The sequence below is a fragment of the Oncorhynchus gorbuscha genome, linkage group LG08 (assembly GCF_021184085.1).
Source record: "Oncorhynchus gorbuscha isolate QuinsamMale2020 ecotype Even-year linkage group LG08, OgorEven_v1.0, whole genome shotgun sequence".
In the NCBI taxonomy this organism is placed as follows: domain Eukaryota; kingdom Metazoa; phylum Chordata; class Actinopteri; order Salmoniformes; family Salmonidae; genus Oncorhynchus; species Oncorhynchus gorbuscha.
In genome coordinates, this window is record NC_060180.1 from 48,757,908 (window position 1) to 49,046,265 (window position 288,358).

Here is a 288,358-nt window from a genome sequence, read left to right on the forward strand (position 1 = left end):
GACGAAGTGGTGTTAGTCAGCTGGAAGAGAGATTAAAAGCCTGGTCCCACCTCAGGGGCCCCTCAGGCAAAACAAGAGACAAATTACTCTTCTGCAAGGCAATAAGTGATATCATTCTTGGCTGGAAAATGTTATGAAGAGAACTTGCAATAGACTAGAGTCCTCAAAGTCAACTCAGGACCTCAAAGCCAGTTTCACTGCTTTTTATTCACCTGGTGGTTACAGTTGAGTATTAGGTAAAACCGAAAACCAGCAGGCTCTGGGCCCCTGGACTAGAGCATGCCTCACATAGGTAGACCACATACATGAGTATATAGACTAGGGATTTGTGTGCGTACGTGTGCACAGTGCACCTTGACCCTGAACATCAAAGAGCATAGGCCTGCATTTGTTAATTTCTCCCTGTGGTATTATGGCGGTATAGTGCCTTGCAAAAGTATTCATCCTCCTTGCCGTTTTTCCAATTATCTTGCGTTAAAACCTGTAATTTCAATTGATTTTAATTTGGATTTCAAGTAATGGACATACAAATAAGTTTCAAAAAAATTAACAACGGAAAAGTGGTGCGTGTATACAGTGGGGAGAACAAGTATTTGACAGGTGTGTTTTATACAGGTAACGAGTTCAAACACGTGTAGTTAATACAGGTAATGAGTGGAGAACAGGAGGGATTCTTAAAGAAAAACGAACAGGTCTGTGAGAGACGGAATTCTTACTGGTTGGTAGGTGATCAAAAACTTATGTAATGCAATAAAATGCAAATTAATTACTTAAAAATCATACAATGTGATCTTCTGGATTTTTGTTTTAGATTCCGTCTCTCACAGTTGAAGTGTACCTATGATAAAAAATTACAGACCTCTATATGCTTTGTAAGTAGGAAAACCTGCAAAATCGGCAGTGTATCAAATACTTGTTCTCCCCACTGTATGTATTCACCACCTTTGCTATGAAGCCCCTAAATAAGATCGGGTGCAACCAATTACTTTCATAAGACACATAATTAGTAAACTAAAGTCCACCTGTGTGCAATCGAAGTGTCACATGATCTCAGTATATATACACCTGTTCGGAAAGATCCCAGAGTCTGCAACACCACTAAGCAAGGGGCACCACCAAGAAAGAGGCACCATAAAGACCAAGCAGATCTTCAAACAGGTCAGGGACAAAGTTGTGGAGAAGTACAGATCAGAAACTTTGAACATCCCACGGATGTAACCCCTTCAACTCATCCAGAACGCCGCAGCCCGTCTGGTGTTCAACCTTCCCAAGTTCTCTCACGTCACCCCGCTCCTCCGTTCTCTCCACTGGCTTCCAGTTGAAGCTCGCATCCGCTACAAGACCATGGTGCTTGCCTACGGAGCTGTGAGGGGAACGGCACCTCAGTACCTCCAGGCTCTGATCAGGCCCTACACCCAAACAAGGGCACTGCGTTCATCCACCTCTGGCCTGCTCGCCTCCCTACCACTGAGGAAGTACAGCTCCCGCTCAGCCCAGTCAAAACTGTTCGCTGCCCTGGCCCCCCAATGGTGGAACAAACTCCCTCACGACGCCAGGACAGCGGAGTCAATCACCACCTTCCGGAGACACCTGAAACCCCACCTCTTTAAGGAATACCTAGGATAGGATAAGTAATCCCTCTCACCCCCTAAGTTTTAGATGCACTATTGTTAAGTGACTGTCCCACTGGATGTCATAAGGTGAATGCACCAATTTGTAAGTCGCTCTGGATAAGAGCGTCTGCTAAATGACTTAAATGTAATGTAAAATGTAAATGTAAATCCATTATTAAAACATGGAAAGAATATGGCACCACAACAAACCTGCCAAGAGAGGGCCGCCCACCAAAACTCATGAACCAGGCAAGGAATGCATTATTCAGAGAGGTAACAAAGAGACCAAAGATAACCCTGAAGGAGCTTACAAAGCTCCACAGGGCAGATTGGAGCATCTGTCCATAGGATCACTTTAAGCCATACACTCCACAGAGCTGGGCTTTACAGAAGAAGGGCCAGAAAAAAGCCATTGCTTAAAGAAAAAAATAAACAAACACCGCTGGTGTTCGCCAAAAGGCATGTGGGAGACTCCCCAAACTTTTGGAAGAAGGTACTCTGGTCAGATGAGACTAAAATGTTGCTTTTTGGCCATCAAGGAAAACGCTAAGTCTGGTGCGAACCCAACACCTCTCATCACTCCGAGAACACCCTCCCATGTTTTTCATCGGCAGGGACTGGAAAACTTGTCATAATTGAAGGAATGATGGATGGCACTAAATACAGGGAAATTATTGAGGGAAACCTGTTTCAGTCTTCCAGAGATTTGAGACGAGGATGGAGGCTCACCTTCCAGCAGGACAATGACCCTAAGCGTACTGCTAAAGCACCACTCAAGTGGTTTAAGGGGAAACATTTAAATGTCTTGGAATGGCCCTGTCAAAGCCCAGACCTCAATCCAATTGAGAATCTGTGGTATGACTTAAAGATTGCTGTACACCAGCGGAACCCATCCAACTTGAATGAGCTGGAGCAGTTTTGCCTTGAAGAATGGGCAAAAATTCCAGTGGCTAGATGTGCTAAGCTTATAGAGACATACCACAAGAGACTTGCAGCTGTAAGTTCTGTAAAAGGTGGCTCTACAAAGAATTTACTTTGGTGGTGGTGAATAGTTATTCACGCTCAAGTTTTCATTTTTTTGTCTTATTTCTTGTTTGTTTCACAATAAAAAATATTTTGTATCTTCAAAGTGGTAGGCATGTTGTGTAAATCAAATGATACAAACCCCCCAAAAAATCAATTTTAATTCCAGGTTGTAAGGCAACAAAATAGGAAAAATGCCAAGGGGGTGAATACTTTTGCAAGCCACCGCATTTAATCATGGAAAGAGGGCTGGGAATATGGCCGAATATAAAGAGTGTAGTTATTCCCCCCCGCAAGGCAATCAAACAAGTGAAATGTCGGTTTAGGGACAAAGTGGAGTTCAATTCAATGGCTCAGACACAAAACATATATAGCAGGGTCTACAGGCAACAAAAATAAAACCAGCCACGTCACGGACACCAACGTCTTGCTTCCAGACAAACACCTTCTTTGCCTGCTTTGAGGAAAATACAGTGCCACCGTCGCAAGGACAAGGAATCCAGCACCCCCCTCTCCTTCTCCGTGGCCAACGTGAGTAAGACAATTAAATGTGTTAACTCTCGCAAGGCTGCTGACCCAGACAGCATCCCTAGCCGCGTCCTCAGAGCATGCACAGACCAGCTGGCTGGTGTGTTTGCGGAAATATTCAATAGCTCAGGATTCCAGTCTACTGTCCCCACATGCTTCAAAATAGCCCCCGTTGTTTCTGTACCCAAGAAGGCAAAGATAACTGAACTAAATAATTACCGCCCCGTAGCACTCACTTCTGTCATCATGAAGTGCTTTGAGAGACTATTCAAAGGATCATATCACCCTCACCTTACCTGCCACCATAGACCCACTTCAGATTGCATACTGCCCCAACAAGTCCACAGACGATGCAATCGCCATCACACTGCACACTGCCCTATCCCATCTAGACAAGAGGAATACCTATGTAAGAATGCTGTTCATTGACTACAGCTCAGCATTCAATACTATAGTACCCTCCAAGCTCATCATTAAGCCGGAGGCCCTGGGTCTCAACCCCGCCATGTGCAATTGGGTCCTGGACTTTCTAACGGGCCGCTCCCAAGTAGTGAAGGTAGGAAACAACATCTCTCCACTTCGCTGATCCAATTTCTTGGGCTCTATACCTATTTTGCCAATTGGACTTGGGCCCCTCTGCTACTGGGAACCCTACTAATCCATCACGACTGGTCTACCGACGTCACCGCACATGGAGGCCAAAACAGACTTTCCTCCATCGAGACATCCCTCTAAGGCCCTTCTGCTAGCTTGCTAGCCCCAGTCTGCTAGCCTGCTAGCCCCGGTCTTCTAGCTGTCTGAATCGCCGTGTCTCCAGTCAGCCCAACCACTTACTGAACCCCTATTGATCATCCGGCTACGCATGCCTAATATCACTACGCCTTGTCCATTACTGTTATGCTGGTGAATGAGGACCCAAAAGCGACTTAACAGAAACAGAGTCTTTATTCCAGTCTTTAACAAAAACGATACTCCTGGATATTATCTCAGGTAAAGTCAAAACAGGAAAACTGAAATCCTCTTGTCAGTAGAGAGGAACGACTGGAGACGCGACCACAGACTGCAGGTCGCTTCGGGAAGGCTCAGGCCGTAGCTGATATAGATACCTGCTCACACGCAGCATCTGAAGAAGGCAAAAACACGACAGGGCGGAACAAGGACACAGAACAGCAAACATCAAACAAGGATCCGACAAGGACAGAAGCGGAAACAGAGGGAGAAATAGGGACTCTAATCAGAGGGCAAAATAGGGGACAGGTGTGAAAGAGTAAATGAGGTAGTTAAGAGAATGAGGAACAGCTGGGAGCAGGAACGGAACGATAGAGAGAGAGAGAGAGAGGGAGAGAGGGAGGGGGAGAGAGAGGGATAGAAAGAGGGAAAGAACCTAATAAGACCAGCAGGGGGAAACGAATAGAAGGGGAAGCACAGGGACAAGACATGACAATCAATGACAAAACATGACAGTACCCCCCACTCACCGAGCGCCTCCTGGCGCACTCGAGGAGGAACCCTGGCGGCAACGGAGGAAATCATTGATCAACAAACGGTCCAGCACGTCCCGAGAAAGAACCCAACTCCTCTCCTCAGGACCGTAACGGGAGACGATGAAGAGGGAATCTAGGGCTATTACGCTTATAAAAATGAGACACGTGTAGAGAACTGTAAGCGTTAGAGCAATCAGGACCAAACAGGCCAGGAGAGTAACAACTAGGGACAGACTGAGACACAGCAAGGCTAAGACCAGGAACAGGAGAGAGGCGGTGGCTGTGGACAGACTGAGACACAGCAAGTGCAGGAGCAGGACCAGGAGAGATGCGGTGGCAGGGGACAGACTGAGACACAGCAAGGCCAGGAGCAGAAGCAGAAAAAAAAGTTACCGGACTTATTCTGCGCGCAGTCCGAACAAGCAGCCACGAAACGGCGCGTGTCACGCTCCTGAGTAGGCCACCAAAACCGCTGGCGAATAGAAGCAAGCGTACCCCGAACGTCGGGGTGGCCAGCTAACTTGGCAGAGTGAGCCCACTGAAGAACAGCCAGACGAGTAGAGACAGGAACGAAAAGAAGGTTACTAGGACAAGCGCGCGGCGACGGAGTGTGAGTGAGTGCTTGCTTGACCTGTCTCTCAATTCCCCAGACATTCAACCCGACAACACGCCCCTCAGGGAGAATCCCTCGGGGTCGGTAGACGCTACAGAAGAACTGAAGAGACGGGATAAAGCATCAGGCTTGGTGTTCTTAGTACCCGGGCGATAAGAAATCACGAACTCGAAACGAGCGAAAAACAACGCCCAACGAGCTTGACGCGCATTGAGTCGTTTGGCAGAACGGATGTACTCAAGGTTCTTTTGGTCAGTCCAAACGACAAAAGGAACGGTCGCCCCCTCCAACCACTGTCGCCATTCGCCTAGGGCTAAACGGATGGCGAGCAGTTCGCGGTTAGCCACATCATAGTTACGTTCCGACGGCGACAGGTGATGAGAAAAATATGCGCAAGGGTGGACCCCATCGTCAGTATGGGAGCGCTGGGACAGAATGGCTCCCACGCCCACCCCCGACACGTCTACCTCGACAATGAACTGTTTAGTGACGTCAGGTGCAACAAGGATAGGAGCGGATGCAAAACGCTTCTTGAGGAGATCAGTACAACAATCATATGACCGGTGAGGAGGAAGGGAGGTGGCTCTAGACCGACTGAAGACCGTGCGCAGATCATGATATTCCTCCGGCCCTCCTGTCAAATCACCAGGTTCCTCCTGTGAAGAGGGAGCAGAAGAAACAGGAGGAATAGCAGACATTAAACATTTCACATGACAAGAAACGTTCCAGGAAAGGATAGAATTACTAGACCAATCAAAAGAAGGATTATGACACACTAGCCAGGGATGACCCAAAACAACAGGTGTAAAAGGTGAACAAAAAATCAAAAAAGAAATGGTCTCACTATGGTTACCAGATACTGTGAGGGTTAAAGGTAGTGTTTCACATAATATACTGGGGAGAGGACTACCATCCAAGGCGAACATGACCGTGGGCTCCCTAACTGTCTGAGAGGAATGTCATGTTCCCGAGCCCAGGCTTCGTCCATAAAACAGCCCTCCGCCCCAGAGTCTATTAATGCACTGCAGGAAGCTGCCGATCCGGTCCAGCGTAGATGGACCGGCAAGGTAGTACAGGTACTTGACGGAGAGGACAGAGTAGTAGCGCTTATCAGTCGCCCTCCGCTTACTGATGAGCTCTGGCCTTTTACTGGACATGAAATGACAAAATGACCAGCGGAACCGCAATAGAGACAGAGGCGGTTGGTGATTCTCCGTTCCCTCTCCTTAGTCGAGATGCGAATACCCCCCAGCTGCATGGGCTCAACACCTGAGTCAGTGGGGAAAGATGGTAGTGTCGGGGAGAGGGGGACACAGTTAACGCGAGCTCTCTTCCATGAGCTCGGTGACGAAGATCTACCCGTCGTTCAATGCGAATAGCGAGTTCAATCAAAGAATCCACGCTGGATGGAACCTCCCGGGAGAGAATCTCATCCTTAACCTTAGCGTGGAGTCCCTCCAGAAAACGAGCGAGCAACGCCTGCTCGTTCCAGTTACTGGAGGCAGCAAGAGTGCGAAACTCTATAGAGTAATCCGTTATGGATCGATTACCTTGACATAGGGAAGACAGGGACCAGGAAGCTTCTTTCCCAAAAACAGAACGATCAAAAACCCGTATCATCTCCTCTTTAAAGTTCTGATACTCGTTAGTACACTCAGCCCTTGCCTCCCAGATAGCTGTGCCCCACTCCCGAGCCCGTCCAGTAAGGAGTGATATGACGTAGGCGATCCGAGCAATACCCCTGGAGTACGTGTGGGGCTGGAGAGAGAACACTATATCACACTGGGTAAGGAATGAGCGACATTCAGTAGGCTCCCCAGAGTAGCACGGTGGGTTATTATTTCTGGGCTCCGGAGACCCGGAAGCCCAGGAGGTAACCGGTGGATGGAGGCGGAGATTGTGAATCTCCTCCGAGAGGCCGGAGACTTGGGCGGCCAGGGTCTCAACGGCATGTCGAGCAGCAGACAATTCCTGTTCGTGTCTTCCTAGCATCGCTCCCTGGAACTCGACAGCAGAGTAGAGAGAATCCGTAGTCGCTGGGTCCATTCTTGGTCGGATCCTTCTGTTATGCTGGTGAATGAGGACCCAAAGGCGACTTAACAGAAACAGAGTCTTTATTCCAGTCTTTAACAAAAACGATACTCCTGGATATTATCTCAGGTAAAGTCAAAACAGGAAAACTGAAATCCTCTCGTCAGTAGAGAGGAACGACTGGAGACGCGACCACAGACTGCAGGTCGCTTCGGGAAGGCGCAGGCCGTAGCTGATATAGATACCTGCTCACACGCAGCATCTGAAGAAGGCAAAAACACGACAGGGCGGAACAAGGACACAGAACAGCAAACATCAAACAAGGATCCGACAAGGACAGAAGCGGAAACAGAGGGAGAAATAGGGACTCTAATCAGAGGGCAAAATAGGGGACAGGTGTGAAAGAGTAAATGAGGTAGTTAAGAGAATGAGGAACAGCTGGGAGCAGGAACGGAACGATAGAGAGAGAGAGAGAGAGGGAGAGAGGGAGGGGGAGAGAGAGGGATAGAAAGAGGGAAAGAACCTAATAAGACCAGCAGGGGGAAACGAATAGAAGGGGAAGCACAGGGACAAGACATGACAATCAATGACAAAACATGACAATTACTGTCCTGGTTAGTGATTATTGTCTTATTTCAATGTAGAGCCTCTCGCCCTGCTCAATATGCCTTAACCTACCATTTAGTTCCACCTCCCACATATGCGGTGACATCCCCTGGATTAAATGTCTCTAGAGACAATATCTCTCTCATCATTACTCAATGCCTAGGTTTACCTCCAATGTACTCATATCCTACCATACCTCTGTCTGTACATTATGCCTTGAATCTATTCTCTTACGCCCAGAAACCTGCTCTTTTACCTCTCTGCTCTGAACGCACTAAACTACCAGTCCTGATAGCCTTTAGCCGTACCCTCATCCTACTCCTCCTCTGTTCCTCTGGTGATGTAGAGGTTAATCCAGGCCCTAAAAAGTTCCCGTTTTAAACAACATATTTTGTCACGAAAAGATGCTCGTCTATGCATGTAATTGACAGCTTTGGAAAGAAAAAACTCTGACGTTTCCAAAACTGCAAAGATATTATCTGTGAGTGCCCCAGAACTAATGCTACAGGCGAAACCAAGATGAAATTTTAGGATTACAGTGGTGAACAACAAAGCAAAGGAGAAGTAAAGTGGTGGTGAAATCTAGTAAATCCTAGCATAGTTCTGACAGTTTTTGACATCTCTGTGAAAATCACAGATGCATTGGATGAGGTGGTGTCAGTGGTAATAAGAAGTGGTCTTATTTTGGATTTATGTGTGTCCGTAGAGCAGAAGGAGCGTGCTTTGCGCCTCAAAACGTTATTGGATTGTAATGTGTGTGGATCTTCGAAGCAGGGCACCTATGAAGGGGGTTAAATAGATGGAGTGGTTGGTGCACCCCGACTGACCTGTATCCATTCTATTGTTCTTTGAAGAAGGGGTCGCTCCCTTCTCACGTATTCTGGGGTTATGTGAGATACCCTGTAAGAGCCTTCGTGCCCAAACCCATGCATTGTGTGTATATTTGTACATCGTATGCCAGCTGAGGTTAAATGCTGCAACTGTGGTGGTGAACATGCGCCCAAATTCCTTAAGTGCCCTGTTGGGGTGAAGGAGACCGTGGCAAGAATAAGCGGTGTCCAGTGCGCCTCCTAGGCGGTGAGAAGAGTGTAAGAAGGAAGTAATGTTGAAGAAACAATGGTAGTAGGATTAGAAGCACCAGTGGAAGATGCAACAGAGTGATCCTGACATGTTGCATGTTGAAGGGGCAATCAGTAGTTGCTACATCCATTTTTGGAAAATGAATGATATGTACCCATTGAGCCTTGAAGAATACAACTTAGAAACCAAAATATAAACATGTTTTACTCCAATGTTTGTAAACAAAGTAAATGAAAAACAAATACTCTATAGCCTAAAAACTTAGTTAAAACTATCATGGTCAGTCCTTGCATCCATAGCACTGCTTTTGAATTTAAGAGTTGTTACTTTTCTCCATGATGGCAGCCATAGAAGGCAGGTATTCATCAAGTCAAGGTAACAGCAACAGACAGGCCTTCTCCACTTTTTATGGTGGCCAGGAGATGATTTCAGTCAGAGCCTTACTGAGTACAGGATGTCTGTGCATTCCAATCCCCCATCCAGTTATGCTAGTTATGCCCTAAAGAAGACTGCAGAGGACAACAAGAGCAGCTTCTTAGCTGAGGAAATTGACACCATTAATGACAACTTCTATGTAGATGACTGTTGAAGTCTGTACCAAATGAAAGGCAAGCCATAGCGCTGTGTGAAGAACTCAGGACTGTCTATGCAAAGGGTTGTTTTCTCTTGACAAAATGGATCAGCAAAAGACTAGCTGGGTTGGCCTTGATTCCAGGCAGAAAGAGAAAAGGAGGTGAAGGACCTCGACTTGGACAAAGAACACCTATCTTTAGAAGGAGCCATGGGGGTTTAGTGGTGTGTGTGGAAGAGAATACGCCAAGTTTCAAGTGTCCATGAAGAGTCAATCCTTTATCAGGAGAGGTATTCTGTCTACTGTTAGTTGTGTGTAAGATCCTCTCGGATTTCTTGCTTCATTCAAATTCACTGAAAAAGCACATCCTGCAGGAGTTAACCCAGCTTAACCATGGCAAATGTGGCTGGTAGGACTACAGCAGATGGAGGGCTTCAGCATCGACAGGTGCATCAAGTCAAAGAACATTGGAAAGATCAAGTCAGCCCTACTGCAACATTTCTGTGATGCAAGTGAATCAGGGTACGGCATCGTACGCTACTTAAGACTGACAACGTCTGAAGATCAGGTGCACTTAGCTTTCATAATGGGAAAGGCAAGAGTAGCACTGTTGAAATGGATGACAATGCAAAGCATGGAACTTGCTGCAGCAGTGCTGAGTGTTGAAAGGATGCCGGCTAAAGAGCTACAGCTTCCACTGGAGAAATCTACAATTTGGACAGATGGTGAATCTGTCTTGAAGTACATCAAGAATGAGACCAAAAGATGTCAGACGGTTGTGGCAAACAGGGTAAGCACCATCAGAGAAGCGTCAGATATCACACATGTTAACACAAAGGTCAACCCTGCAGACCATGTCTGACAGCTCAAGACTTTGGGACTATAAGGTTCTATCTGACATTTTTGTCAAAAATGAGTTGGTCACATAATTGACAGATGATTCTACATATGATTGAAGTTCCCTAAAAACATTTTTAAAGTATACTTTAAATGAGAATCAACTAGAAAGTTCTATCTGCATAAACCCATTTCAATTTAGCGCTATAAGAATCTATCTGCAATACAATCACAAGCCTGAAAAGATACAGGTGGACTGAGCAGAATAAGCCTTTGCCATCTAGGTATGGTCTAGTCTAGTCAGCAGTAATGGCAAGCAGGCAAAAAATGTAACGGTTGTCTTCCTCCTCTGACAAGGAGGAGGAGTAGTAGGGAGGATCAGAGGACCAATGCGCAGCGTGGTAAGTGTTCATGATATTTATTATAACTCAGAACACTAAAGAATTAAACAACAACGAGAATGAAATGAAACCGAAACAGTTCTGTCTGGTGCAGATACAAAACAGAAAACAGAAAATAATCACCCACGACTCAAGGGTGAAAACAGACGGCCTAAGTATGGTTCTCAATCAGGGACAACGATTGACAGCTGCCTCTGATTGAGAGCCATACCAGGCCAAACACAGAAATACCAAATCATAGAAAAACGAACATAGACAACCCACCCGACTCACACCCTGACCATACTAAAACAAAGACAAAACAAAGGAACTAAGGTCAGAACGTGACAAAAAAACAACACTGTCAGAAATCTTAGTAAGATCACTAGTGATGACAGTAATTCATCTGATGATCCTAATACATTTCTTAACGTAATTGATGATGTGTTCTGACTCCATCTTCGTAAAAATGTGCTATTCAATTTTTCTTAAATGGAACAATGATAAATAAGAAACTTACACCATCTTTGGTAAAGGCACAAACCAAGAAGGCAGAATTCCTTTCCTTAAATGTACCCACAATGGAAAGAAAATAGGTTTTTATTAATGTGTATGGTCCAAATTGATATGATCCTACATTTTGTTGATTCTCTGAACAGCATATTGTTAGAATGAACAGAGGTGTCATGCAGGTGAAAGAGGACCCAAAAGCGACTTAACAGAAACGGAGTTTATTCAAGTCCAAACAGGAATAACAGAAATCCTCTAGTCTGTAGAGGGGAATAACAGGAGAAGCGGCCACAGACTGCAGGTCGCTTCGGGTAGGCGCAGGCCGTAGTTGACAGAGACACCTGCTCACACGCAGCATCTGATGAAGGCAAAAAACACGACAGGACAGGGCGATACACAATCACAGCACGGTGAATTCTAAACAAGGAACCGACGGGACAGGAACGGAACACAAAGGAAGAAATAGGGACTCTAATCAGGGGAAAGGATCGGGAACAGGTGTGGGAAGACTAAATGATGATTAGGGGAATAGGAACAGCTGGGAGCAGGAACGGAACGATAGAGAGAAGAGAGAGCGAGAGAGTGAGAGAGGGAGAGAGGGATAGAAAGAGGGAAAGAACCTACTAAGACCAGCAGAGGGATAGAATGGGGAGCACAGGGACAAGACATGATAATAAAACCATGACTAAGACCAGCAGAGAGGAATCCTGGCGGCAACGGAGGAAATCATCGATGAGTGAACGGTCCAGCACGTCCCGAGACGGAACCCAACTCCTCTCCTCAGGACCGTAACCCTCCCAATCCACTAAATGACCCCGTCCCCAACGCATGTCCATGATCTTATGTACCTTGTAAATAGGTGCGCTCTCGACAAGGACCGAACGGGGTGCGAAGAAAGGGCTTAACACAGGAGACATGGAAGACAGGATGGACGCGACGAAGATGTCGCCTGTCGCACAGCACAGGATTGACGACCTGGGAGACACGGAACGGACCAATGAACCGCGGAGTCAACTTACGAGAAGCTGTCGTAAGAGGAAAGTGGAAAGCCACACTCTCTGGCCGCAACAATACCTTGGACTCTTAATCCTGCGTTTATTGGCGGCTCTCACAGTCTTCCCCGCAGACAAAGGCAGACCGGTAATGAAGTCTAAGGCGATGTGAGACCATGGTTGAGAAGGAATGGGGAGCGGTCTGAGACGACCGGCAGGAGGAGAGTTACTCGACTTAGTCTGCGCGCAGTCCGAACAAGCAGCCACGACGGCGCGTGTCACGCTCCTGAGTCGGCCACCAAAAGCGCTGGCCGCAAGAGTGCCTCGAACACCGGGATGACCAGCTAACTTGGCAGAGTGAGCCCACTGAAGAACAGCCAGACGAGTGGAAACAGGAACGAAAAGGAGGTTACTAGGAGCGCGCGGCGACGCAGTGTGCGTGAGTGCTTGCTTAACCTGTCTTTCAATTCCCCAGACTGTTAACCCGACAACACGCCCATAAGGAAGAATCCCTCGGGATCAGTAGAAGCCACAGAAGAACTAAACAGACGGGATAAGGCATCAGGCTTGGTGTTCTTGCTACCCGACGGTAAGAAATCACAAACTCGAAACGAGGAAAAACAACGGGGGACGGGCATTAAGTCGTTTGGCAGAACGGATGTACTCAAGGTTCTTATGGTCTGTCCAAACGACAAAAGGAACGGTCGACCAGCCAAGGGCTAAGCGGATGGCGAGGCTTAACATCAGCTCAGATGGCGACACTGGCTGGGATAGAAAGACAGATCAAAAGCTCCTGGGCGGAAGACCACTTAAAACACGCCTTGACAGAAGACTTTTAGAACTGACAGCTTGGAGCAAATTAGGATGGCGCAGTTCACGGTTACCCACATCATAGTTGCGCTCAGATGGCGACAGGCGATGAAAAATAAGCGCAAGGATGAACCTTATCGTCAGACTGGAAGCGCTGGGATAGAATGACCACGACCTCTGAAGACACGGCCAACTCGACAATGAATTGTCTAGTGACGTCAGGAGTCAACGAGGATAGGAGCGGAAGAAACGTTTGCGAGTGGAAGATCAAAAGCTCTCTGGGCGGAACCGGACCACTTAAAACACGTCTTGACAGAAGTAAGAGCTGTGAGAGGGGCAGCAACTTGACCGAAATTACGAATGAAACCCGATAGAAATTAGCGAAACCTAAAAAGCGCTGCAACTCGACACGTGACCTTGGGAACGGGCCAATCACTGACAGCTTGGACCTTAGCGGAATCCATCTGAATGCCTTCAGCGGAAATAACGGAACCGAGAAAAGTAACGGAGGAGACATGAAAAGAGCACTTCTCAGCCTTTACGTAGAGACAATTCTCTAAAAGGCGCTGTAGAACACGTCGAACGTGCTGAACATGAATCTCGAGTGACGGAGAAAAATCAGGATATCGTCAAGATAGACAAAAACAAAGATGTTCAGCATGTCTCTCAGAACATCATTAACTAATGCCTGAAAAACAGCTGGCGCATTGGCGAGACCGAACGGCAGAACCCGGTACTCAAAATGCCCTAACGGAGTGTTAAACGCTGTTTTCACTCGTCCCCCCCTCTGATGCGCACAAGATGGTAAGCGTTACGAAGGTCCAACTTAGTAAAGCACCTGGCTCCCTGCAGAATCTCGAAGGCTGATGACATAAACAAGCGGATAACGATTCTTAACCGTTATGTCATTCAGCCCTCGATAATCCACGCAGGGGCGCAGAGTACCGTCCTTCTTCTTAACAAAAAAGAACCCCGCCCCGGCCGGAGAAGAAGAAGGCACTATGGTACCGGCGTCAAGAGACACAGACAAATAATCCTCGAGAGCCTTACGTTCGGGAGCCGACAGAGAGTATAGTCTACCTCGAGGAGGAGTGGTCCCCGGAAGGAGATCAATACTACAATCATACGACCGGTGAGGAGGAAGGGAGTTGGCTCGGGACCGACTGAAGACCGTGCGCAGATCATGATATTCCTCCGGCACTCCTGTCAAATCGCCAGGTTCCTCCTGAGAAGTAGGGACAGAAGAACCGGGAGGGATGGCAGACATTAAACACTTCACATGACAAGAAACGTTCCAGGATAGGATAGAATTACTAGACCAATTAATAGAAGGATTATGACAAACTAGCCAGGGATGACCCAAAACAACAGGTGTAAACGGTGAACGGAAAATCAAAAAGAAATAGTCTCACTGTGGTTACCAGATACTGTGAGAGTTAAAGGTAGTGTCTCAAATTTGATACTGGGAAGATGACTACCATCTAAGGCAAACATGGGCGTAGGCTTGTCTAACGGTCTGAAAGGAATGTTATGTTTCCGAACCCATGCTTCGTCCATGAAACAACCCTCAGCCCCAGAGTCAATCAAGGCACTGCATGTAGCACTTCCGAACCGGTCCAGCGTAGATGGACCGACATAGTAGTACAAGATCTAGATGAAGAGACCTGAGTAGTAGCGCTCACCAGTAGCCCTCCGCTTACTGATGGGCTCTGGCCTCTTACTGGACATGAATTAACAAAATGTCCAGCAACTCGATAATAGAGGCACAGGCGGTTGGTGATCCTCCGTTCCCTCTCCTTAGTCGAGATGCGAATCCCTCCCAGCTGCATGGGCTCAGTCTCAAAGCCAGAGGAGGGAGATGGTTGCTCAAAGCCAGGAGGAGGGAGATGGTTGCGATGCGGAGCAGGGAAACACCGTTGATGCGAGCTCTCTTCCACGAGCCCGGTGACGAAGATCTACCCGTCGTTCTATGCGGATGGCGAGAGCAATCAAAGAGTCCACATCTGAAGGAACCTCCCGGGAGAGAATCTCATCATTAACCACTGCGTGGAGTCCCTCCAGAAAACGAGCGAGCAGCGCCGGCTCGTTCCACTCACTAGAGGCAGCAAGAGTGCGAAACTCAATAGAATAATCCGTTATGGACCGTTCACCTTGGCATAAGGAAGCCAGGACCCTAGAAGCCTCCCTACCAAAAACTGAACGGTCAAAAACCCGAATCATCTCCTCTTTAAAGTTCTGGAACTTGTTAGAGCAATCAGCCCTTGCCTCCCAGATAGCTGTGCCCCATTCTCGAGCCCGGCCAGTAAGGAGTGAAATGACGTAAGCAACCCGAGCTCTCTCTCTAGAGTATGTGTTGGGTTGGAGAGAGAACACAATCTCACACTGCGTGAGAAAGGAGCGGCACTCAGTGGGCTGCCCGGAGTAGCAAGGTGGGTTATTAACCCTAGGTTCTGGAGGCTCGGCAGGCCAGGAAGTAACAGGTGGCACGAGACGTAGACTCTGGAACTGTCCAGAGAGGTCGGAAACCTGAGCGGCCAGGTTCTCCACGGCATGGCGAGCAGCAGACAATTCCTGCTCGTGTCTGCCGAGCATGGCTCCTTGGATCTTGACGGCAGTGTAACGAGCGTCTGAAGTCGCTGGGTCCATTCCTTGGTCGGTTCCTTCTGTCATGCAGGTGAAAGAGGACCCAAAAGCGACTTAACAGAAACGGAGTTTATTCAAGTCCAAACAGGAATAACAGAAATCCTCTAGTCTGTAGAGGGGAATAACAGGAGAAGCGGCCACAGACTGCAGGTCGCTTCGGGTAGGCGCAGGCCGTAGTTGACAGAGACACCTGCTCACACGCAGCATCTGATGAAGGCAAAAAACACGACAGGACAGGGCGATACACAATCACAGCACGGTGAATTCTAAACAAGGAACCGACGGGACAGGAACGGAACACAAAGGAAGAAATAGGGACTCTAATCAGGGGAAAGGATCGGGAACAGGTGTGGGAAGACTAAATGATGATTAGGGGAATAGGAACAGCTGGGAGCAGGAACGGAACGATAGAGAGAAGAGAGAGCGAGAGAGTGAGAGAGGGAGGGGGAGAGAGAGGGATAGAAAGAGGGAAAGAACCTACTAAGACCAGCAGAGGGAAACGAATAGAATGGGGAGCACAGGGACAAGACATGATAATAAATGACAAACATGACAAGAGGTCCAACTGGTATTGGGACAGACATGGATGCCATTCTGGACGTGTGGGACAAGTCTAATAAGACCAACTACAATCCACAGGCAGCCGAGGCTGTTCAACATATATTCTCTGATGACAACCTAATTGATGCCTAGTGAGCTCATAACCCTAAAGTTAAAGAATACACCATCTATTCAAACAGGCACAAAACATTCTCCCGAATGGAGTTTGTGCTATTATCTACTCCTCTATTTTCTTTTAATCAATAAAATAGAAATTCAACATATTGCCAGATACAAATGTCAGAATCTCCTAAAAGAGCCACAAGATGGTGCTTTAAGAAGGTCGACGACATCCGATCCTCGTTTGCTAAGTCAAACGACACCGCTGGTTCTGCTCACACTGCCCTACCCTGTGCTCTAACCTCTTTCTCCCCTCTCTCTCCAGATGAAATCTCGCGTCTTGTGACGGCCGGCCGCCCAACAACCTGCCCGCTTGACCCTATCCCCTCCCCTCTTCTCCAGACCATTTCCGGAGACCTTCTCCCTTACCTCACCTCGCTCATCAACTCATCACTGACCGCTGGCTACGTCCCTTCCGTCTTCAAGAGAGCGAGAGTTGCACCCCTTCTGAAAAAACCTACACTCGATCCCTCCGATGTCAACAATTACAGACCAGTATCCCTTCTTTCTTTTCTCTCCAAAACTCTTGAACGTGCCGTCCTTGGCCAGCTCTCCCGCTATCTCTCTCTGAATGACCTTCTTGATCCAAATCAGTCAGGTTTCAAGACTAGTCATTCAACTGAGACTGCTCTCCTCTGTATCACGGAGGAGCTCCGCACTGCTAAAGCTAACTCTCTCTCCTCTGCTCTCATCCTTCTAGATCTATCGGCTGCCTTCGATACTGTGAACCATCAGATCCTCCTCTCCACCCTCTCCGAGTTGGGCATCTCCCGGCGCGGCCCACGCTTGGATTGCGTCCTACCTGACAGGTCGCTCCTACCAGGTGGCGTGGCGAGAATCTGTCTCCTCACCACGCGCTCTCACCACTGGTGTCCCCCAGGGCTCTGTGCTAGGCCCTCTCCTATTCTCGCTATACACCAAGTCACTTGGCTCTGTCATAACCTCACATGGTCTCTCCTATCATTGCTATGCAGACGACACACAACTAATCTTCTCCTTTCCCCCTTCTGATGACCAGGTGGCGTATCGTATCTCTGCATGTCTGGCAGACATATCAGTGTGGATGACGGATCACCACCTCAAGCTGAACCTCGGCAAGACGGAGCTGCTCTTCCTCCCGGGGAAGGACTGCCCGTTCCATGATCTCGCCATCACGGTTGACAACTCCATTGTGTCCTCCTCCCAGAGCGCTAAGAACCTTGGTGTGATCCTGGACAACACCCTGTCGTTCTCAACCAACATCAAGGCGGTGGCCCGTTCCTGTAGGTTCATGCTCTACAACATCCGCAGAGTACGACCCTGCCTCACACAGGAAGCGGCGCAGGTCCTAATCCAGGCACTTGTCATCTCCCGTCTGGATTACTGCAACTCGCTGTTGGCTGGGCTCCCTGCCTGTGCCATTAAACCCCTTCAACTCATCCAGAACGCCGCAGCCCGTCTGGTGTTCAACCTTCCCAAGTTCTCTCACGTCACCCCGCTCCTCCGTTCTCTCCACTGGCTTCCAGTTGAAGCTCGCATCCGCTACAAGACCATGGTGCTTGCCTACGGAGCTGTGAGGGGAACGGCACCTCAGTACCTCCAGGCTCTGATCACGCCCTACACCCAAACAAGGGCACTGCATTCATCCACCTCTGGCCTGCTCGCCTCCCTACCACTGAGGAAGTACAGCTCCCGCTCAGCCCAGTCAAAGCTGTTCGCTGCTCTGGCCCCCCAATGGTGGAACAAACTCTCTCACGACGCCAGGACAGCGGAGTCAATCACCACCTTCCGGAGACACCTGAAACCCCACCTCTTTAAGGAATACCTAGGATAGGATAAGTATTCCCTCCCCCCCCCCGCCCCTTTAAGATTTAGATGCACTATTGTAAAGTGACTGTTCCACTGGATGTCATAAGATGAATGCACCAATTTGTAAGTCGCTCTGGATAAGAGCGTCTGCTAAATGACTTAAATGTAATGTAATGTAATGTAATGTAAATGTTAATGTTTCCTTACTAAAACATTCTACTTTCTGTGAACAATTTGAAACTGAGTTGAATGAATTCATAATCATTAACAAAAATTCAGTCAACGGTCTTCTGATTATATGGGACGCCATTAAAGGTTTTATTAAAAATAATGCAACTGCATTTGCATCCGGGCTGAATAATTCACACCAAAAAAAGTTGTTTACGACATTAGAGCAACTACTCTACTACCAGGTAGCGACTACTCTCTTCAAAGTCAAGACTGAACCAAATACATTAAGGCAGAGCATAATTTGCCATCCATCGAGTTAGACCATTACTTCCATGGTAATCGACCCAGTCGTCTACTGACTAACAAGCCTTGCAGTAATGATATTTCAACTATTAAATCTGAATCGGATGAATTACAATCAGAGCCCAAATTAATCAACCAAAGATTATATTGTTTCTATATAGAATTGTAAATCCACATCAAGTGAGAACGACTCCTTTAAAAACAATATGAACTCCTCTTCTTTCAACTCAGGAAGCCAGCTTGTTGGGAACCCAAATCTCTCTCCATGAACTCAAAAGGGCATTGGATAACATGAATAAAGGCAAATCACCTGGTTGTGACGGTATTCCTTCTGAGATCTATTTAACATTTTGGAACCAATTATGTTCATTTTCAGTTGAAATGAGCCGTTCACAAAGGTTACATGGAAAGGATTTAACATACAGCACTAATTTAGCTTTTATTTATTTTTTAAGAGGTAAGGATGCCAGCCAGTGCTCTCACTATTACCCTCTATCTTTGATAAACACAGATATTAAACTATTTTCAAAAATGTTGTCATTCTGTCTCGAAATTCCCCCAAATTGGTACATCTGGACCAAAGCGGGTTTGTTAAAAAAAATATTCTCCTCAGATAAGCTCTGTCTATTAAGTATCTAACATGCTTCATCAGAAACCAAAGCTCTTTTGGCAGATCTATCTCTGGACACAGAACAAGCTTTTGATAGACAAGAATGGTCATATCGTTGATCGGTTTTGGAACGTATGGGATTCCAATTTCATTATATGATTACAATACTATACTCCAATTCCTCAGCCATAGTAATAACAGGTAATACCTGCTTTTTTTGTTCTGAAAAAAACTAAAAGTAGCAGGCAAGGTGATCCCATCTCACCTCTGTAATTTTTGTCACTGGAGGCCCTGGCCCTTGCAATTAGACAATCGAAAGAAATTACACTCATATCTCTCATTTCTACATATCACGTCATCTCATTATACACTGATAATATCTTACTTTATTTAGACAATGTATCCCAATTCCTCCCAAAATCTTTGGAAGATCAGACAAATTCACCTCCATCTCAATTTATAAAATGCATCTAACCAAATCTGCCCTACTGCCTCTCAAGACCCCGATGGAGGTCTCCATCTATACTTATGGAATCCCACTCGTTTCCCATTTTAAATATCTGGTAATAGAAAAAAACAGTGCCTGAAACTTTAACAGAACAGACTAATATCCCAGTTGTTTTAAGGAGCAGAATATCTATTGTCAAAATTAATATATTGCCACGACTGAATTTCTGTAGTTCAATGCTTTCCATGTTTCCCCCTTCAGGCTATTGGGATAAAATCCATAGTGTGCATAAGAAATGTATACGGCAAGGTAAGTGACCCCAGATAAAATTAACAAACTTGCAAAGTGGGAAAGACTTAGGAGGATTATCCGTACCAAACTTTAAATTGTATTTCCAGGCACTAGAATTTCATCCCATCCTGAATTTGTTTAGACATGATTCTTCCACTCCCTGGCTAAGTATAGAGAGAAATATGGCGTCTCCTATTGCCCTGGAAGATGTGGTCTTCACTGATATATCCCTTAAACCAGTGGTCACCAAACTACGGCCCGCGGGCCGGATACGGCCCGTCAGCACATTTGGCCCGGCCCTCTGAACAATACCAGAGACGCTATCGAATTTTTTTCCTATTTGGCCTCCAGAAAAAAAATCCTAGGCCCGGCCCTGTCAAAGAGAGAACGGAATAATGGCGAAAAGGTTAGGTAAGAGAAAAATTGATTCAGAATGCAGGGTATTTAACCTGCAGTGGACAAACGATAATTTTTTTGTTCAATGCAAAGAAAAGGCTGTTTGTCTCATCTGTCAAGAGACGGTGGCGGTATTCAAAGAATACAATCTTCGCCGACACTATGAATCCCGTCACAAAGACAAGTACGATAGCTTGCAAGGCCAAATACGAGCAGACAAACTCTCAAAGCTAAAAAGTGGACTACTATCTCAGCAGAATACATTTGTACGCCAAGCTCAGCTGAACCAGGCATCCGTTTCACTGACGGTGAGTTTGTTAAGAAATGTATGGATGCTGTCGCGGAGGAGGTGTGTCCCGAGAAGAAAGATGCATTTAATGCCGTAAGTCTGTCGGCGAGTACAATCACCAGACGCGTTGAATTCTGTAATGAAGGTTGTGGTGTCGTGCATAAACTTCATCAGAGCAAAGGGACTTAAACACAGGCAGTTCCAAGAATTCCTGTCTGAACTGGAGTCTACGCACTGAGATGTGCTGTACTACACAGAGGTCCGATGGCTGAGCCGGGGCAGAGTTTTGAGGCGTTTTTACGAGCTGCTACCCGAAATTAACGCATTTCTTCATTTAAAAGACAAAACGGTCCCAGAGCTGATCGACCCAGAATGGAAATGGCACCTCGCATTTTTAACAGACGTGACAGAAATACTTAACAGCCTTAACTTGCAGCTACAAGGTGAGGGGAAACTCATTTGCGACATGTATTCACACATAAAAGCATTTGAGGTGAAATTAGCGCTGCTTTTGGAACAAGTGAAAAAGCGCAACTTCGTCCATCTTCCTGCTACCCAAAACCTGTCGACAGAGAACCCAGCGGTCCCGTTCCCAGCTGAAAAGTGCGTGGAAGCACTGGAAATGCTGAAGGCGGAGTTCGGTGTGCGATTCAGTGAACTACATGTTCATGCAAAAGAAATCCGTCTTTGATGAAGCCCAGCCTTCATATCAGTTTGAGTTGGCTGAGTTACAGAACTGTGATGTTCTGAAAGACGCATTCAAGCCCAACAGTCTCATTGACTTCTATGCCGCCCTCCCAAACGACACATATCCAAACATCAAAAAACACGCAATGAAAATGTCCAAAGTTTTTGGCAGCACGTATATCTGCGAGAAAACCTTTTCTCGCATGAAACTGCTGAAAACCCCGATGAGATCAAGATTGACAGATGAACATTTGCATCAGTGCTTGAGACTGGCTGTAACTAGAATGGAACCTGATATTCAACTTCTCACCAGCCAGATGCAGGCCCACAGTTCACACTGATGAACATACATAGGTAAGCTCACTTTTCTGACTTGAATGAGTCATTCTGAGCATAAACAAATATAATCATAATAAAATCTACTGGGATAAAATCCATCTTTACAACCATACTGGTAGTGAAATGTATTGTGCTGTGTAGGTGCTGTATCACTTAGTTCAGTTTCTCAACCTGCTTCTTTTGTGGTTTTCACAGGGAAGTTGATGAGAGAGAGCTGCAAACAGCGGTGTCTACAAGCCTACTGGAACCTACAAAAGGATTATAAGGAAGGAACACAAGAACTTTAAGAGACTGCTCATATGTGTCAGAGAGATTCTGCTCTGACAACTGAGCTGAACTTTTATCTGTTAAGATTGTGCATGGCACGACAGAAAGTTAATGTTCCATGGCTTTTTTTTCGATGAAGAACCCAGAGAGAGTTATTTAGTTATTATTTATTTCCTGTTTTTTCTGTGAAGAACTCAGAGAGGGTTATTTAGTTATTATTTATTTCATTAATAGTGTTATTATTTGTTTCCTGACTTTTTTTCTGTAAAGAACCTGGAAAGGGTTATTTGGTTATGTGTGGCTTTCTGGAAAACAATAAATTTTTTAAGCTCCCCTACGATCGTCACACTTTTTCTGTTACAAACTGACACCGGCCCCCCTTCAGAGAAGGGAAAAGTTATGTGGCCCTCACAGGAAAAAGTTTGGGGACCCCTGCCTTAAACAATATAACTACGCTTTGGTCCTGTTATTGCTCACACAATTTCTATTTGGTGCAAAATTGAAAAAGATTGTAACTGGGAATCAAAATGGCATGCCCATACTCAGTCTCTATGCCCTAGCTCAACACCAACAATTTAAAATAAGCTTTTAAAATCATTCCAATCCCTATTAAAAGGTAAATACGGTTTAGCAGTATTAAGGGAATGACTTTAGGATGATGCAGATGCTTGGGAGCGGGAGGGAAGGCTGTTTGAATGGCTGACTGGCTTTATGGAGAGTAGAGATCTGTATAGAATGATGACAAGATGGGAGTGCAAAATAAGACCATTGAAAAGCATAGGTCTTATTTTTGACAGATTTTGGCGAGAGTGTAACCTCTCACGTAGCCTTTTCCTCTCTGTGGAGAACACATTGACGCAGCTGCAGGAAACAGCAGGACTTTTTCCAACTCATTGCAGAGGTAAAGATGGCTGTAGTAGATGGTTTTGGCTTAGTAACTGCTGTTTGATTGGACATGAAACTTGAATTTTAATCCCGGTGCTGAGCTAGTGCATATCAAGCAGCACATTTTGGTATGTCACTTTGATTTGGCCTACTATGTCAGCTTTGTTGCTATTGCACTGTGTGAGAAGCCTCTAAATAATACAACAAAAATGTCCGCCTACGGGTACATGTTTTATAAACTTATAATTTGAAATGGATAATATACCTGTAACTGCTCCCCCCCCCCCTCCAAAACAAATCATAATTTTGAAGTGTGGCTAACCCAAATTGACATTTCAGTCATAAGTTTATATCTGCGATTGAACCGCCCTAAAAAGGATTTACAAATGTCTCAGGATTTTGATACTCTGTACTTTAGGCACCTTTAAGGTGATGACCTTATGAAAGAAGAATTCTCGACAAAAAAGTTCTGAGATCTGGGATGTGACAACTTTGATGCTCCATATCTCAGAACTGTGATTTGTGGAGATAGAACCTTATAGTCCCAAGGTCATGAGCTGATGTCTTCCTGAAGTGTGAGATTGTCATGGTTCCACCTGTCACCAGAGGGTGGCAGATACCATCCTAGAGACAATTATGACACTCAGGTGTGTTCTATTACTCATTAGAACTTCCCTGTTAAAAGAAGTATGTTTTCTGTTATGCTTTGCAGAAGTTTGAATTGTTTACTGTTTGGTTACTGAGTCAGTGTTTGAGATGTAGTGTTTGTTGGTTTGCCTCAAGTTTACTCTGATCCTGCGGTTACTGTTCTTAGTAAAGTATTATGTTTACCCTTAACCACTGATTCCTCGTCTGGTCTCTTCTCTGCACCTGGGTCCAACCTCACCATGTCACAGAAATTTGGAGCAGTGGCACGATCCACTCTCCAAACAGCGAATAGGAATGGCACGATCCACTCTCCAAACAGCGAATAGGAATGGCACGATCCACTCTCCAAACAGCGAATAGGAATGGCACGATCCACTCTCCCCAATATGCCCAGATGATTTTGAGGTCAAGATGAGCAAAGTGACTGTGAACACAATCTTTCCCTTGACGTCACTCCCCTCTGACCTCCAATGGATTTTGAGGAAGCGGCAAGGAGAAAGGATGTGAGGAGTATGCAATTTAGATTCTCCCAGGAAGTGTTACGATTGCAGACAGTCTGTGTTTACCTATCTAGAGGTGAGAGCGTGCCATGCGGGTGCACAGCCGGGTAATCCATATTTGAATTAGATTGGAGTGGGTGAGCCATGGAGGGAGCATGAAACAATAGGATGTACTGTATTACTTACTTGGGTACTGCTAGGTGATGCAAACAACCATGTTTCAATCAGAACAGTCAAACAATTACAGTTACCGTCCAATGCGAGACATGTGTTTCCAAAACAGTTACAGTCATTGGCCAAGTTCTAATCTCAGCAATGGCTGAAGATGGAACGTTACTGTTAAAATAACTGTAATTGCTGTTATAACTTTATATGTGACTGAGAGCTTTTTAAGGCTAACACCTGCAAGACTTTGGTTAGTATGCATGCATTATGTGTATGTACTTCTGTCTTGTGCCTTTGGTGATGAGCAAACCAATCTTCATTGCCAAACACAGCCCAGTGGGCACACCACGTCATTTCAATGTGAAGAATTGGGTGATATTTGGTTGATACGTCGATCAATGATATTCCAACATATTTTCACCCACTAAAAAAGACAACGTGCTATCAGTATGCTTTCAACCATCTAAAAGCACATCCAAATTCCGATAAATCTGTCAGATGTTTTGTTTAGTTGTCACATTAATGTACTATTACTGCACATTCAATCAATTAAAAGCACCAAGTTCAAATGAGACTACAATGTCAGATATTACATTTATTTATTTATACAACAACTTAATGTGTTAGCACTGGCTTCATCTAATGGCGCAACCAAAGTATCTTGATTGCAGTTGAGGTTACATCAAAGTTATTGTACATGGTGCAAGTGATCAATTCGGTTTGAGATTCTGTGCAGATTATCATAGCAATTGTGAAGAATTCCACAGAACTGAAACCCTGAACATAGATTCTTTCTTTGATTGCATAAGAATACATTTGTTAAAGTATCCTCTAAATGTGGCCATGGATGTTATTCATTTTGAGGTTGATTATAAGTTAAATAATAAGACTAAATAAAATCAAACTTTAAATGCACATTAAATAAAGTCTGATTTGATTTAATCCTATTCTTTAATTTCGCTTTTTGGTTGAGATGAATTCAACATATGTAATGTTAACTTTTATTCCATTTGAAATTAACCAAGGCCTAAATAGCATAATTGATGATATTTAATTGATAAAGTATGGTTATATTTAATTTGGAATGACTACGATAGCAACAGTAAATCTATTAAATGGAGGTCCTCACCAGTCATTCTCACAATATCACGTTGGTTATAGTCAAGTACAAAATACCAAAGCTAAGCAGTGAAGGGTTTGGTTAAACACTCCAGTAGGAGGTGCTTTCCAGTCTATGGATTTTTCTTATAGTGGATATTATGTTGAATCTCTGATATTGTTTCAAAAAGTTACAAATTCAAAATATTTCATAAGTTTGTCTACGTCGAAAACTGTGGTGGAAATTTCAACCTCAAAACAACAATTTAGGTTGACTTTTTTCAAATTCAATATTTTCCAGATTCCAGATATTGAAAAATTTGGTTTAAAACAACACTGATTTAACCAGTTTGTGATCAATTGGAGAGATGCGTTTTGAAGTCAGTTTAATAATTATTTCCTGTGGATAATTTGTCGTCTCAAATTTCAACTATCTGAAGGACCAACCCCACAGACAATAATCTCAAATGTATAGGCTCAGTCTGAAACACAAATAAAACACAAACAAATATCTGTTTTGGTACAATGTGTTTGTCCTCCAATAAAAGTAAATGTTGAGTTCAGTCTCAAAATCCAGTAAGAAATCCAGAAGTAAGCAAAAATCCAATAATTCAGCTCTGAGAAAAGAAAAAAGGCTTTAATTTTACAGTTCATAGTATCATATTCCAAAAGAAAATAGTCCACTGTGGAAAATTTCCAAAATATATAAGTAGGCCTTTCACAAATTTGTCAAGGATCAGACCCTTTTTTTCAATTTTCACCTAAAATGACATACCCAAATCTATCTGCCTGTAGCCCAGGACCTGAAGCACAGATATACATATTATTGATACCGTTTGAAAGGAAACACTTTGAAGTTTGTGGAAATGTGAAATTAATGTAGGAGAATGCTACACATTAGATCTGGATAAAGATAATACAAAGAAAAAAACATTTTTAAATATTTTTTTGTACCATCATCTTTGAAATGCAAGAGAAAGGCCATAATGTATTATTCCAGCTCGTTAATCTAACTGCATTGTACAATTTACAGTAGCTATTACAGTGAAAGAATATCATGCTATTGATTGAAGAGATAGCACAGTTATGAACTTGAAAATGTATCAATATACCAAGTTGGAACATTTGAGCAAATATATAAATATAATATATGCCATTTAGCAGACGCTTTTATCCAAAGCGACTTACAGTCATGTGTGCATACATTCTACGTATGGGTGGTCCCGGGGATCGAACCCACTACCCTGGCGTTACAAGCGCCATGCTCTACCAACTGAGCTACACAGGACCACAGGAGCAGACTTGATACAACATTTTGAACAGTAATGCATTGGTTCATTGGATCAGTCTAAAGCTTTGTACATACACTGCGCCTAAACTGGAATAATACATTGTGGCCTTTCTCTTGCATTTCAAAAATTTAAAAAATAATAAATAAAATGCATGCTTTTTCTTTGTATTATCTTTTACCAGATTAATGTGTAATATTCTCCTATATTAATTTCACATTTCCACAAACTTGAAAATTGAAAAAAATGGTCCGATCCTTTTACTTTAACTTTAACTTTTGATACTTAAGTATATTTTAGTAATTACATGTAATTTTGATACTATACTATAGTATATTTTAAACCAAATACTTTTAGACTTTTACTCAAGTTGAATTTTACTGAATTTTCTAATATTAAGGTATCTTTACTTTTACTCAAGTATGGCAATTGGGTACTTTTTCCACCACCGCTAACTGCAAGTGTTGCAAAGCAATCACTATTTTGCATGTGGTCCAAGTCTGGATTTAAGCACAATTGTGAGTCCAAAAATGTCTTGTACTGTATGCTGCTGCATAAATTATGTAATACGCCAGGTTCTGACTTGATGTACAGGGAGAATACTGTAAGAACAGCCCATGTTCTGAATTCTGTTGCTGTACATTTCAAAATTGCTGAACAAATAGTTATATTGACTACGTCCGTCTTAGTTCAGTCATTGTCTTAATCAAAATGGCCGTAAGAGGCCATTACGGATGGCCTCCTTGAGCTTCCGGGTTGGAGCGAGCGGTCGCATCGGCACCTCGCTCCGCAGGTAGTATAACATTTCATTACATTTCATTATAGCACAACGGTTTGATTTGTCTAAATCTTAGCAATTTCTTCTTAGCTAGCTACAGAGCCGTCTTTGTATAAAAGATAATTGCGTAATTATCGTATTTCGCCGTCCTAACGTAGTCTTCACTAGCCAGCTAGCTAACGTCCACTGATTAGCTGCACTGGAGAAACTATTACACTCAACTGAACGACTTGATTAGTGTAGTGTTAGCTAGCTACATAGCTGTCTTTGCTGTCTTCATATCCAAGATAATTGTGTAGTTTAGAGTGTGTAGTCTTAGAGTGATTATCTTAATTTACCGAGGTTAGCTAGCCAGCTATTTGTCGTCCTTAATGTAGGAGACTCTGCTAGCTAGCCGACAGCTAGCCAACAGCTAGCCAACATCTTCTGAATAGACTCAACAACCCGGTCGCATTCACAGGTAGTATCACATTTTCATTTTATTTCATTACAGTATAACGGTATAACGGTTTGATTTGTTTGATCGTAGCTAGCTACATAGCCGTCATTGTATCAAAGATAATTGTGTAGTCTAGAGCGATTTTCTAGGTTAGCTAGCCAGCTATTGTCGTTCTTTTAACGCAACGTAACGTAAACAACACTGCTAGCTAGCCAGCTAGCCCCCGAATAGCAGCACTGTCGAAACTATTACACTCAACGGAACGACTTGATTAGTGTAGTGTCAACAACGCACCCACTGCCAGCTAGCCTACTTCAGCAGTACTGTATCATTTTAATCATTTTAGTCAATAAGATTCTTGCTACGTAAGCTTAACTTTCTGAACATTCGAGACGTGTAGTCCACTTGTCATTCCAATCTCCTTTGCATTAGTGTAAACTCTTCTGTAGCCTGTCAACTATGTGTCTGTCTATCCCTGTTCTCTCCTCTCTGCACAGACCCAGACCATACAAACGCTCCACACCGCGTGGCCGCGGCCACCCTAATCTGGTGGTCCCAGCGCGCACGACCCACGTGGAGTTCCAGGTCTCCGGTAGCCTCTGGAACTGCCGATCTGCGGCCAAAAAGGCAGAGTTCATCTCAGCCTATGCCTCCCTCCAGTCCCTCGACTTCTTGGCACTGACGGAAACATGGATCACCACAGACAACACTGCTACTCCTACTGCTCTCTCTTCGTCCGCCCACGTGTTCTCGCACACCCCGAGAGCTTCTGGTCAGCGGGGTGGTGGCACCGGGATCCTCATCTCTCCCAAGTGGTCATTCTCTCTTTCTCCCCTTACCCATCTGTCTATCGCCTCCTTTGAATTCCATGCTGTCACAGTTACCAGCCCTTTCAAGCTTAACATCCTTATCATTTATCGCCCTCCAGGTTCCCTCGAAGAGTTCATCAATGAGCTTGATGCCTTGATAAGCTCCTTTCCTGAGGACGGCTCACCTCTCACAGTTCTGGGCGACTTTAACCTCCCCACGTCTACCTTTGACTCATTCCTCTCTGCCTCCTTCTTTCCACTCCTCTCCTCTTTTGACCTCACCCTCTCACCTTCCCCCCTACTCACAAGGCAGGCAATACGCTCGACCTCATCTTTACTAGATGCTGTTCTTCCACTAACCTCATTGCAACTCCCCTCCAAGTCTCCGACCACTACCTTGTATCCTTTTCCCTCTCGCTCTCATCCAACACCTCCCACACTGCCCCTTCTCGGATGGTATCGCGCCGTCCCAACCTTCGCTCTCTCTCCCCCGCTACTCTCTCCTCTTCCATCCTATCATCTCTTCCCTCTGCTCAAACCTTCTCCAACCTATCTCCTGATTCTGCCTCCTCAACCCTCCTCTCCTCCCTCTCTGCATCCTTTGACTCTCTATGTCCCCTATCCTCCAGGCCGGCTCGGTCCTCCCCTCCCGCTCCGTGGCTCGATGACTCATTGCGAGCTCACAGAACAGGGCTCCGGGCAGCCGAGCGGAAATGGAGGAAAACTCGCCTCCCTGCGGACCTGGCATCCTTTCACTCCCTCCTCTCTACATTTTCCTCCTCTGTCTCTGCTGCTAAAGCCACTTTCTACCACTCTAAATTCCAAGCATCTGCCTCTAACCCTAGGAAGCTCTTTGCCACCTTCTCCTCCCACCTGAATCCCCCCTCCTCCCTCTCTGCAGATGACTTCGTCAACCATTTTGAAAAGAAGGTCGATGACATCCGATCCTCGTTTGCTAAGTCAAACGACACCGCTGGTTCTGCTCACACTGCCCTACCCTGTGCTAATCTCGCGTCTTGTGACGGCCGGCCGCCCAACAACCTGCCCGCTTGACCCTATCCCCTCCTCTCTTCTCCAGACCATTTCCGGAGACCTTCTCCCTTACCTCACCTCGCTCATCAACTCATCCCTGACCGCTGGCTACGTCCCTTCCGTCTTCAAGAGAGCGAGAGTTGCACCCCTTCTGAAAAAACCTACACTCGATCCCTCCGATGTCAACAATTACAGACCAGTATCCCTTCTTTCTTTTCTCTCCAAAACTCTTGAACGTGCCGTCCTTGGCCAGCTCTCCTGCTATCTCTCTCTGAATGACCTTCTTGATCCAAATCAGTCAGGTTTCAAGACTAGTCATTCAACTGAGACTGCTCTCCTCTGTATCACGGAGGCGCTCTGCACTGCTAAAGCTAACTCTCTCTCCTCTGCTCTCATCCTTCTAGATCTATCGGCTGCCTTCGATACTGTGAACCATCAGATCCTCCTCTCCACCCTCTCCGAGTTGGGCATCTCCGGCGCGGCCCACGCTTGGATTGCGTCCTACCTGACAGGTCGCTCCTACCAGGTGGCGTGGCGAGAATCTGTCTCCTCACCACGCGCTCTCACCACTGGTGTCCCCCAGGGCTCTGTTCTAGGCCCCCTCCTATTCTCGCTATACACCAAGTCACTTGGCTCTGTCATAACCTCACATGGTCTCTCCTATCATTGCTATGCAGACGACACACAATTAATCTTCTCCTTTCCCCCTTCTGATGACCAGGTGGCGAATCGCATCTCTGCATGTCTGGCAGACATATCAGTGTGGATGACGGATCACCACCTCAAGCTGAACCTCGGCAAGACGGAGCTGCTCTTCCTCCCGGGGAAGGACTGCCCGTTCCATGATCTCGCCATCACGGTTGACAACTCCATTGTGTCCTCCTCCCAGAGCGCTAAGAACCTTAGCGTGATCCTGGACAACACCCTGTCGTTCTCAACCAACATCAAGGAGGTGGCCAATTCCTGTAGGTTCATGCTCTACAACATCCGCAGAGTACGACCCTGCCTCACACAGGAAGCGGCGCAGGTCCTAATCCAGGCACTTGTCATCTCCCGTCTGGATTACTGCAACTCGCTGTTGGCTGGGCTCCCTGCCTGTGCCATTAAACCCCTTCAACTCATCCAGAATGCCGCAGCCCGTCTGGTGTTCAACCTTCCCAAGTTCTCTCACGTCACCCCGCTCCTCCGTTCTCTCCACTGGCTTCCAGTTGAAGCTCGCATCCGCTACAAGACCATGGTGCTTGCCTACGGAGCTGTGAGGGGAACGGCACCTCAGTACCTCCAGGCTCTGATCAGGCCCTACACCCAAACAAGGGCACTGCGTTCATCCACCTCTGGCCTGCTCGCCTCCCTACCACTGAGGAAGTACAGCTCCCGCTCAGCCCAGTCAAAACTGTTCGCTGCTCTGGCCCCCCCAATGGTGGAACAAACTCCCTCACGACGCCAGGACAGCGGAGTCAATCACCACCTTCCGGAGACACCTGAAACCCCACCTCTTTAAGGAATACCTAGGATAGGATAAGTAATCCCTCTCACCCCCCCCCCCCTTTAAGATTTAGATGCACTATTGTAAAGTGACTGTTCCACTCGATGTCATAAGGTGAATGCACCAATTTGTAAGTCGCTCTGGATAAGAGCGTCTGCTAAATGACTTAAATGTAAATGTAAATGTTATGCCATAGTTTGTACATTAGTAGAAACCACATTTGTTTAAGCAAGTCAGCCATGTTTTTCAAAAAGGCAGTAAATTAGGCTGAATGAACTGTTTTGTAGCCAGACAAGACTACGCTGATAGCCAGGTGTAGCAGTGGTGAGGATTCACTCCATGGTGCTGAAAAGCTCTGCCGTTGGGACAGCTTTATGTAGGCCGTAACAGTTTGTGGGCACAATTTTCATGTCATAGCTTGCATTAATTATTATTTTGAGGAAATCAGAATTTAGCTTCTAACATCGTTAAAAGTTACTAGGATATTCCTTCTTAATTGGCTCGATAAAAATTGGGCTAGTTTTCAGGCCTTTTGGGCGGGTTTTGTGTGGTCATTGGGTTAGACATTTTTGCTTGACCTGGCAACATGGGTGTAGGCAGTGGGGAGGAGGGAGATAGAGCAGCAACCAAGCCAACTCACAATAGTTACTAACTTCTAGCTGCTAAACCTAGGTTATTTATCATCCAATCCGATCACGTAATACTTCTTTTAACTGCATCAAACCGTGAAGAGAAGCTAGTTATGCTATCTAGCTACACAATTACAACAACTCCATATTAAGTAGCCTACCTGTTTGTGATTGGTCATTGTAACCAGAGTGCGAATTATACCGTGACAACCGGGGGTCTCTACTTTTTTTGTCCCCTCCACACACCACACACACACACACACACACACGGTAATAATTGTTGTGCTATTATGTAATTAATTGTGCGACTACATTTATTTTTTGGTCATTTAGAAGGCACTCACAGGTTAAGTCCCTTGCTCACGGCACATTAACATATTTTTTTTCTGCTTCACCTAGTTGGCCAAGGGATTCAAACCTTTCGGTTACTGGATCAACACTCTTAACCACTAGCCTAACTTCTAACCAGATGACAAATTATACTGTTTTGAGATATGTATTCTAAGTGGCACATGTTCTGGCCTGGATTACCAATCATAAAAGACATGTTAGGCCTACAACGTGTTCACGACCAAGATAAACCAATATCATGTGTATTTAAGGATACTCAATATATGGACTTCGATACAGATCCTGGTAGAGAACACATTGTAGGCGTAACGTTGTTAGTCATGTTTGAAAAATGTTGCCCTGTTTTGGTGGGAAGAAGTATTGGCCTTCCATGGCGACATTACCATCCGGTAAATTAATTAATAGTCCAAAAAGAAAGAGACTTCCAAACCTCTCTGCCAATAATAGCTCATTTAATTTTCCCCCTTCCCACTCAAACACTCCATGACTGTCCTATCAAAACTCTTGAGAATTTGTTAAGAAGCTATTTTTGTTTCTATTTGACCATTTTAATTGAAAACAATCCCAGTAAGATACTAAACTGTTACCCAGAAATGACTTGATATTGACATTAAAATGGCTGCATTGGACCTTTAACTTTTAATTCCTTAATTTTCATTCCATCATCCAATGATCTCCTTACTTGCTTGCCAGGGTACACACAGAGCCAGAGCCTAGTGCCGCTTTGATAACTTGTCATTGGCCCAAGACAACAAGCTACAGGCGCCACACTCCTTAGTATTTGGTATTTCTTAGGATCCCCATTAGCCACTATAAAAGCATCATCAACAGTTGAAGTCGGAAGTTTAAATACACCTTAGCCAAATACAGTTAAACTCAGCATTTCACAATTCCTGACAGTCAATCCGAATAAAGATTCCCTGTCTTAGGTCAGTTAGGATCACCACTTTATTTTAAGAATGTGAAATGTCTAAATAATAGTAGTGAGTATGATTTATTTCAGCTTTTATTTCTTTCATCAAATTCCCAGTGGGTCAGAAGTTTACATACACTGTAACGGCGTTCGTCTGTTGAAGGCAGAGAGTCGGACCGAAATGCAACGTGTTGGTTACTCATGACTTTAATGAATGAAAAATACGGTACATGAAATAACTGAAAGACGAAAACAACAACGGAACGTGAACCTATTACAGCCTATCTGGTGAAACAACACAGAGACAGGAACAATCACCCACGAAATACAAAGCGAAACTCAGGCTGCCTAAATACGGTTCCCAATCAGAGACAACGAGAATCACCTGACTGATTGAGAATCGCCTCAGGCAGCCAAGCCTATACAACACCCCTAATCAGCCGCGATCCCAAATACTACAAACCCCAATACGAAAAACAACATATAAACCCATGTCACACCCTGGCCTACCCAAACATATAACAAAAACACAAAATACAATGACCAAGGTGTGACATACACTCAATTAGTATTTGGTAGCATTGCCTTTCAATTGTTTATCTTCGGTCAAACTTTTCGGGTAGCCTGCCACAAGCTTCCCACAATATGTTGGGTGAATTTTGGCCCATTCCTCCTGACAGAGCTGGTGTAACTGAGTCAGGTTTGTAGGCCTCCTTGCTCCCACACGCTTTTTCAGTTCTGCCCACACATTTTCTATAGGATTGAGGTCAGGGCTTTGTGATTGCCACTCTAAAACCTTGACTTTGTTGTCCTTAAGCTATTTTGCCACAACTTTGGAAGTATGCTTGGGGTCATTGTCCATTTTGAAGACCCATTTGCGACCAAGCTTCAACTTCCTGATTAATGTCTTGAGATGTTGCTTCAATATATCCACATACTTTTACTTCCTCATGATGCCATCTATTTTGGGAAGGCCACCAGTCACTCCTGCAGCAAAGCACCCCCACAACATGATGCTGCCATCCCCATGCTTCACGGTTGGGATGGTGTTCTTCAGCTTGCAAGCGTCCCCATTTTTCCTCCAAACATAATGATGGTCATTATGGCCAAACAGTTCTATTTTTGTTTAATCAGACCAGAGGACATTTCTCCAAAAAGTATGATCTTTATCCCCATGTGCAGCTGCAAACTGTAGTCTGTCTTTTTTATGGCGGTTTTGGAGCGGTAGTTTCTTCCTTGCTGAGCGGCCTTTCAGGTTATGACGACATAGGACTCATTTTTACTGTGGATACAGATACTTGTGTGCCTCTTTCCTCCAGCATCTTCACAAGGTCCTTTGCTGTTGTTCTGGGATTGATTCACACTTCTCGCACCAAAGTACGTTCATGTCATGCAGGTGAAAGAGGACCCAAAAGCGACTTGGCGAAAACAGAGTCTTTAATCCAGTAAAGTAAACACAATCAAAAAAACACAACTTTCACTCGAAATGACGAGGACAAACTGGAGACTCGATCTTGAACAGCAGGTGAACAGCAGGTTGCCTCGGGAAGGCACTTGAACCAGACAGACTCAGACACCTGCTCACCACGCAGCATCTGAGGAAAACACGACACGACAGGGCGATACACAAACACAGCACGGTGAATACTAAACAAGGAACCGACAGGGCAGGTACGGGAAACAAGGAGTGAAATAGGGACTCTAATCAGGGAAAAGGATCGGGAACAGGTGTGGGAAGGCTAAATGATGATTAGGGGAATAGGAACAGCTGGGAGCAGGAACGGAACGATAGAGAGAAGAGAGAGCGAGAGAGTGAGAGAGGGAGGGGAGAGAGAGGGATAGAAAGAGGGAAAGAACCTAATAAGACCAGCAGAGGGAAACGAATAGAATGGGGAGCACAGGGACAAGACATGATAATAAATGACAAAACATGACAGTACCCCCCCACTCACCGAGCGCCTCCTGGCGCACTCGAGGAGGAATCCTGGCGGCAACGGAGGAAATCATCAATGAGTGAACGGTCCAGCACGTCCCGAGACGGAACCCAACTCCTCTCCTCAGGACCGTAACCCTCCCAATCCACTAAGTATTGGTGACCCCGTCCCGAGAACGCATGTCCATGATCTTATGTACCTTGTAAATAGGTGCGCTCTCGACAAGGACGGGAGGGGGAGGGAAGACGAACGGGGTGCGAAGAAAGGGCTTAACACAGGAGACATGGAAGACAGGATGGACGCGACGAAGATGTCGCGGAAGAAGCAGTCGCACAGCGACAGGATTGACGACCTGGGAGACACGGAACGGACCAATGAACCGCGGAGTCAACTTACGAGAAGCTGTCGTAAGAGGAAGGTTGCGAGTGGAAAGCCACACTCTCTGGCCGCAACAATACCTTGGACTCTTAATCCTGCGTTTATTGGCGGCTCTCACAGTCTGTGCCCTGTAACGGCAAAGTGCAGACCTCACCCTCCTCCAGGTGCGCTCACAACGTTGGACAAACGCTTGAGCGGAGGGAACGCTGGACTCGGCAAGCTGGGATGAGAACAGAGGAGGCTGGTAACCCAGACTACTCTGAAACGGAGATAACCCGGTAGCAGACGAAGGAAGCGAATTGTGAGCGTATTCTGCCCAGGGGAGCTGTTCTGCCCAAGACGCAGGGTTTCTGAAAGAAAGGCTGCGTAGTATGCGACCAATCGTCTGATTGGCCCTCTCTGCTTGACCGTTAGACTGGGGATGAAACCCGGAAGAGAGACTGACGGACGCACCAATCAAACGACAGAACTCCCTCCAAAACTGTGACGTGAATTGCGGGCCTCTGTCTGAAACGGCATCTAACGGGAGGCCATGAATTCTGAATACATTCTCGATAATGATTTGTGCCGTCTCCTTAGCGGAAGGAAGTTTAGCGAGGGGAATGAAATGTGCCGCCTTAGAGAACCTATCGACAACCGTAAGAATCACAGTCTTCCCCGCAGACAAAGGCAGACCGGTAATGAAGTCTAAGGCGATGTGAGACCATGGTCGAGAAGGAATGGGGAGCGGTCTGAGACGACCGGCAGGAGGAGAGTTACCCGACTTAGTCTGCGCGCAGTCCGAACAAGCAGCCACGAAACGGCGCGTGTCACGCTCCTGAGTCGGCCACCAAAAGCGCTGGCGAATAGACGCAAGAGTGCCTCGAACACCGGGATGACCAGCTAACTTGGCAGAGTGAGCCCACTGAAGAACAGCCAGACGAGTGGAAACAGGAACGAAAAGGAGGTTACTAGGACAAGCGCGCGGCGACGCAGTGTGCGTGAGTGCTTGCTTAACCTGTCTTTCAATTCCCCAGACTGTTAACCCGACAACACGCCCATAAGGAAGAATCCCCTCGGGATCAGTAGAAGCCACAGAAGAACTAAACAGACGGGATAAGGCATCAGGCTTGGTGTTCTTGCTACCCGGACGGTAAGAAATCACAAACTCGAAACGAGCGAAAAACAACGCCCAACGAGCTTGACGGGCATTAAGTCGTTTGGCAGAACGGATGTACTCAAGGTTCTTATGGTCTGTCCAAACGACAAAAGGAACGGTCGCCCCCTCCAACCACTGTCGCCATTCGCCTAGGGCTAAGCGGATGGCGAGCAGTTCACGGTTACCCACATCATAGTTGCGCTCAGATGGCGACAGGCGATGAGAAAAATAAGCGCAAGGATGAACCTTATCGTCAGACTGGAAGCGCTGGGATAGAATGGCTCCCACGCCTACCTCTGAAGCGTCAACCTCGACAATGAATTGTCTAGTGACGTCAGGAGTAACGAGGATAGGAGCGGACGTAAAACGTTCTTTTAGAAGATCAAAAGCTCCCTGGGCGGAACCGGACCACTTAAAACACGTCTTGACAGAAGTAAGAGCTGTGAGAGGGGCAGCAACTTGACCGAAATTACGAATGAAACGCCGATAGAAATTAGCGAAACCTAAAAGCGCTGCAACTCGACACGTGACCTTGGAACGGGCCAATCACTGACAGCTTGGACCTTAGCGGAATCCATCTGAATGCCTTCAGCGGAAATAACGGAACCGAGAAAAGTAACGGAGGAGACATGAAAAGAACACTTCTCAGCCTTTACGTAGAGACAATTCTCTAAAAGGCGCTGTAGAACACGTCGAACGTGCTGAACATGAATCTCGAGTGACGGAGAAAAAATCAGGATATCGTCAAGATAGACAAAAAACAAAGATGTTCAGCATGTCTCTCAGAACATCATTAACTAATGCCTGAAAAACAGCTGGCGCATTGGCGAGACCGAACGGCAGAACCCGGTACTCAAAATGCCCTAACGGAGTGTTAAACGCCGTTTTCCACTCGTCCCCCTCTCTGATGCGCACGAGATGGTAAGCGTTACGAAGGTCCAACTTAGTAAAGCACCTGGCTCCCTGCAGAATCTCGAAGGCTGATGACATAAGGGGAAGCGGATAACGATTCTTAACCGTTATGTCATTCAGCCCTCGATAATCCACGCAGGGCGCAGAGTACCGTCCTTCTTCTTAACAAAAAGAACCCCGCCCCGGCCGGAGAGGAAGAAGGCACTATGGTACCGGCGTCAAGAGACACAGACAAATAATCCTCGAGAGCCTTACGTTCGGGAGCCGACAGAGAGTATAGTCTACCCCGAGGAGGAGTGGTCCCCGGAAGGAGATCAATACTACAATCATACGACCGGTGAGGAGGAAGGGAGTTGGCTCGGGACCGACTGAAGACCGTGCGCAGATCATGATATTCCTCCGGCACTCCTGTCAAATCGCCAGGTTCCTCCTGAGAAGTAGGGACAGAAGAAACGGGAGGGATGGCAGACATTAAACACTTCACATGACAAGAAACGTTCCAGGATAGGATAGAATTACTAGACCAATTAATAGAAGGATTATGACATACTAGCCAGGGATGACCCAAAACAACAGGTGTAAACGGTGAACGGAAAATCAAAAAAGAAATAGTCTCACTGTGGTTACCAGATACTGTGAGGGTTAAAGGTAGTGTCTCAAATCTGATACTGGGAAGATGACTACCATCTAAGGCGAACATGGGCGTAGGCTTCTCTAACTCTCTGAAAGGAATGTCATGTTTCCGAACCCATGCTTCGTCCATGAAACAACCCTCAGCCCCAGAGTCTATCAAGGCACTACATGTAGCACCCGAACCGGTCCAGCGTAGATGGACCGACAAAGTAGTACAGGATTTTGATGGAGAGACTTGAGTAGTTGCGCTCACCTGTAGCCCTCCGCTTACAGATGAGCTCTGGCTTTTACTGGACATGAATTAACAAAATGTCCAGCAACTCCGCAATAGAGGCACAGGCGGTTGGTGATCCTCCGTTCCCTCTCCTTAGTCGAGATGCGAATCCCTCCCAGCTGCATGGGCTCAGTCTCTGAGCCAGAGGAGGAGATGGTTGCGATGCGGAGCAGGGAAACACCGTTGATGCGAGCTCTCTTCCACGAGCCCGGTGACGAAGATCTACCCGTCGTTCTATGCGGATGGCGAGAGCAATCAAAGAGTCCACATCTGAAGGAACCTCCCGGGAGAGAATCTCATCCTTAACCACTGCGTGGAGTCCCTCCAGAAAACGAGCGAGCAGCGCCGGCTCGTTCCACTCACTAGAGGCAGCAAGAGTGCGAAACTCAATAGAATAATCCGTTATGGACCGTTCACCTTGGCATAAGGAAGCCAGGGCCCTAGAAGCCTCCCTACCAAAAACTGAACGGTCAAAAACCCGAATCATCTCCTCTTTAAAGTTCTGGAACTTGTTAGAGCAATCAGCCCTTGCCTCCCAGATAGCTGTGCCCCATTCTCGAGCCCGGCCAGTAAGGAGTGAAATGACGTAAGCAACCCGAGCTCTCTCTAGAGTATGTGTTGGGTTGGAGAGAGAACACAATCTCACACTGCGTGAGAAAGGAGCGGCACTCAGTGGGCTGCCCGGAGTAGCAAGGTGGGTTATTAACCCTAGGTTCTGGAGGCTCGGCAGGCCAGGAAGTAACAGGTGGCACGAGACATAGACTCTGGAACTGTCCAGAGAGATCGGAAACCTGAGCGGCCAGGTTCTCCACGGCATGGCGAGCAGCAGACAATTCCTGCTCGTGTCTGCCGAGCATGGCTCCTTGGATCTCGACGGCAGTGTAACGAGCGTCTGAAGTCGCTGGGTCCATTCCTTGGTCGGTTCCTTCTGTCATGCAGGTGAAAGAGGACCCAAAAGCGACTTGGCGAAAACAGAGTCTTTAATCCAGTAAAGTAAACACAATCAAAAAAACACAACTTTCACTCGAAATGACGAGGACAAACTGGAGACTCGATCTTGAACAGCAGGTGAACAGCAGGTTGCCTCGGGAAGGCACTTGAACCAGACAGACTCAGACACCTGCTCACCACGCAGCATCTGAGGAAAACACGACACGACAGGGCGATACACAAACACAGCACGGTGAATACTAAACAAGGAACCGACAGGGCAGGTACGGGAAACAAGGAGTGAAATAGGGACTCTAATCAGGGAAAAGGATCGGGAACAGGTGTGGGAAGGCTAAATGATGATTAGGGGAATAGGAACAGCTGGGAGCAGGAACGGAACGATAGAGAGAAGAGAGAGCGAGAGAGTGAGAGAGGGAGGGGGAGAGAGAGGGATAGAAAGAGGGAAAGAACCTAATAAGACCAGCAGAGGGAAACGAATAGAATGGGGAGCACAGGGACAAGACATGATAATAAATGACAAAACATGACAGTTCATCTCTAGGAGACAGAATGCGTCTCCTTCCTGAGCGGTATGAAGGCTGCGTGGTCCCATGGTGTTTATACTTGCGTACTATTGTTTGTACAGATGAACGTGTTACCTGCAGGTGTTTGGAAATTGCTCCCAAGGATGAACCAGACCTGTGGAGGTTTTCTGAGGTCTTGGCTGATTTCTTTTGATTTTCCCATGATGTCAAGCAAAGAGGCACTAACTTTGAAGGTAGGCCTTGAAATACATCCACAGGTACACCTCCAATTGACTCAAATGATGTCAATTATCAGAAGCTTCTAAAGCCGTGACATCATTTTCTGGAATTTTCCAAGCTGTTTAAAGGCACAGTCAACTTAGTGTATGTAAACTTCTGACCCACTGGAATTGTGATACAGTGAATTATAAGTGAAATAATCTGTCTGTAAACAATTGTTGGAAAAATGACTTGTGTCATGCACAAAGTAGATGTTCTAACCGACTTGCCAAAACTATAGTTTGTTAACAAGACATATGTGGAGTGGTTGAAAAACTAGTTTTAATGACTCCAACCTAAGTGTATGTTAACTTCTGACTTCAACTGTATATATTACGATTGGTATATTACTATAAGTATTTATATATTCCTGCTACCAGTCTCTTTTCGTCCCTGATTACATATATTTTCGCCTATCTCGTCTACACTGAAACTCTTGCACACTCACACGCTCCACTGACACCCACACACTTACATTTACATGCGCTGTCACACCTTGGTCATTGTATTTTGTGTTTTCGTTATATTTTTGGTCAGGCCAGGGTGTGACATGGGTTTATATGTTGTTTTTCGTATTGGGGTTTGTAGTATTTGGGATCGCGGCTGATTAGGGGTGTTGTATAGGCTTGGCTGCCTGAGGCGGTTCTCAATCAGAGTCAGGTGATTCTCGTTTTCTCTGATTGGGAACCGTATTTAGGTAGCCTGGTTTCGCTTTGTATTTCGTGGGTGATTGTTCCTGTCTCTGTGTAGTGTTCACCAGATAGGCTGTAATTAGATTTCACGTTCCCTTTGTTGTTTTGTATTTTGTATATTACGTTATTTTCATGTATCGTCATTTCATTCATTAAAGAATATGAGTAACAACCACGCTGCATTTCGGTCCGACTTTCTTTTGACAAACGAAGAACGCTGTTACATGCGCACACTAACCACACACTCACCCACCACTTACAGTATGCTGCTCCAATACTGTTTACTATTATTATTATTATTATTTATCCTGTTGCCAGTCACTTTCTCCTAATCTCTGCCTACAATGAATGACAATGAATGAATGAATTACATTTTATTCGCTAGTTGGCAACCCATCTTTTATGGGATTAATAGACACAAACAAACATTACAATAATTCACAGTGATAATGGTTCCAGTTCTCTGCAGTACGCATCACATTAAGAATAAAAAGTAAATCAATACATAATAGTAAATAAGGATATCCAAACAATAATTATATCCCTAGAGCAGTACAAATATATATACATACATACACTAAATGTGCAAAAGTATGTGGACACCAATTCAAATGACTGGATTTAGCTATTTCAGCCACACCCGTTGCTGACAGGTGTATAAAACATTAGCAGTAGAATGGCCTTACTGAAAAGCTCAGTGACTTTCAACGTGGCACCATCATAGGATGCCACCTTTCCAATAAGTCAGTTTGTCAAATTTCTGCCTTGTAAGAGCTGCCCCGGTCGACTGTAACTGCTGTTATTGTGAAGTGGAAACGTTTAAAAGCAACAACAGCTCAGCCACGAAGTGGTAGGCAACACAAGCTCACAGAACGGGACTGCCGAGTGCCGAAGCCCGCAGCCTGTAAAAATCAAAAACAAAACAGCTGATAAAACTAAACAAAATTAAAAACACTTACCAATAATTAAATATGTAGCTACGTACAGTGTATTCGGAAATTATTTAGACCCCTTCCGTTTTACCACATTTTGTTATGATACAGCCTTATTCTAAAATGTATTAAATAAAAAATGTTCTTCATCAATCTACACACAATACACCATGATGACAAAGCGGAAACAGGTTTTTAGAATTTGTTGCATATGTATTAAAATCAAAAACAGAAAAAAAACTGAAACCTTAAGTATTCAGACCCTTTGCTATGAGACTAGAAATTGAGCACAGGTGCATCCTGTTTCCATTGATTCTCCTTGAGATGTTTCTACAACTTGATTGGAGTCACAACCTGATCTGTTTCACCTGTCTTTGTGCTTGTCTCCTCCCACCTCCAGGTGTTGCCCATCTTCCCCATTATCCCCAGTGTATTTATACCTGTGTTCTTTGTTTGTCTGTTGCCAGTTCGTTTTGTTCATGAAGCCTCCCAGTGGTTTTCCCCTTGCTCCTTTCTTTTTCTAGTTCCTTTTTTTGACAATTTCTGCCTGCCCTGACCCTGAGCCTGCCTGCTGTTCTATACCCTATGGACTCTGATCTGGATTACTGACTGTCTGCCCTTGACCTGTCGTTTTGCCTGCCCCCTGTTAAAGTAATGCACTTTTGTCACTTCGACATTGTCTGTATTGAGATCATCTCCTGAAACGTGATAACCTGTGGTAAATTCAATTGATTGGACATTATTTGGAAAGGCACACACCTGTCTAGATAACGTCCCACAGTTGACAGTGCACATCAGAGCAAAAACAAAGTCATGAGGGTGAACTCCGAGACAGGATTGTGTCGAGGCATCGATCTGGGGAAGGGTACCAAAACATTTCTGCAGCATTGAAGGTCCCCAAGAACACAGTGGCATCCATCATTCTTAAATGGAAGAAGTTTGTAACCACCAAGACTCTTCCTAGAGCTGGCCTCCCGGCCAAACTGAGCAATCGGGGGAGAAGGGCCTTGGTCAGGCAGGTGAATAAGGCTGTAACGTAACAAAATTAAGAAAAAGTCAAGGTGTCTGAAAACTTTCCGAATGCACTGTATCTACAGGAGCTCTCTGCATGGGCTGCTACTTCGAGCACCATGGCAACTATAGAAGTGTGCAATATTTGCATTGAGGCACTCCACATCACTCATGTTTTTAGTGTATAGATTCCATTCATCAAAATCATTTTCACGCAACAAAAAGCATAACTGCAAGATATTTATGTGATGCTTGGATTTATACTACGTCTGTCTTCAATAATAACTATGTTGAGCTATAATGCAATAAGCTGGATAGCTTTCCTCAGAGAAAGCTCAGGAAAATTGAGATAATGTTGTTGGGCTTTGTGATCCTGCCGTATAGCGGGAGCTATAGGCAAGATTAAACACAGCCCCCATGCCATACATTAGAGGATGTCTCTTCATATCAAAATACCAACGGCGACCCTGACAAACATAGCCTGCCACAAGCCATAGAAAATTCACAGCTGTGTGCCTTTAAGGGGCCATTAATCCCAAGCTATGGCTGCTGAAAGATGAAACGGCTGGCCATAAACCATTGTGACAAACTTGTGCAATGTGAAATGAAAAGGAGCCTGTCGACCTTCGTTAGTACCGTCTTTTGTTTGAGAGATTTAATTTCCTCTATCATCTAGCTGTATTACATCTCTTCACCACCACCACTCCTCCTCCTACACCACAATTTATGGCAAAGGGTATGAGGACATTTTATGTTCTCAATGATGATTCACTTGACTGTTCATTGAGATCTCTGAAGGACATTATGGGTTGTTCTGTATGCCAGAGGAGAAGAGACTGCAAAACAAGCCAAAATGTTTGGTGCACTTACTGCTGGTGTTGTCAAAAACCAAACTATCGGGCATGGTTGTAACTAAAAAATGCACACTAAATGCAATATCTGTATCTATACAGTGCACCTGTGTAGTATCACTGGAATAACTATAGTAACAACATTGTATTATGATGTTGTTACATTCTACTTGAGTAACTTGTATTTGAGAATTATGCATAATATATTTTTTTAAACAAGTGGAATAAGGAACAGTCCGTTTTAAATTAATGCATTTACTGTTTTATCAAAAGGAACTCTGTAAATGTCACAACTTCTGCCGGAGTCGGTTCCTCTCCTTGTTCGGGCGGTGTTCGGCGGTCGACGTCACCGGTCTAGCCCTCGCCGATCCATTTTTCATTTTCCATTTGTTTTGTCTTGTTTTTCCACACACACGGTTTTCATTCCCTCATTACGTGTTGTGTATTTAACCCTATGTTCCCCCCCATGTCTTTGTGTGGTATTGTTTGTTGTAAGTGCTTGTACACATGTTGACTGGTGCACGTCGGGTTTTGTACCCATGTTGTTATTTTCTTGATGCCGTTGGTTTTGGTATTAAACTGCTCCGGCTATTACCTAGTTCTGCTCTCCTGCGTCTGACTTCCCTGCCACCAGTTACGCACCCCTTACAGTAAATGTATTTCACTAGAATTGTATGTAGATGATCACTCAAATACATTCAAGAATTATTGAATAAATACTTGAAGTAAACAGAAGAGTGGCCTTGAAGATGTTTTCCCCCACCAGTCTGTGAACCATCCTCTAGGTGGCAGTAAAGGCATCACCACACCCTTTCATCTCCTCTCCTGGCTGCTCCAAGGGAAGGGAAGGAAGGGAAGGGGGCAAGGTCAGAGGGGATTTAAGCTTGGCTTACCACCACATGTTTCTCTGCTAGCCCAGTCTTGCTTTAAGGCACAGATTATCCCCACACACTGGCTACTGTTACAACAAACCTTTGTGTCTGTGTGGCACAACAGCTCCTTGCTAACACACCGAGATCCGATTGGCCGCCTCGTCTATACTATTTCTATCCAACCTAGTCTTGCATGTTTATGTAACCGCTGCCTTTTTTCCTGATCATCAAACAACATCAACGGGGAGAGGATTAAAAAAGAGCAACTTACTCGAAGCTGGATTTAGCGACAAGACGCGGGCTGGCAGGCATATGGCCAGTAACCTCTTCCAAGGGCCTGGAGTGAGAAAAGATTAAGAATAACCAGAATATGTTTTTTTACGTTTTTTTTTTTACATGCACATTCTTCGAATGCCTAGCCGGTTGCCTATACATATGGGCCATACTGTTTAAATTGAACAATCATATCAAAAACATGGCACTGGTCGCCAATGAGGCAGGAGAGTAAGAGCGTGTAGCCTAATTCTGTTAATGATTTGGCTCTGTGGAAACCCAGGCAGGCAGTGCATTCAGAAAGTATTCAGACCCCTTGACTTTTTCCACATTTTGCTACATTACTACCTTTTCTAAAAATGGATGTTATTGTTTCCCCCCTCATCAATCTACACACAATACCCAATTATGATAGAACTAAAACAGGTTTTTAGACATTTTTGCAAATGTATATATATAAAAAATATATATGGCAAAGGGTATGAGGACACTGTAGGGATGGTGCCAGGTTTCCTACAGATGTGACGCTTGGCATTCAAGCCAAAGAGTTCAATCTTGGTTTCATCAAACCAGAGAATCTTGTTTCTCATGGTCTGAGTCCTTTAGGTTCCTTTTGGGAAACTCCAAGCAGGCTGTCATGTGCCTTTTACCGAGGAGTGGCTTTCATCTGGCCACTCTACCATAAAAGCCTGATTGGTGAGTGCTGAAGTTTCTCCCATCCCCACAGAGGAACTGTGCTCTGTCAGAGTGACAATCGGGTTCTAGGTATTTGTATTTGTATTTATTATGGCAGCAGCTACTCTTCCTGGGGTCCAGCAAAATTTAGGCTGTTTATACAATTTAAAAACATTACAATACATTCACAGATTTCACAACACACTGTGTGCCCTCAGGCCGCTACTCCACCACTACCACATATCTACAGTACAAATCCGTGTGTGTGTGTGTGTGTGTTGCTTCACAGTCCCCGCTGTTCCATAAGGTGTTTTTTTATGAATCAATTTTTACTGCTTGCATCAGTTACTTGATGTGGAACAGAGTTCCATGTAGTCATGGCTCTATGTAGTACTGTGCGCCTCCCACAGTCTGTTCTGGACTGTGAAGAGACCTCCTGGTCACCTCCCTGACCAAGCCCTTCCTCCACGATTGCTCAGTTTGGCCAGGCGGCCAGCTCTAGGAAGAGTCTTGGTGGTTCCAAACTTCTTCCATTTAGGAATAATGGGTTCTTGGGGACCTTCAATGCTGCAGAAATGTTTGATATCCTTCACCAGATCTGTACCTCGACACAATCCTGTCTTGGAGCTCTAAGGACAATTCCTTTCACCTCATGGCTTGATTTTTGCTCTGACATACACTGCCAACAGGTGTGTGCCTTTCCAAATCATGTCCAATCAATTGAATTGACCACAGGTGGACTCCAGACACGTTGTAGAATCATCTCAAGGAATGATCAATGGAATCAGGATGCACCTGAGCTCAATTTCGAGTCTCATAGCAAAGGGTCTGAAATACTTATGTAATAAGTTATTTCTGTTTAGCATTTTTTTTAAATGAGCAAAAATGTTTTTTTTTTTTAAACTGTTTTTCCTATGTCATTATGGGGTATTGTGTGTAGATTGATGAGGAAAATGTTTAATTGAATCCGTTTTAGAATAAGGCTGTAATGTAATGAAATGTGGTAGATGCGGCGGGGTCAGAACACTTTCTGAATGCCCTATACATAGGCTAGGCTCAGGCTGAGAGAGAAAGCTTCTATTGCATGAAAATCAAGGCCACTTATGTTACCAGTAGAATGCAGGGGTAGAGAAGGAAGAAAATAAATTACCATGCCTGGCTTGGTTTTTTTTTTTTTTTTTTAAACCTTAGACTGCTATTTCTTTTTCAACTAATTACACTTGACTCGTCTCAGTGTGAATACTACACCACTTATGAATTCATAACTTCTGTTCTTCCTTTGAAAAGCAGCATGGCAGTAAGGAACACTTGCACAAAGAGTACAAACAAACCGATTTATGAAGGAGTCGGTGTAAATCTTTGTATTCATAGACAACACTTCAGGCAGTTACATTAACTTTGTTGTTTTAAAATAATACTAATCAGTGTTGTCTCTGGAACATGTTCAGGTCAGGCACGGATGTTTCTGTCTTCATTTTCCAATTTAGACAGACATAATAAGGATGCTCCAATACAATTGCATATCAACAAATGACAAACATTATCCACATATTAGCCTAGTGGTTAGTGTTGGGCCAGTTGGGCCAAAGGTTGCTAGATCGAATCCCCGAGCTGACAAGGTAAAAATCTGTCGTTCTGCCCCTGATCAAGGCAGTTAACCCACTGTTCCTAGGCCGTCATTGTAAATAAGAGTTTGTTCATGACTGACTTGCTTAGTTAAATAAGAAATATTTTGGGCCGGATGAGTAGACAGAAAAAAACACCCCTTGGCCTTGCAACAACTCTGCTATTGTTCTATACGTTGGGTTGATGGAGATAGACAGGGAGAGGAGTCTAGGGAGGGCCCCAAGAGGCCTGGACTGTTAGTCCCATGCATGCAGTTGAACTGGCTTGGGTGGAAGTCATACAGCATTGGCCTCCATCTGGCATGTTACCCAGAGCACATCCTGTGGGAGCTTTGGAGAGGGCTGCGCGGCCACATCAAACAATGGCTTCTTGTTGTAAACAAAGCCAGGGCAGCTTGCCTGGGGCTCTCTCTTTCTCCCTCTCTCCCGGCCCGGATCCAGTCTGCCCACTATAATTCTGGAGTCCACATTTACTGAAATGTTATTCAAATTTTCCACACCTGACTGGGCATACTGGATATTGGGTAAAGTCTTCAGTGTGTTGGAGAATAGTGAACTACATGTAGTGCAACTAGTAATTTAACTACATTTTGCAGTAGCTTGGTTGTAGTTGAACAAAATTGTAATCTTGGAAGTGTTTCCAATAGTTAATAAATGTTTTGCCATGTAGCGGTGTAACTGTCATGTTTTGTCATTGGTTATCATGTCTTGTCTCTGTGCTTCCCTTCTATTCGTTTCCCTCTGCTGGTCTTATTAGGTTCTTTCCCTCTTTCTATCCCTCTCTTCCCCTCCCTCTCTCCCTCTCTCGCTCTCTCTCCCTATCGTTCCGTTCCTGCTCCCAGCTGTTCCTCATTCTCCTAACTACCTCATTTACTCTTTTCACACCTGTCCCCTATTTTGCCCTCTGATTAGAGCCACTATTTCTCCCTCTGTTTTCCGCTTCTGTCCTTGTCGGATCCTTGTATGATGTTCGCTGTTCTGTGTCCTTGTCTCGCCCTGTCGTGTTTTACCTTCTTCAGATGCTGCGTGTGAGCAGGTGTCTTAGTCTGCTACGGTCGGTGCCTTCCCGAAGCAACCTGCAGTCTATGGTCGAGTCTCCAGTCAGTCCTCGCTACTGACGAGTGGATTTCAGTTTTCCTGTTTTGTTTTCTCCTTGATAATATCCAGGATTATTACTTTTGTCAAATACTGGAATAAAGACTCTGTTTTCGTTAAGTCGCTTTTGGGTCCTCATTCACCAGCATAACAGAAGGATCCGACCAAGAATGGACCCAGCGACTACGGATTCTCGTAACACTGCCGTCGAGATCCAGGGAGCAATGCTCGGCAGACACGAGCAGGAATTGTCTGCTGCTCGTCATGCCGTTGAGACCCTGGCCGCTCAGGTTTCCGACCTCTCAGGACAGTTTCAGAGTCTTAGTCTCGTGCCACCAGCTACTTCCTGGTCTTCCGAGTCTCCGGAACTTAGGGTTAATAACCCACCATGTTACTCTGGGCAGCCCACTGAGTGCCGCTCCTTTCTCACCCAGTGTGATATTGTGTTCTCTCTCCAACCCAACACATACTCAAGAGAGAGAGCTCGGATTGCTTACGTCATTTCACTCCTTACTGGTCGGGCTCGAGAGTGGGGCACAGCTATCTGGGAGGCAAGGGCTGAGTGTTCTAACAATTATCTGAACTTTAAAGAGGAGATGATACGGGTTTTTGATCGTTCAGTTTTTGGTAGGGAGGCTTCTAGGGCCCTGGCTTCCCTATGTCAAGGTGATCGATCCATAACGGATTACTCTATAGAGTTTCGCACTCTTGCTGCCTCTAGTGACTGGAACGAGCCGGCGTTGCTCGCTCGTTTTCTGGAGGGACTCCACGCTGAGGTTAAGGATGAGATTCTCTCCCGGGAGGTTCCTTCCAGCGTGGACTCTTTGATTGCACTCGCCATCCGCATAGAACGACGGGTAGATCTTCGTCACCGAGCTCGTGGAAGAGAGCTCGCGTTAACGGTGTTCCCCTCTCCGCATCGCAACCATCTCCTCCCTCCGGCTCAGAGACTGAGCCCATGCAGCTGGGAGGTATTCGCATCTCGACTAAGGAGAGGGAACGGAGGATCACCAACCGCCTTTGCCTCTATTGCGGTTCTGCTGGACATTTTGTCAATTCATGTCCAGTAAAAGCCAGAGCTCATCAGTAAGCGGAGGGCTACTGGTGAGCGCTACTACTCAGGTCTCTCCATCAAGATCCTGTACTACCTTGTCGGTCCATCTACGCTGGACCGGTTCGGCTGCTTCATGCAGTGCCTTGATAGACTCTGGGGCTGAGGGTTGTTTTATGGATGAAGCATGGGCTCGGAAACATGACATTCCTCTCAGACAGTTAGGGAAGCCCACGCCCATGTTCGCCTTAGATGGTAGTCTTCTCCCCAGTATCAGATATGAGACACTACCTTTAACCCTCACAGTATCTGGTAACCACAGTGAGACCATTTCCTTTTTGATTTTTCGTTCACCTTTTACACCTGTTGTTTTGGGTCATCCCTGGCTAGTATGTCATAATCCTTCTATTAATTGGTCTAGTAATTCTATCCTATCCTGGAACGTTTCTTGTCATGTGAAGTGTTTAATGTCTGCTATCCCTCCTGTTTCTTCTGTCCCCTCTTCTCAGGAGGAACCTGGTGATTTGACAGGAGTGCCGGAGGAATATCATGATCTGCGCACGGTCTTCAGTCGTTCCAGAGCCAACTCCCTTCCTCCTCATCGGTCGTATGATTGTTGTATTGATCTCCTTCCGGGGACCACTCCCCCTCGGGGTAGACTATACTCTCTGTCGGCTCCCGAACGTAAGGCTCTCGAGGATTATTTGTCTGTTTCTCTCGACGCCGGCACCGTGGTGCCTTCTTCCTCTCCCGCCGGAGCGGGGTTTTTTTTTGTTAAGAAGAAGGACGGTACTCTGCGCCCCTGCGTGGATTATCGAGGGCTGAATGACATAACGGTTAAGAATCGTTATCCGCTTCCCCTTATGTCGTCAGCCTTCGAAATTCTGCAGGGAGCCAGGTTCTTTACTAAGTTGGACCTTCGTAACGCTTACCATCTCGTGCGCATCAGAGAGGGGGACGAGTGGAAAACGGCGTTTAACACTCCGGTAGGGCATTTTGAGTACCGGGTTCTGCCGTTCGGTCTCGCTAATGCTCCAGCTGTTTTTCAGGCATTAGTTAATGATGTACTGAGAGACATGCTGAACATCTTTGTTTTTGTCTACCTTGACGATATCCTGATTTTTTCACCGTCACTCGAGATTCATGTTCAGCACGTTCGACGTGTACTCCAACGCCTTTTAGAGAATTGTCTCTACGTGAAGGCTGAGAAGTGCGCCTTTCATGTCTCCTCTGTCACATTTCTCGGTTCTGTTATTTCCGCTGAAGGCATTCAGATGGATCCCGCTAAGGTCCAGGCTGTCAGTGATTGGCCCGTTCCAAGGTCACGTGTCGAGTTGCAGCGCTTTCTAGGTTTCGCTAATTTCTATCGGCGTTTCATTCGTAATTTCGGTCAAGTTGCTGCCCCTCTCACAGCTCTTACTTCTGTCAAGACGTGCTTTAAGTGGTCCGGTTCCGCCCAGGGAGCTTTTGATCTCCTCAAGAAGCGTTTTACATCCGCTCCTATCCTTGTTACTCCTGACGTCACTAGACAATTCATTGTCGAGGTTGACGCTTCAGAGGTGGGCGTGGGAGCCATTCTATCCCAGCGCTTCCAGTCTAACGATAAGGTCCATCCTTGCGCTTATTTTTCTCATCGCCTGTCGCCATCGGAACGCAACTATGATGTGGGTAACCGCGAACTGCTCGCCATCCGCTTAGCCCTAGGCGAATGGCGACAGTGGTTGGAGGGGGCGACCGTTCCTTTTGTCGTTTGGACTGACCATAAGAACCTTGAGTACATCCGTTCTGCCAAACGACTTAATGCACGTCAAGCTCGTTGGGCGTTGTTTTTCGCTCGTTTCGAGTTCGTGATTTCTTATCGCCCGGGTAATAAGAACACCAAGCCTGATGCCTTATCCCGTCTCTTTAGTTCTTCTGTGGCTTCTACCGATCCCGAGGGGATTCTTCCTGATGGGCGTGTTGTCGGGTTGACTGTCTGGGGAATTGAGAGACAGGTTAAGCAAGCACTCACTCACACTGCGTCGCCGCGCGCTTGTCCTAGTAACCTTCTTTTCGTTCCTGTTTCTACTCGTCTGGCTGTTCTTCAGTGGGCTCACTCTGCCAAGTTAGCTGGCCACCCCGGCGTTCGGGGTACACTTGCTTCTATTCGCCAGCGGTTTTGGTGGCCTACTCAGGAGCGTGACACGCGCCGTTTCGTGGCTGCTTGTTCGGACTGCGCGCAGACTAAGTCAGGTAACTCTCCTCCTGCCGGTCGTCTCAGACCGCTTCCCATTCCTTCTCGACCATGGTCTCACATCGCCTTAGACTTCATTACCGGTCTGCCTTCGTCTGCGGGGAAGACTGTGATTCTTACGGTTGTCGATAGGTTCTCTAAGGCGGCACATTTCATTCCCCTCGCTAAGCTTCCTTCCGCTAAGGAGACGGCACAAATCATCATTGAGAATGTGTTCAGAATTCATGGCCTCCCATTAGACGCCGTTTCAGACAGAGGTCCGCAATTCACGTCACAGTTTTGGAGGGAGTTCTGTCGTTTGATTGATGCTTCCGTCAGTCTCTCTTCCGGTTTTCATCCCCAGTCTAACGGTCAAGCAGAAAGGGCCAATCAGACGATTGGTCACATATTACGCAGCCTTTCTTTTAGAAACCCTGCGTCTTGGGCAGAACAGCTCCCCTGGGCAGAATACGCTCACAACTCGCTTCCTTCGTCTGCTACTGGGCTATCTCCGTTTCAGAGTAGTCTGGGGTACCAGCCTCCTCTGTTCTCGTCCCAGCTCGCCGAGTCCAGCGTTCCCTCCGCTCAGGCGTTTGTCCAACGTTGTGAGCGCACCTGGAGGAGGGTGAGGTCTGCACTTTGCCGTTACAGGGCGCAGACTGTGAGGGCCGCCAATAAACGTAGGATTAAGAGTCCTAGGTATTGTCGCGGCCAGAGAGTGTGGCTTTCCACTCGTAACCTTCCCCTTACGACAGCTTCTCGCAAGTTGACTCCGCGGTTCATTGGTCCGTTCCGTGTCTCCCAGGTCGTCAATCCTGTCGCTGTGCGACTGCTTCTTCCGCGACATCTTCGTCGCGTCCACCCTGTCTTCCATGTCTCCTGTGTCAAGCCCTTTCTTCGCGCCCCGTTCGTCTTCCCTCCCCCCGTCCTTGTCGAGGGCGCACCTATTTACAAGGTACGAAAGATCATGGACATGCGTTCTCGGGGACGTGGTCACCAGTACTTAGTGGATTGGGAGGGTTACGGTCCTGAGGAGAGGAGTTGGGTTCCATCTCGGGACGTGCTGGACCGTTCGTTGATTGATGATTTCCTCCGTTGCCGCCAGGGTTCCTCCTCGAGTGCGCCAGGAGGCGCTCGGTGAGTGGGGGGGTACTGTCATGTTTTGTCATTGGTTATCATGTCTTGTCTCTGTGCTTCCCTTCTATTCGTTTCCCTCTGCTGGTCTTATTAGGTTCTTTCCCTCTTTCTATCCCTCTCTTCCCCTCCCTCTCTCCCTCTCTCGCTCTCTCTCCCTATCGTTCCGTTCCTGCTCCCAGCTGTTCCTCATTCTCCTAACTACCTCATTTACTCTTTTCACACCTGTCCCCTATTTTGCCCTCTGATTAGAGCCACTATTTCTCCCTCTGTTTTCCGCTTCTGTCCTTGTCGGATCCTTGTATGATGTTCGCTGTTCTGTGTCCTTGTCTCGCCCTGTCGTGTTTTACCTTCTTCAGATGCTGCGTGTGAGCAGGTGTCTTAGTCTGCTACGGTCGGTGCCTTCCCGAAGCAACCTGCAGTCTATGGTCGAGTCTCCAGTCAGTCCTCGCTACTGACGAGTGGATTTCAGTTTTCCTGTTTTGTTTTCTCCTTGATAATATCCAGGATTATTACTTTTGTCAAATACTGGAATAAAGACTCTGTTTTCGTTAATTCGCTTTTGGGTCCTCATTCACCAGCATAACAGTAACTAACTACTGGAACTACACACTACTTTTTTTGCAAAAATAAAATAATATATGGGTGAAGTAGTCAATCATTTCCTTTCTTTTTCGGCATCAGACCAGCCTAATTCTCACTTGAAGCAAAGGTATTGTGTTTAATAGGCTAAATTACCCATTCTGTTAACATCTGACTCCAGAGTGATCTGAGTGGGCAATTCCACGATAACATACTGACATTTAAAGCATGCCAAACAAAAACCATTGATTGCAAAGTTAAACAATTTTGTAGCAGAATGACACATTTTAATCACTTAAAAAATGAATCGTTATCAGTAAAAACACTAACTAATTGGTAAGGTCTATCTTTACTTGTTACTTCTGTGAACTTTCATTATTGTCCCTCATGAGGGAAAGACATTTTTTTTAAATCTAAAAGATATGTTGTGTTTTGGTAACAGAATGACACTACGCAATATTTAAAATACAGTATATGTTGGCAGGGGTCTTAAGTTCAACATTATTGTTGTTTTGATGTATTTCTTTAAGACTTTTTCTGCTAGATGTTTTTCTAACATCCCCTTTAAATCGATTTGACCAGAAATCAAGGCCTTTGTTTTTTACAAAAATGTATATATGCCTTAATTTCTCAAAAATAGACTTAGCTGTCATTTGACATTACATTTCTATGAAGTTCACATGTACGTAGAGCTTTTTACCTGGAAACTCCTTCTTGCAATTTGTAGACTAGAACATTTCAGATTTAGATATTATAATTTATCACAAAATAGTTGGGATGTAGTGAGCTACTTTTTCAAACTAACTTTAGTTTAGTAAAGTATATTTTTCATAAGGTTAGCTTAAAGTGTATCTTAACTTCTTCCACTGTGACGTAATTGATCGCTTGGTAAACTATATTTTCAGTGTAGCTTCCTCAACACTGAGTCTGCGACTGTGTCCTTGAGTTATTTTTGTGGTACTATTACACTCAGTGGCGACGCGTGTTTCAGGACAGGTGGGGCCGAGCCAAACCTGTTTTGAGCCGCACCTGTTTAGCTTTAAAAAAAATATATATATAAACAGTACTAGTCAGAAGTTCGGACACACCTACTCATTAAAGGGGGTTTCTTTATTTTTACTATTTTCTAAATTGTAGAATAATGGTGAAGACATCAAACTATGGAATCATGTACAGTAGTAACCAAAAAACTGTTAAACAAATCAACATATTTTATATTTGAGATTCTTCAAAGTAGGCTCCCTTCCTTTGCCTTGAAGACAGCTTTGCACACTCTTGGCATTTGATGACATGCATACACATTTTTGTCTGTTTGCCCCACCAAGAATTACATACTAAATTTCCACTGATTACACTGCTCCTTTTTTTTACCAGCGACACACTGAAGCCCCGTTTCCATTGGCACTTTGAAGTCAGCCCAGGTTGGGCTGGCCTTGGTGGGCAAGCTCAAATTGTGTTTCCTCTGCCTCCAGAAATGAGAAATTATGTCATGTTGCTAGGTAGCCAATATGTGACTGCAGCTGGCTTCGCTAATGTTGCTGGCTAGCTAGCTAGCAATATGTTGGAAAATGTCATTCACCCTCACCATGCTGTAACTAACGTTACACCATACTCCTGCTAGTGCCAGCCATACTCAGATGTATATATTTAGCTTGCTGACATTAGCTAGCTAGCTAAATGTTCAGCATCATCACTAGCATAACAGGCTAGCTGGCTGGCTTAATTTATACCTTGCATGCGATATCATTTGCTATTAGCTAGTTAGCTAATCAAGCAAATCAGAAGATAGGTTTAATATGATGTAGCTAGCTTTCAATATGACCTGGCCAGCTAAAATTTCTGCATGTTAGCTAACTAACTCTGATTTGCTAGCTAACATTATGTAGCTAGCATTCGAGGGCTGACTGTTCTCATAAAAGTTTGTGTAGTGCAAAAATGAATGAAGGATCCAGCTATGCTTGACCATGTGCCCAGCTCGAATTTGGCCCTAATTTTAAGCAGTGGTGTAAAGTACTGAAGTAAAAAATACTTTAAAGGACTACTTAGGTACTACTTCTGTACTTTACAATGTATATTTTTGACTACTTTTACTTTTGCTTCACTACATTCCTGAAGAAAATAATGTACATTTTACTCCATACATATTCCCTGACACCCAAAAGTACTTGAAACATTTTGAACATTTCATTTTCATTTCATTTAAGTCATTTAGCAGACGCTCTTATCCAGAGCGACTTACAAATTGGTGCGTTCACCTTATGACATCCAGTGGAGCAGCCACTTTACAATAGTGCATCTAAATCTTTTAAGGGGGGTGAGAAGGATTACTTTATCCTATCCTAGGTATTCCTTAAAGAGGTGGGGTTTCAGGTGTCTCCGGAAGGTGGTGATTGACTCCGCTGTCCTGGCGTCGTGAGGGAGTTTGTTCCACCATTGGGGGGCCAGAGCAGCGAACAGTTTTGACTGGGCTGAGCGGGAACTGTACTTACTCAGTGGTAGGGAGGCGAGCAGGCCAGAGGTGGATGAACGCAGTGCCCTTGTTTGGGTGTAGGGCCTGATCAGAGCCTGGAGGTACTGAGGTGCCATTCCCCTCACAGCTCCGTAGGCAAGCACCATGGTCTTGTAGCGGATGCGAGCTTCAACTGGAAGCCAGTGGAGAGAGCGGAGGAGCGGGGTGACGTGAGAGAACTTGGGAAGGTTGAACACCAGACGGGCTGCGGCGTTCTGGATGAGTTGTAGGGGTTTAATGGCACAGGCAGGGAGCCCAGCCAACAGCGAGTTGCAGTAATCCAGACGGGTGATGACAAGTGCCTGGATTAGGACCTGCGCCACTTCCTGTGTGAGGCAGGGTCGTACTCTGCGGATGTTGTAGAGCATGAACCTACAGGAACGGGCCACCGCCTTGATGTTAGTTGAGAACGACAAGGTGTTGTCCAGGATCACGCCAAGGTTCTTAGTGCTCTGGGAGGAGGACACAATGGAGTTGTCAACCGTGATGGCGAAATCATGGAACGGGCAGTCCTTCCCCGGGAGGAAGAGCAGCTCCGTCTTGCCGAGGTTCAGCTTGAGGTGGTGATCCGTCATCCACACTGATATGTCTGCCAGACATGCAGAGATGAGATTCGCCACCTGGTCATCAGAAGGGGGAAAGGAGAAGATTAATTGTGTGTCGTCTGCATAGCAATGATAGGAGAGACCATGTGAGGTTATGACGGAGCCAAGTGACTTGGTGTATAGCGAGAATAGGAGAGGGCCTAGAACAGAGCCCTGGGGGACACCAGTGGTGAGAGCGCGTGGTGAGGAGACAGATTCTCGCCACGCCACCTGGTAGGAGCGACCTGTCAGGTAGGACGCAATCCAAGCGTGGTCCGCGCCGGAGATGCCCAACTCGGAGAGGGTGGAGAGGAGGATCTGATGGTTCACAGTATCGAAGGCAGCCGATAGGTCTAGAAGGATGAGAGCAGAGGAGAGAGAGTTAGCTTTAGCAGTGCGGAGCGCCTCCGTGATACAGAGAAGAGCAGTCTCAGTTGAATGAATAGTCTTGAAACCTGACTGATTTGGATCAAGAAGGTCATTCTGAGAGAGATAGCGGGAGAGCTGGCCAAGGACGGCACGTTCAAGAGTTTTGGAGAGAAAAGAAAGAAGGGATACTGGTCTGTAGTTGTTGACATCGGAGGGATCGAGTGTAGGATTTTTTCAGAAGGGGTGCAACTCTCGCTCTCTTGAAGACGGAAGGGAACACTTAGCAAGACTGGAAAATTATCCAATGCATGCACTTACCAAGAGAACATCCCTGGTCATCCATACTGCCTCTGATCTGGCAGACTCAATTAGCACAAATGCTTAATTTGGAAATTATGTCTGAGTATCGGAGTGTGCCCTTGACTATCAATACATTTAAAAAACAAGAAAATTGTGCCTTCTGGTTTGTTTCATATAAGGGATTTGAAATGATTCATACTTTTGCTTTTGATATTTAATTATATTTTAGCATTTATATTTGCTTTTAGTACTTAAGTATATTTAAAAAAATACTTTAAAAAACTTTTGCTCAAGTAGTATTTTACTCTGTGACTTTCATTTTTACTCGAATCATTTACTATTAAGTTATCTTTACTTTTACTCAAGTATGACTATTGGGTACTTCTTCCACCACTGATTTTAAGTGCCAGTGGAAACAGGGCTTGAGAGCAGTTAAATAAACTTTTTTTTGCAATAAAGTCTGTCTACTCTGAAATGACAGTCAGGGATTTAGACTTTCACTATGGTGGCTTAGAATGCTCCGTGTCCACTATGACTCGTATGCTCAGAACAGGCTTTTGAAACAAAAGCTAAACGCTACAACAAACTGCATCCCGCTGTTTCAGCTCAGTGCCACCAGCATTTCCTGCTGCTCATGTGGCTGGGTGGTAGGGACTCAAAGGTGACAATGTGATACGTTTTCACAGTATGGCACTCCAGCTTATCCCATGATTAGCGCCACATTGCCGCTAGGAGTGCTGCATGAAGCTCAGCTGGTATACAGTAGGAGGCAGATCAACACTTTAGGAATGATAACGAGAGGCTTAAACTCCCAGCTCATTGGGATGTTGTTTCAAGGCAGCAGCTGGTAGGCCTATGTATGTTTAGCCATTATCACCCCTAATGGTTTTGATGGGAAGGGGAAACAGGAGGGCCCATCGGTCTCTACTTGGGGCCCCGGAATCGCACAAAGTTTATTAAGACTCAGTGTTGTTCCGTTATGGTACCTATCTATATTTCCCTCCTACTTATTCTGTAATTCTGTGGCGCAACAGCAGACTGCATAATGATTTGGGAAGTTAGTTCATGTTTAGGCATTACTGATAATTGTTTAATTATGGCAAGCTGGATTCTATTGTTCTGTCCAGGGCCTGTGGGTCCTCGTGTGCAGAGAGCCAGGGAGTGGTTTTATAGGAGAGGGAAATGGAAAGGTCTGGTTCGCTGCCCCACCAATCCCAGGGGATTCTGCTCGTTTTTCTTTCCATCATAACCAGTGTATCAGGGGCATTCCCCTTTCCAGGTACTCTATCCGAAAAACTAAAAGAGGTCATAATGCTGCTCTCTGTTTGTTGTCTATGCACAGTCACTTTACATCTACCTACATGTACATACCTCAATTACCTCGACTAACCTGTGCCCCCGCGCATCGACAAAGTTATTTTATTGTTGCTCTTAAATTATTTGTTATTTTTCTATTTTCTTCTTTTAAATTTTAAATGTAATTTTTTTAAACTTCAGTTTATTTTAGTAAATACTTTCTTAACACTTATTTTTCTTAAAGTTGCATTGTTGGTTAAGGGCTTGTAAGCATTTCACTGTAACAAATACAATTTGATTTGATTTGGTCATACTCTTCTCTCTCTAGAATACGGCATGCTAGAATACAGGATTCAGTGTTCCAAAATCTGCTGTCAGTTGATTGGTTTTTGTATTCCTTCCAGGGAAAGGGGATTAACCAAGATGTCATTTATATTCAGATATATTTTTGCATGAATGAGCTGTAAATGATAATTGACTGAATCATGGCCAAGTATTTTAATATTAACAATTGCAAGATACACACTGCATCAGCTATTTGAGAAGCCACATGCTGTTCTTCTCTCTGTCAGGGGAAGAGGCTATCGTTGACTGGATTTGAATCCATTTGTGAGCACATGTTAAAAGCTTTACATAGGAAACAGGGGGGGGGGCTGTGGAGTGTGGAGATTGGGAGCCAGGCTCGAGAGCAGAGGCTATGAGCTCTGTGGCTATGTGGGGCACTGCTGTGTGTCTTTGAGTAAGAGTCTAAATCTGATTTGCCTCAGTACACCTCCAGCTGGGGACTTTGTTAAATCAATGAGCCACCTTTATATGTGCAAGCTGAAGTTAGTGCCTCCTGCTACTACTGGTTCTGCTACTGGTAGTGTGCTACTTCTTCTTTCACTTATACCCAGGGCAATCATTATGAGTGATCGTGGGTTTTGATTGGAAAGTCCCCATGTGTTCATGTAGGTAAGCCCATGTGGAGTAAATCCAATGATGTGGTGTATTGGGGTTGTGCCGCAAAGCGTCATGGGGGTTCTATGTGATGAGATGAGCACGTTCCAGATAAATAGTTGAATTAATTCCTGTCTCCCGTCTCATCATTATTGAATTGTTATAAAGACATGGCTATGAAACCCACGAGACATAACGGGAAGTATTCTGTCCGGAGGAAGTCATTTTTTACCATTTTGAAACAATGTATTGCTAGCAGAGGCAAGTGCATAGTTGAGTTAGCTAAGAAAGAGAGTTACCATCCTCATGGATTACATTTACATTTATGGCATAAAAGCATTCAAGACGGACGTTGGAGCAGAAAAACGATGTGATTAAAAAGGAAGGAATATACAATGAGTAAAGGAAAGGACATTTATTCAACTGTGAAGACAAACTTTGGACATTAAAAACTGCTAAATGAAAGAATTTAAGGATGAAATGTCAGTGAATTAAGTGAATGAAGATCACGTGACTGAGGAAAATACTGCAGTTGTTGAGGAAAATATTGAAGTTAGTGACAATCAGGAGCCTATTGAGAAATGAAAAATGGCTTGGAATTGTTGGAAACATTGAAAAGTTTGATGAAAGTGTTGAGTAGTGGAGCTCATATACAGAGCGGTTTGAATATTTTATTCTCGTAAATTACATTCATGAGGACAAAGTTGTGCCTACAACTTTTTGTATTATTGGGCCAAATACATTTGATTTACAACGCAGCCTACTACAGCCAGACAGGCCAGGTAATAAGATGGGGATATTGTGGAAATACTGAAAGGACACTTTTCACCAAAACCACTAGTTACTGCTGAAAGGTTTAGGTTCCACGGAAGAAATCAAGGAGAGAAAGAATCAGTGACAATGTTTGCTGCTGAATTACATAAACTATCAGAGCACTGTGAGTTTAATGATGATCTAAATGACACTGTTGGAGACAGACTAGTATGTGGGCTACAGAGTGAAGCTACACAAAAGAGACCATTGACAAAGTAATCTGACCTGGGCAAAGGCTATTGAAGTCAGTGTGTCCAAGGTTCAACAGGAAAAGTGCACAGAGTTGCAACTGAAAGTCAGAGACAGGGATATCAAGGCACATGCTTCCTCTGTAGCAAAGTGGGATATCAGGCATCTACGTGCTGGAATAAGGACATGTATTTGTCTGGGGGGAAAAGGGCCACATCGAATGAGCCTGCAGAAACAAAAAGAGCTCAGAGTAATCGTTGAAGACTAAAAAACAAGAAAGACATCCCAATGAAAGAAAACGTGACTTTCACACCGTTGAGCAAGAGAACACAGAGGTAAGGGACTCATCAGACGAGGAATTCACACGGAATATAATGACTGTTGCTGGGGGGAGGGAACGCACGGCTACTATGTCTCTCCCTTACTAGAGGGGCAGCCAGTCCATATGGAGGTTGACACAGGGGCAGCTGTATCTCTTATGTCAGACACAGTCTACAAAAAGACATTGAAACACCTATCACTTCAGCCAGCGCACATCATGTTCAAGACTTACACAGGTGAATCTGTCACCGTGAGACATCACTGAGGTCACAGTTCAGTTAAACGGGCAAGCTAAAACGCTGCCACTCTAAGTCGTGAAAGGAGACTATCTATCACTACTGGGACGTGCGTGGCTAGAGAAAATCCCACTGGACTGGTCATCAGTGCATACAATGACACATGGAGACACAAGCCTACCTGCCATCTTAAAAAAACATGATGTTTTTAATGGAGAGCTGGGTAGTATGAAATACACTACAGTAAAGCTTAGCATTAAGCCAGCTTGCAAACCAAAGTTTATGAAAGCACAATCCGAAAGGTATGCTATCAGACCAAAAGTCAAGAATGACTTGGATGCTTTAGTCAAGAACAGTACTGGAGTCAATAAGCGTGAATGGGAAAAACCCATTGTACCAGTCCTCTAGAAGTATGGTGTATCAGGATGCCTGTATGTTGAGACTTTAAAAAGTCACAGTTAACCCTGTATTATCCGCTGAGCAGTATACCCTACCACACATCAACAACATTTTCACAGATTTAGCTGGGGGTCAAAAGTTCAGCAAAAATGACCTCTGCCGGCAGTAACACAACAAAATGTAGAATAAGTCAAGGGATATGAATACTTTCTGAAGGCACTGTAGCATTGTACCCCTGGCAATCCACTCAAAATCTGGTCCATTGTCCTCTGGAACAGCACTGGCGCAGCTCCTTTGACTTATCATTTACGTGCATCTTCAAGTTTTAGGTTATTGTCCTGCTGAAAGGTCAATTTGTCTCCCAGTGACTGTAGGAAAGCAAACTGAACCAGGTTTTCCTGTAGGATTCTGCCTGTACTTAGTTCTATTCCATTTCTTTTTATTTAAAAAAAACTCCCTAGTCCTTGCCGATGACAAGGATACTCATAACAAGATGCAGCCACCAGATTCAACAACCACCATGAAGACCACACATTGTATACAGTGCATAAAGTTAATTTCTTTTCCAAATGTTTTCAGTTTTGCTTTAGTGTCTTATTGCAAACATAATCCATGTTTTGGACAATTTTTAGTCTGTGCAGAATTTCTTCTTTTCACTCTATCATTTAGGTTAGTATTTTGGAGTAACTACATTGTTGTTGATCCATCCTCAGTTTTCATCTATCACATACTTTAAACTCTGTAACTGTTTTAATGTCACCTTCGGCATCATGGGGAAAACCCTGAGCGGTTTCCTTCCTCTCCGGCAGTTAGGAAGGACGCCTGTATCTTTGTAGTGACTGGTGTGCATTGATACACCATCCAAAGTGTGATTAATAACTTCACATTGCTCCAAAGGATATTCAATATCAGCTTCTTATTTTTTTTTACCCATCTACCAATAGGTGCCATTCTTTGCGAGTCATTGGAAAACCTCCCTGGTCTTTGTGGTTGAATCTGTGTTTGAAATTCACTGCTCGACTGAGGGACCTTACAGATAATTGTGTGGGGGGTACAGAGATGAGGTAGGCATTCAAAAATAATGTTAAACACTATTAAGGAGTCCATGCAACTTATTATGTGACTTGGTAAGCACATTTTTACTCCTGCACCTTTTTAGGCTTGCCATATCAAAGGGGTTTAAGTCTTATTGACTCAAGACATTTCAGCTTTGAATTTTGTATGAATTTGTAAACATTTTGAAAAGCTATTGTATGTGTGCTGTAACACAACAAAATGTGGAAAAAGTCAAAGGGTGTGAATACTTTGTTAAGGCGCTGTACTTGGATGACGTCCTCGTTACTGAAAAGGACGAAGAGGACCATCTCCAGAACTTGGATGCAACCTTTCAGAGGATTAAGGACCACAAACTGCGAGTTCACAAGGAAAAATGTGCATTCCTCCAATCTTTGGTTGAATACCTCGGACATACACGAGTCTCCGTCCAAAGTCAAGGCTATTTTGGATGCCCAAGCTCCTCAGAATGGAGCTCTCTGTGTTCTTTCCTAGGGTTATTGAATTACTACAGATGTTTTATTCCGAGTCTAGCAACTAAACTGAAGCCACTGCATCAGTTGCTTTGTCAGGACAAAAAAATGGAAAGGGACAGAACAATGCGAGGACGCATTTGTGAAAACCAAGGAAACACTCCTGAAATCTGAGGCATTGACTTACTTCGATCCACCATCCAAGTAGCTTGTGATGCTAGTCCCTATGGTGTGGGAGCTGTCATGTCCCATATCATGCCTTCTTGTGAAGAGAAGCCGATCTCTTTCGTATTGAGGACATTGAACAAAGTAGAAAATAACAACGTACAGAAATAACTAAAAGCCCTGTTCATCATTGTTAGAGTTTGTAAGTTTCACCAGTGTCTGTAAGGGAGGACGTTCACCCTTCTCACCCTTCGCCCGCTGACAAGAATCTTTGGACCGCATACTGGAATTCTGTCACTTGCGGCAAGCAGAATACAAAGGTGGGCTTTTGTCAGTACACACCTATGACATCAAGGACTGCAAGTCAGAACTGCACTGCAATACAGATGGACTTTACAGGTTGCCAATACCTGTGGTCAAGCCAGTCACACAAAGTGGAGATATTCTACTTCAGACAAGTGTAAAATACACCAATCACTTCAACAAATGTGGAGAAACACCAGGAATGACCCGATGTTATCTGAAGTGATGGACATTATTAACAAAGGTAAAGCCGCAGGAAATGCTCCAGAACCTTACCTTTCCAGGAGACCTGAACTGTCAGTGCAGTCCAGTTGTTTGCTGTGGGGGAGGAGAGTTATCATTCCACCTTCGCTGAGAAAACCACTGTTGCAACAGCTACACTCAGGTCATTGTGGCCTGGATAGGATGGGAGCATTGAGGAGAAAGTGAAAACATGTTCCTCGTCACATGCTTTTCATGCATTGGATTGGTCTGAGGAGGTGTGGCAATGCATACATGTCAACTTCGCAGGTTCATTTAAAGACAGAATGTTTCTCGAGGTCGTGGATGCTCAAACCAAGTGGCCAGAGGTTGCCATCATATGGTGTAGTTCTTCAGAGAAGACCATCGTGAAGCTTGTGAAAGTGTTTATTTGGTTGGTTCAGATTGCTTCTCCATCATCGAGAGTGGACAGCAGCTAGTGTCCTGAGAAATGGCAATATTCCTACATGTGGATGGCGTACAACACGCCAGGTCCGCACCTTACCATCCATCGACCAACGGGCTGGCGGAGAGGTTCATACAGACCATGAAACATGCCTTAAAAGCTTATTAGGGTCGAGGGACACAGGAACAACCACCAAGGCTTTGCCTACATCGCCACTCATGAAGAGCTTCCACCTACTCAAACCTCAAAACGCAAAGGACATGCAACGTCAACAGGAGATTTATGTCAAACGTTGTGAACTGAGAGCAAACAACAGAGCTTTCAATCATGCCATAAACTGCTAAAAAGTTAGTCCTGGTAGCTATGTGGTTATTTAACTATCTGCATTGATATTTTTTTGCACTAACTTCTTTTGTTTTTTGACTCATCACATACGCTGCTGCTACTGTTTATTATCTGTCACTTTATTCCTATTTATATGTACATATCTACCTCAATTACCTCGTACACCTGCACCTCCTCCATCGCGACGTTACCTGAACGCCCATCTGCGGCCCGCTAACCGTTAGCGGTCTTATCGGCTGCTATCTGAATAGACAATCGGACAATTTATTTATTTATTTTTATTATTATTATTATTTATTTTTTCTTCTTGGGCCTCGATAACTATATCTATTGTTTTTTGTTGTTGTTGTGTGATTTGGATTAATCCCCTCTACCACACGGAACCCCACTAATCTACTGATGGAACGCAAGAGGTGGCAAATAACAGACCTCCATCCTATGCTAGCTTGCTACCGATGGCCTGGCTAGCTGTCTAAATCGCCGTGACCCCCAACCAACCTCTCTACTCACTCGACTAAGCATGCCTCTCCTTAATGTCAATATGCCTTGTCCATTGCCTTGTCCAGTGTTTATTGGCTTATTTCACTGTAGAGCCTCTAGTCCTGCTCACTATACCTTATCCAACCTATTAGTTCCACCACCCACACATGCAATGACATCTCCTGATTTCAATGATATTTCTAGAGACAATATCTCTCTCTTCATCACTCAATACCTAGGTTTACCTCAACTGTATTCACATCTTACCATACCTTTGTCTGTACATTATACCGTGATGCTATTTTATCGCCCTCAGAAACCTCCTTTTACTCTCTGTTCCAGACGTTCTTGACAACCAATTATTATTGCTTTTAGCCGTACCCTTGTTCTACTCCTCCTCTGTTCCTCTGGCGATGTAGAGGTGAATCCAGGCCCTGCAGTGCCTAGCTCCACTCCTATTCCCCAGGCGCTCTCTTTTGAAGACTTCTGTAACCGTAATAGCCTTGGTTTCATGCATGTTAACATTAGAAGCCTCCTCCCTAAGTTTGTTCTATTCACTGCTTTAGGACACTCTGCCAACCCGGATGTTCTAGCTGTGTCTGAATCCTGGTTTAGGAAGACCACCAAAAATTCTGAAATTTTAATCCCAAACTACAACATTTTCAGACAAGATAGAACTGCCAAAGGGGGCGGTGTTGCAATCTACTGCAAAGATAGCCTGCAGAGTTCTATTATCCAGGTCTGTACCCAAACAATTTGAACTTCTACTTTTAAAAATCCACCTCTCTAAAAACAAGTCTCTCACCGTTGCCGCCTGCTATAGACCACCGTCTGCCCCCAGCTGTGCTCTGGACACCATATGTGAACTGATTGCCCCCCATCTATCTTCAGAGCTCGTGCTGCTAGGCGACCTAAACTGGAATATGCTTAACACCCCAGCCATCCTACAATCTAAACTTGATGCCCTCAATCTCACACAAATTATCAATGAACGGGCACCCTCATAGATATCATCCTAACCAACTTGCCCTCTAAATACACCTCTGCTGTCTTCAACCAAGATCTCAGGGATCACTGCCTCATTGCCTTCATCCGTAATGGGTCAGCGGTCAAACGACCTCCACTCATCACTGTCAAACGCTCCCTGAAACACTTCAGCGAGCAGGCCTTTCTAATCGACTTGGCCGGGGTATCCTGGAAGGATATTGATCTCATCCCGTCAGTAGAGGATGCCTGGATATTTTTATAAATAAACATGCCCCATTCAAGACATTTAGAACCAGGAACAGATATAGCCCTTGGTTCTCCCCAGACCTGACTGCCCTTAACCAACACAAAAACATCCTATGGCGTTCTGCATTAGCATCGAACAACACCCGTGATATGCAGCTGTTCAGGGAAGCTAGAAACCATTATACACAGGCAGTTAGAAAAGCCAAGGCTAGCTTTTTCAAGCAGAAATTTGCTTCCTGCAATCCGTTCAGCTGATGTTTTGAAAGAGCTGCAAAATCTGGACCCCTACAAATCAGCCGGGCTAGACAATCTGGACCCTTTCTTTCTAAAATTATCTGCCGAAATTGCTGCCACCCCTATTACTAGCCTGTTCAACCTCTCTTTCGTGTCGTCTGAGATTCCCAAAGATTGGAAAGCAGCTGTGGTCATCCCCCTCTTCAAAGGGGGACACACTCTTGACCCAAACTGCTACAGACCTATATCTATCCTACCTTGCCTTTCTAAGGTCTTCGAAAGCCAAGTCAACAAACAGATTACCGACCATTTCGAATCTCACCATACCTTCTCTGCTATGCAATCTGGTTTCAGAGCTGGTCATGGGTGCACCTCAGCCACGCTCAAGGTCCTAAACGATATCTTAACCACCATCAATAAGAAACATTACTGTGCAGCCGTATTCATTGATCTGGCCAAGGCTTTCGACTCTGTCAATCACCACATCCTCATCGGAAGACTCGACAGCCTTGGTTTCTCAAATGATTGCCTCGCCTGGTTCACCAACTACTTTTCTGATAGAGTTCAGTGTGTCAAATCGGAGGGTCTGCTGTCCGGACCTCTGGCAGTCTCTATGGGGGTGCCACCGGGTTCAATTCTTGGACCGACTCTCTTCTCTGTATACATCAATGAGGTCACTCTTGCTGCTGGTGAGTCTCTGATCCACCTCTACGCAGACGACACCATTCTGTATACCTCTGGCCCTTCTTTGGACACTGTGTTAACAACCCTCCAGGCAAGCTTCAATGCCATACAACTCTCCTTCCGTGGCCTCCAATTGCTCTTAAATACAAGTAAAACTAAATGCATGCTCTTCAACCGATCGCTACCTGCACCTGCCTGCCTGTCCAACATCACTACTCTGGACGGCTCTGACTTAGAATACGTGGACAACTACAAATACTTAGGTGTCTGGTTAGACTGTAAACTCTCCTTCCAGACCCATATCAAACATCTCCAATCCAAAGTTAAATCTAGAATTGGCTTCCTATTTCGCAACAAAGCATCCTTCACTCATGCTGCCAAACATACCCTTGTAAAACTGACCATCCTACCAATCCTCAACTTTGGCGATGTCATTTACAAAATAGCCTCCAATACCCTACTCAACAAATTGGATGCAGTCTATCACAGTGCAATCCGCTTTGTCACCAAAGCCCCATATACTACCCACCATTGCGACCTGTACGCTCTCGTTGGCTGGCCCTCGCTTCATACTCGTCGCCAAACCCACTGGCTCCATGTCATCTACAAGACCCTGCTAGGTAAAGTCCTCCCTTATCTCAGCTCGCTGGTCACCATAGCATCTCCCACCTGTAGCACACGCTCCAGCAGGTATATCTCTCTAGTCACCCCCAAAACCAATTCTTTCTTTGGCCGCCTCTCCTTCCAGTTCTCTGCTGCCAATGACTGGAACGAACTACATAAATCTCTGAAACTGGAAACACTTATCTCCCTCACTAGCTTTAAGCACCAACTGTCAGAGCAGCTCACAGATTACTGCACCTGTACATGGCCCACCTATAATTTAGCCCAAACAACTACCTCTTTTCCTACTGTATTTAATTTATTTATTTATTTTGCTCCTTTGCACCCCATTATTTTTATTTCTACTTTGCACATTCTTCCATTGCAAATATACCATTCCAGTGTTTTACTTGCTATATTGTATTTACTTTGCCACCATGGCCTTTTTTTGCCTTTACCTCCCTTATCTCACCTCATTTGCTCACATCGTATATAGACTTGTTTATACTGTATTATTGACTGTATGTTTGTTTTACTCCATGTGTAACTCTGTGTCGTTATATGTGTCGAACTGCTTTGCTTTATCTTGGCCAGGTCGCAATTGTAAATGAGAACGTGTTCTCAACTTGCCTACCTGGTTAAATAAAGGTGAAATAAATAAATAAATAAATAAAAATCAACCCGGTACTGGTAGCCTGTATATATAGCAAGTTATCATCACTCATTGTGTATTTATTATTACTTTTATTATTATGTGTTTTACCTTTCTATTATTTCTCTATTTTTTTCCTCTCTGCGTTGACGGGAAGGGTCCGTCAGCATTTAACCGTTAGTCTACACCTGTTGTTTTTGAAGCATATGACAAATACAATTGTATTTGAGGGAGATACTGTCTTGGCTAGGAACTGCCTCAAAGGACCAAAGTGACTTCTTGCTACGGTCATTGCTCATACTGGTCCTGTGTCCTACACTGTTCAGACTGCAGAGGAGGTCATCTGGAAAAGGCACACAGATCAGTTACTGTTGAGTAAAGAAACACAGACAGAAACACCAGTCATGAGTGGTCCAGAACTGTTTCACCCTGACCCATTAGTCTTCACCTTGGGCCTCACAGTCACCTGCTCAGGACTGTTGTTCATAACGGGGACACTTTATGTACAAGAGGAGGAGATGTGGTATATTGGGGTAGTGCCAGATCATCAGGGGTGATCTAGGTGTTAAGATGAGCACATTCCAGATACATAGTTGAACTAATTCCTGTCTCTCATCATTATTGAATTGCTACAAAGATGTGGTTATTAAACCCATGACACAGAAAACGACACATTCTATTTCTGGTTCTGACTTTTGGTATTGTCTTGAACAGTATTTTCTTGCTGAATGAATTAACTCCAAATGAAATAATTGTTTTCCTCCCAGGTTTCTGTTCCTAAAACAAACAGCATGCGTATTCATTTTTACATTCATCCGCAGTTACTCCAAATAGAGAACAAGCCTATCCCTTCACAGAAAGGCTCAGAATACATTGAGCTTTGAATCCCACTGTGGAATGCTGCCGGCTGCTGCTGGTGGGTTCAAGGAATCCTACATGCTATGCTGCAGTCTTAGACCATTGGTAAGGTAGGGAGTCTGAGAGAGAAGAAACAACAATCCTCACTCATTGCTGGTGGCTGTTGCCTTGAACTGCAAAAACAAGTTAGTGAGTCGAAGCAAGCGCTTCTGAAAAAAAAACAATTTATTCAAATGAAATGAGGTCCGGCAGATGGTGTGAGAGGGGCCATGGGCTTGCGGCAGAAAGCTCCTGCTCTCTACCTCTATGACTCCGCCTACAAAGAAATGTTCAAAGGGAATCGACGATCGTGACGGATCTCATTATCATATTCCAAATGAGGGACTTTTAGAGGCAGAGAGAGAGAGGGAAAGAAATATTCCTCACAGGAACAAATCAATGTAGGTCTATGCTGTGTACACACAATGCAGCTGGCTGTTTCACCAGCACGATGCTTCATTTCCACTACATAGGAAGTAAAGGAAGATAGCTCAGTTAGGAAAATGCTAGTGTCTCATGAATATATTTGTAATTCAAAATATACAGACATACAGAGAGCTATTCCTTCCATTACATTTTTCATTTGGTCTCCAAGAAAGTTGAGCTGCAGAGTACAGCATTGACTTGGATTTAAAGGCCCCAGAGAACAAAAATACATGTCATATTACACAACATACATGGAATGGGTTTCACGTGACAAATGAACTCCATTCATCCATTGTATGGACACAAGTGCATAATGAAGCTGAGAGTTTGAGACACATCTCACATACCACGTGCCAGAGCACTGTAAAATAGAGACATGTGCTGGGTGAATCCAGCAGAAAATCCAGGCTTGCCTTGTAAAAGTGCTGAGAGCTCTAAAGCTTCCCTCCAGACGCATAAGACCTCTGCACCTGTCCAGGGGTCATTCATGTGTTGGGCTGAAGCCATTGGCACCCAGAAACATGTGCTGTATTCAACTGATCTGATGCTGTCTGTCTCTCTACCTCTGTTTGGTTTCCCTTTACTTCTATAATGTTTTAAAAAATATATTCCTACAAGGAGATCTCTTCCTAATCCTCTTGGTCTTCTCCCATGGAGCCTAGCTACAGCACCACCCCTTCTCTGATTTGAAATATTGGACTGAGAAATAGTCTGTTCCCCCAGGCAGGGACTGTATTTCAAAAACTGAAATCTGAGTGAATTTTTCTGAAGTTCCCTGTGGTGCTGTTCTTTTGGGCCACAACAGGCCACAAATCTGGCAATGGTTGCTGCCTCTCTGAGTACAACCATAGAGGAACATTCTACCCATTAAAATACAAGAGCAATCTGGTTAGGGATGGAATGCAATAAAGTATTAAAAAAAGAAGCCAAATTTGACTTTACATAAATGACCTCAAAACATCTAAGAACCTAAAAAGAGATATGTGGGAACAACTGGATCAGAGGAAGCATTTATTTATGGAATATGACAGAATAATGCTTTTCATATCCGTTGGAAGGTTTTACACATAATCATAGACAACATTTCTTTATAATGGAAATGTAAAAAATGACTTGCATTTCTTGTGATTACCATGCACACAATTGAATGGCAACAGGACAAACTTCCTCGTCAGCCATTGGATTATTCCAGGAGAATAGAAAAGATTTGGGAAATAACATATCATTCTAGTTCATTAGTTAATTGTGCATTGAGTACCAACTCTCTTAATTAAATGAATTGCCATTTATTTACAAATTATGACAAATTATTATTCTGCTTATTACTAACTGACAGAATGGGAATGTTTCCCTTGTACCCTCTCCGTACTCACTTGTCCCATTAACAAAAAGCCAAGACTTGAATAGACAATCATGTATTTAAGTCTGTTAAACAGGAACAGTTGAATCTGACTTGGCAACAGATTATATCTTTGTTCTACGCAGTATGAAAAATAGCCCTCTGTACATTGAAGAAAAGACCACTATAGAAGAAAAATACAATGGTTGCAAAAAATAGCATCTCCTACTTTTCTTGGCAGCAATCCCCCTTTTTCCTATTATTCACGTTTTTTCAGGATTAATGACAACTGTGTTCTAAAAGAAAGAGAGAGAAGGAAAGAGAAAGAAAGAGAGACACTATTCTTTTTCCGTTGATCATAAAAGGGGAATGAGGGAGGGGTTATGGACCTGGAGAGACCAGTTTGAAAACCAGGATGTAAAATGTCCAGAAAATTATAATACCGGAAGTATTAACTGTTTTAGTATTTTATCCATTATATTTGCTGGAGAGCAGATAAGCTGCTTAAGAAGTCAAAACTGGTCCTAGTTTGAGTTTTATCCAACTGCATCATGATCATGATCCAGGGGGAATCACTGTCATACTGTGCCACCGGCCGACCGAGCTAGCACAGACCTAGACAACAGTTTCATATTCCTGCCAGTTTGTGACTCGTATAGTAATTCTCAACGGAAGTTTTAAGGATTACATTTAAGAGGTGCGTCCCAGGCTTGCCTTGTAAATTCTACCTTCCCACTTTACAGAAGGTACTCCACAGAGTTTTAGTGGTGTATAAGGGGAAAAGGAAGATGGGACCACTAATATGTGAGAACAATATTAATTGTGAACAAATGTTTCATTTTTTTGTTATAATAAGGTTGGTAGCAGGACTTGTGTACGACTGCTCGGCCACTGAAACCCATTTCATGAATCTCCTGACAAAGAGTTCTTGTGCTGACGTTGCTTCCAGAGGCAGTTTGGAACTCGGTAGTGTGTATTGCAACTGAGGACAGTCAATGTTTACGTGCTACGCACTTCAGCACTCGTCGGTCCCGTTCTGTGAGCTTGTGTGGCCTACCACTTTGTGTCTGAGCCATTGTTGCTCCTCGATGTTTCCACTTCACTATAACAGCACTTATAGTTGACAGGGGCAGCTCTTGCAGGGGTGAAATTTGACGAACTGACTTGTTAGAAAGATGGCATCCTATGACAGTGCCATGTTGAATGTCACTGAGCTCTAAAGTAATGAGTGTGGCTGAAATAGCCAAATCCACTCATTTGAATGGGTGTCCACATACTTTTGTTGTGTAGGTTGCTAAACGTAACTACACACAATAATACCAAAGGCCATATCAGCATGTGAAGTAAATAGTTAGCTGTAAAATCGCATAAACAAACTGGACTAGCAATTTAGGAGTCTACAATCTCACCATGTTCAGCCTGCAGATCGATGTGCCTCGCAGAGTGGAGTCTGACATTTGCAACGGACATACAACGGCACTACCTCAGATACACATGAAAACATGAAATGACCCTGGGAATCGATAGAACAGCGTTCAGAGATGCACACAAACAATACAACATAATTACAGCAGGCTCCCCCCTCCCACCAACTTGCCAAATCCCTTCTTCATTTTGACTTGTGAACTAGAACAGAATAGAAGTGTCAAAGTGATATTGACAATGCCACTGGGCCTGCTATTGGTTGGTAGGGAGAGAGGGTCCCAGGCCCAGTCAGGCCCACCCTAGCTGGGATGGGTGAGGAGGATGACCACCCTGGGTGACTGGCCCAATTTACAGTTACAGCAGCAGCCTCACCCCCACCAGCTGATTGCAGGGCAGCAGGAGGTGTCGGCGAGTGAGGGTGTCAGACACAGGGAGGGTATGATCCAATGTCACACTGCTCACCTGCTCTCTGCAGGTTTCTGGCAATGCAATGTACAAAGCTTTGTGCTGTACGGTGGGGGCATGTTCAACAACACCTCCCCTGCTGTTATCAAGGGGATCACAGCACGAGGGCAAATGATACAATGTTAACAACAACAACAACACAAACTACAACGACAACCTTGACAATACTGATAATTAAGGGCTGGTCGATTTTGACCTGACCAGGAAAAACTCTGGATAAATAACTCAAGATAAATAATAATAATAATAATTAATAATAACAACATTCTCTGGGCAATATTTCTGAATTATATTACATTTTGTTGGGCTTTAAAAAATGGAGACTAACAAGAAGCACCCATCAAGTCTGAATAAAAGCAATGAAAATGAGAACGAATGAAGCCGAAGATGTGGCATGATCCACAGCAGATTCTCCATAAGGCATTGTGGAGCGGCTCTCCAGACTCTCTCCAGTTCCTCTGCCTGTACTGTTAACAAGCTTCTTCTGTGACCAGGGGGAGAAATCTGCTGTGGATTAAGCTCAAACAAGGTAGGGGTAACCTCCCTCCCTTTTGTGCCCTCCCTTATTCCCTTCCTCCCTCCCACTTCGGGGGAGGTACTGGCATGCTGATCTTCACTGGAGGGCCAGGGTAAAAAAAAACACTGAGGAGCAAATGGGCCCCCCACCCTTGGCTCACTTTTTTAACCTCTGCAGCACAACCCAGTGTGCACACAAGGCAAGCCAAAATAGATCATGAGGAATGTTAGCCTAGAAAATGAAAATCACCACTACCAAGACCAAGCTGTTCCGGAGCACTGGTCCAGCATTTACATTCCACAGCAACCTGGAGTGATTTATTGCCACAAAAAAAGTCAAGTCTTCCAGAAAAGACATTTAGCTACCACAGCTGGTTAACGCCAACTGGTTGTGACTGCTGATGAGTAATGACATCCCTTTGAATTAGAGACTTTGTTCTTGCGTGTCTAAATGATGGATCACTCCTTTGAATTATTTTTCAAGATGTGCTAGATAATCCATTTCATAATTTCTTCCTGCAAGATAAAAAAAAATAAAAATAAAACAATGTGATGTATTTCCTTTCTCCAGTGGGGTCGGTCGGGTGGTGTTATCACATTTCCTGGGCGGTCGGCAGAACTGGAGCGAGTCAGAATCCACTCCTCCTCAGCGCAGCACAGTGTGCTGCTCCCCAACAGTAGACCCAGGGTCCATACAAACCCAATTAAGAATCAATTTCAGCCAGTGTCAGACAGTCTGGCGCCCAGAGAGGGGTAAATGCTTTTGATATGAACATTTTATCGTTGTCTCACAGTCTTCCATTGTCTGAAAGTCTGGCATGTGTAAAGTATCTGTCATGAGGTCTAACGCCTGAGCACTACCGCACTACCACCAAGTCAAACAGCTCAGCCTGCTTCCCCATCTCCAGTCCACACATGGTATGCATACGAAAGGGAACACTGAAATCCAACAGTGGAGTATATGCAATATGCTAAGCGATATATCCGATTGAAAGGCACACAATAGTCAAGTACAATTTTTTATTTTACTAGGCAAGTCAGTTAAGTATAAATTGTTATTTTCAATGACGGCCTAGGAACAGTGGGTTAACTGCCTGTTCAGGGGCAGAACGACAGATTTTGTACCTTGTCAGCTCTGGGATTTGAAATTGCAACCTTTCGGTTACTAGTCCAATGCTCTAACCACTAGGCTACCCTGCCGCCACAATGAGGTTTTGACAGATTGTTTATTGGTCAATAACGACCATATTGTTTTAGGTACTCGTCTGGAAAAAGGTTGCGTTGAGAGACCTTTTTCCATAGATGCCACATATCAAGTTTTATGCAGATTGGTCATTCCGTGCCAGCCGAGTAGAGTTTTTTAAATAAATCCACAAAATTCAAAATGGCGGAAAATACATAATGGCGGACCTAAAGGGTACCAGATGTAAATTTACATAGGAGAGGGACATATGTACTGAATTTCATGACTTTAGGTCAAATGGAGTGAGGGGTTTGCATTTTTAATCACTTGTTATAGCGCCACCATCTGGTCAGTCAGTGTAATTTTGTACTCCGCGTAAAGACACATCATTCACCCGTTTCATCATAATCAGGCCAGTGCTGTCTGAGATATTGCGTGTGACAAACGTACGAACATATTAACGGACGGAGACAGATCCACAGCCCCTCCCCGAATTAATTGTGTGGGACAAATGAAGAAAACAGCCAGCACTAAAACACATGGGGAAATAACTGGGCTGACCAATAAAACCCCACGGACACCTTGGTAAATACTATTGCAGCTTTCATAAATGACAATAAAAATGCACATTTGCACATTCACGTTTGCCATCTCGGGCAATTTTGAAGGCCATATGCTATTAGAATAATAACGGATTGGATTCATTCAGGCTTTTCCAAGGAGTTAAAAGTGCTTCATATTGTCAAGGGAGAATCACCTCGTCCGCTACCAGTACACAATATGCAATCACATACATGCAATACATGCCTACAGTGAAGTGTTTATCTCTACTCATGTTATTCATTTGTCTGTCACTATGAGCCTCCATGCACAGGACAAGAAAGGACACTATAATAACATTAGGCCTACACCCAATCACAGTTCTGCAGGTTCCAACAAAGACAACTACAGATAATGACTAAATAACCATGTAGTAACATGCTAATACAATATTGTAACTATAGTAATAACTGTGTTATTACACAGGGAGGCTATAAGGGCAACTTCACATAAAGTGTTACCTAAACATAGGCACTTGCTGAAGAATAGAGCATTATATAACTGGATTTCCACACATATTTCCAATTCGTATCAATGTAGCACTTGTTAAGATAAATTCAAAGACAGAATCTATAGCACACATACCTTGCACTGTACATATAAAAAAAGAAAAACTTAAATCTGGGTCTCTGCACACTTCTGACAGGTAGGGAGGAAATGACATATTGATTCCTAGCAGTTGAGATGAGAGCCTGCACTTACAGTACATGACTCCCTACAGAGTTTGGTCATCTGCACTCCTCTGACATCCCCCATTGTACAGTTCTATTTGTGTTTCTATACTGTAGAGGTTGAGAAATATAACGGCTGTCCTTTACAGGAGCAGAGCTCCCGCACAAAAGGAAACATTTACTCAGGCTTCCATAGGAGCTGTAACAGACAGGGCTCAAGGCTGTGCACACAGGAGAATGAACGGGAGATGAGAGCCATAATCATATAAAATATAAAAGGTGCTAAAGGCAGTGGAGGGCATTGAAGTTGTTGGCGTTGTTATTGATTCAACTATTGGCGTCACTTTTAGAAGGCTTAGACATAGAGTCAGTCAAGTCAAAAGACATTGCAGCAAGGAGGGAAAGAAAATCGAATGCCCATAAATTCTCAAATAATTGTGATAACATCACTAACATAATTATATTTGGGGGATCTGTAGAAAGTCTCTGCAGAATGGTTGAACCAATGTTTTTTTAAGAATACAATTATGTATTCATTCCCTCACAAACATTTGCACATGAGGGGTCTCATGTGCAAATGGAAGTGCAGGATCAATTTATGGGCTGTTTAAGTTATTTCAGTTCGCATGAAATGTTTTCGGTTTCATTACATTCTATAAGGAAAGTAGAAAATGACAGAGATACATACACCTATGTTTTACAAGCATGTATACTTCAGTTGACATTTTTTTTTCTTCTGATTTTGTTTCCGAGTCAATTCTCTCACTCTATTTTCATTAAAAAAGCTGATTACCATTTCAAATGACTGACTCGTTTAAGTCATGAGAACATAGTGTTTGCCTCTATGTCTGGTGTTTGGTTTTAGGATTTATTGTTTCTGTGTGTCATGGCTAAACTATATGGTATGCTTATATGGAACTCCAGGTGCTAAAATTAGAGACAGTCCCTGAGCCTAGAGCTCCGCCTTGAGTAACAACAGATTCCTTTTTTCGGTGACATGCGAAGATGATCCATTTCCTGGTTCCTAAAAAGTGAAACGTTGATCAGGCTACAACGTTCTGATGGCTGGTAACAATGCTCTAAGAATTAGCTATGAAAAGTAAAACACAGGAATGGGTGCCTTCTTTGACTGTGTGTGTGTGTGTGTGTGTGTGTGTGTGTGTGTGTGTGTGTGTGTGTGTGTGTGTGTGTGTGTGTGTGTGTGTGTGTGTGTGTGTGTGTGTGTGTGTGTGTGTGTGTGTGTGTGTGTGTGTGTGTGTGTGTGTGTGTGTGTGTGTGTGTGTGTGTGTGTGTGTGTGTGTGTGTGTGTGTGTGTGTGTGTGTGTGTGTGTGTGTGTGCGTGTGCATGTGCGTGTGAGATAATTACGATTTATCCATATTTTTTGTGGAAGCCCATAGTAGCGCAGGCTAATGCACTGTTGAATGGAACTGTTAGACGCTGTAAATCAATTTTTTATTTTTTTATTCCTTTTTCTCTCTCTTTCTTTCACTGGCGCGAGGGGCATCTGTTTCCATTTAGCTGCATATGCTTGGGGAGAGAGAGAGAGAAAAAAAAGAGATCAGACTCACAACAATCAAACCTTGACACCATCGCACTCTCCTGAACCAAGTCACATAACAAAACCTCGCACAAGTAAATAAAAAACCTAGCAAGGAAAGTAACATTGCAATCTCTGCAAGTCAATAGTTTACACAGAAAAAAAGGTCAACTATTTTCAACTTGTTAAAATGTGGTCTTAAGTGATTTTGTTGTTGTTGATACACACGGCGTAGATTATTATATCAACAAAGATCAGGGACATATTCAATGATCAGAATGTTGATATTTAAAGTACAGCCCAAATGTTTGAAAGATATCAAATGTTTTCCCAGTTTATTTGCATTCTCTATAACATTTCACTTACGTACTGAAACATTTTTGGATGACAGAGAGGGAAGGAAAAGTTCTGTGAGCCAAGGAAGATCTTCAGAGTGGACAAATCTGGGTCCATGTTGCTTGTCAGATGTAATCCGATGTGGAGGCCTGGATTCTTTTTCTATTCTTGATCTAACGTGTGTCATCTGGGCTGCCTGGCTGGCTGCAGTCAGAGGAAGTCCTATGAGACTAGAGGAGGAAGCCTAGACATGGGTCTCAGAAAAGGAGAGTTATCAGTATAGCTATGCGCTTTTGAAATACGAAAACAAATAGAGTGTTGTAGAGTGTTGCAAGTTCCACGATTCACTTGATGATTTAAATTCAGTCAGATCTAAGATTGAACGTTTGATTTTGAATGTGGAACTCGTTGCCCTGTATTGTGAATTAGAATGAACAAGATGATGAACATAATTACCACACAATTTACTGATACAATAAAATTTTCCCTAACATTGCCAATTTAGAAAAACTGACAGGCGGTTTCTCTTCTTGCGGTCCAAAATTAGCTTGCCTTTCAGGTGGTTTTATCCTTGAGCTTTATGGGAACATGTTCGGTACCACATGACAACAATGAGACTTAAAGAGATGCACACAAATATGTTGTGAAATGGAAATGGCGTCGTCTGAACACAGACTGAGAACAGCAGTGAGTGTTTATTGTCTGAATGGAACAAGCATTTATCGAATGCCAGAGCAAATCCCTCAAACCTTATTCTAGAATATTTGTATTCTTTCAATGTATGTTCTTTTCCCTCTCTCACTTCAGATTGCCTTTGAATGTTGGGGCTTTTGATCATAATGAGTAAAACCACTGAATAATGACTCAAGACATATTTACCACAACACTCTCTTGTACCCTCTTATTAACGGCGTTAAGGTTTGTTGAAACGGTCCACAATCCTGCATGAGGTTTTGACAATAATCTGAACAACACATTTGGGGGAAAACACATCCATGGGAAGCTAAAATCAAAGAAAATATGTAGGGGTGGAGGAATGGGAGACGTCACATGGGACTTTTTTGGGGGTCTTTTTCCGACAGCCCCCAGAAAAGGCAACATAAAAGGTAGTTCTCAAAGACTTAAGCATAGTATCTGAAGACAACCAGTACTGGTGCAGAGGCAGCAAAGATTGAACTAATCCTCAGATCATTTTTCAAAAATTTAAAAAACTGTATAGTATATTTACTTCTTACAGGCTACAAAAGTGTTAAAAGGTTCATCTCAATGTGCTTTGTTTGTTATACACTTTAGTAGAAGAAAATGTGTACTGTGAAATTGTGAAATGTGTCGTGCAGATGTTTCACTGAAATGCAGTCAAATTATAAATAACGTTGCCTGAGACAACTCAAAATCAAATCAAATCAAATCCAATGTTATTTGTCACATGCTTCATAAACAACAGGTGTTGACGAACAGCGAAATGCTTATTTACGTGTCTTTCCCAACAATGCAGAAAGAGAGAAAATAGAGAAAAAATAGAAATGTAAAAGAGGTAATAATACAAGTTATAATAAATACACAATGACTAATGATAACTATATATACACTGGGTACCAGTACCAAGTCGATGTGCAGGGGTACGAGGTAACTGAGGTAGATATGTACATATAACTAGGAATAAAGTGACAACAGGATAGATAATAAACAGTAGCAATAGCATACAGTTTGTGATGAGTCAAAAGAGTTAGCGCAAAAAGGGTCAATGCAGATAGGTAAATAGTTAACTTAATAGCCACATGGACTAACTATTTAGCAGTCTCATGGCTGTCATGGAAATTCTAACCAGAAAGGAGAGAGACTGTTGATTATTCAACAACCTTTTTTCAATTAAGATTTTCAAAAATGAGACCGGTCAAACATCAACTCAATGGTGTATGGTTGAGAGCCCAACAAAGAGGAGTTGTGTCTCAGTTTATATACATTGCCAGTGAAAAGTTTTAGAACATCTACTCATTCCAGGGATTTTCTTAATTTTTGACTATTTTCTACATTGTAGAATAATTATGAAGATGTCAAAACAATCAAATAACACATGTGAATTATGTAGTAACCAAAACCCTTTGCCTTGATGACAGCTTTGCCTACTCTTGGCATTCTCTCAACCAGCTTCATGAGGTGGTCACCTGGAATGAATTTCAATTAACAGGTGTGCCTTCTTAAAAGTTCATTTGTGGAATTTCTTTCCTTCTTAATGCGTTTGAGCCAATCCGTTGTATTGTGACAAGGTAGGGGTGATATACAAAAGATAGCCCTATTTGGTACAACACCAAGTCCATATTATGGCAAGAACAGCTCAAATAAGCACATAGAAATTACAGTCTATCATTACTTTAAGACATGAAGGTTAGTCAATATGAAACATTTCAACAACTTTCAAAGTTTCTTCATGTGCAGTCGCAAAAACCATCAAGCGCTATGATGAAACTGGCTCTCATGAGGACCACCACAGGAATGGAAAACCCAGAGATACTTCTGCTGCAGAGGATAAGTTCATTAGAGTTACCATCCTCAGAAATTGCAGCCCAAATAAATGCTTCACGGAGTTCAAGTAACAGACACATCTGTTCAGAGGAGATCGTGTGAATCAGGTCTTCAAGGTCGAATTGCTGCAAAGAAACCACTACTATAGGACATCAATAAGAAGAAGAGACTTGCTTGGGCCAAGTAAAATGAGCAATGGAAATTTGTCCTTTGGTCTGGAGTCCAAATTGGAGATTTTTGTTTCCAACCGCCGTATCATTGTGAGATTTTTTTGTATCATTTTTTTTGCAGTGTGGCTGAATGGATGATCTCTGCATGTGTATTTCCCACCATAAAGCACAGAGGAGGAGGTGTTATGGTGTGGGGGTGCTTTGCTGGTGACACTGTCTGTGATTAATTTAGAATTCAAGGCACACTTAACCAGCATGGCTACCACAACATTCTGCAGCGATATGCCATCCCATCTGGTTTGTGCTTAGTGGGACTATCATTTGTTTTTCAACAGGACAATCACCCAACACACCTCCAGGCTGTGTAAGGGCTATTTGACCAAGAAGGAGAGTGATGGAGTGCTGCATTAGATGACCTGGCCTCCACAATCACCCAACCTCAACCGCAGAGTATAGGAAAAGCAGCCAACAAGTGCTCAGCATATGTGGGAACTCATTCAAGACTGTTGGAAAAGCATTCCAGGTGAAGCTGGTTGAGAGAATGCCAAGAATGGTCAAAGCTGTCATCAAGGCAAACGGTGGCAACTTTGAAGAATCTCAAATCTAAAATATATTTGGATTTGTTTAACACTTTTTTGGTTACTATATGATTCCATATGTGTTATTTAATAGTTTTGATGTCTTCACTATTATTCTACAATGTAGAAAATAGTACAAATAAAGAAAACCCTTGAATGAGTAGGTGTGTCCAAACCTTTGACTGGTAATGACTAATGAAACAAATACCAAAAGTTTTTGTGTGGAATTTTTGTTTAATAATGGTGTTGAAGTTGTGGGTGAACAGGTAGTACAGGAGGGGACTGAGCACACACCCCAGAGGGGCCCCCATGTTAACGGTCAGTGTGGTGAATGTGTTGTTGATAAATTCTTACCACTTGGAGGGTGGCCCATCAGGAAGTCCAGAATCCAGTTGCAGAGGGAGGTGTTCAGTCACAGAATCCTTAGCTTACTGATGAGCATGGAGGGCACTATGGTGTTGAACGCTGAGCTGTAATCAATTAACAGCATTCTCACATAGGTGTTACTCTTGCCCAGGTGGGAGAGGGCTTTGTGGAGTGCAATAGAGATTGTGTCATCTGTGGAACTGTTGGGGTGGTCTGCTAATTGCAGTGGGTCTAGGGTGGCTGGGATGATGGTGTTGATGTGATCCATGACCAGCCTTTTAAAGAACTTCATGTGAGTGCCATGGGGCGATATTCATTTAGAGAGGTTACCTTGGCATTCTTTGGCACAGGGACTATGGTGGTCTGCTTGAAACATGTACAGAGCCTTCAGAAAGTATTCACACCCCTTTACTTTTTCCACATTTTGTTGTGTTACAGCCTGAATTATAAATTGATTAAAAATGGATTTTGTGTCACTGATCTAGACACAGTACCCCATAATGTCAATGTGAAATTTTGTTTGTAAGAATTTTTCTAAATTAATAAAAAATGTAAAGCGGAAATGTCTTGAGACAATTAGTATTCAACTCCTCTGTTATGGAACCCCTCAATAAGTTCAGGAGTCAAAATGTGCTTAACAAATCGTATCATAACTTGCATGGACTCATTCTGTGTTCAATATTAGTGGTTAACATTATTTTTTGAATGACTTCCCCATCTCTGTACCCCACACATACAATTAATTGTAAGTTCCCTCAATCGAGTAGTGACTTTCAAGCACAGATTCAACCTCAACAGATCAGGGAGGTTTTTCAATGCCTTGCAAAGAAGGGCACCGATTAGTAGATATCTAAAAAAGAAAGAAAAAGCAGACACTGAATATCCCATTGAGCATGGTGAACTTTTAATTTGGCTTTGGATGGTGTATCAATAAACCCAGTCACTACAAAGACACAGGCGTCCTTCCTAACTCATTTGCCGGAAAAGAAGGAAACTGTTCAGGGATTTCAGCATGAGGCCAATGGTGACTTTAAAACAGTTACAGAGTTTAATGGCTGTGATAGGAGAAAACTGAGGATGGATCAACAACATTGTAGTTACTCCACAATACAAACCTAAATGACAGAGTGAAGAGAAAGAAGCCTGTACAGAATAAAAAAATATTCCAAAACATGCATCCTGTTTGCAACAAAACACTACACAATACCCCATCATTAACATATGTGAAATGGCGCATTTCTATGTTTTTTTTGTCAAAAAGAGAGGAAGATAAGTGTTTCCAATTACATCATCAACCAATTAGTGGACAATTAATAACTGGTTAAAAATCACATGATGCACGCCGATGATGACTTTGGAAATAATTCTTCCTCTATATTTGTTAATACAAAACATAGAGATGTACCATTTTCACATATATTGATGTCAGGGTGGTGCTGGAGATAATGAATACGAAGTATAATGTTTTTTTTACGTTTCCCTTTAAGTAATACTGCAAGAAATGTGGGAAAGAAACAAACTTTTTCATCCTGAATATAAAATCCTTATGTTTGTGGAAAATAGAACACAACACATCACTTAGTACCACTCTTCATATTTTCAAGCATGGTGGTAGCTGCATCATGTTATGGGTATGCTTGCCATCAGCAAGGACAAGGGAGTTTTTTGAGGGGATAATAAGAAACGGAATACAGCTATAAGTACAGGGTAAATCCAAGAGGAAAACCTGTTTCAGTCTGCTCTCCCACAAACACTGGGTGACGAATTCACCTTTCAGCAGCATAATAACCTAAAACACAAGGCCAAATATACACTGGAGTTGCTTAACATAGAATGTTCCTGAGTGGCCTAGTTACAGTTTTGACTTAAATTGTCTTAAAAATCTATGGCTCTCTAGCAATGATCAACAGTCAATTTGACAGAGCTTGAATCATATTTTAAAGAATAATGGCAAATATTGTACAATCCAGGTGTGCAAAGCTCATAGAGACTTACGCAAGAAGACTCACAGCTGTAATCACCACCAAAGGTGCTTCTATAAAGTATTGACTCAGGGGTGTGAATACTTATGTAAATTAGACACTCAATACATTTGCCAAAATGTCTAAAAACATGTTTTCACTTTGTCACTATGGGCTATTGTGTGTAGATGGGTAATTTTTATTTTATCCATTTTGAAATCAGGCTGTAACACAACAAAATGTGAAATAAGTCAAGAGGTTTGAATACGTTCTGAAGGCATTGTAAGTATTACAGAGGGAGCTGACCAGCACGCATCATGGTAAGAGTACGCATCATGGTAATCCATTTGGCCCTGCAGCCTTGTGAATGTTAACCTGTTTTTTATTTTACCTTTATTTAACCAGGCAAGTAAGTTAAGAACATATTCTTATTTTCAATGAGGGCCTGGGAACAGTGGGTTAACTGCCTGTTCAGGGGCAGAATGACAGATTTGTACCTTGTCAGCTCTAGGGTTTGAACTCGCAACCTTCCGGTTACTAGTCCAACGCTCTAACCACTAGGCTACGCTGCCGCCTGAAAGGTCTTACTCACATCGGCTACTGTCGCCCGGCAACAATCACTGCTCTCATGCACGGTTCAGTGTTGCTTGCCTCGAAGCAAGCTAAATGTCTTCTATACTCATCTGGTAGGCCCTTTTCACTGGGAAGCTCGTGGCCTGGTTTCCCTTTGTAATCACTGGATGTCATAAGGTGAATGCACCACTTTGTAAGTCGCTCTGGATAAGAGCGTCTGCTAAATGACTTAAATGTAAATATGTAAATGTAATCCATGATAGTTTGCAAGCCCTGCCACATCCGATGTGCATCATCTGCATAGTAGGATTCGATCTTAGGCCTGTATTGATGCTTTTCCTGTTTAGTTGCTCATTGGAGGTCGAAACAGGATTTCTTATAAGCGTCTGTGTTAGTTTCCCATTCCTTGAAAGGTGTCAGTTCTAGCCTTTAGCTCAGTGCGGATATTGCCTGTCATCCATGGCTTCTGGTTGGGAAAAGTACGTACGTCACTGTGGGGACGACGTTGATGCACTTATTAATGAAGCCGGTGACTGATGTGGTAAACTCCTCAATACCATCAGATGAATCCCAGAACATATTCCAGTCTGTACTGCCGAAGTGCCAGCATCGGTTTGTAGTAGGAAAGGAAGGAGTGTCTTAGTTCTTCAATATGAGATCCTGTTATTGTTGGTTTCTTTCTTTCACCCATTCTAAGGCTTCATTACTCAGAAAAACGGGGAAACCTGACAATCTTGAGAAAGAATCCAGGATGAGGTGATGCATATGTATGGGTGGGAGCTTTTCTTCACAGGCTCACACCAAAACAAAATGTAAACAAAATGGGCTGAAACGTCAGCCCCACATTGAGTAAGGGCAACAATGCGAGGCTACAGTGAAATGGCAAGAATAAGCATTTTCTGAGAGCACCATAAGTGTTCTGAAAACACAGGGAAGGGGCTACTTGTGTGTCTTTTGGACATATATGGGATTTACCACAAGCCCCGAAAGAGTAAAACACACAAATATTTCAGGAACTTCGCAGTTCAGTTCAAATAAAGAAGAGTGTTTATACTTTCAGTAGTACTCTATACATAAACATTATTTCTCTAAATAGGAATATGTGCCAGCGGATTACCATCATTACATCTGTTTTCTCTTACTGCACTATTCTTTATTTTGTAAAATTATGCCTTGAAAAACATGAGCTCCTCACTAATCCTCTCACTTTCCACCTGGTGAATTTGACCCAAATTCACATTTCCCCTGTGCGGCCAGGAGACTGGCTTTTTATTGAAGCCTACGTGTAACAGAGCCCACTGACCTTGCAATGTACTTTGACTTGTGAGAGAAAAAGAGGGTCAATTCATCTTCATTCAGGACAATAACTTGTCTTCAAACTTTGCTGTTGTGTTTTCTGTCTTTTCTTTTTGATAGAGTAGGGTACTTATTGTTTAGGGTAATAATTTTAAAAGAAATTCTGTAACTAGTCAAGTCAGTTGAGAACAAATTCTTATGTACCACGAAACCCGGACGACGCTGGGCCAATTGTGCGCCGCCCTATGGGACTCCCAATCACAGCCGGTTGTGGCACAGCCTGGATTCAAACCAGGGTGTCTGTAGTGATGCCTCAAGCACTGAGATGCAGTACCTTAGACCGCTGCACCGAGTGGTGTATGCTGTGTCAAAATGCACTAGTAAGGGAGTCTGTCGTTTTGTTGTTTCATTTCATGTTTTAACAAACATTATTTCTATAAATAGTGGAAAGTAATGGTGCATAAACTGTACAGTATATTACTAATAGGCCGTGTGATACTATGGTCAAAGGGAAACATACCTGGGAATTCTGGGAAACTGAAGAAAATTACTATAAAGCTGCCGAGCTCAATCCAGCTGACGGATATCATTTCCCCTCCAGTGCATCCATTGTTGTCCATAATGACAACAAGACATATACAGTTCACATTTGACGTTCCCACATAACAAGGTCATAAAACAACAGGGAATTACAATTTCTTGCCTGTAATCCAAAACGACATGTTGTCACCAGGGGACTTGCTCTGGGGGTTATGCATTGCAGTGACTCTGTGGTCATGTTGATAGTGTATACATACACAGCTGGGAAATTTATATAAACAGGTAGACAAACAGTTCCTATTGGCCGGTGGATTACTAGAGGGATGCTTTTTGGTTTGTGTTTAAGATGGATGTGTTTAGATGTGATGGCTTCTTGTGCTTGGCGGGCTTATGTAACAGAGTTAAGAACCTGCTGTAAGATCACTCCACAGCTAGCTTGAAATGTCGCTGATAGAGCCATCCAATCGGTACCTTTTGTATCGCTCATTTGGTTTCCACGTTATCAAGAAGGGCAGTCACGTGTGTTGCAAGGTAGAGGATCACTGGTTTGAGCCCTGTGTGGAGACAGGGACAGTGGAGGACGCTATCCTGTTAGCAGCACATTGATGTCGTTTTCACATACGTTTTTCGATGAACAGTGGCCCCATACAATCGTATTAAAGGTGGACTCCGCGATATGACGTACATGCAGAAAGTAAACAGCATAGTGGGTCCATTTTATGCAACAACTAAGAGCGTTGAAGTGCGAGGCTCAACTCTGCTGTTTTGGTCCCCTGGTTCCACACTGGAACAGTGTGAAGCAAACCCATACAACATGCATAGATACCGTGTGTGACTGTTTGAGAACTACGTTTGGCAACTCATTTCAATATCTGCGGTGCGGCTCGTAACGCTATTTTGCTGAGTCTGCCTTTAACTTCCTGGTGTGGCTTTTTCACCTTTATCCAGAAGGTCCAGCTGAAATGATAATATAATAACAGAGCTGCATTTTCACTTTCCCTGTTTTTCTTTAGTAGTGACTATTGACTACAAGTCCTGTTGTGAGAATGAGTATGAATCTACTGAATCCCGTAATAATAGCCCACATTGAAATGAATGACATATTTCACAGACCTATAGATTATACACTGTGTTTAGATGCATCTTGCAATCTGTGGGCTATTTGACAGTCCCTGTTATCACTATCAATATCCAGCTACCAGCTCCTGCCTTTAGGGACCCTATTCTTCATAGACAAATCCGATAGAAAACGGCTGAAAGCACCAGACACCAGTCCCTCCCTGCCTTCTGCACGATCCGCGCCAGGTTTTAGGGTGGCCCATTGAAAGCCAGCTGTTGCAGAGCGGGGAGCCGGCCCAACGTTTCTCCTCGTATTTTTCGGTTTAGGAGTCCGACTGGCGCTGGCAGATCGGTGTGTGATTGGAGCAGCGCAGAGATTGCCTGGAGCACAAGCCCGACGCACAGACACAGGCCCCCCGAACTATAGTCGCATTGTAGACTGTTTCAGCATTGTATTGGCGACTTCCCGAAAGGCTTGACATCGTCGTGGAATACGACTGCATGTTTTATTTTTAGGATATGTGCTGATATGCTTCTCATTCGCCTCTTTTAGGCTACAATAACATTGGAGCCGTGCAGTTTTTGAATTCACCGTGTCCAATCGAAGGGAAAATGTGGATGTGTGCGAGGGGGATATGGGAAAAAAACTATTGATTAATAGTTCCCGAACGGCATCTCGCTAAGGAACAGTTTGTCCGGTCCTTGGGGACGCATGGACTTGGAGAGAGAGAGAGATACCTGCCACAAGAAACAACACGATCTGTCCCTCGTAATTGGAGCATGCATCGGAACCACGGACGTCTTTGTGTTGCCCGCTGCGTATTCCGAGTTTGAGGGGGGCCTCTAGCCTGCTGAAGGGGTGACCACTCTCTCCGTGTTCCTTCAATGCCAAACTGAAATATTCGTCAAACACCATTTAGGACTGTTCACCTCAAATGTAAGTATTGAAACCTTGGCATAGCATGCCACCACCGCGTCTGTACGCTTGTGAGCCTACTTGTGAGAAAGGTGGGAGTTTAGAGGCTGAGTTGAGAAAACCATTCCTTACGATATCGGTGTGGTTCAAGTCACTAACTGACATTTTACCAAATTTCACTCCATTTTAAAAACACTTACAGATTGCTTGACATTGACATCGCTTGAAAATAAACCAGTCTCTGTGAAAATGAGGTCTATCTGCTACTGCATTCTATAACATACCAGCCTAAAGATTGTACATTCTCAATAAATGAAATAATTGCATTTTACCAGACATCAGTGGTTCTCACATTAAGCGACTCCGGGCCATGGGTTATATGTATAAAAAAAAAAGTTGCATGAGGCTTATCCAGATGTGGTTTCTTCAACGGCCATCGTTGCTCTGAATTGGATTCAATTCAAACGATGAATGATAAAAACAAATCTAGGCTAGTTATACAATTACATGCAATTAATTAATGGATGGATAAGAGGGCTAATAACTGAAATATAATATTATGTGTTTTATTATGTCTGTCTCGGAATGAGGCGTTCGTTCTTGTTCTCTCGGTTTTGATCATTAGAATAGATCTCACCTGTGATGCTGAGGTGTTGGGCGAGTCACTGTAAAAGAGACAGTAGCATAGTCACCTTGGATTTGAAAGAAAATGACAACTTATGTGCATTATGGTGGCTTGGCTATAATAATTTTTCTAGGTAACACGCGTTCAATTACAGAAGTGCAGTGATGCCGTCAAAATAAATGTAACCTCGCCCATTACATGTAATCCTGTGGACGACGACCTAAGTCAGGTGCTGTCTTCATCGACCTCTCCACTCTACGGCTGTAACATGAGATCATTTCACTGAACATGTATAATTCACCGATATCTAAGCCAACCATGTGTGATGATACGCACACACACGCCAGTGCCTTATCTTACTGCCTCTGAGGGCTCTGCATCTCAGGGCTTGTAAGTAAGCATTTCACTCTTAAGGTCCACACCGTTGTATTCGGCGCATGTGACAAAAAAATAATGGATTTGATGTGCTGCGGTGAATAGAGAGGCCTAGGCTACTAAAGGCATCAAATACAGCATTCATTTAAGGGACAGGTCGAAATTTAGTTGGGGGGTGGGGCTGGCCCAACTCAAGGTGTCATAAAAAAAATGCACCCCCTCAACATTACAAATGTTTTCACATGACCCTCCCATTGTACTGTAAAATAATTATATGATGAGGGGAGGCTGTGCAATTTAACTCAAAATAATGTTTACTACCGCAAATAACAATAACTGTAGCGCCCCTGTTCATTAACCTGAATATTGACTTTGCCACATCAGCATGCACGGAGGAGTTCACTCTCCCTGCCTGTTTCATCACACTACGATCAGAGCCGGCTGCAGACAATTATCAGCTAGGGGGAAATCAGATTTTCAACATTTTGATGCCATATTTATAATTATATAGAATGTATGCAACACATTTTCCACCAACAGGTTTCTGTGCCAATGCACTACACAACCAATGTCCAAAGCATGCCGATGTTGGGCACTTCAATATAATGTTTCACTTGTTCAACACCACAATAAGCAGACTATTCCAATCACGACAAACATAACATTTATCTCTCCCTACCTTGTAGGCTGACGCAGTATCGAAGGTTTGACAATCTCCGAGTGTCAATCAACTTTCTGGTGTTCTGTAACAGATGTCTCTTTCCATTCACCAAATGGCCACTTCACAGTTTGGATTTTTTATTTCATTATTTATCCTTTATTTAACTAAGCAAGTCAGTTAAGAACAAATTCTTATTTACGTTGACGGCCTGCACCGGCCTAACCCTAATGACACTGGGCCAAATGTGCGCCGCCCTAAGGGACTCCCAATCACGGCCAGGTGAGGTACAACCTGGAATCGATCCAGGGTCTGTTAGTGACGCCTCTAACACTGAGATGAAGTGCCTTAGACTGCGCCACTCGGGTTGATTTTATTTCTCAGTACTTTTTTTTTTAAATGCACAGTACAAAGTTTTTTTTTAAGTCATCTGGATTGAACAATAAAGTCAGGGACTTATTTCCATTGTGGTCTATTTAAAAAAAAAAACCACATAAATACATATACAATTACAGAGATGCAGACAAAGAAATGCTCAACCTCCAGATGTGTATGAGGGGGGATTTTTAAGTACGATTCTTACAAGCTTGTTTTGGTTGGCCTGTAGCTTATTCTTTAGATGTTTGGAGCTGCTGGTGAACCATGATGTGCAGGCATAATCAAACTGACATTGGACTAGCGCACTTGCCAGAGTCTTTAGGGTGTGTAGCTGGGTTTCCATCCGATTTTGACAGATTTTAATGTGAATATTCTAAGAATCTGCATAGAAGCAATATACATGCGCAAGAAAATAGCTGCTCGGTAGGATAATTGTATTGTCCCCTAAACAAGATCAATAGCAAGAGCTTTTTAAGCTGAATGTCCCATGTCTTGAATGATGCACCTGCCCTCTCTGCTGCCTCTCAACTATTCCTATTTGTTCTTGTGGATTCATATTGAAAATTGATGTGGCTTTTATGTGTGGTATGATTGCTAGTTAGCCTATTGCACATCTGGACAAATGATCTACCAACCACTATTGTCACTATGAATGATGGAAAGACAAGTGAACTATACTGACCTGTGGTATAGTAAAAGGTAGCGTGTGGAAAAGCGTAGTTTATAAATTATTATTCTAATAAACTATATATAACACAGGTGATGCAGTAGCTTACCTGTAGACACAACACTAAACTCACTACAGGGAGTAAATGTTGTTTGTGTTAGCCCATTCCATTCTCGACACTGGTGACGTGGCCTGTTTAGCTTAGTCAAATCAGAACGGGGAATGTACTTGAAAATCTAAGCATTTTTAACCAGGTTAATTTGATCAAATACTGGAATGGCCTATAATGGATGGTAAAATCGAAAACCTTGTCTTAATTTGTTTTCAATACGGGTCTAGAAACGGCAGGAGCATCATTTACTCATGTCAGAGTTGGGATGGGGAATTCACTGGGACAAATGTCCCATTGCCCCCCTTCCCCCTACTCCTCCGCTCCCCCGCCCCAGACGCTATCTCTGTAGGTTGGTCCATTTGTCCAGGCCCGGGGTCTCCAAGGGAAGTGCCATCTCATCTCACATCGGCTCGAGTGCAAATGGCTTCAATGTATGCTAGTGTGATTTCTCGTGTTTTTTTTTCTCTCGTAACTATCAATTTACATATCAAAGTGGCTGCATTTCAATGGCAAGAACTTGAGCTACCTTCCCCCAACCTGTTTTGTCCGGAGAGGGGGCGGGCGGTGGTGTGCTACAGAATAAGAATGGTGTTGTTTATTGCAGACAACTGTACAACATCAATATTCTGTGTGTGTGTGTGTTCTTGTGTTTCGATTGCAAATGCATATTTAGTTAGGATTGACAGAGTTGGTAGGCCGCCATAATTCAATCCAAAATCCCCAAAGTAAGTAGCAAAAATGAAAAACTACTCGTTGCCGTGTTCCCTTGGGGATTTTGGTAGGAGCTTATTTAAATATGTTGACGTGTGATTAATTTTTGCAAAAATGTTAAAACTAGAACATGGTTTAAATGAATTTAACCCTTTACAGCTCAATTTTAGTTTGCTATTGCCTAACATAATAAAAGTATGAAGTAGGGCTATACTTGGGATAAACACCAGAACCCCTCCCCTCAGCTCTATAATAAAGATAACTCAAGGTGAAACTACACAATAGACCTACAATCTTTAAGTGGCATGTTGTGTAATTAGTTTTGTAAAAAAATATATAATTATAATAATTCAAGCTAAAAGGTCAATAGATTTATATTTACGGGCTGCTGTGTAACGAAACACAGTTTTTGTTAATTACACGTTTTACTGTAAATCAATACAGGTTTCTGGATGCCTCTTCGAGAGGTTTTTGTAAAGCACTGTTTTGAGCAACCAATAGCCTCTAATGTTTCTCTGTTAAAGAGATGATGTTTATTTTCAATGCAATGCAGCTGTTCTGCTCTTCTGTGAAAGAATGCCTTGCTGAGTGTGGTCTTGCTGTGTTTATTTAAAGAAAAAAATGTTTCTTTAATATCTTATCAAACATTACCTAATAGGGATGTCGAACACAATTAAATTGGAAAGATTCAGCACACACGCACGCACACGCACGCACGCACGCACGCACGCACGCACGCACGCACACACACACACACACACACACACACACACACACACACACACACCTCCTCACAAATGGATAACAATATATGACAGTCAAGAAAGAGGAAAAGCCTCTTTCCCTCCCTCATTCTTTCCATTTTCTTTCTATTTCTTCTGGAATTTACATAGCTCAAACCCATTATTTGCAGCTCAGGTTGCTATTAATCAGGGTGGCCTATGGAGGAAGGAAGGTCCTAAAAATGGACCCAACTTGTGTATCAAATCAAATATACCCTTCTCTCAGCTACCGCACGGTGAGCGGTGCCGATGCACCAGGTCTGGAACCAACAGGACCCTGAACAGCTTCTACCTCCAAGCCATAAGACTTATATAGTAAATATATAGTAAGTCTCGGTAGCTATTTTGTTAACTGTTTAACTATCTGCATTGACCGTTTTCTTGCACTAACTTTTATGTCTCATCACATATGCTGCTGCTACTCTTTTATCTGTCACTTTATTCCTAGTTATACTGAACAAAAAACAAACTCAACATGCAGACAGAAATACCCCGACACACACACACAACCCTCAGACAAACGCGCAGGTGAAGTAGCCGGATGTGGAGGTCCTGGGCTGGTGCGGTTACGCGTGGTCTGTGGTTGTGAGGCCGGTTGGACATACTGCCAAATTCTCTGAAACCAAGTTGGAGGCAGCTTGTCATAGAGAAATTAACATTCAATTCTCTGGCAACAGCTCTGGTGGAAATTCCTGCAGTCACCATGCCAATTTCATGCTCCCTCAAAACTTGAGACATCTGTGGCATTGTATTGTGTGGCAAAACTGCACATTTTTAAAGTGGCCTTTTATTGTCCCCAGCACAAGGTGCACCTGTTTGATGATCACGCTGTTTAATCAGCTTCTTGATGTGCTATACCTGTCAGGTGGATGGATTATCTTGGCAAAGGAGAAACGCTCACTAATAGGGATGTTAACAAATTTCGCACAGCATTTGAGAGTATAAACTTGGTACCAACACTTTACATGTTGCGTTTATATTTTTTTTCAGTGTTTATGTACAGACCTACCTCAATGACCTCGTACCCCTGCACATCGACTCAGTACTGGTAACCTGTGTATATATCCACGTTGCTCATTGTGTGTTTAATACTTTTATTATAACATGTTTTCCTTTTTATATTATTTCTCAATTTTGTTTCTCTCTGTATTGTTGGAGGCATTTCACTGTTAGTCTACACCTGTTGTTTACAAAGCATGTGACAAATACCATTTTTTCCCACTTATAAATTAATGATATGTACCCATTGATTCATGAAGAATATAATGTATGAATGCATCATTAGCTTAGTTCAATTGTCGTACCCCATCAGTACCCAAAATATGAGCTTGTTTTACTCCGATGTTTGTAAATGTGAAGAAACACTATATACAGTGCCTTCAGAAGGTATTCACACCACTTGACTTTTTACACATTTTGTTGTGTTAGACTGAATTTAAATTGGATTAAATTGACTTTGTGTTACTTGCCTACACATAACACCCCATAATATCAAAGTGGAATTATATTTTTTGAATTTGTTTACAAATGAATTCAAATGAAAAGCTGAAAAAGTTTTGAGTCAATAAGTATTCAACCTGTTTATTATGGCAAGCCTAAATCAGTTCAGGAATAAACATGTGCTTATCAGGACACATAATAAGTTGCATAGACTCACTCTGTGTGCAATAATAGTGTTCAACATGATTTTTGAATGACTATTTCATCTCTGTACCCCACACATACAATTATCTGTAAGGTCCCTCAGTTGAGCAGTGAATTTCAATCACAGATTCAACCACAAACACCAGAGAGGTTTTCCAATGCCTCGCAAAGAAGGGCGCCTATTGGTAGACGGGTTAAAAAAGAAAATGCAGACTTTAAATATCCATTTTAGCCTGGTGAAGTTATTAATTACACTTTGGATGGTGTATCAATACACCCAGTCACTACAAAGATGCAGGCTTCCTTCCTAACTCAGTTGCCGGAGATGAAAGAAACCGCTCAGGGATTCCACGAGACCAATGGTGACTTTTTAAAACGGTTCAAGTTTAATGGCTGTGATAGAAGAAAACTGAGGATGGATCAACAACATTGTAGTTAATCCACAATACTCACCTAAATGACAGCCGGAAAAGATGGAAGCCTGTCAGAATCTAAATATGCATCATTTTTGCATTAAGGCACTAAAAGGCACTAAAACTGCAAAAAAATGTGGCAAAGAAAATACTTTGTCCTGAATACAAAGTGTTATTTTTGGGGAGAATCCAACACAATAAGCACAGCCAAAATCCTAGAGGACAAACAGGTTCGGTCTGCTTTCCAACGAACACTTTGAGACAAATTCACCTTTCAGCAGGACAATAACCTAAAACACACTGGAATTGCTTACCAAGATGTATGGCTGTCTAGCAATGATGAACTACCAACTTGACAGAGCTTGAAGCATGTAAAAAAAAGTATCTTAGAGACTTACCGGGGGATGTAATTGCTGCCAAAGGTGATTTCTAACATATATGAATGCATTCTGAAGACACTGTAGCCTCAACATGGTTAAAACTATACTTTTGATATCATGTATGGTCATTCCTTGCTTCCATCATTGCATCCATAGATTTGTATATGAATTTGAGTGGTTAGCTTTTTACAGAAACAGGGGCGGGGGATTTCAACTTATTGTTTCAACTGCTGGTTGTCAGTTTAATAGTGAAGAGGCCTTGTTGTCTGTTGCTCTGTGTGCCTGTTGATGTGGCTTGTCACAGAGACCCTGGTTAAGTCCCAAATGGCACCATATTCTCTATATAGTGTACTACTTTTGACCAGGGCCTATAGACCCTAGGCAATTAAGGTCACAGTTATGAAAACTTAGGACACTAAAGAGGCCTTTCTACTGACTTGGAGACGGGATGGACAGCTGATCATCCTGACATGACCCTCCAGCATGACAATGCCACCAGCCATACTGCTGGTTCTGTGCGTGATTTCCTGCAAGACAGGAATGCCAGTGTTCTACCATGGCCAGCAAAGAGCCCGGATCTCAATCCCATTGAGAACGTCTGGGACCTGTTGGACCGGAGGGTGAGGGCTAGGGCCATTCCCCCCAGAAATATCTGGGAACTTTCAGGTGCCTTGGTGGAAGACTGGGGTAACATCTCACAGCAAGAACTGGCAAATCTGGTGCAGTCCATGAGGAGGAGATGCACACCAGTACTTAATGCAGCTGGTGGCCACGCCAGATACCGACTGTTGTTTTTGATTTGGACCTCCCCTTTGTTCAGGGACACATTATTCCATTTCTGTTAGTCACATGTCTGTGGAACTTGTTCAGTTTATGTCTCAGTTGTTGAATCTTGTTATGTTCATACAAATATTTATACATGTCAAGTTTGCTGAAAATAAATGCAGTTGACAGTGAGAGGACGTTTCTTTTTTTGCTGAGTTTATATTAGAGGTTGACCGATTTAATCGGCATGGCTGATTAATTAAGGGCTGATTTCAAGTTTTCATAACAATCGGTAGTCTGCCTTTTTCGGACGCTGATTATGGTCGATTACATTGCAGTCTATGAGGAAACTGCATAGCAGGCTGACCACCTGTTACACGAGTGCAGCATCAAAAGGACCTTGTGGCTGCAATGAGCCAAGGTAAATTGCTAGCTAGCATTAAACTTAAAGAACAATCAATCTTCACGTAATTACTAGTTAACTACACATAGTTGATGATATAACTAGGTTAACTAGCTTGTCCTGCGTTGCATATAGTCAATGCGATCAAATCAAATTTATTTACATAGCCCTTCGTACATCAGCTGATATCACAAAGTGCTGTACAGAAACCCAGCCTAAAACCCCAAACAGCAAGCAATGCAGGTGTAGAAGCACGGTGGCTAGGAAAAACTCCCTAGAAAGGCCAAAACCTAGGAAGAAACCTAGAGAGGAACCAGGCTATGTGGGGTGGCCAGTCCTCTTCTGGCTGTGCCGGGCGGAGATTATAACAGAACATGGCCAAGATGTTCAAATGTTCATAAATGACCAGCATGGTCGAATAATAATAAGGCAGAACAGTTGAAACTGGAGCAGCAGCACGGTCAGGTGGACTGGGGACAGCAAGGAGTCATCATGTCAGGTAGTCCTGGGGCATGGTCCTAGGGCTCAGGTCCTCCGAGAGAGAGAAAGAAAGAGAGAATTAGAGAGAGCATATGTGGGGTGGCCAGTCCTCTTCTGGCTGTGCCAGGTGGAGATTATAACAGAACATGGCCAAGATGTTCAAATGTTCATAAATGACCAGCATGGTCGAATAATAATAAGGCTAACAGTTGAAACTGGAGCAGCAGCACGGCCAGGTGGACTGGGGACAGCAAGGAGTCATCATGTCAGGTAGTCCTGTTAATTTATCATTGAATCACATTCTAATTCAACTTCGCGAAAAAAAATCACATTCGTTGCACAAATGTGCCTAACCATAAACATCAATGCCTTTCTTGAAATCAATACACGGAGGTATATATTTTTTTAAACCTGCATATTTAGTTCAAATAAATGCATGTTAGCAGGCAATATTAACTAGGGAAATTGTGTCACTGTTCTGGCGTTCAGTGCAAGCAGAGTCAGGGTATATGCAACAGTTTAGGCTGCCTGGCTCGTTGCGAACTGTGTTTCTTCCTAACAAAGACCGTAATACATTTTCCAAAATGGAACCTAATTATGACGTAACATTGAAGGTTGTGCAATGTAACAGCAATATTTAGACTTAGGGAGGCCAGCCTTTCGACAAAATACAGAATGGTTCCGTATTTCACTGAAAGAATAAACGTTTTGTTTTCGAAATGATAGTTCCCGGATTTGACCATATTAATGACCAAAGGCTCGTATTTCTGAGTGTTTATTATAATTAAGTCTATGATTTGATATTTGATAGAGCAGTCTGACTGAGCGGTGGTAGGCAGCAGGCGGCTCGTAAGCATCCATTCAAACAGCACTTTACTGCGTTTGCGAGCAGCTTTTAGCAATGCTTGAAGCACAGCGCTGTTTATCAACTACCGAGATTAGGCTGGCAATACAAAAAGTGCCTGTAGGAACATCCAATAGTCAAAGGTATATGAAATACAAATGGTATAGAGAGAAATAGTTGATGCGTCATAATTCCTATAATAACTACAACCTAAAACTTCTTAACTGGGAATACTGAAGAACTGGGAATATTGAACCACCAGCTTTCATATGTTCTCATAATCTGAGCAAGGAACCTAAACATTGTCTTTTTTACATGGCACATATTGCACTTTTACTTTCTTCTCCAACACTGTTTTTGCAATATTTAAACCAAATTGAACATGTTTCATTATTTATTTGTGACTAAATAGATTTTTAAAAATGTATTCTATTAAGTTAAAATAAAAGGGTTCATTGTTCATTCAGTATTGTTGTAATTGTCATTATTACAAATATAAAAAATATATATATATATATATATAAAATCGGCAGATTAATCGGTATCGGATTTGTTTGGTCCACCAATAATCAGTATCGTCGTTGAAAAACCCTAGTCGGTCGACCTCTAGTTTATATAGAGAATAGCAAGCCATTTGGGACACAACTCCAGAGGCAGTGGATGTAAATGCCAGGGGTGGCGCATAAAGCGGTGCGTCTGTTTAGGGGTCAGTGGCCCTGATCATCCTGCCTCCCGGTCGTAAAGTGAGCACAGTACTCCACACAGAGAGAGAGAGACTCACCTGCCATCTTCAATCACAAGGGGCCAGTTTGACAGCTGTCTTGTTATGTTTCTCTGACACACTCACTGTCAAAAGCTAGGAACAAACAGATGGAGACTGAGCAAACGGGAGGAAATGAAGGAGAGAGGGGTGTGAGGAGGAAGATGGGTTTGTTTGATCAGCATTTAGTCTTAATCGCGAATGCCCGTCATAGCTTTTTCATCATCCGTCTTCCTCCTTTTTATATCCACTTAGATAAATGGACTGAGACTGGAACAAATTGCATTGTGTTAGGTTAGCTGACCAATTGGATTTAATGTATCCCTTTGGTATTTCTATTGGGAACAGGGCTCCGGAAAGGGTCAAAATCTCTCTCACCGCCCTCTGTGCTTTAAATGACAGTTAACTTTCCCCCACTGCTTCTCAAATGGATGTTTAATGATATATTGAGGCCCTGGAGCTGAGCTATAGAGCCAATCAGCCCTGGATATGTTCACACCAAACAGCTCCCTTCCTACTTACCCTACCTAGTCCTTTCAATACGGAATGCTTTCCCCACGGTTAAGAAAGCAAACCCCCCTTGGTGTTGTCGAAGTCCTCGTCTTCCAGAGGGGAGCGGGGGGGCTGGTAGTCTTTTGAGTGATGGATGATTTTTTTGGGTCCGTGTTGAACCCTTTGGAGTGTGTAAAGCTGTCCCAGTGGGATACGTGTCGCTGGGGTGTGATGGATGGGCAGGTGTCCAGAGGCTCCAACTATCAAGAGATTAGCAGTGACCTTGTGAGTTGCCTGGACCACCTTCAGAGATGCTTTGTGATGCTCTACCACCACTGGACTGGAGGGCATTAGAATAAGAAGACACTGCTCTGAGACTTGTCTCAGGGGGAATGGACACGCGGCGGCATGCTTTATTTTGGTGGTCCGACATACCTTCAGGTCACAGGAAGTGTGGCGCTTATAGAGGTCAGGTGGTATGCTTTTGTCTTGGTAGGGTGGATTAGGCTGAGGCAGATCTCAGGCCTGCTACGAGTTATGTTTTTTTGTTGTCAGTGATTTCTAGAAATGGCAAGTTTGGAATATACAGGTGCCACACAATTGGAGTCATGTTTCCCATTCCCTTTTTGAAGGATTGTTCATTTGATTGAACAGACAGACTTACATACAACTGGACTTAAAGTGTCTTCTCCCAGGACTCTGCATGATTATCTTTGTTCATTTTGGCCATCGCCATCGTTCTTTGCCATCACCATCCACACAGGTTTTAACATGCATCAAAACTGGAAATTAGTCTTGCATTGATATGAACATGTATGCATAAATCATTAGCATAAGTTCTCTCATCGCATGAAGGTTTGTATTTGAATATTTGCATACAAGTAAGACAAAGAATTTGCTTATCTGAGAGCCATTCACACTCCATCAAACCAATGTTATTCCTTTGAATTCATCTCTGGGGCCTGTTCTCATGAGAGACACATTGAATTTCTATGTGAAATTGTTTCAGAGGATGTGAGCAAATAGCTGTCGGACTATAGTTTTTTAACAGACGCCATGGGCTTTCTGGTCACTGATGACACACAACCATAATCGAAATTCAGATATAATTATGTTTGGGGTCTGTTTATAATTTTTGTTGTTATTTTAATTGTTGCGCTTCATTCACACATTGCATAATAAACTCAGCAGGAAAATAAACATCCTCTCACTATCAACTGCATTTATTTTCAGCAAACCTAACATGTGTAAATATTTGTATGAACATAGCAAGATTCAACAACTGAGACGTAAACTGAACAAGTTCCACAGACATGTGACTAATAGAAATGGAATATTGTGTCCCTGAACAAAGGGGAGGTCAAAATCAAAAACAACAGTCAGTATCTGGTGTGGTCACCAGCTGCATTAAGTACTGCAGTGCGTCTCCTCCTCATGGACTGCACCATATTTGCCAGTTCTTGCTGTGAGATGTTACCCCACTCTTCTACCAAGGCACCTGAAAGTTCCCAGATATTTCTGGGGGGAATGGTCCTGGATCTCACCCTCCGATCCATCAGGTCCCAGACATGCTCAATGGGATTGAGATCCGGGCTATTGTTTGGCCATGGCAGAACACTGACATTCCTGTCTTGCAGGAAATCACGCACAGAACCAGCAGTATGAAGGTGGCATTGTCATGCTGGAGGGTCATGTCAGGATGAGCCTGCAGGAAGGGTACCACATGAGGGAGGAGAATGTCTTCCCTGTAACGCACAGCGTTGAGATTGCCTGCAATGACAACAAGCTCAGTCCGATGATGCTATAACACACCGCTCCAGACCATGACGGACCATCCGCCTCCAAATCGATCCCGCTCCACAGTACAGGCCTCGGTGTAATGCTCATTCCTTTGACGATAAACCTGAATCCAACCATCACCCCTGATTGTCCGTTCCTGGTGTAACTCGGGGAGTTGTTGTTGCCATCCTGTACCTGTCCCGCAGGTGTGATGTTCGGATGTACCAGTCCTTTGCAGGTGTTGATACACGTGGTCTGTCACTGTGAGGACGATCAGCTGTCCGTCCTGTCTCCCTGTAGTGCTGTCTTAGGTGTCTCACAGTACGCACATTGCAATTTATTGCCCTGGCACAGCTGCAGTCCTCATGCCTCCTTGCAGCATGCCTAAGGCACGTTCACACAGATGAGCAGGGACCCTGGGAATCTTTATTTTAATGTTTTTCAGAGTCAGTAGAAAGGCCTCTTTAGTGTCCTACGTTTTTATAACTGTGACCTTAATTGCCTACCGTCTGTAAGCTGTTAGTGTCTTAACGACCGTTCCATAGGTGCATGTTCATGAATTGTTTATGGTTCATTGAAGAAGCATGGGAATCAGTGTTTAAACCCTTTATCATGAAGTTATTTAGATTTTTATGAATTATCTTTGAAAGACAGGGTCCTGAAGAAGAGACATTACTTTTTCTGAGTTTAGAGCAGAGAGAACTATTTTTCTATGCCTTGTAGGTTGAGCAGAAGCTTATTTACTGTGTGTGTATTGTCCAAGTCCCGAACATAAATGTCAAGATATTGCTGGCATTTGACGTGAGAATATTTTTTCCATCAGAAGACTGTTATTGCCAATTTCAAATATTTTTTTGGGGGGTGGAAAACAATGCTTCCATAGACACAGCATCACTATCACCTGTGGTCTTCAGAACCCACCCCCCCTTTCCTCTCCCCCACCATGTCTAATGTCCATTTTGCTGTCTGTTTGTGCCACACATGGGGCTCGAGATGGAACCATTATGTTTCCAATGTGAGGAAGCCATTGTCAAAGTCCTTGAACATTTGATTGGCAGCCCCCTGTCTGTCACCCAAATCTGAGATACTATGAGCACCAGGAAATGATGGGAAGGCAACAAATGGTAGCGATTATCCAGCTGGCGAGTTCACACTTTCAGTCTTTCATACGGCTCTGTCCATTTTTCTGTCTTTTACACGGCTCTGTCTATCTTGGTCCATGATAGTGGTTGTTAGCCTGCACTGCACTGAACTAGAATGGCCTGATAGACAGGTCTCTCACTGGATATTTATTGAGTGAATGTTGTTCACTGCCCAGGTTTTCTGTGTTTGTCTTAATCCAAGGACACTGTTTTTGAGAGAGATCTCTGCAACCATTACCGCCAACAATCAGATGATATCATTTATCTTATTTTGCACTGATTATTTCCTGTGGGTTGTTGTGGCCTCATAACAAAGAATTCACTCTTAATTCTATGTACTTGTCTCTGCGTCTGCATCTGCATGATGTTTGGAAAGAATAACATCCCGACCCAAATGGCATACTGAACCAACCGAACAAACCAAAGCAATTCTCCCATTCAGAGTCAGAGCCAGACTCCTTCATTCCCCCCCCCCTTTTCCCTTCCTTGAGTTGTGATGATTTGTTCCATTTCAAAAGTGTCCTGAAGACCGAGAGGCTGCAGGCAGAGAGAGAGATGAGAGGGGAAAATGAAAGAGAGAGGTGGTAGAGAGAGAGAGAGAAAGAAAGAGCTAGCGAGAGCAGGGCTCTGTTGTTGATCAGCCAAGCAAATCAGATCTTGATGATATTTGGAGAGCAGAGTTGTGATTGCTGATTGCTCTGGCAGTTTTAATTAGAGAGTCGTAAGCAGCCTGTCTTCTCTCTGCTGAACACAGTTAACTATCAAACATACTTAAATGGAACAAATAATTACTTTGTTGATGGTTAGAGTAACAGAAAAAAGTGGAAATGTTTTTTGGCTGAAGCCCCTGATTAAATATTTAATTTTATGTGATTGCAAACAGGATTTTGTTTAAGGTTTTGAGTAGATGATGTACTTGATGTACAGTATATGCTATTTACCTCATGGTAAATAGCATATGATGTGCTGTATCTAACCCTACCCATCTTAATGAGGGAAATAATGTCATATCAAGCCGGGGAAAAAACGATGTGAAGAAACATGAAAAGATTCCTTTGAAGTTTAGCGTACCATACAACATGCCTATAGGAAACCCGAGCTGAATCTTAAACCCGAAACCTTTCCAACCAATCCCTGCTTGCTATAGATTGAACGAGGCTTATTTTCAGCATGCAGGTTTGTGTCATGCGCTCCTGGACCTTTTGTCAAGACATTTTAATTACAGCCGAGCCTGGGTGTAATTGATCTGGGCTTAAAGGGATTTCTCTTTTCACTGAGAAAGGCCTAGTTGTTAATACAGGCCAGTGAATGCTTCCACCTCCACTTACAGCCTATACTTCAACTGTTATGGTGCAAACAAAGAGATGCACCGCAATAGGCTGATCTGTCATTCACTTCCAGTGCCGTTATTTAGTTTAATTTAGTTACTCCTCCAGTGGGTAGCTAGCTTAGCAGTTAAACCAGACTGAAGGCTGCGCAGTGTATAGCAGGCTAGCACATCAGAGTACATTCCCTTTACAGTTGTTTAGTAAGGCAGATTCTGTACTTGATGTGTAATGAGTAAATTGGCCTCGGAGGAGTAGGTAACCCATCAGAGTACCGTTGGAAGTGAGACTTGGTCTTCGCCCAGTTCATCTTTAACCGCAGCAGTGTCACATCTGTTCAGAATGAACGTCCTCCTCCTTTGCCACCTGCAGTTTCCTCCTCTTGCGTTCCTTCTCTTACGGCGCACTTCTTCACGCTTTCCGTGTTGTCACCCGCCATTTTAAATGTTTTATCAGCCTGTTAGATAATGCTTCCCGATGACGGTGAATTATTGATGGCCTTGTTCCTATGAGTGAGACAGGGCAGGCTTTTAACTCTCTGAGCTGCCTGCCTGCCTGCCTGCCACTGCCGACCTGCTGGGTGTCTTCAGAGGTAACTAAGGGACACTATACAAACACCCAAAGGAATGATGTAGGCCTAATGGAGGAGGAGGAGAAAAAATAAAAACCTGAAGGGGGGGGGGGCTGAAAATAAAATAAAAGGAGGGCAGGGCGTCTTCTGTTCCAGACCCAGTCTTCTAATACAGTATTGGGCTTAGCTACAGGATAAGACACATTTTGCAGCGAAGGAAAATCTCTGAATCCCCTGCAGGTCTCTTGCTTTGTTTGAAGCATTGAGAAGGACTATAGCTGTTTCTTATTTCTCGATTTTGTCTGTTGTCTGAATGGAAGACAAGTTACATTTTTTTGAGATTCAGAAAATTGACATGTACAATAGTGTGTGTGTGTGTGTGTGTGTGTGTGTGTGTGTGTGTGTGTGTGTGTGTGTGTGTGTGTGTGTGTGTGTGTGTGTGTGTGTGTGTGTGTGTGTGTGTGTGTGTGTGTGTGTGTGTGTGTGTGTGTGTGTGTGTGTGTGTGTGTGTGTGTGTGTGTGTGTGTGTGTGTGTGTAAAAACTCAACTTACCATAAAAAATGTCCATAAGAAAATGGGCTGGTTTAAGTATGACCCAGCGGTCTCTTGTAGGAATCTCTTTGAAAGCAAGAATTAAATTATTAGACAACAGAGTAAACAGGTCAAACCAATTTTTATTTCCTCTGGGAAATGCATAGGTTTTATACAGGAGGGTTCAGGATTGGAAATTAAATACAGTAGCTCTAACCTTTCCCTCACTTAGCTAACTAGCTAGCACCAGTGATACTAGTTTACATTCAATAGATATACAGTACCAGTCAAAAGTTTGGACACACCTACTCGTTCCAGGGTTTTTCTTTATTTTTGTCTATTTTATACATTGTAGAATAATAATGAATATATCAAAACTATGAAATAACACATATGGAATCATGTATTAACCAAAAAAGTGTTTATTTTTATATACTTTTTAATATTTGAGATTCTTTGCCTTGATGACAGCTATGATTTGTTTTTGGTTACTACATGATTCCATAAATGTTATTTCATATTTTTGATGTCTTCACTATTATTCTACAATGTAGAAAATAGTAAAAAATAAAGAAAACCCCTTGAATGAGTAGGTGTATCCTAACTTTTGACTGGTACTTGGGCTTACATACTCCTTTTGTCACACACTACCTTCTACCTCACTGAGAGTGTAGATCAGGGATAATAAACTAGATTCAGCCACATGCCAAACATTTTTTTTTCTTGAGTGGAACATAATTACAAATCATTTGTAGACTGTAAATTGACCACAAGAAGCCGAAACAGATATGTTTGACTATAACATAATAATTTCAAACCTTGCTTACATTTGTATAGGATCAAATGTCTCTTTAGTATGAGTGGGAACAGATTTTTTAAATATTTGAATTAAGATCACTTGGATCGTATGTCCTTATGTTTTTAATCTTTCATGTCCAACAAAAATAAACAAAACACATTTTGGGTGGGGGCTCAGAAAAATATGGGGGAGGGGGGGGAATAAAACCCCACCTGCGGGTCACCAGTTGGGGAACCCTGGTGTAGATAGATAGGTAGAGGCACAGGTGTGCTGCTACAGAGCATGTCTACAGCAGCGTGTGATACAGGGCCTTCAGGAAGTATTCACACCCCTTGACTTATTTCACATGTTGTTGTGTTACAGCCTAAATTGAACATGTATTCTTTATTCTAACATGTATTCTCATCTACACACAATACCTCATTATGACAAAGTGAAAGCATGTGTTTTGGAATATGTTTTTATTCTGTACAGGCTTCTTTCTCTTCACTCTGTCATTTAGGTGAGTATTGTGGAGTAACTACAATGTTGTTGATCCATCCTCAGTTTTCTCCTATCACAGCCATTGAACTCTGTAACTGTTTTAAAGTCACCATTGGCCTCATGCTGAAATCCCATAGTGGTTTCATTCCTCTCTGGCAACTGAGTTAGGAAGGACACCTGCATATTTGTATTGACTGGGTGTATTGATACACCATCCAAAGTGGAATTAATAACTTCACCATGCTCAAAAGGGATATTCAATAAATGCTGGTTCTTCTCGAGTCGTTTGAAACTCTCCCTGGTCTTTGTGGTTGAATCTGTGGTTGAAATTCACTGCTTGACTGAGGGACAATACAGATAATTGTATGTGTTTGGTACAGAGATGAGGTAGTTTTTCAAAAATATTTTAAACATTATTATTGCACACAGCGTGGGTCCACGCAACTTATTATGTTACTTGTTACGTAAATGTTTACTCCTCTCCATAACAAAGGGGTTGAATACTTAATTGACCCGAGATGTTTCTTTTTTTAGAATTTTGAGATCATTTGTAAGATTGAAAAACATAATTCCACTTTGACATTATGGGATGTGTAAGGCCAGTGATACAAATGTAATCCATATTGAATTCAGGCTGTAACGCAACAAAAGGTGGAAGATGTCAAGAGGTGTGAATACGTTCTGACGGCAGTGTGTATTTAACCTTGGTAGGTGTGAAGTTCCTACCACATTACCTGCAGGGGAATCGATCTGTTCGTGTCCTGCAGCCAATGTTCTCACCACGTTTTCACATTTAACAAACGATTGTTTGTGTGTGTACGTGTGCGTGTGCGTTAATGCCCGCGATCCGTGCGTATGTGGAGGAGTGCGTGAGCGAGAGAAGGAGAACAAGGCGCGGAGGAGGAGTGGAGGGTGTATTTTAGTGTGAGTATATGAAGCTGACTGATTGAAAAGAAGAGCTCTGTGTGACATTTCAGGGGTTGAGATGGGGGGGGGGATCTTGTATTGGATGATGAAACTGAAATTTAAAGGCTTTTTCAACTTTTTGATTCTGATTATTTTGATTCTGATTCTTCATGGAAGAGAAAGAGGGGTGTAGTATTGGTTATGGAAACCATAGAATTAGAATACTGGAATGGACTTGAACTTTCTTATGATGGTTCAAAGGTCAACCACGGTTTGCCAGTGCTCTGATAAGATATTGTGTAAAACAATGAATGTGAAGAATTTATCTGCACTGTATGTGTTAGCTAGCTCGCCAAACAGTTTTGGATGAATGATTTTCCAAATTAACTCCCAATATGCCAACATTCCATTCAAACAATGTGGTCAATTCACAGCCATACACTGGTTTCAATCAGTTGATGAGGGGACATAGACACGTTGTAAATGCAACAAGTACTGAAATTGTATCATATAATAGCACTCAAAGCTTTCCAAGAAAACAAAATCTGAGATGTGTGGTCTGTTTAAATATATTTTAGAGGCTATTTATACAGAAAATTGGTATATAACCCGTATAAACTGTATTTCTAATTATATTATAATTTCATTACACAATTTCCGATACATCACATGCCTTACTTTTATTTTGCTGCATACGTAAAATCAGGAAATGCATCACCTATGCCTCTACTGCCATTCATTCCAATTAGACTATTTTAGAATTTCTCCCTGGCCAAGATGGCTGCCATTTTCGCCCCATTATGGAACTTTGAGGGTTAATGACATATGCCCCTCTAGTAATTTAATAGAATCTCTATGAATGAAACTGACATTTAAAGGCTTTTTTCCCTTCTGATTATTCTTTTTCTTCTTCAAATTCGTAGATTACATTGGGCTCATTAAGCCCTGTAACCTTTTATAAATGGGTCTGGATGAGAAGCTAAAGGCTAAAGATGAGGAGGAATCATTTTAACAGGACATTTTTAAATGTAACATAAGTCGATGTAATGTCAAGACAGGTTCCGAACCTAGTAATTAGGCAATGATATTTCTGCTGGGGAAATATTGTAGTGGTGATGGTGGAAATTATGATGATGAGGATAGTTTTGATGGACTTTCTACAGTTCCCACAATTGTTTCTGCTCATTCAGTACAATACAATTCATACTACTCTCTGCCTTTCGTACATCAATTTCCTACTCCTATTTCTGCCAATTAATTTTAATTTGTCAGCTTTCTGCTAACCACAATATTTGACTTTGCTGTTTTCTCTATTCTAGTCGTTTTCTAAAGGCTCACTCTCTCCTCCCTCTCAATTTTGCCATCTTTCCCTCAATTTCACCATCCTTCTCACCATCCTTCTCACCAATCTTTCTCTCTCTCTTTCTCTCTCTGTGCCCGTTGGCACTCTTTATCTATCATTTCAATCTGTTGGCAGAGAGCCTTGAAATTCACCAACCAACTGTCATCTACCCTATGAATACCATGCAGCTAGCTACCTGTTCATGTTTTCCCCCGCTCCCCCTTCCTGCCCCTGCCCCTGTCCCAAAAATATCTTATCAGCTCCACAGTGCTGAACCCTCCTCCCACCTGACTGTCATGCCTGACGAGCGCCTATCTCCATCACTGGCAGCCATGACAAGTGCTCTGTCTGCACCACTGACAGCGCTGAGGAAGTGACATAATTTCCCTTAGGAGAGGGGGAGGGGGGGGGGGGGGTAGCCCTAACCCTGACAGACAGGGACAGTTAAGACAAAGTGTTCCTGGGTAGCGTTGGGGTGCATAGAGGACAAATAATTATCTGGGAGGCTTTATTTTATCAGTCAGTTCCTGTAGATCCCACCTAGAACACACCCTAACCTAGTGTTGTCACGATACCAGAATTTTGACTTCATACCGTTACCAGGGTTAGTATCATGATACTCGATACCAAAATGATACCACTGCATAAAAGAAGGCATATTAGTCAAAGTAACAAAATGGCAGTTGATCCAGATTGATGTTTTGAGTTCAATTTCATTACATTTTTAAATGTTTGATTTTTGAATGTGCCCATTAATTAAGCAATTATAAAATCATGCAATCACTTTGACTTGTCTAGCAATCTAACTACATAACATAATGGTAATCATTTATTTGAATGGTAAATCTCTTGATAAATTGGATACATCAAGATGTAGCCCATAGGCCTTTTTACAATGCAGGTGAAAGCATATTCAGTAGGCGTGTAGGTGTGTGTGTGCATGTGTTGAGTTATTGAGATTGTTTTTGGCTGATTCCATGGGGCTACAGATGAAAAACAATCTGTTTTCCTTCCATTTGGGACCGATTCTGCGTTTGGTTAATGATGTTTGTCCCCCATGAGACACTGTAGACGTGGAAGCCTATTTCACTTCCTCAAAATCCCCAGAATTAATCTAAGATAACTCAAGAAATCTGTAGTTCATTTTGACGTTTTGGCCGAGGATGTTTTAGTTGCACAATTTTATATCTAACTAAGGTTTTTGGTGCAGTATTTCTCAAGTAAATAAAATGTGCCACATGTTTTCTTATGTAAACAGTCAGAGCTGCAGGGCAGGCCTGTCTCACTGCTATTGGATAGAGAGCAATCACCATAGCTCTTCACCCCATGTTCGTGGGCAAATGGACATCGTCTAATCAAAACCTAACCCAAATTTTCCATGGTGTGACCCACGGGTGTTCCAAACTCTGCTTTAGAAAAAAATGACTTTAAGACCCAAATGATCCTATTTACAATTTGTAGTATAACATTTTGACATTAGAATAACTGTTTCGGACTCATACCGATGCCCCATAGGCCGTTTTCAAAGGGATTTGTTGCTTTTTGAAGTCAGTCCCTCTTTAAGACTCAGCAGAATACCACTGCTGGCTTGCATCTGAAGCTAAGCAGGGTTGGTCCTAATCGGTCCCTGGATGAGACTAGTAGGAGGCACTCTTTCCTCTGTTCTAAAAACAAAAATATCCCAATGCCCCGGGGCAGCGATTGGGGACATTGCCCTGTATAGAGTGCCGTCTTTCGGATGGAATGTTAAACGCGTGTCCTGACTCTGGTTACTAAAGACCCCATGGCACTAGGGCCTCCTGAGTGGCGCAGTGGTCTAGGGCACTGCATCGCAGTGCTAGAGACGTCACTACAGAACCCGGGTTTTATCCTGGGCTGTATCACAACCGGCAGTGATCGAGAGGCCCATAGGGCGGAGCACAATTGGTCCGGTATTGTCTGGGTTAGGGGAGCGTTTGGCCAGGGGGTGGGCTTTACTTGGCTCATCACGCTCTAGCGACTCCTTGTGACAGGCCGGGCGCCTGCAGGCTGACCTCGGTCGTCAGTTGAACAGTGTTTCCTCTGACACATCACTTAAGCAGCGCGGTTTGCCGAGTCATATTTCGCCACCCGAGCCCGTTGGGGAGTTACAGCGACCAGACAAGATCAAAATTGTGGAGAAAAAGGGGGCAGGGGTGTTAACTCTGGTGTCCTGGCTATATTCCCAATCTGGCCCTCATACCACCATGGCCACGTAATCATCCCCAGCTTCCAATTGGCTCATTCATCCCCCTCCGCTCCCCTGTAACTATTCCCTAGGTCGTTGATGTAAATGAGAATGTGTTCTCAGCCAACTTACCCGGTAAAATAAGTGTAAAACAAAAAGAAGAAAAAAAGACCCATGACTTCACTCACAGTCAGTTCAAGGTTCAACCAAAGATGATCTTGACTGGGAGAGATGTGAGGCGGGGGAGACTAAGTGAATTAATTACATTTTTGGTGACAATCAGCTTTGAAATGGTTTGCATATTATCGTACAAAAAAGTACTGGGTAGTGAATTGTTAACTTCAGCTGTAAACTAGCAAGCAAAGTTAGCCTACAAAGCTGGAATATTCTGGTGTCTTCTAGCAATGTAAAGTGTTCTAGCCTATAATGAACATTATTTTGCAAACAGTAATTAACCGTTTCAACATTTCTACATGCCGTGCTGCATTAGTCAAGTGTGTAAACTTCTGTGCAGTATAAGTGGTGATGTAGCCCAGACTCCCAGCGAGACTTGATCCTCTCTCAATCAATAGATGACGTGAGACACATTTGAAGTACCGAAAGTAACAACAATTCTCGTTCCACACCATTTGTCATGTTCTTGTTTATAAAAAAGTAACGAAGTTTCAGGTATACCTGCAACACTACCCAACCCAAAGCACCTCCTCTCCCACCATCTTCACGCTGTTATTTCTTTCTTGAGTGTAGGCTGTTGTTGTGGGGTGGACAGTTCCCCAAATTAGTTAGTCAGAGAGGGCTAAAGGACTGAAGCATTGTGCCTGTGAGGTCCAGACTGGAACACAGACAGAACACACATGCCCACATCTTTATTTCAACTGAAAGCTTCAAGCTTACACCAGTCCAGGACTACTTACGTGCTCTAGTTGTGTCCCAGTCTCACTTGATATGTATATATGCACTCTTTATTTCTCTCCCCTTCCCTGGCACTAACAATTGAAAATAAATTAACATTCCTGCGGCTTTATTTTGTCCTTCTCTAAGCCTGTTGAGAGTACTGGGGGGCGAACCCAGCAGGTCAAGCCATACTCACAAGCTGTCAATCATTCCCAGTGACCCTCCCGCCCATTTCTTTTTCCTCCCTTCCCATTCTTCTCTCCCTCTCCTCTTTCTCTCTCTCTCTAATCTATTCAGTTACTAACTTCTTAGAAAACCCTGGACCCCCACTCTCACTCTCTCTAGGTTCTCTCTCTCTCTCTTTTGCTATCTTTCGCTCTCTCTCTCTCTCTCTCTCTCTCTCTCTCTCTCTCTCTCTCTCTCTCTCTCTCTCTCTCTCTGGGCTACTCTTTTGCCGGTCGCCTCCAGCTTGAGGCAGCCACAAGCTTTGTCAAAGAAGTTTCACATTCATTCAGCCTGCTGCTGCCCCAAACAGCCTCGTATTTCATGCTAGGACATGTGGCCTGTCTCTTTCCCATCCATTTATTCTAATTACATTTTAATTGCTTGCCTTCCCCCTTTTGAAATGCTTGCTTGTTTTTTTCTCCCTATCATTCCTCTGATAACATGAAACATTTGTTTGCACTGTGGTGTTTTTTTTCTCGATCCTCCAGACTGATGATACATTTGTCTCCTCGCTCTTCTCGCTGTCTTATGGGTGGGAGAGAAAGAAAAACAGATGTTCTAGACGTTTGCACGTCATTTTTCATCCCCTGTGATGGATTCTGGGTGTCTGGGATGATATACTGTTAATAGAAAGAGCAAATACAGGAAGAGATTCATTCCTGTAGTTCCTTTATGGGGGAACATTGAGCAAAAAGTACAGATGATGAGTTAATAACGTCTAATGATTCTAGAAGATTTCAGGATTATTATTGAAGTCGGTTAAGGTTAATGTAGCTGGTGACAGAATGTCATAACTGGGTCTGGTATACAATTGTTACTATAGCTGCTGCCATGGCGATGATGGTATTAGAACGAGATGTGATTATTCCTTCCTGGTTGACTAACAAGTAACCTCAATAATTCCCTCGCTGCTTGGAGGAGCTGTGCTGTAGATCATTTGTCCACATAAACACACCATCTCCCAGGGGTTAACTACGCCTCACTTACCTCTTTAAGTCATTTTCTGCTTGAGGAAGCTATCCGGCACCTAGCACAATCTTCCCTTCCTTCCCCGACGTAAAACTATGATACATCTGTCAGCACTCGCAAAGAAACGTCTTCATGTTAATCTGCTAATCCTTTTTTTTATCTCAAGTCTGACCAAATCCAGTCCAGAAACCCCGCCAAACAAAACGGCTGGTTGGGGAGGAGGAGGAGGGGGGCTTAAGGGAGAAAGGGAACATGTTACTCAGCGGGGCGACGGTGCGGGTGGGTCTGAGTAGTACTGAGTACTGTGCAGGAGGAGAAAGGGGCCCCGGGGCAGGCTGTGCGGGAGGCAGGGAGGGAACCCCAGGCCCCGCAGGCCCCTCGCCCCCTGGTGTCTAGTTGGGATCAGCGGTTGAGCCAGCCCAGCAGGGCAGAGGGGTTAGTGGGTAGGGGGTATTGGGGAGGGGTGTATCCTCTACCCCATAAACCCCCTGTCTCTCCAGTCTCCACCGGTCAACCATCATGCGTCTTCCATTAAAGCCCCCCTTCCTTAAACCCCCTGCCTCCAGGACTCATATTTGTGGATGATAAATGTGTAAAGCGCTAGGGGAGGGCGGCACAGTCATGGGGGGGGGGGGTGGACTGAATGTTAACCATTTTTCTGGTCTCCTGCCTTAAATGCATCTGCAGGGTGACAGGACAGGCCTCACACGTCACTCAGACACCAGAGTACCAGCGATTATTAGCGAGGCTCACGTTGTCCTGGGCCGCTCTGAGAGGGAGTAGCGTTTTCACTGCCGCTCCTCTGTGTTATCTGATCTGGTGGCCTACTGCGGCTGGATAAGTCATTTCCGGACAAATAATCACATCTCACTCTCTCTGTCTCTGTCTCTGTGTCTGAAAGCACCACCTATCTTCTAACTGATATATCATCATAGCCTCGCGTGCGTTAGCTTGGCGCCGCACAGTACAACAGTTTGTGGCAGATTTGACCCCGAAGCAAGATGAATTACCCTTGGGTCTGTAGACTATGTGCACTATGTTTAGTTAGCCTGTTAAAAACAGGACTCTCCAGCCACCCATAGAGCCATTTTAAAGACTGAATCCATAATGGAGATTTAAATGATGACTCTGTATGCTAATGCATATAGAAGTTCCCACAACACAATGCTTTTTGCGTGTGTGCTGCCATAAATATATCTTAGCAGTGCATTAGTGGAGCCCAGAGAGTGATCAGAACCGAGTGCTGCCCTGCTCAAATTTAGGTTCATTATAAAATAATCAGGGTAGTTGATGAGTGTCTCTGGAGAGGAGAACACAGAAACGCAAATGATCCTCTCGTGGCGTCCTCCACACTTCAAAGTGTCAAATGCTGCGTACTGTGTTCATGATGACACGTCTTCATGGACAAGGTCACATTGTGGAAGTTAAATATAGGTAGTACATCATGAACTAGGTTAAGTCATGTGTACCGGATAGTAGTCTCTTTGGTGCGTTTGTTTTGTTTTTGTGCAGGTCAAGGTGTGTGTATGTGTATTTGCTAACATGTACACTACCGTTCAAAAGTTTGGGGTCACAGAAATGTCCTTGTTTTTGATTTAAAAAAAACAATTTTTTTTGTCTAATTAAAATAACATCAACTTGATCAGAAATACATTGTTAATGTTGTAAATGACTATTGTAGCTGGAAACAGCTGCTTTTTAATGGAATATCTACATAGGGGTACAGAGGCCCATTATCAGCAACCATCAACGTGTTCCAATGGCACGTTGTGTTAGCTAATCCAAGTTTATCATTTTAAAATGCTAATTCAATTAGAGGCTCAAATTGGCAGGAAACAAAGAACTTTCCTCTGAAACTATTCAGTCTATTCTTGTTCTGAGAAATGAAGGCTATTCCATGTAATCAAACCCATAAATGCTGGTGCTCCAGATACTCAACTAGTCTAAAGAAGGCCAGTTTAATTTCTTCTTTAATCAGAACAACAGTTTTCAGCTGTGCTAACATAATTGCAAAATGGTTTTCTAATGATCAATTAGCCATTAAAATGATCAACTTGGATTAGCTAACACAACGTGCCATTGGAACACAGAAGTGATGGTTGCTGATAATGGGCCTCTGTACGCCTATATAGATATTCCATAAAAAATCTGCCGTTTCCAGCTACAATAGTCATTTACAACATTTAACAATGTCTACACTGTACTTCTAATCAATTTTATGTTATTTTAATGGACAAAAAATGTGCTTTTCCTTCAAGAACATTTCTAAATGACCACAAACTTTTGAACGGTAGTGTATATGTGACATGACCTCCGTCCGGCGTATTTGACTTTTATTCTAACAAGTCTCTCTGGTGTGTGGAGTGCGTCTTCTGGGAGTTGAGCCTAACCTTAGCCGAGGCAGACAAAGCTGGCTGGGCTGTTTGTGGTTCCCTTCAAGATAAGGAAGAAGCAGACAAAAGTACCTCACAAAGAAGCTGTGTCTCTAATGGTGTCCTGTCTGAGTCTGTGTGAGTGCGTTGCCTGAGCAACAGGGTCCTCTCTTGTGGGTATAAGGCAGTAGAGCTCTGGGGAGGAGATTGAGGGAGGCAGGGAGTGGAGGGATAAACGGGGTGAAGGTAGTCAGTGTAAACACTAATTCGCTACATGGAAAAGATGAGCCTATAGCCCAGGGATGAGTGCTCTGTCATCCTCTCTTCTACCCAAGAGTATTTCCTGTCAGAAGCGAATAATAAACACTAACGGTAGTCTTGATAGACTGAATAACTCCAGTATTTCGTCAAACCTCTCCATTTGCCTGAATGCATGGACTGAATATCTCACTATCTGACTGGTTTGACTGATGAATGTTTGTGGTCATTTTGGCAGATGCATATATCCGAAGTGACTTACTGTTATCACACATTTTCAGTATACATTTGTCTCGCCATGAATATTCACCATTTGTACTGTGTGTTGAATATTTATGGTAATGCATCGCTCAAACCCATCTTGAAAGATGGCAGCAGTGATGACATAGGCTTTGTGATGATGATGTTGTCTCGATTTGCAGCATCACCCCCCCCCCTCCTTTTCACCCCAATCTTCCTCTCTGTATTTTCAGATGAGAAGATGACTGGTGAGGCTTCTCCTAAAACCACAGATCGCTGACTACTCCAAGACTCCTCTGCTTTTTCGATTCTATATCCTACAACCACAGTTGTTAACTAGAGGGCATCTGGAGACCTCTCCACACTCAGCAACAATGGCTCCTGCAGCGTGGAGGTGTTTAGTTCTCCATTGTCTACTGCTCACCCTAATTCATTTCCATTGTTCAGAAGGTAAGTCCTTACTTGTCTGGATTTGAGTCCGATACATGGTGTGTGTGTGTGTGTGTGTGTGTGTGTGTGTGTGTGTGTGTGTGTGTGTGTGTGTGTGTGTGTGTGTGTGTGTGTGTGTGTGTGTGTGTGTGTGTGTGTGTGTGTGTGTGTGTGTGTGTGTGTGTGTGTGTGTGTGTGTGTGTGTGTGTGTGTGTGTGTGTGTGTGTGTGTTCACTGAATGTGATTGTGTTCCATGAAAGTATGTTTGCAGTCTTCTAATGGGAGTGAAGAGTTGTGTTATATGGTGAATTCACTTCCAAGATATTTTACCATTGAAGGTTGATCTGAGTGCAGTGCACCGAGGCTTTTGTAATTCAGAAAACCCCATTCGTTTTTATATGCAACTTGATGGGATGATTCTGTTCAGTCCTTGCACCTGGAGGCTTCAATCAAAGGAGATGGCGTTTTGCCTAACAGAAGAGGTTTTGGAAAGAACTACTAGTGTTTTTTTGTGTTTGTTTTTCATGCTACCCAAAGGCATCTTGTGATTATGTTTTCTTTTCTTTTCCATGCCTTACTTTAGATTAGTATGTTTGGCTGTCATTACAAGTTTGTCAAACTATTCTCTCTGATATGTTCCCATCGGAGGCATTAATATCGGTTGGTTGGTATTTCTGCTTAATGACAATCATTACATGTCTGTTCGGTTTTACTCTCATTGTACTCAAATCACATGCTAGCGTGCCAAACATTGATTACAGCCAAACGTCAAAGCGTATCAACTCCTGAGATTTATTTTGAATTAAATATCTCTTTGTCATGTTTCTATTTCACACTTTCATAGATTTCAATAGTTTTTGTTGTTGTTTTATATTTAAATCTGACTGTGAAAGATGATTTGTTAACTAAAAAGAGATGGGGAATGGAACAGTTGAAACAGGCACAAACATTCAGAAGGAGATAGACTCACTTTGTAGATGTATAGCATTTGAATACGATACTAAATAACTCAAATCTTTTTCCCAAGAAAACAAACGACCACAGAAAAGTTTGAAGAATGGGGCTTCTGATTTGAGCTGCGAGATGGTCTGGGCTGAACGGTCCCGGTGATTTTCTTCTCAGGGCGAGTTCCTGCTTTGGTATGCAGAAAGTCAAGGTTTTGGGTTTCACTTGACGAAGGCGAGGGCTCTCAGGCCTATGAATGCAAATTTGCCCATTTTTATCAAAGCAGGAATGTGTGTGGGGTTTTCACATTGAAAACTATGTCGGATCCATCCGTACGCCACTCACCTTCACCCTGTGTGTGTGTGTGTGTGTGTGTGTGTGTGTGTGTGTGTGTGTGTGTGTGTGTGTGTGTGTGTGTGTGTGTGTGTGTGTGTGTGTGTGTGTGTGTGTGTGTGTGTGTGTGTGTGTGTGTGTGTGTGTGTGTGTGTGTGTGTGTGTGTGTGTGTGTGTGTGTCATTTTTTGAAGCATAAACCACATTTCCATGGATGTCCGACCTACAAAAGATCCCCTCTTAAAAACGACTTCCTCTTTTCGGTGAGGAGAAGATGGTACAATGACGTGACCATGTTCACTCAAAACAAAAACAGTCCTTATTTTTTTGAAAATCTCTAATGACAGATGTATTTTTGAAAATGTTTAATGACAGATGTATTTTTGAAAATGTTTAATCTTGTTTTTTTAGGTTATTGAATGCTTATTCTAGGTTTTTGTAACTAGAGGAATGGAGTCGGCACAAATACTTGTGACTGTCCCCTCATTCCATCGAGTTAATTAACGCTTATGAAAAATGCCATTTGGTGGGTTTTCTTATTAGCATAATAGGGACATCATTGGAAACCATGCTTCAGTGCATGTGGTTTTTATATTCAAATATAGCTCTCTGATTCTATCTCTATTTCTGCACACTGCTTTTTAAAAAGTTCCAGTAATGACTTCCGCTCTATGTTTGTACTCGTGTCTTTTTATTGCTGCCTTTTCAAATCATTGTCTAACTTATATATTGACTAAGTATATCATTCCTGGAGCAGCAAACTGGGTCAGGGATGGTATCATGTTACCCAAGGGTGGTTTTAGACCGCCCAGCCTGTAGATATGAAGATAGAAGGTGACAACCAGATTCAGACCTAGCAGAGCAGCCAACCCTGCAAAGGTAGGGCCGAGTTCCTCTCACAATGGCAGTTATTATGAACTTCAAAGAAAAGAAGCCAAGATTTTTTTTTGTTGGGGTGGGGGGATTATGGTCTGCGGTTTATTTTGTGTAGATATTGTGTAGCCGTCGTTCTGTTGTTAATACCAGGAGTGGAATAGGCCCCTCAACCGAAACATCCAAACGTGTATGAAACAGAAAGAGGAAGATAAAAGTTGTTTCTCTTCTTTGTCTGTGTCATCTCTTTGTGTAGATGGGGATTAAGTATAATTCAGGAAACACTGTTTGTTTTGTTCCCAACAAGTGTTTGGATTGCAGGCGATATTCAGTTTCTACACCAGGTTCTGTCTATTTGACAAGCATATTAAACCGAGGTGTCAATGTTTTGTCTATTCAAATACCAGCCTTTGTGAAAAGTGCCGAAGGGCTAAAGCAGACAGTGGTGTAATTATTTTTGACCTAGTTTATTCACATGACCCCTGTACATATTGAGAATTAGACAAACTTTTTTAGTCAGTGAAAATTGCCAAAATGCAGGCACTCTCATTCACTCCTAGTAGACATGGAGGGCTTCCAATTTTACTTAAACTATTTGCACATCATTTGAAATTTCACATGCATTGGACTGCATTGCTTTCATTAGCAGATCTTGCCTAAAAGTTATTATGTTGTTCTATCAACTCCCATACTTGAGTGATTTTATTCTATCAAGATGGTTATAAGGGTCAACTATAGGTCCCAACTCATCAAAAATGATTGGACTCGAGCCATAAGAAAGCCATGGCTGTGTATTGATGGAATGGCCTCCCATGTGCCACACTGGTATTTCCAGTTGTCAGAGTGGAATGAATGGAAAGAAAGCAGCGAGCCTCGATTCTCCACACTGGCTTCCAGCCATTAACGTCCAGTCTGTCATCTGACTGATATGCTTGGTTTGGTGTTTTTATAATTCATATCTGAACGGTGCGGGTCTATGGCAGGGCTATCATGAATTATCAGTCGAGCCCTGGGAGATTCACAGATGACTGGCGAGACTGCGTGCTGTGAACATGCACACAGAACGCCCTCTGATTTATCCCTTTCCCACGGCACATTCTGGCCCAAATGGAAGTCTTCCGTGAAACAAGACAGGTTTTATCGCTTGGACTTTCATCTAGCCGTGACCACATGGGGGGGGGGGGGTGTCGCTGAGAGATGGATCTTAACCGTCACATTCACATTCTCAAAATGTTTATTATACTGCAGTCATCATTATAATTCAGTCAATATTGGCTACAGCATATGCAGCGATGCTTTCCCCACACAATCCTTTCCCTCACAATGCTTTCTCACCATGTCCACCTTTAAGATGAAATGTGTCTTTTTGAATGTAACCTTGCAGAATTTCCCATGAATAGGAGAAGCCGGTAAACCTAGATACGATTTGTCCAGAAAAATTTAATTATTATGGGAAAAAGCTGTATTGAACAGCACAGGATTCAGCATTTCATTCTGCGAAAACAAAACACAATATCACCCTTGATGGGGTAATTTAGATTAGCAGTGATTTCCTGAGTGGGTCTTGGGAAACCAAGAGCAGCAACAAGAATGTTCCGGTCTGTCTGTACAGGGAGCTATGATTTAAGAGTGCAGGCCTTTGGGAGAGGAGAGGCCTAGCTTGCTTTTATTGTGTATTTAGATGTGATTGTAAAACTCCCTGTTATATGGCCCTATGATGAACAGACACTCAATCTATTAGGTTGGAAGTTAAGCCTCCTGACAGGTTGATTTCATTTGCTTAGCATGCCCCTAAATCTTGTTTGCTGGCAGCGACACAACCCAGCTCAATTCACACCCCTCCAACGTCTCAAGTGGATATAAACACACGGGACCAGACCCCAGCCTCAATTTTTTCCCACTCAAATGTGAGATCTACAGTTAAAGTAAATGGAAGTTCTTCAGACTCAAACAACCCAACTCGTATAATGGTGGTGGCAATGTAATATTGTTCCCTGTGGTGTATACAATAGAGAGGAGTTTCAGTTTAATTGAACACCCCTGCTTGAATGTAAATTCTTGGAGTTGGTTTTCACAAGTCACTTCCTTTCCAGGGCTTACAAATGTCATGACAAAGTCATGCATTTAATCAAACGTTCATGTCTGCAAAAACACGTAGGCTGTCTTTAAAAATTTTTGGGGGGCATTAATCATGTATGGGACTTTAGAATAAGGAAGATGATTGAAGGTAATAGCAATATGTCCGATTTTATTACAGTATAATTTCCAGTTCAAATGGTAATATTTACATAGAGATGAATTGAAGCCAAGAGTATGTCACATTGAATCAACAATATACACAACATATAGCAAATACTAGACAACAAATAAGAACAAAGAAGATTTATTACAGGTGAGACCAAAGACAAGAATAGCGATGATCAGTGTAAACAATGCAATCTGTCGTACTGCGGCATGACTATTTCTACCTGCGCTATGGAATAGTTTAACTTGGCATTGTCAGCAATGTTCTCCTTCATCATGACATAGATTTTAATGTGTCCGGGACATCGTGTTTTTAAAAGACAATTCTCTTAAGGCGCTTGTTTGATGGGGGTCGCGCCGGAGGGGAAGGCAGCCGTCTTAACGGCTCTTAACTAACCATGCTATTTTGTTAGGGTTTTTTTTGCGTTGTTCGCGATTTAAGCAGTGACTCGGTCTATAAAAAAAGTTTTCACATGAAGCAGATGCTAAACTATAGGACTGTTTTTCTAGCACAGACTGGAATATGTACCGGGATTCTTCAATAAGTGCTTCAAGGACCGTCGTCCCCGCAGTGACTGTACGTACATACCCCAACCAGAAGCCATGGATTACAGGCAACATTCACACTGAGCTAAAGGGAAGAGCTACCGCGTTCAAGGAGCGGGACTCTAACCCAGAAGCTTATAAGAAATCCCTCTATGCCCTCCGACGAACCTCCGACGAACCAAAGCATCAGTACAGGACTAAGATCGAATCGTACTACACCGGCTCCGACACTTGTCGGATGTGGCAGGGCCTGCAAACTATTACAGACACAATCCTACCAGACGAGCTATATAACTTCTATGCTCGCTTCAAGGCAAGTAACACTGAAACATGCATGAGAGCATCAGCTGTTCTGGACGACTGTGTGATCAAGCTCTCCGCTGCCGATGTAAAACCTTTAAACAGGTCAACATTCACAAGACCGCAGGGGCAGACGGATTACCAGGATGTGTACTCCAAGCATGCATTGACCAACTGGCAAGTGTCTTCACTGACATTTTCAACCTCTCCCTGTCTGATTCTGTAATACCAACATGTTTCAAGCAGACCACCATAAATGACTACCGACCCATAGCACTCACGTCTGTAGCCATGAAATGCTTTAAATGGCTGGTCATGGCTCACATAAACACAATCTTCCCAGAAACCCTAGACCCACTCCAATTTGCATACTGCACCAACAGATCCACAGATTATGCAATCTTTACTGCACTCTACACTGCCCTTTCACACCTGGACAAAAGGAACACTTATGCGAGAATGCTATTCATTGACTACAGCTCAGTGTTCAACACCATAGTGCCCTCAAAGCTCATCACTACGCTAAGGACCCTGGGACTAAACACCTCCCTCTGTAACTGGATCCTGGACTTCCTGACAGGCCGCCCCCAGGTGGTAAGGGTAGGTAACAACACATTGGCCATGCTGATCCTCAACACGGGTCCCCTCAGCTGTGCGTGCTCAGTCCCCTCCTGTACTCCCTGTTCATTCATTACTGCACGGCCAGGCACAACTCCAACACCATCATTACGATTGCTGATGACACAACAGTGGTAGGCCTGATCACCGACAACGATGAGACCGCCTATAGGGAGGAGGTCAGAGACCTGACCGTGTGATGCAAGGACAACAACCCCCCCTCAACGTGATCAAGACAAAAGAGATGATTGTGGACAACAGGAAAAGTAGGACAGTGCATGCCCCCATTCTCATCGACGGGGCTGCTGTGGAGCAGGTTGAGAGCTTTAAGTTGCTGATCCATATATAGTCACTTTAATAAGTCTACCTACATGTACATATTACCTCAATTACCCCCTGTATATAGCCCTGCTATTGTTATTTCACCCCCCTCTTCAAAGGGGGTGACGCTCTAGACACAGTTATAGACCTATATCCATCCTGCCCTGCCTTTCTAAAGTCTTCGAAAGCCAAGTTAAGAAACAGATCACTGACCATTTTGAATCCCACCGTACCTTCTCCGCTGTGCAATCCGGTTTCCAAGCTGGTCACGGGTGCACCTTGGCCATGCTCAAGGTACTAAACGATATCAATCGATAAAAGACAGTACTGTGCAGCCTTCTTCATCGACCTGGCCAAGGCTTCCGACTGTCAATCACAACATTCTTATTGGCAGACTCAACAGTCTTGGTTTCTCAAATGACTGCCTTGCCTGGTTCACCAACTACTTCTCAGACAGAGGTCAGTGTGTCAAATTGGAGGGCCCATTGTCCGGACCTCTGGCAGTCTCTTTGGGGGTACCACAGGGTTCAATTCTCGGGCCGACTCTTTTCTCTGTATATATCAATGATGTCGCTCTTGCTGCGGGTGATTCCCTGATCCACCTCTACGCAGACGACACCATTCTGTGTACATCTGGCCCTTCCTTGGACAATGTGTTATTAACTAACCTCCAAACGAGCTTCAATGCCATACAACACTCCTTCCGTGGCCTCCAACTGCTCTTAAACGCTAGTAAAATAAATGCATGCTTTTCAACCGTTCGCTGCCCGCACCCGCCCGCCTGACTAGCATCACTGCTCTGGACAGTTCTAACTTATAATATGTGGACAACTACAAATACCTAGGTGTCTGGCTAGACTGTAAACTCTCCTTCCAGACTCATATTAAACATCTCCAATCCAAAACAAAATCTAGAATCGGCTTCCTATTTCGCAACAAAGCCTCCTTCACTCACGCCGCCAAACACACCCTCGTAAAACTGACTATCCTACCGATCCTCGACTTCGGCGATGTCATTTACAAAATAGCTTCCAACACTCTACTCAGCAAACTGGATGCAGTTTATCACAGTGATCTCCATTTGGTTACCAAAGCCCCCTATACCACCCACCACTGCGACCTGTATGCTCTAGTCGGCTGACCCTTGCTAGTTTTTCTTGCCAGAGCCACTGGCTCCAGGTCATCTATAAGTCAATGTTTGGTAAAGCTCTGCCTTGTCTGCTAGGTAAAGCTATCTCATCATCACCTCACTGGTCACGATAACAGCACCCACCCGTAGCACGCGCACTAGCAGGTATCTTTCACGGGTCATCCCCAAAGCCAACACGTCCTTTGGCCACCTTTCCTTACAGTTCTCTGCTGCCAATGACTGGAACAAATTTTAAATTAAAAAATTACTGAAGCTGGAGACTTATATTTCCTTCACTAACTTTAAACATCAGCTATCTGAGCAGCTAACTGATCGTTGCAGCTGTACATAGCCCATCTGTAAATAGCCCACCCAATCTACCTACCTCATCCCGATATTGTTTTTATTTACCTTTCGGCTCTTTCGGCTCTCTGTAATTTCGGCTCTCTCTGTAATTACATCGCTACTATGGCCTATTTATTGCATTACCTCCTCACGCCATTTGCACACACTGTATATAGACTCTCATTTTTTTCCTATTGTGTTATTGACTGTACGCTTGTTTATTCCATGTGTAACTCTGTGTTGTTGTTTGTGTCACACTGCTTTGCTTTATCTTGGCCAGGTTGCAGTTGTAAAAGAGAAAAATTTAAAATTTGATTTTCATAGGATGAAAGGGAATCTTGGCTCTATCATAGGGAAAGTAGTCTATCATATATTGCATCCGTAATGTCTGTGAGGAAAATGATTGCTATTTAGAGAATAATTTGTTGCTGACGTTGACTTTACACTGCAGTCGATTTTGGAGTTTATAATTATTTGTTTTGGCAGCATTGAATATGATATACACCCCAGATGTTAATTATTACAATAAAAAATGATATAAAAATAAAAAGGAGTGAAGCAATTCAAAAATGAATTACGATAGTGTGTGTGTGTGTGTGTGCGCGCGCGTGTTTGCTCGCATATTTCTGTCAGTGGTGTATTTGTGTGATAGGTTAGTCTACATGCTGATTACTATTCTGTGTGTGTGTGTGTGTGTGTGTATTTGTGTCTCATTGGGCTTGGTTTATTTCCACTATGTTTTATTAGCAGAAGCACTCTTGTTTGTGTACCTCTGTCTGCTAGGTCTGTATACTCTAGATGGTGAACGAACACCACTCTGTAGCATGTAATAGTACATTCCCCAAGGCTAGGGAGGCTGTGCCATGGAGCATGACCACATTTTCTGTCCAGGAATTAAATGTCACCTCGGGGTGGGTCACCTGCAAACAAAAGGGCTGCTGGGCGATTTGCAGGTATAAACAGCCCGAGATAAGGAACCCTTCTACTGCTGTGCAGGAAATTGAATAAGTGTGGTTAGAGAGGGAATAAAGTCCTCCGAAACAGGGGTCTGAGAAACAGAGAGACTGAGAAAGAGAGGCACAAAGAGCGTTTTTGTTTGCCTGGTACGTTATCAGCATATTCCTCCGTTGAGTGCTGCCAGCCCGCAATGGCTCCTCATCGAAGTGAAGGAGGGGGGCAGGGAACCAGGAAGCTGTCTGTCATCAAGGTCTCCCCATCTGGCCAATCTCTTATCAGTGGCCAGGCTGCTTGTTGCTCGTATTGACCGGTGGAGGAGTGGAGGGGGCAAGGTCATCACAGTCATCACACTCTGGTCAATCAGTGGTCAGTCAGACAGTGTTCCAGAGATTGTCCGCCTGTTGGGTTGGGCTACTGCATTGGAATGTGTCTGGATTCTGTTTGTCTCTCACTTCATTGACCAAGCTCTAAAAGGGTCACCTACAATGACCGTATATGGGATGTCGGAATGTGATTTCTATAAAATGATTATACAACGGGTGGGTCTAATCCGGAATTCTGATTGGTTAAAAGTGCATTCCAGCCGGTGTCTATTGCACAAGTTACCACTGGCTAAATCTATGACGTTAAAATACCTATTTACTCTGTTCCATCTGACTGTGCATCTCATCAGCCCAGGCAGGGATGTTATCCTCAACAGGATTGATGGGTCCCCCTCGGGACGGTTGAGCTAATGTAGGCTAATGCGATTAGCATGAGGTTATAAGTAGCAAGAACGTTTCCCAGGACATAGCCATATCTGATATTGGCAGAAGCTTAAATTCTTGTTCATCTATCTACACTGTACAATTTACAGTAGCTAATACAGTGAAATAATACCATGCTATTGTTTGAAGAGAGTGCACAGTTATGAACTTGAAAAGTTATTAATAAACCAATTAGGCACATTTGGGCAGTCTTGATACAGCATTTTGAACATAAATGCAATGGTTCATGGATCAGTCTAAAACTTAGCACATACACTGCTAAATTGCACCTGGGCTGGAATAATACATTAGGGACTTTCTCTTGCATTTCAAAGATGATGGTACAATTATTTTTAACTGTTTTTTAAACTTTTACCAGATCTAATGTGTTATATTCTCCTACATTAATTTCACATTTCTACAAACTTCAAATTGTTTCATTTCAAATAATATCAATAATATGCGTATCCTTGCATCAGGTCCTGAGCTACAGGCAGTTAGATTTGGGTATGTCATTTTAGGTGAAAATTGGAAAAAAAGTGGAGGATCCTTAAGAGGTTTTGAAAATTTGATCTCCACTATAAAAAGCATCTAGACATTATCTCACATGTCTTTTAGACAAACATTTAGTTTTCAACAGTGGAGAATTGTATAAACCTTGCTGGCTGTCTCAGACATTTGCAACAATGTTTCAATATTCATATTCGATCTCCAACTATCCCATAATAATGAACGTGTGGGGTTCGGGAGACGAGAGAGAGAGAGGCAGATAGAGTTTCTCAGCCAGTCAAAATCATGAATCAGCTGACATCATTTTATGGATATATACAATGAAATGTAAATAGAAAAAAAGGTAAAACGAAGCAAAGTGCAGCTAGTTTGTGGTTTTTCCAGCTTCAATTTGAAGTTATTGTGTTAGCTGTGTTGTTGCCTAGCTCTTCTGAACAACAGTGTCCTAACGAGAGAGCAAATTTTCTATGCCAGGCGAAATCGCGCCTCATTAGCGCCTTGTTATGGATGTATCCAAATATGTCACTAGAAAATGGCTTAAACAAATACAGTTACTGTTGTTATTCTGGCTGCACTGTTTGATATGACTGTAAGTTAGCCGTAGTTGGCTTGCTAGCATGCAAGGGATAAGAACGTTGCCAGCCAGTATGGCAATGGAACATTTAGAACGAACAACTGGGTCGCCTCCATAGATATAGAACAAAAAGAATGAATGACTGGGTCTTGTCTCTGGCAACCAAACAAATTTAACGAACGACAAGCCGGCTTGGGTAGCAACCCTAGATTTGTTTCGGGACTATATCTTGTAGAAGGATGAAATGGTATGAATAAATTCATCAAAATAACGTTTTTAATGAAAATATGTACAGTTGAAGTCGGAAGTTTACATACACCTTAGCCAAATACATTTAAACTCAGTTTTTCACAATTCCTGACACTTATTCCAAGTAAAGAATTCCCTGTCTTAGGTCAGTTAGGATCACCACTTTATTTTAAGAATGTGAAATGTCAGAATAATAGTTGAGAGAATGATTTATTCCCAGTGGGTCAGAAGTTTACATACAATCAGTTAGTATTTGGTAGCATTGCCTTTCACTTGGGTCAAACTTTTCGGGTAGCCTTCCACAAGCTTCCCACAATATGTTGGGTGAATTTTGGCCCATTCCTCCTGACAGCTGGTGTGACTGAATCAGGTTTGTAGGCCTCCTTGCTTGCACACGCTTTTCAGTTCTGCCCATCCTTTCTATAGGATTAAGATCAGGGCTTTGTGATGGCCACTCCAATATGTTTACTTTGTTGTCCTTAAGCCATTTTGCCACAACTTTGGAAGTATGCTTGGGGTCATTGTCCATTTGGAAAACCCATTTGCGACCAAGCTTTAAGTTCTTGACTGATGTCTTCAGATGTTGCTTCAATATATCCACATAATTTTCCGTCTTCATGATGCCGTCTATTTTGTGAAGTGCACTAGTCCCTCCTGCAGCAAAGCACCCCCACAACATGATGCTGCCACCCCCATGCTTCACGGCAAGCCTCCCTCTTTTTCCTCCAAACATAACAATGGTAATTATGGTCAAACAGTTCTATTTTTGTTTCATCAGACCAGAGGAAATTTCTCCAAAAAGTACGATCTTTGTCCCCATGTGTAAACCATAGTCTCTTTTTTTTATGGCGGTTCTGGAGCAGTGACTTCTTCCTTGCTGAGCTGCCTTTTAGGTAAAGTCGATATTAGACTCGTTTTACTGTGGAAATAGATGCTTTTGTACCTGTTTCCTCCAGCATCTTCACAAGGTCCTTTGCTGTTGTTCTGGGATTGATTTGCACTTTTCGCACCAAAGTGCGTTCATCTCTAGGAGACAGAATGTGTCTCCTTCCTGAGTGGTATGACCGCTGCGTGGTCCCATGGTGTTTATACTTGCGTACTATTGTTTGTACAGATGAGCGTTTTACCTTCAGGCGTTTGGAAATTGCTCCCAAGGATAAACCAGACTTGTTGACGTCTACAATTTATTTTCTGAGGTCTTGGCTGATTTATTTTGATTTTCCCATGATGTCAAGCAAAGAGGCACTGAGTTTGAAGGTAGCCCTTGAAATACATCCACATGTACACCTCCAATTGACTCAAATGATGTCAATCAGAAGCTTCTAAAGCCATGACATCATTTTCTGGAATTTTCCAGGCTGTTTAAAGGCACAGTCAACTTCGTGTGTGTAAACTTCTGACCCACTGGAATTATGATGCAGTGAATTTTAAGTGAAATAATCTGTCTGTAAACAATTGCTGGACAAATTACTTGTGTCATGCACAAAGTAGATGTCCTAACCAACTTGCCAAAACTATAGTTTGTTTAACAAGACATTTGTGGAGTAGTTGAAAAACAAGTTTTAATGACTCCAACCTCAGTGTATGTAAACTTCTGACTTCAACTGTAAATCATTATTTGAATATGTTGGTAAACCCTTGTATAGAAGTGATAATGCCCTTGGAGCCGGTGTTTGGAGGATATGCCTAACAACACCTGTGCCAATATATCCTCCAAACACCAGCTTCGAGGGCATTATACTTAACTGTACTCTGTCAGGAGGTGATTGTAACATGATTGTATTGTATGTCAGGACTCGAATTGGACCTTCACTGTTATAATATTCTAACACATTATTTGTTATCATTAATATATAGTGTACGGCTTTCACGGCTGTGTTTTTGCATGTATGTGCATGTGGCGTATTTGTGTGAGCGTGTGCTTGCGGCATGCATGAGACTGTTCCCCTATCATCTGTGTCCTTTCCTTATCCAGCGAGTGACGCACAGAAGTGGGTTGAGTGCCTTGCTCTAGGGCACATTGGCAGATGTTTCACCTAGTTGGCTCTGGGATTCGTACCAGAGATCTTTCGGTTACTGGCCCAACGCTTTTTACCACTTGGCTACTCGTAGTCCTCCGGTTCTGGTTTGTCCCCAGTCAGCCCAACTGTTCCAGCCTCATTATTAAGAACCGATTTAATCCCTGTTCCAGTCACAGTTCCTCCTGACATACTCTGTCAATGTGCCGTACTGAGGGAGACTCCTGGGCCGGGCTGAGAACACACAAACACACACACGTACGCACACACGCATGCAGGGCCATGTGATGAGGAGGGGACCCCCCTTAGGGAAGCACCTGACTGGTTCCGGGACTTGAAGCAGAAAGCCCAGCTGGGGTTTAAATGTGAGGGGTTAGGAACGGGGCTTTGGCTTTGAGGACGTTTAAGGATGCAGCACAATCATTCAGGGGAGATAAAGAAACTACGCCCTTGCTACACACAGGGGAGATTTTCCTTCTATATTCTCCTCTTTCTGTGTGTTTCATCAACTCTGTGGAAAACACATGCAATAATATGCTAGGCCAGCTTGCAGCAGTGAACTAATTATTCATTCTCTCCCTTGTGTATACTGAATAGGTTTTTCATATATTCTCAACCAAAGCATTTTGCGATTTTAAGGTTTATTAACGCCTGTGACACATATTTGTGTCTTTGGACGCTGAGACTCTTTGGACGCTGAGACTCTTTGGACGCTGAGACTCTTTGGATGCTGAGACCACACTTTAAAATGTATACCAAACAAAAACCATTGATTTCAAAGTTTGACAAACCATAACTCTATGCACAAGGATTACTTTTAACATTTTCCACTGAACATTTGACAAAAACACGTTTACAGGTAGAACGGTGCAGAAAGTTTGGTAACAGAATAAAACGGAGGGAGATTTTATCGTAATTATGTTACTAAAATGTGAAACATTGCATCTACATGTTTTATTTATTTAGTGTGTAAATGTTTCAATGTTGTCACTGTGCATAGAGTTGTATAGTTTGTTAAACTTTGAAATCAATGGTTTTTGTTCGGCACACTGTTTAAAATGGAAAAAAATGGGATCCTCGGTGTAATTCTGTCACTGTGGAATTGCCCATTTCTAGTTCCTTAACAAACAAAAAAATGTTTGATTTGCCAAACTCTAATAATCCAACAGGCGTTTGGTTTGGATAAAGATTGACGAAAGGAGACATTTTTCTAAGACATGTTTTTAACATGGTGTCGTCCCTGCCATGAGGAGCTTAATTAATGGGTGACCCTGCGTTGGCCTCAGAGGATTAAATGTGTTAGCTGTGTAATGATGTTGCTCCCCATTCTTAAATGGCTTCCTTTTGATGTGTCTTAAAGGTCAGAGGTCAGGGCAGTCCCATTGATAGAGAAGATGACCTCAGTTTAAACAGGGCATGTTAGATTGTTAGTTATAAACATAGAAATATAATTTCACCCATCACAGACCCATTGGCTTGATTGGGAATTCCCATTCTTGTAATTCTAGTTCTATGGTTATACTCTTTCGCTTTCCCTCAGAGCTTGGAAAATCAGATGTCATCGAGGGATGTCTTTAGCTTGAGTTGAGCCTGCTGCTGTCTTTGAAGAACCAAAACAGTCTTCCACCTAGATGCTACATTGAATTTGTAAATTGTCTGGAGCTGTCATGTTTTGCCATTGCTGACTTCGAAGACAACAACAAGATCAGGTTAAGCACGAAAGGGCGCTTGGTGTAAAAATAAGGACAATGGGAGCATCACTCACTCGTGCGTCACTTTTGAAGTGGATTTGAGGTTTAGGTTGGGATTTAAAGGAGGCTTGCAAGTTAGCATGCCTGGAGCACCTGGGCTTGTGAACAGGAGAGAGGAAATAGGGTTGAGGGGAAATGAGGATGAGGAGTGCCACCTGAGCGTCTGCCGTGACAGGGTCTCTCAGCCACACACATGTACACACGCCCACACAATATCTCCAATATTTCCAAGCGCTTAATAGATGCCACCGGGGGGGCCTGACTCTATCATGCTTTAGTCCCAGTGATATGACAAATCCTTCCCCTTTAGTTCTCCAGAATGAGACACGCATCAACATGCCGCGCGTGTAATGCTCTCCTGCTCTCCTGCAATGCCCACCCACTGTTTCCAGAGGGAAAAAATATAGAAAACACAGTCTAGGAGATGAATGGCCACGGTCATGAATACCAAGAGTGATTTTTGGAACCTGAAGCACCACCATTGTATTTCAGCCATATTAAAGAGAGAAATTCCTGAGAGCATGGCTTTCACCACAAATGGACTAAGTGACTTATCCGGTTCTATTTTAGAATGCTTACGGTATGTCGGAACCTGGAGGTGTTTGATAGCAGTTATTTGTCTGGGAAATTAGCGTTTAGCCTTTGGGGTCTGTTTTGCGGTCTTGTCTGACATTGTCTTTAGAAACGATTCCCAGCAAGCTAGAACAGACACGGAAAGAGAGAGAGGGGGTGAGTGTCATGGGAGATGGTGCCATATGTCCTTGTCGATTGTATTATTGCAGTTTTCGTGGTTGTAATGAAATATGGGCCTGTTGTAGCGGGGTCATGCCTGTACAGTGTATCTCCTGTGCAGATGTTATTTTGCAACTCCCCAAATCTCCTTCCTCATCTCTCAACTCACTCCCATGTGTTTTAATGTGTCTTCCTTTTGGATAGCATTTGTGAGATTGTATCACAGATAGCAAATGGCAGACACCAGCAGCTATGCTATTTATTGTATGCTACCAGACACTAGCTGCTAGTGTCTCGTAGCATACAATAAATAGCATAGCTGCTGGTGTCTGGTAGCATACAATAAATAAATAGCTCCTAGTCACTAGCAGCTGCTGGTGTCTGCTATGTTATTTAGCATACAGACAAATAACATAGCTGCTAGTCACTAGCAGCTATGCTATTTATTGTATGCTACCAGACACTAGCAGCTATGTTATTTATTGTATGCTACCAGACACCAGCAGCTATGCTATTTATTGTATGCTACCAGACACCAGCAGCTATGCTATTTATTGTATGCTACCAGACACTAGCAGCTATGCTATTTATTGTATGCTACCAGACACTAGCAGCTATGCTATTTATTGTATGCTACCAGACACCAGCAGCTATGCTATTTATTGTATGCTACCAGACACCAGCAGCTATGCTATTTATTGTATGCTACTGAGGGATCTGAAAAGAGACTTGTATGAAATATTTATACAAAATATAATAATTTTCTGTCAGCTTAAGAATGTTGTGTTTACAATTTGAGACAAGTATTATTTAATAAAGAAGGGGTTAATTGCAAGTGCCCTTTAGAAGCCACCGTGATTTTCTTCATACAAGTACTTTATTTCCAAATGAATTCAGCCTATTGTTTTTTAAATCCTTCCTTGGCCTGCAATCAACAACTTCCATTGAACAGATTAGAAATACTGCAGAGGAGTACAAAGAGAGCAGAATTTGTTTAAAAAAAAAACATGTAGCCACTTTGTTCACACTTGTTAAGTATTCAAATATGCTTTGGATTTTTTTCCTTCTTTTTCTTAATTCCCTTTGGAAAATCGTGACTTCATCTTTGGAAAACATACTGTATGCTCGCTTGCCCTATACTCTTGCTCCGGATATTAGATTATGGAGGCATCCAGCGCAGTTGGGAGGAATGCTTAACTTTGGAAGATTCCCTCTTTCTTCCCAAGACATAGGCTACCAGTAATATTGAAGAATAAAACAACCAAAAAAGGCAAACAATTTTGAAGGACTCATGCTGTGTCAGCGGTGGGGCCACTCTTATTCTTCTAAAGGGCTACACCCTGCTTTATCCTGTGGAGAAAGCGTCCCTGTCAAGCCTAGGCCCAGAACAATGGGGGCCAGCCTGGGGGAACAGGTCCATTTGCATGCAGCTGTTTGACGTTTCCACGACCACAAAGACCAATCAAAGAGGCCTTAATGGAGGATGACAAGCGTCAACCAACGCCTAGCTGTGCTCTGTCTGTCTGTCTGTGAAGGCTCTTGCGGCCCTCGCCACTCTGTCTGTATCCCCCACCCCCACCCCTCCAAAACTGGCCCACTTTTTGCCAGACTGATCAAACATTCCGGTACTCTTGCGGCTCCTCAGTCTGAGTCTGAAGTCCTGTGGAGAGCAGAGGAGGGAGTTTTGGGGGTTAAAGGTTGTATAGGATAGGCCTCTTAAAGGACAAAACAATCCTGGGAAAATGAGGGGTTAGGATGAGGGGCTAAACATAACTGTGACTGTGTGTCATGGTCTGGTGCTCTGGCCAAAGCCAATAGCTTTATATCAAACCTCAATTGTCTTTTTATTTTTTTCTCTTTTTTTTTCTCAGGGGTTTAAAAGCATCAGACGATGGCAGCGCGCCACTGGCTGGGCCTGTATTTTTCAGATGCACCCATCTGCGCTGTGGTGCCACTTTCAATTTCAAGGGTGTTGATAGAAAAACAAAATATGTATTATGGAAAGGATTGTTGCCAGTGAATTATAGGCTGCGTACCCGAAAAAAGGAGAAGAGACTCCACACTTCCATAATACAACACATTGTGAGTCCGTATTGGCCCCCCGTCTGCCTACTCTGTGCTCACTTGAGCTCAAATAGCAGGCTTACCGTTGGCTGGCCAGGGGGAGGAATCTGAAAAGCCTATTTTCTTTCCCCCAGTCAGTCAGTCAGTCACTGACCAGAATGCCTGATAAGGCGTCGCCGTGTCAACAGGGCCAGGAATAGGGGATCATAGCCAATTATGGCACAGAGAAAATGTATACAGCGGTTTCCATGGCAATTCAATTGCACATTCCATTTAGTATATTATATACTGGCCTGCTGGTTACAGCCGTAGGATTAAGACTGTGGCGTATATGGAATTATGGGTAACGAGTCATAATTGTATGTTTGTCTGTTTTAAGCTTGTAATGTATCATAATGCATCTTTGAAAAATATCTACGACTTACCTAATTAATACAACACAGCGTTGGTGACACCCCCATCTAAAATATGTATAGGTTTGGCTGCTTGTAACTTTTGGAAAAGAAGCTTCTTCCGAATATGCTCGTAAAATGATTGCAATTTTACCCTTTTCATGTAAAAATGAATAATTGCTATTGGGTAAACTATCTACTTGAAAATAAGGTTGAATCCCTCCCCCCTCTTAAAATAAATGTATTAAGGCGATTATGATACTTTTTTTTGTTCACATTATTGTTAATAATTCTTGACCTTGGGACTAGAAGGTTATATCTGACATTTTGGTCAAAATTGTGTCATTAACACAGTTGCTCTTTAGGTGGTCCTTTACATGTGAGATATGTCAGATAAAAATAAATAATATAGTTTATAATGTCATTTTTTTGTAAATTATCTGAATGTTCTATCTGCACAAACACCTTTGAACTTGCTGCTATATGGTTCTATCTGCAGGCCAATCACACAATGATGGATATTCAATCAACAATAATTGGATGGAGGGTGATATACTTATTGAGTCATGAAAGAGGAAGACATCACAAAAACAGTTCTGAGATCTGGGACTTAAAAAAAAAATGATTATCTCAAAACCATATATTTTGCAGATAGAACCTTGGGACTCCCAAGTACCTGATTATTCATATCATAGGTTCTGGTCCTCTTTTTCAATTACTTAGATTTTTCCCCACCATTTTTCTGAAGAATGGCCGTAACGTAAGCTCTTCACGGTCAAAAATAAATAAATACAGGTGCCTTAGAGCATGTTTAAGGTCCTTAGAGAGGCATTGCTGTTTTTGACTAGTTCTATAGCGATATGACAACCTCCATGGAAGGGTTATTTTACTAAAATTACAAATGTTTTATTGATGACTAGCAAGTAGTTGACATACTTTGGGTGTCAGACACCAGAACAATATATCAAGTTTAGTCATCCAGAGCTAAGCTTTAGCAATGCTGCTAGTTCTCCATAGGATATAGTGTATTTGACATCTTCGCTTTAACAAATGTGTGATGGACATGAATTCATATATTTGAATTCATATATGTGACTAGAAAGAAGGGTATTCTCTTGATTTAATCATTACATTTTTTTTGTACTTTTCTATTGACATAAATGTAACATACTGTGCCGGATAGAATCTTATGGCTGAAGCCAGATTGACATTTCAGAGCCACAAGGTTCTAGCTGCGATTGCACCCCTTTAAAAAAAAAAAAAAAAAAAATGTCAAATGTCTTAGGATTTCGATGCTCTGCACTTCAGGTACATTTAGGGTGAGGACCAGAATGGGTGATCAAAAGAAGAATTCACTAGAAAACAGTTCTGAGATCTGGAATGTGAAAACTTTATTGCTCAATATCTCAAAACTATGCTTTGGGCAATTCATTATCGGTTACGCGATTATACGGTTATTGTGCCAGCCTTATGTAGGATGATTTAATGTTAGTCTGAAGGAGCGATGAAGAGAGAGGTAGTCTTGCTCCGTTCTTTTATTTATTTTTTTCACACACAAACACACTCACACAATGTGCTATGGATTTTCCCTCCTGTTTTCTGAACTGTTCTGAACTGCAGCTGGCTGCCCGACATGCTTGTGTCCTGTGGCACTTTCTTTTCCTACCACTGCAAAGTTGGAACAGAGAAGTCCAACAAAGTTACACTGAGCCATGAGATGAAAAGCTTTTCACACTTCCTCAAGACATTGACACTCATGCGCACACCAAAATGTTTCTCCCCCCCACGCGTAAAACCTCTCTGCCCCATTTAACTTTTAATAAAAGTCTCCAACATTCACAGTGATTTTCCAAAACAAATCTAAGTGGGTACATTGTAAATGTGTCATGCCTGAGTGGCACAGTGGTCTAAGGCACTGCATCTCAGTGCTAAAGGCATCACTACAGACACCCTGGTTCAAATCCAGGCTGTATCACAACCGGCCGTGATTGGGCAGAGCACAATTGGCCCAGCGTCGTCCGGGTTTGATCAGTGTAGGCTGTCGTTGTAAATAAAAAAAGTTAAATAAAGGTTAAATAAAAATGATAAAGTACCCGTGTTTTCCATTCTGTTCACATCTGTTCACTTCATTGACACAGGCAGACCAATTCTTTACACTAATTGGTCTTTTGACAAATCAGATCAGCTCTAAAAAATATCTGATGTGAAAAGAATTAAGCTACCTGTGTAAATGCAGCCAAAGAGGTGAGAATGCTTTGAACTAATGGTTATTGAAAGAACATGATGTGCAGTCTTCAAACAGAACGAAATGGCTTTTTACTTCATTCTATTATTTAGGAAATTCATTCTAGTGTAAGGAAACAAAACAAGATTTTCTCAAAACATTACAACTTTTTAAAAGGGAATTTTCATGATACGTATCCAATTACCGAGAGGTAAGTGAGTCTTTAATGAGATCCATGCTATCTGAAGGGAGTGGAGAGACCAGGCAATTTGTCCTTGTGTGCGCCCATAACAGTCAAGATACTCCCCCTTAATTGATATACTGTTGCCCTATGGCCAGATGGATCTATACTGTACTGGGGAAGAGGAGGCAGGCGAGCCCCAGGCTTAATCAATTGCTAGGCCTCAATTGACAGCAGCTGTGTGTGATCAGACCATACAGTAAACTGTAGTTCCCTGATAGATGGCCCATAGCTAACTGTTGGACAGAAGGGGAAGGAGGGAGGGGAAGTTACAGTGAGCTACAGTCCACTCTAAAGGAGAGTTTTTCCATTGAGAAACTTTACAACCCCATGAAAATGATTCTCTCTGTCTGCTTTCTGTAGCCTCTGCCTGTGTGATAAAGCTGTCACTCCCTCCGTGAGGAATGGCCATGAAACCCGTTCATTAGTTGTTGTGGTGAAGTTGAAGCCGCACGGGGTAGTTACAGTAGTTATAGCAGTTCGTTGGACTACGGCACATACATCTCAACGAAGCAGAATCCACAGACCAATTAGCATACATGTTTATCATTAGTATATTCATGAATACACATATATTGTAATCTGAAGTGGTATCATAGCATTCTGTTGTTAAATGGTTCATGCATAAAAATCATTTCCAATTGAGAGCTTGTTTGGTGCCTCATGCTTCCAGTCGAGTCTCAGAAAAACTCTCATCTCTTGGCTTACAGGTGCTTTATATCCACGTTAGTATCCAAGCCTTTGTAGACACTCGCCAGTGTTTGTCTGCGACATTTGTGGAACCTACACAGAATACCATTATAATAGAGCAGGGCCATGGTACCACTACAGGCTAGAATGACAAGCAAATAGACAGACATGTGAGCCGAGGTCGATGTCTCAGGGTAGTAGGAGTTTCGAGCCGAAATCACTTCAACTTTGAGCCATTCGTTCAAACAATTGCCAATTGCGTCATGCCCTGGCTGTCAAGTTGTGTATGGTTGCAATTAGCAGGCGGGTGCAAAGCAAACCCGGGGTGGTTAGTGTTATTACTTGACAATGCAGAGGAGCCAATGGGAGTGCTGAGAAGGTAACAGGCTGAAAAGAGTGACTAATTAGCAGAGTAGTGCAGTGGCAGAAAACACAAATGGCAGCTGAGCTGGCCCCTCAGAGAGGCAGACTGTTGCCGCGGACAACAGTGATTATTGACAGCTCATGCAGTGCCACTGCCTTGCACTTAGTCCTTTAACGGAACACCATTTGCATTTCTGGAACTTGAGGTGTTTTCTTAGGGATTGGTCTCGAAATAAACTGCACACCTGTTCGCTTTTTTTCTTTCTTTCCCTTCCTATTTTCTTTTTTTAATTGATCTATGTCTTTCTTTCTCTCTCCTCTGCTTTCTTTTAATATCTCTTTATATGCATTTCCATGGTATTTATGGCTTGACGTTTTCTTGCTTTTCGGGGGAAAAAGAGAGTAAAAAAACAACCTTTTCAATATACTTTGTTGATGGGAGGAACAAAAACTGATCAAAATAGTTAATTTTCCCCAAAGCACAGATATTTGGCTGGTGTTCACATCTGCTGAGCTCCGCATATAGATTTTTCCTCTTCTGTGGATTTTTCCTCTTCAGTGTCTTCTATCATCGACACTGTAAAATGGATTAAATTACATTCCATGCTGCTGCTGGGAGATTCCGGCTCTTTTCTGCCTCTTGCTCTACTGATAGAAAAGCTAAACGAGTGAAACAAAAAACAAATGAGGGAGCTTGTACCCCTTTGTCGAAACGAACCATTCAAACTTAATCGAACCATGGTCCTGAAGGAGGAATTGAGAGTTTGGGATTTTGAGTTCTATAGTATTGTGTTTAGGTGTATTTGAATTTGTTTCTTGGGTTGTTACATGGACTTTTATACAATGACTATACAAATGTCTTTGCCAGAAACAAAGAGACCTTGGAGAAATTGGTAATTCAATTTAATTGTCTTTTTCCTCATCCTTGTTGTACTGTATGTTAAGATTCTTCTGTTTTAAACCGTTGTAAACATTGGGCGAGTGGTCTGCAGTTACTAATTAAATGGATTGTCTTTTGATGCTCTGCAGTCTGTACTACCTCCTAAGATATCAAATGACTCCATCTTACTGGGTACTTTTGGCTCCTCTTGGCTCCCATTCCTACGAATGCAGTATATTATAGCAGTTTTGTACAGCACTTTACCTAATATCTCTTGACTTTCTCTCCCTCCCCCCTCTCTCTCATCTCTCTATCCCTCCCTCCCTTCCGCCCAGGGTTCGGTCGTGCGGCCCTGCCGTTTGGCCTGGTCAGAAGAGAGCTCTCCTGCGAAGGATACGCCATCGATCTCCGCTGCCCCGGTGCTGATGTCATCATGATCGAGACGGCGAACTACGGCCGCACCGACGACAAGATCTGCGACGCCGACCCGTTCCAGATGGAGAACGTCAACTGTTACCTCCCCGACGCCTACAAGATCATATCACAAAGGTAAGAGTCAACTGCTACCTCACCCAAGGCCTACAAGATTGTATCTCAAAGGTAATAGAGCAGAAAGGTCTCGTTACACAATATAACCTGGAGTTAGTTAGGGATGTGTGGTATGTGATTCTAGAGTCCAGGCTAGTGATTCTGGATCCACTAGTTTTCTATCAAAACAAAGTGGTTTGGTTTGGGTGGTAACCCTAATATTACTAGACTAGCATTTATGTTACCTTTTCAACTGACCAAAAACAGACAATTTACCCACACTTCCTTGACTTTTTAATAATCAGATGTTTTTGTGGGTATTGTTGTGGAACTCTAGACCGTAAAAACTGGACAGGGGGTCATTAGTAGCAACCCTAGACCATATGCTCTATGCATCCCTGCACCAGTACCACTGCAGCTGCTCAACCAGCCAGCCAGCCAGCCAGCCAGCCAGCCAGTCTGTCCGTCTCAAAAGAGTCACATGAACCTCCTTCTTAATCCCTCTGTTTCCAACATTAGTTTTTTGTTCCAACACTCGTAACTGCATTGACACAGCCCAGCACCCAGCCCTGTGCAATGCCTCTACCCCCCTCATAATACCATTCGTATTAGTAACACTCTCCCAGGACATTTAGCTGCAATACTGCCACTAGGCTGCGTGCACCATTTTAAATTGTCTGCTATGCCGGGCCCGGAAGTGTGTATTTAAAGGACCCCAGATTAACGTTTCATAAGTCAGCAAGAACCCCGGCTCACCTACCGAAACACGCCGCTACCCTGCCCTGACCTGTGTGCTACTGAGTGTATGTAGTCATCCACCTTAGGAAATAGGTCCTGCCTTCTGCCTTATCCATCCGGCATCCACAAAAATTCCCATGAGCTCTTGAATAGATAATAAAGACGTCCCATATTTAGCTTGTCACGCTACATTTACTGCGGTGTTTGTCTCAGCAGTTGCACACAGACCAGACGGAGACAAAGACAGAGAATGCTCATCGTGTCCCTTGATTTGCCTGTTAGTGCTCACGTGCTGGTTTAGCCGTCCTGGGTTCAAACACTATGTGGTATCTTTCAAATGCTTTGAGCATTTTCTCTGGCCTGCTTTGAGGTCCAGATGGGTGGTTTTGCAACAATTCTATTGGTTCTACTGCATCAGACAAGTTCAATCGAGCCCAGATAAAGTGTTTTAGAATTATATCAAATATTATTTTATCCCATGTCTGCATTGTTGCCTGGGCTAGAACCCACTGAACTCCACTTCAAACTAATCTGTTAACAAAGGCTTTTAGGAGAGTCAGTGGAGGTGGTAAAGAGCCCAGAGCCCGATCATGCTCTACACCACTAAACCTACTGTAGCTTGTGTGCGTTATTCTAATGTAGTAGATCAGAGGAAATGAGACATGACAATAATGAGTATTGATACAATAACCCTGGGTGGTTCAGGCAGCAGGTGTACGCCACAGAACAGCCAGCCCGATGATGCGCTAGTCTGAAGCCTGGTTATAATGGATGCCGGCTTAAACAATGGAGATAAATACACTGCATGAAATGAGAAATAGGCTGGTGGAGGATTTGTCTGTTACCATGGATGTCACCGTGGGTTTTATATGTTAAATATTTGCTTGTCGTTTAGCAGACAATCTTATCCAGAGCGACCCCGTGAGAATCAAACCCACAACCATGGCGTTGCAAGCGCCATGCTCTACTGAGCCAAATGGGATAACTGAGCCACTCGGGATTACTAAGTATTTAAATCATTTCAAAGACGCCACCAACCCATTGGTCATAAGCAGGAAAACATACAAATATGATTAACTCAAAATGATGATAGGTGAAATTATCACTGTTTCAGTGGACAGAAATCAGTGTTAACACATTATGGAGGTAATGAGTCATTTCTGGTGTCATTGGAGTAAAAAAATCACAAGACTGTAGCTAGCTAACAGATTAATTGCAGGGATTTGGAATGAAGGGGAAGTTCTGGAGAGTTTTTTTCTCACCCTTTCCCATGCAGCACTAATCTCTTACCTCAGAGTAGGACAGGGTAATAGCCCTGGGCAGGGGATAATGACATTTTTCTTCATTATTATTTTCTGACGAAGGGAAGTGGATAACAGACATCGCTGTCTGTCTGCCTCCCAGACAACCTCCTGTAAAGTCATTGTAATAGTGGTGATGATGGTGATGATGACGATGATCTGCCGGCTGCAATTCTACATTTGATGATGGGGACAAACAATGGGACGAAATAGTAGAAAGAATATGATTAGTCTACCGACCGTACAATAGTTGCAACTAATTGTCCAATATCTCAATGCAAATCGCATGCTTATATGCAGGTTGTAATAGGCAGCAAGTGACTGGTTAATGAACACTGCATTTTACGCATGTGTGTCTTATCTGTACGTAATTGTATTACACATGGAGTTTCGACAAGGTCACGGGGTCACGGCAAAGTTTTGTAGCAGGTCTGATAACAACCTAATTTGTTCTTGGCTGTCACACTAAACGCTGTCCTTTTCGGCTTTTGAGGGACAGCTAGGCTCTTTGCTTCGGCGGTGATTCTGTGAGAGATCTGTCCAACTTGCACGACTTTGCATTTGACCTTCTCAAATATTTATCACTAAACTGGCCTGCAAATTGTTAAGTCGCTATTTTGTTTGGCTTTTTTAAAAATGTATTTAAAAAAAAACTTGTCATGGATAACTGTTTGCTTCTGCTGTTGTTGCTGCCGTCTCAATCCTTCAGTCTCAAGAGAGCTTGATTGAAGTGGGGACAATTTCATCTTATATTTATACAAAATCAGTTATTCTATTTCCCTCCCTTTCCCCCTCCATCTCTCACTCTGTTGCACTTGCAAAACACAAACACACACAATTGAAACCGTTTTAATTTAAGGATAGCGCATTCTACTTCATAGCCAAGGTCAACTCAAGTTATGAGGCAAATAACTAACTCCCATAGCAAATGCTCGGGAGCCTCCCATAGCAAATAATGGTGAGCATTCTGTGTTTTTGGTGGACCCGCTTGAAACAGCGAATTACCCTGCCTGTTGTGTACAATTTAAATTGTTCTCTGTGTGGGTGAGTGGTCTCAGTGGGTACATGGCTCTGATAAGGTGACATTCTCATCAACATCGCATAATATACTCCAGACCGGTCTTCAGCTCTTCACGCAGTTCTTCCACTCTTTATGTTTTTTATGTGTGTGTGTGTGTGTGTGTCTCTCTCTCTCTCTTTATATCTATTTACTGTTTCTCTCTTTTATTTATTCCGACCAAATGATTCTTCTCTTCCTCCCTCAACTTGTTACGTTGGCGTCGACAGTACAGCATATTGAATCAAGGCCCTACTCTGATGAATAGGATTTTTTTTTAACATCCTTCACCACAGCAATGCTGCAAACCTGATTTGAATAAGTGTGTGGAGGGAAGAGGGAAGTGCCTATGTATTATTCATGTGTCTCTCTCACCCTAATACCACTCCTGGGATGTTATAGTAGTTTGTGTCATTGCTGAATTGTTTGTGATCCATCTTTTCCCAGGTGCAATAACCGTACCCAGTGTGTGGTTGTGACGGGCTCCGATGTGTTCCCTGACCCCTGCCCTGGTACCTACAAGTATCTAGAGGTTCAGTATGAGTGTGTCCCATACAGTAAGTATTCACCCTTTTAATTATGCAGTGTTACTATGTGATGTTTCAACGTATTGTTCGGTTTATTACAACAATTACTTATTTAGTGGGATCCTGTTGGGGGGGATATGTGTTATCTTGTGTGTAATGTTTGTTTGTAAGTCTATTATTAAACAATATACAGTTGATACCAAAACATATGTAATATTGACTTATTTTTCCTTTAAACATCAGACTCTTTTAACATGCAACCTTTTGAAATAATATTTTTGCTTTAACTCTTCGTTTCTCATCAAATGTTCCGTCCTCTCTCGTGTCTTTTCCAAATGAACCTCTATGCTTTCTCTCCTTCTACGTTTCAGTCATTCTTGTTCCTCAGCTGTCTCACTAGGATCTTTCCCTCTTCCGTTTGCTGCTGCACTGCTTTAATGAAGGAACTCAATATTGTTCACTTGCAATTGTATTTTTTGGCTCATTAGGGAAATTTCGGCCTGTAACATTAGCAACAAGTTATGTTCTGTGGTTGGCCGAAGCAGACTCTGGAATTTAGTTTAGATTTGTGTCCATGAAGTTTTTGTGTAAATACTGCTCCATTCAATACTGCCAAAAATAACTACATTGCTGTTTCTCTAAGAATTTAATCTGATTTTAAACTGAATAGCGATTTCAGAAACGCTACAATGTTTCTTTATGTCAAACAACTCATTTGAAAGTACTGTGGCCTGATTATTACCGATGCGGTCAGTGACCAGGTGAAAACATATTATTTTGATGGCAAGAAAAGCATGGAATCGTGATCTGTTAAACAGTGTTTGACTCCAGCCCTAACCTGACTGCTTTCATATTATAGGGCCTGATAATGTCCTATTTATTTCCCCCAGTCTTTTTCTTGTTCCCCCAAAACAGGCATCTCTTGGTCCTCTATCGATCATATCCTCTAACCTTCTCTACTCGTGTACCTGGTAGTTGACTCACGATAACCTTTCTCTCCCTCTTGCACTCTTTCTTTTTTGCTTTCTTTCTTTTCCAATGCCTAAAATAGAAGTGGAACAAAAAGGTAAATGAGTGGTCCAGTCTTACCCCCCCCCCCCCCTCAGCCCCCTGTTATGTGGTCTTCAATACAACCCCTCCCTCTTGTCTCCTCTCTTCTGATTGCCTCTCTAGTCAAAACACTCGCCCCAAACCCCGATAGGGTGTTGATTGCTACTCTGGGAGACAATTAGAATTTCAAAGGCAATTTTTTTTTAAAGCAGTCTAGAGGATTGAAAGATATTTATGGTCCAGACATGAATACATGACATCTTATCAGAGCGATCATCGCTGACTCATGAGGTGGATTACATTAGGAATGATACCCCCCGCTTACCTACTTAAGTATGAGAGTCATTATTATTATTATTTTTTAAATAAAGTTTTGAATTTTCTTCTGGCTTAGTCTTGTTCTGCTTGGCAATACCCTTTGATCGCACCCCATAGCACGTGATGGTCACCTGCCTTTCTCATCTAAAACCAATCAATAGGATTCCAATGGGACACTTGCCATGGCCTCCCTCTCACCCATCAAAGGTTTCTTTTTGTTGTTGTTGTCTGTTATGACGTAGAGTTCCAGCCTCTACTGTTTGTCGTCCTGTCTTCTCCCAAAAGCTCCACCCTCGTCATTTTATCCCAGCTTTGCTGCCACTTCCATCCAGAATATGTCATTTGGTCTCCCCACAAGACGTGAAGTCTTTATCATTTTGTCTTCTGTGTGCTTTTTCAGTAAGCATGTGCAGTTCGACCATTTACACCGCCAGTGTCACAAGTTGGAAGTCAAACCAGTTCCAGTACACGCTTCAGACCTAGCTACCTCTCCCATCCCTTACATGTCTTGCATTTACAGGTTTTTTTCCTCCTTTTGTTTAACTTTTTTTTTTGTCCCACACAGTCAACGACTCCATAAAGAAGCAAGTCCTTTATCCACTCCTGCACTTTTATATTTTCCCTCTATTCACAAGCAATGGCACTAGTTCAATGACAGTGCCACACGTCTTTGTCCCACACTCTACTCAGACAGCAGCGAAAACTAGACTCACTGCACCACCTTGAAGAAATGTTTGTGTTGATACTGATGCTTGTTTTCTTTACTTAAACCCATCTTTCTGTCTCCCTCTCCCTCACAAGTTTTCATTTGTCCCGGGACCCTGATGGAGGTGGGGGAGCCCACGTTTGTGTTTGAGGCAGAGCAACAGGCGGGGTCGTGGTGTAAAGACCCCCTGCAGGCCAGAGACAAGGTCTTCTTCATGCCCTGGACGCCGTACCGCACCGACACTCTGATTGAGTACAACTCCCTGGAGGACTTAAAAAATGGCCGCCAGACTACCACCTATAAACTCCCACATCGAGTCGACGGCACCGGCTTCGTGGCCTACGACGGAGCCATCTTCTTCAACAAGGAGCGCACGCGCAACATCGTGAAATTTGACCTCCGCACGCGCATCAAGAGCGGTGAAGCCATCGTGGCCAACGCCAACTATCACGACACTTCGCCTTACCGCTGGGGCGGCAAGACGGACATAGACCTCGCTGTCGATGAGCGGGGGTTGTGGGTAATCTACGCCACGGAGCAGAACAACGGGCGCATCGTGGTCTCACAGCTCAACCCATACACGCTCCGCTTCGAGGCCACCTGGGAGACGGCGTACGACAAGAGATCCGCCTCCAATGCCTTCATGGTGTGCGGCGTGCTGCACGTGGTGCGGTCCACCTACGAGGAGAACGAGAGCGAGGCGCCCAAGAGCCACATCGACTACATCTACAACACCAAGCTGAGCCAGGGAGAGTACACAGAAATCCTCTTCCCCAACCAGTACCAGTACATCGCTGCTGTGGATTACAACCCCAGAGATAACCAGCTGTACGTGTGGAATAACTTTTACATCCTGCGCTACGACCTGGAGTTTGACGCGGAGAAAGACCCTGCTGACGGTACGTCTCAGTCACATTGTGGTCTGTTTCAGATGAATCCTTCCTTGAGATCTGCATGTGTACATTGAATTCCACAAACCTAATTTCAATAGATGATGTACAGTTACAAACACATATTTCAGTTTAGTTTACAGCCCTTCGTGTTGTGTTTCTGTCAGGTGCTGAACATATTCCTGTGTGTGTGTGTGTGTGTGTGTGTGTGTGTGTGAGGGGGGGTGTATATAAGTCTCATGATGACAGATTTGTTTATTTTGAACACAATACAGGTGTGATTCAGAGAATAGTGGGGTTTGGTTAGTCCTGGGGAAAGGCCTCATTAGTAAACAGAAAATGACAGTTATACATTGGAACGGGGTATAACTCCCTTAGGGGGCTTCGCAGTCTGGCACAAGGCATCCGCTGGAAAGCCTTTATTACCATAAGGCAAGCTCAAGCACTCCCTCTCCACTTGGACCCTATCAAATTCTCTAATCTCAGGTCTTATCCCAATCCATTATGAGCAGTGGCCTTGTGAACTTCCCTTTAATGCCCCGGAATGGGATTCTGAAATATTGCACACGGTATGACAGAAGGTTATCCCATCCCCACTTTCTTTTCCTTGCCTTTCGATCTGATTCGGACATCTGTTGCTATGGCTACCCGATCAACCGTGTTGTTCACGGCCCCTCATTTACCCGTGGATTGAGACAATCTCCATCATTTTGTGGGGGCTGGTGTTAAAACCCAGAGTTAAGGTGCTGTGTGGCTAGGTGTCGGTAATGCCGGTGAATCATGGCCCGGATGACGAGGTTAGAATAGTGACTTGAGCGCTGTTGAAGAAAAACATTTTTATAAAGGACCATCCGCCCGAAATTGATATCTATCAGACGGTGTAGGGTTTTAAATGAATCTGTGAAGTGTCTGAGGAGAGACAGACGTGCGCGTCATCAGACAGGGCTCCTACATCACGCTGTGTGATAATGGGCGTAATTACCTGCCTGAAGCCTCCTTATCCCTAAAAACCAGGCTAAGTCCCCACTAACGCACTGCACTTGACACGGAACGATCAACTTTATACCATGCTGGCGTGACGTTGGGATGCAGCTTCCTCCTTATCACTGAGAGCTAGGCTAAGTCCCCGCTAAAGCACTGTGTAAGTCACTGTAGGGGGAACGTGCTACCACGCTGACGTCAGGGGGTTCAAGTTGGAGTAAAACGATATTGAAAACGAAGTGATATTCGGTGAGTGAGGGTCCCAGGCTAGATTAACGTTAAGGTTGTGAAATCTGATCCCCGACCTCTTGTGTCTAAGGGCAACGTATCCATGGACACGCTGACCACCTGTCAACACGTCTGTTTGTTTTCCCTTTGCTCCCTCTACATGTATATCTGCCCAGGCAGGCAGACAGACAGACAGACAGACAGACACAGACAGACAGACAGACAGACAGACAGACAGACAGACAGGCAGGCAGGCAGGCAGGCAGGCAGGCAGGCAGGCAGGCAGGCAGACAGACAGACAGACAGACAGACAGACAGACAGACAGAACTGGCATGTATGTACATGCAAACGGCCCGTTTTGGATGCTCAGGGTAAGATGAATGTTAATGTCATTACCAACTGAGTTATCATTAACTACCCTCAATGTCTTATAACAGCCACACGGAAAAAGAGAAGAGGAGTCCGCATGGCAGCGCGTTTCCAACCAAGGGGCTTCACAGTGTTCTGTTATCACAGCTAATGCTACAGAAAAACGCAAAGACCAGAGAGCCAGACACGCAAAAAAACTCGCTGGCTCAGCTGCATGCGATAGACGTAATGATAATAATAATAATAATAATATATGCCATTTAGCAGACGCTTTTATCCAAAGCGACTTACAGTCATGTGTGCATACATTCTACATATGGGTGGTGCCGGGGATCGAACCCACTACCCTGGCGTTACAAGCGCCATGCTCTACCAACTGAGCTACAGAAGGACCACCACATGACCACCACATGATGAAAACAACCACACAGTACCTACACAGTTGTTGATTATTTGACCCTTTTTAGTTTATGAACCCTTGCTTGAGCTACAGTTCTGCTACTGGAATTGAAACGTATATATTTGCATTCATAACTGGCCTCTGCAAATCATTAAGTGGGGTGGGGGGGTTGGGGGGTAGCCTAGTGGTTAGAGCGTTGGACTAGTAACCGAAAGGTTGCAAGAACGAATCCCCGAGCTGACAAGGTAAAAATCTGTCATTCTGCCCCTGAACAAGGCAGTTAACCCACTGTTCCTAGGCCGTCAAGTAAGAGTTTGTTCTTAACTGACTTGCCTAGTTAAATAAAGGTAAAATTAATACCGAATTTTATGAAACCATTGAACTGCTCATAGAGGAAGGCAGATAGAGAAGCAAGGCTATGCCAGCTGCAAGGTCCCACTAGGCTTTTGTGAATGGCACAGGTAGGCACATGAGAGTAAATGGTTCATGTTTAGTACAGAGAGGAATTAAACAACCTGTTCTGCAGGGTGATCGTGTGGTGCTAAAAGAACGACTCTCTCTCTCTCTCTCTCTCTCTCTCTCTCTCTCTCTCTCTCTCTCTCTCTCTCTCTCTCTCTCTCTCTCTCTCTCACTGATACCAACAAGCACTTGAGGTGCAGAGAGAGAACTAATTGTGTCCATTAAAGGAAAAATCCACAAATTACTATGATTTACTGTGTTAAATAACACTGTGAACAAGTGTTTCATTTTGTCGTTATAATAAGGTTGGTAGCAACATGTGATTGTTGTGGAAATCAGTTGCATCTCAAGTCGACTATAAAACCCACAATGCAATGCTCTTTCTGTGGGCTGGCCGGCTAGCTAGGGGATACCTTACACAACTGAATGCATTCAACCAAAAATGTGTCTTCCGCTTTTAACCCAACCCCTCTGAATCAGAGAGGTGGGGGAGGCATGCCTTAATCGATGTCATTGGTGTCCGGGGAGCATTTGTTGGGTGTTAACTGCCTTGCTCAAGGGCAGAACGGTAAATTGTTCCATCTTGCGTATTCAAACCAGCGACCTTTCGGTTAATGTCCTATTGCTGTTAACCACTAGGCTACCTGCCACCCTAGCAAACATAGCTTCACACAATAATACGAAAGTGAATATCAGCATGTGAAGTAGCGAGTTCACTGTAAAATCGCCTAAACACAACTGCACTATCAATTTAGTAGTCTACAATCTCACCATGTTCAACCTGCAGATCGATGTGCCTTGCAGAGTGAAGTCTGACATTCACAACGGCAATGCAATGCACATTGGACTGAAGAGGCAGACTAATAGGAGAAATGTGGTGGACCCTCTGTTAAATTACACATTTATCGAGGTAGGAATATCGCAAAAATATGATCAATGGCTCATTTAAGAGAAGACAACCTCCCACGTAATGACATCGGCCAATATTGAAATCTGACATGTATGATAGATGTGATAGGCAATTTAAAAGTCATATTCCTATTAACTTCTAGTGCGGTGAGAGAAGATTTATTGTAATGCTACGTCATACCAGCTGAATTTCTCCCTGCTTGAATGGCAATAGCTCAGATGTACATGAAAACATGAAATTAACCTGGGAATTGAGATGCAATAAAACGATATACAATTCAAAATGGATGTATTTTTCCATATATACAGTTCAAGTCAGAAGTTTACATACACCTTAGCCAACTACATTTAAACTTCAGTTTTTCACAATTCCTGACATTTAGTCCTAGTAACAATTCCCTGCATTTTAGGTCAGATAGGATCACCACTTTATTTTAAGAATGTGAAATATCAGAATAATATTAGAGAGAATGATTTATTTCAGGTTTTATTCCTTTCATCACTGGGTCAGTTTACAGTTTACATAGACTCAAATAGTTTTTGGTAGTATTGCCTTTAAATTGTTTAACTAGGGTCAAACGTTTCGGGTAGCCTTCCACAAGCTTCCCACAATGAGTTGGGTGAATTTTGGCCCGTTCCTCCTGACAGAGCTGGTGTAACTGATTCAGGTTTGTAGGCCTCCTTGCTCACACACGCCTTTTCAGTTCTGCCCACAAATATTCTCTAGGATTGAGGTCAGGGCTTTGTGACGATCACTCCAATACCTTGACTTTGTTGTCCTTCAGCCATTTTGCCACAGCGTTGGCAGTATGCTTACTGTTTAAAGGCACAGTCAACTTTGTGTATGTACTTCTGACCCACTGGACTTGTGATACAGTGAATTATAAGTGAAATAATCTGTCTGTAAACAATTATTGGGAAAAGTATCTGTGTCATGTAGATATCCTAACCGACTTGCCAAGACTATAGTTTGTTAACAAGAAATTTGTGGAGTGGTTGAAAAACTAGTTTTAAGTACTCCAACCTAAGTGTATGTAAACTTCCGACTTCAACTGTAGACACACCCTATGTGTTTTAATAAAATCAACTATATGCTTTGACCTTGTCTGATGCTTTCAGCACTCTATTTGATGAAATAAGGAACAAAAGTAACTTCTATTGGCATTTCCAACTATGTAAAAAATAGCCTACATGAAACCAACAAATAAATACATTGCAGCCTGCAGCCTGCAGGTAGAAAAGAAATATCCTATGAATCACATTGGCTATGCATGGCCTGTCTGCAATGAATTTAAAACATTGTATCAACTGTTATCTTGGGTTTGGCCTGAAGCTTGCTCTTGCAAACTTGCCACATTGTATAGAATATCAATACGGAACTGGTCAGATGATGCGGATGCTAAGCTACAGGGCTGTTTTCTTAGCACAGACTGGAATATGTTCCGGGATTCATCAAATGGCATTGAGGAATACACTACCTCAGTCATTGGCTTCATCAATAAGTGCATCAATGACATCGTCCCCACAGTGACTGTACATACATATCCCAACCAGAAGCCATGGATTACAGGCAACATCCGCATCAAGCTAAAAGCTAGAGCTGCCGCTTTCAAGGAGTGGGAGACTAATCGCTTAGAAGAAATCCCGCTATGCCTCAGACGAACCATCAAACAAACAAAGTGTCAATACAGGATTAAGATTGAATCCTACTACACCGTCTCTGATGCTCGTCGGATTTGGCAGGGCTTGAAAACTATTACGGACTACAAAGGGAAACCCAGACGCGAGCTGCCCAGTGACGCAGCCTACCAGGCGTGGTAAATGCCTTTTATGCTCGCTTCGAGGCAAGCAACACTGACGCATGCACAAGAGCACCAGCTGTTCTGGATGACTGTATGATAACCCTCTCGGTAGCTGATGTGAACAAAACCTTTAAACAGGTCAACATTCACGAAGCCACTGGGTAAGACGAGTTACCAGGACGTGTACTCAAACCATGCGTGGACCAACTGTCAAGTGTCTTCACTGACATTTTCAACCTCTTCCTGACTGAGTCTGTAATACCTACATGTTTCAAGCAGACCACCATAGTCCCTGTGCCCAAGGAAGCGAAGGTAACCTGCCTAAATGATTACCGCCCCGTGGCACTCACGTCGGAAGCCATGAAGTGCTTTGAAAGGCTGGTCATGGCTCACATCAACAGCATCCTCCTGGACACCCTAGACCCACTCCAATTCACATACTGCCCCAACAGATCCACAGATGACGCAATCTCAGTCGCACTCCACACTGCCCTTTCTCACCTGGACAAAAGGAACACCTATGTGAGAATGATGTTCATCGACTACAACTCAGCATTCAACACCATAGTGCCCACAAATCTCATCACTAAGCTAAGGACTCTGAGTCTAAACACCTCCCTCTGCAACTGGATCCTGGACTTCCTGACTGGCCGCCCCCAGGTGGTAAGAGTAGGCAACAATACATCTGCCACACTGATCCTTAACACTGGGGCCCCTCAGGGGTGTGTACTTAGTCCCACCCTGTATTCCCTGTTCACCCACGACTGCGTGGCCAAACACGACTCCAACACCATCATTAAGTTTGCTGACGACATAACAGTGGTAGGCCTGATCACAGACAACGATGAGACGGCCTATAGGGAGGAGGTTAGAGAACTGGCAGTGTGGTGCCAGGACAACAACCTCTCCCGCAATGTGAGCAAGACAAAAGCGCTGATCGTGGACTACAGGAAAAGGCGGGCTGAACAGGCCCCCATTAACATCAACGGGGCTGTAGTGGAGCGGGTCGAGAGTTTCAAGTTTCTTGGTGTCCACATCACCAACGAACCATCATGGTCCAAACATGCCAAGACAAGAGGTCAAGACAAAACCTTTCCCCCCCCAGGAGACTGAAAAGATTTTGCATGGGCCCCCAGATCCTCAAAATTATCAGAGACTCCAGTCACCCAAGTTATAGACGGTTTTCTCTGCTACTGCACGGCATGTGGTACCAGAGCACCAAGTCTAGGACCAAAAGGCTCCTCAACAGCTTCCACCCTCAAGACATTAGACCCCCCCCCCCCACTTGTAAACTGCTGCTACTCACTTTTTGTTTGTTACCTATGCATAGTCACTTCGCCCCCACCTACATGTACCTCAACTAGCCTGTACCCCTGCACACTGACTCGGTACTGGTTCCCCCTGTATATAGCCTTGTTATTGTTATTCTTATTGTGTTACTTTTTATGATTACTTTTTATTTTAGCCTACTTGGTGAATATTTTCTTCTTCTTGAACTGCACTGTTGGTTAAGGGCTTGTAAAGTAAGCATTTCACGGTAAAGTCTACACTGTTGTTTAAGGACTTGTAAGTAAGCATTTCACGGTAAAGTCTACACTGTTGGTTAAGGGCTTGTAAGTCAGCATTTCACGGTAAAGTCTACACTTGTTGTATTCAGCATTTCACGGTAAAGTCTACACTTGTTGTATTCAGCATTACAAGGTAAAGTCTACACTTGTTGTATTCAGCATTACAAGGTAAAGTCTACACTTGTTGTATTCAGCATTACAAGGTAAAGTCTACACTTGTTGTATTCAGCATTACAAGGTAAAGTCTACACTTGTTGTATTCAGCATTACAAGGTAAAGTCTACACTTGTTGTATTCAGCATTACAAGGTAAAGTTACACTTGTTGTATTCAGTAAAGTCTACACTTGTTGTATTCAGCATTTCAAGGTAAAGTCTACACTTGTTGTATTCAGCATTTCAAGGTAAAGTCTACACTTGTTGTATTCAGCATTACACGGTAAAGTCTACACTTGTTGTATTCAGCATTACACGGTAAAGTCTACACTTGTTGTATTCAGCATTTCAAGGTAAAGTCTACACTTGTTGTATTCAGCATTTCAAGGTAAAGTCGACACTTCGGCGCATGTGGCAAATAAAGTTTGATTTGATTTACAGCGCCAATGAACTTGGGTCAGACACACAGCTGTAGGTTATTTGCACAAGGGATAAGAAGTAATCAGGTGGGCCTATTTTGTGACGTTTCCACGGAATCAGAGCATGCTGAGTGGTTATGGAAAGGGAGAGAGGTGGAAAGATCTTTCAGATACATTGAGGAACTATTGGCATTCTCAATGGATGTAAAAACAGACTTTGTTTACTTGAGGTGACGAAAACATTACTTTGAGAAGCTCCACAGTTCGTAAGTGGTGGTGCGTTAAGCCAATCAGAAATACTACCAAATCCCCAAATGTGCCCAAATGTGCCTCATATATGCCTACATTTGCACGCAGGACATGTAGGCTATAGGCCTACTTCTATGCGTAATCAGGTGCAGGTACTAAATTCACAAATTGAATGAAATTAACGAAAACTTGTTTCTCACAAGTGTAGCATAGGTTGTGCGCTCTGCAAACAACATATCCACACCGACAATGAGAACGGTAAAGACCTGAAAATATAAGCTATTGAATGCATTAACAGAAATTACCATAAGCAAAAAAATAAATTATAGGAAATAACGGTAAAGGCACTACTGATGATATATATAAACAGTATATACAAAAGTATGTGGACACCCCTTCAAATGAGTGGATTTGGCTATTTCACCCACACCCGTTGCTGAGATGTTTATCAAACATTGTCAGTAGAATGGCCTTACGGAAGAGATCAGTGACTTTCAACGTGGCACTATCATAGAATGCCACCTTTCCAACAAGTCGGTTCGACAAATTTCTGCCCTGCTAGACCTGCCCGGGTCAACTGTAAGTGCTGTTATTGTGAAGTGGAAGAGAAACAACGGCTCAGCCGCAAAGTGGTAGGCCACGCAAGCTCACAGAACGGGACCGCGTAGCGCGTAAAAATAACCAGTTCTAAGTTGCAACACTCACTACCAAGTTCCAAACTACACACTGGAAGCAATGTCAGCACAATAACTGTTAGTCGGGAGCTTCATGAAATGGGTTTCCATGGCCGAGCAGCCGCACACAAGCTTAAGATCACAATGCCAAGCGTTGGCTGGAGTGGTGTAAAGCTTGCCGTCATTGGACTCTGGAGCAGTGGAAACACGTTCTCTGGAGTGATGAATCACGTTTCACCATCAGGCAGTCCCATGGGCAAATCTGGGTTTGGAACCAACTCTATATTAATGCCCATGGTTTTGTAATGAGATGTTCGACGAGCAGGTGTCCACATTCTTTTGGGCATGTAGTGTATGTAGTGGGGAACTAACAATGGAAGGCAAACAATTCACACAATGAATTATGAAACAATGAATGTGCACAAATTGGCAGGAGGGGGTGCATTCTGGAGCGAGATATGCATTGTGCATCTTAGCCACACTCCTTCTTGGACTGTGCCATCCCCACGGCCTCTGCAATGGATTAGTCTCAGCCTCCGCAATGGATTAGTTCACTGAGATGGCCGCGAATAAGACAGGTGTCTTTTGCCATAAAAAATATAGATATATTTGCTACTGCTCGACTAAAATCAATCTTGGTTCGACAGCCTATCGACCAAACGATTGACCAGTCGACTAATTGGTGTCAGCCCCATTTAAGATTCATGGGGCCCCACGGTAAAAGTTGTCAGTTGAACCGAATCACTACGATTCTCAGCTTTTTACAGAGCTCGGTAGTCAGTATAGTACCGCGACTGTGTCTTCTCCTACTATGCCAACAACCTTTGCATACACCCTTTTAGAAAAGCTCATCCTATGGGAGCCAGGTAAAGCCGATTTATATGTCTGTACTAGGTGTTTTAGGGGATAAGACAGAAACCAAAACAAATGGACCTGAATGTTTCCAAATGTATATTTTGTGTGCATATATAACTGTATTTGATGCCTGTATAATTCCTAAGATATATTCCAAACTCCAAGGATTCATTTGAATTTACTACAGGGGGTGTGAGTTTCAGAACACATACATGTGTTGAAGAGTGAAACTCCTCGAATGCTTTCCTAACACACAGACACCAGTGATCAAGACATTGATAGTCCACCTCCTAAGAAGGCTCACTATTTTAGAGATCGTACTGCTCCGACGTGACAATAAAATGTGCCCCTAAGTGCCACCCATTACAAAATGTGTAGGGACACACTTGCAAGGGTATTGTCTGAGATTCCTCAAAGACATCGACTCGGGTCTTGGTCTAATTAATTCCAAAGACTAATCAGGGGAGCCAATAATTGCCAGGAGCATTTCAAAGTAACGAGGGGAGAAGGGAGAAAATGTATTTGCCTTCGAGGTAGCATTGATCTGAGGAGTAAAAAAGAGGAGTGTTAAATGAAATCCTTCACAGAGAGGAACTGGGCCAATGGAGAACTGTGGGGTTTAGCCACATGGAGAGATCCAACAACCCAAGGAGAAGAAAGACACAGCTGAGTCGCCGACCATGCCACTGAACACATGGAAAAGGCTAGTTAGTGAGATTCTAATCGACTAGATCTCCTTCTGCCTCACAAAACGTGCTAATGTCCTAAAGCGCCTAGTCTTGCATCGCTCTATCGACGTTCTGCTCATTCAATTTGGCTGCTTATAAAACTCGGTAATGCATATTTATTTGAATGCTTTTTAAACTTTGCATCGACGTGTAGCATGATGAAGAAGCACTTGCTGGGCTCATTAATAAATTGTATCGTGACTGACACACAGTGAGGCTTTATACTCTTTGAAGCAGAGAAACAAAGGGAATATTTACCAGATCACGTGAGTCCTTGCCGCTTAGTGGATCAGAAGGAATTAACACATCAGCAAGGAGAGTCATGCAGACCGGAGTCAAGGGTGTTTGTGTGTGTGTGCGTGTCAGAGGTCAAGGTGCCAGGCGGATAGTTGGAACGCCTCCATTTGTTCCTCTTGTTGCCATGGCACAAGTCTTCATGAGTCTGACTTCCTGATTGGTGGATTGGAATGTGTGACTTCAAGTGGACATTTTAAAGAACTGGAAGAGAGAGTGTTCCTAGCTGCACAGTATATTTTGTGCTAGCAACCTTTCTCTCTCAAAGTGGCTCCATGGCCTGGTGTTCCCTTCGGTAGTAACGAGGTGGCCCCAGTGTTCAGTTTCAGCTCTCGTAAATCAGACCACATGGATCCAAATCCTGTCTGGCATTGGCAGAGCTTTTTCTGTCTCTTGATCTTTAAGAACAACTGTCAATAACGCCCACAGAAGTGCCACAGCAATGCCACAGCAGTGCTTGATGTGGTAATTGCCTTAGTCCAGTAAATACAGGTAATAAGAACACATTAGGAGTAAAACAACCTACGCCTTTTCAGTTATTTACTTCATCCACTGTGTGATGGCAGTGGTTTCTGCCTTTTTCTGCCAGAAAGACCCATGAGTTATTCCAAGTTGTACTAAAGGCAAAGCCAGGAAAAACCTGTCTTCCCAGGGCAGAAAGGGCTATGTGACCTGAGGGTTCACTTAGACCCATTACGGGAGCTACTAGCTACACAGAACTGATGTTCACATCAGCACGTCACACGGGCTCACGCAGAGCAGGATGAGACTGCGTAAAAACAAGCGAATGTAATATTCATGTCTTCTGGGTTTTGTTGTTTCTCTCTGTCATTAGCTACTGGTCTGGCGTAGGGATCTTCAAAAAAGCAACACCACAGTTGTGGCTCCCTTTTTAAGTTTGAGATATTCAGAGAGAGAGGGAGACTGTCTGGCTGACTGGAAATGGCTAAGCTTAAAACGCACGGATGGATGCACACACACACGTTGACACTCGCAGACATTCACACACACACACACCCACACACTCACTCACCCTCACACCATTCGTTATTCATGGCGTTGCAGTGTAGGCTGGTGGTGCGTTGGTTGTGTCGCGTCCAACAGTTTGGTACAGGCTGTTTTGGCCTCTTATTGCAGTCCTCGTCAGATGGCCAGATTCACACTTTGAAAACCACTGTATGAACTAAGAGAATGTAACACCGCCACCAGGTTTTTGGAGGACTCTGACATTTGGAAGTTCACTGAGACGTTGCTTCATTATTGAATCTATTGTTAACGCCGATGTAGTGGACACTCAGCATTTTTGACATTTTCATTCAGTCGATCGAGTATTTAAACAACCCTTTCATTTCGACAATCATTGATTTCCAAACAAACCTTGAGTTGCCGCAGAGGCTGAAACAGCTTCTTTCTGCAGAGAGAGAGCGAGAGTCACACGACGTCTGCTTCTTCCACGCCACAGACACACTGATGGCCTGTTATTATGTTGCTTCCCTGTCAAACTCTCCTAAACAAACGTTTCATGTCGAATCCTCAATTCTTCAGAGATAATGGCAAAACCTGTCCTTTCCAGAGGAAATGAGAAGTCTGGCTTTTCGGGAGTTGGGACTTGGCCGTCAACCAATAGGGCTAGCTTAGACAAACAGCATACAGTAGCTATGCCTCTGATCATCTTATTAGTATTTCATTTTTGGAGAGTAAGAAAAGTGCCCTGCGGTGATGTTAAAATATAGAACTCTAGCTTCATCTTTATTTATCATTAGTGGAGAGTATTGCTTAACCCTTTCCTCACTCCCTTGAAGTGCCCCATTACTTGCTGGCGATTTGTGTATAGTTCATTCTATTTAGTTTTTGCATGTTCCGACATAAATTTTTTTAGTGCACAGTGTGTTGCCTAACCATTTATTTGCTTTCTCAATGGCCCCCCCATTCCACTGCTGTCGATTCCATTATATCTAGTTCATTCTATTCAGTTTTCAAAAGTTCCCGAAACTCCCGACACCGTGCATTTTTCAGAGTGCTACTCAACCTCTGAGCACCTCGTGTTATTTATAACATAGATCACTCAACATATGCCACCCAGAGTGTCCTAGCCGTCTGCCTCCCCCACCCAGAGGGACTTTAACTAGCTCTTGAGTGAAATGACAGCTAATTGAGGTGGCCCCTCTCTGGCCTGAGTGCTGGCAGAGGACCCACTGCTTTCAACCACCATCTGTGAAATGACTCGTCGTAATCAAAAGAAAATGACAGAGTGCGGGAGGGCGGTGGTTGGCGACATCTAGAGAAATGTAACGGGAAGATGGTCCTCTTTGACAAGTGGTTTAGGTTTGGTATATTTACCTTATTTGTTTATTTATTTATTTATCTGCCACTGCAGAGAGGAAGCGGCCGAGAGGTCATGTTCAGGCGCTAGCAAACTACAACTAGACCAGGATTCCAGTGCTTATCAGTAGCTATGATAGTCTCCTTAGAATGGTGACTCTGGTATGAGTGTTTTTCTCTCAGTGTGGTGTTTCGTAGATTCCCTTTCAAGTCTTTATTCTCTCACAGCCTCTTGCGTGTCCACGGGGAGAGCGGGAGAGAGAACACCACCACACAACCTGCTGCAGCATGAATGTCAAATATTCATAAGAGACCTCCTCTCAACATCTGTTCACACAACAATAAACTGGACATATGTCAGACGCTCATTTGCATCCATGCTCAGTGCTCAGAAACGTGAGTGAGTGAGTAGCTGACTGACAGATGGACGCACAATGACGGAATGAGTACAGCCCAATTAAACACTGCTCCTGCCAGGGGAGAAAAGGTCATTGAATGAAATGTCATAACACAACAACATTGCAATAAGGCTGGTTGAGCCTGGCTGTCATTTTTTATTTTTTTTTTCATCCGAAATGTGTCGCTGTCTGGGCCACTTTTTCCCTCCCCATTTTCCTGAGAACCGCGGCGTCCGGCTAGATTTAATGCATTGTTGTTTATGCACCCTTGAGGTCTTTTTTGAAAAGCCTGTCGTAAACACAGACAGACACAGACAGGGCTTTGTAATGAACTTCCAGATTTCACTGAAATGGAAACACAAAACAAAGACGACCAGTCTCCTGATGGTCTGATTAGCTCCAGAGCTCAGACTCTAAATGTGGGCATTCTCACCATTCAGGTCGGGGGGAAATGGAGATATGTGTTTGATGATGGGGTGTCAGATAGCATGATATTGCCTTTTCCCTGAAGCACCGTGGGCCTCTGAAGACGGCACTGCGGGACTTTCACAGTAGCAGACCTCATTCTGGGAAGCTGCCTCTTATCAGCGCCAGTGATCGTGTGGCCGTGGATATAATATAAGATCAGTAAGGCAAGAGGCAACCAGTGTAGTCATGCACACAGTCACTGCCTCATATACGCGGGCTGCAAAGCACACCCAAGCATGCACGATAAACTGTTTTCTCTGTACCCTTTTTATATCTATTTTCCTATTTGCCTCTTTCATTCAAATAGACGTCTACTGTACATTCACAGTTCTGTGATCACACAAATGGGTAGAGACTGTAAAACATTTTTTTTAAAGGCTACAGACTACCCCTTCTTGGTTACTACACACACCTACACAGATTGTCTTTATAGCTGTGCATTGAATACATCAGCAGAGCATTATCGCTGAGGTATGGTTTTTGCCCACGCCGGCTTTATCAAAGGGAGAGATGAAACGAACAATAAAAAAGTCAAATGCAGGCAGGCTTTGTCTTCCCTGTTGACATTTAATCAGCCACCACCCAGGAGAGCCAGGCAGATGCTGCTACACGACCTGACCTCTCGTTATTTTGGGGATTGGGTAAAGGTAAAAAATAGTCTGAGATAGTGTAGTGCAGGGTTTCCCCCTGGGTGCTGGGATCGCCCCTGGGTGCTGGGGTCGCCCCTGGGTGCTGGGGTCTCCCCTGGGTGCTGGGGTCGCCCTGGGTGCTGGGGTCGCCCCTGGGTGCTGGGGTCGCCCCTGGGTGCTGGGGTCTCCCCTGGGTGCTGGGGTCGCCCTGGGTGCTGGGGTCGCCCCTGGGTGCTGGGGTCGCCCCTGGGTGCTGGGGTCGCCCTGGGTGCTGGGGTCGCCCCTGGGTGCTGGGGTCGCCCCTGGGTGCTGGGGTCGCCCTGGGTGCTGGGGTCTCCCCTGGGTGCTGGGGTCGCCCCTGGGTGCTGGGGTCGCCCTGGGTGCTGGGGTCGCCCCTGGGTGCTAGGGTCGCCCCTGGGTGCTAGGGTCGCCCCTGGGTGCACGTGTTCTTTTTGACCCAGCACTACACTACTGATTCAAATAACCAAAGCTTGTTTGTTATTTGAATCAATTGTGTAGTTCAGGTGGGGCCCCAGGACCGGGTTTTTGTGAAACCCTGGTGTAGCGTTTGCAGGTTTCCTCCTCCTGACTTTGTGCTTCCTGTGCTGGAGCAGAAACAGAACAGAGAAAGGTGGAGTAATACCCGAGTGCTGCAGTAGACTCTGTGTCTCCAGGAATGTATGGACCGTCTCCAGTTGATGTGTGGAGTAGAGCAGCCACCCCTTCTGGTGGGGTGGAACTTAAACAGTGAAACTACCTTGAACTTTCCCTGCTGACTGATGTATCTGATGTACGTCTGAAATGTATGAAGGGAGTTCAAGGTCAGGCAGGGTTTTTTATGAAAGCTATAACCACCACTCTTCCCTTACATCCTCTCCTAGTGCCAACTACAAAAGATGTCTCCCTCTCATCAGCCCTGCCTGAGACCACCACTCTCATCACCACCACCACGTCCACAGTCAAAGGCCCAGTTAACACCACGATTCCGGCTGACCCCAGGGATGGGAGAGAGAGAGAGGCGGGAAACCCAGCGGAGGACCCCCATGGGACGGCTGACCCCACCGCCCCAGAGATCCCCCCACCCCCAGGCGCTTCTGTGAGGGAACAACGAAGAGAGGCATTTCCTGGCCCCAGACACACACTGGAGTCACCGTGGAGAGACCCTGCCCCAAAGGAACCAGAGGTACTATCGGGAACCAGGGTGGTGGTGGTGGGGGGGGGGGGTGTATGAATGTGTTTGTGCTTATTAGTGTGTTTAGACATTGTCTTTCACATAGCCTACCTTACATTGGACAAGGTCCCAACATGTGATATTCATTACCTACAATATGCTAATAGGGCCAAACAGACAATATAGGAAGATAAAATAAACAGAAAGATAATGTACAATGTGTTGGCGTAAGGGGATGTATATTATCATTGTTTCAATAATATGGAATGCAGACATGCAGGGCATCAAGGCTTACAATGAATTCAGTAATATATATGGTACAGAGCAGTGGCGGTCAATGCAGTTTAAGATGAGGGAGGATGATTTTCTTTTCATGAGCATTGCCTTATTTCTATTACAGCATGTCGGATGACTCTCATTCATATCCCATTCACCCAGTTCTATGTAACAGCGATAGGTTTAGGCTACTACATGATACTGAATGTCCCCTATACCCCTCACACTCTTGAATGCATCTAGCTGATATAGGGTGTAATCATTAGCCCAACATCTGCAAATTCGCGTTTCTGTTGGACATATTCAGGTATGTTTTGTTCCATTTGTTTTTTTCAACAGAACTGGCTAAATGAATACATCCCTGATCACGTGTAAACATAGGTCACTTTCATAGCAGCCACATTTTTATTCCCTCTCGCATCTATGCACTCTCCTCCTCTAACCTTTTCCCTTCGCTTGTGGACTTCAATGCACAACACATGACCAGCTGTGTGTGACCAGGTGGAAAAATCTTTACAAGCCAAACCATATCATAACCGCTATACACAGCCTACATCGTTGTCACCATATTAGCTAAAGTAACATAGTAGTCAATTAACCTACAATTGTGCAGTGATGTTAGTGTACAGTCAGTAAGCAGTTTAGCACTTACACAGGCAGGCCCTGCTGGTAATAAATGAGTAATATCAAATGCTTACCTTAACTTGGAAGAGTTCCAGTGTTGTGATGGATAGTCATAGCCAGCTAACTAACATAGCATCCCTCTGTTTGAGTAGGCTAAACTAGCAAGCTGCATTTGCTAGCTAAGTGAAACTGAAAGGGAAAAAATGACTCTCTTGCTTCTCCTTCATTTTGGAAGAAATGAATTTGTTCAAAACTGTTAAAGTATTGTCTTTCTCTCTCTTTGAGTCAACGACTCACCACATTTTATGCACTGCAGTGCTAGCTAGCTGTAGGCTATGCTTTCAGTACTAGATTAATTATCTGATCCTCTGATTGGGTGGACAACATGTCTGTTTATGCTGCAAGAGCTCTGATAGGTTGGAGGACGTCTTCCAGAAGTCATAATTGCTGTGTAAGTCTATGGAAGGTGATGAGAACCATGAGCCTCCTAGGTTTTGTATTGAAGTCGATGGCTGTCCTCTGACTACACCATGGTGCTGCCCTACAGTGCTGTTGAAGCTACTGTAGGCCTTCATTGCAAAATAGCGTGTTTTTATAAATCATTTGGTGATGTGATTATATTTAGTATCGTTTTATCTAAAAAAGGATAACTTTGTAAATGTTTTAATTTTTATTTATTTTATAATATTCAATGAGGATGGTCCTCCTCTTCCTCCTCTGAGGAGCCTCCACTGGTAATGGCAAATGTATTAATTGACAACCAGCAATTAGACCTGTGGTATATTCAAACCTTTTCAACAGGGAACCCATTTTGTACTGATGGAATTTCTGGGGACCCCATTTATCACCCCAAGAATTTCTCGCGACCACACCCTAATCCCAAATATAATTACACAACCTTTTAAAATCTGTAAAATGTATGTAGATTTTTACATCAACAAATAACCTTCAATTAATTTAATTTTCAAAATAAAGCTATAAATAAATGTACTTAATACATTTTTACATTTTTTAAAAAACAATTGGGGGGGGGGCTCACTGCAGTTCATAACCCCAACTTTGGATACCACTGAATTAGACTATAAGAAGACAGACAATGATTCCTACAGTATAAAGATTAACTGTATGAGAATATCTCACTGTTCAGTGTCCGCTTTTAGACAGTACAAAGCTGGCAACCTTTCTGGTTCCTACTGGTCAGCCACTTTTTGCGTCATTGCTTTTTTGACCGTGACTGACCTCAGTTGTTTGTTTTTCCTGAGAAACTTGTTGAGAGGAGGACAGGAATGGTAGGAGAGTGAAGAGTTGGCCTAACCTATTAAATACATTTTTATTTAACCTTTATTTAAACAGGCTGTACTCATTGTGATGCAATTTCTTTTGATAGAGAGAACTGTTCAAGATGGCAGTGGTCAGCAACGTTACAGAAATGTACACATACATTAAAAACAGACAATAGGGTTGTGTAATGGTTGTCTTTGTTGTGCGTTTCTCCAGGCATTGCCTCCTACCTCTGCACGGTGGCAGGGGGGACCTGGAACCCAAAGGGACCTGACCTCAGCAACTGTACCTCCCACTGGGTCACTCAAGTGGCACAAAAGGTTGGTCAACAATGTCCCCCCATGGCTCTGGTGACAGCGATGGAAGGAACAAAACACATCAGCTTTCCTCTTCTACTTCATCTGAAAGGGCACGGTGTATCTGTCATTTTATGGCACCTGGTTGGTTTCAACACTAAATAAGAGGCTTGCCCATACATATACTGTATTCCACTGAATGCCTTATAGATGTAAACAAAATACACATTTAATGCACATTTGTTTATATTTTTCTTGCACACTGTGGATTGCTTTCTGTGGGCTATAGCTTGCAGCATTAATATTGATTTGAGTTTAAATCAGTATGTGATACATTACCGGTACCTTACCTGACTCTGTGATGCCTATCATCCGAAGATGTTTCACCAATGACCATGAGCCTTTTCCTGCTCTGCTGTTTTCTTCCTTTATCCACATTAAATCAGTATTATAAACTGGGTGGTTCAACCTCTGAATGCTGATTGGCTGACAGCCGTGGTATATCAGGCCGTATACCACGGGTATGACAAAACATTTATTTTTACTGCTCTAATTACTTTGGTAACCAGTTTATAATAGCAATAAGACACGAGGGTTTGTGGTATATGGCCAATATACCACGGCTAAGGACTGTGTCCAGGCACTGCGCGTTGCGTCGTGCATAAGAACAGCCCTTAGCCGTGGTATATTGGCAATATACTACACCCCCTCTTGACTTATTGCTTAAGTATCCATTATATCCTTAAGTATCCAGCACATAGTTAACATACCACATACCAGGTACAGTATTTAGTAGGAACAAGTAATTAAAAGCTTAAAATGGACCTTTAATATTGCCGTTTTTCCTCCAACTCCAGATCCGTAGTGGGGAGAATGCGGCTAACCTAGCCAATGAGCTGGCCCACCACACACAGGGTCCAGTGTTCGCCGGTGACATCAGCTCGTCAGTGCGTCTCATGGAGCAGCTGGTGGACATCCTGGACGCTCAGCTCCAGGAGCTATGCGAAAAGGACTCCGCCGGGCGTAGCTTCAACAAGGTAATATAAAACAATTTATGTCATTTAGCAGACGATTTGAGTTCATAAATCTGAGTATATGTGACCTCAGGTAGGCTAGTTAGTACAAGAGCCGTACATTGTATAGACATACGTATATCTCTGGGTGGGGAGTATTTCCTCCTCTCCTGCCCTCGCTTTGCTCCACCTTTTGACTCTACATAGGTTAACCCACTCATTAGCTCTCCCCACACTTCTCCTTCCAGGTGAGGTTAGGGGGAGGAGTGGGAGGAGATGCCGGCCCAGCCCATAGGGGGAGCTGTGGCTGTGGAGAGGGAGGAAGCTCATTCTTCCAGCCCCACCTCTTCTTAGTAATTACTGGGTTCTGAAACGCAGCCTTCTCACCTGGCAGCTCTGACTTAGAGCTGATGGATTGCAGCCCCTCGCTAGCCAACACAAATAATAACTCCTCTCCACCATCACCAACTTCTAAAACAGTCGACAGTCATATGGGGGAATTAATTACGGTTTTACAGTACTATTCAGAACCTATTCAGTACTATTCAGAACCTAAAAGTGAAATGAATTACGGTTTCACAGTACTATTCAGAACCTAAAAGTGAAATGAATTACGGTTTCACAGTACTATTCAGAACCTAAAAGTGAAATGAATTACGGTTTCACAGTACTATTCAGAACCTAAAAGTGAAATGATTTGGACCAAAAGGCACCAGGGTAGTGTTGTCTTGGTTACTTTTGGGTTAGCTAGTCCTAGACTGAATCTTTCGGTCTATGTTCTGGCTGTACTTTCTTAAAACTGCACAGTACTATACTCCTGCAGCCACGATGTAGCTAGCTGTGGGAATAATGAAGCATTTTCCTTTGACTGAGGCGGAGACCATTCAACAAAAGGCTCGACAATAAAACCCAAAGCCGGCATACTGTTATAACCTCAGTGCCGCGGAATCCAAATGACCATCTCCTGCTTAGTTGATTTTCTCAGTGCTTTATCAAACATTGTTAATGCAAAGCGTAGGAATTTTATCTCAGCGATTCCCCATCTATGCTGTGCAGCTCTTTCTTGGCCGGCCACGCCCTTGTCGTTATGGAAGCTAGATACAGCTTCCCGAAACACATTTTACAATGTGTTGCATAATACACAGCAATCTTCTTATTTCATCTACCTAGCATAAGGTTTATATATTACCATTTCCATCCTGATGGGTAAGTGGTGTGTTTTAGGATATCTGTTTTCTAAAGACATAGACTAACCTCCGTTTCCCTCCGAGCTCTTTTGCTTCCTAATAGTGTGCCTCTTGTTCTTAATCCTCACTTTGTGTTAAAAAGCTTCAAAAGAGAGAGAGGACTTGCAGGGCATATATGAAGGTACTGTATGTCTGCTGGTTCCACAAAGGTGGACCTATCCACAATATGCTCAGTTGGTGTCTTGTCTGTCTGTCTGTGATTATCTGCTGGCTTGTCTGTATGCAAAACACATCTGCTTCTCCACCTGTCTCTCTGCTTGTGCATCTGCCAGCCTGTCTATTTGCCTGTGTGTCTGCTAGCCTGACGGTATGTCCATCTATCTCTCTACCCCTCAACTCACCTGTCTGTCTGGTCTGTCGATCTGCCTGCCTGTCTGTCTGTCTGTCAATATCGCTGCCTGTCTGTCTGTAAGTCAATATCTCTCCTATCTCTTATCTCTCTCTATTCCCCTCCCTCTTTGTGCGTTGTATGAGTAATTGCCTTCCCACGGCCGTAATTGTAGCTCCCTGTCAGCCAGAAGTTTGATCAAAGTGGCAGTGTACTCAGTTTTTCACTTTACCATTTCCAGCCTCTCCTTGTTCCTCCTCTCGCTGACAAAAGTGCCAATTTTTGTGTTTGTTTGATGGATTCATTTTCAGTCCCATTAACGTGTTTGTGTTCATATAGGATTTGTTGGGTCTTTTCATTCCTTTCTCTCTTCATGCCATTTTCCTTTCCTCGGAGTTTATAATCTGAGAGCAGGTCCTGTTGAAAGAAGCGGTTCTGGCGTAAACACAGTGGGCCTGCCTTGCACGAAACGAACCAGCCTCCTCAGACCTCTGTCTCTCTCTGCAGTCTCTATGTTTGACTGGTGGGAGCATTCTTCACCATGAGTTAGGGCTGTTTTTACTGAGGTCTCTTTTACTGTGAGACATTGGGATACACTGCGTGTCACCGTCAACTTGATTTACGGGTGTCTTCTTTATTCATCAATAGTCAATGTAAGTGAAGTCAGCACCACCACCACCACCCAAGCGTTTCCTGCTCACTGTAGGACATCTTGGGTAACACCCTTTGTGATTGGTGTGTGGTGGGGCCGCCACCCAGGCGAGAATTATATAAATTAAAGAGGACTCAATCAGAACAGAGTTATTTTTTTTCTTTGTTCTAATGCTGCCGCAAATTAAAGACAACGGTTATTTTTATTTCTCATTCTTCATGCCTACAAGGAAGGGGGTACACACCAGGAGGGTAGACCATTGAGTGTTGATTTGTTTGTCTAAGGTGTAACGGCCCTAGCCCTGAAATCACTACTGCTACTCTGACTCCTTCCCTCTCTTCCTATCCTATCCAACTCTGACTGGGCTTGTAGGCATATCATAGCTCTAGATAATAATGGTAGCCAGCCGTGTGGTTGGTTTACTTGTTGTGTTGATTGGTTAATCATCAGTCTGGTGTGATAGCGAGGGACTACAGTGTTTATTCGCCCCACTGGTTAATCCAGACAAAAGGGTAATTGTGCCTATGGTCAATTAGTGTGTGTGTGGATGATAATCACAGCTTTGCACTAATTGGTACATTGAGTGACTGTTGTTATTGGCTAATTACCACTATAGTGTAGCCTGGGCCTCTGCTGTGGTTAATGTCACCTGTGGTTAAATTGTCACTGGTTTATCGGGTCATGGGGTTGATATGGATTTGTGGGGAAATGATGCTGATGGATATATTTATCTGTAGGGATAGCGCTGCTGTGTGGGTATGGATATCAGCTATATGGGAGTCATCAATGGGCTAGCGTTAGCGCTGCTGTGTGGGTATGGATATCAGCTATATGGGAGTCATCAATGGGCTAGCGTTAGCGCTGCTGTGTGGTATGGATATCAGCTATATGGGAGTCATCAATGGGCTAGCGTTAGCGCTGCTGTGTGGGTATGGATATCAGCTATATGGGAGTCATCAATGGGCTAGCGTTAGCGCTGCTGTGTGGGTATGGATATCAGCTATATGGGAGTCATCAATGGGCTAGCGTTAGCGCTGCTGTGTGGGTATGGATATCAGCTATATGGGAGTCATCAATGGGCTAGCGTTAGCGCTGCTGTGTGGGTATGGATATCAGCTATATGGGAGTCATCAATGGGCTAGCGTTAGCGCTGCTGTGTGGGTATGGATATCAGCTATATGGGAGTCATCAATGGGCTAGCGTTAGCGCTGCTGTGTGGGTATGGATATCAGCTATATGGGAGTCATCAATGGGCTAGCGTTAACGCTGCTGTGTGGGTATGGATATCAGCTATATGGGAGTCATCAATGGGCTAGCGTTAGCGCTGCTGTGTGGGTATGGATATCAGCTATATGGGAGTCATCAATGGGCTAGCGTTAGCGTTGCTGTGTGGGTATGGATATCAGCTATATGGGAGTCATCAATGGGCTAGCGTTAGCGCTGCTGTGTGGGTATGGATATCAGCTATATGGGAGTCATCAATGGGCTAGCGTTAGCGCTGCTGTGTGGGTATGGATATCAGCTATATGGGAGTCATCAATGGGCTAGCGTTAGCGCTGCTGTGTGGGTATGGATATCAGCTATATGGGAGTCATCAATGGGCTAGCGTTAGCGCTGCTGTGTGGGTATGGATATCAGCTATATGGGAGTCATCAATGGGCTATCATAATAACTCAGAGAAATACGAGCCTTAGGTCATTAATATGGTTGAATCCGGAAACTATAATTTCGAAAACAAAACGTTTATTCTTTGAGTGAAATACGGAACCGTTACGTATTTTATCTAACGGATGGCATCCCTAAGTCTAAATATTGCTGTTACATTGGACAACCTTCAATGTTATGTCATAATTATGTAAAATTCTGGCAAATTAGTTCGCAATGAGCCAGGCAGCCCAAACTGTTGCATATACCCTGACTCTGCGTGCAATGAACGCAAGAGAAGTGACACAATTTCACCTGGTTAATATAACCTTTCTTTTAGCTAAATATGCAGGTTTAAAAATATATACTTCTGTGTATTGATTTTAAGAAAGACATTGATGTTTATGTTTAGGTACACGTTGGAGCAACGAGAGTCCTTTTTCGCGAATGCGCACCGCATCGATTACATGCAACGCAGGACACGCTAGATAAACTAGTAATATCATCAACCATGTGTTGATAGTTATAACTAGTGATTATGATTGATTGTTTTTTATAAGATAAGTTTAATGCTAGATAGCAATTTACCTTGGCTTCTTACTGCATTCGCGTAACAGGCAGGCTCCTCGTGAGGCAGGTGGTTATAGAGCGTTGGACTAGTTGTAAAGTTGCAAGATTGAATCCCTGAGCTGACAAGGTAAAAATCTGTCATTCTGCCCCTGAACAAGGCAGTTAACCCACCGTTCCTAGGCCATCATTGAAAATAAGAATGTGTTCTTAAATGACTTGCCTCGTTAAATAAAGTTGTAAAAAAATTATAATAATTTAATCGGCAAAATCGGTGTCCAAAAATACCGATTTCGGATTGTTATGAAAACTTGAAATCAGCCCATTTCGATTGATCTGTCGACCTCTAGTTCAGACCCCTTTTTCCAAATTCTGCTACGTTACAGCCTTATTCTAAAATCGCAACAAAAAAATAACCCCCATCAATCTAACCACAATACCCCATAATGACAAGCAAAAACTATTTTTACATAAGTATTCAGCCCCTTTACTCAGTACTTTGTTGAAGCACATTTTGGCAGCAATTACAACCTTGAGTCTTCTTGGGTATGATGCTACAAGCTTGGCACACCTGTATTTGAGGACTCTTCCATTCTTCTCTGCAGAGCCTCTCAAACTCTGTCAGGTCAGATGTAGAGCATTGCTGCACAGCTATTTTCAGGTCTCTCCAGAGATGTTCGAACGGGTTCAAGTCCGGGCTCTGGCTGGGCCACTCAAGGAAATTAAGAGACTTGTCCTGAAGCCACTCGTGCACTGTTTTGGCTGTGTGCTTATGGTCGTTGTCCTGTTGGAAGGTGAACCTTTGCCCCAGTCTGAGGTCCTGAGCGCTCTGGAGCAGGTTTTTATTAAGGATCTCTGTACTGTGCTCTGATCATCTTTCCCTTGATCCCGACTAGTCTTCCATTCCCTACTGCTGAAAAACATCCCCACAGCATGCTGCTGCCACCACCATGCTTCACCATAGGGATGGTGCCAGGTTTCCTCTAGACGTCACACTTGACATTCAGGTGAAAGAGTTCAATCTTGGTTTCATCAGACTAGACAATCTTGTTTCTCATGGTCTGAGAGTCCTTTGATGCATTTTGGCAAACTTCAAGCGGGCTGTCACGTTCCTTTTCTGAGGAGTGGCTTCCATCTTGACACTCTACCATCAAGGCCTGATTGGAGTGCTGCAGAGATAGTTGTCCTTCTGGAAGGTTCTCCCATCTCCACAGAGAAAGTCTAGGACTCAGAGTGACCATCGGGTTATTATTCACTTCCCTGACCGAGGCCCTTCTCCCCCGATTGTTCAGTTTGGCCGGGTGGCCAGCTCTAGGAAGAGTTTTAGTGGTTCCAAACTTCTTCAATTTAAGAATGATGGAGGCCACTTTGTTCTTGGGGACCTTCAATGCTGCATAAATGTTTTGATACCCTTCCCCAGATATGTGCCTCGACATAATCCTGTCTTGGAGCTCTACAGACAATTCCTTCGACCTCCTCGCTTGTTTTTTTCTCTGACATGCACTGTCAACTGTGGGACCTTATATAGACAGGTGTGCACCTTTGTCCAATTAATTGAATTTACTGCAGGTGGACTCCAATCAAGTTGTAGAAATATCTCAAGAATGATCAATCAAAAGAGGATGCACCTGAGCTAAGTTTCGATTGTAAATACAGTACCAGTCAAAAGATTAGAAACACCTATTCATTCAATGGTTTTTCTTTGTTTTTACTATTTTCTACATTGTAGAATAGTGAAGACATCAAAACTATGAAATAATGCAAATGGAACCAAAAAAAGAGTTAAACAATTCAACATATATTTTAGATTCTTCAAAGTAGCCACCCTTTGTCTTGATGACAGTTTTGCACAGTCTTAGCATTCTCTCAACCAGCTTTACCTGGAATGATTTTCCGACAGTCTTGAAGGAGTTCACACATATGCTGTGCACTTGTTGGCTGCTTCTCCTTCACTCTGCGATCCAACTCATCCCAAACGATCTCAATTGAATTGAGGTCAGATGATCATAGAGGCCAGGTCATCTGATGCAGCATTCCATCACTCTCCTTCTTGGTCAAATAGCCCTGACTCAGCCTGGAGGTGTGCTGGGCCATTGTCCTGTTGAAGAACAAATGATAGTCCCACTTAGCGCAAACCAAAAGGAGGGATGTCGTATCACTGCAGAATGATGTGTTAGCCATGTTGGTTAAGTGTGCCTTGAATTCAAAATAAATCACTGACAGTGTCACCAGCAAAGCACCCCTACACCATCACACCTCCTCCTCCATGCTTCACGGTAGGAACTACTTATGCGGAGATCATCTGCTCACCTACTCTGCGACTCACAAAGACACGGCGGTAGATCCAAAAATCGCAAATTTGGACTCATCAGACCAAAAGACAGATTTCCACTGTTCTAATGTCCATTGCTTGTGTTTCTTGGACCAAGCAAGTCTCTTCTTATTATTGTTGTCCTTTAGTAGTGGTTTCTTTGCAGCAATTCAACCATGAAGGCCTGATTCACGCAGTCTCCTCTGAACATTTCATGTTGAGATGTGTCTGTCACTTGAACTCTGTGAAGCATGTATTTGGGCTGCAATCTGAGGTGCATGAACATCCTCTGCAGCAGAGGTAACTCTGCCTTCTTTCCTGTGGTGGTCCTCGTGAGAGCCAGTTTCATCATAGCGCTTGATGGTTTTTGCGCCTGCACTTGAAGAAACTTTCAAAGTTCTTGAAATGTTCTGTATTGACTAACCTTCATATCTTAAAGTAATGATGGACTGCCGTTTCTCTTTGCTTATTTGAGCTGTTCTTGCCATAATATGGACTTGTTATTTTACCAAATAGTGTTATCTTCTGTATACCACCCCTACCTTGTCACAACAATTTTTGTTTTAATTTAACTAGGCAAGTCCATTCAGAACAAATTCTTATTTCCAATGACAGCCTACCCCGGCAAGCTGGGCCAATTGCGCGCCACCCTATAGGACTCCCATTCACGGCTGGATGTGATACAGCCTGGATTCGAACCTGGGACTGTAGTGACGCCTCTTGCACTGAAATGCAGTGCCGTAGACCGCTGCGCTACTCAGGAGCCCTATATAACACAACTGATGGTCTCAAATGCATTAAGAAGGAACGATATTCCACAAATGAACTTTTAAGAAGGCACACCTGTTAATTGAAATGCATTCCAGGTGACTACCTCATGAAGTTGGTTGAGAGAATGCCAAGAATGTGCAAAGCTGTCATCAAGGCAAAGGGTGGCTTCTTTGAAGATCTCAAATATAACATATATTTGTTTAACACTTTTTTTGCTTACTAAATGATTCCCTATTGTATTATTATTTCTTAGTTTTTATGTCTTCACTATTATTCTACAATGTGGAAAATAGTAAAAATAAAGAAAATCCCTGGAATGAGTAGGTGTGTCCAAACTTTTGACTTGTACTGTATGTAAATAAGGTAGCTGTTTTTTATTTTGAATAAATGCAGCAAATTTGTCTAAAAAACTTTTTTTGCTTTGTCATTATGAGGTATTGAGTGTAGATTGATAACAAACAAAAAATATTAAATCCATTTTAGAATAAAGCTGTAACGTAAGAAAATGTGGAAAAAGGGAAGGGGTCTGTATACTTTCCGAATGCACTGTAGATAAGCTACATGGGAGTCATCAATGGGGCTAGCGTTAGCGCTGCTGTGTGGATATGGATATAGATAGATATGCTAAGGTACATGGACGTTGTGAACTCTCCTGCACAGGGTCACAGTGACCTCCATTTTGATCAACATTTGATACTTTTTCTCGTGAGGGTTTGGAATGTTTTGCTTACTTACTGCTTATCAGCCAAGCAGGAAATGAAAGGATTGCCATTGAAAACAAGCAGAATTATGCCCTTCTTTACTTTGACTGCTACCCATGAAACAAATGGATTCATTTTCTTGATAACATTTTCCCCTCTAGGAAGGAAAAGCTGCACATTTCAAGGCCATAATGACCAGATCCTGTTATGGAATATAGTTATTGTTAGCGAAGAGGAAGATAATTGCTCTTTGGGAAAAATCAGATGTTAAAGAACAGGAACCGAGCGCGTACTATTGTGGAAGAACTGCTCCATTCATTTGAAAAACATTTGGTTTGTGTTTGAACTTCCCCTCTGGCACAGTTTTGTTATTCAAAAGAAAATAAATGGGTCTAAACCAGGGAAGTGGGGAGACAACATCCTGTAGTTTTCATTCTGTGACCACCATGCCATCTTTAAGTGATGTTTTAATTTGAATGAATCTTCATATCATCTTTTAATTCCAGTGACCTTACTTGTTGATTTTTTTGGGGTTGTCGCTTGTCCTTACTTGCCGTCAGCTTCATATGCTTTTTCTTGCCCCTGTTTCTGCCTGTTTGCTGTTTCTGCCTGTTTGCTGTTTCTGCCTGTTTGCTGTTTCAGCCTGTTTGCTGCAGACATTAGTAGAAGTTATGAGGGATCACGTGTTTATTTTTTTATTATTTTTTTTTAAAGTGACAAAGGTCTGACATTTGACTTGTTTCCACGGATACAGGCCATTGTGGATACGGTTGACAACCTCCTGAGGCCGGAAGCCCTGAAGTCCTGGGAAGACATGAATTCCACGGAGCAAACGCACGCCGCCACCATGTTACTGGATACCCTGGAGGAAGGCGCCTTCATCCTTGCCGACAACCTGATTGAACCCGCTGTAGTCAAAGTGCCTGCAGACAACATAAGTATGTTTGTTTTTTCTACCCCCCCCCTGCCCATCACTCATAAAAAGGAAAAACTAGACAGACACGTCTGCCAGTTACAATCCACAGTTTTAATGATTATTTTCCTTTGTATTATCTCCCCCTGTCTTGGAAGAAAATGACTTTGACCTCAGTACTAAAATTGCCTTTTTTTCTACAGTTTGTTATGTTCAAGGAAGTGGAAGTTAACATTCACAACCATTCTGTAGAAACATACTTCTGCTAGGCCCCAGGGCTTCTTTTCCATGGGCTTATTCATTCTAGACAAGAACCTGGACAGCTATTCCTCCAGGAGAGAGGCAAAGTGGTTTTTAGAAAGACCAAATTTAGTTGAAGTCACAGTAGGAGGTTTGATGTCTCGCTCAGCGCCAGGCAAGCTAATATGTTCTCACAGGCAGTTTATTAGCAATGTGATCTCATTCATTTAAGTCAGCTTTGTGCAGTGAACTGTCATTTTCCCTACACAAGCCTCTTTGTTGCTATGGTTATGAGTTCCCCGCTGCCTTTTTCTTGCATAGTTAAGTAGGGGCATTGAATTTGTTCTGCAAGATGAACTGTCTGGTCCTCTCATGGAAAAATCAATTGAATCATTTGATACACTACATGACCAAAAGTATGTGGACACCTGCACGTCGAGCGTCTCATTCCAAAATCATGAGCAGTCGGCGTTCCAATTCATCCCAAAGGTGTTTGATGGGGTTGAGGTCAGGGCTCTGTACAAGCCAGTCAAGTTTTTCCACACTGATCTCTGCAAACCATTTCTGTATGGACCTCGCATTGTGCACATTGTTATGCTGAAACAGGAAAGGGCCTTCCCCAAACTGTTGCCACAAAGTTGGAAGCACAGAATTGTCTAGAATGTCATTGTGTGTTGTAAAATTAAAGATTTCCCTTCACTGGAACTAAAGGGCCTAGCCAGAACCATGAAAAACAACCCCAGACCATTTTTCCTCATCCACTAAACTTTAAAGTTGGCGCTATGCATTGGGGCAAGTGTGTTCTCCTGTAATCCGCCAAACACGTCGGACTGCCAGGTGGTGAAGCGTGATTAATCACTCTAGAGAACGCATTTCCACTGCTCCAGTCCAAAGGCCGCAAGCTTTACACCACTCCGATGCTTGGCATCGCGCATGGTGATGTTAGGCTTGTGTGCGGCTGCTCGGCCACTGAAACCCATTTTATGAAGCTCCCAACTAACAGTTATTGTACTGACGTAGCTTCCAGAGGACGTTTGGAACTTGGTAGTGAGTGTCGCAGACCATTTTTACGTGCTACACACTTCAGCACTCGGCGGTCCCGCTCTGTGAGCTTGTGTGGCCTACCATTTCGCGGCTGAGCCGTTGTTGCACATAGACGTTTCCACTTCACAATAACGGCACTTACAGTGGACCGGGGCAACTCGAGCAGGGCAGAAATTTGACAAACGGACTTGTTGGAAAGGTGGCATCCTATGATGGTGCCACGTTGCACTGAGCTCTTCAGTAAGGCCATTCTACTGCCAATGTTTGTCTATGGAGATTGCATGGCTGTGTGCTCGATTTTATAAAGCTGTCAGCAACGGGTGTGGCTGAAATAGCCGACTCCACTAATTTGAAGGGGGTGTCCACATACTTATGTATATATAGTGCATTCTATACGGTAGCTATGTCCTCTAACCCTGCCTTAACCCTTTGTCCCCTAAATGGTAATTACAAGCGGATAACAAAAACCAGATGTACTGCAGCCAGCTAATGCAAAATGTAATCGTTCGCCTATACAAGCCATGTATAGTTAATCGTTGCGAACAGGCTCTGTTTATGTGCTTTTAGCACACAGGGCCTCAACAACAGATTTAAAAAATATATATATATTTCTACTAGTAGTAATATAGCTAGTAGAACTATCCCAATCTCTGACAATGCTACGTGAGGACTGAGGCCCCGGGACAGTCTTCTCTGCAGCTCGCCTGATGAGCAGCAGGAGAGAAGCCCAAAAGGATCCCTACTCCTAATTAACATAGTTTCCTGATTCAGGCTGAAACACAAATGGCACCTTGAGGCGAACGTCAAGGGCAGGAGGAGAGAAAAGGGAGGGGTAAGTGGGGGGGGGGAGAAGGAAGGAAGCGAAGGAAAGGAGAAAAAATGTCAGAGGGAGAACAATTCCTCATCTCTGAGTGTCAAAAGCGATCTGTGGTGAGGAAGTTGAGGCTGGTTCTGACAGGAGGGAGTGTGCTGATACGTGCGTCCTCCTGACCCCTCCGTAATTCCAAACATCAAAGAGAGAGAGAGAGCCATCCGGCAGCTGGCACAGCACAGCAGAGAGGAGAGCAAGAGAGAGAGGGAGGGATAGAGGGAGCGAGAGAGGGCAAGGGGTTTGCTGCAGGAATCTAGCAGGCTTTCCAGAGATTTGCTCGCTGGTGAGGCCAGAGTTATCTGAACCCACAGGGGGAAGAAAAAGCCCAATGATATTTTTTATCTTATGAATATTTGACATTCATGCTTCAGCAGGTTGGGTGGTGCTGTGCTCCCTCTCTCTCTCTCTCTCTCTCTCTCTCCATAAGGAGCTCTGTAGGCCAGGGTTACGGGGAGCAGCTCAGATCCTTTTTTTTTACAGTAAATAGTGCCGGATGGGATATTGACAATGAGATTGGATTCTCTAGCTGGAACACTTGATCTGGTTCCTCCCTTCTTTCACACTTCCCAACCTTTATATCGACGCTCTATTAAACACGGCGTGTTGCTATTGAAACGTGACCTGTCAGTAATGTATACCACTACCGTTCCCTTCCTCCCCTCTCCTCCCCTTCCCCCTCTCTCCGTCTCCCCCTGCTCCTCTCCCGCCGCTACCCCCCCTCTCCTCATCCTCTTTTAGTGCTGGATGTGTATGTGCTCAGTACTGATGGCCAGATGCAGGACTTCAGGTTCCCCCAGACCAGCAAGGGTGGAGCCTCCATTCAGCTGTCTGCAAACACAGTCAAAGTCAACAGCAAAAACGGTAACAAGAGGGGGGGGGGGGTGTATGAATAAAAATGAATGAATGTGATCACGCTGAAGGAGCAGTGGCCAAAGTATAGAAATTAGAAGCAATTTTATACATTCACAATGCCACCATAACTCTTACTCTAATGTGTATTTTTTCCCCCAGGTGTGGCCAAGCTGGTTTTTGTCCTCTATAAGCACCTGGGCCGGTTCCTCAGTACAGAGAACGCCACTCTCCGAGGAGGAGGAGGACGTAACCTTTCAGACCTGACCGTCAACTCGCACATCCTGGCCGCCTCCATCACCAAGGAGTCCAGCCGCGTGTTTGTGTCCGACCCCGTCATCTTCACCCTCGAGCACCTCGACGTGAGTCCCCCTTCCCCTTGGAAAAACCCTGGAGCTCTAGATTCGGGCCGTGGTGTGGTTCAGTGCGGGGGGAAATAGTGGGAAATAGGAATGGCTGTGTGGTCTTTAGTAGCTGTGGAGGATAAATGCCAATTTCGTAGGATACAGCTAGCACGGCTGTAAAATAGAAGTAGGTGTCAGATCGGGAACTCCCACGGTATATACGCTTCTGTTAGTTTACATGGAAAAGCTATCGTGTTTGTCATGCTATGATATGTCAATATGCTGGAATGGTTTATAATTGCACTTGACAACGACAGACAAGGTGGGATCCGTCCATAGGCCGAAGCAGGCTAACTTGAGTGCTATCTTGTGTATTCCAGTACTTAGCTTTTTGCTACCATAGTTATTTGCCATGACAGGCTCGTCTGCCTGCTTTTATTGACCCTTGATGGAAAATGACATAGGCACCTAGTATGCATATGTACTCTAAAGTCATCTATTAATTGTTTTAAACTATGCTTATAATGTTGTTTGTGGTATTTAAGAGGTTTCCTTGTTTTGTTTTATTTGCTTATTGAGAACAACTACAACCCAAACTTTTAGCTAGTTTAAAAGCAATGTCCATGTTTTTGTTATTTTTCTTTCTGTAGAAGGAGCACTACTACAACCCCAACTGCTCATTCTGGAACTACTCTGAGAGGAGTATGATGGGCTACTGGTCCACTCAGGGCTGTAAGCTCCTGGACACCAACAAGAGCCACACCACCTGTTCCTGTAGTCACCTGACCAACTTCGCCATCCTCATGGCCCATCGAGGAAATGTGGTGAGTGGCCTTCTGTGGGTTTTTCTCATGTTGTGTGGTTGGACTCTACTGTCTCTGTCTGTCTGTCTGTCTGTCTGTCTGTCTGTCTGTCTGTCTGTCTGTCTGTCTGTCTGTCTGTCTGTCTGTCTGTCTGTCTGTCTGTCTGTCTGTCTGTCTGTCTGTCTGTCTGTCTGTCTGTCTGTCTGTCTGTCTGTCTGTCTGTCTGTCTGTCTGTCTGTCTGTCTGTCTGTCTGTCTGTCTGTCTGTCTGTCTGTCTGTCTGTCTGTCTGTCTGTCTGTCTGTCACATGGTGAGTGGGTGGTTCTGATTTAAACTGAATCCCAAATCAACCCCTAGCTAGCCCCTAACCCCCAAGACACTTGTGTAGATTGGAGATGTGTAAGAAATATGGTGGAATTTATTGCGGACACCTATCCAATCCTCTCAGATCTCCATAAGGAGCTAGGGGTTGATTTGGGATTCAAGGACACTCGTAGTGGCTCTGCCCCCCCCCCCATTGTATGTATTTTATTTACGTAAATATGGCTAGAGTAAGATAGTCAACTCAGAGGCTGATTAGATTTGAGGTGGGGGGGTTGAGGGAATGGGGGTTGAGGAGAGGAATGCTGTTAATGTATGTGGAGAGAAACAGAAGGAGGCTGTCACTTACTTTGCCGGGAGTAAAAAGCAAGAGATGGCAGACACAAGATAGTGAAAGTTAGCTCTGCCATTATTGGAAATAAAGGACATTTTACCTATGTTCCGTGACTAATAGCACTCACGCACACGCACATCCTACACGGGGAAACGTACACGGCGGCCGGTGTCGTGCTTCTGTATTTTCCATTTCCACTCGACGACGTGAAGTGGGTGAGATCCATTCGCAAGCAAAATGCAATTACAATCCAATTACATGATAAATATCATGTGCTGTGAGCATCCTACCCAGTAATAAACGTGGAACATAAGTTTGTGGCGTATATAATAACATGTCCCGACTCATGAACTCTTCCCGCGTCTTCCCCTCGCAAACCCCGAACCTTAAAACTCTTCACCACAAGGAAAAACCAGAGCCTGTGGTTTAAGCCATCCCTCAGTCACACCAACCCAACTACTCACCTCAACTACAACTCCTCCTGGCCTGCCCTTAATAAAAATTAGTCATATCACGGAACGGATTACCTCATGTTCAGACCACTATCCCTGAGTGATGTTCTGTATGGTTGAAGGATTCTGTCTTATAGCCTACATGTCCACATTGTAATGTGTTCATTTTCCTGGGTTGTGACACGCACTGCAATCAACCCTTCACCCAGCGACGATACAGAGCTCTGTGACAGCTTACTAATGACTTTTTTACATTGGCCCGGCACATGGACACGGATCTAAAGACATGTCATCTGTATCCTACAGTAGATGTTGAGCGAAATCCCTCAGTGAGTCAGGACGTCGTGTTATGTCAAGGTTCATTGATGGGGACATGAAGTCTGTCATGTTTTAGGTCTCCCGGCAGGTGATTAAGTGTAAAACCTCCCTGCTGGGCTGCTGTGTGTTTCTCATTGGTGAACTAGAGGTTGAGTTAAATCTCTGTACTGTATCATATTAGCTCCAAGTTTACTTCAGATTATGTACTGATACATATTGATACATGTTGGGGACGGCATTTGTACAAAGTGGCCTGAGTCAGGAAGTTGGCGGCTGTTCTGTGCTAGATACTGTTGTCTCTGTCTTCCTACTCATTGTATTCCCTGACCAAAAAAGCTTTTGGGGTCTAACCATGTCATGTTAGGTCCTAGATTCGCCAGGTTCTTGGTTCTAACCCCCTCTGTGTGTCTCTGTCCTGTCCACCAGGTGGAGGGGAGCGTCCACGAGCTGCTGCTGACGGTGATAACGCGGATGGGCATCGCTGTGTCTCTGGTGTGTCTGGCCATCAGCCTGTTCACCTTCTGCTTCTTCAGGGGCCTGCAGAGCGACCGCAACACCATCCACAAGAACCTCTGCCTCAACCTCTTCATCGCCGAGCTCGTCTTCCTCGTGGGCATCAACATGACTGAACCCAAGGTAAGGAGCATGGGCACCCCGTCAAGTATCCGAGTGGGCTTAGATGCACAATTGTTTTGTTCCCAGGGGAATATGCTCCAGTGATCTATTCTTACTCTTCCATTGACTCAATGCAGTTTCAATGCCACTGTCCTTTTACCTCTGTGTGTGTGTAACCTCTAAATGTGTCCCCGGCTCCCAGCTGGTGTGCTCCATCATCGCGGGCGTTCTTCATTTCTTCTTTCTGGCGGCGTTTGCCTGGATGTGCCTGGAGGGCGTGCAGCTCTACCTCATGCTGGTTGAGGTGTTTGAAAGCGAGTTCTCCCGCAGGAAGTACTATTACGTCTCCGGATACCTCTTTCCCGCCGCGGTGGTGGGAATCTCGGCCGCCATCGACTACCGCAGCTACGGGACACAGAAGGCGTAAGTAACGCTAGATGTCATCTTGAGGCAGGGTCTTTTGTGATCTTGCTTGACTCCGAATGCAGTAGGTTATGTTTACGCTAGGGCTGTCAAACGCTACAAAACATTGTATTGAGTTAATCGCAGGATTTGCTGTGATTAATCGTCATTTCAGAATTTGCTCGAATTGAGCTGTAATTTGAAAACATTTTATACAAATTCATTACAAGATATTGACGTCTTGATTTTGTCCAAAGGATTGATAAGCAAAATCAAGTAGATTGATAAAGCACACTTTCTTTAACTTATTATCACATCGCATTGTCGTTTTTAGCTGTATAGTTGATGTATTTTGGGTGTTTTCAGTGTATTTTTAATGCTTTCAGACAACACGATTTAATTTTTTTTTAAACATTTTAAAAAATTCCACTAAAATTACAAATAGTTAGCGCAAGTTAACTGATTCACTCTGACAGCCCTATTTTACACACATCCAGTAACCTTCAGGTGCAGGGTACGAAAAGTTGAGTCAGAGGAAGACCTTGAAGTGGAAACGTTACACAATAAAACTGTGGGAGCATTCAACAGTATCTATCTTCCTTTCTTTGTGCAGAGAGCATCAGGTCTCCTAGGCCAGCCAGCTCCATATCAAGATTCCTTTTCTTCCCCACAGTGCTAATGAGAGCTACATCACAGGCCCTAGTCTCCCTCTGCCTCCTGGCAAATTTATACCCTGTCAGAGAGGAAAGAGGAAAGCTGTGAGCAAAACCACTACATTAATGAATTCTCTGGCTGGTTGGTTGTGCTGGTCTGGTATTTTCTCTGAGCTTTTTTTTCTCTCTTGCCTTTGCGCCTTCAAACTTTTATTCTTCAGTGGCCGTTATCCAAGAACAAGCCTTATGATTTGTCGTAAATAGGGTGGGTTTTTTTTGTTACATTTTTGTGGCTGGAGCGCAACAGTCCCTGAATTTGAATCAACATCTCCTCTGATGATACATACAGTAGCTTCAGCACAACACATTTTTGTTGAAACTGTTTGTGACCACGTTTTGACTGTTTAGAGTCTAACGTAGAGCCGGACCGCTCTCTCAATTGTAGACATTGGTAGCCTCTGAAGTCGTGCAGGCAATACCAGTGCTGTTGTGTGGCTCGCAGCCAGAATGTGTTCAAGGTCAGGTTCTCTCTCTTCTTTGGTCACGAAGGTAAATAAATCACTGTTCTATTGCTGTAGAAGCTATATAATCATGCCATCTATCTCGTCTAGAAGCCAGGCTGGTTAGTGATCAGTAGGATACGATGTAACAACTGTCGCTGTGTTCTTAGAATGTAATTGCAGAGATGTTACAGTCACAGTGGGAGAGCCAGAATAGCTCATTTGCTCTTGAGGGATGGCTATCACCTGATCACATGACCATGTCCCATTGCAGCTGCTGGCTGAGGGTGGATAACCACTTCATTTGGAGCTTCATAGGACCTGTCACCTTCATTATCATGGTAAGCCGTGCGTGTGTGTGTGTGTGTGTGTGTGTGTGTGTGTGTGTGTGTGTGTGTGTGTGTGTGTGTGTGTGTGTGTGTGTGTGTGTGTGTGTGTGTGTGTGTGTGTGTGTGTGTGTGTGTGTGTGTGTGTGTGTGTGTGTGTGTGTGTGTGTGTGTGTGTGTGTGTTGGAATGTAAATGTGGTGTGTGTGTGTGTGTGTGTTGGAATGTAAATCCGTGTGTGTGTGTGTGTTGGAATGTAAATCCGGTGTGTGTATGTTTCATACAGTATGCCTGCGTCTCTGTTTTAATGTCTATCTATCCAAAAAATGTTTTCCTCAAAGAAATGTGCTGTGGGAAAAAAATACATGTATTTTTTTATATATATTTTTTCTCGTCTGGTCACTTATCTCTTGCTTTCACTGATCAATTTGCGTGAAAGGAAAGTGGTCCATTATATCTGACATGAGGACATCAGCAGCCATTCAGCTGTAAAGTCCTATGAAATCAGTCTAGTCAAGTGAGCAGCAGTCAACAGCTTAGCAGTTTTTTTGGTGGAAAGAGTTGCGCATTGTGGCAGAATTCCTCCCTTTCACACACTCAGTCGAGGAGGAGGAGGATAAGAGACAATCTCAGGCATGAAGGTCATTTTCTCAGTTAGACAGAGGGGGTTGAGGAGATGGGGAGAGATGGATGAACATGGAAGTAATGAGTGGGTGGGCCAGACAGCCATTACCCACAACCCCCTGGCCCTGCCGAGGATCATGACGCATCTGCAGCCAATCCCTGTTCCACGGACATCTCTGTCTTCACCTCTTAATATTTCACACAGGCTGCATGGAGTTCACACACACATACATTTGTATTATTCGCACAGAAGACAAGTGTAAATGTATACATACTGTGTTTATACAGCACATGCCGTGCATAAATACCCAAGAAAAAGTGTGTTCTGGTTTCTGTAGATAGTGGGATGCGGGGGAATTAAGGACATGTACAGTTCGGTGCCTCCCTGCCTGCCTCTATGCCTGCCTACCTACCTGCCTGCCTGTCTCATCAGATCTGTGTCGACACTGGTGGCTGTGTTAATGCATCTCCAACCACTCGAGTCATGCAGACCTAAATCGGCCCTGGTGGCTAGGAGACAAAACTCCACATCTCTCTGATCTTAAACCCCCTTATTTTGTATTTTCTCCTCTCCCTCTATGCCTCTCTTTCTCTGCCCTCTTTCTGTCTTTCTTCACACGTTATTGGTTTATTTTTTTAAAGGGAAGTACACTGGACTGGTGTATTCATGTTCTAGAGTGAACAGCTTTCATAAAATTCAGCCCACAAATATATTGTATTTAATAAACTTGGGACCGTATCTCTACTAGAACAGTATTTAATAAACTTGGGACCGTATCTCTACTAGAACAGTATTTAATAAACTTGGGACCGTATCTCTACTAGAACAGTATTTAATAAACTTGGGACTGTATCTCTACTAGAACAGTATTTAATAAACTTGGGACCGTATCTCTACTAGAACAGTATTTAATAAACTTGGGACTGTATCTCTACTAGAACAGTATTTAATAAACTTGGGACCGTATCTCTACTAGAACAGTATTTAATTAACTTGGGACCGTATCTCTACTAGAACAGTATTTAATAAACTTGGGACCGTATCTCTACTAGAACAGTATTTAATTAACTTGGGACCGTATCTCTACTAGAACAGTATTTAATAAACTTGGGACCGTATCTCTACTAGAACAGTATTTAATAAACTTGGGACCGTATCTCTACTAGAACAGTATTTAATAAACTTGGGACCGTATCTCTACTAGAACAGTATTTAATAAACTTGGGACCGTATCTCTACTAGAACAGTATTTAATAAACTTGGGACCGTATCTCTACTAGAACAGTATTTAATAAACTTGGGACCGTATCTCTACTAGAACAGTATTTAATAAACTTGGGACCGTATCTCTACTAGAACAGTATTTAATAAACTTGGGACCGTATCTCTACTAGAACAGTATTTAATAAACTTGGGACCGTATCTCTACTAGAACAGTATTTAATAAACTTGGGACCGTATCTCTACTAGAACAGTATTTAATAAACTTGGGACCGTATCTCTACTAGAACAGTATTTAATAAACTTGGGACCGTATCTCTACTAGAACAGTATTTAATAAACTTGGGACCGTATCTCTACTAGAACAGTATTTAATAAACTTGGGACCGTATCTCTACTAGAACAGTATTTAATAAACTTGGGACCGTATCTCTACTAGAACAGTATTTAATAAACTTGGGACCGTATCTCTACTAGAACAGTATTTAATAAACTTGGGACCGTATCTCTACTAGAACAGTATTTAATAAACTTGGGACCGTATCTCTACTAGAACAGTATTTAATAAACTTGGGACCGTATCTCTACTAGAACAGTATTTAATAAACTTGGGACCGTATCTCTACTAGAACAGTATTTAATAAACTTGGGACCGTATCTCTACTAGAACAGTATTTAATAAACTTGGGACCGTATCTCTACTAGAACAGTATTTAATAAACTTGGGACCGTATCTCTACTAGAACAGTATTTAATAAACTTGGGGTATCTCTACTAGAACAGTATTTAATAAACTTGGGACCGTATCTCTACTAGAACAGTATTTAATAAACTTGGGACCGTATCTCTACTAGAACAGTATTTAATAAACTTGGGACCGTATCTCTACTAGAACAGTATTTAATAAACTTGGGACCGTATCTCTACTAGAACAGTATTTAATAAACTTGGGACCGTATCTCTACTAGAACAGTATTTAATAAACTTGGGACCGTATCTCTACTAGAACAGTATTTAATAAACTTGGGACCGTATCTCTACTAGAACAGTATTTAATAAACTTGGGACCGTATCTCTACTAGAACAGTATTTAATAAACTTGGGACCGTATCACTAGAACAGTATTTAATAAACTTGGGACCGTATCTCTACTAGAACAGTATTTAATAAACTTGGGACTGTATCTCTACTAGAACAGTATTTAATAAACTTGGGACCGTATCTCTACTAGAACAGTATTTAATAAACTTGGGACCGTATCTCTACTAGAACAGTATTTAATAAACTTGGGACCGTATCTCTACTAGAACAGTATTTAATTAAACTTGGGACCGTATCTCTACTAGAACAGTATTTAATAAACTTGGGACCGTATCTCTACTAGAACAGTATTTAATAAACTTGGGACCGTATCTCTACTAGAACAGTATTTAATAAACTTGGGACCGTATCTCTACTAGAACAGTATTTAATAAACTTGGGACCGTATCTCTACTAGAACAGTATTTAATAAACTTGGGACCGTATCTCTACTAGAACAGTATTTAATAAACTTGGGACCGTATCTCTACTAGAACAGTATTTAATAAACTTGGGACCGTATCTCTACTAGAACAGTATTTAATAAACTTGGGACCGTATCTCTACTTGGGACCGTATCTCTACTAGAACAGTATTTAATAAACTTGGGACCGTATCTCTACTAGAACAGTATTTAATAAACTTGGGACCGTATCTCTACTAGAACAGTATTTAATAAACTTGGGACCGTATCTCTACTAGAACAGTATTTAATAAACTTGGGACCGTATCTCTACTAGAACAGTATTTAATAAACTTGGGACCGTATCTCTACTAGAACAGTATTTAATAAACTTGGGACCGTATCTCTACTAGAACAGTATTTAATAAACTTGGGACCGTATCTCTACTAGAACAGTATTTAATAAACTTGGGACCGTATCTCTACTAGAACAGTATTTAATAAACTTGGGACCGTATCTCTACTAGAACAGTATTTAATAAACTTGGGACCGTATCTCTACTAGAACAGTATTTAATAAACTTGGGACCGTATCTCTACTAGAGTACAGTATTTAATAAACTTGGGACCGTATCTCTACTAGAACAGTATTTAATAAACTTGGGACCGTATCTCTACTAGAACAGTATTTAATAAACTTGGGACCGTATCTCTACTAGAACAGTATTTAATAAACTTGGGACCAGTATTTAATAAACTTGGGACCGTATCTCTACTAGAACAGTATTTAATAAACTTGGGACCGTATCTCTACTAGAACAGTATTTAATAAACTTGGGACCGTATCTCTACTAGAACAGTATTTAATAAACTTGGGACCGTATCTCTACTAGAGTACAGTATTTAATAAACTTGGGACCGTATCTCTACTAGAACAGTATTTAATAAACTTGGGACCGTATCTCTACTAGAACAGTATTTAATAAACTTGGGACCGTATCTCTACTAGAACAGTATTTAATAAACTTGGGACCATATCTCCACTAGAACAGTATTTAATAAACTTGGGACCATATCTCTACTAGAACAGTATTTAATTAACTTGGGACCGTATCTCTACTAGAACAGTATTTAATCAACTTGGGACCGTATCTCTACTAGAACAGTATTTAATAAACTTGGGACCGTATCTCTACTAGAACAGTATTCAATTAACTCGGGACCGTATCTCTACTAGAACAGTATTGCTTTGTGTTCTCGCAAACCCATGAAGTTTTTTGTCATTTATTTCCTTTCAGAAAGAACTTATAAAGCAAGATATGTTTAAAAAAAATAGAAGTATAGAAATAATATATAATATTTACTGAATAGTTTTTTGGTGAGGTTTTAATGTGGTAGTGTCTGAGCCAAATTGAAGTGTGTGTGTGTGTCCCCCCCCGCTCATAGAGAAAACACCCTGAAGTGATGGAAACCTCTCTGAATGTATAGCTTAGAATATGGAAATGTTTTTCCTGGCTCTAGACGTTTGTTTAAAAAATATGGCGCTCTGCTCTGTCTTTTCCACCCTCTCTCTGTTCTGTTCTGTTCTGGCCGTATTAGATTTACACTCTCGCTCTCTCTCTCTCTCTCTCTCTCTCTCTCTCTCTCTCTCTCTCTCTCTCTCTCTCTCTCTCTCTCTCTCTCTCTCTCTCTCTCTCTCTCTCTCTCTCTCTCTCTCTCGCTCTCTCTCGGACTGTATCTCTCTCTCTCGCTCTCTCTCGCTCTCTCTCGCTCTCTCTCGCTCTCTCTCGCTCTCTCTCGAACAGTATTTAATAAACTTGGTCTCTCTCTATCTAGAACTCTTCTCTCTCTCGCTCTATCTCTCTCTCTCTCTCTCTCTCTCTCTCTCTCTCTCTCTCTCTCTATTTCTCTCTCTTTCTCTCTTTCTCTCTTTCTCTCTTTCTCTCTTTCTCTCTTTCTCGCTCTCTCGGTGAGGAATAACACTCTGCGTTTGGCACCCGCCTGCTTGGCTAAGTAAGGCCTGAGGTTGTGTGTTGCATCAGCCATGGGAGTGGGAAGGGGCTTCCCAAGGCACTTTATCATAGCCAGTTTTAGTGGGCCTCTCTATTCTCACTTTTGGGAGGCAGTCTGTTTTACCATTTGCACGGGAGCTTGAATGTTTCATATCCCTCTTGGTAAGACGTCCTAACGGTGACGCTTGCGATTGTGCCACAATCACTACAGGTTAAGCATAATTACCATGCATGATCTCAGAAAGTCACTAAAAGGTGCAGGGGACATGTTGCCAGTTACATTTCGGAGAGTTTGTCCTGTTTCTGTGTGCAAATCGCCCTTTTTTTTAAGTTGCCACGAAATGTAGTCGACATGCATTGCTGCGCCTACCATGGAATGAATGCCACGCCCCAGTGTGATGCGCTAAGCTCGCTGTGCCTCTGTTTTGACAGCTCAACCTCATCATCCTGGTGGTGACCATGTACAAGATGGTGAAGCACTCCACTTCCATGAAACCCGACTCGACCCGGCTGGGCGGTATCAGGTGAGAGGGGAGGGGGTCTCTGGAGGTGATGTGAAAGCTGGTGTTACTGGTTGTGTCAGCTCAGTTTTAAGTTGGAAAACAAAGCGTTGTGTGCTGTCCTATTCCCAGCCAATGGCCTTGCTTGTGCAATGTTAAAGGGTGAATTTGGTGTATTTGACCTTTAGAATTACATCTCAGTTACCCATAACCGGAGTGGATAAATATATATTTACTTCAGATTCTATCCTCACGTGTTGCCTTTTTAGTTGGTGTTTATGAGGGCCGTGTTTTGCGCTATGCAGGGTTTATGTTGCCTCTTTTATTTATTCAGAACTGCAACCCTGACCTGTTGTATTAGTCGCTCCTGTGTTGGCATCATTTCCAGGTTCCTCTGGAACCCTCAAATATAGAGGATCTAAGGGTGGTGGGGGAGGAACTGGAGCCGTGCCCACATCTTTATTCAAACATCCACTCAATCCAGAGAATTGGATAAAAGAAAAGTCTCTAGACAGTTTCTGTCCTAAAATACTTGTCAAACAGTAACTGTGAGACAGAATGACATGTGCCATTCCTGTGTTGTGTTTTGGACTTCGTGTAATAAAATATGTTTTTTATTCATTTTGTTTTTTTTCGGCTTTTAATACCAGCAAAATGGTTGAATTGACCTCTGAGCCGTGCTATCCTGGTTACGAATGTAATTTAAAGAGAGCCTGCGTTCAAAGATAGTGGCTAATTCAAACAAATCATTTATTCAAAGGACCCAAAACTCATTAACTGTCATTAATTGGAGTCCACCTCTAATCGACCACTTATTTAGTCCCGCAAAGTTAGATTTGGTAACTTTCCACAAGACATTGAAATGATCAGTTAGTTGACTTTCAACAACCATAAAGAGCCAGCGTTTTTCAAATAACGAAAACTCATCTGCAGCATCTCTCTCTTTGGGCTTGCATTATCTTCTGTCCTTGGATTCTCTCTGGAACTCAAAGAGAGGTACAATGGTGTCTGGTTTTCACCGGTCTCCTCTTTTCTCTTTCTTGTCCAGGTTTGCTCACTCTTTTTTTTTCTCCTGTGCATCGACGGCTCCCAGTGCCAGCCGTTGCCAGAGGGAACTCACCATTGGTTATCTGATTTCCTCTAGGCTTCTCCTGGACCTCCTGTGAGAAACCTACTGTGTTTGCTGTTTCTGTATAACCAGCCAACCCCGAGGAAGGCCAAGGAAACATAGTTATTTAGACTCTGTCAGAGACTCTGTGGAAGTTCTCATTCAAAGATCTACGTATCAGCTTTTATGAGTTGCACTGTATATACTGTATAACGTGTCCAGAAGGAGAAATAGAGAGGGATAATATATCACAGCCTCCTTCTTTCCTCACAGAACAAATACGTAGGAACCGAACAGAGAGAAACTTCAAGTCAATGAAAGATGAAATTAGTTTATTATTAATGATTGGGAACAATAGTGTGTGTGTGTGTGTGTGTGTGTGTGTGTGTGTGTGTGTGTGTGTGTGTGTGTGTGTGTGTGTGTGTGTGTGTGTGTGTGTGTGTGTGTGTGTGTGTGTGTGTGTGTGTGTGTGTGTGTGTGTGTGTGTGTGTGTGTGTGCGTGTGCGTATGTGTGTTTTTTATTTATTTCAGATCCTGGGTGCTTGGAGCGTTTGCCCTGCTCTTCCTCCTGGGTCTGACCTGGTCGTTTGGCCTGTTCTTCCTCAACGAATCCTCCGTGGTCATGGCGTACCTCTTCACCATCTTCAACACTCTGCAAGGGATGTTCATCTTTATCTTCCACTGCCTCCTCCAGAAAAAGGTAAGGATTTAATACTTATGACACATATATATATATATACGAAGATAATGCGACAACATTTTGTACATCAACGTTTGACTATAAGTTTTCCTCGCCAGAGGTGGGAAATAACCTTTTTTTTATGTCTAGTTTCCCACAGAAGTAAGATAACAGAAGGTATCTGTGTGTACAGAAGTCCAATGCAAAATGTATACTTTTCAGTCCGCTGTCTACTGTCTCTTGACATTTAAGACCATCTCTGATAGAAGTAACACCTTCTGTGTCGTATTTGTCCCCGTGCAAAATCCCCCTCCTTATGGTGGTATTTGAATGTGTCATCGTGGTAGCTGTGATAGGGCTATCTCCAAAGACACGCCATTTGAACTGCTGCTGTCGGCTCGGTGGCATTTGATAAATATATTTATTTTGTGGCTCTTTGTTGCAGGATCGAGGCAGCTTCCTCTCTTTTTCTCTCTCTGGAGTCGACTGTCACGGTTGTGGTGTCTCTGAGTTCACTGTGTCTCTGTCGCTCTGCCCTGATCCTGTGCCCGCTGCAGGTCCGTAAAGAGTACAGCAAATGCTTCCGCCAGTCCCAGTGCTGCGGAGGTCTGCCTTCTGAAGGGTCCCACAGCTCGGCCAAGACGGCCACGTCTCGATCCACCGCACGCTACTCCTCCGCCACACAGGTACAGTACATACTAGGTACAGTACAGCAGCGGGAAGTTGAATTATATATACCTTTTTTTCTGTCCTTTCTTGCTTTTGAGAGTGAAAGGAGAGTTCTTTTCCTGTTTTTTTTTTCTCCTTCCCCTATTGCATGCTAGCACGTCGAGGAGCAGCATGAACACTGGAATACACTTTATCTCAACCCTTTCTTTCCATTGAGAGCAGGACTGTAGTGTACTTCAGTATAGCTTTTTAGTCCCCGGGGGAAATTGGTTTGCGGCATAGAAGGGAAAGGCTTTTTTTCCCTTCTGTTGCATGCTGACATAGAGGGGAGAGTGTTAGTGTTGAGTTAGAGGTGGACAGTCCAATCCCCTTGTGTGAAATAGCCTTCCTTTCTTTCCCCCTGAGAGTGAAAGGGAGCGCCTACGCCTTGTTGTCCTGTTGCATGCTAGCATGTAGAGGTGATACGGAAGGACATCAGTGTTGAAGGTCATTTCAATACACTGTGGCTGTGTCTGAAATGGCACTCTATTCCCTATATAAGTGCACTACTTTTGTAAAAAATGTAAAACATTTACAAAAGTGAATAGTGTGTCATTTCGGATGCATCCATTTTGTTCCCTCCGTCAGTCTTGGAAGTGGTTCTTGTAATCCGTTGTGTTTGCTTGATGCCTCCATAGAGTTGTGCTCTTTTTCTGTACTTGCATGGAACTGACGTCGGTGTGAACAGTTGTTCTCCTACGATGCGTGTGTTGTTTACCTCCTCCCACAGAGTCGTATCAGGAGGATGTGGAACGACACGGTGAGGAAGCAGTCCGAATCCTCCTTCATCTCCGGAGACATCAACAGCACCTCCACCCTGAACCAGGGTAAGACGCCGCCCCCTCTGTCCACACGGTCTCTGTTTACACATGTTGTATTCTCTCTGTTATGTGACCTTGAATAGACAACAAGTGCCTGAATAAATCTGGCAGATGCAGATTTCATTTGTTTGCATTTAACTTTTATTTGACCAATCACTGATGGATGATCCTCCACATTCAAAGAGGCAGCGTTTTGATAAACGGATAATTGTTTACTCAATATGGTCTAGTGCTCGTGTCCGTCCTGATTTAAATAAACCATGAATAACAAATTAAAGAAATGATTTTGAATGGGTAAATAAATACACGCTAAAAATGTTTTTAAATGAGTCAAAGTTCACTTCAAACATGTCGTTTGATGGTCGACCTGCACAACTGCTACTTGTTGGATGGGAGAAGTGTTATGTAGCTATTTAGTCTGGCTTCAAGTGTTAGTGATGAGAAGCTGGTGTCTGCTTGTGTGTTCAACTCTGGGAGACCCTGGCTGGATACAGGAACTGGCTGGCTGCACTGACTCATCCTCGCCCTGACCTGATCCTGCTGATTTTCAGCCATGAGACGGGGGGGGGAATATAAGGAGAGATACAGAGAGAGAGAGATGGGATAAGGAGAGAGATGGGATAAGGAGAGAGAGATGGGATGAGGAGAGAGAGATGGGATGAGGAGAGAGATACCGAGAGAGAGATGGGATAAGGAGAGAGATACCGAGAGAGAGATGGGATAAGGAGAGAGATACAGAGAGAGAGATGGGATAAGGAGAGAGATACAGAGAGAGATGAGATACAGAGAGGGAGATGGGATAAGGAGAGAGATACAGAGAGAGATGGGATGAGAGATATAGATGAGATACAGAGAGGGAGATGGGATAAGGAGAGAGATAGAGAGAGAGATGGGATAAGGAGAGAGAGATGGGATAAGGAGAGAGAGATGGGATAAGGAGAGAGATGGGATGAGTTTCCCACAGAAGTAAGATAACAGAAGGTATCTGTGTGTACAGAAGTCCAATGCAAAATGTATACTTTTCAGTCCGCTGTCTACTGTCTCTTGACATTTAAGACCATCTCTGATAGAAGTAACACCTTCCGTGTCGTATTTGTCCCCGTGCAAAATCCCCCTCCTTATGGTGGTATTTGCTATCTCCAAAGACACGCCATTTGAAAGAGATGGGATGAGGAGAGAGATACCGAGAGAGAGATGGGATGAGGAGAGAGATACCGAGAGAGAGATGGGATAAGGAGAGAGATACAGAGAGAGAGATGGGATAAGGAGAGAGATACAGAGAGAGAGATGGGATAAGGAGAGAGATACAGAGACAAATGGGATAAGGAGAGAGATGGGATAAGGAGAGAGAGATGGGATAAGGAGAGAGATACAGAGAGAGAGATGGGATAAGGAGAGAGATACAGAGACAAATGGGATAAGGAGAGAGATGGGATAAGGAGAGAGATACAGAGAGAGATGGGATAAGGAGGGAGATACAGAGAGAGAGAGATGGGATAAGGAGAGATACAGAGAGAGAGATGAGATACAGAGAGGGAGATGGGATAAGGAGAGAGATACAGAGAGAGAGATGGGATAAGGAGAGAGAGATGGGATAAGGAGAGAGAGATGGGATGAGGAGAGAGAGATGGGATGAGGAGAGAGATACCGAGAGAGAGATGGGATAAGGAGAGAGATACAGAGAGAGAGATGGGATAAGGAGAGAGATACAGAGAGAGAGATGGGATAAGGAGAGAGATACAGAGACAAATGGGATAAGGAGAGAGATGGGATAAGGAGAGAGAGATGGGATAAGGAGAGAGATACAGAGAGAGAGATGGGATAAGGAGAGAGATACAGAGACAAATGGGATAAGGAGAGAGATGGGATAAGGAGAGAGATACAGAGAGAGATGGGATAAGGAGGGAGATACAGAGAGAGAGAGATGGGATAAGGAGAGATACAGAGAGAGATGAGATACAGAGAGGGAGATGGGATAAGGAGAGAGATACAGAGAGAGATGGGATAAGAGAGAGAGATGGGATAAATCTGGAGAGAGATGGGATGAGGAGAGAGATGGGATGAGGAGAGAGATACAAAGAGAGAGATGGGATAAGGAGAGAGATACAGAGAGAGATGGGATAAAGAGAGATACAGAGAGAGATGGGATAAGGAGAGAGATACAGAGACAACAGAGAGAGATGGGAGAGATACAGAGATGGGTGAGGGAGAGAGGAGATGGGATAAGGAGAGAGATACAGAGAGAGATGGGATGGGATAAGGAGAGAGATGGGATAAGGAGAGAGATGATGGGATAAGGAGAGAGAGACAGAGAGAGAGATGGGATAAGGAGAGAGATACAGAGACAGATGGGATAAGGAGAGAGATGGGATAAGGAGAGAGATACAGAGAGAGATGGGATAAGGAGGAGATACAGAGAGAGAGATGGGATAAGGAGAGATACAGAGAGAGAGATGAGATACAGAGAGAGAGATGGGATAGAGGAGGAGATACAGAGAGAGAGATGGGATAGGAGAGAGAGATGGGATAAGGAGAGAGAGATGGGATAAGGAGAGGAGAGAGAGATGGGATGAGGAGAGAGAGATGGGATAAGGAGAGAGATACCGAGAGAGAGATGGGATAAGGAGAGAGATACAGAGAGAGAGATGGGATAAGGAGAGAGATACAGAGAGAGAGATGGGATAAGGAGAGAGATACAGAGACAGAGATGGGATAAGGAGAGAGATGGGATAGATGGGAGGAGAGATACAGAGAGAGATGGGATAAGGAGAGAGATGGGACAGAGAGAGAGAGAGATGGGATAAGGGATAGAGAGATGGGATAAGGAGAGATACAGAGAGAGATGGGATAAGAGAGAGATGGGAGATACAGAGAGAGATGGGATAAGGAGAGAGAGAGAGAGAGATGGGATAAGGAGAGAGATACAGAGAGAGAGAGATGGGATAAGGAGAGAGATACAGAGAGAGAGATGGGATAAGGAGAGAGATACAGAGATGGGATAAGGAGATACAGAGACAGGATAAGAGAGAGATGGGATAAGGAGAGAGATACAGAGAGAGATGGGATAAGGAGGAGATACAGAGAGAGAGATGGGATAGGAGAGAGAGAGAGATACAGAGAGAGAGATGGGATAAGGAGAGAGATACAGAGAGAGAGAGATGGGATAAGGAAAGAGGTAGAGAGAGAGAGATGGGATAAGGAGAGAGATACAGAGAGAGAGAGATGGGATAAGGAAAGAGGTAGAGAGAGAGAGATGGGATAAGGAGAGAGATACAGAGAGAGAGAGATGGGATAAGGAAAGAGGTAGAGAGAGAGATGGGATAAGGAGAGAGAGAGATACAGAGAGAGACAGGATAAGGAGAGAGAGAGAGAGAGAGAGAGAGAGAGAGAGATGGGATAAGGAGAGAGATAGAGATACAGAGAGAGATATGGGATAAGGAGAGAGAGAGAGAGAGAGAGAGAGAGAGAGATGGGATAAGGAGAGAGATACAGAGAGAGAGAGATGGGATAAGGAGAGAGATAGAGAGATACAAAGAGAGAGATACAGAGAGAGAGAGACGGGATAAGGAGAGGGATACAGAGAGAGAGAGAGAGAGATAGAGAGAGACGGGGGAAGGAAAGAGAGAGACGGGGGGGGGGGGTCGCAGTGAGGTTTAACACTACACAGCTCCGTTTTTTTTCAACTTCCCCTCTTATCAGTGTGTGCCATCAGCAAAATGATAACTCCTAATCGCCCCTGATAAGAGATGAGATATTAGAGATTAGTTTTCAATGACTGGACACTATACTTTTATACAACACATGGGTCTAATCCTGAATGCTGATTGGTTAAAACCACATTCCAGCCGGTGTCTATACTTATGTATTACGTATACTATATACATTTTGGAGCAGAGGGATGTCACTAGATACCGATGTGTAGTCCCCACATCATCAGTGTGGTTGTATTGACTACATTATGTCTGCTGACTGCAGAGTGGATACTCGCAATTACTTGTTTTATATGGCTACTGTAATCATACTGAATCATTTGACTCACACTTTATAACCCACTGTTGTGTTTATTTATTAGTCAAATATTTGTTTAACAGAGAAAGTATTTGGCAATGTTGTGAGTATTGTACCGGAGTTTTTGGCACTATCTGGTGGTAAAGCAAGTTGCTTTGTTTACAACAGACGACCGACGCACTTGTTGCGGATGATATTTAGTGCCTGCTGTTCTGTGAAATGAAGTCTGGAGAACGCGGTGTGCAGACATTATTTAAACATCAGCTGCTCAACTAACCAGCACGTTATATTTACTGAAAGGAACACACTGCTGAAACTCCTACACACACGTCCCTTTTTCCTCTGGTCTCATCTTCTTCTTTTTCTCTTTACTCTCCTGCCTCATCCTTTCTATAATAGTGTTACGAAACTGTATAATAATATAATAGCCTTTCGCCTCCCTCGCTCACATCTTCTCTCTCTCTCTCTGTGTTTCTTGCAGGATTGACTGACAACTACCTCCAAAGTAACCCTCTCTTTATCTCCTCTCTTCCTCACTCTCCTGCCTCGTCTTTCCTTCTCTCTCACAGGGATGACTGGCAACTACCTCCTAACTAACCCTCTGCTCCGAGCCCACGACCCTAACAACCCCTATAACAACCTGCTGGCTGAGACGGTGGTGTGCAACACCCCCTCCCCTCCAGCCTTTCACTCACCAGGTGCACGGTGACCTCTAACCTTTCAATGTAGATCTGTGTTTGAAATGGCACCATAGTTCCACCATGGTGCCACCTTGACAAATTTGACTCGATTAGTGCACTATATAGGGAATAGGGTGCTATTTGGACAAACATTTGTTTTGTTTTTGTGTGTGTTTGAAACTAATTGAAATAGTGGTACTTTGCGGGGTTGTGGGCCCCTACACAGCATGAATTGTTGAGAAGCCTTACTCTGTTTTAGAGTTGCTATCTCTCTCTCGCTCTCTCTCTCTCTCTCTCACTCTCTCGCTCGCTCGCTCGCTCTCTCGCTCTCTCGCTCTCTCTCGCTCTCTCTCACTCTCTCGCTCTCTCTCGCTCTCTCGCTCTCTCTCGCTCTCTCCTCTCTCTCTCGCTCTCTCCTCTCTCTCTCTCTCTCTCGCTCTCTCTCTCGCTCGCTCTCTCGCTCTCTCTCGCTCTCCCTCTCTCTCTCTCTCTCTCTTGCTCTCGCTCTCTCTCTCATTACCACTTCTCTTTATTTAGCTAGTATGCAAGCTGCGCTTTGTAACACAGCATGAGATAAGGTTGAGAATGGTCAATGCTATTTTATCGAGACTACTCCAACATTCATTTATAGGAAATCGAGATGAATTTATTCAGTTGATATATTCTATACTATTATTTACCATTCTCCTCCTTCACCATTTTGAGCAGGTTCAATGGCATTCTTTATTTATTTCTTGACTACAAACCACGAATCCCCATTTATTTGAATGCTGTCATTGTCTGTGTAGCGTGACCCAGATACCCTCTCTGTCAGACTAAAGGAGGAAGCCAAGCAAAGGAACAGAAAAACACGGGAGCACATGACGCAATGCAGGCAGAATTATATGCCCCTCAGATATGCAGAGGCATTTGATGATGAAAGAGGAGCGGATGGAAGGAAAGGAGGCAACACCGGGATGAATGTGTGGAGGGGGGGGCAGGAGAATATACAGAAACTGCAGTCGCTCACTCTGATTTGGCAGGTCGCCGAGTTCACTCGCTTCACAATGAGAACACTGAGAACACTTTTAAGTCACATTTTCTGCCTTTTTTCCCCCCTGGATGAGGTTGGAAAGAGTTCGGGAACCTAACGAACCGATTTGTGTGACAATCACACATTATGATTTAATTGCCACCGTGATCTCAATGGAATGGCACAAAACACCACAAATGTAAGTGGAATCTACAAATACCCCCTGCTATGTAGCAAGCAGACAATGCTTTTGAGACATCTTTTTTTTTTTTTTTTTTGGCGATAGGATAATTACAGTCTACGCTAACTTATTCTAGTTGAGCAGTGGTGGTGAATGAAGTGACGGTCTAATTAAGCGTTTATTGTCTGCGTCAGTGTCATCATCCCTTAACCTGCCGAGACACATCATCAGTCAGTCAGTCAGTCCTCCCTACAGGCAGATTAGTCATGTGAAAATACACGCGAGAGAGACACAGCCACGAGGGAGATACTCCTTATACTCGCATCCTGACACGTCACAGAAACTATCGTTGGCGACTCACAGTTGAAGAACATGGAAGCACTCAAACATTATGAGTGACTAATTGAAGAACATGAAAAGCTGAACAATTGACCGAATAGATGTTGACTGGTTTGGGTGCAACTCTCTTTAACAGACAGATGTCAAGTAGTGTTATATGATGATGAATCACCCCGAGTGTAAAGTTTTTGAAGAGGCTCAAGTTGAAACTGCTCGAGTCGTTCTAGATGAGCCTCCCCACCCGGAAGTGTATTCATTTGAGGGTAATACAGTGCAGATGTTCATTTGATGCAGTAACGATAAAGAGAACATCTTGGGCAAATCTCCGTTGGAATCTTTCCCAGAATGCAGCTGTCTGGCTCCGGCTGTGTCCAGTTAAATTCTGTTCACATCACTTACCCCCCTCCCAGTAGACAATACACGGCAAATTGGCCGGTGTTGATTTCGCTGTGTACCATTTCTAGTGTGGATTCAGGAGTTAAAGAGCAACTGCCCCTAAAAACTGACTTCTCGTTCAGAAAACAGGCTGTGGCATCAATATGAGTCAGAAACATGTATTATATTGTCAAAATTGACTACAAAGTGCCAATAGGATGCATTTAGGTCATAAAGGCAATCTAGTCCAAAACAGAGTTTTGTAAGACTTGTAGTCGTGACTGGAGCACCATGTAAATGAAGGTTGGGTTTGTTTTAATCTTGCCCACAGCTGACAGCACAAGTAATCATCAGTTTGTAGTGAAGCAGCACACGATCCTATCTAACTGCCTGTGGTACATTTGGGTTGACTTTGGATATCCCTATGGGGCTAGTTAGGGACCGTCAGTAAATTGCACAATGTACATGGGGGACAATATGTTAAAATTCCAATATCTTCAAAGTTCAATGATTTAAACCCCTCAAACTAACTATAAATAGTAGAAATAGGCTATCCAAAGTCAAACCAATTTTGTCCCAATCAATTGATTGATTAATCTTGTGCTACACAAAGACAAATAATATACATTTTCTTAACTAATCCAATCAGTTGGTAAGATTTATTGCACTCGTTACTGAAATGATTGTTCCAGTTTAAATGGTAGTATTTTCTGTCAAGTTTCCTAACCCTGACAGTCATTCTGAATGCAGGTTGCGGTGAATAAAAATGACTTGCGGTCCTGATGTCGCCTGTAAACCAGGAGTTTCCTAACACCACTGTGTTAGGGTCAAACTAGGCCATCAAAGTTAAGCCTTAATATATACCGTATGTAATGTATTGTCATACAGTTGAATTGTAATAACATTCACCGAGGTGAAAGCCACATTCCTTTAAAGGGAAAGAATTCAACAACCATGTCATTAACAAATACAGTCATGGGGCATAACTCTACAATTCACTCAAAGACAAGGCACCATGGGAAATATGCAAACTTGGCTTTACACAAGGGATCATCAACTAGATTCACCCGCGGGCCAATTTGTTCTTGAGCGGATGGTCAGGGTACCAGAACATAATTACAGATAGAACAAAGTGACCACAAGAAGCTCAAACGTATATCATATTTGACTAAAACAGAGTCATTTCAAACCTTGCTTACATTTGTATACGATCACATAAATCTCTCTATAATGCCATGGAATACTTTGGAACAGATGTCCAAAATTAAAATCTCTTGGGAGTGTATTTGCTTTAAAGTCTTATGTCCAAACAATAAAAAATAAAACTGTTTGAGCCAAATAAGGCCGCCAGTTGGGGACCCTTGCGTTCCACCATATTCAGCCCAAACGACTCACTGTAACAGTGTTTTTCTTTAACACTAATAGGAGTTAATTCTAATCACTGTGAGTGTTAATTCTCGTTGACATGTGAATAACACTGGCAAGTGTGTTGCATTAACACTCAAAATGCAACACTCTAATCAGAGTACCTTTTACCCTCTGTAGAGTGGGACCGTATATAAAATTAACTCCTTTAAGTGTTGATTTAAAACTGCCAAATTTACTGCGTGCCTGTCTGCATTCAAATGACTGCCCATACATAAACAAATGCAAAACCTGCAATGGGGCTTTTCACGCTATTTCTGAATTTGTCCATATTCTTCCTTTCTTTGCCCTCACACTTCATCCCTCCCTCTGTCTTCCCACCTTCCAGTCTTTATCAAAATTCTTTGATGTCTGTTTTCACACTCTTTTCTCTCCACCAAAGAGAGAGAAGAGATGCTCCTCATCTCCACGGCAGTGTGTGTCACAGCTCAGCTCCGATTGCATTCCTCCGCCTCCCAGTCAGGTCTATTCAGACTCATTTAACTGAAATCTAAAACTTCAATCTCACCCTTTTTTTTTGCAGAGCTTGAAGCAAAGCAGTAACTCATCTGCAAAATACATCTTTGCCTTTTTTTTCTCCATCCTCTTATTCTCCCTCTTCTTCATCTTCTGACGACTTTCTTCTAGCCAGTCTTCGGTCTTCACAAGAGGTTATCAATGTGGTCTATTGTGTACAAAGTATTTCCTTCCCACCTGGGAGAAGTAGATAGATAGAAACCTGTTAAATCAAATTACCCCCAATCACATTCTAAGCAGAGAGAGAAAGTAAGAGATATGATAGTGTACCTGCCATTTTCGACTTTAAGAGGCTGTGATTGCTTGCTGCTGAAACCCCTCCACCTGCCAAGTCCTGGATTCAGTTGTTCACATGATTTGTTCTCTATAGCTTTCTGAAACGTTTTCAAATGACTTCAAATTCATCTGTAAAATGAGAGTTTTACTCAAATAAATCAGTCCTTTTTTGAGGGCTCCCAAATCTGAGACAGACCCACTGAATCCAGGCCTGATTTTTGAAGCCTCCTCCTCGTTCCTCTTTTGTGTTATTTCAAGTAATTTCTGATTTTTTTTTTTTAAAGCCGCAATAAAAAAGCATATGTTTTACTTTTTTTTTTGCATATCAGCAGTTCTTAGGCAAGATAGCCTGAGCAGACACACTTGATGTGAGTGGTGGTAAAGTGAGTCTTTGCACCGTGCCTGTGTGTCGTGGTGGTGTTGGGGGCTGTGCTTGAGATGGCCGTAAAGTCTTTGTTCGACATTACTCCTTCTTTCTTTCTTTTTTCTTTTTTTAAGGGTGGAATGAATGTTTTATTCATTGTCACATTGTTTTTTTACCTCCACCTCCCACACAGCTTTTTTTCCTCTCATGACTTCGGTGTTATGATGTTATGTTGATCTTGCATTGTCGTTGTTACCTGGCTTAGCTACATTATCTGTGTGTTGTGTTGCTGTAATGTTCCATTTTTGTGTCTTATTTTTCTTTCTCTCATTTGTGAAATATTGTTCAGGATATCTTCTGTGTTGTCTATGATGTTCAGACATGATGATGCTAGATGGAGACACTACAGTTTAAAAACTACAGTTAAAAACTACAGTTACGGTCAAATCTGAAGTACAGTAAGCGTCAAAGTATTGGGTAAGCGACAATAATGCATGGTGAATCATGTGTTGTGTGATTTTGGAGTCACTTTTGTCCTAAATAAGAATAGAACGTTTTTCTAAAGTTGTCTACATTAATGCGGATGCTACCATGGTTACGGATCGTCCTGAATGAATTGTGAATAATGGTGAGAAAGTTACACGCACAAAGATCATACCCCCAAGACATGCGAACCTCTCACCATTACAATAACAGGGGAGGTTAGCTTTTTTTTGGGGGGGGGTGATATTTATGCCTCTGTAATTTTCTCACTCATCATTATTCGTGGTTCATTCAGGATTATCCGTAATCATGGTGTCATAGACATTAATGTGGAAGTGTTTAGAAACGTATTATATTCTTATTTACAATAAAAGTGACTCGATAATGACACGATACATTATTTACCATTAATTTCTATTGGGCACAAAATAATCTGACACAAGCAAAACAAACAGCAGATGCATCCAACAAGTTTGTAGCTTGACGGAGGTATTGCGTGCTAGGAATATGGGACCAAATACTACACTTTTGGCCACTTTAATACACATAAGTGAATTTGTCCCAATACTTTTGGTCCCCTAAAATTGGGGCACTATGTACAAAAAGTGCTGTCATTTCTAAACGCTTCACCTGAAATGAATGAAAATACCCTTCAATTAAAACTGACAGTCTGCACCTTAACCTCGTCGTCATTGTATAATTTTAAATTCAAGTGTTCTGGAGTACAGAGCCAAAACAATAAATAATGTCACTGTCCCAATACTTTTGGAACTCACTGTACTTGAACCTCTTTAATTGTATATTTTATGAGCATATAAATATGATATAAATCAATGTAAAATATCCAGATAGCAAAGGTTACAAACACTTAACAGTGAGGTGTCCTGAGCAGTATCAAACTGTATTGTATTATTTATTTGATATTGATTCTTAACTTTAAAACAGGATATCTAATCCAGGTATCGTGCTTCTCGTTGCAGGGCAGCATTCTCTGACCCACAGCAGGGACATCAGTGCCATGGACACCCTACCCCTCAACGGAAACTTTAACAACAGCTACTCCCTGCGTGACCAGGAAGACAACCAGGAAGACGACTATGAGGACATTGTGGGTGTGGTCGGGGGAGTGGTCCATGGCCCGGGGGACCTGGGGGGCCTCAGCCTGGATGACGCCGCCTTCGAGAAGATGATCATCTCTGAGCTGGTGCACAACAACCTGAGGCCCCGCGGGGCCCCCAAGGGCCACAACCCCCATAGGGATAGCAGGGACAGGGACCAGGCCCCTCTCCAGACCAGGGTGACTGTGGACAGGGATAGGGGTTGTGGGGGTGGAAGCAGCAGCGAAGATGATGCCGTAGTGGTGGACCATGCTGAGGCTTCGTCCCTCCAGAGAGGCAGTATAGTCGGGGTAGTAGGTGGAGGTCACCCCACCCTAGAGTTGCTGCTGCATCCCCACCATAAGGAGGCGCTAGAGGCCCCACTCCTGCCCCAGAGGACTCACTCCCTGCTCTACAGCGCCCACAAGGCCCCCAGGAGGGCTGTGGAGGGCCCTGGGTGCCACGGCTCAGAGACAGTGGGGGCAACAGGGGACGGGGATTCCCAGTCACCCAACAACAACAGGGACTCCCTGTACACCAGCCTGCCCAACCTGAGAGACTCTCCCTCAGCCTCCCTCTCAGCCTCATCCTACCCCCCCGATGAAGATGATAACCTGTCACATTCCCCCATGAGCGAGGGGGAGGACCTGTACCATAAAAGCATGCCTGAGCTGGGCGACGGGCCCCAGCCCCTGTCCTACTACCACATAAACCGAGGCACCAGCAATGGGTGCATCGTATCCCCCAGCGCTGAGGACTGTGTACCCGAGGGAGAGGGCCCCCGGGACGGACAGATGCAGCTCATTACCAGCCTCTGAGCAGATGGGTGGAGGAAGGAGAGGAAGCACTTCTCTGGTGTTTTTGCACAGGTTTGAACATATGTATGTGTGTGGGCTTTGGTTGATGTCAAGACTATTGCCAACCCTCATCGGTTCTCCCAGCCCTCCATCTCTGCACTCCTAATGACCCGTCGGAGCGGGAAGTGAAATGTTTGTGAGTGGTAGGGAGGAAGGAGATGGATTACTTTTTCACACACACACACAAATATCCTCTGAAACCGTCTGTCTGTCTGTGGACTTGAACTGCTCTGCTCTGCTGTGGGACTTCAGAGAGGTAAATGCATAGACCACTACAAGTGTCAGAGAGAAGTCTGTCTGGCGCCATTCCTGTCCAGCCTGCATTTGTATTATATTGAAGAAGAGAAAAAAAAAACATGGTTTAGAACTCCAGGTTTAGAACTTTTGGAACACTGGTGAAGTGTTCCTGGAGGGGATTCCAGAATGAATGAGGATGAGTATCTGTTGGGTCCTGGACTCTAGAATGTTCTAGAGTCATTCCACTAAATAGTGAGGACTGTCAAACAAAGAACCACTAATTCAGACTCAGGCCTTATATTTTCTCTATTGCACATTTATCTGTTGTCAGAGTAATAGCTAAAAGAAAATATATTTTGCTGTACCACAAAAAAAAAAAAATATGAAAAAATGTTATGGCAACCAATTATACAACATTTCAATGTTGAGAAGATTATTCTCGAAGCAGGTTGCTCAAATCTGTTTTTTTCCTCTCACTTGACTCATTGTGGTATATTTGAACATTAAAAAAATCAAATAAAAAAAATCAATTTTTTAAAAATCCCATCATAAACCATACATCTTCATTTGTGAAGTGCTTTTTGCTTTCATGAATCAAGAGTTTTGCCAGTAATATTTTGTGTTAAAACCATGCCAAGCACAGATTTGGCGTGAATTTGGTCGTTGTGTAATTTATTTTACTTGAAAGAAATTGTCAGGTTTCAAAAAATATGTGTCAACGCGATATTTCAAGTTTTACAAGCATATTTCAGCCGTTGACACTAATTAATTTATTAACAGTTATTGAACATTTGAAAAAGTAAAATGGTTGGGAAGTGTGACTTGTTTCAGCACTGTTTAGGTTCATATCATTTATTTTGTACGATCCCATTGTCGGCTTATATAAAAATTCAACTCTTGTTTGATATCAAATAAATGTGAGACTTTTTCTTGTTTGCAAATGTCCGACTATTCTTTCTTGCAAGTCCAGACATGGCTCATGATGATGACTGTAAGCTTCTGTTTAGACCTGCAGCCATGGAGAGGAATGGCAAAGGGAGAGTCATCAGATTTATCCTGCTCAATAACTTTCATTCAAATGTTATTGCCTAGTAAGGTCTTGCAGCAAGCAGGTAGGTCCTGGTTCGAACTGGCCACCCAGTTGCTGTTAGTAGACGACGTACGTCTGCTCAGTTCAGCATTTAACTGTGACATACACTTCATTATACGATGTGAGATGCCAATTCTCTGTCAGACTGCGGAGGGAGAGAGAGGGAGAGCAAAGCAGAGGCCCGAGGCCAAGGCAGAGCAGAGTTGAGCTGCTAAGTCCACCGTGGCTCCCTGCCGCGGTGTTTGAATGTCAGCCTCTGCGTTTACATAGAGCCATCCAGATCCAACATAGAGCCATCCAGATCCAACATAGAGCCATCCAGATCCAACATAGAGCCATCCAGATCCAACATAGAGCCATCCAGATCCAACATAGAGCCATCCAGATCCAACATAGAGCCATCCAGATCCAACATAGAGCCATCCAGATCCAACATAGAGCCATCCAGATCCAACATAGAGCCATCCAGATCCAACATAGAGCCATCCAGATCCAACAGGCCCGGGGCCGGGAGACATTGAACAGGTCTGTTATATTATATGGGAAACTTGGCTTCACGTTTGCTTATAAATCAGATGAAATCCAAAAGCTGATGACCAGGACCCATGCATACAGTAGTACAGTCAGGCTCTCTCGGACACGCAGTTCATTTGGACCATGTCTTGTCCGTAGTTGCAGCTTTATCGTCAACCGTTAAATCCGAGTGGCACACAATCAAATCCCCCTTTCTGACACCAACAACAACACAACCCGGGTACAAGACGTGGCGGTGTCATTTTTGTGTCTGAATCCCCCCCCCCCCCGTCTACCTGTGTGTTCCTAGCTCAGGCAAAATAATGATGAATGAAAACTCTGTGCCTCCCTTCTCTCGCAAGGCTTTAGGGGTTGTTTTTTTGTTGCATATATATTGGTTCATTATCTCTTAAGTAATCTGTCTGATAAATTAGCTTTCTCACCTTATCACCTTCAAGACAAGTGCTTTGTAATATCAACCAATATACTGGTGATCATGTTTTTCCCCCATGTTGAGTGGGAGGAAGGCTTTTGAGGGGAGCATGGGTAATGCTGTAATATACACTTGTGCACGAGGGGGAGGGGTAGGGAGCGGCTCCATTTTCTATTGGGACACAGTCACATGCCATTGACGAAAGAACAAGGACCCTCAATGATGTCACCATTCACGCTCCCAGCCATCAATCGTCCCAGCTTTCCCACCGCGTATTGCCTTGGATTGGACGATATATATCAGCGATGACACACTATTCGTGAAGCAAATGAGAAGTTGTCGAAGTTTGGTAGAGATGAAAGAACTTGACTAATCAACCCAATCTTTAATCTATAATCAGACAATCCTGGAGCTTAGTTTCCACAGGGCCCGGTCGCAAATGAAGGCATAATAAGGCAGAGTCCGAACAGACATGGTGTTTTCATTTGGGTCCGTTTGATGTTGTTCCCGCTGGTGATTTGGACATTATTTCATGTCCATCTTCAAAAGACATCAAACAAGATGCATCATTCAAACTCAGATCACAGACCCTTTATGGTGTGTGTGTGTGTGTGTGTGTGTGTGTGTGTGTGTGTGTGTGTGTGTGTGTGTGTGTGTGTGTGTGTGTGTGTGTGTGTGTGTGTGTGTGTGTGTGGGTGTGTGGTGTGTGTGGGTGTGTGGGTGTGTGTGTGTGCATCCTAAACGTGCTATAAATGAAAATGAACATTCTGTCTATGCCAACACTTTCAAAAAAAATATTTGACCATTTCACTACGGTCTTGCTGGGAGAAAAACACAAAGAAACGGTCATATTAGGATGAAGAAAGGCGTTCTTGCAGACAAACGTTTGTTAGTGAGGGATAGCAAACTTTAGCCAAAGCGGGAACTATGCATAATCACATTAGTACAGACACAAGCAGAAGGAGTATTATATTACCTCAGGGCCCCTGTAAATGCACAGCTTACATTCCTCTACATTTCACTCTGCAGCAAAAAGATAAAGAACATCTGAATGTGGCTCTCTGCGTCATTCCATCCCTGCCATCACACTCCTGCTACACCACTGCATTCTGCGTGTGGTGTATGCTATATTTATACAACCAAAACGGTAGGCTTCTTTGAATGAAAATAATTGAGAGTTAACACAAACTGTAAAACACATGGATATTTCATTTGGTCACATTTCTGTTGTGGTGAAGACTTCTCGGTATATGTATTGTGGGTATTGAAATGTATTTGTAAGCCTTGTTTTTTTCTGATTGAACAAAAGAAAAATGAATGGTCTGGAGAAAAACCTGCGGCTCCCACGCTTAGTCTCAATGATTAAGGTAAACGGTATTAAGTAACAATAACCTTATTGAATCATACCCAGCCTGCTTCTCTGCCTGGTAACCTAAGAATAATGCTGAGTTATGTGAAGTTAATGTTGTGTCTTTGTGTTATTTAATGTTCTGCTAATGCATAGCTTTTATCAACTACCTTTTATTCATTTTAATTGTATTTTGCTGCTTCAAGGATACCGTGGCCAGAGCTTGACCCTCTAAAACAGAGACAGACAGGAGGTACAGACACAGAGACACAGAGACAGATAGAGGAAAAACACGAGACGAGGAGAGCGAGCGAGCGAGGGTAGATAGAGCAGGATCGTAGACTCTTCCACATGGAAGCCTATTATAGGAAATTATGATCATTTTTGACTCAGTGTGTACCCAGCAAACCAAAATGAGTTCTGTGAAAGTTCCCAGAACGTCCATTAGGTCCCGGTCCATATTCTCATAGCACAAAAACTGTCCATCCGTGCTGATGAGTATAGAAAGTTTGTATAAAGCATTTACCTAATGTTGCAAGAATGTTCTTAGAACACATTATAGAATCATCTGCAAAAAAGCACACTTTTTGTGTTTTGGGAATTTTGTGTTGATTTAATTCTTTTCGGGTGCAAAAAAACATTCACCTGATGTTACAAGAATGTTCCCAGAACACATTTCTTCTGTTCTATAAAGGTTCCCAGAGTGGTTCTGTAGGTTGTGGGAACATTATGGGGATATAAACAGGAGATACTGTATGTTCGCAAAACACTAAGACTATCCAGGGGTGCTGACATTCAGATAATGTTTGTATCAGGGTGCACAAAACATACCTTTGATGTTGCAAGAATGTAGACAAAACAGCCTTTCTGAGTTCTTTAACGGTTCCCAGAACATTACATTAGGTTGTGGGATCAGTGTGGGTACATTACAAGAGAGGGGTTCCCAAAACACAAAAATATGCAAATATATGGTTTTGATGACATTCATGCAGTGTTTACCTTAGGTTGCAGAGGACATTCCTAGAATGTTCTAAGAATGTTGACAGAACACCTGGTCTAAGTTCTTTAAAGGTTCCCAGGACATTTGATTAAGTAATGAGAGTAGTTTGGGATGCTGTAAGAATATTTGTGTGATATTCTCATAGGTTGCATAGAACATTCCCACAACATTGCACAATGTTCCACAATGTCCAAGTAAGTCAATTTTATGACATTCATACGCCGTTTTAGGTTTGACATAATATTTTATTGATGTTCACGCAATATACAGTTTACCTTGTCCTGGAGGTCCTCGGGACATTTTTAAAAAACATTTAGAGAATGTTATATTTAAGTTGTGCCTAACATTCTTAGCATGAAAAAGCATAAGAAAGCAGATTGGAATACATCCATCCCCATTACACGGAACCCAAACCGTCTGCGGCGGGGGGCCATTGTGCATAAATGTATTTTGTCCCCCCACACCAAACGCGATCACGACACGCAGATTAAAATATCAAAACAAACTCTGACCCAATTATATTCATTTGGGGACAGGTCGAAAAGCACTCAACATTTATGGCAATTTAGCTAGTTAGTTTGCACTTGCTAGCTAATTTGTCTTATTTAGCTAGCTTGCTGTTGCTAGTTAATTTGTCCTGGGATACAAACATTGAGTTGTTATTTTACCTGAAATGCACAAGGTCCTCTACTCTGCCAATTAATCCACACAAAAAAAACGGTCAACCGAATAGTTTCTAGTCATCTCTCCTCCTTCCAGGCTTTTTCTTCTCTGGACTTGCGATTGGCAACTTTCATAAATTAGGTGCATTATCACCACTGACTTCGTTTGTCTTTACCCACCTGGGTATAACCAATGAGGAGAGGGCACATGGGTACATGCTTCTATAAACCAATGAGGAAATGGGAAAGGCAGGACTTGCAGCACGATCTGCGTCACAAACAGAACTGACTTGTATTTTAGCCTTTGGCAACGCAGACGCTCTTTGGTGCCCGCGAGCAGTGTGGGTGCAATAATTGAATAATATAGATTTCTACATTTATTTTGCAACGCTCACACATGCGAGCGGTGTTGTCAGCCTGTTACACATTTTTACACAATGTGTTGTTTAAAAAAATTGTACCCCTTTTTCTCCCTAATTTCGTGGTATCCAAATGTTTTAGTAGCTACTATCTTGTCTCATCGCTACAACTCCCGTACGGGCTCGGGAGAGACGAAGGTTGAAAGTCATGCGTCCTCCGATACACAACCCAACCAAGCTGCACTGCTTCTTAACACAGCGCGCATCCAACCCGGAAGCCAGCCGCACCAATGTGCCGGAGGAAACACCGTGCACCTGATGATCTGCTGCTACTCTGTGCTGTACTCCACTCAATATTTATGTTTGGCTTAACTACACTGCTTGTCATGACTATATGCTGTCTTCTTATATTCGTATGTGTGAGTTAAGTTTTGTTTTGTCCTCTAAATTCATTGTACTTAATTAATTAATTAAATTGACATTTTATTGGAAAATAATAAACACGTGATACAAATACAGAAATAATGCCACTTTAATTGTGTTTACATATCTTGCATTACTCATCTCAAATGCATATAGTGTATTTTATTCCATCTGTTGCATCTTGCCTATGCCGCTCGGTCATCGCTCATCCATATATTTATATGTATACATTCTTATTCCATTCCTTTACTTAGATTTGTGTTTATTAGGTTTTTGTGGAATTGTGAGATTACTTGTTAGATTTTGCTGTACTATTGGAACTAGAAGCACAAGCATTTAGCCACATTCGCAATAACATCTGCTAACACTGTGTATCACGACTTCCACCGGAGGTGGCTCCTCTCCCTGCTCTGGCTCCCTGTTCGGGCGGCGCTCGGAGTCGCCAGTCTACTAGCTTCCACCGATCCTTTTTCCTTTTCTTTCTGTCTGTTTTGTGTTTCACCTGGTTTCATTTTGGTTAATTAGGGGGGGTATTTATCTCGACATTTCCTTTTGATTTTTGTGCGGGATTGTTTTCGTTTGACTGTCAGTTTGGGTTGCGTTTTCATTAGTTCAAGTTTAACAGGTGGTTTTTCCCTGGACTGTGTCTGAGTGGGGTTTCATGGCTACTGCTGTAGTCCGGTGTCCTGTGATTTTTCAGCTGGTTTATTGAACTCCCTTTTCATTCGGAACTTGTTTCTCCTGCGCCTGACTACCACATCTCCTTGGGGAGTTCTGACAGTATGTGACCAATACAATTTGATTTGATTTGTTGAGGTAGTCACCTGGAACACATTTCAATTAACAGGTGTGCCTTCTTAAAAGTTCATTTGTGGAAATTCTTTCCTTAATGCGTTTGAGCCAATCAGTTGTGTTGTGATCAGGTACTGGGGTATACAGAAGATAGGGCTATTTGGTAAAAGACCAAGTCCATATTATGGCAAGAACAGCTCAAATAAGCAAAGAGAAATGACAGTCCATCATTACTTTAAGACATGAAGGTCAGTCAATACGGAACATTTCAAGAACTTTGAAAGTTTCTTCATATACAGTCACAAAAACCATCAAGCTCTATGATGAAACTGTCTCTCATGAGGACCATCACAGCAATGGATGACCCAGCGATACCTCTGCTGCAGAGGATAAATTCATTATAGTTACCAGTCTCAAAAATTGCAGCCCAAATAAATGTTTCACAGAGTTCAAGAAACAGACACAGCTCATACTGTTCAGAGGAGATTGTGTGAATCTGTCCTTCATGGTCGAATTGCTGCAAAGAAACCACTTCTAAAGGACACCAATAAGAAGAAAATACTTGCTTGGGCAAAGAAAAATGAGCAATGGACATTAGACCAGTTGAAATTTAGCCTTTGGTCTGGAGTGCAAATTGGAGATTTTGGGTTACAACCGCCATGTCTTTGTGAGACGCGTGTGGCTGAATGGATGATTTCCGCATGTGTATTTCCCACTGTGAAGCATGGAGGAGAAGGTGTTATGGTGTGCTTTGTTGATGACACTGTCAGTGTGTTAACCAGCATGGCTACCACAGCATTCTGCAGCGATACACCATCCCATCTGGTTTGCGCTTAGTGGGACTATCATGTGTTTTTCAACAGGACAATGACCCAACACACCTCCAGGCTGTGTAAGGGCTATTTGACCAAGAAGGGGAGTGATGGAGTGCTGCATCAGATGACTAGCCCTCCACAATCCCCCGACCTCAACCAACTGAGATGGTTTGGGATGAGTCAGAGCGCAGAATGAAGGAAAAGCAGCCAACAAGTGTTCAGCATATGTGGGAATGCTTTCAAAACGGTTGGAAAAGCATTCCAGGTGAAGCTGGTTGAGAGAATGCCAAGAATGTGCAAAGCTGTTATCAAGGCAAAGGCTGGCTACATTGAGAATCTCAACTCTCAAATATATTTGGATTTGTTTACCACTTTTTGGGTTACTAGATGATTCCATATGTGTTATTTCATAGTTTTGATGTGGTCACTATTTTTCTACATTGTAGAAAATAGTCAAAATAAAGAAAAACCCTGGAACGAGTAGGTGTGTCCAAACTATTGAATGGCACTGTAAATCGGCAAGACTTGAAAATGGCTGTCTAGCAATGATCAACAACCAACTTGACAGAGCTTGAATAATAACAAATAAAAATTATCCAGGTGTGCAAAGCTCTTAGAGACTTACCCAGAAAGCCTTACTTTCAAACCCTTTGACTTATCCAAATGTTTGCAGATTTGTAGAAAATTAAATACAGAAATATCTGGAATGTACATTATAATTGTTTTGTTCTTCTAAAGAAATTCTAAAAACATGTTTTCACTTCATCCGTATTGGGTATTGGGTATAGATCCATTGAATCCATTTTGAATTCAGGTTGTAACATATCAAAATGTGGAATAAGTCAAGGGGTATGAATACTTTCTGAAAGGCACTGTATGTGTGAGCCTGCCTGTGCATTGTGTCATCTGTCATAAACCATCCTAGTTCGTGCACAAAACAATTGTAAAACTGTCAGCCCTCATATCAAACATTTCCTTTGACTTAGAAACAGGTCTACAGTTACCTGTCAAACTGATTGCTCTGTAAACACTGCACACGGGTGCGTGTTTTCGTTAGGCTCTACGTTTGTGTGTGAGCGTGCGTGTGTGTGTGTGTCCATGTGTATGTGTTTTGTTGGGCTTTACCCATGCTGTGTGATGGAGGAAATGCAATCCCCTGAGCCAAGGACGTGACAGCACATTACACATCTTATACCAAAGCTAATACAGCCACACCAGCAGCCGTCATACAGGCAAGGCCAACTGTGGGGTATTTATTTTCTGAAATGTGATAACATTTTCCTCCAAACTATAGGTATTTGATGCAACTGTGAAAATGGAGAAGAAAACATTGACTCTATTTCTGTTTGAAACAGAGAAGAAAATGTTAAATAAATTGTTGTATTACTAATAAAAGTTGAAATAGTTGTGTGGTAAAATAAATTGTGAAGCACAACATGATAAACACACTGGCAAAAAATCTCCCGCTTCTGCTTTAATATGTGGAATATTGTAAAGCGGAAAAGTGTATTTGATAAGAAGAGCCTGGACGATGTGGAGTAATTTCAAACTTATATGAAAAACACATTTGAAGTTGAAATATGACTCATTTCCTTCTCACTTCACAGCACTTTAAAAAATGACATCTCAGGGGATATGTAGTTGTCAAACGTGTCACTGAGGAGAAAAAGGACCTTTGACATAGAAGGGATGCATTTTAACATTTTAGCTGAATTGTCCACCAAGTTGTTATACGGTTTTATATTTTAGTCAATTAAAATTGGTTAGTTCATATTTATGATGCAGTTCTTTCTAACGGTTATTTATGATTGATTTTCAGGGTTAGGGTTAGAGCTAACCCTAACACCAACTAGTGATTCTGATGTACTAGTCTACAGAGCATTTGGAATCTATTCAGACCCCTTGACTTTTTTCCACATTTTGTTACGTTACAGCCTTACTCTAAAATCTATTTTTTTTAATTCACCCTCAATCTACACACAATACCCCATAATGACGAAGCAAAAACAGGTTTTTAAACTCGGCAAAAAAAGAAACGTCCCTTTTTCAGGACCATGTCTTTCAAAGATAATTTGTAAAAATCAAAATAACTTCACGGATCTTCATTGTAAAGGGTTTAAACACTGTTTCCCATGCTTGTTCAATGAACCATTAACAATTAATGAACATGCACCTGTGGAACGGTCGTTAAAACACCAACAGCTTACAGACGGTAGGCAAATAAGGTCACAGTTATAAAAACTTAGGACACTAAAGAGGCCTTTCTACTTACTCCAAAAAACACCAAAAGAAAGATGCCTAATTTTTAATTATTAAAGTGGCTAGAGATTTGAGTCAGTATGTTGGCAGCAGCCACTCAATGTTAGTGATGGTTGTTTAACTGATGTTTATTAAGTCTGATGGCCTTGAGATAGAAGAGATCTTCCACTGCAAATCTACCATCCAGTGTTTTACTTGCTATATTGTATTTACTTTGCCACCATGGCCTTTTTTGCCTTTACCTCACTTCTCACCTCATTTGCTCACATCGTAAACAGACTTATTTCTACTGTATTATTGACTGTATGTTTGTTTTACTCCATGTGTAACTCTGTGTCGTTGTATGTGTCAAACTGCTTTGCGTTATCTTGGCCAGGTTGCAATTGTAAATGAGAACTTGTTCTCAACTTGCCTACCTGGTTAAATAAAGGTGAAATAAAAAAATAAAAAATAAAAGCTGTTTTTCAGTCTCAGTCCAAGCTTTGATGCACCTGTACTTACCTCGCCTTCTGGATGATAGCGGGGTGAACAGGCAGTGGCTCGGGTGGTTGTTGTCCTTGATGATCTTTATGGCCTTCCTGTGACATTGGGTGTTGTAGGTGTCCTGGAGGGCAGGTAGTTTGCCCCCGGTGATGCGTTCTGCAGACCTCACTACCCTCTGGAGAGCCTTACTGTTGTGGGCGGAGCAGTTGCCATACCAGGCAGTGATACAGCCCAACAGGATGCTCTCGATTGTGCATCTGTAAAAGTTTGGGAGTGTTTTTGGTGACAAGCCAAATTTTTTCAGACTCCTGAGTTTGAAGAGGGGCTGTTGCGCCTTCTTCACCACACTGTCTGTGTGGGTGGACCATTTCAGTTTGTTCGTGATGTGTACGCCGAGGAACTTAAAACTTTCCACCTTCTCCACTACTGTCCCGTTGATGTGAATAGGGGGGTGCTCCCTCTGCTGTTTCCAAAAGTCCACGATCATCTCCTTTGTTTTGTTGACGTTGAGTGTGAGGTTATTTTCCTGACACCACACTCCGAGGGCCCTCACCTCCTCCCTGTAGGCAGTCTTGTCGTTGTTGGTAATCAAGCCTACCACTGTGGTCTGCAAACTTGGTGATTGAGTTGGAGGCGTGCATGGCCACGCAGTCATGGGTGAACAGGGAGTACAGGAGAGGGCTGAGAACGCACCCTTGTGGGGCCCGTGTTGAGGATCAGTGGGGTGGAGATGTTGTTTCCTACCCTCACCACCTGGGGGCGTCCCATCAGAAAGTCCAGGACCCAGTTGCACAGGGCAGCGTACAGACCCAGGGCCTCGAGATGATATGATCATTGACTAGTCTCTCAAAGCACTGTTTTTCTTTTTGTAGTCCGTGATTGACTGTAGACCCTGCCACATATCTCTCGTGTCTGAGCCATTGAATTGCAACTCTACTTTGTCTATACTGATGCTTAGCTTGTTTGATTGCCTTGCGGAGGGAATAGCTGCACTGTCATGTTTTAGGTCGCCTTGCCCTGATTAAAAGCAGTGGTTCCCGCTTTCAGGCCACACGTTCCTCATCTGCTTCTGTTTATGTCACATTTCCTGTGATTGGTGGATTGTTGCTCACCACCGCCAACACTTGGTCTGGAATGTCATTAAATGCTAGCATGGCTAGTGAATCATGTTAGTCAGCTTGAGATAGATACCGAGCTAGCCTACGAACTCGGTAGCAGAGTAGATCCTCCATATGACGTTGAGAAAAAGTGTATTGTGGGTAGTTTAGAAGATATCCCGAAATAAGTGAATAAATAATAACCCCAATGCATAACTTTGTTTGTCCTTACAGGTAACAGGATTGTGACTTATCTAAGTTATTAAGACTACACACAGCTATGCAGAAGCTATTTTCAAAACAAAGTGAATTGTCTGGGCTGACATACACACGTTTAACATCTATGTGTATGTTTGTATACACATGTATGTTCTACTGTATCTGTTAGTGTATAGAACAGATAGAGAAGCATGCAAAGCATAATGTACCATACAAAAGCCAATCCTCGTAAGTTCACATCATGATGGTTTGTTGTCCTGCTACACTAGAGTATAATAAAATAGATTTGATGTTGGCTATACAGTCCAGGGTCAAATGACAGTAGCATATCCTATTGCTTTAACAGTGACGGCCTTTATAGCCTGCCACCGTGATCTTGAAACCCTTGTGATTCAATAAAGGAACATTGTTTGGAGTCGGCCTAGGCTTGGAAAGCAATAGCTCCTTACCAGAACATTGATTTCCCAAGCTTGGCGATTATCTCCACGTGGTTTTGACTGTACTGTACAGTATTTTGGGGGGGGACACAGTCTCAGTACATGGTTGAAACTATTGTAAGTAAATTAGCTGTGAATAAGTCCCTGTAAAAAGTGGAGAATGACTCAAAGGTATCCCGCTGCTAAGGGGCTGTGAACTCTTTTCATTCATCCAGTGGAGTCTAAGAAAAGAGGAAAAAAGACGCAAGACAGCGCTGTCATCATAATTATTTATTTAAAAAATCTGTCCACTGTATTTTGTGGAGGGGGCACACTGATTGTACCAGGCAAAGAGTCCTCGGTACGCACACACTCGGCAGGAGGTATGTTTGTAAATTCATTTGATCAAGATATGTATCTTACTGATTCCTTCTTGATTAATAAATAAAACAAAAATGTTTTTTTTTGTTCCTCTGTTATACTAACCACCGAGCCATTTTATGAAGTTTGCTTTAGCGAGCCAGCTAGATAGGTTCCCAATCTTCCAACCTCATAACTAGCCACCTAGCCATTTCAGGATATCAATCAAGTTGGAGTAGCTTGTCTTAACTATCTAAGTTGGCATGCCTGTTGGATAATCGAGCAGTTACTAAATGTACTGAATAAAACTCACATTACTTTCAGTATTCAACCCAGATTTTAGGTGAGATGCAGAGAAGCATATTTAGTTTATTTAAAAAAAATAACCATCAGTAAGGAGCATAGAGAGGTATGCTTAGACATGAAGGATACGAAATGTGTAAATGTAATCTGGCACCTTATGATAATATCAGGATATTTGTGTATTAATTATGATGCCATATGATATGTGCCTGCATTGATGATGTGTGTTATGATCCCATGTACTGTGTTGTACTTTGCATGTCATATCCTAGGTGGGTTAGTTCAGTATATTGAGATGTGTGATTTACAACAGTCAGAATAACACCCTCATTAAAATGACCATTAAACAGGTAAAGAGGTATGTTAGATAACCTTTGTAGAATTTCTATTTCATTTTTAAATAGAATTAGGCGTCATGATTATGGCTCTAAACCACCCCGCCTCCATCTTTATGCCCCTTCTAAAATAATGGGTGACGCCCCTTCTAAAATAATGGGTGACGCCCCTTCTAAAATAATGGGTGACGCCACTTCTAAAATAATGGGTGACACCCCTTCTAAAATAATGGGTGACGCCCCTTCTAAAATAATGGGTGATGCCCCTGCACACACACACACACACACACACACACACACACACACACACACACACACACACACACACACACACACACACACACACACACACACACACACACACACACACACACACACACACACACACACACGTACGTCACTTTATTTTTTAGCTCCATAACATGAGGTAACATGTTTGTTTTGATAAACTTTTACAGCTACAAAGCCAGAAGTTATTGTGATATTCCTCCTCTGATCCACTCATTTCCCTAAGAATGCATGTCCTGAAATAAATGTAGTAAGGTTGGTCAAATTCATGTCAGTACTGCTGGGTCAGTGCTTATATTCAGATATGGAGCAATACAAGCCAGAAAATCTAAGACGTTGATACAAAAAAAGCCTATACAGTGCATTCGGAAAGTATTCAGATCCCTTCACTTTTCCACAATTTGTTACGTTACAAGCCTTTTTCTAAAATGTTTATTTTATTTTATGAATCATCAATCTACACACAATACCCCAAGATGACAAAGTGAAAACAGGTTTTGTAGATAAAATAAAAACAGAAATACCTTACATAAGTATTCAGACCTTTGCTATGAGACTAGAAATTAAATTGAGTGCAGGGGCTTCCTGTTTCCATTGAGCATCCTTGAGATGTTTCTACAACTTGATTGGAGTCCACCTGTGGTAAATTCAATTGATTGGACATGACTTGGAAAGGCACACAGCTGTCAATATAAGGTCCCACAGTTGACAGAGCATGTCAGAGCAAAAACCAAGCCATGATTGTCAGGATTTGGCCAGGGTTGTGCCGGTTTTGGTCACTAGATGCCCCCATTGTGCTTTTTGACCCTTTTTTCCCCTTGTTCCCAGTTAGTATTTGCACCTGTGCCTCGTTTCCCTTGATTGTATTTAAACCCTTAGTTTTCCTCAGTTCTTTGCTCTGTGTTTCTGTCAGGACCGGGTTACGAACCCGGGTCTCCGGTGTGAGAAACAGTCCCTTAGCAAACTGAGCCACGAATAGTCGGCAGAACCCAGAAGATGAGGCAGACACAGCAGTACTGGAGACGGTGTTTTAATAAAGTAAAGGGAAAGTTGTTCAGGCAAAGATATAAATCCACAACATCAAAAGTAATTCCAAGAGAACAAAGGTAATCCTCCAAGACAAAAAGGTAAATCTACAAGGTGGTAGGTACAGGAGAAAAAAGCCTCAAAAGATAATCAAAAATAAATAAACAAGAACAAAGTACCACAAGAGATTCCAACTGGAGCAACAAATGTTCACAGCATCACTGGGGCTGGGTGCCAACATTCAAACACAGAGCAAAGAACTGAGGAAAACTAAGGGTTTAAATACAATCAAGGGAAACGAGGCACAGGTGCAAATAATAACTGGGAACAAGGGAAAACAAAAGGGTCAAAAAGCACAATGGGGGCATCTAGTGACCAAAACAGGAACAACCCTGGCCAAATCCTGACAATGATGTCGAAGGAATTGTGCGTAGAGCTCCGACACGGGATGGTGTCGAGGCACAGATCTGGGGAAGGCTAACAAAAAATGTCTGAAGCAATGAAGGTCCCCAAGAATACAGTGGCCTTCCTCATTCTTAAATGGAAGATGTTTGGAACCAACAAGACTCTTCCTAGAGCTGGCCGCCCAGCCAAACTGAGCATTCGGGGTAGAAGGGCCTTGGTCAGGGAGGTGACCAAGAACCCGATGGTCACCCTGACAGAGCTCCTCTCTGCAGATGGGAGAATTTTCCAGAAGGACAACCATCTCTGCAGCACTCCACCAAGCATGTATTTACGGTAGATTGGCCTGCCGCTTGGAGTTTGCCAATTGACACCTAAAGACAAGATTATCTGGTCTGATGAACAAGATTTAACTCTGGCCTGAATGCCAAGCAACCTGGCACCATTCCTACGATGAAGCATGGTGGTGGCAACACATTGCTGTGGGGATGTTTTTCAGCGGCAGGGACTGGGAGACCAGTCAGGATCGAGGGAAAGATGAATGGAGCAAAGTACAGAGACATTCTTCATGAAAACCTGCTCCAGAGTACTCAGGACCTCACTGGAACAAAGGTTCACCTTCCAGCAGGACAATGACCCTAAGCTCACAGCAAGACAACACTGCCAAGACAAAGCAGGAGTGGCTTCGGGACAAGTCTTTGAATGTCCTTCAGTGGCCCAGCCAGAGCCCGGACTTGTAACCGATTGCAAATCTCTGGAGAGACCTGAAAATACTTATGCTGCGACGCACGCACCCCATCCAACCTGACAGAGCTTGAGAGGATCTTCAGAAAAGAATGGAGGCAGTAATCGCTGCAAAAAGGTGCTTTAACAAAGTATTGAATACTTATGTAAATGTGATATTTCTAAACTCAGCAAAAAAAGAAACGTCCTCTCACTGTCAACTGTGTTTATTTTCAGCAAACTTAACATGTGTAGATATTTGTATGAACATAACAAGATTCAACAATTGAGACAAACTGAACACGTTCCACAGATATTTGACCAACAGATATGGATATATGTATCCCTGAACAAAGGGGGGGTCAAAATCAAAGGTAACAGTCAGTATCTAGTGTGGCCACCAGCTGCATTAAGTACTGCAGTCCGTGTCCTCCTCGTGGACTGCACCAGAATTGGCCAATTCTTGCTGTGAGATGTTACCCCACTCCTCCACCAAGGCACCTGTAAGTTCCCGAACATTTCTGGGGGGAATGGCCTTAGCCCTCACCCTTCGATCCAATAGGTCCCAGAAGTGCTCAATGGGACTGAGATCCGGGCTCTTCGCTGGCCATGGCAGAACACTGACATTCCTTTCTTGCAGGAAATCTTGCACAGAACCAGCAGTATGGCTGGTGGCATTGTCATGCTGGAGGGTCATGTCAGGATGAGCCTGCAGGAAGGGTAACACATGAGGGAGGAGGATGTCTTCCCTGTAACACACAGCGTTGATATTGCCTGCTAAGACAACAAGCTCAGTCAGATGATGCTGTAACACACCGCCCCAGACCATGACAGACCCTCCACCTCCAAATCGATCCTGCTCCAGAGTACAGGCCTCGGTGTAACGCTTAGGCCTCGGTGTAATTCCTTAGACGATAAACGCGTATTAGACCATCACCCCTGGTGAGACAAATCCGCGACTCGTCAATGAAGAGCACTTTTTGCCAGTCCTGTCTGGGTCCAGCGATGGTGGGTTTGTGCCCATAGGCGACGTTGTTGCTGGTGATGTCTGGTGAGGACCTGCCTTACAACAGGCCTACAAGTCCTCAGTCCAGCCTCTCAGCCTATTGCAGACAGTCTGAGCACTGATAGAGGGATTGTGCATTCCTGGTGTAACTCGGACAGTTGTTGTTGCCATCCTGTACCTGTCCCGTAGGTGTGATGTTCAGATGTGCCGATCCTGTACAGATGTTGTTACATGTGGTCTGCCACTGCAAGGACGATCAGCTGTCCATCCTGTCTCCTTGTAGCGCTGTCTTCGGCATCTCACAGTAATGACATTGCAATTTATTGCCCTGGCCACCTCTGCAGTCCTCAAGCCTCAATGCAGCATGCCTAAGGTATATTCATGCAGATGAGCAGAAAACAAAAGAGATGATCGTGGACTTCAGGAAACAGCTGAAGGAGAACCCCCCTATCCACATCAACGGGACAGTAGTGGAGAAGGTGGAAAGTTAAGTTCCTCACTGTACACATCACGGACAAACTGAAATGGTCCACCCACACAGACAGCGTGGTGAAGAAGGCACAACAGCGCCTCTTCAACCTCAGGAGGCTGAAGAATTTTGGCTTGTCACCGAAAACACTCAAACTTTTACAGATGCACAATCGAGAGCATCCTATTGGGCTGTATCACCGCCTGGTATGGCAACTGCTCCGCCCACAACCGTAAGGCTCTCCAGAGGGTAGTGAGGTCTGCAGAACGCACCAACGGGGGCAAACTACCTGCCCTCCAGGACACCTACAACACCCAATGTCACAGGAAGGCCAAACAGATCATCAAGGACAACAACCACCCGAGCCACTGCCTGTTCACCCCGCTATCATCCAGAAGGCGAGGTCAGTACAGGTGCATCACAGCTGGGACCGAGAGACTGAAAAACAGCTCAAGGCCATCAGACTGTTAAACAGCCATCACTAACATTGAGTGGCTGCTGCCAACATATACGGACTCAAATCTCTAGCCACTTTAATAATACAACATTTGATGTAATAAATGTATCACTAGTCACTTTAAACAATGCCCCTTTATATAATGTTTACATACCCAACATTACTCATCTCATATGTATATACTGTACTCTATACCATCTACTGCATCTTGCTTATGCCATTCGGTCATCGCTCATCCATGTATTTACAGTGCCTTGCGAAAGTATTCGGCCCCCTTGAACTTTTCGACCTTTTGCCACATTTCAGGCTTCAAACATAGAGATATAAAACTGTATTTTTTGTGAAGAATCAACAAGTGGGACACAATCATGAAGTGGAATGACATTTATTGGATATTTCAAACTTTTTTAACAAATCAAAAACTGAAAAATTGGGCGTGCAAAATTATTCAGCGCCTTTACTTTCAGTAAAGTGTGAATTGGAGTCATTAATGTAGCTGTATCTAGGTGTTGATCGCAGCTGGCTGACTCATGTACTGCTAACTTAATGTTAGCAGGGTGGTAGGGTTAACGTTAGCAGGCTAGTAGGGCTAACGTTAGCAGGCTAGTAGGCCCCAACAAAAATACAGTTTCTCCTCATCGTTAAGCCACATAATGTCACAACTTCCGCCGAGGTCGGTCCCTCTCCTTGTTCGGGCGGCGTTCGGCGGTCGACGTCCCCAGTCTTCTTAGCCATTGCCGATCCACCTTTCATTTTCCATTTGTTTTGTCTTGTTTTCCCGCACACCTGGTTTGCATTCCCTCATCACTCATCTTGCATATAACCATCTGTCCCCCCCCCCATGTCTGTGTGTGGAATTGTTACGTGTAAATGTATGTGTACTCCATGCTGGTTTGCGCCGGGTTTATTGTAACCCGTGTGTGTTTAGTTTTCTGCGTGTTTAGTTTTCTGAGTGCCGTGTTTTGTTCGCCTCAATAAAGGGCTCCGTTTGCTACGCATTTCTGCTCTCCTGCGCCTGACTTCCCTGCAGCCAGTTACTCACTCCTTTACACATAATGCCAGGGTCTACTTGATCTGGTGGGCTTTCTGGAATAAGGACAAGCCTATATAGTGAATCCAATGAAACCTTATGGAACCAAAGAGTTTACTTTAACATCTATTGTTTTCCCCTTATGGAATTCTTACCTAACACAATGTGGATGTTTATTTTTCATTTAAAATAAATATCTGGTACCATGATAATGCCCACTGTGTCATGCACAGAACAGACAGAAAAACATTTAGAATGTTGCACCGTGATGCATTGATGTGTCACTGCTTTTGTGCAGGATATTGGTCAAGTCATATTTCCGTGGCAACTACCTGCCATGAGAAAAAAAATGAGGGAAGAAAAAACTGAACAGCAGGGGAGGTGTAGATACGTGCTATTTTCCTTAAGAGGAGAGTCAATGTGAACTCCAGTAATCTGTTTATCTTGTGTTAGAGAAGAAGGAAGAAAAACACCCCGCAAAACAAATAGCACTTGCTCTATTATACCCACTGTACAAATATTCCTCAACTTTCCCCAACTTATATCTCCTTATAACCAAGCAAACTTCTATACTGTGCTTTGAAAAAACTGTTGACAGCCCCTCACTTTGTGTATATAAATGTTATTTAGTGCATTTGTGGGAACCTTTTCCATAATACAGTCACCTTCATTTTACAGAATAAGACGTGGCTTTTAATGTTACATTATTTTCCCCACAATGCTTTTTTCTAAGTGTTCTTTTTGTTAGTCAGTATCTCCTACAGGGCTGAAATGTATTGATTCAAGGCTGTGCGTGGTATTAACATTGCAATATGTATTGAAAAACAGGCCTGAATAGCCCTTTATGATGTTCATTCTCATCTTAAAATGAAAAGTTGTTCTTTGAGTGCATCATTCCAAGCTGTAGCCTACTTTCAATAGGTAGTCGGGGTTCCTCATCCATATAAGAGGGAGCTGTGTTATTGTGGCCGCGATGGTGTAAAGGTAGACTGGCCGTGTTTCAGTGCTCTCAGAGCAATACGCTTTATCGTTCCAGTAGCTGTCATAGGCTACCAACCACAATATGACCAGATGTAACTTCTAGCACTAAAACCACGGCTGCTTGCTCATCCTTATCCGTCTAGTACACAGTGGTCCTGTAGCAGATAATCTGTCTGGGGCCGGGGAAATTACAGCACATATGTTTAGTATAATACTGTACACTCATTATATAATACAATATCGCATAGAGTTACAATGACTTATCTTCATGATGACTCTCATCATCTAATAGCAGAAAACAAACATGTTTGAAACATTTTTGGCTTCCTATTTATTTAATTGAAGTGTCCACATCGAATCAAATCAGATGCATTTATAAAGCCGTTCGTACATCAGCTGATATCTCAAAGTGCTGTACAGAAACTCAGCCTAAAACCCTAAACAGCAAGCAATGCATGTGTAGAAGCATAGTGGCTAGGAAAAACTCCCTAGAAAGGCCAGAACCTAGGAAGAAACCTAGAGAGGAACCAGGCTATGAGGGGTGGCCAGTCCTCTTCTGGCTGTGCCATATCCAATATTTCTAGGTTGTAACTATTTTGCATAAGTGAATAAAATACTTATTTTAAATTAAATTTAATTATTTTGTATTTGTATGTGATATATGACTATTTGTGATCTATTAGTGTCGATCTATGTACACCTAAAAAATTACACATATGAAAAAAGGAGAATTGAGTAGCAGGATTGTCCTTGACCCCACTTGATGCTCAAAGAGCATTCCATGTTTTCCCGGGTGACTTTTAGGGTTTACTGGAGTTTATTGTGCCATTTAAGAATGGCAGCTGGTAAAGTGAACAGGAACATGTTTAACAACCTCAAAAGAGCCCCTAAAGCTGGGTCTGTCTCTGAGTCTCTGACCACCTTATGCAAACACACACACACACACACACACACACACACACACACACACACACACACACACACACACACACACACACACACACACACACACACACACACACACACACACACACACTTCTTCTTAACCCCCTACCCAGTGCTTGCCGTAGACTATTCAATTATTGATCATTTGTCGTACATTGCGTCTCGTTAATTATTGATCGAGGCAACGTTTTAAAAAACGTAAATGATATCATAATAGAAGGGCTTGAGTCAGGGGATTACTTTGTGAAAAGTTACATTCCTGCAACATAGTGTCCAGCAGTTGAGGACAGCAATGGGTAAGATGTGGCCCCTTTCTACAGTATTGCAGCATCAATGATGACAATACAGTACATCAATTGTCCTACATGTTTTGGACATAGGCCTATATATTTTGCACAGGAAGAACAAATCTTAAAGGAGTAGTCATAATGTATTCCGAGAAGATTCATTTTGTCGTAAAGAGCACATACAGCTCTCCTCTACGAGTCTGCTCTCCGCAGATGTGTGCATGTCTGTAAAATGTGTGTCTGTTGAGAAGGTTGTCCTAGTTGTCCTTGAGATACACACAGAAATATCCACATGCACACACACACACACATAGGCTTCTGCACCCTCACATACTGTACATACTATACACTATAGATCCTCTCGCCTAGACACATTCAGTAAACAGCACTCACAGACACACACAGACACACGCAATGACCCACACACACACACACAAACAAACATAGACAAACACACACACCCAACACAAACACTTTGGGACTCTGTGTGTGTGTGTGTGTGTGTTTGTGTGTGTGTGTGTCTGTGTTTTCACGTGCGTGCGTCTGTTTTATTGCGTCTGTGTTCATATGTGTGTGAGTCATCAAAGCTGACAGCTGGGTAAGTGACACAACCTGGGGCCCTACCATCCAGATTAGACTGCGGCCCAAGGGGCCCGCATATTGTCTAATAAGTTTAGCATTAATTGCTTCCCTTGGGGACGTTTAATCTTGAATTAATGAGTTAGCAGGGAACCTGAACACTGGATTAGCTGGGAGGAGCAGAGGAACATTTTCTGTGACACATAACTCCTGCTCATAGCATGATAGGACTTGTCTCTGACTGTCAGCACTGCAGATGTAAACTTAAAGTGTCAATGTGTCAAAGTGTCAAACTTGCCATGAATGTGACAGTAACTTACAGGCAGCAAATTGGCAAGTAAGTTACTGTATTTCCTATTGCAGTACACCTATTGTAATCGTATTACAGAATCAAAGCAAGTACTGTGTAATGACACAGTACAATACTATGAAATTTCCAGAAATAACGTTGCATGGAATTTTTTAAGCTCTATCAACTTTTCATTTCAAGCTATCGTAACTTACACCAAATTCACTTTGACTAATCAAAGAAAGTTAAGTCAACTTTGCTGTTTGTCAGTCAAATATACTATTTATAGTTTAATCAATTTAGGTTTCAGTAGAGATAACTAGCCTCCATTTACAAATTATTCCTTATTATCAATTAATATAATTTACTATCAAGTTAAGTAGACTATATACACAACAAGTGTACACAACATTAGGAACACCTGCTCTTTCCATGACATAGACTGACCAGGTGAATCCAGGTGAAAGATATGATCCCTTATTGATGTCACTTGTTAAATCCACTTAATCAGTTTACGATTAAGGGAGGAGACAAGTTAAAGAAGGATTTTTAAGCCTTGAGACAATTGAGACATGGATTGTGTATGTGTGTCATTCAGTGGGTGAATAGGCAAAACAAAAGATTTTAGTGCCTTTGATCGGGGTATGGTAGTGGGTGACTGTCATGCAGGTGAAAGAGGACCCAAAAGCGACTTAACAGAAACAGAGTTTATTTAAGTCCAAACAGGGAATAACAGAAATCCTCTAGTCTGTAGAGGGGAATAACTGGAGAAGCGGCCACAGACTGCAGGTCGCTTCGGGTAGGCGCAGGCCGTAGTGGACCGAGACACCTGCTCACACGCAGCATCTGATGAAGGCAAAAAACACGACAGGACAGGGCGAAACACAATCACAGCATGGTGAATACAAAACAAGGAACCGACGGGACAGGAACGGAACACAAAGGAATAAATAGGGACTCTAATCAGGGGAAAGGATCGGGAACAGGTTTGGGAAGACTAAATGATGATTAGGGGAATAGGAACAGCTGGGAGCAGGAACGGAACGATAGAGAGAAGAGAGAGCGAGAGAGTGAGAGGGGGAGGGGGAGAGAGAGGGATAGAAAGAGGGAAAGAACCCAATAAGACCAGCAGAGGGAAACGAACAGAATGGGGAGCACAGGGACAAGACATGATAATAAATGACAAACATGACAGTGACAGGCTCATCGGCTTGAGTGTGTCAAGAACTGCAACGCTGCTGGGTTTTTCCACATTCAACAGTTTCCCATGTGTATCAAGAATGTTCCACCACCCAGTTGACACAACTGTGGAAGGCATTGAAGTCGACATGGGCCAGAATCCCTGTGGAATGCTTTTGACACCTTGTAGAGTCCATGCCCCGACGAATTGAGGCTGTTCTGAGGGCAAAAGGTAATGCAACTAAATATTAGGAAGAAGTTCCTGATGTTTTGTACACTAAACAAACCTAAACTGTAAAACAAATCATGTTTTTTTTACAGTAACTTACTGGCAGCTAGTTACCTGTAAATTACTGTAAAATACTGTAAATTACTGTAAAAAAAAATGTAATGATAGTGTAACAATAATATAATGAAGCTTTCAGTAGGGACCTTTATGCTCCCATCTGTCTCTTGCTCGTATAATCTTTTTCACCAGTTTCAAAACTGGCAGTGCACTCAGTTATGTAAACCAACCAACATAACACTTTAACTATAATGACATTCTCAGTGCTGTTACAGAAACGTTTTACTTGTAACTTTTTATGCACTGACTAATTGAAGTCGCTCTGGATAAAAGCGACATGTAAATGTAACAATTAACGATTGCAAACCATTCTGGGTATTATTCAAATAAACTCTGCCCCCCCCCCCAAAAAGTCATCTGAACTTGACATTTTTAGTCAATACAGCTGTTATGTTGTTTCAGTTGATTTGACTTTTTGGTTGTGACTTTCTAAATTGTAAACACATTGATCTTAATTATAAAAATAGACAATTAGACAAGTTGAAGTCATCTTAACTTGACATGTTAACTCAACACAGCTGTTATGTTGCTTCAGTAGATTGTTGTTGTGAATGTATAAGTTGAGTAAACATGTAGTTCTTAGGTGATTCAACTTGATTTCATAAGTTAAGCCAATTTGATAAGTTCTGGTTATAAAAACTTGATGTTTTTTTGTCAACGTAAAACTTTATGGTTGTGAATTTCTAATTTGATAAATTAGAAATTAGAAATTTGATTGTTTTCTGGTGACTTGATTTAATACATTTGGACATTTTGAGTGAGTTGAAGGCAACTCAACTTAAAAATCATTGTCAACTCAACAAATTTTGCAAATGTAGTTTACTTCGCTACATAAAATGAGTAATTTTGACTGAATCTCAATACATATATTTGTTACAGTGCAGTATGATTCTTTCACAGTATGTTACTGTTGATAATACCCCAAATTACCATATACATTAATTTTCCATTGCAGTGTAGTATTCAGCCACCAGGTTAACAATGTTTGGTCACTAAATCATCAGAGTTACATAGGCTAATGGCATCTTGTATGTCTTGTGGTAAAAATCCAACAGAATCAATAACTCAAGTGTTCCTCCTCTTTAACGTGTATTGTTCTGCTTGTCCGTTTGCCATTACACACACGCACGCACGCACGCACGCACGCACGCACGCACGCACGCACGCACGCACGCACGCACACACACACACACACACACACACACACACACACACACACACACACACACACACACACACTAGATAAAACGCCCTGCTGACTTTGAAGCCCTGCGACCGTCTTGTCCATCCTTTCAAAGAACTGTCCAGAGCGGCGAAAAAGCCCGGCCATCAGCTCTCCTCTCAGAACCTGTCCATCACTGTCAACGTGGATCAGTGATGCAGAACTCTGCCTGTCTCTCCTACAGTGCTAGTCCCTGCCTGCCCGACTGGACTTGTGCAGTCCAGCCCTCATATCGCCGTCAGGAGGCAATGCCTGACACCCCGCTGCTGCAGCTGATTCCAGTTTGTATCCATGGATCGATGCCAATGATCTGCCGTTGTCTGTGGTAGTGTGCTGGGAGTGCAGTACTAGGAAGAAAAAGTGGAAGACAGTGGAGAATGGAGTGGTGCAGCACTCGAGGTATGTGTCATAATGTGTGTACGATGGCAAGCTATCATAATCGTGATATCAAATGCAGGCTATCATGGCTTTTCATAACCGACAATGACAGATGACGTGACAGTATACACGAATACCATTCCCCCTGAGAGAGACGGGGGGACGTGAGTCACACACACAACAAGCAGTGAGGCTCTTGACTTCTCCCAGTTGAATGGTCAGGACAGAGTACCATACATGATTCTATTCCATGATTCCATGATTCCGCCTGTACTGACTGAGCATAGAGGGGCCCACCGCTGTTGCACCACATGTGCGAATTCCATCGTTATAGCAGGGGTTTCCAGAGAACTCTTCCAGAGAGCTTTCAAACAAACCACAACAGGCGGCAATCCCAACTTCTCAACCTCCCACTGAGAGAGCCGGGGACGGCCAGTGGAGAACTGAGAGCTGGGATTGGAATTTAATTATAGCCTGAAAGCCCTCTCTCTACTTCGCTCCGAGTCCAATATGGGAGAGAAGGATGAGGGATAGACTAGACCTGGGGGCTGCCTCTGTTTGTGTGACGGATACGAAGGCCGGGGGAAACCACTCAAAACAGACCACTGAGACGCTCAGCCTGCTAAATGGTGTTTGAAAATCTTGACAGACTGATAACCTGCTTGACAGGCAGACAGACTGACTCATTCAATTCAGTCCAGATTTATTTCATTAACTCGTTCAATCATATTCCAAACGAGTGCAAAATCCACTCTCTGGATTTCTTAGTTATAACAGTCTGTTCAGTAGCTTGAGTAGTAACATGAGTTTGATTCTGGAATATGTTTGGCACTATAGAAATAACCTGCCTACATGTATGGCATTATTCCGATCATTATGTTGGATTCATTGCTTTTTTACTGATAAGAAAATGCATATGGACTCTCTTGATTCCCTAGATCTGTCTGGGAAGTAGCGTGAGTAGTAGCATGAGTTTGACGGTGCATTCTGGAAGATGTACAGAAGACACTTGACTGTATTGTATAGCAAAAAAATATTCAATCACCATTTTAGATTTAGTGCATTTTAACTAGAAAATGCACAAAATGGACCCTCTTCTTTCCTATGAGTTTTTACCATGAGTTTGAGTGTTTGACTGAAATATATATTCTCGGCAGGAATTGTGTGGGAATAGATGATGGTGGCTTCATTCCATCACCATATTAGATTCAGTGCTTTTTAACTGATAAGAACAATTCACAAAGATCGTGATAAACGACTGTCAGCCATAGTGTGCGAGTCGAAGGAGTAAATTGTTATCTCCTCAGATTAACTACCGTATAGATTTACCAGACTATTTATCAGTTTTTCTCTGCTGAAATACATCACTGAGGGACCTGAGATTTGTGGCGAAAAATCAATCTGTCTTTTTTCCACATTGCTGACCATAAACGCAATTCCCTAGTGTCCCCTCTCCAGGAACAGGGATGGAATATTACAGGGGGAACCTATGGCCTTATGATTGGATTCAAAGCTGCTCTGGCTGACACATCAAGGGAGTTCTGCGCAGCATATTGGGCCAGACTGGCGGCAGAGCATGGAATCTGCAAAGTGAGTTAAAAGTCAAAGTCATGGGCCTGCTCCCAATCCATTGTGTACAGAGCTAGGGCAGGGCAGCTGACTGACTTGACTGAGGATGAAAACCAGACTGGGCTCTCTGTGGTCCCAAATGGCTGCTGAAGAGAGAACCCAATCTGTTGGACTGCTGGCTGTTCGCCGTTGCATCACTCTTCTCTTCGGGGATACAGGAAGCGTCTGCAGAGTTCCCCCTCCAAAGATAGGCACGATAGAAACATATCGAAGGGCATACATTTAGAATGTTGAGGTTTGGGGGGTGTTGGTGTTACTGACAGAGGAAGAGAGCTGCTTCTGAATGAGTTTCAGGCTTTGGTTCTGTATGGGGCTCCTTTCAAGGAGGATGGTGGGCTTTCAAGGAGGGTGGGGAGGGGGGGGGGGGCACCCGCTAGCACACAAATCTAGATGGAGGTCACTGCCAAAAAATTCCCAAATCCCGATCTGCTGGCCGACAGGAAGGCTGCAAAACTTTCCCCATGTAAATAATGTCAGCAAATCACCCCCCTGTACAACGCTTTTATAAAAATCTGGATGTGTTTAGACTAAGACAGGCATGAGAATATGGTCTGCATGTCTTTTTCTGTTATGGTTCCTTAAATCACCTCAGCACCGTTAAAACAAAATACCAGAGTCTGTTCTGTCAGGTACAAGGCAAACAATGGGCATGGAGGATGACGCCCACTGGAGGGTGGGGACCTGTCAAGCCTTGATTGGATCGGCATCAAGCGTCATGCTAATATAACTTTCCAAGCCGTTTTCCTAACAAATTGTTAACATAATTTCAAAATTCTCAGACCTCCATCTATGGATTTGGACAGTGCTGTGGTGTTGAACTTTCCACCTCGATTCTTCACTGTCAAACATACTGGAGCCTAGCCAGTAGACTTGATGAATAGGTTTTAATGCTTCACAGCATGGGTTCTATGGTCGGACTTGCATGGGCCAGTGGCCCATTGCCACGGACCACAACTAGCTGGGAACCCAGTATAGAAGGCTGTTGGCTGAGAAGGTCAATGTAAATTCCAACTAAGGTGGATTCTCTTCTTTGCCAATCCCAAAATTAAACTCTCTTCGCTGTACTGAAAGATGGCTGCGAAAAATACCTGTAAGGGACTAATGTTGCTGACATGTATAGTCTCCCAGTGTTAAAGACGACTTCACCTGTTTTCTATTCATTTGTGTAATCACACTCCTCCAAGTGTCACATTCCACCCCGTTTTCAGTTCCGGCTCAATTCCACCATTCCTCATATCCGATTTTATGACACATGCAATCTCTTTCTTTTGTGCATGATTACTCCCCCCCCCAGGAAAAGTGTTATCCACCAGATGTTTCATCTTCACTCCTTTCACATCGCCGTTTTGGTTTGGAGATTTTGAGATGTAGCTTCTAAAGATGTTGTCAGAGTGTAGCAATGTAAAGTGATGTTGGGGGAAATGCGGAGGTGTTCAGAACCCGGAGAACGTTCCACATAACACTGGCTACCAGTGCGGCCACTGTCTTTGCTTTTTAGTCCTACTGCAAAATAGCTGCTCCTACATCTGCAACTATATAGAACTGGAACTGTTTTGTACTATAGCCAGATTACAAGCCAATGTAATAGACCAACATGGGTGGCCCTTTTTCCACCTCCCGGGTCTTGATTTAGTGTTCAAAAGAAGCATGAGTTATTGTGTGTATTGTGTATCCAAACTCCTCCTCTTCCCCCACTTCTGCCTTCTCCGTCTCTACAAATCTCTGTGTCCAAACAACTGAAATGATACCCCCTATAAATAACTTACAGTATAAAAGACAACACTAGTAAAACCTTGGAATATAAAACAATGAGATTAGTGTTTAAGAGTGAATACATGGCACTACATCGTAGCTCTTTCAAATAGAATAAATCATTTCATGTCACCAAGACATTTTTGGCATATCATGAACATCCTGCTCAAATATGGTTGAGGAATCTTGAGTCATACAATACAGTCTTGTTTGGCCTAATTATACAAATGGCTTTTAGTATGTTTGCAAAACATTATGGCAACTCACCAAGTTCACGTACATAGTTCTCTTTTTTTTCTTGATGAAAATACCCTGTGAGTTCAGCTCTAAACAAAGTGTAAACAAAGGGGGCCAGTACACAGATGACATGTAGGGGCTGTGACATGTCATCATGAATGCTAGTATTTATCCCGGCACTCATTGCGACTGACTGGGCCGGCCTGGACTGCCGTGGCAGTCGCTAAGTTTAATTAACTATCTGGAAACTATTTCAACCCTGCCAAGTTTCTGTCACTTCAGGTATGTCTCCATTTAACTCTGTCTTCCATTCTATGTATAGTGGGCTGGCATGGAGTCAGAATGCATTTCCGCGGTGAGTAATTATAATGACAGACAGTGCCAGGGGATGTAATAACAAGGCAAGGTGAAAAAATAAGGAGATTTCTCTGAGCTAGTTCTTGGAAACATTGTATGTTTTTGGCTCATAAACGGTGCCATGACAAGCACTGTCAACAAGGGCATCCATGTGCTGGAGGCTACAACTGGGTCACGCCTTCTTATCCTGTAGCCTGTGAGGATCGGCTATACAATTCTCCCACTTCTTCAACCTACATAAGTTCCAGTTAAAATGTTATCAGTATTTGTCAGACCTATTGGTTCAAATATTATAATTTTCCCAAACACTTTGGGCATTAGATTGAGCCTGCATTCAGTGCCAGATGGGCTTGGGTTTGAACATTTGGGGCTATTCCATTGGTTCAATTGCACACATCAGGTATTCCAAAAGATAAAAAATACTATTTGAACCCAGGTTTTATATTTGTTGACATTATCACCAGGCTCTGTAAGCACAGCTTTCCAATTTCATCACCTTCTTCAAGAGTGTAAATTATATTTCTGTTGCCATGTTTTCATTGTTACCAATCCTTTGTCTCCAGACAAAGCGTGCCACACCACAAAGACATTGCCTGCTTTACTGTGGCTTCCTGCCTTCCTTTACAGAACTTCTTCTTCGTTTGTCTTATTAGCATAATCAAACATTTATGTTTGAAATACAACTGTCATATCGCTGTTATGTATTGTTCATGCGCTCCATGTGTAGATGTTACCACATCTGTTGAGGCACTGTCATTTTGCCGCATAATTCATTGGGGACATCAAAAGCTTTTGTTCTCTATGTTAAACAGGGCAATGTTCCTCTCCACAGCCATTTCATATCCAACTCTGTTAATTGGCACTTCAGGATGGATACAAGGAAATATGCCACCAGCCGACACAATGCATGGAGATGTCATATTGTCCAATTCATCAACAAATATACATGTATGTAAATATGACATTTTCTTTTCTTTTCTAACTTCATCTTGATAAAGTGCAATGCAAAAACATGTTTCATAGTGGGATTAAATAGTGATGTCATGTTTATTTCATTCTATTTACATATTGTGTTTAAGTTAGGTGTCAATTATTATTTCATCTTTAATTTGTGGTTAATAACATTTGAGTAGATGAGAGATACAAAGTATATTGAAAGCAGGTGCTTCCACACAGGTGTGGTTCCTGAGCTAATTAAGCAATTAACATCCCATCGTGCTTAGGGTCATCTATAAAAATGTTGGGCAGGCCTAGTTGCCTATTGGCTACCATGACTATGCTCCCATAGGATGACAATGCTCCCAACCACAGGGAACGAGTGGTCACTGAATGGTTTGAAAAGCATGAAAATGATATAAACCATATATGCTTTCTCAGTCAGCAGATCTCAACCCAAATGAAAACTTATGGGAGATTCTGGAACGGAGCCTGAGACTGCGTTTTCCACCACCATCAACGAAACACCAAACTATTGACTTACTTGTGGAAGAATGGTGTCGCATCCCTCCAATAGATTTCTGAAAACTTATCAACAGCGACCCTAGAGGAATTCTGAGGTTGGCAACGTTACATAAACCTACTTGTCTGTTGTGCAGCAAGTCTTGGCATGGGTGGTTTTTATTAGACAATAATATTATTATCGCTACATTCAACTACAGAAATTAACATAATTAGCACAATGCATATTTTAGTATACATCGCTGGCCTCCCTGATACAAAACATGAGTTCAACAAGATGGGGCCAAGGGCCATAAGTCTGTACATGCAGAACACTGTAGGTGGGGGCTTGTGGTACGGAGTTAGTTTGGTATATGGGGTAGAATTGATTACTGCCATTAAATTCCAAAATCAAAAATAATTTTTCAAAGTGAGTGAGTACAGTACTGCGTGTGAAGCATTAGTCATGTTGACTGCGGAGTCATAAATAATATTTTATAGCTGTGAGGAGACGTGTGTCCGTTAGCATGACATCTGGGTTTTAATTCTGAGAGGAAAAAGCCTCAAATCTGCATGATCCTACTAACACAAACCATCTGAGGAGAATACAGATGTGTGTCTGTCTCGTTAAACCTCCTCGAACAGCATAGCAAGGCAACGCTCTGTAACCCATCTATTTCAATGCCCTAACCTTTGTTGATTAAACATGTGTTTTCTTAGCTCTGTTTATACGTAGTTCTAACATGCATCCTTAGTCCTGAACTTGTCCACATTCTGATTGTGCCCACATTTTTTGACAGGTGTAGACGATTAAAGGACGCATTCTGAACAGATTTTTACTTAGATCAGTGTAAACGGCGAGATCAGGACGAAACACGCATGTCTGTATTTCTGGTCAAAGCCATGCCGTGAGTGCGTGTGGTTTACATTGTGTATCTACTGAGCACCTACAAGGGTGCTGGACTGTAAAAACAAGGGGCTGGATTCAAGTCATTTCAAAACCTTGGCCTGGATTCAATCTGTATCGCAGAAGATTCACATTGAAATTCAAAGGTAATTTCCGATTGAGCCGACATATGCAGAGTTAACCGTGGATACAGTCTCCGTGAACGCGGGAACATTGACATTTAAAGACAATCGAGCTATAACGCAGAATTTCAGCGATACTTCTGTGATACGGACTGAATCCAGCCCAAGGTTTAGAAATGACTGTAAACAATTTCAAATGATTTGAAATCAGTAATAAATAAACACATTTCACACACCTATGAAGAAATGAAATGGAAATGAGAGGTATAAAAAGAACAGTAAAATGTGGCTTCTTAGAAAAGATTGATATGTCAGTTCTGATGAAAGTGGTGTGCGTCTGTGTCTGTGTGTGTGTGTGTGTGTGTGTGTGTGTGTGTGTGTGTGTGTGTGTGTGTGTGTGTGTGTGTGTGTGTGTGTGTGTGTGTGTGTGTGTGTGTGTGTGTGTGTGTGTGTGTGTGTGTGTGTACATGTGACTGACTGTACATGTCTGTGTGTGTGTGTGTGTGTGTGTGTGTGTGTGTGTGTGTGTGTGTGTGTGTGTGTGTGTGTGTGTGTGTGTGTGTGTGTGTGTGTGTGTGTGTGTGTGTGTGTGTGTGTGTGTGTGTGTGTGTGACTGTGTGTGTGTGTGTGTGTGTACATGTGACTGTACGTCTGTGTGTGTGTGTGTGTGTGTGTGTGTGTGTGTGTGTGTGTGTGTGTGTGTGTGTGTGTGTGTGTGTGTGTGTGTGTGTGTGTGTGTGTGTGTGTGTGTGTGTGTGTGTGTGTGTGTGTGTGTGTGTGTGTGTGTGTGTGTGTGTGTGTGTGTGTGTGTGTGTACATGTGACTGTGTGTGTACATGTCTGTGTCTGTGTGTGTGTGTGTGTGTGTGTGTGTGTGTGTGTGTGTGTGTGTGTGTGTGTGTGTGTGTGTGTGTGTGTGTGTGTGTGTGTGTGTGTGTGTGTACATGTGTGTGTGTGTGTGTGTGTGTGTGTGTGTGTGTGTGTGTGTGTGTGTGTGTGTGTGTGTGTGTGTGTGTGTGTGTGTGTGTGTGTGTGTGTGTGTGTGTGTGTGTGTGTGTGTGCGTGAGGAATAAGTAACTATGTGGAGTGCAGTCAATTCAGAGGAGAGATAAGGGCTAGGATTGATAGGATGTATATTCAGCCGATGCGTGTGTATCTGTGACTCGAGACGACTTCACTGCACGATCATGGGATCTTTGGGACTTATTATCATCACTCATTTTAATGAGGTAGCAAGCGATAGGGCATCTAGAGCGCAAAGGGTAACGTGTCACAGCGAGAGTGTACAGAGCGCCACAACATGGTTTGTTCCGGAATTACAGCTACTTCTAACAAGACTGCTAAAAAGACCCACTCAACACAGCCTGAGTGAGAGAAGAAAGGTGCAACATACTCTTTCATACAACTGTCATTGCCTGGGTTACCAATCAAACTCCAGGGCCCTAGCAAAAAGGAAGGATGGAAAAATACCAACAGCTCAATATCCTGTATATGCAGTATTCCCATTAAAATGAGCTTCCATTATTATCAGTACCTACAGTAGATTTGAAGGTTTTGCACAAATGGCATGAACATTATTCTTTAATACGTTACAGTATAATATCCACGGGTGGTTCTGTGGGCCAAGCTAATGGGGAGGATATATAGCTAGCAGTGGGATGCTGTTCTCTTCTGTCCTTCATAACCCAAGGCACTACTGACACCAAGCGTTACTTGTTCAAGGCACAATCGGAACATGAGGAGATATAATATACCCTCTATAGTATGACATCGGTTTAATTTCACATAAAACTCTGGGTTGGGGTCTTTGAATCAGTTGGTGACAATGGAAATTGCTAAAAAAATATATATATACCTGTTCGGTTATCATTAGGCCGATCACTCCTCGGGGCTGCTTAAAACCCCTCTATGTGCCTGAAAGGGAACAAAAGGAATATAAATTAAGGGTGTAACTGAGCTCTGCATTGGCTGGTCTCAGCGGTGCCTTCGTTCGGGGTCTTTCATCTGATTCCTGTCTCTGAATACTTTCTTTTAATTACAATGGGTAAAGGCAGAGCGGTGTGGACTTGGGGAAAAAAGAAAGACATTAGGCACAGGAGGCAGAGCTGCAATAAAACGAAAAGCCAGAGACAGTAGACACCTACTGTCATGGTCTGTCTGGTGTCCATTGGAGACAGACTGTAAGACTTTTCAGAGAGAAAGAGAGGGGTTGAAAACACTCCTGCAATGTGCTGAGACTAAAATAATGAGAGACAGCCAGTCAGCCATATTGTAGCCTTTTGCCTGCACTCTATAATGTTACCAGTGTTTTCTCTGTCAAACACAGCAGCACTAATACACGTTTGGCCTCTCATCTCAAATGACAAAAAAGAGAAAGGTAAAAAAAACACGCAAAAAAACACCTACAACCATTTAAAACTTGGATAATCTGAGTGGTGTTTGTGAAAGGTCAGTCCATAGTCACATCTTGTTTAGTGAAACCAGATCACAATGGCCAGATATTGAGAGCAGAAGCTGAGGCAGTGGTAGTTTTATTTGCTTGGAGTCCGCCACCACACTCCGCCACACTGACACCACTGAGGGATTCTCTTAGAGTATGCTGAGATCTGGATGGGCTGAGAACTAGGAGACACAAACAGTGGAAAAGCATTATATTCAAACAGTAATTACAGCTGTCAAAGACTACAATCTTACAAATAAAGGTGCAAGTTGGAACCAAATAAGGTTCTTGAGAACAACGCCATAGGGGAACCATTTTATGGCCTCTGAAGAACCATAAATGGGATGGTTCTTTGAAGAACCATACAAAAATCCCAAACCAGAAACCTAGTCGGCCCTCCAGGACCGAAATTGAATAGCCCTGCTGTAGGATTTTAAGCCTTATTTGCATATTTCCCAGGATGACTTTAGAGTGAATTTTAGAGTTACAGTACACCCCATGACTGTGCTTGCTAGTGACAGAGACATGGCTGTTGCATTCATTCATTTTTAGCCCTGTGGTCGTCACCATTAGATCCTAAGTGAATATGTTGTCATTAAAATTACATTATTTAAAACCATTCAATTCATGTTGCTTATTTTGAGGGCCTAGTTTTACACTAATACATTGGCCTGAAACATGCCACATCAGGCATGCAAGTCACATTATGTTGGCTTGTAAAGGAATGTGTAATTCCAATTGGAATCCAGCCAGTGGGGATATCCACAACCTGATTCAGAATGACTACTAGGGTTGAGAAGAATAAGATACACTACATGACCAAAAGTATGTAGACACCTGCTTGTCGAATGTCTCATTCCAAAATCATAGGCATTAAAATGGAGTTGGTCCCCATTTTGCTGTTCTAACAGCCTCCACTCTTCTGGGAAGGCTTTTCACTAGATGTTGGAACATTGCTACAGGGACTTGCTTTCATTCAGACATAAGAGCTTTAGTGAGGTCGGGCACGGATGTTATGCCATTAGGCCTAGCTTGCAGTCGGCATTCCAATTCTTCCCAAAGGTGTTCGATGGGGTTGAGGTCAGGGCTCTGTGCAGACAAATCAAGTTTTTCCACACCAATTTCGACAAACAATTTCTGTGTGGACCTCGCTTTGTGCGCTGCGGCATTGTCATGATGAAACAGGAAAGGGCCTTCCCCAAACTGTTGCCACAAAGTTGGAAGCACAGGATCATCTATTCTAGATTGTCATTGTATGCTGTAGCGTTAAGATTTCCCTTCACTGGAACTAAGGGGCATAGCCGGAACCATGAAAACCAGCCCAAGACCATTATTCCTACTCCACCAAACTTTAAGGTTGGCACTATGCATTGGGGCAGGTAGCGTTCTCCTGGCATCCGCTAAACCCAGATTCGTCCGTCGGTCTGCCAGAAGCGTGATTCATCACTCCAGAGAACACGTTTCCACTGCTCCAGAGTCCAAGCTTTACACCACTCCAGCCGACGCTTGGCATTGCGCATGCTGAACTTAGGCTTGTGTGCAGCAGCCTGGCCATTGAAACTCATATTCTTGAAGATTCTGACGAACAGTTCTTGTGCTGAGTTGCTTCGAGAGGCAGTTTGGTAGTGAGTGTTGCAACCGAGGACAGACAGCACTTCGCGGCTGAAACGTTGTTGCTCCAAGATGCTTCACAATAACAGCACTTGCATTTTATCTGGACAGCTCATGCAGGGCTGAAATTTGACAAACTGACTTGTTGAAAAGGTGGCATCCTATGAAGGTGCAACACTGAAAGTCAATGCAATCTTCAGTATGACTTTACTGCCAATGCTTGTCCATGGAAATTGCATGGCCCTAGAGTTCTGTGGAGATGGAAAGATCTTCCAGAAGGAAAACCATCTCTGCAGCACTCCACCAATCAGGCCTTTATGGTAGAGTGGCCGGACAGAAGCCACTCCTCAGTAAAAGCCCACGTGGAGTTTGCCAAAAGGCAACTAAAAACTCTCAGACCGTGAGAAACAAGATTCTCTGGTCTGATGAAACCAAGATTCAACTCTTTGGCCTGAATGCCAAGTGTCACATCTGGAGGAAACCTGGAAACATTTTCTACGGTAAAGCATGGTGGTGGCAGCATCATGCTGTGAGGATGTTTTTCAGCAGCAGGGACTGGGACACTAGTCAGGATTGAGGGAAAAATGAACGGAGCAGAGTAGAGAGAACATTGATGAAAACCTGCTCCAGAGCACTCAGGACCTCAGACTGGGGCGAGGTTCACCTTCCAAGAGGACAACAACCTTAAGCACACAGCCAAGACAATGCAAGAGTGGCTTCGGGACAAGTCTCTGAATGTCCTTGAGTGACCCAGTCAGAGCCCGGACTTGAACCCAACCCAATCTCTGGAGAGACCTGAAAATAGTTGTGTAGCAACACTCACCATCCAACCTGACAGAGCTTGAGAGGATCTGCAGAGAAGAATGGGAGAAACTCCAAATACATGTGTGCCAAGCTTGTAGCGTCATACCCAAGAAGATTCAATGCTGTAATTGCTGCCAAAGCTGCTTCGACAATGTGCTGTGTAAAAGGTCTGAATACTAATGTTAATGGGACATTTTTGTTTTGTATTTTTAGATTAGCAAACATTTCTATAAACCTGTTTTTGCTTTGTCATTTTAGGGTATTGTGTGTAGATTCATGAGGGAAAAAACGATTTAATACAATTTAGAATAAGGCTGTAAACTAACCAATTGTGGAAAAAGTCAACCATTTCATTAATAGGTGCAATAATTTCAAATAACAGATGGGAATAGTTAATACAATTTTTATTTATATTTGAGCAGCATAAGATGAATTAATCAATTCATGTTTTAAGCAAAAACATTGAAAATAACAATTTTTTAAAAATCTACCTGCAATAGAGCATACTTGAAAATATGATAATGATGGGCTTGGTTTTGGTTCAACTCTGGATATTAACATCAACACTTTTTTTTTACAACAATTAGTGCTCATTTAACTCCTGAATCACCACTAGAAATGTTACACTGAAATTAAACACTAGTTAACACTGGCCATTTTGCCATTTGCTATGAAAGAGACACGTCCGCAGGATTCCATACATTTCAAGAACCATTAAGAATTCTAAAAGAACCGTAGATGCTACGTCAAGAACTCTTAACTTAACTCAAATGTTTTTTTATTGGGCAAAAGTTCTCCAAGGAACCTTAAGAGCTAAGGATAACTTGTTTTTCCGTGTATGAAATAGCTAACTACAGGTGACATTAGGTTACCATGATTGGACAAATGACAGAGAGAGAGAGAGAGAGAGAGAGAGAGAGAGAGAGAGAGAGAGAGAGAGAGAGAGAGAGAGAGAGGAGAGGGAGAGAGAGAAAAAAAGAAAAAAGAGAAAGAGAGAAAGACAGAACTGAATGAATCTATTAACTCAAGTGTGGTGGGGGTTTTTTTCAATAGAAAACCTTGTACCTTTGTGTGCATATGAAGCAGTTCTAAAAAGTCATCAGAAGTATTCCAACCAATTAACATCAACAGTGGTTAAAGAAAGGTAAGCCTACGTTGCTCAAGGACAGCGTATCCTATCTGCCATTTCCACTTGCCTTAGTACAGTAGTATAAGTATGACTTGTACTTTGTGAAGCGTTTACTGTATGTGGCGTTTATGAATACCACCGTATCCATACCAGCGTCACACATTCTTGCACTATTCTAAAACCAGCAGCAAACCAAACACCTTCTAATCCAACAGCATAGATAGAGAGGGCAATACAGATTTTTAATAACGAGGTGCTGTTCTATATTCATGTGTATAATTGTCCAAAGGGACTACTGAGGACATAATGTAACTGCTATGACTCATACAAACCAAGCACTAGCCCACTGCGAAAGAGAAAGGGGGGGGGGGAGAGAGAAAAGCTTCAAAAGGCTTGATGAAATGTAGCATCATCAAAGTGAGGATTCGTCCCCTGAGGAGGTTCATCCTCACTATCTCCACAGACATCATAAGTGCTCGGAGAGCTGCTGTCTGTAGGAAGTGACAAGCGTTGTCGGGTCACGGGGGGGTTGATCTCAATCATTATCACACAGGTTTGTTCTGCCGCAGTATGACTGTCCAGAAGTCCAGGCAGTGAAGGCAGCGCTGTGTCTGTTTTTATCTGCTCCTCTCAGGAAGGAGGAGGAAGTGGTGACCACACCTAGAGACTAGTTATACCACTGTACCTGCCCTTCTCCCTATGGTCAATGAGGTGAAATCAAAGGCCTGAGACAGGGGTGTCGAACATGTGGCCTGTTAGTCATAATGGCCTCAGGCCCACAATCTGATCCAATCTCCCCCACACAAGACATCCCAACACTAGCCTCAGATTAGTAGGAAAGAAAATGATTGGAGGGAAATGATTCACATAACAGATCATGTAAAGTTAATGCTGTTTAGGGAAATCAATTGCTACACTATGAGCATGTATCTACACAGGTGTCTAAGAGATTTGCCTTCACTTGGATTCAGATGGCCCCTTCAGCAAAATGGCATTGACACCCCTTCACCTAATAACAGAGACAATATGGAACTCAAGAATAGAATTATGGATGACTCAATGGACAACAGGAGGAGAGTCATTTGACAGCTCCCGATAGGCTATTGAAGTTCTGTTGAGATTCCACGTGGAGCTCTCAGGCAGGGTAACACTCCTCCAGCTGAACTTCCTGTCAGAGCCGCCCTGTGAGACAAGATCTTGCTTAGTTTCTATCTCAACCCCCTGCATGAGTAACGACAAGCCATTTGTCATCATATATATCCCATCATAAATGGTTAGGACCTGTGTCATGTCATATCTATATTAACATTACATAGGCTTCACGACATTGCCGTTCAGCGGAGCATTTACCGGGGTGTTTGCATTCCTTTTGAAGGATTTATGTCTGAGCCACTTACTGTGCAATGTCCAGTCTTCATGCAAAAGGGGCCTCCAAGAGTATGTGAGCCTCTCTCCGAGAAGTTGATCATTTGGGTATGGAAACAGTTGAAGAGAGTGATGTAACAGTCAGTGTGGGTGGGGTATTGGAGGCAGACATTTAAAAAGGAGCTTACTGGGGCTGGAGCACTCACTCTGGCTTTCATTGTCTCTGCTTTGATCTGGCTCAGATGGCCATGTTGTATGCAGTGCTATCCTCCCATAATCTTTGCTCCGTCTCCAAAATGTGGCAGTAGACTGCGTAGCTGAGACTGGGTCTCTCTGCATCTTTGCACTGCCTCTAATGTCAAGCTTGAATGTCCTCCTGTAAACTGTAACTATTTGGAGTTGGTTGTTCAGAGGAGAATACGATTTCATTTCTTACCAATTTCAAGCTATATTCTCCTCTCTGGGTAAAATGAACAAAACGCACTAGAGAAAGCAAGCATTTGGCTACACCCGCAATAACATCTGCGAAACATGTGTATATGACCAATAAAATGTGGATTTGATTTGAAACAACATCACAAGTATCATCATCTTTTCCTTCTTTCATTCATTAGGCTACTTAAGAACACTGCACATACCAACACAAATGTAATGCTTGGGTGACTTGAGGACAGTCAGTGGTGTCACACAAAAAGGACTGTAGTATCCTTTTCATGTTCTGTAAGTACCAGGGAAGATTCTGAGCTGTATAACTCTGAAGCAGCACTTCAAAGGCAGATTGGCCATCTATCTCAAATTCGTCGCTTGTTCAACTGTCTGAGCACTCTGGAGCCATCCTCTGTTCTGAAAAGTAAATTAGCTCTATCTCTCTCATAATAGTCTGTGTAGGGGAAATTACAACCATTTATGTTGCAGACACTAGACAGTACATCCATGCAGGGTTCATTGTATAGAAGCATAAAACAGCAGCACAAGCTTTCTCTCTGCAGCCAGACAGCCATAACCCACAATGGGACAAAGAGATCTGGTACAGTGACTGAAACAAAATAGACACGAACCCTACTACACCTTATGGTTTTCAAATCAACATTCCCAGACAAATACAGACTAAGGGCACCCCGCTGTTCTGGGACAGAGTGCCCAGACCCGACCAGTCGAGAGGTGGCAGAGGGGGCACTAAACGGTAAATCTCCTGGATCAAATCCTTGACACTCAGGAGAGGAGTGAGTTACAAAGCTACAACTGTGTGGCGCTGGAAAAAAAACTGGTAGAGCTGGAAAAAACCTGGTAGAGCTGGGGAAAACCTGGTAGAGCTGGAAAAAACCTGGTAGAGCTGGGGAAAACCTGGTAGAGCTGGAAAAAAACTGGTAGAGCTGGGGAAAACCTGGTAGAGCTGGGGAAAACCTGATAGAGCTGGAAAAAACCTGGTAGAGCTGGGGAAAACCTGGTAGAGCTGGAAAAAACCTGGTAGAGCTGGAAAAAACCTGGTAGAGCTGGAAAACAACTGGTAGAACTGGAAAAAACCTGGTAGAGCTGGGGAAAACCTGGTAGAGCTGGAGAAAACCTGGTAGAGCTGGGGAAATCCTGGTAGAGCTGGAAAAAACCTGGTAGAGCTGGAAAAAACCTGGTAGAGCTGGAAAAAACCTGTTAGAGCTGGAAAAAAGCTGGTCGAGCTGGAAAAAAACTGGTAGAGCTGGGGAAAACCTGGTAGAGCTGGAGAAAACCTGGTAGAGCTGGGAAAAAATGGTAGAGCTGTGGAAAACCCGGGAAGAGCTGGAGAAAACCTGGTAGATATCTTTAAAAACCTGGTAGAAATGTAAAAAACCTGGTAGAGCTGGGGAAAACCTGGTAGAGCTGGGGAAAACCTGGTAGAGCTGGAGAAAACCTGGTGGAGCTTGGGAAAACCTGGTAGAGGTGGAAAAAACCTGGTGTAACTAAGAGATGAAGGCTGCTTGTCAGTTGCCTCTACTGTATAGCCAATCTATGTTGTGTTGAGCTCAGAACTCGATGACTCAAGGAGTCAGGAAGTATTTGCTTTGGTGTATAATACATTTTCTAACAAAATAATTAATGCTCTCCTCTTGGAAGAGAGATGGCTGCATCAAAGGTCTGCAAGAAGGCTGCATCTTTGCAATAGACTGTATCAAAAACATACACTGCCTTCGGAAAGAATCCAGACCCCCACATTTTGCCTTACTCTAAAATGGATGAAATAAATGCAAATCATCAGCAAGGCACTGTACATAATACACTCGCTCCACGTATACAACACGTTGTTTGAGCTTGTCAGTGCCAAAAGTACATCGCCAGTGGAACGAAGGGGTCAGTGCTCAAGACTACACTGTTGACATGCTATTGGAATGTCTTCTGACGGCAGCACATGGCTTATATCACCTGCACATCATTAGACCATGAACTGTACTTTTCAGCACTCACTACATGAGTGGCAAACAAAGCCAAGAACTATATCCCAATGAAATACCAGATCAGTCCTCAGCTGATGAGAACAGAAAGAGAAAAGATCTTTCTTTGGCTCAGATTTTCTCCGTTTTAATTACATAAACAAATGTGTGATTGGGGCTTGCCTGCTGTTGTATTTCGGGCCCGGCACCAGCTGTTTGAGACAGGCAGACACAGCTGTATACATGTGTCTTTGCACACTAAATCAAATGTCCCCTTGTGCTCATCTGGAGTGAATTAGGATGGAGGGGGGGGGGTGCAGGCTCTGATATACAGGGGAGGAAATGGGTAATGTCCTGGAACCACATGCAACATCCTAATAGGAGCTAGTGATTGATAATAAAGAGATTGCCAGATCATCTCTCTCGGTCTCTCTCTCCCTCGCTGTGTGTCCTCAGTCCTCCCTCTCTCTTCTCCTATCCCTATAACCGTCTCATAACTTCTAAATTAGTCTCACTCTAACCACCTCACAGAACAGTGATAACTTTCCCATGATAAAAAACACAGGAGGATGTTATGTTCAACATGTGGTGACCCCACTCACTACACATTGGCAAAGCACAAACACAGGTGTTTGGCCATAGACTACAGTACATGACCTGACCGGCGTACCACCACCACAATGAAATGAAAGGCAGGTAGGGAATGGACATCCCATGCAAGGGGAGTCTCTCCAATTCAATTCCTTTTTGGAGGTCAGTGAACATGTACAAGATAAATAATGCAAAACTAAAGCTATGTGACAGGGTTACTGTACATTAGTCATAACAGTGATGGGAAAATATGTGGCCTCTCATTCAATCATTTGAGAACATCAATCTGCATTCCCTGTGACCCTGCTTTGCAAAGAACATAAAACGGAAAGCAAGAAAGGCAATATGGAGAGCAGCTGGTTCTTTGGGATGAACATGACATGCTGTTTGTTGGTGAGAGGAATGGAAAAATAGAGGGAATGAAAGAGTGAAAACAGACTCACTTTCACATTTAATATCCATGTGTCTTCACATTATTGCACACAGTCTGACTTTAAAATGCATTCTCTTTGGATTAGAATGATCTAGCTGTACATGCATTTGGTGCAAGAATGACAATCTACTTCTTACTAGAACAAGCTAGTCAAACTCACTTAAATCGTTTCCTGCAAATTTGAGGCTGCTAAAAGTGGTCCTCAAGCAAAGGCTCAATGCTTACAAGTTAGTACACTATATAAGGCTTCATTTTCCAAAGTTGAATCAACAATTTACTTCACAGGGTAATGCTTCCCCCTGCTGGATGTTGTATGTACTGTTAGGTCAATTTGAAATCATATATGGTATGTGCTTGAGAAAAGGGGAAAAAGTCCATGTTATCTCAATAGGAAAAGATCAGGGTGTCTGTACTTTGAAGACCCTTTAACCAACCTCAAATACTTTGGACTTATAAACAGTGAAATATAGTCAATGTTTACATTATCACAGAATGGGAAATTAATTATTTATTTATTCATTTCATCACATGAAGTTTGACTGTTAGAATTAATACAAAATATGTGTAAGGAATCAGATATGAACATTATATACAAAATAAATATCAATGCAATTGTTGAAAGAGCTATATGGCTATTGTATTTGAAACTATTGCGGTGAATTAAATCTACAGTATGTCACACATTTCCACTAGATGGAGGCCTAGTCTTACTTAAATATATATACATTTATTTTAAGAGCAGGAAGCTGTTCCTCCTCAAGCACATTACACGTATCTCTGTAGCTACAGCAGGCCTACTGTTCATCTACGTGGGCTACATAAGACCAGTTCTGGAGTGTGCTGTCCCTGCCTGGCCTCAAACCCTGATTGCTCAGCTGGAACGTGTCCAGAAGAGAGCCTGCAGAATAATTCTGGACAGGTTATACACCTGCTACCAGGAAACCCTCGAAACCCTCGTAATCATGTCCTTGGAGAGCAGGATGGGCATCCTGCAACAGCCAAAAACGTAACACTCCCATGACACGCACAGGCTGTTATCAGAACTCTCCCATCCCATTCCACACTAAACTGATCAATGCTCGCTCCATATAGCCCAGAAGCCTTAGAAATGTCTCCCCAAGGACTCTAAAGATGTATTTTCTAAAGCTGCCACCCAAACCTTGTCGTTGTAATAATGTTGTGTTCTATATATTGCATATTTTAACATTATATTAAGTGTTTTGTTGGTTTAGGATTTTACTATTTGATAATTATATGTGATTTATGTCATAACTGTAAATTGGTGTACAATTCAGTCTATAACTGCGAGAAACCAATAAAACCTACTACTACTATTGCTACTACTACATTTATGACCAAAGGGAAAGAATCACTCAATGACAGTCAGAGATGGGCTGATGAATTGCTCATAACTTCAGCTTTTTCAATGTTTATGTTCAAATCAAATTGTGGAAGGAGCTTGGAATATTGAAATATGAGGTGACAGCTGATCACAAAAAGTGATATATGAGTGACAAATAACAACTTGAATTCAAGGACTTCCTCATTCGAAAACATGGCCCATTATGACATTACACATTTGACTGCTCTAGAATGTTCAAATGGATCACTTTATGCTCTGTGTTCTGTCTGTTATTCTGTCCGAATTTATTTGCAAATTATGGTGGAAAATAAGTATTTTGTCACCTACAAACAAGCAAGATTTCTGGCTCTCACAGACCTGTAACTTCTTCTTTAAGAGGCTCCTCTGTCCTCCACTCGTTACCTGTATTAATGGCACCTGTTTGAACTTGTTATCAGTATAAAAGACGCCTGTCCACAACCTCAAACAGTCACACTCCAAACTCCACTATGGCCAAGACCAAAGAGCTCTCAAAGGACACCACAAACAAAATTGTAGACCTGCACCAGGCTGGGAAGACTGAATCTGCAATAAGTAAGTAGCATGGTTTGAAGAAATCAACTGTGGGAGCAATTATTAGGAAATGGAAGACATACAAGACCACTGATAATCTCCCTCGATCTGGGGCTCCACGCAAGATCTCACCCCGTGGGGTCAACATGATCACAAGAACGGTGAGCAAAAATCCCAGAACCACACAGGGGGAGGGGGGGAACAAGTGAATGACCTGCAGAGAGCTGGGACCAAAGTAACAAAGCCTACCATCTACGCCACCAGGGACTCAAATCCTGCAGTGCCAGACGTGTCCTCCTGCTTAAGCCAGTACATGTCCAGGCCCGTCTGAAGTTTGCTAGAGAGCATTTGGATGATCCAGAAGAAGATTGGGAGAATGTCATATGGTCAGATGAAACCAAAATATAACTTTTTGGTAAAAACTCAACTCGTCATGTTTGGAGGACAAAGAATGCTGAGTTGCATCCAAAGAACACCATACCTACTGTGAAGCATGGGGGTGGAAACATCATGCTTTGGGGCTGTTTTTCTGCAAAGGGACCAGGACGTCTGATCCGTGTAAAGGAAAGAATGAATGGGGCCATGTATCGTGAGATTTTGAGTGAAAACCTCCTTCCATCAGCAAGGGCATTGAAGATGAAATGTGGCTGGGTCTTTCAGCATTACAATGATCCCCAACACACCGCCCGGGCAACGAAGGAGTGGCTTCGTAAGAAGCATTTCAAGGTCCTGGAGTGGCCTAGCCAGTCTCCAGATCTCAACCCCATAGAAAATCTTTGGAGGGAGTTGAAAGTCCGTGTTGCCCAACAACAGCCCCAAAACATCACTGCTCTAGAGGAGATCTGCATGGAGGAATGGGCCAAAATACCAGCAACAGTGTGTGAAAACCTTGTGAAGACTTACAGAAAACGTTTGACCTCTGTCATTGCCAACAAAGGGTAAATAACAAAGTTTTGAGATAAACTTTTGTTATTGACCAAATACTTATTTTCCACCATAATTTGCAAATAAATTCATTAAAAATCCTACAATGTGATTTTCTGGATTTTTTTTTCTCATTTTGTCTGTCATAGTTGAAGTGTACCTATGATGAAAATTACAGGCCTCTCTCATATTTTTAAGTATGAGAACTTGCACAATTGGTGGCTGACTAAATACTTTTTTGCCCCACTGTATGTATAGTACAATATCAAAATGCACCACAGCACAAATTATGTTTTGTGTAAATGCATAAAATTTGGTGTCAACATCGTTCAAGTGTCTAAACAAGCCAAATTGAAATATTAAGATTGCAATGATCTATCATACTTACAGTGTCAATCAAAGTTGGGATTTTGAGAACATTTGAAAGAATCATTCAAATTACTTCACCATCCAGTACCAGTCAAAAGTTTGGACAGACCTATTAATTCCATGGTTTTTCTTAATTTTTACTATTTTCTACATTGTAGAATAATAGTGAAGACATCAAAACTATGATATAACACATATGGAATCATATCTAGAAACCCAAAGTGTTAAACAAATCAAAATATAGCCACCCTTTGCCTTGACAAACTCTTGGCATTCTCTCAACCAGCTTCACCTGGAATGCTTCACATATGCTGAGCACTTGTTGGCTGAATTTCCTTCACTCTGCGGTCCAACTCATCCCAAAACATCTCAATTGAGTTGAGGTTGGGTGATTGTGGAGGCTAGGTCATCTGATGCAGCACTCCATCACTCTCCTTCTTGGTCAAATAAGCCTTACAAAGCCTGGAACTGTGTTGGGTCATTGTCCTGTTGAAAAACAAATGATAGTCCCACTAAGCGCAAACAAGATGGTATGGCGTATCTCTGCAGAATGCTGTGGTAGCCATGCTGGTTAAGTGTGCCTTGAATTCTAAATAAATTACCAACAGTGTCACCAGCAAAGCACCCCCACACCATTACACCTCCTCCTCCATGCTTCACGGTGGGAACTACACATGCAGAGATTATCCGTTCACCTACTCTGCGTCTCACAAAGACCAAAAATCTCAAATTTGGACTCATCAGACCAAAGGACAGATTTCCACTGGTCTAATATCTTCACTATTATTCTAAAATGTAGAAAATAGTTCAAATAAAGAAAAACCCTTGAATGAGTATGTGTGTACAAACCTTTGACTGGTACCATATCTATTTTGAAATAAAGCTTATTAAAGAGCAGTGATACTATCAAGAGCGGTGTGCAGGTTTCTTCTTTTTTTTCAGAATGAAACTGTTTAAAATGTATAGTATTGTTACCTATATGATCAACTCAATGTTGTTTGTGAAATACATCCCTTTCTGTATGGTACTATATTTAGTCTTCGGATGCATTTACACATTTGAATACATGTTCAAATGATCAAATCTTAATATTTGTTGGTATGCAGAACAATTTATATATAGACAATATCTAAAGAAATCCACACACTCTCTCTCACACACTCCCATAGAGTATATGCAGTATAATCAAACCCATTGCAAGTCAATGGAGACTGAAGAGTGAGTTATTTTGCAACATTTTTACTCTTTCTCAGATCTTTATCATGGTCAGATCTGAATACTTTTTGTTATATAGAATGTCTTTCCAATACAGTGAATATTTTCTGTATATGCAAAAATGACCTTACTGAAGAGCTCAGTGACTTTCAAAGTGGCACCGTCATCGGATGCCACCTTTCCAACTGGTCAGTTCGTCAAATTTCTGCCCTGCTAGAGCTGCCCCGTCAACTGTAAGTGCTGTTATTTTGAAGTGACAATAATTAGGAGACACAACGGCTCACCCGCAAAATGGCAGGCCACACAAGCACACAGAACGGGACCACCAAGTGAAAATCGTCTGTCCTCAGTTGCAACACTCACTACCGAGTTCTAAGCTGCCTCTGGAAGCAACGTCAGCACAAGAACTGTTCATTGGGAGCTTCATGAAATGGATTTCCATGGCCCGAGGAGCCGCACACAAGCCTAAAATCACAATGTGCAATGTCAAGCATTGGCTGAAGTGATGTAAAGCTTGTCTCCATTGGAATCCGTAGCAGTGAAAATCCATTCTCTGGAGTGATGAATCACGCTTCACCATCTGGCAATCCGACAGACGGATCTGGGTTTGGTAGATGCCAGGAGATCGCTACCTGCCCCAATGCATAGTGCCAACTGTTTGGTGGACGAGGAATAATGGTCTGGGGCTGTTTTTCATGGTTCGGGCTAGGCCCTTTAGTTCCAGTGAAGGGATATCTTAACGCTATAGCATACAATGACATTTTAGGCAATGCTGTGCTTCCAACTTTGTGGCAACAGTTTGGGGAAGGCCCTTTCCTGTTTTAGCATGACAATGCCCCTGTGCACCAAGCAAGGTCCATACAGACATGGTTTGTTGAGATTGGTGTGGAAGAATTTGGCTGGCCTGCACAGAGCCCTGACCTCAACCCCACCTTTGGGATGAATTGGAATGCTGACTGTGAGCCAGGCCTAATTGCCCAACATCAGTGGGCGACCTCACAAAGGTATTTAAAAAAAAACTTTATTTAACTAGACAAGTCAGATTTAAAAAAATCTTATTTACAATGACGGCCTATCCTTGCCAAACCTGGACGATGCTGGGCCAATTGTGCGCTGCCCTATTGGACTTGATACGGCCTGGATTCGAACCCTGGACTGTAGTGAATGAATGGAAGCAAGTCCCCGCAGCAATGTTCCAACATCTAGGGGCAAGCCTTCCCAGAAGAGTGGAGGCTGTTATAGCAACAAAGGGGGGACCAATTCCATAATATTGCCCATTATTTTGGAATGAGATGTTCGACAAGTATGTGTCCACATACTTTTGCCCATGTATTGTAGTTACCACACCTATTTAGCTAAAGGGTTAGCTGTATTTGATCATACTGTGGCGGTCCTTGCTATATGAGCCACGTAACCAAAGATAATTTAATAATTTAGAAAAGTTACAATTCCCACCAAGTGGGTGGTTGAACCCTTATTAATTAGAGCAATGTTGAAGGTGATGTTGAAGACCAGGTTACTGCAAGCTGCCATTAGCAACTTAATTATCGTTATAACGTCTTCTGTGTGAGATTTATTTTATAATCAGTTCACGGACATACATCTGGTGTATTTTTGTATTTACACGAAGATTGACCAAGAAGATTGAGAATGCCATTTTTACATTCACTATAATGGGAGATCCTGTTTCCTGCAAACGATGCCTGTAGTACCGCTTCTGTCTTGAATTTCTGTGGCTTCAGTAAGAGGGGGCAGTCGTTCTCCCCTGGACCAACTCACAAGCCTCTAATTTAAGCCTTTAGTAAAGGCGGAAACAGATTGAGTGCGATATCCCATCTCTTCACATATAGAAAGTCTTTGACCAAGCAATCAACAGTGAACGCTTGGGGGGGGGGGGAGTGTGAGAGCAGTGACCGCTAGCTGCATGTCAGCGAGATATAGAAGAGCCAGGAAGGGGAGTATCTAAAGAAGGGGGGTGGTGAACAGGGATTTGGGCTCCTTCTTTCATATTTGCCTGTAACGTTATCAATTGAATTTCTCTATATTGTTCCAAATTAACGATTTTGCCTACAAGGGGAACGCCACTCAACAACAGCTGTAGCTAGCTACCGCCATCTCCCGCAGTCTGAGCGATCGCCGTGTCTTCCATAAGATGGGAAACGCTGCTACCGCCAAGAAAGGCAACGAGCTGGAGAGCGGTGAGTTGGGGCGGTCGTGTAGCATTGTCTATACTAGCTAAAGTTAGCTAACTACCCAGTTAGTATGCGAACATTGTCACGTTTTACTTTATTTTATTTTAAATGGACTACATCGGGAGGGCGCACACGCAAATGTATCCCTGATGTTGTAAACATTTACATGAATTACACCCTCGCCCCTATATTTTGCTGTCGACGATCATTTATAGTAATTGGTTTGTGCATTAATCCCAGATCACCAGTACAAGGGATGCGTAACTAAATAGTTACAACCTGGTCCAGAGGCCTAGCTATCCATTAACATTAGCTAGCTAGCGGGTTGTGTTGTCTACCTAGCTAACGTCAGTGAGAGCTAGCTGTATATCACCGTTAGTGAGCCACCGCCAGGCCCGTGAGACATCACCAAGCCAGAGTAATGTTCAATGCCAGCTACGGTACTGTAGCATAGCTAAGTCTAGACTATCTGACGTGTGTTGGTCTCATAGCCTATGAGGCCTGTTGTTTTGACATTGCGTTTGTAGATTCGAGTTGTTTTAGCTAGCTAATTTGTAATCTTACAAGTGTGATAGATCGTTAGCAACCAGAAGTTCACTTCACTCCTAAACTATTTACAATTGTCATGTTAGATGAATCACACCTAAGGATAAGTCGTTTAATAAGTATGGGGTTTCAATTATCAGACTGCCTCCACATCAGTCTTGAGGCGCTGTATATATATATATATATACACAGCTTTCCCTCTACAGTACTCTCTAGCGCTCCTCTAAACAGTGACCAAATATGGTGAAGAAATGACAAATGCCCACTTGCCATTCATAAAACCAGGCCCGTAATGCAGCCTTCCCAAGTGATTTATCTCACAAGTCATTTTGGTTTAGAGTCTGTTTAATCTTAGTGATGTGCAGTTCTACATGCACACACATACAGCACCGTTTGTCATTGACTGGGACAGCTTGTCACTAGACCTTCGTAAGAGGATAAGGGGAATTACAAGCTTTGACGCAACTAGCCCAGGGACTGTATTAATTTGCAGTGGTACACTTTGACATATGTATACTGATAATCAATGCACTGCATGACTTTTTACATTTTGAAATGTTTCCCCATGAAGTCCTATACAGTCAGGAATATTGACGCATTGGTTTGTGTCCAGATCTGAATGTGTGTGAACTGCTTGCAAACTAATCTTACGCAAGTTAGTTTGGGAAATGCCACTGGCTTGTGAGTGTGCATATATGCTGTTCCATCTACTTCACTTTTGATAAAATGTATGGACAAATTTGAACATTTATGGAAGGTAGTAATGTATCTAGGTAATTTAAAAGCTTTGTCACTTTACAATGCTGTTAATCTGTTCATATGACATTTACTGAAGTGTTGGAAGAGACCAGGCAGAGGCACAGGAACCTGGTCAGCCACAGGTATCTTTCCAGTTTCAGGAAGCAAGCGGTGTTCTTTGATCTGATCAGTGCAACCAAAAGCCTGTGCTGTGCTGTCTTGTTTTCCTGTCTGTTTTGACATAACATGAGCCCCAGTCTCTCAACCTTCTGGTGTTAAACCTGTCTAAGCCACAGTGCCCTCAACTGCTGCTGCTACAGATTTGTCTGCCCTGTTGCTGTTTACAGGTCTGGCAACCTGGTTCCTGATAATAGCTCTTTGTTTGGCTCTCAGTTTGACAGGGAGGGAAGGAGGTAGGGAGGTAGGCTAATTCTGACACTGAATTCTGAGCCTTGTTTCACTGTTCCATATCAACCTTCCATGTTGTTAAACATGTTAGGCACATTTTTAAAAAATAAGGGAAAAAAGGAAAATCTTGCATTAGCCAACCATTTTCTAAAAATATGAACTTAGTGGTGCTCATCTCTAAAAACTGTACTGAGGTGTATATTATTCTACTGTACAATGGACACCTAGCTTATGTCTTTAAAAGTGATCACATTCAGTACAGTTAACCATAACCAGCTCTGATTATTAACATTTACATTAGCTAGGTGGTCATACAGTGCATTCGGAAAGTATTGAGACCCCTTGACTTTTTCCACGTTTTGTTACTGTACAGCCTTATTCTAAAATGTATTAAACAAATAAAAAATCCTCAATTCAAACACTACCTCATAATGACAAAGTGAAAACAGGTTTTTGTAGAATTTTTCAAATATATTAAAAATAAAAAAACACCTTATTTACATAAGTATTCAGACCCATTGCTATGAGACTTGAAATTGAGCTCAGGTGCATCCAGTTTCCATTGGTCATCCATGAGATGTTTCTACAACTTGATTGGAGTCCACCTATGGAAAATGAATTTGATTGGACATTATTTGGAAAAGCGCACACCTGTCTATATAAGGTCCCACAGTTGACAGTGCATGTCAGCAAAAACCAAGCCATGAGGTCGAAGGAATTGTCCGTAGAGCTCAGAGACAGGATTATGTCGAGCCACAGATCTGTGGAAGGGTACCAAAAGTTTTTCAGTGGAAGTGACTGGGAGACAAGTCAGGATCGAGGGAATGATGTACAGAGAGGTCCTTGATGAAAACCTGCTCCAGAGCACTCAGGACCTCCGACTGGGGTGGCAAAGGTTCACCTTCCAACAGGACAAAGACCCTAAGCACACAGCCAAGACAACTCAGGAGTGGCTTTGGGACAAGTCTCTGGAGAGACCTGAAAATAGCTGTGCAGCAACGCTCCCCATCCAATCTGACAGAGCTTGAGAGGAACTGCAGAGAAGAATGGGGGGGAAACTCCCTGGGTACAGGTGTGCCAAGAAGACTTGAGGCTGTAACCGTTGCCAAAGGTGCTTCAACAATGTACTCGGTAAAGGGTCTGAATACTTATGTAAAAGTGTTAATTTTTTAAATATATATTTTGTCATATACAGCATAGTCTACTTGTCAGGCCAGGGTAATGTGGGATTTTTAGTGGTTCAACACACTGTAGCCTATATAAAAAGAACTGCACGATTATTGGTCCTTCTGTAGCTCAGTTGGTAGAGCATGGCGCTTGTAACGCCAGGGTAGTGGGTTCGATCCCCCGGGACCACCCATACGTAGAATGTATGCACACATGACTGTAAGTCGCTTTGGATAAAAGCGTCTGCTAAATGGCATATATTATTGGAGCCTTTTTCTGTTTGCTACATTTTTGTATTTGTACATAATTTGCCATCCTAGTCATGTCTGTTTAAACTTTCTTACCCACAGGAGTCATTAACAAACATTGGCAAAGAAACACAAGATGACTAATTACAAACTGAATTCCAGAAGAAGAATGACAACTCTTTCTGTCTCTAATATTGTTTTTTTCTTTCCTTCGTTGTCATCTTCTATTGTTCTTCACTGCATGTGGTCCATGTTTGTTGATCTGATATACTTGTTAGATTCATGCTCTCTCTCTCTCTCTCTTTCTTCCACATCATCCCTTCCACATTGTTCCTGCAAATCCTTGGGTGATCTATAGAGACATTTGGTATGCCCATTCTTCCACTAGATTCCCAAAATGACAGAAGTCCGAAACCTTGCACGCGTTGATTCGATTGTAAATGAACCCAAGCTTGGCTTGTAGTAGTGGTTCAGTATATGCCTCCATCTAGGTTTTGCCAAAACCATTACCTAAACCTCTGTGTTTTTGTCATCTGCATTCTGTCATTCTGGATATCTCCTGTCTGCTGTGTTCTTCCATTTGTTTTGGTTTGTCCTTGTTCGCCAAAAACAATACTGTATATAATACTCTGAGTGTTAAAGCCTTCCCGTGAACAGTATTGGGCCCTAATGCACAGTCGGTGCAGAAAGAAAGTGATGCACAAGAGTTCTGCATGCTTCGAGAGAGCCCAGCCTCTTCACCTGTCTTAGTGAATTTGTACATCCCCCTATCTATTTATAAAAATACAAATGGAGCTCTTGGCATCACTTCTTACTTAGGCAGTCTGTCTTGGTTGGTGTGTTTTTTTAATGTATCGCTAGAAAAAAAAACGTTTTGATGTTGTCGTCCCCCCCCTTTCTCCGTACATGCATTTTGTGGATGTAAAATGCAGATAGGAGTTTGGTTAGTTAGACCTTACCAGTCTTTGTCTCAATTGAATTCCATTTCATAATGATTTTGTTACAATTGATACCCGGTCACTGTTCAAGAAATTCCACATCAGATTCCATTAAGATTTCCTTTGTACTTTGTTGCCCACGCCATGCAAATCAAATCCCAGGTCAATAAATAGGAATGCATCATGCGTTGACAGACAATTCCTTCCTGTTAGCTAATTGTGCCTGTGTATATCTTTCTTCCATACAGTGAAAGAGTTCCTAGCCAAAGCCAAAGAAGACTTCTTACGGAAATGGGAATGTCCACCACAGGTGAGATGTTTTCAATGCTCTTAAGGTTGGAGCTACAAAATCCAGGGCTCATTTATTCTTTCTGTGATTCCTCACATCCTATCTCTTCCCAACCGAATTGGGGAGAAGGTCCAAAGTCCTTCACCAATGTGTATAGAAAAGGAGATGTGGATGTGGGGAATATTTAAGTTGAACTGAGTAAAACCTGGGACTGCTGCTGTGGTATATCCATTAGGTAATCCACACCCTGTGTTTTGTGTGACCCCCATTCTAGAGCACGACGGGCCTAGATGACTTTGACAGGCTAAAGACCCTGGGTACAGGCTCGTTTGGAAGAGTCATGCTGGTCAAACATAAAGGAACAGAGCAGTTCTTCGCCATGAAAATACTGGACAAGCAAAAGGTTGGTGCCCAGTGGAAAACAGCTGGCCTTTTCAAGGACGGGTATTCCATTTTTACATCAACAAGTACCTTTTTAATGCATTACATTTTCATCTCTTATCAAAACTAAAAGAAAACTAATACATTTTTTATTGAGTAAATGTATTTATTTTAATTATCTTTCTCAAATGTATGTTGTGACTTGTTCCATACAATAACATGTACTCAAATATTTGTACTTTTTTATTGTGCAAAGCCACTGCAAGGTTGTGACCCCCAAATTTGAATACCACTGCTGTAGATGTTATCTGGTGGCATAACATAAGTATGATTGTGTAATGTTAGTACCGGCCGGTTCCTCCCATCACATGCACGGATATGATCGGACCTGTTAGTGTCTGGATTATAATACCATAGTCTCTTTCCAACCTCTCCCTCAATGTGAGCAAGACAAAGGAGCTGATTGTGGACTACAGGTAAATGTGGGCTGAACATTGACGGGGCTGTAGTGGAGCGGGTCGAGAGTTTCAAGCTCCTTGGTGTCCACATCATCCACGAACTATCCTGGTCCAAACATACCAAGACAGTTGTGAAGAGGGCATGACAACACCTTTTCCCCCTCAGGAGACTGAAAAGATTTGGCATGGGTCCCCAGATCATCAAAGTTCTATGGCTGCACTTTCGAGAGCATCCTGACCAGTTGCATCACCGCCTGGTATGGCAACTGGTTGGCATCCGACCCCAAGGCGTTACAGAGGGTATTGTGTATGGCCCAGTACATCACTAGGGCAAAGCTTCCTGCCACCCAGGACCTATATACTAGGCGGTGTCAGAGGAAGGGATAAAAAATTCAGGCCCCCCTCCCCTTTGTTTTTACATTGCTGCTGCTCGCGGTTTATATATGCATAGTCACTTTACCCCTATGTACAAATGACCTTGACTAACCTGTACCCCCACACATTGACTCTACCGGTACCCCCTGTATATAGCCTCGTTATTGGAACATATTTTTTTATTTCGCAAATATTTGTATTACTCTTTTTTTTTTTTACTGCATTGTTGGTTAAGGGCTTGTAAAAGTAAGCATTTCCACAGCTGTTGTATTTGGCGCGAGTGACAAAAATGTGATTACTGGAATGCAATCTAAAAGCTGTCCTAGCCACACAAGCCTCCTGATCTCGTGAGCCCCCCCAAAAAAAAAAAAAAGAAAACCTCTACAACTTTGTCATGCCATCATCAAACTGTAATTGAACTGTCAGTCAAGAATGTTGTCTAATGATCACTTCTTTGTCTGGTAGGTGGTGAAACTCAAGCAGATAGAACACACGTTAAATGAGAAGAGAATCTTGCAGGCCGTGTCTTTTCCCTTCCTCGTCAGACTTGATTATGCCTTCAAGGTACAGTTCATTTTTTTCCCTTTCTGCATACAGTGTTTTTAATCTGGCCATTGAGATGAGAGGCTATGAATCAAGCGTCTCAAACTAGGAGTGCTGATTTAGGGCTCGTTTTTCCTTTTGATCATAATGAATTTGATTTAAATGGGGGCGGAGGGGCTGATCCCAGCACTATGAGACGCTTCATACATATGGCCTTTTTATTATTCAGTTTTCCTCAGTATCTGACTGGATTTGTTTATGTCGGGTCTGTGTCCCTCCACAGGACAACTCCAATTTGTACATGGTGATGGAGTATGTTCCAGGAGGAGAGATGTTTTCACATCTAAGACGAATCGGAAGGTTCAGGTGAGTGTCTGTCTGAACGGTCTGCTCGTCAATACAATATCTGGTTGATTATAAGTTGTTTATAGATTTTCCATTTGTTGATTAAATTCTTTTGGGAAACTTTTTTTTTTATACCTACATTCATTCATCTATGTATTTTTTGGGGGACAGTGAATTTACAACATTTTAATTTGGCTTTGTTCTCCAGAATTAGATTTCAGATCAAAAGTTCTATCTGAGGTGACAGTACAGAATGTCCCCTTTTATTTGAGGGTATTTTCATATATATGTTTTCCCAATTTAGACTTGAATGCACTTTATGTATCTAGTCTCTCCATTTTGAAGGTTGTTGGAATTATTTCGAATTTTTATTTATTTTCCGTTTTAAAAGTTGAGTATTTGGTCCCATATTCCCAGCACGCAATGACTACATCACGTGAATCAACAATGTTGTTGGATGCGTTTTCAGTTTGTTTTGGTTGTGTTTCAGATTATTTTGTGCCCAACAGAAATGAATTATAAATAACGTGTTATTTTGGAGTTATGTTTATTTTAAATAAGGCTGTAACGCAATGATTATCCGTAATCATGGTAGCATCCACAGTATTGTAGAAGTGTTCAGAAACATATTTATTCTATTCTTATTTACAATTAAAATGACTCAAATGACACGATACGTTATTTCTCATTAATTTCTATTGAGAAAGGGAAAGGGGATACCAGTTGTACAACAGAATGTATTCAACATAAATGTGTCTTCCGCATTTAACCCAACTCCTCTGATTCAGAGAGGTGCCGGTAGCTTCGATCCAGCAATCTTTTGGTTACCGGCCCAACGCTCCTACCCACCAGGCTACCTACCACACGACACAATCCTGCAAATGCATCAAACAAGTTTGTAGAGTCACAACTTTGACGTAGTCATTGCATGCTGGGAATATGGGACGTAACTTTTGTACCAACAGAATACACAACAACAGAAATCCAAATACTTATGACGCCTTCAAATGGGGGGGGACTACATAAAGTGCATTAAATGTTTTCGCTTCATTGTCCAAATAAATACAGAGGGGGGTGTGTGTGTGTTTATTTTAAATTCAGTGCTCATATAGCTGGTAGTTATTTACAACTCCAATTACATTTTTGTTCTTACTACGTGATCAGTTAAACAGATTCTCCTACCTTCACAGTGAACCCCACGCACGGTTTTACGCGGCCCAGATAGTACTGACATTTGAGTACCTCCATTCACTAGACCTGATCTACAGAGATCTGAAGCCTGAGAACCTTCTAATCGATCAGCATGGCTACATCCAGGTATGCGTGACCAGATTATTTTCATTGTACAGCACCAGGATTCTTATTTTAGAGCCAATGTTGGTTGCATAAGAGATGCCGGTAGGCCTACTGACAGGGATGCAAACCTGTCGCTTTTCGGCGATTATCACCGTTTTGATCTCAAAATAGCCCATCCAAGTGAATCGTGTAGATCCGAAGAGAAAAGGGGGGAAGAGGTCTGTGTCTCAATATTGAAATCATTGACTGAACACAGGAAGTTAAAGGTATTGAACTCATAATTCCTGAAAATAATGCATCAGTGATATGTATTTCCTGCAACGTCCTGAAGTAGTAAAACTTCTGTGTGTGTTGTGTAGCCAGTTAGTATGCTGAAACATTTCTAAAGGTTTTCCCAAAAAAAACCTTCCCAATTAAATGTTGTCTGCAAAGTAGGCTAACCTGGCTGGCAAAATGATATGATAACTTTGTACCAATCAGGTTCACATGAAACACCGCTACAGAAACACTGCTACTAGCCAAACACAATAGGCTCTTGCTGGTGCACAATTTAATTAAAGGGCAACTACACTCTCCCACAGGATTAATATTTTTTTTTATTACCTCAAATGTGGTCTCCTGCTGTGTTTTTAAGCATTTTGTTGGTTTATGTTCTTCTATCAATAAAAGAGAATTCTGAAACCTGGAAAAGCTAAACCAAGAGCAGAATTTGGCAAGTAAAACAGATTTTTAGATAGCTATCTGGGGAGGCAGATTATCATTACCTGTCATGATCAACCTTAAACCAGACCAAAGAGCCCAACTCACCCCCTACCCCAGGACACAATTTTCTCTGTCTATTGTGGTTTGTAAAGTTAGGAGTGTTGCGATTATTCAAATGTGTATTTATTACTTGTTATTATCTGAAAATAAGCCAATTTTCTTGCTCCTCACACAGATTTTTCATGTATCCAAGTGAATTTTTGTGTTACCATTTTGGGCCCTTGCCAGTTTGCATCCTTGTTCTCAAGCAGTAGAACATTTGAGGTGCCAGTACGGTGTACCGGTGAGCACCGGCCCAACTGGGGCACTGTGCGTGACACATCACTGCCTATGGCGTATACTGCAATGTCAAATCAAATGTATTTCTAAAGCCCTTCTGATATCTCAAAGTGCTGTGCAGAAATGATGGGTTATGTTTTCTCTGCTATGTTGCTTTACCGACTATACGTGTTCTTGGTGGTCAGGTGACAGACTTTGGATTTGCCAAGAGGGTAAAAGGCAGAACCTGGACGTTGTGTGGAACTCCAGAGTACCTGGCGCCCGAGATCATCCTCAGCAAGGTGAGAGTCCTGTTTGTCTCTCTCTCTCTCACACACACACACACACACACACACACACACACACACACACACACACACACACACACACACACACACACACACACACACACACAGTGCATTAAATTACTACATTTGGAGACATGGAACATTAGTTTGTTGCCATGAATTTAGATTACATATGTGTATGTGAACTACATTTGTCATTGTGCTGTGTGTAGGGCTACAACAAAGCAGTGGACTGGTGGGCCCTGGGGGTCCTTATATATGAGATGGCTGCTGGATACCCTCCCTTCTTCGCTGACCAGCCTATTCAGATCTATGAGAAGATTGTGTCTGGAAAGGTATGGACAAGTCCATTTTTACATTAAGCATGTCTGAAATGGCCTACCTATTTAACCTCTAGTTTTAACACATTTTGAACACCTGCCATGTTCTCATGGAGTAAGTTTAACTCAGTAGGTTTTAACTGCCCAATGAATGCTTGGCTTGCTTTTGGCTTAGCCTCTTCTGTCTTTAATCACTTACTATACAGTTCCAACTAGGAGCAAATTAACATTTCTCAATACATGACCATTTAGACAAATCTCTGTGTGTCCCCACCCCTGTAGGTCCGCTTCCCATCCCACTTCAGCTCTGACCTGAAGGACCTGCTGAGGAACCTGCTGCAGGTGGATCTGACCAAACGCTATGGCAACCTGAAGAATGGCGTCAACGACATCAAAGGACACAAGTGGTTCGCTACAACGGACTGGATTGCCATCTACGAGAGGAAGGTACATACAAGGCTGTGTCGGAGGATGAGGACAATCAATGCGAAGTTGAATTGCTCTTTATAGCACCTAACTTTTATGAAACACATTGGCCAAATTCTTGCCTACTAATTACTAACATGATATACTGCGTATTAATCATACTACATACTATTTCAGCAACAAATATCAACATTACTACTCAGCCATACTGAGAAGGCGTAATCTACATGCACAATCTCTTGTTCCACGCCATTCGTACATTTCTGCAGAGCATGTCCCCTATTCTGATTATTAGCTGTTGTCAAACAGACGTGGGTCTGAAAGGACTTACTCTCTTCCTCAATGGTGTGCAGTGAATTCTAAATGAAACGCCAAAATGAGTATGACGTCCTGGGATTTAAAGTATACTACATTTTTAAAATGTCACATTCTATAAAACTTTATTTTTGCATCACCAAAAATCCTAACACAAGTACAGGTATTCAGACAAGGCCTCTGTATTTTATTAGTGTCCAGTAGTGCTTTTCCTGAGTATTATCATCTTACAACAACAGTCTTTATATGGTGTCATAATGTTTTCTATTTGACTTACTAGAATTACTTCATAATACATTTTGCTGACAGGATGTATTACCTAGGCATCTGGAAATTATTGCAGTATTAGAATCTCATTGAAGTACTAGCTTGGTCTCCTCTTAAGGCACACTCTAACTCCGCTCCTGGTTATCCTGCTCTCTGTGTTGTCAGGTGGAAGCCCCGTTCATACCAAAGTGTCGAGGCGCTGGCGACACGAGCAACTTCGACGACTACGAGGAGGAGGAGATCCGCGTTTCCGTAACGGAAAAATGCGCTAAGGAGTTTTCCGAGTTTTAGGACGTGCACACGTGGATATATCAGGGCTAAAACACACATGAAAAATAAGGGGATCTTTGCACTCTTCTAAAGACTTGGGGTTGGAGCAGAGACCATTGTTCAACTATTACTACGTAGTTCCTTCATTCCACAAGGCTGAATGAGGTCGCCATGATCCTTGGGTGCCAATGATAACACCTTTACTGTCACACATACCTGCGTATTAAAGCAGACACAACACCTTTTTTTTAATCCCCTCTACCCACTCTGTTTTTGAACTTTGAAGCAGTTGTTGTCTTGGATGTTGTGCTCCCCTTTACAGATGTGATATTTTTCGATTTAGGAGGAAAACCAGAGGGTAACTATACGAGAGAGGCCAATTTCATATAAGTCCACACAGTGTAACTTCAAACCGACTTGTCTGTGGCAGTATCACACATGGTTGTGTGGTTTTGTAGGGCAGTGCCTCCAGTCGTCAACAGTTTCGATTTTATGGTCTGTTACAAATCTGATGCTTTTCAATAGAAAATTATTCTCACCTACTAGGACAATGTTTTGGCTAGCTTTCAGAAATAGTATTTGTCCTTTTTGTATATTTTGTCACTAAGACGCATTAAACACCATTGAGTGCTAAGAGCATGACCAAAATACAACTAATTGGGTGACAGAGGAAGAGTAGTCCCTTTCTTTGCCTTTGTCTGTAGAACCCTTTAGACCAATTCCACCGGCCCCACAAAGCGTCCATTCTCTGGCCCATTGGTATTCTAGCCCAGTAACGGGGAAGTTATTGCAGGGAATGGCGAACCCAACTACAAACAGAAAATAACAAAACAGCGGTCAGAGAAATTCTAGAATATGTTGAATTTGTATTCTCCTTTTTATTTAACATTTTAATACGTGGATTAAAACTGAAGATTTTTTGTTCCCTAAGATTTCAGGTCCGCTAATAAAAAAGGACACTTTTAAATGAATTTGTGGAGCTGCGGAGCTCCTGATGCGTTAAAGTGAAATCAAGTCCTTTTGAGGTGCGCTCTTTAAATTGATCTGTTCAGTATGTATTGTGTTGTGGCTTTTGCCTCAACATTGTTAGTAAAACCAGTACACACTTCATAACAATATATTGATGCTAAGCAGTCTTGCAAACTCCTCAAAAGGGATTGCAAAACACCATGTTTTCCCCATGTTTTTCCCCTATTGCTGTTCTTGACTTCCCTCCTTTCCTTGTTTGTTTCATTCTTATGACAGAATGTAGTGTTGCAACTTATAGGTATGCATAGTTTGAAATGCTTGATTAAGGTACATTAGTTTTTTTCTCACAGACATACACTGGCAAAAAAACAAACAAGACTGCTCCTTGACCTTTGTAATCACATATAATCCAGTCATTGTTCAGCTCATTACATTATAAGTATATGCATTGTTTCATATGTTTTTATTTATACACATTAGAGATGCTAATACATTTTATTTTTTAAAGTGTCAACGTTTGGAAAGTTTTTTTGTAATCTTGTAAATAACGGCATACTGCTCTAGGAGTGTTCATGTGTGAGCCTTATTTGTCAAACTATATAAAGCAGGATAACATCCGAGAGAGAGACCAGGCTTCATCACACATCATGACTGAAATGTTCATGTACTTGTTTTTAAAAAAAAGGATCACTTTCGCATATGTCATAGGTTTTGTTTAGCATGTCCACTTCTCTCAGTTAAATCATTTCATAACTTCCCAGTCAAATTCCATCTATTTGACTGTTTACGATTCACAAATGATTACATTTCCTGAAGAAAATGTGTTTTTCTTGGCTGTCTTAAAATATTTGTATGGCAGTGGGAGATGTGTTAAATGTGGAATCCAAGCTCTTAAGAAGCTGAAGTGGTTCAATATAGTAAGAATAGGTCTGATTTGCTAGTAGACTGCTATATATGGAAAAATATGGCAGTTTGCCTCCAAAATGAAATGTGCCTAAAACTCGTCAGGGATGTGATATCCTACTCCTGACACCAATGTAGTTTAATTAGGAGTTACCCTGAACGGACCTTAAACCGTCTTCCCTGTGACTGTCATTCCAAAATCATTATGTCAAAAGTCTTAAATTGGGTGGTTCACTTTTATTTTGTACCAAATCTATGTTTTTATGTCAATGTAATGTTATACGTGTTCAGACATTTTTTCCCTTTAGATTTCACTTGCTTTTGTGAAACTTACCGCACCAGCAATAGACTTCCTCATTGCCCCTTCTGCTTCAGTATGGGAGCCACTAGCCCTCCACCATGACTCAGTTATATTACATTAGTCAATTTATTGAACAAAGGCGTCTTCTGTACGGGGGAGTTTAATTATCGCTCAGTCTGAACATTAACACGCATCGCTTGCGGTACATTTTTTGTTAGCATAATACTTATCTTTCATATTAGCGAGGGGGGGGGGGGAAATAATTGATACACTTCCATGTTACAGCGCGTGTTTACGGATGACAGAGGGACCACCTGTGCTAATCAGCTATCTAAGCATGTTTTCGAACACCTGTACGTAACGGAAGGCCGCCAGAACGTATTGTCACAGGAAAAACACTGCTGCAACTGTGCTAAAGCAGGGTAAAACAGTGTACAGTTAGTGTATATTTAGCGTTTGTAAAATTGTTTTTATGTGATATGAAAGTAAAAGGCTTTACGTTTCTAGAACCGCATTGCAATTGAGGATCTACTCACGTTTTGGCTGCCATAGCCAGTCTACCTCTGAAAATAAGGTCCTTGAACCTTAAGTATTAACGTACGGTAAACTTTAGGCTCCTTAAAAGATTTTACTGCGGCGCGCTAAATCAGGATCACAGTGTTTCTTGGTCTTAAACAAATCTACTTTGAAACAAAACTATATACGTCACACACATGGCTATGGGCTTAAAAAAGGAGACTGGTACCATAGCAGATACAGAGTTCAAACGTATTCCAATTTGAGTTTGCATCCAAATATAATTCTTTATATACAGCACATACGAATGATTAATTATGAAACATAATAACATTACACCCACGAGGACACTGGGTATTTTGACTGCAGGAAAGGGCTACAAGTACATATTCGGGTAGAGGGCCATGGATAAACACAAAAAATGAAAATAGAAATGCTCTCTGTACAGTGATGCAGGTCTATAGAGGCTGTACACATGAAATGGTGTATTACTTTATCCACAACCTTATTCCATTTTGTTGGACTCAAGCGATACTTATGAGTACGAGCTTGTGGTGATACGACAAATGAGAAAGCACGCGTATGCTCGTAAAAGAGTGAATGGAAAATGGTTATATTTCCAGGCAATTTACATCAAACAGGGATTTGGTTAATAAAAAGTGAATCACTACTTTAAATGTCTTTGGATAGGTCGTCACGCGGTATTTGGTTTAGTTATAGGTTAGTGATGGGAAGTTCGGCTCTTATTACTGACTTGGATCTGTTCAACTCGTTCAGTCAGAAGAACGAATCTTTCGAATAATTTCGTTCATTTGATTCAGTAATACTCAGAGCACGCAGGACCCCCCCCCCTATCAGCGAAAGATGAACTGAAAACTCGAGTCGATGACCATAGGGGGAATATTGGAGCTATCATTTGTGACAAGACTTGTAAACGTGTGCTTTAAACAATGTACATGTGTTGATTGCTAGGCATACAAATAATATTATTTATTGATACATTTGAAACGAGGTCTAGCTGTGGCGCAACAAAACTATATTGTGAACAACTTGGCGGAATGCATTGCTTGTTGTGAGGGTGATAAGCACAGTCCCAAACGAATCGTTCTCGAGTTCGAGTAATTTGAGTAGAGGCTGTGCATGTTTTGGTTGTACAAAGCTGTGTCCATAACATTCAATAATCAATTAGTTGCACTCATTCTTGCATCATGTGAATAATTATCCGTTCTAAACATGTATTGTTCTTCTCTATGCTTATTTCGTGATCTATTTTACTGCGCTCATATGACAGACAGTTAGTGGTGGAAGCATATCTCTTGGGGCCGCAGAGCCGTAGGAGCGTATATTAATCCGGCTGTTTGTCTCATTACAACCAGCACTAGTAGGTCAAACGAATGACTGAAATGAATGAGTCACTCAGAAAAACTAAAAATCGAGTCAGTGAAAAGATTCGTTCGCGAACTGTACATCACTATTTCGGTTGCCTTAAGCCACCGTATCTTCTCCAGTGGGCGTGTGGGTAATGTAGTGTATAACACACGTGCGTAGTTTTTTTTAAATCGCCAGTTCAAACGTTGAAATATGGCAGGCCTGGAGTTATTGTCAGATCAAGGATATCGTCTTGATGGAAGAAAAGCTGCTGAACTGCGGAAAGTACAAGCTCGTATGGGTGTATTTGCCCAAGCTGACGGGTCTGCGTACATAGAACAGGGAAATACCAAAGCGCTGGCAGTTGTGTATGGTCCTCATGAAGTAAGTTTCTTGCTAAAATAGCGTGTTAGCAAAGATACCTTGTTAGCTAACGTTACATAGATCACACGCTAGCTAACATACAACTGAGATTAATTAGCTATGGAAATTGCTTCAGCTCGGCTTGCATTTCAGATCAGTTTGTTTATCCAACTTGTAATTGTTCCAACATAGCTAACGTTAATGTGTTCAGCCCCCTGGTTTTAGTCTAGAGAGCTAAACTAGCCACCCTGCACACTCCACCTGTGCCTCGGGTCCAGACCTCTTAGTAGATGTGGTAGCATACACAGGGAGACTACACTTTCCCACCTATGGCCCAAGGTAACGTGAGGGTGTATTACTGCTGCCACCAATGCAGTGCTTGAGAAGGAGCAGTTGGCGCAATACTTGAAGAATCAATGAGACTGCAGTTAGGGGGTTCGAGAGGAGCGCATTTAAAATCAAATGTACTCTGTTCTCCAGGTGCGAGGCTCCCGCAGCAAGACCCTCCATGACCGTGCTGTCATCAACTGCCAATACAGCATGGCTACCTTCAGTACAGCTGAGAGGAAGAGAAGACCCCACGGGGACCGCAAGTCCACAGAGATGAGCCTTCACCTCAAGCAGACTTTCGAGGCAGCAGTGTTGACTAATCTGTACCCACGCTCTCAAATAGACATTTATGTCAAGGTACCACACTATTTCAGATAGGAATTAACTATAAAATTGGTTGTGGTGGAGTATGATGCTATTCATAAAATGGTGACATTAAAGTGGTTGTATATCCTGTCCTTGGGATTTGGAACCAATTTTAAGTTTTGTTTGGTTAGTTTCATGTTCTCCGGTATAGAGATTTCTTCATCAATTTGAACCCTGAAACATGGGGTTTAAAAAAACAACCCAACTTGAATTGAAACATTTCACACTCCCTCTTCCCTCTCAGATCTTGCAGTCAGATGGAGGGAATTACAGTGCGTGTGTGAACGCCGCTACTCTGGCAGTAGTCGATGCGGGCATCCCCATGCGTGACTATGTGTGCGCCTGCACTGCAGGCTTTGTGGATGAGACCCCATTGGCAGACCTGTGCCATGCTGAAGAGAGTGGAGGGGGCACATCACTGGCCCTGGCATTGTTGCCTCGTGGCGGGCACATTGCCCTGCTACAGATGGACGCCCGACTCCACCAGGACCACCTAGAGACACTGATGGAGGCGGCAATGACGGCCTGTAAGGGCGTCAGCAAAGTGTTGGACGAGGTGGTGAGGCAGCATCTACAGGAGGTGTCTGCGCTGACTGGAGAGTGATGTAGCTTGGACTTTGGGGTAGATTGGTCTGCGTGAAAGGCAGGGAAGGTAGGAGAAGTTGGAGGAAACTTTTTTTATTGTACAATCGTGTTATGCATTTGTATTAAAAAATGAAATCTAAACCCATTGACGTGTTCTGTCTGTGTTTTGAATGATCCATAAACTTGACTGAGATGATTGGTTGACAGAGAGCCATAGATAAGGGTCTACATCAGGTAAATCAATCAGCAAAAATAAAACTAATGATTTGTAGCATCACCTGAACCGTGTTTTTGAAATAGATTTCTGTGAAACTTTGTTAAGGTCATCTTCCAAACCATCAGGGAGAGCCAGTCATAAATGGCAATACTGTGATCTATATTTATGTATACTGAACAAAATATAAACGTAACATGTAAAGTGTTTTTTTTGCTAAAGCGAGAGCTGAGTTGGTCCGTCACACAATAGTCCGGTAAGAAACTAGGAAAAACATGTTGCGCAGTATGGCCTAGCACCTGTCATCTTGGGTGTTACCCTTACTGTGTCCGAGAGGTAGGCTCTGGCTGACAACTACACATTTGTAAAGGTATTAAGACTCATTGTTTGGTTGAAAATAAACACCGTTTAGGTATTTGCGCGTTCAACGTAGCTGGTTCTATGACGCTAGCTAACACATCTTCCCAATCAATATTGGGTTAGCAGGTACGTTAGCTAGCTAGGTTAACGATGTTGAGCGCTAAAGCTAACGCAACATTATTGAATATTATTGTGCGAGTCTTAGTTTCCTAGGGTCCAGCTGAGCCTGTGTGAGTGGTACAAGGCAACAATATGGGACTGCTGTCTGACCCAAACCGAAAGTGAGCCCTGACCGACCTTCTCACCTGTTTCAATGCACCAATTTGGTGAGTCCTTGTAGAATCCGTTGGGGAATGGAATGGAACTGGGCATCCTCTTGATGTACCCAATCCACTTTGTAGGGTATACCCAATCCACTTTGTAGGGTATCATTTAAATTGTTCCCCTATAAAAGTAGGGTGAGTCAGCCTGATAAGCCTTCTTCCTATAGCATATCACTTGTGTCAGGAAAAATGATCTGCCCTTCCTATCACTAACCCCAATTTTGACATTCAGTGCTTAATTACCTATCACAATTCCAGCTGTAAGAATGATATAATCCCCCTGTCCTCTCCCATAATATTCCTTCTGCATTTCTCTCTTCTCTGTAGTGGGATGCCAGTGGATTGGATGGTGTATACTATGCTGTCTCGAGGGCTAGAAGTGTTTACTCAGAGCTTCACCTGCAAACTTCCCTTCCCCGATGAAAACAAAGAGAGATATGCGAGTGTGTGCTAAGACAAAGATGTCTAAACATGCATTTAATTTGATCCCAGTGCGTGCACACTTTCACACAGACGCATTCTTTCCTCTCAGGCTTTATTTTCTTTCTCTCACTCATCCGTTTCTCTGTTTGTCTGTCAGTCTCGGTCAGATGGTGCATGGCACTAACATTTATGGGATCCTGCGGGCTCCCAGAGCCCCTCATACTGATGCCCTGGTGCTGGGCGCCCCCTGTGGTGATGGAAACAACGACAACCAGGCTGGGCCTTGCCCAGTACTTCAGTAGTAAGCATACTACTTACACAGACCATTGGAGAAGCACCACACAAGCATACACTCCTACCTCCTTTCTTTAATTAATCAGTCAATGATTCGGTCTCTTCTCAGGTCAGATCCACTGGGCTAAGGGTACCTTTCTGGTGAATGAACATGACCTGATCGGCATGCAGGCCTGGCTCGAGGGATACCACCACACCAACACCAATGGTCAGTACCTGCATCTCTGTAATGATGTAACCCTGTAATGCACCAGTCGTAGAGACACCATTATGGACTCTGTATGTATTCTAAATGTCTCTGTTCCATCAACCCCAAACCTGCCACCACTGTGCCTCACTCTGGGTCCCCCAGGTGGTGACTGGTCTCTGCTGCAGGGGAGAGGTGGCTTCATCCAGGCAGCACTGTCTCTGGAGCAGTGCAGTGACATCATCACCAGTCTGCACCTGGTTCTGGAGGGGCTCAATGGCCAGCTGCCAAACCTGGACCTGGCCAACCTCTTCTAAGCCTTCTGCCAGAAGATAGTGTACCTGTGTACCATCCAGGGCAAGGTAAGGAGGAAATCCAAATGCCAGCAGTTAATTCAGTGAGTAATTTATTTGATATACTTGCAGAGGTACTTTGATTTTTTTTCAAGTCTAATAATATCACACCACAAACAATTCAGCTTGTCCCTTCCTCTGTATTTGTGTCAGGTAAGGACGAGCCAGTAGTAACACATTTACATTACATTTAAGTCATTTAGCAGACACTCTTATCCAGAGCGACTTACAAATTGGTGCATTCACCTTATGACATCCAGTGGAACAGTCACTTTACAATAGTGCATCTAAATCTTAAGGGGGGGGGGTGAGAGGGATTACTTATCCTATCCTAGGTATTCCTTAAAGAGGTGGGGTTTCAGGTGTCTCCGGAAGGTGGTGATTGACTCCGCTGTCCTGGCGTCGCGAGGGAGTTTGTTCCACCATTGGGGGGCCAGAGCAGCGAACAGTTTTGACTGGGCTGAGCGGGAACTGTACATCCTCAGTGGTAGGGAGGCGAGCAGGCCAGAGGTGGATGAACGCAGTGCCCTTGTTTGGGTGTAGGGCCTGATCAGAGCCTGGAGGTACTGAGGTGCCGTTCCCCTCACAGCTCCGTAGGCAAGCACCATGGTCTTGTAGCGGATGCGAGCTTCAACTGGAAGCCAGTGGAGAGAGCGGAGGAGCGGGGTGACGTGAGAGAACTTGGGAAGGTTGAACACCAGACGGGCTGCGGCGTTCTGGATGAGTTGTAGGGGTTTAATGGCACAGGCAGGGAGCCCAGCCAACAGCGAGTTGCAGTAATCCAGACAGGAGATGACAAGTGCCTGGATTAGGACCTGCGCCGCTTCCTGTGTGACGCAGGGTCGTACTCTGCGGATGTTGTAGAGCATGAACCTACAGGAACGGGCCACCGCCTTGATGTTGGTTGAGAACGACAGGGTGTTGTCCAGGATCACGCCAAGGTTCTTGGCGCTCTGGGAGGAGGACACAATGGAGTTGTCAACCGTGATGGCGAGATCATGGAACGGGCAGTCCTTCCCCGGGAGGAAGAGCAGCTCCGTCTTGCCGAGGTTCAGCTTGAGGTGGTGATCCGTCATCCACACTGATAAGTCTGCCAGACATGCAGAGATGCGATTCGCCACCTGGTCATCAGAAGGGGGAAAGGAGAAGATTAATTGTGTGTCGTCTGCATAGCAATGATAGGAGAGACCATGTGAGGTTATGACAGAGCCAAGTGACTTGGTGTATAGCGAGAATAGGAGAGGGCCAAGAACAGAGCCCTGGGGGACACCAGTGGTGAGAGCGCGTGGTGAGGAGACAGATTCTCGCCACGCCACCTGGTAGGAGCGACCTGTCAGGTAGGACGCAATCCAAGCGTGGGCCGCGCCGGAGATGCCCAACTCGGAGAGGGTGGAGAGGAGGATCTGATGGTTCACAGTATCGAAGGCAGCCGATAGATCTAGAAGGATGAGAGCAGAGGAGAGAGAGTTAGCTTTAGCAGTGCGGAGGGCCTCCGTGACAGAGGAGAGCAGTCTCAGTTGAATGACTAGTCTTGAAACCTGACTGATTTGGATCAAGAAGGTCATTCAGAGAGAGATAGCGGGAGAGCTGGCCAAGGACGGCACGTTCAAGAGTTTGAGAGAAAAGAAAGAAGGGATACTGGTCTGTAGTTGTTGACATCGGAGGGATCGAGTGTAGGTTTTTTCAGAAGGGGTGCAACTCTCGCTCTCTTGAAGACGGAAGGGACGTAGCCAGCGGTCAGGGATGAGTTACATTTACATTTAAGTCATTTAGCAGACGCTCTTATCCAGAGCGACTTACAAATTGGTGCATTCACCTTATGACATCCAGTGGAACAGTCACTTTACAATAGTGCATCTAAATCTTAAGGGGGGGGTGAGAGGGATTACTTATCCTATCCTAGGTATTCCTTAAAGAGGTGGGGTTTCAGGTGTCTCCGGAAGGTGGTGATTGACTCCGCTGTCCTGGCGTCGTGAGGGAGTTTGTTCCACCATTGGGGGGCCAGAGCAGCGAACAGTTTTGACTGGGCTGAGCGGGAGCTGTACTTCCTCAGTGGTAGGGAGGCGAGCAGGCCAGAGGTGGATGAACGCAGTGCCCTTGTTTGGGTGTAGGGCCTGATCAGAGCCTGGAGGTACTGAGGTGCCGTTCCCTCACAGCTCCGTAGGCAAGCACCATGGTCTTGTAGCGGATGCGAGCTTCAACTGGAAGCCAGTGGAGAGAACGGAGGAGCGGGGTGACGTGAGAGAACTTGGGAAGGTTGAACACCAGACGGGCTGCGGCGTTCTGGATGAGTTGAAGGGGTTTAATGGCACAGGCAGGGAGCCCAGCCAACAGCGAGTTGCAGTAATCCAGACGGGAGATGACAAGTGCCTGGATTAGGACCTGCGCCACTTCCTGTGTGAGGCAGGGTCGTACTCTGCGGATGTTGTAGAGCATGAACCTACAGGAACGGGCCACCGCCTTGATGTTGGTTGAGAACGACAGGGTGTTGTCCAGGATCACGCCAAGGTTCTTGGCGCTCTGGGAGGAGGACACAATGGAGTTGTCAACCGTGATGGCGAGATCATGGAACGGGCAGTCCTTCCCCGGGAGGAAGAGCAGCTCCGTCTTGCCGAGGTTCAGCTTGAGGTGGTGATCCGTCATCCACACTGATAAGTCTGCCAGACATGCAGAGATGCGATTCGCCACCTGGTCATCAGAAGGGGGAAAGGAGAAGATTAATTGTGTGTCGTCTGCATAGCAATGATAGGAGAGACCATGTGAGGTTATGACAGAGCCAAGTGACTTGGTGTATAGCGAGAATAGGAGAGGGCCAAGAACAGAGCCCTGGGGGACACCAGTGGTGAGAGCGCGTGGTGAGGAGACAGATTCTCGCCACGCCACCTGGTAGGAGCGACCTGTCAGGTAGGACGCAATCCAAGCGTGGGCCGCGCCGGAGATGCCCAACTCGGAGAGGGTGGAGAGGAGGATCTGATGGTTCACAGTATCGAAGGCAGCCGATAGATCTAGAAGGAGTTGATGAGCGAGGGGAGGTAAGGGAGAAGGTCTCCAGAAATGGTCTGGAGAAGAGGAGGGGATAGGGTCAAGCGGGCAGGTTGTTGGGCGGCCGGCCGTCACAAGACGCGAGATTTCATCTGGAGAGAGAGGGGAGAAAGAGGTCAGAGCACAGGGTAGGGCAGTGTGAGCAGAACCAGCGGTGTCGTTTGACTTAGCAAACGAGGATCGGATGTCGTCGACCTTCTTTTCAAAATGGTTGACGAAGTCATCTGCAGAGAGGGGGAGGGGGAGGAGGATTCAGGAGGGAGGAGAAGGTGGCTTCCTAGGGTTAGAGGCAGATGCTTGGAATTTAGAGTGGTAGAAAGTGGCTTTAGCAGCAGAGACAGAGGAGGAAAATGTAGAGAGGAGGGAGTGAAAGGATGACAGGTCCGCAGGGAGGCGAGTTTTCCTCCATTTCCGCTCGGCTGCCCGGAGCCCTGTTCTGTGAGCTCGCAATGAGTCATCGAGCCACGGAGCGGGAGGGGAGGACCGAGCCGGCCTGGAGGATAGGGGACATAGAGAGTCAAAGGATGCAGAGAGGGAGGAGAGGAGGGTTGAGGAGGCAGAATCAGGAGATAGGTTGGAGAAGGTTTGAGCAGAGGGAAGAGATGATAGGATGGAAGAGGAGAGAGTAGCGGGGGAGAGAGAGCGAAGGTTGGGACGGCGCGATACCATCCGAGTAGGGGCAGTGTGGGAGGGGTTGGATGAGAGCGAGAGGGAAAAGGATACAAGGTAGTGGTCGGAGACTTGGAGGGGAGTTGCAATGAGGTTAGTGGAAGAACAGCATCTAGTAAAGATGAGGTCGAGCGTATTGCCTGCCTTGTGAGTAGGGGGGAAGGTGAGAGGGTGAGGTCAAAAGAGGAGAGGAGTGGAAAGAAGGAGGCAGAGAGGAATGAGTCAAAGGTAGACGTGGGGAGGTTAAAGTCGCCCAGAACTGTTAGAGGTGAGCCGTCCTCAGGAAAGGAGCTTATCAAGGCATCAAGCTCATTGATGAACTCTCCGAGGGAACCTGGAGGGCAATAAATGATAAGGATGTTAAGCTTGAAAGGGCTGGTAACTGTGACAGCATGGAATTCAAAGGAGGCGATAGACAGATGGGTAAGGGGAGAAAGAGAGAATGACCACTTGGGAGAGATGAGGATCCCGGTGCCACCACCCCGCTGACCAGAAGCTCTCGGGGTGTGCGAGAACACGTGGGCGGACGAAGAGAGAGCAGTAGGAGTAGCAGTGTTGTCTGTGGTGATCCATGTTTCTGTCAGTGCCAAGAAGTCGAGGGACTGGAGGGAGGCATAGGCTGAGATGAACTCTGCCTTGTTGGCCGCAGATCGGCAGTTCCAGAGGCTACCGGAGACCTGGAACTCCACGTGGGTCGTGCGCGCTGGGACCACCAGATTAGGGTGGCCGCGGCCACGCGGTGTGGAGCGTTTGTATGGTCTGTGCAGAGAGGAGAGAACAGGGATAGACAGACACATAGTTGACAGGCTACAGATGAGGCAACGCTAATGCAAAGGAGATTGGAATGACAAGTGGACTACACGTCTCGAATGTTCAGAAAGTTAAGCTTACGTAGCAAGAATCTTATTGACTAAAATGATTAAAATGATACAGTACTGCTGAAGTAGGCTAGCTGGCAGTGGGTGCGTTGTTGACACTACACTAATCAAGTCGTTCCGTTGAGTGTAATAGTTTCGACAGTGCTGCTATTCGGGGGCTAGCTGGCTAGCTAGCAGTGTTGATTACGTTACGTTGCGTTAAAAGAGCGACAATAGTTGGCTAGCTAACCTAGAAAATCGCTCTAGACTACACAATTATCTTTGATACAAAGACAGCTATGTAGCTAGCTATGTAGCTAGCTACGATCAAACAAATCAAACTGTTGTACTGTAATTGAATGAAATGAAAATGTGATACTACCTGTGAATGCGACCGGGTTGTTGAGTTCTATTCAGAAGACGTTGGCTAGCTGTTGGTTAGCTAGCAGAGTCTCCTACGTTAAGGACGACACATAGCTGGCTAGCTAACCTCGGTAAATTAAGATAATCACTCTAAGACTACACACTCTAAACTACACAATTATCTTGGATACGAAGACAGCAAAGACAACTATGTAGCTAGCTAACACTACACTAATCAAGTCGTTCAGTTGAGTGTAATAGTTTCTGCAGTGCAGCTAATCGGTGGACGTTAGCTAGCTGGCTAGCTGCTGGGCAGAGCAGTGAAGACTACGTTAGGACGGCGAAATACGATAATTACGCAATTATCTTTGATACAAAGACGGCTATGTAGCTAGCTAAGAAGAAATTGCTAAGATTAGACAAATCAACCCGTTGTGCTATAATGAAATGTAATGAAAAAGTTATACTACCTGCGGAGCGAAGTGCCGATGCGACCGCTCGCTCCAACCTAGGGAAAACTTTACCCCAGAGAGGTCAGACAGACACCCTGCAAGGCCTTTACTGTACAGCAGACCTAGTAGAACAGCAGGTTCATTAATGTAAGGAGACTGTAACGTAGCGAGACTGTTCACAACAGAGTGGCTTTCTTCCGGTTTGCACCCATTAAACACGGCCCAGGTTTGCATGGTCAACAGGCGTGTGGGTGCGTGCGTACATGTGTACGTTAAATTATCCGACTGCCCAGCTACAGAGGAATGACTGGGACAGTACGTTGGGCTACATCCACGCGGCCCAGACCATGATGGTGTTGAAGCAGGCGGCCCTGGGGGAACCACGGCCCATTCCTTAGATACCATATAGAGACTGCTACCGTCAGTGGTATCAACACCTTCAGACAGTACAAGACCGACACCACCACCATCGGCAGGTCAGCTACTGATGTCCAAGCATCAATTCAGATGATCAGAAAACATTTAACATTTTTGTATTTTCTATGGTGACATTTTCACTCTTAAAATTCCATGCAAATAAACCTGTGTGTCCCCCTCATCCTCAGGCTCCTGGAGGGGATATACCGGAAGCTGAACAACCTCCTGGAGCATCTGCACCAGTCCTACTTCTCATGCCCTCACTCTCTCACTTTGCCTCCAGTGGTTATTACATGCCCGCCTTCGGCCAGCTGGCTGTCATCATGCTGCTGCATGTGTCTATCGACCTCTGGGACCTTGGGGATTCTAGTTTTATTGAACCATTATTTAACCAGGTAGTCCAATTGATGTCAGATTACCCTTTTTCCAAAGGGAGACCTGGACAAGAGGGGAGGATGGTTGGAATACTTTCTCTGTCCTCCAGCTCAGGGATTCTGTCTATTGTTGGGGAATAATCAGAATTAGTTGGGTAACATAGATAAGATGTTTTATATTCATTATATGCTTGTGAGTTACTTCTCATCAGAATGTCTATTTTTGGATAATACTGTTGGCCGGTTGCAGTTATCTGTTCTCTGTCATGGGGTCAGTTACTTGGGCCGCAGAGAGACTTGAAGCTTGTCTTCATATGTAAACATATCTTTTAAACCAATTATCTCTTGGCTCCACAATGTCTGTGTGCCAGTCACTGTGTCTCTGTGATCTTGTCCAGGAGGGGTGTATTTGATATATGCCTGTTCATGAGGATTTGTTTTATGGTCCTGAGAGCGAGATGAAAACATAGTTTAGGAGACAAAGCTGAACGATAATTTATAGCCAATGCTGTCTGGCTATGTGTGTCTTTGCTATAAAGGATCTCAGTTGCAATGTGTAAGGACTCTCAGAGAATTAATTTATAGACACTGAATTGATCTGAAAGACAGTGTTGTGATGGAGCTCATATAATTAAAGATGGACTTTATGATAACTCTGACTTGTGTGTGGTTTGCTCTCATGATTTGGTAAATACAGGAAATTTCCACGACACTATACTGACTCCAGTAGTGATCAGTCATATGACAGGGGTAGCTCTGTACACCCTCCCCATCCTCTCTCAGCAGATGGATGTGCAACACTTTCCTGAAACTGTGGTCCTCACTTGCTATTGTCATCTACACAGCCTATTGTTTTCTGGCACATTAATTTATTTTCCTTTGCAATTTGTATACAGCCACGAAGTGCTGGCGCATAGGCTTACTCTGATTTGATTGAGGAACAGCAAGCTTGACTGGTTTATAAATGGTTTGGAACTGACTGAATAAAGGCGATGTCATATCCTTTACATTCACAAATCATACAATGTAGTTATGTCTATGATATCACATTGGGACAAGTAAACTAAAGTTCTCAGTTGTATTTTTGATATGAAGTACAAAAACTTAATTCAAACTTGATTAACTTACATTTATTCAGTTAACACCATTTTATACAGTCATGTTTCTGACAAAACAAAACATTCACTATCACAGTCCAGACAGAAACGTATTGGAAAGTAGGTGAAACTCATTACACGTCAACATTAACATTGCCAAACATTCTGTCAACACTAAATACAATGTTATAAAAATAAAAGCACTTTAAAACACTGTCACTTCCACAGCCTCCTAGCAAGCAATTCCTCTCCTATAAAACAATATGGCACCAACCAATGACAGACAAGACCTGGGCCTGTATTCACACTGAGGGTGCCTGATTAAGCTGAACCATGAACAGGCAAAAGCGGTGAGAGAGAAGCGCCAATCTCAAATCAAACAGCAATCTGCGCCGCTCGGTCATGTTGTCAACAAGGCTTCGTTCAGAAACATCTTTTACATAAAATACCAGTTCGAATTTAACTAGTTTTCATTGTCAGTGTTATCCACGCAATCATGTTTGCATGTGAAAACACAGAAGCCTACTCATTACCCCACCTTGTTAACCTACATCATGGTTGTTTTGAGCTGACTTCACCGTCAAAAGAAGGGCACCTGGCTCATGCTCGGTTCCAACACGAACGCAATCAACTCTTACCTGGTTCACCGGGGGAATTTATTAAATCCCCTCATTGTCTCAGAGTAGGAGTGCTGATCTAGGATCAGGTCCCCCATGTTGATTTAATTATGATCTAATCTGATCTTAATAGGGCTCACCCCATTTAGTCAACTGGTCGATTGTTTGGGCCAAGATTTTAGTCGAGCAGTCAAATTAATTTTTTATGGCACACAAGACCTGTCTGATTCGCGCCTGTCTCAATGTACAGATCCATTGGAGGCCGCGAGGATGGCACACCCGTATCACCAGTAGTACATTTACCGTTAATTTATTTACGGTAGTTTCTGTGAATGCATTCATTATTATTAGTCTTTTACTGTTCTCGTTGTCAAAGTGGACACTGTTTGCAGAGCGCACAACCTATGCTACACTTGTGAGAAACAAGTTTAGGTTTATTTCATTCCATTTTTTTAGTTGTCAATTTACTCAGTCTTTTTGTTTGGAGCACTCAATGTTGAGTAAAGACATGCACCCGATTACGCATAGAAGTCGATCAAGGCTACCTGGCAGCGCCATTAAAAGCAGCAGACAAGCTCAGTGAAAATAGTTGATTTTATTAAAACACATAGGGTGTGTCTATATGTTTTTTTTTTAACCAATCGATTGGTCGAAAGAACAGACTACTTTCGGTCTACCAATATTTTTGGGGGGGTTTGGGACAGCCAGCACCCCTACTCTGAGACTGTTTGAATACAGGCCCTGGTTTTAAAAACAGCTTTTTTCAGCTTTCAAAGTATCAACTTTCACAGTTGGCCAACTTCAAATATATATAATATTATCTCATCTGAGATATATCAGGTAGAGGGATGAGAGAAGCACCACCCACCCCTCTAAAATAAATATTGGACTAGCACCCCCCCCCCCCCCCCCCATCCCTTATGTAAAATAAATAAATGGTAAAGTTTGCCACAAGGCAAAGGATGCTGACTCATGTCCACAGAGTCAAAAGCCAGCTCATTGACTATACAGGTAGTTCCTTTTGTGAGCCGCAGCAAGTGGAGTTCCATATCTGTGCTGCAGTGTCCAGAGGTTTGTCATCATAGTATGTCAGTAGTGGTGGTGGGTTTGTAGCTCTAAGTTGGTGTGTGAGTGATCAGTCTTCCAGATTATTGTATAGGTTACGGTTGAGGCAGTTAACTGCTCAATGCACTGATCTGCTCCTCTCTTCTTCCTTTCTCCTTTATCACACAGATGAGAATAAAGAAAATAATGTAGTTTACTAAAGGGAGAATAAACGGTGATGTGTGCAATCTGTCTGTAGGCATCCCATAGATACAGTACCTGTTGTATGCGGCTGTGCTTGCGTGAGTCAGGTCTGGCTGTACTGCAGATCTCACAGCCTGGTCGGGTAGGCTTGTTGATGAAGGTGCAGGAGGGACACGCCCATTCGGTCTGCAGATCAGAAGGACAGAGAGGATGTGTGTGAGAGTAGGAACTTTCTAATAGTGTATCACAACCAGTGAAATTCAGCAATATACCAGCTACATGGAACTATCAAGTAAAGGAAGAGTAGGCGCTCAACACGATCATCTTGCGTAAAAACTGTCAATCACAAATGTAAACATCGGGGTTGACCTGTGTTTTACTGGTTTTGCTGGGCTTATCAGGTTTATCTTTAAGATGCAGCGTCTCCAGGTTGAGGGCGTCTCGGATCTCGCTCGTACCCAACCTCTCGGCCCCACTTCCGGTGCTCCCTACAGCCAAGCACAACAATGGAAAAGGAGTTCAGTCATGCGTGAGCATGTGCGCAAGTGCATGCCAAGAGGTAAACTTACCCTGGGTGTTGTGGCTAAGCCTGGAGGGCAGGGTGCTGTAGCCCCGCCAGTCCTGGGAAAGAGGCCCGTTGCTGGTAGGCGGAGGTGGGGTGAGGTGGGCACCCTCCTGGTCCTGCTGGAATAGCTGGCGGGTGAGGCGGGCATGGCGGGCTGAGACCAAGTAAAGGTAGGCCGTATCCCCATCCCTCTGGACCCCATATGAGGCCAGGGACCTAGGCTCTGTGCACAGGCATTGTCCAATCACCCAGCGCTGCACGCGAGGGTGAAAGCCATACTCCAAAAACACCTGAGAGAGAGAACAATGACAGAGGAGAGAATGATTTGTGGACAGTTTCATTTGCCGAATGTAGCCCAAGTATTCTCGCAAACAGAGACAGAAATGTATCTGACCTGCTGCTTGAGTGCTGCGACAGTCATGTGGGGAAAGACTTTCACTGTGACGCAACAGGAAGAGGAGATGTCTTCCACTGCCACAGACAAACTGCAAGAGACATGAAACTTCATTAGCACAAATTATTCATGTTCTTTTGGACTACTCCCAAGCTACTGCCTGTTATTTCTCACCTTATCTCTCCCTCGGCGTAACTCTTCTCAGACAGTTGGATAGTGAGCACTGCCTTCTGACGAGCTAGAGCAGACGCGTGCTGAGCAGCACCCTGGCTGTCACCTGCCTCGATCGCCCGGGCAAGTTCCAAGCACAGCTCCTCTTCAGAGAGAGAACATGTTCACTCGCACACAGAAATTTACCCTGTGTAGTCTTGCAAATGTGGTAGAAAGAGAGAGTGGGGGAATCGTGTGGTGAGGGTACTCACCAGTGAGTGGTAAGGAGGCTGTGCTGCGCTGTTCTAGAGCTGCTGCTTCGTGCTGCTGTCGGTCATCCATAGGATGTGGGGAACTATTTACAGCAACTACAGTGAGGGAGAGTGGTCAATTGTGCTAGCCATAGTATGGTATACTAGGAAGACACTCTTCTAATACACAATGACATGAATGCATCTAAGCAAGCAGACAAGAGGAAAAAGACTGCCATGCCCTCTGACCTCTGTGTGCCTCTCTTAGTGATGACATCACCACAGTGGCCCACTGCTCAGCCTCCAGGTCGCAGCGGAAGTTGAAGCGGATACAGTCATGAGGGGGTGTGGCCAAGCGCATCTCGTGAAGGCATGGGGACTTGACCTCATACTGCACAGAGCGCAGGTCAAACTCCGCAATGAACTGGGAGAAAAAAATAAAGAGAATAATTTGCTTAGATCTCTAATCTTTGTGGACTTCGTGGATATGGACCTACTTCACCTTAGAGGGACAAACTGTAACCCCAGTGGCAATGTGCTAACTTTGATGTTAAGTTGTTTACATGCTGGAATAATCTTCCATAAATAAAATGTTGTCTTCCCTTGTACAGACAAACACAAGGACAGATAAGTAAACTGTAATCACCACAAGACATCGGTTCGAACCAATGGGATTACTGTAGTATTTGATTAAACAAGATTCCAATTCAGTGACTACTGTATTTTCTGTAAACAAATGTTGCTCCAACAAACAAACAAACAAACAAACGCGTGCAATTTCTCATGTCAACGCATGAAATGTATTGCATGGCATTATATCAGAGGTCGAGATACAGTAGATCTAGACGTTACAGAGCAGTGTATCTTACCACACTACGGCCGCTTCCGCTAATGTCCCTCAGTGCTAGCCGAAACTCTCCAGCTTTGCTGGGGTCCATGCTAAGTTGAAGACGGAGAGCCTCATCGCCAGCTCCAGGGAGGCAAAGCGGTCGAATACCCGAATGGCAAACAGACACCCGTACCGACATCAAAACGGTATTGCAGTTTGCCAGCGCGGGCCCGCCATGTACAGACTGGGACGGCGCTGGCACAGGCGGTTTACCCCAACCGCCAGAACTCAGTGCCATATCCCACAAGCACAAAAACAGTTGGAACCTCCAAAGCACAACGGTAGTTATGTCGGTATCGCTAGTTGTATCAGTCTTGTTTTTTAACAGCCTACATGTTAGTAAAGTGATAGCGTTTCATTGCAGATATCTCTCCTAGCTACGATAGCGAAACGAAACAGCCCCTAATTTTTTTTTATCAAAACAGGAAGTAGCTTGGTTCGTTCTTTATTTACCTCCGATGGAAACCGGTCTTAATAAACATGGTCCGAGATCGAGATGGAAAAAAACAACAGCTTTTGCACACCGTGTTAATTAACGCAACGTTAATGAATGCTGTATTCGGTATTATAATAATATATCCAATGACAAATAAGTATATTATTGATAATGAGGAGGAAAACAATCAATTATACTTAAAGTGAGTCGTTTCATCTTACCGTCCAAATGGAATCTGTGCAACTGGCTATACACAAGATGGACCACAGCCTGCCGTTTCCAACGGGAACAAATTAGTCATAGGGGGCAGAACAAACAATGGCATTTAAATAAAGTTTTGCAAAGGGTAAAGTCTACACAATTTAGTCCACTCTGTTCATAACATATTCTAGTATTGAGAACAGAAAACTGTATTGAGATCAAATGTTTCATCGATGACAAAATTTGGGGAATGTCGGCAAAAATCCATCTCGTTCCATCTTCTCCCACTGCTGGCCAGTGGGAGAAGTGATTTGGTAGTGAGGGGAAACGCCAAGTGGATGCTTCACATTTATACATCCGGTGAAATAGCTGTCTCATTGTTCTATCTTTGCTCATATCCCCCATGGACTGGCTTGTACATAAAATAATCTCCATTCATGCTGCAAAGTAGAGTTCTGCTACCCGACATTAAACTTCATGTTAGGGGTGGGTAAGGCCTGTTTTTAATCCATAACTAAGGTACGGGCAGGGCTCGGGTATCACTAAATTGATCAATAACATTTTGAAGCCGAGCCATTTGCTCATGCTCTGCTGCGCAATACAGTCATATCTGACTACGATCTGAACCAGAATATGGCTTTACAGGACACATGGAATATGGCGATTCTCCTTAAGCCCAGGAAGCAACCGTTCAACTTGCCATTCACCAGCTTTTCAAGCTTAAAGGGGAATTTCACCCTTGCTCTGCCACGGCATATAGTCATTACTATATTCAAAACATGCCATTTTTTATCTTAAACATTATCCAAACCGCAAGCTAGAACTAGCACATTTTAATTTCACTGGTAGAATTATGAAGTTTTGACTTCCTGTATATTTGTCTGCTCATAATGAACCACAAAGTCCGGCATTAATAGGAAATGCAGATACTGCCCACTAAGGTAGATGGGGCATGCTCACAAACTTGGACGATGGCATTGTGTACTTCAAATGAACAACATCCCAGCAATCTCAGAACTTCTGTGGGACCACAGAGCACCTTTCAGACCATGTAATCAATTTAATACTCAGGTTATCTGGAGTCATTCCATACAACCTGCTGAAAAATACCCCAAAGCGGCGGCATTTTGGTTACAAAAGCATGAGGGGGGGCACACATTGCGAATATGGAGCACAAGATTGTGGGATAGAAACCAGCAGGGGACACCGAAAGGTATAAAATCAAGACTCCAACAGTAATGACCGCACCACCTCATTCTTCTCTCTGCAGATTCTCAAAACACAATAAAAAGACGTCTCCAAAAATCCCCTGCAAAGGGCTACTATTGACAAGAATGATCTGTCTAAGTCAATGGGCTGGGGGAGGTTTAAAGACAGTACTTTTCACTGAGGCAAGTTTTTTGGGGTTGTGCTTAGACCAGCATTTCCCAAACTTGGGTACCCCAAGGGGTGCACATTTTGTTTTTTTCCCTAGCACTACACAGCTGATTCAAATAATGAACTCTTCATCAAGCTTTGATTATTTTAATCAGCTAGGGCATTAAACCAAAATGTGGACCCCTTGGGGTCCCCAGGACTGAGTTTGAGAAACGCTGGGTTAGACAGTAAATGTTGGCTTAGACAGGATTTTTTTTAAATTTCTGTATTTATTTCACCTTTATTTAACCAGGTAGGCTAGTTGAGAACAAGTTCTCATTTGCAACTGCGACCTGGCCAAGATAAAGCATAGCAGTGTGAACAGACAATACAGAGTTACACATGGAGTAAACAATTAACAAGTCAATAACACAGTAGGAAAAAAAGGGGAGTCTATATACATTGTGTGCAAAAGGCATGAGGAGTTAGGCGAATAATTACAATTTTGCAGATTAACACTGGAGTGATAAATGATCAGATGGTCATGTACAGGTAGATATTGGTGTGCAAAAGAGCAGAAAAGTAAATAAATAAAAACAGTATGGGGATGAGGTAGGTAAAAATGGGTGGGCTAGACAGTAAATGTGTTGTTGTATATGAGAGCGATTGAGGTGCCATTTATCCTCAATCTAACATACATGACAATTCATACTGTGTAAGAACTGCACTCCTAAGACTTTTCACACCTTCAGCCACCCAGCCCATTCACTTTGTTGACTGATCTTTCCTCTCAAAAGCCCCTCCCAATGTCCCTGTCCCTAAACAATACGCTAGCTAGTCCCATTTGGTTGACAGCTTTACCAACAAAGATGTGTTGCCCTACGTCTATTCCACAAAATGTGTAAAATACTAACACCACAACCATTTCTTTCCAGGAGACATGCAGTACCAGCAAATCTTCTGCAAGAGGTCCAAAACGTTGGTGGTTAAGAAGACCTACACCACATTCAGTAGAGTCTTATCCAGCTGGCCGTTCACCGCAGACAGGACAATACCATTCGCCATAAGCACAAAGAGTCTCAGCTTCCCCAGCCCACCATGCCAAACATCATTGCCAGTGTACTGAAGCCGGATAAAGGACTATCGCTGCGTTTACACAAGCAGCCAAATTCTGATATTTTTTTTTACTAATTGGTATTTTGACCAATTAGATCGGTTCTGAAAAATATCTGATGTAAGACCAGTTAGTGGGAAAAAGATCAGAATTGGGCTGCCTGTGTAAACAAAGCCAGTATTTCTCAGCATAAGACCGTGTAGAACCACCATCAAATAAATATGGATCTTTTCTATCAATCTTCAAAATTTGTCTGTCTTTATGGATTCACAGAATATATTTCTTTAACCTGTACAGGGCTTTGGAGTATCAAACAAATGTTAGACATTATGATATCTGAAGAATGTTTATTTGTCCAAATCTAAAATACAGGGGAGTGTACACTATTTAATGCTAACTCTTGAGAACTGGGTATTTAACAAGAATGTTATATGGTAAATGAAACAAACATTTGTTGTATGAACAGTGTAATACACTTCACTGTGTCTCATGTGTAGAGACACACAAGTGCAGAGAACTGTAGCTACAGATTGTTACGACAGATAATGTCATTTACCCAAAGATTTTTACCAATATCTTGTCTATTTCAAGTCTTCTCTCATTGATCGAGACCGGTGGGTGTCCACCCCAAAGTGCTGTGTCCTGATTTAAATTGTATTTCTAGGCAAGTCCGTTAAGAACAAATTCTTATTTACAATGACGGCCTACCCCAGACGACACAGGAACAATTTTGTGCCGCCCTATGGGACTCCCACTCACAGCTGGTTGTGATACAGCCTGGAATCGAACTAGGGTCTGTATGCAGTGCCTCAGACTGCTGCGCCACTCGGTGCCCCCATGATGACAGATACCTGTCTCGATCAATGAGAGAAGACTTGAAAGAACAAGATGACATTGTACACATTGTTGGATTACTTAAATGGAGCAGTTAAATAAAACCTTTTTTTTTATTAAATGGAGCAAAAAGAGTAATGGAGCATTTTCCAAATTCAAACTGACCCCCTGCAACTGGACACGGACATTTTATGTTTCCCCGAATCGAGGACGAAGACGGCATCGCTAAGGTTGGTAGAAAATTCTCTGTGCTACAGCAAACAGTATTTATCCTGTAATTTCGAGGAATGGATACCAACAGTTTTGGTTAAATCACATTCTCTGGTGTAACAATCTGTAGCTAAGAGAGCTGGTGGTCATGAACGAAATTACTATTCACAAATAAACATACAGTATGATCAGGGAATATGTGTAAAGCTGTGGGAGGAGTGTTGTTATGATCAAACTGCCATTCAGCTCCTCATGTGTCATCTGCTTGAAGTACAGCATAAAGTCTCATCCCTCGAGTGGGATTCAGTTCACGGGTTACGGTTCTGCTGCAATGAGACACAGGCAAAGTCATTCTGTTTGTGTCTAGAATCCACCCCAGGAAGAAGCCAGGCACCACGGTATTGTCGAAGACAAACAAATTAAATAAATGACTCTTGTAGTTTGAACAACAGTTGAACTGTGCCAACATAACATCAAAAGTCATAGAGATTACATTTACAACAATATTTTGCCTTAATAGAAATAGATATGGCATAACCTTCAACTTTTTCACAGTGACCAGAACATGTCTGCCTAGGTGCATAGGTAGGCAGACAGTATTCTACCTACAGACATGTCTATCAGGCACGCTAAGGCAAATCTTTTTTTATAGTAAAACCATCTTCAGTTGGTAAATTGATGTATTATTGTTAATACTCACTGTTTGCTAGTAAATCTAGCTTACTAGATATACAATATGTGTTATTTAATATGTTTGGCAGTGGTGGAAAAATTACCCAATTGTCATACTTGAGTAAAAGTAAAGATACTTTGATAGAAAATGACTCAAGTAAAAGTGAAATTCAACCAGGTAACTACTACTTGAGTAAAAGTCTGAAAGTATTTGATTTTAAATATACTTAAGTATAAATAATTAAACATGTCTTATATTAAGCAAACCAGATGGCACAGTTCTTATTTTGTATTTATTTATAGATCAATCAAATTTTATTTATATAGCCCTTTGTACATCAGCTGATATCTCAAAGTGCTGTACAGAAACCCAGCCTAAAACCCCAAACAGCAAGCAATGCAGGTGTAGAAGCACGGTGGCTAGGAAAAACTCCCTAGAAAGGCCAAAACCTAGGAAGAAACCTAGAGAGGAACCAGGCTATGTGGGGTGGCCAGTCCTCTTCTGGCTGTGCCGGGTGGAGATTATAACAGAACATGGCCAAGATGTTCAAATGTTCATAAATGACCAGCATGGTCAAATAATAGTAAGGCAGAACAGTTGAAACTGGAGCAGCAGCATGGCCAGGTGGACTGGGGACAGCAAGGAGTCATCATGTCAGGTAGTCCTGGGGCATGGTCCTAGGGCTCAGGTCCTCAAAGAGAGAGAAAGAGAGAAGGAGAGAATTAGAGAACGCACACTTAGATTCACACAGGACACCGAATAGGACAGGAGAAGTACTCCAGATATAACAAACTGACCCTAGCCCCCCAACACAAACTACTGCAGCATAAATACTGGAGGCTGAGACAGGAGGGGTCAGGAGATACTGTGGCCCCATCCGAGGACACCCCTGGACAGGGCCAAACAGGAAGATAGCCATGGGCACACTCCAACACGCAGACAACTTACAAATGAAGCATTTGTGTTTAGTGTGTCCATCAGATCAGAGGCAATAGGGTAGACCTGGGATGTTTTCTTGATAGGTGTAATGAATTTCCTCCTCTTCTTCCGAAGGAGAGGCGAAACGGATCAGAGGACCAATATGCGGCGTGGTAAGTGTCCATGGTTCTTTTTAATACGTTAAGGTACACATGAACAACTGACTACAAAAAAAACAATAAATGTGAAAACTCAAACCAGTCCTATCTGGTGCAAACACAGAGACAGGAACAATCACCCACCAACACACAGTGAAACCCAGGCTACCTAAGTATGATTCTCAATCAGAGACAACTAATGACACCTGCCTCTGATTGAGAACCATACTAGGCCGAAAAATAGAAATTCCCAAAACATAGAAAAAGAAACATAGACTGCCCACCCAACTCACGCCCTGACCATACTAACTAAATACAAAACACAGGAAATACAGGTCAGAACGTGACAATAGGTGCGTAAATTGGACCATTTCCTGTCCTGCTAAGCATTCAAAATGCAACGAGTACTTTTGTGTGTCAAGGAAAGTGTGTGGAGTAAGAAGTACATCTTTTTTTTTAGGAATGTAGTGAAATAAATAATAAAACAAATGTATTTGTTTTATTACTTATTTTATTTATTTTTTACTTCACTACATTCCTATATATATATATATATATGAAGTCAGAAGTTAACATACACCATAGCCAAATACATTTAAACTCAGTTTTCATAATTACCAACATTTAATCATAGTAAAAATACCCATTCTTAGGTCAGTTAGGATCACCACTTTATTTTAAGAATGTCAAATGTCAGAATAATAGTAGAGAGAATAATTTCTTTCATCTTTTATTTCTTTCATCACAATCCCAGTGGGTCATAAGTTTACATACACTCAATTAGTATTTGGTAGCATTGCCTTTCAATTGTTTAACTTGGGTCAAATGTCTCAGGTAGCCTTCCACAATTTTGGCCCATTCCTCCTGACAAAGCTGATGTGATTGGGTCAGGTTTGTAGGCCACCTTGCTCGCACATGCTTTATCAGTTCTGCCCACAAATTGTCTATAGGATTGAGGTCAGGGCTTTGTGATGGTCACTCCAATACCTTGACTTTGTTGTCCTTATTAAGCCATTTTGCCACAAGTTTGGAAGTATGCTTGGGGTCATTGTCCATTTGGAAGACCTAATTGCGACCAAGCTTTAACTTCCTGACTGATGTCTTATAATATAATAATAATATATGCCATTTAGCAGACGCTTTTATCCAAAGCGACTTACAGTCATGTGTGCATACATTCATACATTCTACGTATGGGTGGTCCCGGGGATTGAACCCACTACCCTGGCGTTACATCAATATATCCACATACTTTTCCTTGCTCATGATGTCATTTATTTTGTGAAGTGCACCAGTCCCTCCTGCAGCAAAGCACCCCCACAATATGATGCTGCACCCCCATGCTTCACGGTTGGGATGGTGTTCTTCGGCTTGCAAGCCTCCCCCTTTTTCCTCCAAACATAACGATGGTCATTATGGACAAACAGTTTTATTTTTGTTTCATCAGACCAGAGGACATTTCTCCAAAAAGTATGATCTTTGACCCCAATGTGCAGTTGCAATCCATAGTCTGTCTTTTTTTATGGTGTTTTTTGAGCAGTGGCTTCCTTCCTTGCTGAGTGACCTTTCATGTTATGTCGATATAGGGCTCATTTTAGCGGGGATATACTTTTGTACCTGTTTCCTCCAGCGTCTTCACAAGGTCCATTGCTTTTGTTCTGGGTTTGATTTACACTTTTCACACCAAAGTGTGTTCATCTCTAGGAGACAGAACGCGTCGCCTTCCTGAGCGGTATGACAGCTGCGTGGATCCATGGTGTTTATACTTGAGCCCCATTGTTTGTACAGATGAACGTGGTTCCTTCAGGCGTTTGGAAATTGCTTCCAAGGATGAACCAGACTTGTGGAGGTCTACAATTTTTTTCTGAGGTCTTGGCTGATTTCTTTTGATTTTACCATGATTTCAAGCAAAGCGGCACTGAGTTTGAAGGTAGTCCTTGAAATACATCCACATGTACACTTCCAATTGACTAAAATAATGTCAATTATCCTATCAGAAGCTTTTAAAGCCATGACATCATTTCTGGAAATTTCCAAGCTGTTTAAAGGCACAGTAAACTTAGTGTATGTACACTTCTGACCCACTGGAATTGTGATACAGGGAACTATGAGTGAAATAATCTGTCTGTAAACAATTGTTGTAAAAATGACTTGTGTCATGCACAAAGTAGATGTTCTAACAGACTTGCCAAAACTATAGTTTGTTATCAAGAAATTTGTGGAGTGGTTGAAAAGCGAGTTTTAATGACTCCAACCTAACTGTATGTAAACTTCTGACTGTATTTATTTTACTTAAACTTTATTTAACTCCGGAAACTCAGTTAATTAAAAAAATCCTATTTACAACAATGGCCTATGAAAAGGCAAAAGGCCTTCTGCGGGTCCTTTATTTGGAAGTAGCGCCTTTGATTTGATGGCCTGCACATGCACAGTTCTAAGCGAGACGACTGTTAGACCCAATGAGCTTAGCTTGCCAGTGTAGCCATGACATCGCCTACAAGTGTGATTAGGGTTATGTTGCACTATACTGGATCACTCCAATATGGTATCCTTCCACTCGGCAGGATACGTTCCGAGTAAGAATTTCAGATTCGTCTCGTGTACCGGGTCGCGCTGCGGCCAACCTCCGTTAAATAGCTGCCGCCGTACCACTCCCACCTCTTATTTTTCTTGGCTCATTCCAGAGAGGATTTGCTTGGTAAGAGCTCTATGTTAGAGTTTATAAGCACAGCTATTCAATAGCCTGGAGCAGCTAGCGAGCCTCTCCATCTGGCTGCTCTGCTGTCGCCCCACTTGGTTTGGCTTGTGCCATCTCGTATTCCAACCGGGGCGATACTTGGTTTGGTAGACCAGTATTGCGGCACTGAGGGTTTGTCCTAGTTGTCTATGTCTTGTTTATCTACCAGAACCCTCCCAATTAGCCTTCGGGTTCAGGGACCGCGCCTACCTTCGCAAGATCGGGAGTCTGTGTATGTTTTGCTCTGGTGGGCTTGCAGCTCTCCCCGGAGAGTGATTCACATGTCGTTAGGCGTGCCACTCTTATCTCACACAGGACGCAGCCATCTTACTTAGACTCTTGCGTGTTCCACGGTGAACGAGCTATGCAGTGGCTAGTTTAATGAGAGTAGACCACTGCAGGACTAAGCACAGTCCTTACATCCTGCCAACACCCCCACGTATAGTAGAATAAGCCGATCCACACGTATAAGCTAGGATTGTGGTAAACGTGTGTGAGTTTGTGTCCTCTGCCCCTCCCCATGGTCAGGCAGTTCACACCCCATTCATGTCTCCTTTCCTTCAGATATTGTATGAGACTAAGGCTGGTACTGTCGGCTGGTAGTATTTGAACTATTACAGTATTGCACAGTGTATACTATAGACGCATAGTAATATTACATAGTGGAACCCCAAGGTATCTGCATCCATTAGGTGAATAGTGTAGCAAGATTGAAGTGTGCTTCTGTTGCGACAACCAGACCAGGCCATAGACTCTCCTAATGGATGCAGATACCTTGGGGCTAGATCACTATCCAGTAATGGATGACATGGTGGCTGCCATTATCCTCCCTGACAAGAAGATCGTTTGCAAGGTGCCTCGACTCAAACCAGGACCAGAAAGAGTAAGCGATAAATGGCTGCAAAGTACTTTCGGGACCCTCTCCATTATGGTGAGCCTCGTAAATGCGGCTTTAATGCTGCAATCCTGACTCGGCCCTGCTGATCACTTGCCTCCCAGGGGCTGGTGGAAAGCTTCTTAAAAGGGCTACAGAGCTCTCAAGGCTGCTCACTATGCTCCAGACAGACATGGCACTTGTCAACGGAAAGGCTTTGGCTTCAGTGGGGACTTCACGCCACCATCTCTGGCTGACACAGTCTAAACTGCCACCGCCGGTTCAGAAAATATTCTTGGTGCTCCCCTTCACACCAGATTCCACCTTTTGGCCAGGGGTTGACAACATCATACAGCAGACTACAAAACTACGCAAAGACAGAGAGACTTTGCAGGAGTTCTCAGCAACTTTGCGCCTTACCGCCGCTCCTCAGAGGAACTGGAA

The 288,358-nt window shown here is 43.2% G+C and overlaps 4 protein-coding genes and 1 pseudogene across 5 annotated transcripts; 4 read left to right on the top strand and 1 right to left on the bottom strand.

The window, feature by feature from the left end:
- Positions 1-86,639: 86,639 nt before the first annotated feature.
- Positions 86,640-201,096, top strand: LOC124041763 (adhesion G protein-coupled receptor L2-like). Its single transcript, XM_046359756.1, is given in 24 exon segments — positions 86,640-87,284; positions 114,028-114,244; positions 136,603-136,816; positions 140,339-140,448; positions 141,470-141,484; positions 142,588-143,391; positions 158,171-158,362; positions 158,365-158,472; positions 160,858-160,961; positions 161,795-161,974; positions 163,280-163,318; positions 170,926-171,109; positions 173,978-174,100; positions 174,251-174,450; positions 175,083-175,256; positions 177,086-177,295; positions 177,477-177,697; positions 179,104-179,170; positions 184,928-185,019; positions 186,635-186,803; positions 187,340-187,468; positions 188,221-188,317; positions 192,889-193,017; positions 198,951-201,096. Coding segments are annotated over 23 exon segments (4,572 nt in total). The 5' UTR covers positions 86,640-87,284; positions 114,028-114,168; the 3' UTR covers positions 199,886-201,096.
- A 47,105-nt stretch (positions 201,097-248,201) lies between these two features.
- On the top strand, positions 248,202-260,646 carry LOC124041764 (cAMP-dependent protein kinase catalytic subunit beta-like). 2 transcript variants are annotated; one of them, XM_046359757.1, is made up of 11 exons: positions 248,202-248,511; positions 251,971-251,979; positions 252,799-252,860; positions 253,114-253,242; positions 254,519-254,617; positions 254,880-254,962; positions 256,132-256,258; positions 257,464-257,559; positions 257,778-257,900; positions 258,168-258,332; positions 259,059-260,646. In XM_046359757.1, the coding sequence occupies exons 1-11, from the start codon at positions 248,466-248,468 to the stop codon at positions 259,182-259,184; spliced, it is 1,065 nt and encodes a 354-aa protein (XP_046215713.1). In that variant the 5' UTR covers positions 248,202-248,465; the 3' UTR covers positions 259,185-260,646. The 2 variants fall into 2 exon arrangements, with proteins under 2 accessions (XP_046215713.1, XP_046215714.1); XM_046359758.1 differs by lacking the exon at positions 251,971-251,979 and having other exon boundaries at positions 248,203-248,511.
- Positions 260,647-263,287: 2,641 nt separating this feature from the next.
- Positions 263,288-265,009, top strand: exosc4 (exosome component 4). Its single transcript, XM_046358014.1, has 3 exons — positions 263,288-263,604; positions 264,064-264,270; positions 264,524-265,009. The coding sequence occupies exons 1-3, from the start codon at positions 263,434-263,436 to the stop codon at positions 264,881-264,883; spliced, it is 738 nt and encodes a 245-aa protein (XP_046213970.1). The 5' UTR covers positions 263,288-263,433; the 3' UTR covers positions 264,884-265,009.
- Positions 265,010-265,284: 275 nt separating this feature from the next.
- LOC124041767 lies at positions 265,285-273,774 on the top strand (annotated as a pseudogene).
- A 532-nt stretch (positions 273,775-274,306) lies between these two features.
- On the bottom strand, positions 274,307-278,874 carry LOC124041766 (ranBP-type and C3HC4-type zinc finger-containing protein 1-like). Its single transcript, XM_046359759.1, has 9 exons — positions 278,384-278,874; positions 277,764-277,938; positions 277,536-277,631; positions 277,288-277,429; positions 277,114-277,204; positions 276,724-277,009; positions 276,524-276,642; positions 276,230-276,340; positions 274,307-276,126 (listed from the first exon to the last, which is right to left on the bottom strand). Exons 1-9 carry the CDS (start codon positions 278,639-278,641, stop codon positions 276,082-276,084), a joined length of 1,323 nt encoding a protein of 440 aa, XP_046215715.1. The 5' UTR covers positions 278,642-278,874; the 3' UTR covers positions 274,307-276,081.
- Positions 278,875-288,358: the final 9,484 nt, after the last annotated feature.

What these genes read in the sequence shown, in the direction of transcription:
- LOC124041764 (XM_046359757.1), top strand. Translation starts at nt 248,466, where the DNA reads ATGGGAAACGCTGCTACCGCCAAGAAAGGCAACGAGCTGGAGAGCG. An exon ending in CCGAGATCATCCTCAGCAAG is followed by an intron (nt 257,560 to 257,777) that starts GTGAGAGTCCTG and finishes TGCTGTGTGTAG; the next exon opens with GGCTACAACAAAGCAGTGGA. An exon ending in AGAAGATTGTGTCTGGAAAG is followed by an intron (nt 257,901 to 258,167) that starts GTATGGACAAGT and finishes CCACCCCTGTAG; the next exon opens with GTCCGCTTCCCATCCCACTT.
- exosc4 (XM_046358014.1), top strand. Translation starts at nt 263,434, where the DNA reads ATGGCAGGCCTGGAGTTATTGTCAGATCAAGGATATCGTCTTGATGGA. An exon ending in TTGTGTATGGTCCTCATGAA is followed by an intron (nt 263,605 to 264,063) that starts GTAAGTTTCTTG and finishes TCTGTTCTCCAG; the next exon opens with GTGCGAGGCTCCCGCAGCAA. An exon ending in AAATAGACATTTATGTCAAG is followed by an intron (nt 264,271 to 264,523) that starts GTACCACACTAT and finishes CTTCCCTCTCAG; the next exon opens with ATCTTGCAGTCAGATGGAGG.
- LOC124041766 (XM_046359759.1), bottom strand. Translation starts at nt 278,641, where the DNA reads ATGGCACTGAGTTCTGGCGGTTGGGGTAAACCGCCTGTGCCAGCGCCG. An exon ending in TACGCCGAGGGAGAGATAAG is followed by an intron (nt 277,205 to 277,287) that starts GTGAGAAATAAC and finishes TGTCTCTTGCAG; the next exon opens with TTTGTCTGTGGCAGTGGAAG. An exon ending in GCTTAGCCACAACACCCAGG is followed by an intron (nt 276,643 to 276,723) that starts GTAAGTTTACCT and finishes GCTTGGCTGTAG; the next exon opens with GGAGCACCGGAAGTGGGGCC.